General features: G+C 39.5%; 4 protein-coding genes across 9 annotated transcripts; 3 read left to right on the top strand and 1 right to left on the bottom strand.

Annotated features, from left to right (window-relative positions):
• Positions 1 to 21695: 21695 nt before the first annotated feature.
• On the top strand, positions 21696 to 104302 carry SV2C (synaptic vesicle glycoprotein 2C). Its single transcript, XM_074812363.1, has 12 exons — positions 21696 to 22303; positions 42804 to 42984; positions 58035 to 58186; positions 80461 to 80594; positions 80750 to 80839; positions 85293 to 85403; positions 87602 to 87690; positions 88038 to 88202; positions 91048 to 91181; positions 92434 to 92637; positions 93554 to 93713; positions 103506 to 104302. Exons 1-12 carry the CDS (start codon positions 21724 to 21726, stop codon positions 103687 to 103689), a joined length of 2184 nt encoding a protein of 727 aa, XP_074668464.1. The 5' UTR covers positions 21696 to 21723; the 3' UTR covers positions 103690 to 104302.
• A 20157-nt stretch (positions 104303 to 124459) lies between these two features.
• IQGAP2 (IQ motif containing GTPase activating protein 2) lies at positions 124460 to 256325 on the top strand. 6 transcript variants are annotated; one of them, XM_074812123.1, is made up of 38 exons: positions 124460 to 125257; positions 145072 to 145171; positions 192069 to 192225; positions 192703 to 192780; positions 194538 to 194614; positions 198921 to 198988; positions 199352 to 199465; positions 206253 to 206431; positions 207087 to 207174; positions 207716 to 207879; positions 208404 to 208491; positions 210927 to 211090; positions 211626 to 211786; positions 214103 to 214227; positions 216281 to 216444; positions 224912 to 225002; positions 230691 to 230852; positions 232074 to 232216; positions 233201 to 233371; positions 234937 to 235020; positions 235717 to 235788; positions 235938 to 236007; positions 236333 to 236541; positions 237266 to 237415; positions 238179 to 238342; positions 238984 to 239208; positions 239819 to 239959; positions 240288 to 240372; positions 241977 to 242209; positions 243838 to 243970; positions 246320 to 246422; positions 247318 to 247459; positions 250659 to 250746; positions 251615 to 251827; positions 253157 to 253317; positions 254161 to 254304; positions 254817 to 254925; positions 255389 to 256325. In XM_074812123.1, the coding sequence occupies exons 1-38, from the start codon at positions 125212 to 125214 to the stop codon at positions 255500 to 255502; spliced, it is 4980 nt and encodes a 1659-aa protein (XP_074668224.1). In that variant the 5' UTR covers positions 124460 to 125211; the 3' UTR covers positions 255503 to 256325. The 6 variants fall into 6 exon arrangements, with proteins under 6 accessions (XP_074668224.1, XP_074668227.1, XP_074668228.1 ...); XM_074812124.1 differs by lacking the exon at positions 145072 to 145171 and having other exon boundaries at positions 125213 to 125257; XM_074812125.1 differs by lacking the exons at positions 124460 to 125257; positions 145072 to 145171 and adding an exon at positions 151605 to 151623.
• Positions 218602 to 223335, bottom strand: F2RL2 (coagulation factor II thrombin receptor like 2). Its single transcript, XM_074812129.1, has 3 exons — positions 223312 to 223335; positions 222687 to 222872; positions 218602 to 220993 (listed from the first exon to the last, which is right to left on the bottom strand). The coding sequence occupies exons 2-3, from the start codon at positions 222742 to 222744 to the stop codon at positions 219906 to 219908; spliced, it is 1146 nt and encodes a 381-aa protein (XP_074668230.1). The 5' UTR covers positions 222745 to 222872; positions 223312 to 223335; the 3' UTR covers positions 218602 to 219905.
• A 3328-nt stretch (positions 256326 to 259653) lies between the features above and the next one.
• On the top strand, positions 259654 to 268082 carry F2R (coagulation factor II thrombin receptor). The gene is made up of 2 exons (XM_074813264.1): positions 259654 to 259922; positions 266616 to 268082. The coding sequence occupies exons 1-2, from the start codon at positions 259823 to 259825 to the stop codon at positions 267815 to 267817; spliced, it is 1302 nt and encodes a 433-aa protein (XP_074669365.1). The 5' UTR covers positions 259654 to 259822; the 3' UTR covers positions 267818 to 268082.
• The last annotated feature ends 20276 nt before the right edge of the window (positions 268083 to 288358 follow it).

The raw sequence follows: 288358 nt of genomic DNA, 5'->3' as shown, positions 1-288358 counted from the left end.
CGCTCTTAAAACTTTTGCTTAGTATGTGGTGTTAAGGATCGGAGCATCTTCTACTCCATAGAGGCACTCCTTAAACTTTGAATAGCTAAACAGAAATATTTAGGCCCATATTTATAATCATAGATATCATCGCCTGACTTTCAGAGACCCTGAAAATTCTCTCACTAGAAGACACATTTCAGTTGAATGCAGTAGATACCTGTATTTAAAAAAATAAATATCAGGCCTAGTTCACCTTGAACAACCAAACAGTAGAAAACTCCCAGAAATTAAAAGATAATGCCATCAGGGTGGTTCTGTGCATTTGTTCAGAAAAACTACAAGGCAGGGGAAAAAAAATGCTAGCCAATTTTCCAAACACATTTTAGCAAATGGATGTTTAGAGAATGGAGGTCAATTGGCTAAAACAAGTTCATGTCAAAGACCACAATTTATTAGGTCCTATATGGATCAGAGCAAAACTTGTTCCTACCTTAAGAACCTTAATAGCTAAAATAAAAATAAACAAAACATAAACTTCTCATATGGTGTTTGCTGGAGTATGGCTTGACTCTCCACTGTCTGTCCATGACCATGTCTGTCCATGGAGAAGGTAGCCGTCCAAGATGTGGCACTACTCATTAGTAGTCAAGAAGCAACCCTAATGCTTTGGTACTGGACACCTTACCTCCTCAAGACAAGTGCTGCTTGTTTTGGACTAGCTTCTTTTGTAGAAATATAGACACTTGCAATTCTCCTTCAGTTCACATTTGTTCAGTGGTTAAAACAATGAGCTTTTAATTCTGCCATAAAACAGCATTATGGGTTTGATTATGAAACTGGAACAACCAATAAAAGTAAAGCATTAAATACAGAATTTCTTTGAGATATCTTCTGACTGAAGTGATTAAGGACCAGCTCAAGAGTAACTCATTCAAGGTGTTTTCCTCTAATGTATCAAAGCTATTGCTTGGCTTATCAATCACTTCAGAAAATATTATTGTGAAAATTCAGGAAATGTTTCTCAAATCCCTGTCTGGAATTGAAATTCATAAAACCTTTGAGTAATGGTTATTTCCTATATCTGACTCACCCTCTTACCTAGGAAGATGACTGAATTGCCTCCTGTGTGATAATCGCTCTCCCACATAGAATGACAAACTTTCAATGACTTCATAATAACTTTAAAATTTTAAGTATCATCTTCCTTTTTAATTTTAAAGCTTCAGTTTCATGGCAGAAAAATACCAAAAGTCACAGAATTAATTTCAGTTCCTTTTTTTTTTTTCCCCCCAGTATTTAGTGAATGTTTATCATTCATGTGGTCTTGGAGCACAATACAGAAGATTCCTTGCTATGACCAGCTGTACAAAATGATTAAGTAGAACAGCACCCTGCCGTGTAGCATCCCACTTGGTGTTTTAAGGGATGTGTGTTATTCTGGTAGAGATAGGAAGAAAATGTTTGCTAAATGTTCTAGGCTTCCCCAGTGGTCTCTAGTGGTCTATGTGCAGTCTTTCAGAATAGAACAACTACAGTCTCCATCTGGAGAAGAAAGATGCTGACAGTCTAGCAGGGGCACACAATGCATAAGGAGAGGCTGTGGGTTTGCTCAGCTGGGAAGGGAAGGCCAAAGGAACATGAGGGAGATCTAATTGTTTTCCTCCATCAACTAATGAGTCATTAGAAAGAAGAGAGAGTTGGAAAGGGAATGGAAATTTGAACAAGATGGAAGAAATTCTTCACTGTGTGGGTGGTGAAGTACTAGGGTAGGTGCAGAGGAATGCTGCGGCATCTCTGTCCTTGGAGATGCTCAAAACTTGTCTGGACATGGCTATGGGCAGCTTGATCTAATGTTGAGGCTAGTCTAGCCTTCAGCAGGAGACTGAAGTAGAAGACCTCCAGAAGTCCCTTCACACATTCATTATTCTATAATTCTACTGATATGAGGGCCTACAGGTATAAAGACCATGTACTACTGAAAGTTAATAAATCATAGAATTCAGTTTCCCTCTCCTGTGAGCCCTTCTACTCATATCAGAATAATATCTGGTCAAGATCAGAGCCTCTCTTTACAATTGCTTACAAACTCAGAAGATGTGCACCTAGGAATAAAGAATTTACGATCTGAGAGGGGATTTGATTACTAACAGCCAAATACTCTGTCCTGTTAAACTGTGTTCTGTAAAATCTCTCTTGGTTTGCTGGAAATTCTTCTACTGGCACAGACTGAGAAGCAAAATCAATATAATCACCTTGATCAAAAAATTGGTTTATCTGCTAAATTAAGTTACTTGTTCTATTGTTAAGGGGCCAAACTATAGAACTGCTGATCATTTAATTCTCTGTTTATTTATGGAGATGCACTAGCTCATAGTGTCAGCTCATAGCTGGCCATGATTTGATTTTCCAGACACTTTTCTCTTCCTAGGGAACTGTACTTCGGAGTACACAGAGAGGATTTGAGTAAAAGTTACTGCACTTCATATTTAAATATACTTATTCTAAGGCTGAAATAATCAAGTATGATGAATAAATCTCCACACATAGGATCAGAAAACACGGAGACTGTAGGACTTTTTTTACCAATCTAGGCTGTCTTGTGCTAGTGCTTCCACATGAGATATAAAGTTTATGTGCAGTATTGAAGTTCACATCTGACAGGCATAGTTTATTCTTTCCTTTTCTTGGAAACACATAAGGGTTTTCTGCATGCTGGACTGCCAAGTTTCTCCTGACTTGTAGGGGCACAAGAGCTTTGGCACATTTTCCTTGAAGTTTTCTCATATAGTTTATCTTAAAAATAATACAGTCAGATGCCCTATTTCATTTTCACCAATATTCACTTTTAGTAGCTCTATGGCCAATGTTGTACACAAGCAGACTGTGAGAATTCAAAACACAGAAATGTCATTCCTAAAACACATCTAGTGGAGGTTTTTCTCCCCCCCACATTGCCCTCCTCAGAGGGTGGGGGATTTACAGGAGTGCTTTCTTGTTGTTTCAATACTTAGCTCCTATCCCAGCGGAGGGTAGAGGAATACATTGCTGTTCTTACAAATATTTTTATATATATATATACATATATATACAATGTAAGTTATTGCAATAGGGTTGTTTATATGAATTATTTTACTCAAGGGCCTAAGTTCTTGCAGAATAAGACCACTTGGCTGATAAAGTGGAAATCTTGTGGCAAATAAGCATTGACAGTGTAAGTCCTGACCAGGAGACAGGTAGAAAATGGAACTGAATTACCAATTAAAACTTTTTCAGTCAAATGGTGATGTTTATTAAATATGTAATGTGCTTTTGAGTCCATTTTGTTCCTGGTTATTGGGTTAAAATGTATTTTTTTCCTAGTTGGGAGAATTTGTTTTATATTGTACCTCTTATATATGAAGTAAATGGAAGCCATTATGTATGTCTGTATTTCAATATCTAGGAACTGGAGTGAGCAACAGGTTCCAATACATTGACTTCCTCCACTCCTGTGATTGGGAAAACTAATTTCTGTGAGCAGAAGTATCCTTTCATTGGCTGAACTTTATGCCAGCAATTTTCTTTAAACTATGGCTTTTGTTAAAATATTAAATTCAATTTTATTTAGTATTCTAAAACAGTGGAAGTAATAATTCTGTGATGCCTTTGGTCTTTAATATTCTAGTAATGTGCATTTTTAATTAGCAAGCTATTTTAATTCAATAAAATTTTCTCAGAAATTTATTGTAAATATACTGAAATAACTGGAATAGAGTTGATACAAAAGGAACTGTTGCTGTGCTTCATAAGGGCTATGTAAACATGTAGAGGTTTTTAAAAAGATCCAGGCAAAATACAATTAAAAAAACCTGTTACCTGCTGGTTTAACAGTGCTATAACAGCATAGAATGCAAGCGTCATACACTGTGCGTGTGAACTGTATCAGTGAAAGCTGTGAAGGGGGTGGGAGAGGAAGAGCACATGCAGTGGTCAGAAGAGATATACTGATGCAAATTCCTGTGAAATTTTGGATTAAATTAAAAACTGCCTTTCCTTAATGGGAATGTCCCTTGCTCTAGGGGTGCAAGCACTGAACACTGCATCAGCTATACAATCTGTAAAACTATTTTCAATGAAAGCTGATACACATACATTCAAGAAACTAAGCACTTAATCAATGTGATATATATCCTGAGGCCTCCACAATGTGATGCTTTTAAAAAGCTAATTGTAAGCTATAATTGAGAACTAATTGGCTGATGAGGCAAGAATTTATTTTCTAAAATTGCTTTGCTTATTAAATTTAAACATTTATGACATCTGATTTTTTTTTTTTTTTTTTTTGGCTAGAAAAGGAAAATTACTTTTAGAGCTTGGCTGCTGTGTTTTACTGGGACTTAATTTATTGTTTATTTTGCCTACTTTGGATATATGCCTGTACACACACGAGTGAGTTGTTTGTTCGTATACTTTCTTTAGGTTCCCCCAGACACAGAGCAGGCAAGAGACCTGCTTGGAATGTAACAACAGTTTCCTTCATTAGTCAGCTGGCACTGGTGGCGTGCAGATCATTTTCTGTCCTTAAACCAAAACTATTATCTGATATGAGTCATCCAGGGCCCCTCTTGTGGCTGGGTAGGGGGAATCTTACAGTTTCTTTTGAATAAGAAAAGTGATAATAATAGGCCTATTCTGAAGAGAAAAAAATGGAAATGCTTCTAAATGCCCATTAGTAATATAGAACATTTAAAGTTTGCTGCCCAAGCATGAAGGTAAATGAGAACCCACTGGAGGAGCCTGCCAAATGTGAAGAGTGGTCCTTCAACAGACTGTGAGTGTGTGTAATTGAGGTGCTGGTAAGGGGATGCTCCACCTCATCTATGGCATTAAGGGGATGTTACTGATGTGGCATTGCTTCCCTGGTTCACTAATAGTAGTAATATCTTTAGTTACACAAAACCCACATGTGAACATGGTACCACTGTGCAGGCTTTTGTACTTGATTACCTGCTGAAGAGCCATGATTAGTTTTGTTGGAGAACAGTATCAGTAAAGAGCCAGGGTGCAAAATAGGAATAATGATCAATCGGGTTGAAGACAGAAATTCAAGAGAAATTGCTTCAGAACACAGCCAGACCAGGATGGTACCTCATTGACCTTTGCACTCTCAGAGAGCAAGAATGTTGTTGTAAGTCTAGCAAAGATAAAACTAAGATTGTGAAAAACTGAAGTAATCCTTACCTCTTAGGGAATATATTTTTTTTAGGGATTGAGCCAGTCTGAGGTTAGACTTCAGGAAATTACCAGATAGTTTTTATTTTGTAACATGTATTCTTGACATGCTTTTTGCTTTCCTGACTGTCACATTAAGTGCTCTACATATTGCCAATATTCCATGTTTTAAAAAACGGAGGTAACATGAAAAATTAAGACTTCGGTGTACTCTCTCTGAATGATTTGATTTATCAAATTATATTGAGTTAGGAGAAAATCATTAATATGACTGTGTAGCTCCTACATTCTACAGCCCACATTGCTATAATAATAATAAACAAGTACTTCTTTTAGCAGGAAGACATACAGTAAGCGGCAGGGGTTTTTTCAGTATTAAGCTACTATTACTCAGTTTTCAATCTGTAAAGAATAATTCTGAATTTTTTTCCCATTTTCATTCCAGTTCCTTTTCATGAAAACCCTTTTAGGGTGAATTAAGAAAGGAGAGGAATTCATACATTCAGCCTTAGCAACTGGCAGGGGTAGTAAGCCATCCTCCCTTCAGAACTGTGAGGTTAACAGTTTGTCTCAGTGTGCTCCAAACCTAAGACTCACCAGTTTAAGACTTTTGGCACCACCCCTTCCAGAAAATATCTAATTGCTCCTACTCCCATCTTTATATATGATAGAATAGATCCTGCTTTGATAAAATTTCTAATATGCTATTTGACTGGCAGCACAGGAAATCAAACCCATAGCCCCTGACTGCAGCAGTGTCACAAAAATCCTGTTCTTTCAATCTTCTGTGCTTTCAAGGGTTTCTTTCAATGACAAGTTTCTCCTTGCATATTCACGCATGATATAAAAAATGATGAATTACTATAAATTCATAATCCCAGCCAATGTTAAAAGTTATGCAGAATTTTGAGTTGTTTCTTAGCTGTTTTTAGCATGCACTCCTAGTAAAATGCTGGATAATCACTCCATAAAAGGTGATAACGTGTTCATTCCAAATCCCACTGGCTTCAGAGTGAGTATGTTTATTAATTCTAATCCAGTCCCAAACGTTCATTCTTAATGTTCCTTGCAAATAGCCTCTTCAGACTTGAAGAGTGTTTTGCTGCTTTGTGTGGCAGAACAGAAAAATGAGATCACAGATAGCAGAGGTTTGATGCTAAAACTGGCAGTTCAGCACCTGAAACAGTGTGTGTTCCCATGTCTCATGAGAAAGGAGAACTAAGCCAACTTCTGTCTGTAGACTAGACTTGCTGCATATGCCAAAAGTGAGCTTTCTACTCGCCCTTCCAATAACAGCTACAGTGATTGCTAATGAAAAATATTGCCACATTTTCCAATGTGTGTCTTTCTCTGGCTGTTACTAGTGCTCTTCCAGATCGTAGTTTTCATCACAATAGGCTTCATAGTTTTGGGTATACCATTCTGCATGCATAAAGGAGTTTTCAACCTTTTGGAATTTAGAGATGCCCTCCGATTTTCCAATGGAGGTAAGGAGCCACGTGTAGAGAATTTCAGCCTGCTGGCAGCAGTCTCACTATATGGTTTTAGTGAGCTTTCACAGTGCTAGGATAGGTCTGCAAGTCAGGCACATACCCTCAGCCTCTGTGAGGATGCTGACTGTCCCAACAGATATTGTTTACCCTGATGATCCTCACCTGGACCCCTCACACAAGCACCTTTTGCCTGCTGGTCCTCAGCCTTTGTGAGAGCTGCCAGGGAGCAGCAACCATGATACTGCTCCAGGAGAGAAGAGAAGGGAAGAGCTGAGGTACAGGCAGGGCAGTACCTTTGCTGATGGAGCATGGTCCCCAGGCAGGGTGTACAGAGATGATGAGAGCAACAGCTTTCCATCAACAGTGGTGCTCATCAGACAAGGTGAGGCAGTGTTATGTCCAAGATCAGTCTGGGAAATCCAGTCTGAGATTCAGGAACAGCAGGAGATAGGAGATGGGAACCCTATGGTGTAGTTCAGGCAGAGTTGAGGTGCCAAGATCTGAGCTTCAAGAGAGCTCAGGTCCATGGCAGAGGATGCGAGTGCCTGGCAGAGGCCCCAGGTAAGACTTGGCAGGGTGATTAAGGCACTTAGGGCCCTGACAATCAATTAAAACTCTCTAAAAAAAGAAGGGAAAACAATTTCAAAGAAGGGAACTGCAGGAAGATGTCAACTCCAGTGTTGGGTGTCAAGCATTTTAAGAACCAGTCTAAGAATTAGGTTAAGAATAAGTGGGAAGACTGAGAATCTCAGTAAACTGGAGAATTGTCCATGTCCATAAACAATACACTGAGAAAAAAGGCTGTCATGTGTCATTCTGCTATAAAATAAAATAGAAATTGTTTCATATGGCAGAATTCGTTTCTGAGATATTTCAGCTCACCACACCTTGTTGCTGTGTGAAGTCAAACACATGGAACAGAACATTTTTTTCAGGTTGGCAAGTAGGTTGTTTTCAAAATAAGCTGGAGAATGTTAACTGAAATTGAAAAAAAATGTTCACCAGCTCTTCTACCTTCATTTTAGTGCCTATTCTGTGCTTTCAATGTCAGAGTACTCTTGTTTGTTTAGTTGTGTTATCCACCTCTACATATTCTACCCAAGGGAAGAAAGACACACTGTAGTGCTCAGCTTGCATAATGCACTCTGAGATATGAATAAATCCTATTTTGTCAGAGGTCTAAATTGCAGAATCTGAAAATCTAGGGACTGCTGCATTTTCAGTACAGACTCTGTTCATCAGTGATTTTTGTCTCTTTCTGTGCTCCCTTCTCACCTATGTTATCAAATCTACAAAATAAAGTCTTACGAAGTTTAGTAAACCAGGTAGGGATATAAAATATAAGCTGCTAAAATATTAAATTTGTGATTTAATGGAAGGCATGCCCCTGCAGCTGCTTGGATTTATTTACTTTAGGGCTGAAGTTTTCTTGCATTTGCTGAAATACTGCATGTACTAAGGCACATGTGCACTGTTCAACTTGCAATAACAGTGTGATTCAGGTTAACAAACTGAAGAGACCTAATTAAATGTATTGCAGCAAATACAGTTTGAATATGGTTAAAACCTGAGTTTATGGTTATCTTATCTTTAAGAAGTCTTTGTTTTCCAATGTGAAATAAAATTATGTAAACAATTTGTACAACTATAAGTCAGTGCAGCCTTAAAAAAATGCAATTGGATTTTTAGCAACGGCAGTTATATCTGGGGAGGTTGTAGAACTCGTGATTTCCTTTCTTACCCAGTTGAGGCCTGGAACACAATGAGTCAGCCTTAATTGTGAAAAAAGCAATTTCCATCTGAAACTGTTTAATTTTTCCCCCAGGGAAACGTAAGACTTTATGAGTGTGCAGAATCACTTTTTTTAATGCAGCAGAACTAGTGGTCTATTTGGATGTCATGTTCCATAATCTTTAATAGCTGAGGTATGTCTGAAGCAGAGGGATATGTTATATGTTATTGTGATCACAGGCTTCCAGTAAAAACAGTATCTCTGGCACGGTAAAGAAAACAGTGCTAAGAAAACCCTAAAGGAACAGGATGAAATAGAAAAGATTGGTGTGCATCATATGGAATATACACAGTACAGTTTTTTCCACCAAATAATTTAGAAAGTACCCTGTTCTTTAACAATAACAGAGAAAAGCTAAGGTGGATGTACAACCAAATCACTTTGTTTGCAAGAAGGAACCTGGCAGTCTTGGTTGTACTTGTACAAAAATGTATGAGAAGAACTTAGGTTTGCAGGCTGCTTTTAAAATACAGTAATCTGTTCATTAACCTCCGCCTTTTATATGAGATGCCAAGTTGTTTTAAGACAGATCATCAACTTCCTATTATTTCAGAATGAAGAGAAAGTAAAACTATATAAAGCTTTTAAATTTCATTCCTACTTAAATATGCAGGAATTTTTTTTTGCTATTTATAAATCTATTTCGAAAGCACTGAAAATACATTTTGCCAAGGTACCTGTTATCTGCATATTATCAGACTGTTTTTATTACAGCTCTCTATGAATGTTCTTCCTGTCATTCTTGATTATAGCTGAGTTCCCATATTGATGAATTTCCATGTCACAGACTCTGAAAGTCATTGTTACTTCTTATGTGCAGGTACAGTTCTTATCAACTTTATTATTGCCTTATTCTGTGTTATGATCTGTACCTGGCGTGTACAGCTTTTACTTCTATTTTGACTTTGGGTTTTTTTGAGTTGTTTTCTCTCAGAGGCAGCAAGTTCATGGAAAAACACAAGGAAGAAATTATCTACAATTCAAAGAGCAGTGTGTTGAAATTACCAAATACTAATTTTAAGACCTATATGGATACCTGTCCATCTCAAGCTGGACAAGTGACCTAACTTTTCTGTGCTTCAATTGTCACTACTTCAAAGCAGGAAATAAAAAATTATTAAATACTCTGTCTGTGTGGTTTATCTAAGGTACTTGTCTAAAAGCAACTTCTTGTGGTTTTTAACAGTTATAGTCTAAAGCATTTGTTATATATTTCTTGTACGTCCTAATTCATTTGCTACAAGAAACTTAAAAGTATGCCATCTAGTTTTGTCTTTCAAAACAGAACAAAAATAGCAGGCAAATTCACCAAAGTTCTTCTTTTGTGTTTCAGAATCACTAGAGATCAGACCTTCTGAACTAGAGCAAAATCATAAAATGTCATTTTTATGGCATGTGACAGGGATTTGACAAATACCTTATCTATATTTAATTACTGCTTAGATCTGTCATCTTTGACAAATGCTTCTCCAAGATTAATTTTGTATGAAAACAGAAGACTCTTCCTTTTCTCATATGGGCAAGTTGTTCAACCAGTTTTAGCAAACCATTTAGGCTCTGTGACCTTTGGGTGTGTATATGCCACCTGTTCTCCGGTTTGCTGAGGTGTCCCTTACTCCCTCTCTAGTTTCCCAGACTGGATTCTGAATCTTTCCAGTTACTCTGTGAAAGATATATTTGTACACTGTCATATTCAGCACTTGACACTTAATTTTCATTTATAAAAATGAACTCTTCATTTAATACAGGGCAATTGAATTTTTTAAAAATTTATGTATTAAAATGGTAGAATAATTCAGGTGGGGAAAGACCTCTGGAGGGCATCTAGTCTCAAACCTGGTCTTGTCCAGTTGAGTTTTGAATACCTCCAAGGCTGGGGACCCCAGAGTTCCTCTGTACAGCCATTCCAGCCTCACTGTGAAGAATTTCTTCCGTAGAACTGTCTGGAATTTCCTTTGTTGCAGCTTGCAGCTCTTTCCTCTTTTCTTTTTGATCTTTACCTCTGAAAAAGAGCTTGACCCCACTGTCTTTATAATCCCTCATTAGATGATTGAAGATGGTGATTGGATTCCTCCTTAAGCCTTCTCCTCTGGAGGCTGAGCAAACACAGCTTCCTCTCCTTGTATGTCATGCATCCCAGGCTTCTAACCATCGCAGTGATCCTCTTCCTCTCCAGTTTGTCATTGTCTTTTTTAGACTGTGGTGGTGGTAAGGGGGGCAAAACAGAACATGGTAGTCTAGGTGTGGCTACACAGGTAGAGGGGAAAAAGTCCCTTCAGCCAGTGAGCAGCACTCCTGCTAATGCACCCAGAATGTGACTCATCAGTCATGGTGGAAAGGGTGTTCTGCAGGTCTGTGTTCAGCCTGTTACTCACCTATACCTCAGGTCAATTTCTGCTGACTTAATACAGTGACTTAAATCTAACCTATGCAAATATTGATTCAATTCAGGAAATACATTCCCCATCTTACATCTGCATTTTGGTGTAACCAGCTTAATAAGATATAGCACTAAATATGCCTCTATAATAAAATACTTATCAGAGAATGCTTGGTTTGTTCATTTCCTTCATTGCTTTCTAGCACTAGTGGGATAACAAACTCCAAAGAAATCACTATGTCACTGCAATGTGTTGACCCTGGCTGGATGCCAGGTGGCCACCAAAGTCACTCTATCACTTCCCCTCTTCAGCTGGACAGAGGAGAGAAAATATAAGAAAAGGCTCATGGATGGAGATAAGGACAGGGAGATCACTCACCAATTACCATCATGGGCAAAACAGACGCAACTTGGGGAAATTAATCTAATTTATTACCAGTCAAATCAGAGTAGGGTAATTAGAAATAAAAACTGAATTTTAAAACACCTTCCTCCTACGCCTCCCTTCCTCCCAGGCTCAACTTTACTCATGATTTTTCTCTACCTCCTCCCCCCAAAATGGCACAGGGAGGTAGGGAATGAAGGTTGTGGTCAGTTCATCACACATTGTCTCTGCCGCTCCTTCCTCCTCGGGGGAGGACTCCTCACACTCTTCCCCTGCTCCAGTGTGGGGTCCCTCCCATGGGAGGCAGTCCTCCACAAATTTCTCCAACGTGGGTCCTTCCCATGGGCTACAGTTCTTCACGAACTTCTCCAGTGTGGGTCCCTTTCACGGGATGCAGTCCTTCAGGAACAGACTGATCCAGTGTGGGTTCCCCATGGGGTCACAAGTCCTGCCAGAAAACCTGCTCCAGTGTGGGCTCCTCTCCATGGGTCCACAGGTCCTGCCAGGAGCCTGCTCCAGCGTGGGGTCTCCACAAGGTCACAGCCTCCTTCGGGCACATCCACCTGCTCTGGCATGGGGTCCTCCACGGACTGCAGGTTGAGATCTGCTGCACCATGGACCTCCATGGGCTGCAGGGACACAGCCTGCCTCACCATGGTCTGCACCATGGCCTGCAGGGGAATCTGCTCTGGCGCCTGGAGCACCTCCTCACCCTCTTTCTTCACTGACCTTGGTGTCTGCAGAGCTGTTTCTCTCACATATTCTCACTCCTCTATTCTGGCTGCTGTTCCACAGCAGGTTTTATTTCCCTTTTTACATATGTTATCCCAGAGGTGCTACCACCATCACTGATGGGCTCAGTCTTGGCCAACAACGGGTCCGTCTTGGAACTGGCTGGCATTGGCTCTATTGAACATGGGGGAAGCTTCTGGCATCTTCTCACAGAAACCACCCTGCAGACTCCCACTACCAAAACCTTGCCACACAAACCCAATATAGCCACCAAGCACAAGTGTTTCTTTTTTGATTGAACTTGTGAATTCTTCCCATCCAATGTGAGTTGTTACTAATGATTTGTTTATAGTAAAGCATTTAATTATATATATGCATATGTATACCTAATATATTAATATATATTAATTATATGTGTATATTAACTGATATATACATATCTATACAAATATATGTGATTTTTTTATAGCTACACTCACTGATGTATTTCATGTTTTCCACCCAGGCTCATTTCGTTTTACTATACACCTGGAATTATTTCATTTTTTCCCTTGCTATTTAGGTCAAATTGATGAATGCTTGGTTTCTTCTCAGAATCCCACAGCTGAAGCAGTCCCTCACCAGAAAAGCTTAGTATGTCATTCTTGGTTTTACTATTTATCTATTTTTACAAAATATTTTGGCAAGAATGCTGACTGAATGCCAGTGAGGAAACAGTCTTTCAATCACAGATAACACTGTATATAGCTTGTCACTTTTTTTGCTCAGGAGAAACAATGCAAACATCTTTCACTGAAGGAGGAACAGGTTAACATGAATGCTTGGGATACTCAGAACTATCATCATCCTGATGTCGAGCTGGTGTAACAGAGAAAAAAATTGAAGTAGCAAGTTCAGCTGTTGCCATGCTGAAAATGTAGGAAGATAAAATATTTAGGAAATGAGAACTATGGAATTCTGAAAAAGGATTTTGTTTACCAACTTTTCATATCCTGTTACAAATAACAAAAAGTAACAGGTGTTAAAGATAAAAATAGAATATATGCTTTGAGTGAATAGCAAAATGCCTGGAAGAGAGCATTGATTAAAAAAAAAAGGGTATTTTAACATTGTGCCAAGAAACCACTACCCTCTTACTAAGGTTTATTGGCTGCAACAGCTGATTCCCATGAGGAGGCCAATATAAACCAGCAGCAGAGAAGGAGGGAGTTGGCAGTCCATACTAGCTCAGAACTAAGAAGAGTCTTGGGACTTTAATTCTGCAAGTGCATGGATGATGTGCCCCAGCAGAAAGCCGGAAACACAGAAAGATGATTCTTTTCAGAAAGTTTTTCCCAGTGGGAGCTGAGACTGTGACCCTGTATTTCCTCCTGAAATGTAAAGAATGCTTGCCTGTTTTATTCCAGCAATATTATTCTTCTTGTGAACAGGGAAGAGCTTGTGGGGGAAGTAAAGGTTGGAGGCTGTCTAGGGTGCAGTGACTGTGAGATGATTGAGTTTTCAATCCTTGGAGAAACAAAGAGAGGGGTTAGTAAAACTGACGCCTTAGACTTCCAGAGGGCAAACTTTGACCTGTTCAAAAGACTGATTGACAAAATCCCTTGGGAGGCTGCCCTGAAGGAAATGGGAGTCCAGGAAGGCTGGACATACTTCAAGAGAGAAGTCTTAAAGGCACAGGAACAGGCTGTTCCCGCGTGCCCAAACACAAGTAGGTGGGGAAGGAGACCGGCCTGGCTAAACAGGGACCTTTGGCTGCATCTCAAGAATAAAGGAGAATCTATCGCCTTTGGAAGAGGGGACAGGTCTTTCATGAAGACTATAAAGATGCAGTGAAGTTATGCAGGGAGAACAGTAGGAGAGCCAAAGCGCAGCTAGAGCTCAACTTGGCTACAGCTGCTAAGGATAATAAAAAATGTTTCTATAAATTCATTAACAACAAAAGGAGGATTAGGGAAAATCTCCCTCCTTTATTGGATGCAGAGGGAAACATGGTAACAAAGGATGAGGAAAAGGCTGAGGTGCTCAATGTCTACTTCGCCTCAGTCTTTAGCAGTGGAACTGGCTGTTCCCTGGACACCCAGCCTCATGAGCTGGGAGATGGGGAGGGGAAGCAGAATGAGGTCAGCACGATTAAAGAGGAAGTGGTCAGAGACCTGCTACACCACTTGGATGCACACAAGTCTGGGACCAGATGGGTTACACCCAAGAGTGCTGAAAGAGTTGGCAGATGTGCTCACCAAGCCGCTGTCCATGATTTACCTGAAGTCATGGCTAAGGGGGAGGTCCCATTGGACTGGAGGGTGGCAAATGTGACAGCCATCTATGAGAGAGGCAGAAAGGAGGATCCAGGAAAGTATAGACCTGTCAGTCCGACCTCGCTGCCAGGGAATGTCATGGAGCAGGTGATCTCGGGTGCCATTAAAAGTCATATAATGGACAACCAGGGGATCAGGCCTAGTCAGCATGGGTTTATGAAAGGCAAGTCCTGCCTGACAAACCTGATATCCTTCTATGACAAGATGACCTGACTATTGGATGAGGGAAAAGCTGTGGATATTGTCTACCTGGATTTTCAAAAAGCATTCGACACAGTTCCCCATAGAATTCTCATAGAAAAACTGGCTGGCCATGGCCTGGATGAGCGAACGGTCTGCTGGGTCAAGCACTGGCTGGATGGACAGTCCCAGAGAGTGGTGGTCAATGGAGCTAAATCCAGCTGGCGGCCAGTCACAAGTGGTGTTCCTCAGGGCTCGGTGTTGGGACCATTTCTGTTCAACATCTTTATTGATGATCTTGATAAGGACATAGAGTATATCATCAGTAAGTTCGCAGATGACACCAAGTTAAGCAGGAGTGTCGATCTGCATAAGGATAGGGAGGCTCTACAGAGGGACTTGGATAGGTTGGATCGGTGGACCAACGTCAACGGGATGAGCTTCAACAAGGCCAAATGCCAGGTCCTGCACTTGGGCCACAACAACCCCCTGCATCGCTACAGGCTTGAGGAGGTGTGGCTGGAGAGCTGTCTGGAGGAGAAGGATCTGGGGGTTCTAACTGACAAGCAGCTGAACATGAGCCGGCAGTGTGCCCAGGTGGCCAAGAAAGCCAACGGCATCCTGGCTTGTATTAGAAATAGTGTGACCAGCAGAAGTAGGGAGGTGATAGTCCCCCTGTACTCTGCACTGGTGAGGCCACACCTGGAGTATTGTGTCCAGTTTTGGGCACCTCAATACGAGAGAGATATTGAGGTGCTGGAGCGAGTGCAGAGGAGGGCAGCAAAGCTGGTGAAGGGCCTGAAGAATAAATCCTATGAGGAGCGATTGAAGGAGCTGGGACTGTTTAGTTTGAGGAGGAGAAGGCTGAGGGGAGCCCTCATCACTCTCTACAACTACCTGAAAGGACATCGTAGAGAGGTTGGTGCTGGTGTCTTCTCACAGGTAATTAACATTAGAAAAAGAGGGAATGGCTTTAAACTGCAACAGGGAAGGTTCAGACTGGACATTAGGAAAAAATCTTTCACAGAAAGAGTGGTCAGACAGTGGAATAGGCTGCCCAGGGAGGTGGTGGAGTCACCATCCCTGGATGTGTTTAAGGGTCATTTAGATGAGATGCTGGGGGATATGGTGTAGGGGAGAACTTTCAGAGTAGGGCTGATGGTTGGACTCGATGATCCCAAGGGTCTTTTCCAACCTGAATCATTCTGTGATTCTGCGAAAGGTACTTAATTCCAGCTTGTAATACAGCTTGCCCTACAAGATGTCCTTCAACCTTCCCGTGCTTTTCCTAAGCTCCAGCATTGCTCTGTGGCATCTGTCAGTCTAGTATTTGTATGGCTACTGTTTCATAGTACCTGGGCATTACATATTTGTACAGAGTCATTTCAGAAATGGCTACTTGAGTGGTTGAGGCTTGTCCTGTTGCATGTGCAGGCTTATTCCCTGGAGACTTTCTACAATGTATTATTTCATTATTTTTCTTCCAGGGCAGGACTCCTTGGCTATTGTTCTGAGAACTTCACTTCAGTCTTGGCACTTTTAAAATACATTTTTCTAGGTATCTATCCCCAGTTTTTCTGTCTTCTCCATTGTGAGGGGAATTATTTTTCTGTCTTTTTTTGACCTTGAGCCATTCTTGACAGCTGGTGGGCCTTTACTTTCAGAGGATAGTCTTGTCTGCTTTCTGTGCAGCAGCAAACATGACTATGGCAGATAACAAAAAGAAAGTGCTGGTTAGTGTGGTTTGGGTGGGGTTTTTTCTGATGGGCAGTGTTGAGCAATGAAAACTGCTTTATGTTATTTCATCACTATTGAAATGCAGGATGATTGTTTTCACTGTAATTTTGACAACTGAAAAGTACAAAACATATTGGATGCATGTACCCTGATGAAGAAAGTGAATTTTCAAGAGTAGGTATGAGAAGAGGGATAACTCTCAGCTCCAGTGGGAAATAAAATTTTCTTTTACTATGACAGTCTTAAAAGTGCAGAAATAGGTTTAAAAATGTTTGGTTAAAATGAAAGTTTTGAAAATAATTAAATTTCAGCTTCCCCGAGATTTAAGTAGGCATTGCAGGTAGTGTGGGTACAGTATGCAATCTCATTAACTTTCACTGAAGAGGCTCAGTTTATGTCATCCAGTCTGGCTGAAATTTCTCCTTACTTGATTCTTGTCAATACCTATTGAACAAGTTGGTGCATTTCAGTAACCACCACTAAACATTGATCCTGGAAATGCTCATTTAAGAGGTCCACAGGAAGCATGGAAGGGTGTTCAAAGTGCAAAATTAAAACCACAATATTGGAAGAGCATTCCCATGATCCTGCCTTGCCTTTCATGAGAATGAATTTTTCAGTGTTTGCCATATAAAAACAAGTAGCCAGATAGTGAGCAGACTGATTGTAAAACCAACAAAAGCAAATGAAACCCCAGTATTTGAGAACAAAGTATTTAAGTCCAAAGGCAAAGCAACTAATTAGCATTAGATTTTTAAAAAACCTTATTAGTAAAGTTATTTTCTTTGTATATGCTATTCTCTATTATTAGTTTACTGTGTAAAAGATAACAAGAAATTTCAAACTATATCCTATTTTTTGGTCAATCACCTTTTCCTAGTAAAGTAAGCTTCTGATTAAAAAAAAAGAAAAAAACAAAGGAAAAGCTCACTCCACTATAGAGTCTTTACAATTTTGCTGCTGTAATTTAATTAATAGATAGGACTATTTCAGTTTTGTAACTGTCTAGCCCTACTGTTGAGGGGGGGAACACTTGAGCTGAATCTACTTCTAAAGACTTAGTTGGGTTGCTAAGTATTACAACAAGAGTAGATAGCATCTTCCCTTGCTGCCAGTAATAAAACTGTTTTGTAGGTCAAAAAAAAAGTATGAAAACAGCTTAAATAGAGAGTGTGGACCATAGATGAATCCTCAATCCAGATTGTGACCTTAGGTGGAACTGTGGATCAGAGAGGTTTAGAAGGCTGAGTGTGTTTAATGATGGCCGGCTGAATTAGACATGTTTATGTCACTGTTTAAAAGGATGGTGGTACTCATAAAAATTACCAGCATTGTGGCACCCTCCTTCAGGATATTCTTTTAAAGATAATTAGAGCATAGAAGTAATGCAGGGAAAAGTAATATAGTGCAAGTATAAAATGAAGAATGGCCCACTTTCTAACTTTGCACCTATCATTTTCTACTCTGGCTCCCTTGGTTAAAGGAGAATTCATTCTTATATTATTGAATTTTTATCGCAGATGATTCAGTTAAGATTTCCTGATTTTCACTGGACAGAGTCTTTCATTTTTTTATCTTACATATACATGTGGTTTGATTTCATTGTACCATTAGATTTTGGGGTTTGTACTGCTTTAAGCAGAGCTTTTGCAGATCCTGATTCTGTGCTTATATATCCAACTGTAAGTGAGGAATAATTATGTCTGTGATCAAAAGCACTGTGAGAAAATAATTAGTAAAATTATTTAGTTTTGGTGATACTTTAAGGCCCTAAGAGGCAGTTAAAGATAGTATTTTTTGTTAATGGCTGATGTACACATTAAAAAATGAACACGCTTTCTATCCCTTTTTTTTCTGATAAAGGTTGTCAAATTTCAAGCAAAAACAAGTTAAAAGCAATTCCTCTGGTTTTATTCTAATTAGGTAAATTAGTTAAATAGTTTAAGAGAAGTTAGGCAGGTAGAGCATACAGTGCAAAGAGAGAAACAGTTATCTTTGACGGTTTAATGAGGAAGGAAAGGAATAAAATGGGAAGGGAGACATTGCAGTGTACCGTGAAACTCATCTCTGCTGAGCTCAGGATCTTTGATGAGTACTAGATTAATGAATTCCCAGGTTTATCTTGTGTATGTGTTTTGTGGGTGCACTGAAGATGAGTAGTGAAAAGTGCTGGTATAGGACAAGTGGTGAGAATGCCATCTGAACTGGGAGAGGATTGGGGACTGCCACTGTTGGTGGCACTGCAGCCTTATAGTGATTTACATGGCTTAGGCAACTTCAGCGTGAGATATAAAAGTTGCAGCCTTGGTGTGTGACTTTCTACATGAGAGAAACAAAAGTTGCTTAGACTATAGAAGCTTATCTGTTAATCTGCTAAGGTTACCCAAAAAGGATCCCATTCTCACCAGTTTTGGTGCCAGCTCTTATTTATTACAAATAATACTTCTTATTGAGGTATCTATTCTTTATCAGGACATACTGAAGAAAGTACGACCCTGGAACAATATAAGAACAGCTGTTCTAGAACAGGTCTGTGCATGAAGAGATGGGGAGAAAGTTTGCAGGTATCCCAATAAATTCAAGGATGGGTTGTACCTCTGCATGTGGCTCAGGTCTGTGGTGACTGTAGAATTTTAGTAAAATTCTACAGAATTTTACTAAAGAATAAGAGAATTTTAGTAAATTTGAGAATTTACTAAAGTAAATTACTAAAGTAAATTTACTAAATTACTAAAGTAAATTTACTAAAGTAAATTCTCTTTACTACTTACTTTAGTAAAGTAAGAGAATTTTAGTAAAATTTGAATACCATTGGTTTTTGTCTTGACACAGCAACGCATAATAGATTTCTATTTTTTCTCACCCTTTTTTTTTTAAACTGAGAGGACATGCAAGAAAAAAACATCTTCTGATTGTGAGTTTACATAGTTCAGGTGCTTGTATTTCACCAGGAAATAAAATCATTTGACACATCACAGTAGTATAATTGGAAGTAGCTATGATCTAACACAAGATTATACCCTCAGATGAAGACTAACTTGGAGCAACAGATAAACTCAGAAGAAACAAAACTCTTGTATCCATGCAAAGGACACTGATAATAAAAAATGAATGTACCAAAACAGAAATCAAACCAGAATCAAAATGTTTGGTAAAATATGCATTTAAAAAGGCATCAACATAAATAAGAAATGTTTTTTAGTATTTTCTTTTTCTTTGAAAAGGGCTTACAAATTCAAAAGAAAAGCAGGAAACATGCTATACTAGGTCCCCAAGTGTATCTGAAATGCCATGTTAGGAATTCATGAAGTTCTTGAAAGTATTTGTAAAAGGCTACAGCAGACCCAGTGAATGTTTTTATGCATTGCATGTTCAGTAACAGCTACTAGATACTGTAGTCACAGGTAAGGGTAAGGATCAGATGCCTAATTCAGTACACAATAACTTCTGAGGAGCACCTTGGAAACTGAAAAGCTGTAATTAGAGAAACTGTCTTAGTATAAAAGATTCACCAGGATGACCTACTTAGAAGCATCATCATGTACCTAAAATCAAGCTACAGTTTTCAGTCATAAATATTACATCCTGGCTTTTCTAAGGCTGCATTTCTCCTCCAGTAAATGCTCCAGTTTGCACTGAGTAGTTGCATAGTACCATCACATCTGATTTCTTTGAGACCAGTGTATGAAATTATTCTAGAGGAAGGACTAAAAGATATTTTTCACTATAGGTGAATTTCTCTAGTCATTATAAAAACATCTAGGGCAATATCTTTTAGCTTCTTATGTTGTATTACCTGCACGTCTGTGTGATTATGGGGTTGGTTTTCTTTTATCAGAAGTACCTTATGTCCTAAGTTTATCTAATGCAGTCTGTAACTCTTAATATCCCTCAAAACAGTATCAGTCTTAAAACTGATGTCTGGAATATACTTCTGAGAACAGTGTTTCCAACTGAGTGAGTAAAGGACAGCTCCTCAAAGCACTGCCCTGGACTTCTCTCATGGAGCTCGCAGGGCAGTTCACACTACTTTAGCAAGGGGAATAGAATTTGCTTCAGAAATTTCTAGGCATTTATTCTTTCTCCTGCATTGTACCTTGCTGCCTCCTTAGTTGTACTACTGCAGCTTTTTCTGAGGTTATGCTGGAAAATAGATCATGAAAATGATCATGGTTTAAAATAACCTTTCCCCCAAGCTGGAGGCAGGCAGTGTTTTCTTGAAAGCACTGCTACAGAAATTTTAGCCTGCTTTCTCCCAGAGGTGAGGCTTCTGCAGTCCGGTTGCACCACCCATCAACTTTAGACACATGAGTAATGGTGCAGTTTTGTAATTGATTTCAGCTGTTCTAACTATGGACTGTTGCCAAAGAAGGATCCTGCATTTCCTCCCTCCCTCTGCTTGCACACTGATGCCATTTGTTTCTGCTACCCCTAGTGATCGTGCAGATGTGTGATGAGCAGGTTGCCTTGCTGATACATCTGAAAACTGCCCAGAAAAGAAGGGAATGGTTAGTCTTCGGTCAAATAAGCAAGCTGCTCTTGACTCATTGTGTCTGCATTTGTGATCCTGGAGCTGAATAAAGGAAGAGATGGAAAGGTACAGCAGGGGAACAGGGAGGGTTACTGGGACACAATGACTTGGTGCTTTCACACAGCTAGATTGGTGTGAGCTTGTGCTTGACTAACACACTCTGGGGAGAATTAGCGGATGGTATACAGTTGCTCCAGGCTGCCTCTACTGTCACTATGGACAAGGGAGAGAGGGATGTGTCTCTCTACGATTTAGGTATTGGGAATCTCCAAAGTGTAAAAGTACCACCACTGCCATCCACCCAGCTTCCTGCACTGATTTTTTTAGGATGGGACTATATATTGCTAAGACTTAGTGCAAATGCATTGGCCAGGTTCAGTCAGCTTTGAGAGACTGGTACAGATCTCAGGAATATTAACTCCCTACAAGATTTGTGTAAGTGTAAGGCTGGACAGAGGACAGATATTTCATGGTAACTCATTGATGGAAAAAGCTAATATTTGTAGCCTTGTTTTACACAGTATGGAGTTCAAACGGGGAAGGACATTGCAGACAGAGTCAATATGATGTATGGTGCATGAAATTGCTTGTTTTCTTTCAGAATACAACCTGGTATCCATTGAAAGACTAGAGCATAATAAATTTCATTCTGAAAGCTGGTAGAGATATTAGATTTCTCTTCAGAGTATTTTCCTTGTAACCTAGGATATTTGCATCTCTGAAGAAAATCCAGGTTTGTATATCTGAAGTCCTGAACTGTGATGTTCAGTGCTTAAATGAAGACTGATATGGTACTGTATCAGTGTGAAGAAGCAACTAAGAAGGAGCAAAGTATAAACTTTTCTCTCTCATATTTTGCAGGTTGAATATTACCGTTTCACATATACTCGGGCTTTTTCTACTGATGTCCAACACGCAATAGATACTCTAAAAGGTATTCAGCAGATCCCTCTGCAACATAACGGCAGTCCTTCTTTAATACAAGATGGAGGAAACATACAAAGATAGGACTTCATTAGTGAAAGGGGCAAAAGATATTGCCAAAGAGGTGAAGAGACAAGCAGTGAAAAAAGTGAATAAAGCTGTTGACAAAGCTCAGGATGGCTACATACAGAGGTCCTATAACCGATTCCAGGATGAGGAAGATGATGATGATTACTATGTCCAAGGAGGAAATTATGGTGTAGAAGTTAATGATGATGAAGGATCAAGTGAAGCAACTGAAGGGCATGATGAAGATGATGAAATTTATGAAGGGGAGTATCAGGGAATCCCCAACATGGGGCAGGGCAAGGATGGTATGGTGGCCTTAGGTCAGCCTATGCATGATGAATATAAGGATCGTCATGAACTGGAAACAGAGAGGAAAGCTGATGAAGAAGAGCTAGCACAGCAGTATGAACTGATAATACAAGAATGCGGACATGGTCGTTTCCAGTGGGCCCTCTTCTTTGTGTTGGGAATGGCGCTAATGGCTGATGGCGTTGAAGTTTTTGTAGTTGGATTTGTGTTACCCAGTGCTGAAACAGATATGTGTATACCAAATTCTGGATCAGGATGGCTTGGTGAGTAAAGTTCTGCTCTGTCTTTGTGCTATTACAAGTGTTGCTTACACTACGCCTAAATATGTGTCCGTCAACACCAATGCTTATATAAAAATATGTTTGTATTGAATATAAATAAGCAATCCACAAAGTGCATTAACAGCTAATATGGATTTAATGAAGAATATAAATTCATTTTTTAGATAATTGTTTTATTTTTCAATCAGTAAGTATAAATAAATCACTAAAGTGGAAGACTGTAAAGTAAAACTTAAGAGGAGAGGGATACATTTTCTTCTCTAATACAAGAGTAGACATCCAGATGAACTAATTTTAAAAAAACAAAACAAAACAAAAAAAAACCAACCAAACCACAGTCAAGTGTTGGATTTCTGCTGGATTTGTACAGGTGTAATAAAAAGCAGATGATACAACTGTCCAGCAACATTGTCATACTATATGGGAGTCTTCCCAATGGTGAGGTGGAATCCAATCTGGAAAATGCAGGAAATCCAGGGAAAATGCTGTCTAGACTTTTCCCTCTTTTTGTCTTTTACTCCTTTTATCCCAGTGACTGTTCTCTAGCCATCCAAAAAGTATAATGTTTATTTTGAGTCAGGGGTGGGGACAGAAGTCAGGGGGACAAATGACTGAAGATGAGCCTGGGTTATGCTTTTTGTGTCCACGTAGTTGATGGGGATGGGCTGTGTCTCGTCCTGCTGCCTCTTCTCTCCTGCAGTGCAGCAAATAGGCAGGCTGAGCCAGCCTTGTGTGACTTGGTGAGAGCAACAGCACTGCTGGCATGTCCATGCTTGCCCTCGCTGGGCACAGCAGATAAAGCAAGGCTCTCATGAGGCAGGGCTGTGGAGAAAACCGTGTAAACATGGTTCCTCAAGGAAGAGGGGAGGTAGAAGCATGGGGGCTTGGGATATTGCAGAAAATTGAATGTATGTGTGTAGATAAGCAGCTTTGGCCTGAAGGACCCAGGCTATTACAGAAAAGGATGGCTTCTTATAAAATATTTAGGAACCTTGGTCTTCTAGCAGATGTACCATTCATTCCATGCATCTTTACAGCACATGGTTCTGTTGCAACAGTCTCATTTTAACTTAGCTCAATTTCCTGTTTTTATTCCTTTGCTCATTTTCAGTTAGAAGGACCCTAAGATACCAACTGCATCAAAATTAGATTTAGAATTTTAAATAACACTAATTGTGCTATTTAAATAACACAGAAGCTTTCTCGGTAGACCATTAAGCCCATGAGAGATTGGATTTCTGACATACTGATACTAACAGTTTGGCTCTGTATTGGCTCTATTGGCAGTTTCAATAAAGTGGACCATAGTCACTCTCATCTATATCTCTAAGCCTCCCTCTGTGTCAGAGGATCATGAGTGGAAATGGGAGCTGAGTTCTCAGATGGCTGGGTCCTTTGAGGCATTCCTTGCTGTTTGACCATTTGTTGTTAGAAATTAACTACTCTGCCTATTTGTACGTGCAGTGATTAAACTTCTAATAAAAGAAATTAAATAATCTAAGTTTTTATGGTTAAAGAGGCTGCATGCAAATAATCTGTTTGGTACTGCTTGTTTACACAAATTTACAAACATCATGTTTGTCATGCTTGGACTGGTGAGTTTTCAGACCTACTTCTTAGAAAGAAGGTTCATAAACATGTCTATTTATAGCTGTTTTGGAGCTCTGTAAGTAATTCAAAGAGTAGAGAGAAAGAAGAGAAACCAAACAACCCAAAAAGGTATCTCTAGATAAACGTTACTGTGTCAGTGCAGATAATAACACAGAATACATTTTATAAAAGCAGTGTATGCCCAGCTTGCTTTTAATGTGATTTTGTTACTCAGTACTTGGCAGTTGAGGACATCTTTAAACTACTAATCAATTTTTAGAAGACCTCTCTATTGCTGGAACAAAAATATTGGCTCTCAACCCCATTTTTTATTTACTGATAACCCTGTTTTACCACATGCACCCTACCAACAAACTGAATGGTCAAAGTTGTCTTTGTTCTCCAGGATGATATCAATATAAGGGTAGCCACCAAATCTCTCTGCAATAAGTTCAGATGGGGTTAAGGAAGAGAACAAAGTTATGCAACATTAAGAGATAGCTTCATGATGCTTACACGTTCAGTAGCTAACTGATCTGCATATGCAGTTTCTTCCACTTACATTAAACGTTAAACTGGGAAAAGGAACTTTTTATAGTTAAGACATTCTGAACACTTTGGTACTCCTGGCTTCTCTGATCGTCAAGTTATGAGTGTGAAGAACATGGCCATAATGCTCTTTGTTACACCTGCTATATAGAATTGAAATTTCGGGGCAAATACACTATATTTTCTAAAAATAGCATTTCATTCAAACAGTTGCTGTAAGCATCATGGAGGTTTCTGTAACTGGGACTGGGGAGTATTGTCCCCGCAGAAGCGGGTGGCCGTGGGGATACACAGCCACCTGTTAAGGTCTGACCCATGCCAAGAAGAGAGTTGAGGATTTCGCTGTCACTGGACTTCTTATGATGCTGTCTTGAGATATATTGGAATGACTCTGTCAATGTTTAACTAAAATTCAGTATAGAAGCTGTAAAATTCCTCATAGATATGTATGTGGTGTGTATATAAATGGTGCTCACTGACAAAGTTAAGGAAACAACTCTACAAGTCTTAGGTGTGCAAGCAATGTATTCTCATGCCTAAAATACAGAAGTTGTCATGGATATCCCTGTATCTTCCTTTTGTAATATCACTAATTTCACAAAAATTATATTACTTGCCCATTGCTATTAAAAATATAGTGTAGGCTGCAATTCGTCGGTATGCTGATGTACATATTGCTTATAACCAGTGTAGATGTACAGCCTTTGCAGACAGCATAACCTTAATTCCAGTCATACAAAATATATATCATGGCAATGAATGCTTAGTGAAAGCATTTTTATATGATCATAACCAGGCCCTTTACAGCCATGCATTTCAATTATTTTGCTGTTTTGATTTCACATCATAATTACATTCTAACAGGGGTCTTCCAGACAGGCACACTTTTTTTTTCATTATTATAATTCCGTAATCCAGAAAGCTTTAATATTGTTAGAATACTAAAGTCATGGGACCAGTGCTAGGAGTTATAAGGCAGAATTGGTACACATACACAGTATTTATTTTCCAGGCAATTTTCTAGACTGTTAAGAAACACACTAAGAACACCTTAATTTGTCATTGAAAAAGCACTCATTGTCTCAGTTGTAAAAAGATTTTCTGAAATGCCACATTAGTGTAAAATAGTGTCTTGATGTAAGAGTTTTTTCTGATATTATCAGAATTTAATAATCATATTTTGTATAATATTTGTAGGAAAAATATCAGAGATGTTAACTAGGTCTTTTGGGCTGAAGTGGTTTTCAGTCTGGGACAACAGGCACGTGCCTACCACTTCTGCATTGATTGTCAATTTGCATATTAGCTGGTTTAATGCAATGATTCCTATGTCTACTCTGTCTTAAAACCTACTAAATATAACCCATCATAATTCTAATCCAGACAGTCCTTTCTCTTACATGGGAGGAAGTGCTCCCCAGAGATTCAGCAGTTGATGCGAAGTGCTTATAAACTCTGCTAAGAAAACCAGATGATTAGTGAAATTTTTCCCATCATAGTTTTAAAAGTACTGGCTTGTCAGATCTTTGCTACTTAATTGCATTCTGGTTGTGCACTGATCTTTTGCAACAACTTTATATTCAACAAATACCTTCCATGAAAATTATCAATGGCAAATACTAGTCCTTTACCTGGGACAGAACTCAAAGAGTTGCGGTCAATGGCTCAATGTCCAAGTGGAGAGCAATGACGCATGGCATTCCTCAGGGGTTGGTATTGGGAGTGGGGCTGTTTAACATCTTTGTTGGAGACATGGACAGTGGGATTGAGTGCACCCTCAGCAAGTTTGCGGACCACATCAAACTGTGTGGTGCGGTCAACACTCTGGAGGGAAGGAATGCCATCCAGAGGGATCTGGACAACCTTGAGAGGTGGGCCTGTGCAAACCTCATGAAGTTTAACAAGGTCCTAGGCATGGGTCAGGATAATCCCATGCACACATACAGGCTGGGCAAAGAGTGGATTGAGAGCAGCCCTGAGGAGAAGGACTTGGGAGTAGTAGTGGATGAAAAAACGACTATGAGCCAGCAACGCGCACTCACAGCCCAGAAAGCCAACTGTAGCCTGAGCTGCATCAAGAGAAGCATGACCAGCAGGTCGAGGGAGGTGATGCTGCCCCTCTAGTCTGCTCTCGTGAGACCTCACCTGGAGTACTGTGTCCAGCTCTGGGGCCCCCAGCATAAGAACACAGACCTGCTCGAGTGGGTCCAGAGGAGGGCTGTGAAGATGTTCAGGGGGCTGGAGCACCTCGTCTATGAGGACAGGCTAAGACAGTTGGGGTTTTTCAGCCTAGAGAAAAGAAGGCTCTAAGGACACCTTATAGCAGCCTTCCAGTACTCCAAGGGGACCTACAGGAAGGATGGGGTGGGACTCTTTATCAGGGACTGTAGTGATAGGATGAGGGGTAACAGTTTCAAACTGAAATAGGGTAGATTTAGATTAGGTATAAGGAGGAAATTTTTTACTGTGAGGATGGTGAGACACTGGAAGAGGCTGCCCAGAGAAATAGTGGATGCCCCCACCCTGTAAGTGTTCAAGGCCAGGTCGGATGGGGCTTTGAGTGACCTGATCTAGTGGAAGGTGTCCCTGCCCATGGCAGGGAGGTTGGAACTAGATGATCTTTAGGTCCATTCCAACCCAAACCATTCTATGATTCTATGAAATGACTACTGTAGGCTAGGCACTGACCTGCTAGGTAGCAAACAGCTCTGCAGAAGAGGATCTAGGGCTTCTGGTAAGAAATAAGCTGAACATAAGTCAGCAATGCCTTTCAGTAATGAAGGCAAACAACATTCTGGGCTGCATTGGCACAAGTGGCCAGTAAGTAAAGGGAAGTGATTATTTTCGTTTCTCAACACAGTGGGGCCATGTGTGGGATTCTCTGTCCTGTTGTGGAGCCATCTGAAGAGATTAACAAATCAGGGCAATTCCAGTAAAGAACTAGAAAGGTGGTTAGAGGGCTGGAGTACATGGCATATAAAAAGAAACAAAAGGAACTGATCTTGCTTAGCTTGGAAAAAAGAGGTCTAAGAGGGGATCTGTCTGTACTGTTTGGTGATGTAATCGAGGAGGGTTATAGAGAAGGTGGAGTCAAATTTTTCTCAGAGGGTCACAGGAAGTCAGAAGTTGCAACCAGGGTTGATATTGTGGTTGTTACACTTGACTAAACTTCTAAAGGAAAGAGTGTTCTGAGCTAATGGATTGTACGCAGGCTTGCTGGTTTAAACACAGACTAGGGTCTAAATTTGTTTGGGCAAGGTCATATAGCTTCAGTTATTTGTTCTCCCCCTCAGCCTGTATGGTTCTTCCCTGTATCTGGCAGAAATCTGGGACTATGCGACAAAAATGTCAGTGAATAAAGGACTGCAGGACCTGATTCTGACAGGATCATTTTGTAAATAGTCAGGTATCTACATGCCTAGTGGGATTCTCCAATGTGTCTAGACACCTTGCACACATCCTTAGAGACATAAACATATGGACAAATCTGGAATCAAATTGTTATTCTCAGACTGTGGTTTCTCTTTTGCATGTTTGGATAGGTTTCCATCATGTAACTTGTTGCTGAAACAACAAACTTCCCTTTTAGAGAGATTAGTCTTGTTGTGGATGTTTAAACTAAAATGATCTTAAGCAAAATTTTATGTTGAGTTTTCTTTGATGTTCAGTGCTTGTGAAAATCCTTTGTGTTCCCAATTATTAAGTAGCTATAAATTCTCTGTGTAGGCTGGATACCTAGAGACATTGTGATTTGGAGGGAAAGAGGAGCGTTCTTGGGATTGTTAATCTTTTTGGGGGGTTTGATTTAATATAGAAGCTAAAGATTTTGTCTTAGCTAATTAAGAAAACATTTTATCACAAGATTTTTCTTTTGCCAATTGTAAATAAATATATTTTTAGAGTTTGAAAAAAGGCAATGAAAACTAAATGTATTGATCTTAATTACCAATTAAGGTTACTCCTGTTTGTGAATTCATTAAAACAGTTTTTAACCAGCCTCATTTATGCTAGGTTATGTTACACTTGTGGCTGAACTGAAATTCTATCTTCAGGGCCAAGTCCAGAATTCAAAGACTGAAAACTGGAGAAGTATAATACTGAGCAGCTGATTTTCTGGTTTGCATTTCTTGTTAAAATTCAGACATGTAAGACTTTATTTCAAAACAAAATCTACTTCAGGCATTATGGTTTTCTCTTATCTACTCAATTTCAATGATACTTAGATTTGACAGCATGATTTCTCCATATACCATCATGCAGAAGACACAGTTACCCATATATCTGACACTTTACTTATTAAAAGGTCTTAATTTTAATAGATTGTCACAAAACCTTACACAGCAGTGAGTGAAATTCCTTCTGCTGCTGTAAGTAGGCACTGTTCTCTTTTATTGTTAAATATTACTATAGGTCATTAGATACAGGTGACATTTATTGTGTGTTCCTGCATAGTATACAGTAGGAGAAAGTGAGTGTCTTCTGGTTATAGTCCAGTTATTAGCAGGGTACCAGATTTGTGATGACATAATAGACTACAAATGACATAAAGGAAAACAAGGCTCTGCTGCTCTATATTTTACTGTTACGTGCAGCTAGTAAATATGCTCCTATAGAGCTCAAATTTCCAAGGGAAGATCCATATTTTTATTATGGAAACCATGTTGAAGTCCTTTTTTAAAAATTATTTTAGAATAGGGAATTTTAAAATACTATTTTAGAATATCCTCAGGGATAGAGGAAGAGATTCAGAACTAACTTTTTAATGTGGACTCCTGGCCATGATATAAATTTTACTGACGAGAGCATGGATGGAAAAATGCTAGGTACTTATATATGGGTCTGAGAATTGCTGTATTCACAAGAAATTCATCTAGGTTAAGAATACTTGCTGAAACCGTGGCAGACCTTTGAGTGCAAGGAATCTCATTAAAATAACAATGAGACCCTATTGCACATAGAGTTAATAGTGGTAATAAATCTTTAGCAGCGATAGAAAGATTTAGAAATAGAGCTTCAGTCTTTGAAACGTGTGCTAAATATTCTGGAGCAAGGTGAAAACTGGTGTATAGAATTAATGTCTAATTTCTTCAGAAGGAGATGCCAGAAATACAAATGCTGTTCACCTCTGGTACAGTTCAGTTTCCTTGCAATGACATTATTAGAGTACTCCTACTGCAGTGCTTTTTCTGCTTGCCTTCCAAACACAATTATTTGAGGGAGAAAAATTAAGAGACAGATCCTTATCCATTCTCAGCAGCTACATCATGTGTACCAGTGGAGATGGTGGTTATATTTGTTTCTCTTTTCTGAGGGGAAGAAAGGGACGGTGGAGAGACTGTGCAATGTAATTTTTGTCTGTTACGAACGGGACTAAACCCAAGACAGGAACTGGGAGCACAGATTTGACCAATTAATGAAATGCAGTGTATTCAGTCCTCTGCACTGTTTCAGGCTCCCATTATAAGCCAGTATTTAAGGTGGGTCACAGCTGCTCTCCTTTTCTGAGGATGATGTTCCCAAACCACCTTATTTAAGGCAGTGCTAACAGGGAGAACGGTACCACCATGTCAAGCATTTTTCCTCTTTCATTGTGTTCCTGCATGCAGCTTTACTGAGGAATACAGGCTATCAGACACTTTAAACTTACAGGTTTTTTCTTTGCTTTTAAGAGGTTCACCATTTAGCCTGGGTTAAATATAATATTTCCCTGGCTTAATACCCAGTTTCAGTCATGCAGTTTTAACCTGAATAATACACTCAATACAAAACAACGAAATGACTGCATTGCGGTTCGTAGCTCAGATCCTTGGTGTCTGTATGCATGTTCAACACAGGCAAATGCTGTTTTAACCAACTCATCTTTTGAAAGCTATCAAAGTAATGTAATACTTACTACTTTTTTTAGTGAAATGGACCTAACTACACTTGTATATACCTTGGAATAATGTCAGAGATCAATCAGTGTACGCACAGCTAGTAAAATAGTAGGTCACTTTTTGAGTAAGATATTTGTTGCCAGAATATAACATTTCTTCAAGGCTTAAGCTATGCTTGCTTCAGCTGAATTCAGTGAGTACAGTGGATATTGGGAAACCTGCTTTTATTTAAATTATGAAGAACACAGCCTGTAATTGGGATAACATATGTACTTGTGGAGATTGTATGAGTAGCCAGTAAGATACTTGTACATTTAACCACTTGCAGACATGCATTACCACCATGTCATATGTCTGTACCTTTTATTTGCACAAAAAAATAAAGCTAAATAATTATGTACTTGTAGTTATCTTCAAATCTTTGTCTCGGAGGCTATGTCTAAAAGAGTTAAAAATCACTGAGCTGCTTTTTTATGCACTGCATGTTATTTCATGGCTCTACCTATCCCATCACAGATCAGTGATTTTACCATTTATGTCACACAAATTTATAATCTTACAAAAGTGGCCAAAAGAAGGAAATGCCTCCCAAAGGAAAAGCCTGAGGGCCATGGTGATTTCACACATTTAATTTGGCTGTCACCTCCACTTTTACTCCCTCTCTCAACTGCCATGGGATCTCTGGCTGATGATACATCACTTCTTAAATCAATGGAGTTTTTTAATCAAACTGAACATTTTAAATATGATGGTGCACTCTCTTCCAAGTCCCTGTTTGGTTAATTCTGCAATGTAGTTAAGTTATGATCTGCAAGCTTACATTTACAGAAATGCTGATCTTCATTATTTGTGTATTTGTAGCCCTGAATTTTGCATCTTTCATCAACTGTTGAGCTATGAAATGAAAGAGAGGACATATGAGCTTCTCGGCAAGAAGAAAAAATATTTTCACAGAGAAAGTGTTAATGAACTTCATTAAGACATGGAACGAACATAATTTAATGGCTCTTTGTCACAGCTGAGTAAATTTCTTCCTATGCATTTTATCCATGGATTTAATCAATCAAGGATTTTAGAACCTTTCAAAGTTTGACTTACCATTTTATCTTTATGTTTTGAAGAATTGGAGGCAAATTGTATATTGTGATAGGTAAGGTTTGAAATAGCTACTTATTCCAGACCTTTGGCTTGTTTAAGGGAATGTCAGTGCTGAAAAGTATGGAACACAAATTATTTTTTAACTTCATTTGTCTGCATTTTCCTGCAGATGTAATTCTTTCCTTGCAATGGGTACATCTATTCTCACCATACACACCTGGTTCCTTTGTTTGAAGTACCAGTTTGGTATTGTTTCAAATGTGTGGAATATCACTACTTTCATAACTGATGCAGAATCAAAGTCACTATACTATAGAAGTATAAATACTTAAATGAAGGAATACTACTGAGTTACTGCTTGAATAGATATATAAATATGACATATGTAAATTTTTTAAACTATTCATGCAAAAACTTGTTTAAGAACAGCTATACTGGTAGTTAACAGTTTGTCCAGAACACTGTTATCCACTGACATTTATAATAAAGTTTGTTTTTCCATTTATTCTTATCCATTTTTCAACACTTTGTCAGCCCTATGCAAAATGGGAAGGCTTGATAGGAGGGGATGATATAAATGTAGGGGTTTGCAGTTTCACATACTACAATAAACTAACAGGCTGCAGGAGGCTGAGGGGAATTACTTGCAGATTTATTATGTGACTGCAACTGTGGGCAACTTAGGGAAGTTCTGTCCATAATTTTTTTTTCATTGAAGAATCTCAGATTTTACATCCAGGCCAACTCTACTACTCAGATTTCTAGATGGTCTTTTCCCTACTACTAACTGTAGAATGTTGTTCCCTGGCTCTCTTAAACCAATGACCTTTTTATCCAACATGTAGCAGTCTTTGTTCCATCTAGTGGAAACAAAACCAAGAGTTTTTGATGACACGTTACATATGCCAAGTTATTCTAGCTTTTCTTATCAAGTAGGCTTTTCTCAGGATAAACACATGATGGACAAAACATCTTCAAAGACTGACAGAAACCCATTTATCAGGAGACAGATGTTTTTATATGAGTTTGGGAGAGGGATTGTAGAAAGTTGGGAGAGTAATGCAAAGTAGAAAAATTAAGAAAATGATGTAAAGTGACACTGAATTTTCATCCATAGGGTTAAAAAAGGTCTACGTTCTCAAAGATAGGCAAAGGTGGCCCATTTGCAAATATCTTGTCATGTTAGCTGGACTGAAATTATTTGCTGTATACTGGTTAGCTGTGGAGAGCCTCATATGAAGTTGAGAAATTATGGATGAATATAATCCATGTGATGTGTTAATCTATTGTGCCATGTGTTGCTTTTGTCTGGTATTTGTCAAACCTGCTCATTTTCACAGAGCATAAGTATTTTCCTAATCTGCTATAATTCAGGGCAATTTTCAAGGTTGGTTCTGAAGTTGCCACTAGCAAGTCTTGTTAAATGGAGATCATTAATTGATAGATACAGTCATCTAAACAATTTTTCATTTAGACATTATAACAGTGCCTCCTGGCACTATTGTAAATACGTAATTAAAAAGCACCTGCAGGTGTACTGGCACCATGCAGAGGATTATTCTGATCTGTTATTCTTCATTCTGACACTGGATTAGTTGATCTATTTCATTGACTCTAAATGGGAAAGCAGAAAGTAGATGTGGGACTATGAGCAACAGAAGTTTCCTTTTTTCTTGTAGCTGTTGTGTGCTAGGTGAGGTGTACCATGTCTCTTGTCAGGCATTTTAGATGTGTGAGTTTCAGACCCTTATTAATTCTGGTAACCTGTTCCTGATGAGGTTAAGCCTAATTCAATGTCTTTATCTGAAACCAGTGAAAAGTTATTGGTTTTGGTGGGTTATTTGGTTTGTTTTTTTGTTTGGTTTTTTTTAGTATAGTTTGTCTTCCCCCACCCTTTCACTTCATTGGAAAAAAGGTGGTAACAGCCACTGTATGGATGAAGCAAAATTTAAAAAAATTATCTTCTCCCATTTACAAAGAAATAAGTTTACACAGTACGAGAATATAGTCACAGTAAGGAGAGTTAATGTCTGGTTAAACACTGGAGAAATAATCACCTGTTACTTTTAATATTGTACAGATACCTTCAATAGGAGCAGTTTTCTTAATTAGGCCTTAGTTGAGAAATAACAGAATCACAGAATCATTCAGGTTGGAAAAGACCCTTGGGATCATCGAGTCCAACCATCAGCCCTACTCTACAAAGTTCTCCCCTACACCATATCCCCCAAGGTCTCATCTAAATGACCCTTAAACACATCCAGGGATGGTGACTCCACCACCTCCCTGGGCAGCCTATTCCACTGTCTGACCACTCTTTCTGTGAAAAATTTTTTCACTTCCTCTTTAATTGTGCTGACCTCATTCTGCTTCCCCTCCCCACCTCCTGGCTCATGAGGCTGGGTGTCCAGGGAACAGCCAGTTCCACTGCTAAAGACTGAGGCGAAGTAGGCATTGAGCACCTCAACCTTTTCCTCATCCTTTGTTACCATGTTTCCCTCTGCATCCAATAAAGGAGGGAGATTTTCCCTAATCCTCCTTTTGTTGTTAATGAATTATAGAAACATTTTTTATTATCTTTAACAGCTGTAACCAAGTTGAGCTCTAGCTGCGCTTTGGCTCTCCTAATGTTCTCCCTGCATAACTTCACTGCATCTTTATAGTCTTCATGAGAGACGTGCCCCCTCTTCCAAAGGTCATAGATAGATAGTATTCCACGCTCTGATCTGCTGAGTTGAATGCAACTGTTATTGATGTAGGTGTATATACTTTGGGCTTTTTTTTTTTTTAATTCAGCACTAATTAAGTGTTAGTGCTATTCATGGTCTCTGCTCTGAGTCAGATGGACTAGGCAAATAAATTAACATTCAGTCAATAAAACAAGTATCCAGAATTAACAGTTCTGAAATTAAATGAGATGGTTAATGTAGATGACTGTGTGGGCAATTTAAAGCTTTAGTGAAATATATTTTTTTGCTTTGAAATTTAATTAATCTTAGCACATTGCACAGTGCTATGCACTGTTCAATCATATGCAGCATTTATAATCATTCTGATTCTCAGGATTGCCATGGAAGTGCGTTTCAAATTACAAAGTCACAGCAGTTCCTAGCATGACAGGGTCAATTCAGAGATGGGCAGAGAGTGCATTGAATTTATCATCTAAATCTGAGAGCAGAAAAATCCAGAGGAACCTTCGCAGCTGCAGTGGAAGAAAACAGGAATTAGGGGTATTAGGACATCTTAACTAGGTGTGTTTTATCTGAAACTTGTCTGTTAGGATTTTCTCACTAATACCAGAGGGAACTATTGGATCAAAGGAGAAGATAGTGTGAAAATAGTATGTTCAGTGATAGCACCTAGTGAATCTGTCAACAGCTTCACATCACCACCTGGGATTACCTGAGTTTTTGATAAAGTCCGTGCTCTATATATTGCATACTGGTAACTGCTATCTTGCAAAGTATTGTTTATATGGGAAGAAAATTACCACATATTGGCTGGTTCTTACAGCTCCGTGATGCTAAATTTGAATGCTGAGTGATTATTTCTGTTGTGACTATCAAGGAAGCAGTGCTTTGGTCTTTTTCTCTACAATGCATTGTTGATTTAGCTAGCCAAGAAATAGCAGTATGAAATAGCAGTGTGCTGCTGTTTGCTGCAATAATCACTACCAATATTCAGTCTGCAAATTATTATAATGAAGAAAATAGAATAACTCTGATCTAATTTTTATTCTGCGAAATCTGTTATGGAGTAAATAAAATGATGCTAGGATCTGGTAAGAGATGACACATTTTTAAAAGAGTTATTGACAAGATAATATTCTCAAAGCAGAAGTGATGATGACAATGTACTGCAAAGGTACCAGTTTACCATATTCTCTGTTTTAATCCTTTATCAGAAAATATAGCTGTGAAGAAAATTCCCCATCTTAACAAGTAATCTATTACCTGTCACAATTTCTGCAGTTACTGAACTTCTTCTATGCATTTATTAATTTATCTAATTTGGATCTGAGGAAAAGCAGGAGCAGTGACTCCTTTTGTTATTACAGTGTTTCATTTAAAATAGTATCTGAGTACACAGGAAACTCATCTGTTATGACAGAGCATTATTTCATTAGTAAAAACACATGTATCAGCACACCTGCTTGTGTAAATTTTAGGTATATTATAAGGTGAACATCCCTAGAACTGTAAGGAGACTTAACAGGATGCAGACTCTTCTAGCAAGAAAGTATTATGTTTTTTAAAATTAACAGATAATGTAAAGGTCCAGAGCTAAATCACCTTGTTCTGTATTTAATACATAAACCAGAAGTAGCCTCATTAGCCCAATGAGAGGAAACATGGAGGCAAAAATGCCAGGTTTTTCTCCTCTTGGAATTAAAATGAGCCTTACACCACAAACACTTCAGGTTGCAAATCTCACACCTGAGATACAGGAATCAATAGCAGACATGTTAGGTACATAAATTTAATACAAGCATGCGAGCAGAAAACAGAAAGTTAACTAATACCTGAATGAAAGTTGTATAAATGATTGTTATGGGACACTTTGACTTTCACATAGATGGTATTTCTGTTATAGCACTGGAAAAGCTTTGGTCAAACCTTTCCAGCTATGAGTTTTCATCTCTGCAATTTCCCTCAGAGTAGACACACACTGGTGTAGATTCATGATTTGGAAATATATGCAAGTTGTTTTCCTAGAAAAAAATGTTTTGTTTTTTTTTTTATTTCAGGGAGAGGGCAGAACTGTTCTCCCTTTTCCTTTCTTCCCAAGAAAAAAAAATAGTCTTCCTGGCTCACCTTTGACCTTTGTACGAGCACAGCTGGGTGATGAGTTTGGGTAGCCATGTCGTGAGACCATTTTTCACTTCAGTCTCAATGTTAAATATATTGTACATATATATTCATCTAGAATTTTCTTGACCCAAAATTTAGTGTTGTCAAATTTTGTCTTGCATTAGGTGCTTTCTGCTTTCTGAGTATGTCGTAAGTCCCATTCACTTACTTTCAGCTGTCTTCCAACTATCTTAGAGGTTCCATAGTGGGCTTCTGCATGTACTTCCCTTTTTGAGTTCAGTTCTCTGGAGAATTTTCACTTAATCCTTTTGAAAGGGAAAAAAAGTGGTTTGTGGGGGTTTTTTTATTTCCATTTAATATTTTGTACTTTTTCTAGGGTCTATCTTTGTTTTGTACTCATGAGGCTTCTCTTTAAAAGTACACTACTTGGACACCTAACAACAGTTTTCCTTTGATAAATAAAACATCAAATTATGTCTGTTGTACTATTACAAACTTATATTATTTGAGTTCCTTGTGTTGCTGATGATATTTTTTCCTCTGTTATCCTAAAGATCATAAATAGGTTTGCACTTAGAACTGTTAAGTTACTTGCTTTTTCATTTTGCTATCTACACTGGTCAACTGAGTATTATCTTACTTTTACTCAGCTTTGTTTTCATTTCCATTTCCATGACTTTCATGGTTGAGTTCCTCTATTGCAGTTCATGAGTATTGTCTGAGAACAGGATCATTTTTACTGAGAGCTAGATACAGTTCACATGATTTCTATTTATGTGAAGTTTCTGGACTGGTATCAGATTGAGTGTCATCAGATGTTTTGTAGGTATGTTTGAAAGTGGTATAAGGAGTTGCTTGTTTTCTTTTTTCTGTTGATGGAGCACAGGGACTATATTTTTTATTTGACTGATCTGAGCCATGAATTGTATTTTCAGTAGCCTTTAAAATCAGAGAATTTTCCTGAGTTGTTTTCCCATGTAAATACTAGAGAAACAGATTTTTAGAAATTAATAAACATTTTTAAAAACTTGTTTTAGATTGAAACAATATTTTTTCTTTTCTTCCTTCCATGAAAACATTAATGTTTCTCTATGACTCAGCATGTTTCAGAAGAGGAGAGGAAGTTGTCTTTTTTTTCACTGATTTCACTGGGATTCAGTGTGTTCCTTTGTCACAATGAGTATGAATTTATATCTTTCATTAGCTATTATGAAGATAAAATTGTCCTTTTTTACTGACTGTGAAGGATATCCATAATGTCTGGTGCACTAAGCAGCTAAAAAAATATGCAAAAGCTAAATGGTTTGCCATGCGATGACTTGTCACTTTGGAATCATTACTGTTAGAGAAATAAGCATACTGGTTACTCAGCTACAAGTCACATTTGAAGGTCCAAGAATCCCTATAGTGTGATAGACACTGTACAAATGTTTATATTGAGACTGAAGAACTTCAGCATTCATTTTAAAATAGCTTTATACCTTTCATGTATTAAACATATTGCTAAAAATAATTCTAATAATGTAATAGTAAGTAAAGTAAGTAAAACTTGACTGTAAATATATATTAAGCAGAAGAGCTTTAAAACATATGTGTAATTAAGCATCTGCACTAGACAGTATGAAATTGCAGATTGAAGCCTGTCTGCAAGCTGTCCTGAAAGGGAATGCAAGAGTGGATTAGTCTGAAGGGTAGCAATAGAAAAAGAGTCTAATATGCTGTGGCATTTGGGGATTTGCATATATTGCATGTTATTAAGTAAGAGCAATCATTTAACATCTGAAGTTAAGACACAAAATGATTCTGTGGGAAACAGCATTTAGATAAAGGAAATCCATGGCTTGAGAAGCCTTGAACTTGCAAAGACTCATGCAAAATTATAATTTTAGTTAATATGTTGGTTGGCTCATATATTTGTTGGAAAACAGTGCTCATCAACTTTTTCAGATGGCTGAACAATTGATGTTTTACTCCTTTAACCGCTTAGATCTACACCTTAAAAATTTACAATTCCATAAATATAGAGCTTGTTCTGCCACTTCAAGCACTTTAGAGAAAAGAAGAAATAGTTATTATGGAGGAATATTAGTTTGTGGCAGTTCTTTATGTTTGAATATTGGAGTGTTAGTACCTCTGAGGAAGTGAATGGCATAATATAACAAATAAGAACTGAAGATATAATATTCTGACTACACAGATGGTTTTAGACATTGAAAGACAGTGGAGTTCTCCTGCCAGTTGTAGAATTACAGTTTTCTTATATTTGTTGGCTTAATGGAAAAGTGTTTGCTTTAATTACTTGCTATTATAAACAGTTTATTAGACATTATATTTGACTGAAGTTGGTTGCGATTCTTTTCAAAGTCTTTTCTGATCAAAGAAACTAATAACAGATTATAATTAAGTATAGTTCTGAAGGATTATCATCTTTAAACTCTGAATATGCTGTTTATCAGGGTTAAAACAAAGATAACTCTGGGTATTCTTACGCACTATGTTACTTACAGGCATTGGGCTTATTCACTATGAATTGTAACTTTCTAAGCAATAGCATATGGGAAGATCCTAGTACAAGTAAATAAAACACTGATTAAGTACAGTATAAGTCTTATAAAAAGAGTTTTTCTCCTCTTTGAGCTGTCTTATGACCACATTTATAATCTTGTTTTCCAAAATATAAATAATATTTTATTCTTATTTTCAGATTTCTTTTTTAAATGAAAGTACTTTTTCCAGTTGTATGAAATGCATTCCTCAGTCAGACAAATGGCCTAAACAGCACAACAGGAAAAAAACAACTTCAGGCTTGTTTTAGATCTACTTTATATAAGGTGTGTTAAAGCAAAAGATGACTATCAGTGAGTCCCATGGCCTGAGTGTCTCTGTTGCAAGGAAGTCTGACTTTACTTTCATTACTTTATCTTCTCCCAATTAAGTGTATACTTACAGACTGATTTCTCAGAAGGATTTGGCTACCGTTTGGATACCAGTCTATGAATTGCAACAGACAGTGGCAAATAATGAAGTTATGGCAGCACAAGGAGTAAAATACTGTTTAACCGAACCTCAGTGACAGATCATGCATGTATTCTTATCCCATTGCTTAAATTGCCCATAATTAGCTTCTGGATACTGAGGGAGTTCTTGGTTGGCTGCTTTGTAAGGTTAAGCTGTTGCTAGCAACCTGAAAGATGCTGTGTGCACATTCATTTAAAAAAATATCTAGCCATCTGGTAGCCAAAGTGAGTGCATGGTGTAAACCAATTCCAAACTTGGGTCCCCCATCTGAAGAGGATGCAAGCATGTAGTTTGTACACTTGTACAGTGGGGAAAGTCATTGAAGTATGTAGAATTTCTGCTGTAGAAAGAAAATACAGGTTGTTAAAACTAGGTGAAAGAACAATAGAAGAGAATATTCGTTGTGTGAGGTTTTTTCAGCTGCCACTTGGCTCTTCTCAGTGCCTTTCCACCAAATGACAGAGTTTACAGATATCATTAGTAATCTTTATATTTTGGAATAAACTTTTATTTTAAAAAATATGTTTTTAGGATCATGCTGAATGTCAAATCTGTGTGTGCCTTGTGCTGTATAAGCTATCTTCTTCAGAGCCATAAGTGTGCTGTACCAAAAAGAAAAAGAAAAGCAGCCAGTTTTGTGATCAGCAGTAGCTGGTTAAAAAGGGAATATAACCCCCAGTATGACATGCTAGATTAAAATCTATATATGTATATGTACACGCATACAATTATTGTTTAGATGACCACTGTTCAAAGGTAATGAGACAAGAGAGCAAGGTCTGACCAACAACAGGATATTTAATTTTCACATATATAAATTTATGCAATATGTAATATGTGATTTATTAAAGGTGTACAAAAAATTATAGTGTTTTCCTCACAAGAGTTCTGACCAGTGACATAACAAACAAGAGCTACAAAGGTTGGAAAAGAAGGGATGATGAATAAGATGATTAAGACTTAATGATAATCCAATGTCATTGGTTACTTGCATTTATTAAGTTGTTGTTCAGCTGTTTTAACTGTTCATAGTTAGAATTCTCATTTGACATTCATCACTTTTATGGCTTATTGTGAATATTGCTGCAGGGGAGAAAAGTCTTAAGGAATGATTTGAAAGTTGAGAGGAAGGGAACTTCCTTTATGGGCTGCAGGCAGGGTTATGTTCTGTATAAAGAGAGACAGAAAATACGAAAAAGAAGAAAGACAGGAAAATACACTGAAACAGGTATCACTGGTAACTACAGTAGGTTCAGGATGGAAGTGATGCAGATCTTTGGTGGGGGAGAGGGATTGTGGAAGCTCTGCAAGGTAATTAGGAAAAAATTCAAAGTTAATATAATGGGAAAGAATAAGCTAATGGTGCAGCTTAGAGAGCAGCTTATTTATAGCAGTTTATTGATAGGAGAATACTATTTTTAACAGCATCTTTTGAATACTCTTCAGGAGAATTACATTGGTATAAGAGAGGCCAAAGCACAGTACAATGACCAAAGGACTTGTCATCAATAAGAAAGGTTAAAGTTTTTATACTCTCAAGACTTGGAAACATTTTTCTTTCATCGTTCATAGTGTTTTGATATTTCTGTGCAAAACAAGGAAAGTAATTACTTGGTAAAATTAAGATTATTTGCATAAAATATTTCAAAATTATCTATATAAAGAAATATGAAACTATTTGATTCATCTTCTCTGACTATTTCTATATTAGAGTGTTGACTGGTAAAGTTCAACAACCTTTATGTATGAAAGAATGTGAGGAATTTAAGAGTAAAAACTAATCATTTTATTTGCCTTTTTGAAATAAGTCTGCTGGCAATACAGCTATTGAACTATTTTTGCTAAGTTCTTTCAACTCATACTGACAAGCAAGCAGCAGCTCTGCTGGATGGAGTTTCCAAACTGCTTGTGATGAGCAGCAATGGATCTGCCATTCTGTCCTGAGTGACTCATGAAAAAGACAGTCAGTCTAGAAATATCATGTTCTTATTTTATGTTGGCTAAAAGGGCAACTGCAGAAAAGACTGATTTGCTGGTATTGGTCACAATCAATGGCAAAGGGTATTGATAAAACCAGCATACTCAGCTAACCAAGATATAACTCTCTTTCTTGCTAATATACGTTTAACACAATGTGTGTTCTATCAAATGTTTTAAAATGATGTCTCTGAAGGAAGCAGCAGTGGAAACTACTTGTACAAAACATGAGGGGGAACAGGGACATTTTGGGATATATGTGACCCTGCAGATGTTAGCACTTTAGATGTTAACATCTGGAATTCCAAGCATGGAAATACTGATGGGTGACCTCTATGTTAATATGCAGTTATCCACGCCCAAGCATTTAAGTGGTTTTTTTTCAGCTTTCTTTCCTTACAATTACCTTCTGCAGGGCAGAAGTGATTCTTCTGGAGGCCAGAATTTTACACAACAGCAATTAAAGCCCAGCAGAGTTGCTGGGGAACTTGTCCATTCTTGTGGCTGATTGAAAAGAGATGCAGGACAAGGATTGCTAGTATTCCAGCTACTTTATATTTAATTCCTGCTCTGTAGTAGGTGGTAGCAACTGCTAGGTAGACAAAATCCAGTCTGGGAAGTTCAGTAAGAAAGTAGGTGGAGAAGAATTACATATATAAAATAAAATACAAATCTGCTTTGTTCAGTCTAAAGCTTGGGAACTACTTTTCTTCTGACAGTCTGCTCACTGTGATCCACAGAAGGTTTCACTCTGGAAAGGAAATAAGGTACAAATATGCTAAGATGTGAATGTCAAAATGTGTTAAATATTTCAGCTTATCTTTCTGTGGGAAAGCACTCCATGTTGAAAACATCATTAACATTAAAAAAAAAAAAAATAATCACTGCAAAACAATTTTTCCCTATCTCCTTTTAATGCATGTCGCTAAACTGTAATGTATCTGGTCAAAATTCTACAGGGAAAAAAAAATCCAAAACATTCCATTGCTTTTCTGTATACAGGACAGTGCCTTTTTAAATAAAGCGGTACACTGAAATAGGAGAAAAAAAACAGTCAAGCTGGACATCTTTGGTTATGTAGATCTCAGATTGAAAGTGTCTGTTTCATCATCAGCTTCCGTTAGACTTAGCACATCTTACTTCCAGTGATTAATCCCCTACAGGACTGCTTATATTCTCGAAATGTTCAGACAATTTGTTTCTGTAAGGGAAATTATAATTTTTGCAGTATTTAACATGAATGCCATTTATTACTGAGGTGATAGTGTCATTCTTTCTCCCATTCAGTCTTACTTGCCTGCATTTTAATTGTTTTAGCTAGAGGCACTTAATAATTATATTAAGCTTCAGTGTGTCTGGTAACGGATTACAAAGACATAGTAGGAAATCTGTTCTCCCTAGATACATTTGCAAAGCTATGCATGTAATTTCTATTCACTGAGAAAGGATAAATTAATCTCTATACTGTTTGTTTTGTAAATATAGAAGATCAACTCTTTTTGGTGTGGTCAGTTGTGGTCAGTTATGTAGCTCACAAAACATCGTTTTTTTTGTGTATTGCAGGTAGCATAGTGTACCTTGGGATGATGGTGGGGGCATTCTTCTGGGGAGGCTTGGCAGACAAAGTGGGAAGGAGACAGTCACTCCTGATATGCATGTCTGTCAATGGATTCTTTGCCTTCCTTTCATCATTTGTCCAGGGCTATGGCTTCTTCCTCTTCTGTCGCTTGTTTTCTGGATTTGGGTAAGCACCTCTGGTTTGTTCATTTCCACAATTCTGTGTGTTAATAAAACTTTTCTGTTTGTAAAAGCACATTATTTAATGTAGAAATATAGTCTGTGTCAGGGGCAAGAGAATAAGCAAGTAGCTACTACACTCCTAAATAACAACCTGAAGGGGAAGAATAATGATTTTCGGGAAAAGACACAGTCTGCAAATTGTGTGATTGAGTTCTGCTCCTATTTTGCAACAAACATGCTTTGTGACCTTGATCAACTTGCTTAGCTCTTTTATGCCTCAGCTTCTCTTTGTATTGCCTGTTCAGTCTGCACAACAAAACCCTCCTCACAAGTATACTGTAAAATTTCAGTAATATTTCTGAAGTTTCTAATGTCTTTTTGTGCATAATATTGTTTGTAATACCACTGCAGTCAAGATTGTCAAATTTAAAATTGGGCCCTAGAGTGTGCCAAATGTTATTGCTTTCTCCAGAAGAATGGTGTTTGTGGCCCTGTGTTTGCTTTACTTTTCATTTAAATAACTTCTCAGTTGTTGGAAAAGTTTAAGGTATTGTAATGGTCCATGAAATTTATCATTTTAAACTTACATGAGCACAGAATGAGACACACAAGCAAGATACTATGAGAAAACTTCTACCTTTACTGCACCCTTGGATAATCAAGAGCTATGTTCTGCAGAGTGCTTAGTTTAACACTTCTGGTAATTGCTTGATTCAGATCAAAACTCCCAACTACAATTCCATTTCAGGTCACTATCAGTCTTCAAGATGCTGAACAGACAGGAGCTGGTGAGAGCACAGTATGCTGTGTTGTAAAGCCATGCACATGAAGTCCACTGCTTGTATGGTTTCTTGGCTGTAGCCATAGTGTGCTAAAACCTGTTGTGTGATATTTGTGGTTTTAGAAACCCCTTGAAGTTGTCTGAAGTAGTGTGGACCTAGACACCCATACCAAAAAGAAGTTACCATAGCACTGGTAACATAGGGGGATGGAAGGGGAAGGGAGGAGAGGAAGGACATATGAGGAGCCGTCTTGCTAGAAGAATCTCCTTAGTCTGTCATCAAATTGTCAGACATGACTTTAAAAGAGATCAAGAGGAAATGGCAACTGTTCTAATACTTAAAAAAACTTAGAAAAACAAAACAAAAAAAATCCCATCCAGCTTCTTTGCATGTTTTTCGTATCATAGGTCACTATCTGTTCCAGATGCTGTGTTTTGTCTCTCCATAGAGAAACACTGATCATGTTGCATTATGCTTTCATTCTTCCATGATCCTGTCAAAGTCCAAAAGCTTGTATTCCTGCTTAGCCTGCCCAATTCAGGAGGGTAGTACTGCACCCCTGTGCCACAAAAGTTTGTCTTTTGGTAGATATGTTTGTGACACAGTTGGTTTTCCCCCAGATTGTCCCTCTTTGGACATATGGCAAAACATGTATTTGTCATGCCTCATGCCAAACTTGCCTGCAGGGTGTCCTCCTCACCTGTAGCAATACCTTTTCCAGTAACATACAGTGCCTGTAACTTTACTCGTGATAGATGTACGTTCTGGATCAGGAAGCGTGTTCTGTTGTGTACCCAGCTTATGATTAATGGTCATTGAAGGCCCTTCATACCTGTATCTTACACCTCTGTATGGGCCCCTACTGTGTCCAAAGTCCTCTTACCTCATCTTTGAGAGCTGCCTGAACAGATTGGAGATAATTTGTTACTATGTATTACATTTTAAACACCACACCCCTCCCCCCCAAAAACCCAACCAAACAACAACAAAAAAAGCCCCGAGACAGCGTGAGCTGCTGAGTCATTCCTCATAGCAATTACTGCAGAGAAAGATTCATGGCTGGCTCACATTTGCTGTTTTGTTCAAAAAATGGATTTCTCCCCAGAATAACTTCCTTCAGCTGGTAACAGAGTTGCATCGTAAAAGCCAGAGGTTTCTAGAATTGAATCTGTGCTTCATACCCTCAAGATGAGGGAAAGCTCTTTCCTTTTCTGTTCCCACTGCCTGTGATGGTGAAGTTTTTCCATCAGACTTTGCATGGTTGGAACCCTTTATTTTTCATCTCCTCACTTGCTCTCAGAGGATGCTTACTTTTCCCTTAAGAGACATATTCCAGATGGTATTTGTGTCACATTGGCCTTTCCTTTGTCATTTGATCCTATTTTGGATATGATCTTATGTTGAGAGCAGCTGTAACAGACACATCATATGCCAAGCACCAAGAAAGAAGGGAGAGTCTAGGATGTTTCAGCTGCAGAGTCAGCAAAGTAAAATCTTTTCACTTTTAAACAGCTGGGCACAAATATACCTACTGTCATAGCATCTTAAAGATCTCTGTTTCCAGATACTTTGCATCAGCTACTGTGCAGAAAGGCAAACTCTTTTTGGTATCACTTAGTGAAGAACTCTCAGATGTTTGCACCAGCTTTGAAGCTGTATCTTCCTGCAGTATGATAGGAAATTTGCTTAAAGGGCTTGAATTAAATCTTGAACATTTATTGCAATCTTTACTACATCCTAGGCCTTGCTTGAATGAAATAGAAGTTGTGTCAGTTAAATGGGAATAGAAACTCAACTCACTTTCTCTTTATAATGTCATTTCAGAGATCCTGTCTCTGAACAGTAGATGTCAGTTCCTCCTTCGTAATGAAATGCACTGAATATATATCTCTGTTATGAAGGGAAGAGGCTTTGTTCCAGTAACTTCGTGTGAATCAAAGAGCCCAAATATGAAATAGGAATAATTTTAAGCAAAGAACTGAACTATATGTTTTAAAGGCAAAATAGTATTGTTACTCAGATTGGAGAACAGCTTTCTGAAGAGTCAGAGAATTATTTGGACAATTTAATAAAATTAAAAGTCAATAAAATATTAAGAAGTATTCAAAAGATATAAAGTAATTTAGGTGTATAGAGTTTAAACTGGTCTATTATCTTCTAGATAATATATAAATAGGTTAAGAAGCATGAAAAATAGACCCAGTATCTGATAGAAGATTTTATTTATAAAGAATACTATAAAATAGATTTTTCTCAGATTCTCTTGAAGTCAAAATGTGTTTATAGAAGTAAACTGCTCAAGGAAAAAAATCCCTTCAAATAATTTTTTTGCATCTGAAAAACCTAGAAGTAGTAAAAATTTTACATGCAAAGAAGTGATCTGGAATACAAAACAGTATAAATATTAAGATATTGCTGGGTGAAGGACATTGAGTGATATGAAAGTCTGAGAGGTGAACTTAAGCTAGTGAAAAGAATAAAAAGGTTGGACAGTTTGCAAAATCATTTCCTTTTATGGAAAATAATATCATAACTGTGATTCTCCCATTCATTAATCCAAAATCAAAACTCAAAAGGAAATTGAATTCAAAAGCCTGATAAAGGTCTAGGAGGGCTTAAGACATGGTTTCCTACAAAGTAAAAAGACCTAGACAAGAAACTGTGAGCTGTATTCATCATTAGTAATGTGCAAAGATTTATTATCAAAACACACCTTGTTAGATCAGTCTTTGAAATCGTCGAAAGAAGGTTTCTCTAATACCAGAACATGACTCATAACATCACTGTTAACTTGAATGGAACTGTAGCCTATTCAACATTGCCACTGTGAAGTATTATTCTCAGCTAGAGAATTTTATCTAACCTCTGTTACAAAAAAAAAAAAAAAAAAAGAAATTTAATCTAAGCTATTACTTTACCATTTTTGGTGATTTTAGATAATTTTAGATGCAGTGTTTCTAAGTACAATTCAATTTAGAATAAATGCTTAAAAGTGCACTATATATTTGTACTATCCCAGCAAATTTCACTTTTGTTGCTTTGAAATAACCAAATATGATACAATTAGGGAAAAATGTATCATGCTTATCCAGCCCAAATGTTACTTCTATAAGAATCAAAGTTTTAATGTAGTAAAAAGCTAGCTGAAATAAATACCCTGAGATAAACTGCAGTTTAGAAATTCTTCAGACAACCTCATACATTTGCTCCCAGGTGAAACTGATTCTTTTTCATGAGCAAAGTGAAAAATGCTAAATAAATGTGTCCTATTTTACAAGCCAGACAGTATGTCCAGACTGCAAAGATTTCTTTTAATCTGACAAAATTGCCAGTTTCGCCAAATTTCTTCTCCAAATCACAGAAATACTAGGAAATACAGCTTAGACGTGGTTAACTTGTGTGACTAAAAGCTATTAAGAAGCCTTTCTCCTGCTTGTTGCTCCTTGTGAATAAGAGTCTCTCTTGAGATATACTGTCATATAGTGTTTCTTTTCCAGAAGACTTTAGACTATATTTCACTAAATCTGAGACTCACCTTCAGACAGCTTTCTTAACTCTTCCTCAGAAAGTATCTCTAAAGCTACCTGCTTCCTTCCACATTACTGGAATCTATCAAAGAGCGCTGGTGTCCATGTAGTAGCGCTAAACTCATCATTTAGATCTTTTCTCAAATTCTTCACACTCTTGTAAGAAATCAACAGTTAGCAAAAATTCAAAACTGTAGATGAAGTTTCTTGTAACTAGCAATTTTGAGATGATTGCCTGTGCAAATCCACCCATGCTGACTTCTGTCACCACTTTTGTATATTATGTGTAGTGGCAAGAAACTTAGTGTTGTGTATCCCCCTTCTCTTAACGGCCAAGATAGGAAGGATGTGCAAGCAGTCCATATGCATAACAACTGTAAAAATGTTCCAGCAGAGATATGGACCATGTGGGCACAGCACAAGATGATTGGCCTACACAAGCAGTTGCCTTCAGGAACTTCAGCTCTATACCAACAGGCTGCTTTTTATAATTGTGTGTCATCAGCATTTAATATCATGTTGGATTTATCTTTTACCTCCTCATACCCGCTTGCTTCACTTCTTTCTCATGAAACACCTTGTGTCCTCTCACCCTCAAAAGGTTGTAATCCTGCCACTTCTAATTCCTCTCCAGCTCCCAGATGTCTCCCACCCATGGCTATCAGTGTTCTTACACTGCGAGCTAATGAATAGCTCTGCAGGTGACTGGCTTCAAAGCTGATAACATATGCCAAAAGGATAGATACGCTTCTCAGTCAAGCCAAGGAAGCAGTTGGGAAGGTCTGAACTTTACAAATAGCTTTCATCCAGCCCTCACAGCTTCAGCTGTGGGTAGAGGTTGCCTAATGTAAACCTGGGATAGCTGGAAGAGAGGTGGTCTTTCCTAAGACTGTTAGGAGAAGAGAACAGTAGTCTTATGAGGAAAGGAAGATTATACAAAAGGGAGAGAGAACCTACATGACAGAAAATAATCAAAAGTATAGAATCATAGAATTCTTTATGTTGGAAATGACCTTTAAGATCATCAAGTCTTTCATGGTTTAGGCCCAGCTGGCAACTAAGCACCACATGGCTGCTCGCTCACTCCTCCCCTGCCCTGGTGGGATAAACTTATAAAGGTAAAAACTTGTGGTTGACACAAGGACAATTTAATAGGACAACACAAGGAGAGAAATAATGCTAATACTAATAAAAGAGTATACAGAGTGAGTGATGCACATTGCAGTTGTTCACTACCCAGAACTTGATGCCAAATCCATTCCCGAGCCGCGATACTTCCTGCTGCTCTGGCCAGCTCCCCCCATTTATATACTGAGCATGACTTCATATGGTATCAGATATCCACTTCGCTATTTTGGGTCAGATGTCCTGGCAGTGTCCCCCACCCCAGCTTCTTGTGAAAATTAACTCAAACACAGGGCAGACTCCAACCATTAACCTACCACTGCCAAGTCCATTACTAAGCCATGTCCCCTAAGCACCACATCTACAAGTCTATTAAATACCTCCAGGGATGGTGACTCAACCATTTCCCTGGGCACCCTGTTCCAGTGCTTCACAACCTTTTCAGTGAAGAAATTTTTCCTATATATCCAATATAAATCTCCCCTGGCACAACTTGAGGCTGTTTCATCTCATCCTATCACTGGTTACTTGGAAGAAGAGGCTGACACCCACCTTGGTACAACTTCCTTTCAGATAGACGTGGAGTAGAACCTCCCCTGAGCCTCCTTTTCTCCAGACTAAACAACCCCAGTTCCTTCAGCCACTCCTCATAAGACTTGTGCTCTAGACCCTTCACCAGCTTCGTTGCTCCTCTTTGCACATGCTCCAGCACCCCGGTGTCTCTCCTGTAGTGAGGGGCCCAAAAATGAACACAGTATTCAAGGTGCGGTCTTACTTGCGCTGAGTAGAGAGGGACGATCACTTCTCTAGTCCTGCTGGCGACACTTTTTCTGATACAAACCAGGATGCTACTGGCCTTCTTGGCCACCTGGGTGCACTGCTGTCATATTCAGCTGGCTGTTGAACAATGCTCCCTCACTCCTTTTCTGTCAAGCAGCTTTCCAGCCATTCTTCCCCAAGCCTGTAGCATTGCGTGGGGTAGTTGTGCCCCAACTGCAGGACCCAGCACTCAGTCTTGTTGAACTTCATACAATTGGCCTCAGCCCATTTATCCAGCCTGTCCAGATCCCTCTGTAGAGCCCTTCCTACCCTCAAGCAGATAAACACTCCCACCCAACTTGGTGTTGTCTTCAAACTTACTAAGGGTGCACTCAATCCCCTCATCCAGATCACTGATACAGATATTAAACAAAACTGGCCCCAATACTGAGCCCAGGGGAACACCACTTGTGACCAGCCACCAACTGGATTTAACTCCATTCACCACAACTCTTTGGGCCCGGCCATCCAGCCAGTTTTTTACCCAGCAAAGCGTGTGCCCATCCAAGCCACAAGCAGCCAGTTTCGCCAGGAGAATGCTGTGGGAAATGGTGTCAAAGGCCTTACTAAAATCAAGGTAGACAACATCCACAGCCTTTCCCTCATCCAGTAAGCGGGACACCTTGTCACAGAAGACCAAGTTAGTCAGGCAGAACCTGCCTTTCAGAAGCCCATTCAGACTGGGCCTGTTCACCTGGTTGTCCTGTATGTGCCGCATGATGACACTCAGGATGATCTGCTCCGTAACCTTCCCTGGCACCAAGGTCAGACTGACAGGCCTGCAGTTCCCCAGATCCTCATTCCAGCCCTTCTTGTAGATAGATGCCACATTTGCTAACCTCCAGTCAACTGGGATCTCCCTGCTTAGCCAGGACTGCTGATAAATGATGGAAAGTGACTTGATGAGCACTTCCTCAAGCTCCATCAATACCCTTGGGTGGTTCCCATCTGGCCCCATAGACCTGTGTATGTCTAAGTGGTGTAGCAGGTCGCTAAGCATTTCCCCTTGGATTATGGATTCTGCTCCCCTTCCCTGTCTTCCAGCACAGGGTGTTGGGTGCCCCGAGAAAAACTGGTCTTACTATTAAAGACTGAGGCAAAGAAGGTATTAAGTACCTCACAGCCTTTTCCTCATCCTTTGTCACTATGTTTGGCCCCGTATCCAAAAAAGGATGGAGATTCTCCTTAGCCCTCCTTTTGATGCTAGTGGATTTATAGAAACATTTTTTATTGTCTTTTACACAGTAGCCAGATAAAGTTCTTGTTGGACTTTGGCCCTTCTAATTTTCTGCCTGCATAACCTTACAACATCCCCGTAGTCCTCCTGAGTTGCCTGCCACTTCTTCCTAATGTCATAAACTCTCTTTTCTCTCCTGAGTTCAGTTCTCTGTTCAACTAGGCCAGTCTTATTCCCCACTGTCTCATCTTTCAGTACATGGGGATGTCCCGTTCCTGTGCCTTTAAGACTTCCTTCCTGAAGAATGTCCAGATTTCCGGGACTACTTTCTCCTTCAGGACTGCTTCCCAAGGGACACTGTCAACCAAGCTCCTAAACAGGCCAAAGTCTGCCCTCTGGAAGTCCAAGTTAACACTTCTGCTGAGCCCCCTCCTGACTTCTCTGAGAATCAAAAACTCTATCATTTTGTAATCACTGTGCCCAAGATGGCCTGCAACTGTCACATGACCCATGAGTCCTTCTCTGTTCACGAACAGGTCCAGTGGGTTGCCTTCCCTAGTTGGTTCCCTCACCACCTGTGTCAGGAAGTTATCTTCCACACATTTCAGGAATCTCCTGGGCTGTTTCCTGTCTGCTGTATTGTATTTCCAGCAGACATCTGGTAAGTTGAAGTCTCCCATGAGAACAAGGGCTAGCAATTGTGAGACTTCTCTCAGCTGCTTATAGAATATTTTGTCTGTCTCTTCATCTTGGTTGGGTGGTCCATAACAGACTCCCACCATATCTGCCTTTCCAGTATAACTTGAAAAGAGCAATGAAAAAGAAGAAGGAGAAGGAGAAGGAGAAGGAGAAGGAGAAGGAGAAGGAGAAGGAGAAGGAGAAGGAGAAGGAGAAGGAGAAGGAGAAGAAAATCTGCAAAAGAAAGTGTTCATAAACAATGATTTTGTGATTACCGATACTGGCAGATCTGAAAGCAATTTATCTGACATATCTAGCTGAGCAAATACTGCAGGTAAATTCTTTGCAGTTATTTGCTTGAATGTGACATCAAATTTTACTTGATGTTTTTAAATAATGTTGGGTAAATTCAGGGAATGAATTATTTACTCATTGTCAGCTTCCATCAGAACTGACAGTAGAGTTTCATAAATCATCACATGAATCTTTATCAGAAGGAGTTTCTTACTACAGGCCATGGGTGTACCTGAAAGACAACTTCTCTAATACACATAGTCCAAAGAGTCACTTGTGTTTAAACATGGGCAGAATGATCAGCAAACTTAGTCTATAGTGTGCTGCAGTTTTGTAGGGCTTTATCCCGCAGTTCTCAGGGAGAACTGGTCAATCTGGCTGCTCATTCTTAGATACTTTGCCAGTCAAATGGCAGTTCAGAAAGGAGAACAACAGAGATGCTTTTTAATGAGACTTGTGTTAGTGGGGGGTAGAGAGGTGTTAATAAGAAGAGGGAAGAGTAGGGGCAATCTGACAGAAGGACAAAGAGTGGTGGGCTGTTTCCATATCTCAGGACTGTAACACTGAATCTGTGTTTTGAGCTCCATTACTTCTTAACAAATTGCAAATAACAAGGTGACAACTTGCAAATGCCATTTCACACAGACCTATCTTCATTTTTAGTCTGGATATTGTCCAAGTTTGAAAGGGAAGAAGACAAGGTATTTCAGAAGAACACCATCCTGTCTTGTGCATTTAGTATCTCTATTCCTTGTATGCTTTTGCATTTCGAGCCCCTATGGCTAGGGAATTTTCAAATAAACAAAGACTTCTATCCAAAGCCAGAGGTTCCTGAATGCCTCCCGGAAGTGTTTTCATCCCAGCTGTCACACTGTGTAGTTGCCAAAATCTGTTGTGACAGATCACAGATCTGAAGGTAGATTAGCAGACATATATCATCTTTGTTTGTGACAAAGAAAATGCAAATGTACCTTAGCTTATTGTTTGTTTCACTGAATCCTACTCTCCCAGGGTGCATCACTTAAATCTCCTTTTGATTTCCCCCTCCCCCTAATTTCACAGAACAAACATGAACAGAGAGTGTACAGAAATGACATTACAAAAGCAGAGCTTTCAGTTTGGGTGATTTTCTGGGGTCAGAAATTGAACGTTCTTTTGCTGAAGAGTGGGATTAGATCAGCTGCTTATTTCTGTATTGTCATTTCCCCCTAAATAACTGTTGTTCTTTTTAATCTAATTTTTTTTAAAATTGCATCAAAATGTTAGATAAGAAGCCACCCTTCTTTGTGAACAAATAGAAGAAACAGTACAACTCTTTTTTTTAACAGAACTGAGAAAATAAAACCCACCACCCAAAACATATACCATATGCATGCCAAGTGTAAGTTGAACTATGTAGGGGATGGCTTTCACTAGAGATTAAAGGCAGCTGCAGTGGTGGACTCTGTGTGTGTGAGTCTGAATATGAGCAAAAGAAGTAGCCAGAACCTAAATATGTAGCTAGAAAGATATTAAGAACATAATCCTGAAGAAAACAAAGCAGTAAGAATAGAATAAGAATTTGGGGGCAGAATTTGTACATTCTCTACAACCAAGATGGCATCAAATGACATGTTCAGTCATTAATTTTTTCCTCCAAACAGATGTAACCCATAAGGCTCTAAAACTGGCTCATTTTTTACATCAAAAAGTTTAATGATATGCTAATTAGTTGGTATTTCCTTCCAATTGAATTACATGTTTCTGAGAAAAATACCAAAAAATCATACATTCTGCTCTTGCCCTGCCTAATTCTGGTGGGGTTTATTACAAAAGATGAAAAAAACCTGAAAAAGATCATGACTGGTATTTGTCATTCTTTTGACTAACATTTATACCATTATCTCTACATATGGAGCAATTTGTGCAATAAGAAAAGGCTCCTGGTGTTTATTAAGTGCTGTTCTTGCCTACATTCCTACATATTTATTAAAAAAGACAAGGTTGAAAGAATGCATCCTATTGTTTTAAGTGAAGAGACTGATTGTTATAGGGTGAGAGTTTATTTTATGCTCTTGAGCCAAGCTCAACAAAGTTTTGCCTCCCACTGGTGTTAGAGTGTGCCTCATTACAGAAACTGTTATTCTGGAGGCAGTTATCACTCATGATCATCAATCCAGAGGTTTAGACCAGTGGTATTTTAATATCAAAAAAAATGTTCAGACTCTACACAATTTTCCAGTGGAGGTATAAAAACCCTGTATAGTTAATTTGTACATACTCACAGTATATCTGCACCCTGTAGATAGTCTTAGTGACCCTTTAGGAAGTAATGCATGGATTCCCCTCCATGATCTGTAGACAAGAATTTTTTGTCCACTGCTTTGTCTATGACGACTGAAAAAATAACATACATGAATAACAGATAAGATGTAAAAACTCAATTTTGCTTGAATCATTTGTATTTAAGAACATTAAAATCCTTCCCATCTTTTAGATTAAACATTCTTCTCAAGTCAGCATGATTTTCACAGGCTTGTCATCTGAACATGCAGACATGTGAAAAGAAGAATGTAGTTTTGCATATCAAATTATTTTCTACAAATGAGGATGAGCATATAATTTATAAACACAATAAGAACAAACAGCTCACTGTATCAAACCAATTAATTGCTAGAAGCAGACTTAATACTGTATCCTATGGGAAAATAGTGTTTGCATTTCCCATAAAACAAAAGATGACGTCTTCCTACTTTAAAATCAGTGGCAACTCTGCCTTTGATTTTATTTGGAATTCCTTCCTGTGCATGCCACCATCCATTCCACACAATGTTGGCAGGATACCAAAGAGGCAGTCTGCTTTTAAACTTGTAATAGAAAAATGTTGAGGATCAAATTCTGTTCCTTCCATGTAAATATGAAAGGGCTCAACTGGAGCTCAACTGAATTATTAAGGGCTTACATGAGTGTCAGTGAAGATGGGATCTAGCCTAGGATTTTTTTGATTATAAGAAGTGCTTTCTTCCTTGCAGCTGATGGATGATATGGTGGGTTTTTTTTAATATGAACATTTGATTAATTCACAATATGCAATAGCTGCTGAAGAAAGATCCTCACAAGAGAGTGATGGAAGAAGCCAGAGTTGCTGTGATCTTCTCTTGCCTAAGCCTTTGAGAGGTAGTTTATGCTTCTGCTAACAATGTTCAGTATACCAGATACCACATTAGTTCTATAATAACAAATGGCTGCAGTTACAAAACACACATTAAAATTCCTGCAAGAGTCAGACAGAAGTTTCTTTGCTCCTTAAAAATGTTTACTAGGTCCATACAGTTTTTAAGGAGATTCCTCATTGTTGTTTGGTGTGATAACAGCTGTCGCTCTTCCTGCCCTCTCATTCTGCTGTCACTTGCTCTGCATTTGGGAGCAAGTTTTACAGAGTGGAGGCATGGCTACTGCCACCCTGAGATTGCCCAACATAAGAGCAAAAGAACAGTCTTCTGCAGCAGGATGCTTCATCTTCATCTCCCTCCTCTCTCCTCCAATTCAGCTGTTGATTAATGTCTCTAAGATTTTCATAATAGTCTTTTAGTCATTGTAATAGCTTTGTGACGTAGGAAGAGCTTTTTAGGTACCAGCATCCTAAAAGCTTCTAGCAGTATCACTCCACACTTACATGAGGCCAGAAGGAAGACTTTAACCAGCTGAGAAATAAGTTTTCCATTCACACTTTTAAGGTGAGATGCGCACAACACACTTTCCTACACAGTTGCTATGAAACAGAGACCTACAACTCTAAATAGCAGCTGTTGTCTGTATGATGAAAATACGTCCTTTATTTCTCCTTTAGACAGTAGACAAGTTATTTTCACTATTTAATCAGTATGAACATAGTAGTTGGATTTTTAATCTTTCTTAGCCTGTTGGTGTACTCACTGGAAATATCAACTTAATCACATTGGATGAAACATAAAAACTGGAGTTTTTTAAAGCTGATTCATATTTTTTTTTCTGTTTAATTGCATATCCTAAATAAACAGTTTGTTTTGCTGGCTCCAAAATTCCTCTTCATGTCTAAAAGGTCTATTTCTTAGAAAAGTTGCCCTATTAAATTATTTGGTACAGACAATGCTTTTTCCGTAGCCTTGGAGGACCTTTAGGACATAGCATATGAGTCAACCCACATGGATCAGTTTTAAATGCTAAAGCAGCATCAAACACCCATTCTTCATGGTACAGTTGGTTCATGCTGACAGGTAGGAGATGCCTTTTTTGCTGCTTTTGGTCAGGATCTCTGTACATTTTATGACATTATGATAGAGTGTGTTATTTCCACTTGAAGCATCCACCCATTTCCTAACCCATCATTCCACAAACACTTGTATGACCTACAGATGCATGACTTACTCCACCCATTGGAAACTCTCCACAAACCCCACTTCATCAGAATTCCAGCCTAGGATATTTAAGGGAGATTTCAGTAAGATTATATGTTGAGTCTTGAATTTCATAAGCATAAGAACTGCATTTGCCTGAAATGAACCCTTTACAGAGAATGTTTTCAAGCATTTTGCAATAGGAGAACTATTAAAGTGTTAAATGTGTTTTATTATTAATTGTGCTATATAGCACAGATGGTTTCAGGCTATATTTACTACCATAGTAACTGCATTATAAAATAAAGACAAGATTCTGTACTTCATGACAAAACATAAAATGAAGAAAATTGTAGATTTAGAAAAACATGTTGGTTAATAGACTAGGAAAAAAGCCAAATGTATATTTACTTACCACTCTGTGTGCTTTTCTTAATGAGCAAAAGGAATCAGAAGAATAAGCACTGACTTATCAAAAACTATTTTCTTTAGGTAGGGTGTTATTGCATGAATGAGACTGTCCTACATCCCATGACCAATCTATTACTTTAGGTGGTCTTGAAAGTGGACACCTATAGCTCCTCATCAGCACTTTCCAGCTTAGGTAGGAAAGAGAAAGACCTTGTTTCTAGTTCTGCTAGTGATTTTTCAACATTAGAAAAAGAATTCTAATTAGATCCATGAGTACTGTATTTGAGCAATACTATGGGAGTGCAATTCAAAGCTGTGTCTGAGCCCTGGACGTTAAGAAACCATAGCTGTAATCTACTTATACTTTGGGAACTGGAGAACCCCGAGTCCATAGCACCACTGAGGGAGCAGTGCTTCCCCATCACAGCAAAATGATCTGTGATTCCACCCTTGACCATGCCCCTTTCACCATTCCTCACCCAGGGCTTCAAGGAGAACCTTCGAGGACAATGTCTCCCCTTGCTCGTGACAGGGCAGTTCACTAGTGAAGGCTTTTAGTGTTTTCACCCAAGAGAAGAAATGAGTTACAGCCCTCGCTAGCTGTATATCTAACAACAATTCATGGAGGTATAAACCTTTGCAGAACTGGCAGAGAGTATAAGAGCTAGCAGGCTCAACTATGGGAAACATTCATTGTAAAACTGAGAGTTGACCACCAGGATTTCATGAAGACCTGTCTAGAAGGAAGTGACAAAACAGCAGACCCCTAAACAAGTATAACAGCTCAATCCAGTATTTCATCCCTGTACCTGAAGACATATTAAAATAAGCTGTATTGCTATGGCACTGAATTTTCTTAGGAGTGAAATACCATTTCTGTATTCATGTTTTCCTATTTAATATCTGTTTTAATCTGTTTCAAGCTTCCTTCTTTTTGATCCCAGCTTGACAGGTCCAAGATGACTGCATAAATATGCATTTATCTTTAAAATTCAGTTAAAAATTCAAACCATACAAGATACTGCTTTAAAGTATGTAATCTGGTATGTGACGATACCTCTTCAAGCTTCACAGGTATTTTCTTCGTCAGGAAAAATAAAATTCACAAGGACTTGTTCTGTTGTGGAACATTTGACAGCTTGCATTGGTAGTGAAGAGGTAAAGACAGTAAAGGATAATCAGGAAGCTGTGCTGAAAATGGTACATAATTTCAGTTACTCTGATTTTTGTAAAACCAACTTGAACTCTTTTTTTTGTCCAGAAAACCTTCAGACAGTGTTTATTTACCATGTCAAAAACTGAATATTGTATGAATGCATAGGCTTTTCATTAAAAACTTAAGTAAAAAAGCAGCATGGACTTAGCAAATCACGGAGTGCAACTGAAGAGAACATCTTTTTAAATATGCATGAATAGAATGTATTAGTAACATAGTTGGCATTTAGTCAGTTCTTGACTACCTAAAGCATGGGACGTAAGACTTAGAGAAGTATCTATTATTCTTTGGGAAAATGTCTAATATTTGTAGTTAATGTATTTTGACATTTGTCAGTAGACTGCTATGATTTTAGGATTTTTGTGGTGGTGAAAGTCAACACTTTGTGCTGGTTTCTGTTCTGGTGGCCGACACATTGACAATCCCCTTGAAACACTGAACGCAGTGAATTGTACACAGAGTTTTCAAGGAAATATTTGACAAAAATTGTGTCTGAACTGGTGAAAGATGCCTCAAGAGTTCCCCAATGCATGGTGCAATTTGAGAAAAAACACTCTTGCCAGAAGAACTGCTTGTAGTTTGGGTTTTCAATGACTGCAGCTATGGGTTTGTTCAGACTTCAACTAGCTGTTACTCTCTTGCTTAATCCACGATCTGTATCTCCTTTTAGGATTGGTGGAGCTGTGCCAACAGTTTTCTCCTATTTTTCGGAAGTGCTTGCTCGGGAGAAACGAGGTGAACACCTGAGTTGGCTCTGTATGTTTTGGATGATTGGTGGCATCTATGCTTCTGCAATGGCTTGGGCAATAATTCCTCATTATGGTAAGAAAAACACCTCCTTTTGATTTGTAGCTCTTCTAGTATAACAGTAAAGCTCTTGAAGTGAAGTTTAAACAGAGGACTTCATGTCTGTTCTCAAAATACTGACCCTGCTGTTAAGAAAAAAATGTATTCCTTTTGGTTTAAATAATGAGAATAGCTTGTACCCTAAATAACAATATTAAAAGGCACAAAAATTAGCTAATACCCATATTTAGTCAGATTCTTTAAATTACTGAAAACCTAGACATATGAAATTATAATTAGTGTTATTGTTGAATCTGGAGAAAATAGGTGATGTGGAGACTTGCATCAGAGAATATAAATTTTAAATTTCTGGATGACAAAAGTGTGCTAGATTGGTTTGTTTTATACAGAGATGTCAATTACACATTCTTGAGAAAGAAGAGCAAGGGCTATCTTGTTTGCAGTCTTAGTTCTGAATATTTCATTCTTATAAATCTTTTTAGTAGTGTAGAGATAGAGAAATTGAACAGTGTGCACTGTTCATGCTGCAGAGGTGAATGAGGGCAGATAAGACAGAAGGCTTGCAATGGCTGAAGTTATATACACATGCAATATAAGCCACTCTGTGAAAGAGCTCTTTACTGCCCTGACGTGGTTAAACATTATTTGGATGAACAGATTAAATTCTTAGTCTCTTGGGTTTGCCTTTCAGAAGAGTTAAATTCTCACAGATCTCCAGGATTGCTGAGACTGCTCAAGGGTTCTTAAAAATCAGTCTCTTCAAGCACTTCTCCCTGGCACTCCTTCAGACAAGTAAAGTTGCATTGTGAGTTAGCTGGCAGCCAAAGCAACTTTCTTTAGCCAAGCAATGAAGTTTATTGCAGTTGGATTGTGAAAGAGAGGACAACTTCATAAGGTTTTCCCAAAGTGATTGAAACATTTAACAAGTGGTAATGCCCAGAAACAAGTTATAATCATGCAGACTAATTAAATATCTGGACTGTTGCATTAAAATTAATTTTATAGTCCAGTACACACAACCTGAATCTATGTCTTCAACCTTGCCTTTGGCTTTGAATTGTTGGAATCAAAGAGAGTAATTTTTGCTGACAAAGCACAATGTGGATAATTTTTTTTTTTTCCCAGTGAGTAAATTACTCTTCATGCCAAGTACTTTTTGCTTTCCTATGGATTTTTTTCTTTATCTTTCAGTGGAAAATTCAAACATTATGACAGACTGATTTACATAGGTTGTCTAATTTCACTGTAGATTTTATAAATCAATATCTCAATGAATACTAATACACTTCCTTATACCAAAGCAGTGACACTAGAGGGAAAAATTTTCTTCTTTCTTTAGCACTGGAACAATATCCACAACAAAAAGCCGTGCTGCACTGATTTTTTTTTGTGTCCTCCTGCAAAAGTATTTATTAAATTACTTAAGACAAAAGAATATAAAACCCAATTTTTAAATACAGTATTCTTCAGTGTTAGCCATATAAATCACTTTCCTTGCAGCGTATTAAGAAAAGTTGAAAAAGCTAAAAGGAAGGAAAAAATCAAGCTATCAAAAAAAACCCCAAACAATCCTTTCTCACAGGAAAAGAAGTGGGTTTACACATCATTTTGGCAAAATTAAACAGAATATATTTATGGGTTTTGATGAGGTCTTAAAATTGTCTTCACTTCAAAACAGAATTTTTCATTACATTGTGAAGTTTAAAACCTGTGTCTTAGTTCCTAGTACAAACGTGGAATCACCCCAGGTCAGGACCAAGGACAAACTGCTTTGTTGTCACAATACTGTGCCGAGCTCTCAGACATTGCGAAGGTCTCCCAGGGCAAACCCAGTTCCGGCACTCAGGAGACTGTGGTCTCATATTGCTGTACCCTCCTGAAAAAACTCCAGGTCAGGCAAATACGAGAGCAGATCTCTGCACTATTTGTATCACGTGCATTCACGAAGAGGCTCTTGTAGTGGTATTTTCTCTTTTACAATTTCTGCATGGTTTCCATGGAATTATTTTGCCAGAATCAAGCAAAGATACAGATTTTTCTCCAAATCACTTCCAGTGCTTCTCATAATTCACATCTCCACTGACTAGAAAGTAAAATTTTATAAACAAAGGAACCCAACCACTTATAAGCCTCATTTATATAGTGCATAGGGATTTCTGAGCTCTCCGCTTCTCACATAAGGAGTAAATAGAGTTGATTTTTCCCAGCTGAACTCAGAAGTTACTCAACGGCAGTGAATGAAGTTGCATCTATTGAAAAGCAATAAGCTGCCATTGAGCATAGTGGAATTATTCTTAAATTAATAGAAAAATACCAAGCCAACAGAATAGAATAATTTCATAGATTTTTTTTCCTCACTCTTTTGTAAATGTATTCCTTTCATTTGTACTGCCTCTTACATAAGCCACTTTAAAAAGTCCTAGATTCACAGCCAGTATATATTATCTAGACCAAGGCAGCCAGTGAAACTATCTGTACAAGTTTACCAGTTGAACATTTAGCTCTATCTTTCTGTGAGAAAACAAAGATTGCATTCTTTATATGTAACAGTTTATCTCCATTTCTGTTGAGCAGCATAGGAGTGTCTGAAACCTGAGTAATGCTTTGAAACACAAAATAAAGAGAAGCTAAGAGTTGCCTTGGTATGAGCATGTTGTTAAGAGAGGAATCATCCTGATGTAGTGTTGCAGTGACCACATACAGAAAGGCTAATATAATCTGGAAGACAAGCATCCCTGTCTCAGGGCTTCTTAAATGCTGTAGCTGTTGGCTTTGGTTTAAAATTTGAAAATGTGTATAGATTTGTTCAGGGTCTCCAAAAGAGGAGGTCATGGAGAAGCTATTGGAAGAAACATCTGCAGAGAAATGCTTCTAATTGCTGCCAATTAACAAAGTCCCAGATAACGCTGCTACAAAAATATTGCTTTATGCACTACTTAGATCAGGCTGGATAGGAAGAAAAATCACCATTTTATAAAAAATTGTGCAAGCGCAACTTTAAATTTAGCATCATGTTTGAAGGTAGATTAGTTCAAAGACTGTCAAATGCATCAAATGTGTATTACAATATTCTTTAAAATGTTAATTTCTAAATTTATGAAAAATCTTAAGACTGAGAAATTACATTTCAGTTTAAAATCCAGATAGTGATATATTACAGTCTTGTTATACCAAGTTTATGTGTTCATCTGAGGATAGGAATCAAAAAGAATTATACAAGTTATTCCAGGCATTTTACTCCTTTAATTAAAAACAACAAAAGAAAGTTATAAAATTATCAGTTCTGAAAAAATACCTGTTGTCTGCCATACACATATATTATTTTATAAAAAGGAAAAGTTGAGTTTTGTTGCACCATATCTCCAAACAAAAATTCAGGGGAAGCTGGATAAGGATTTCAGTGTATTTAACATATTAGTTTTGATATTCCACATAGTTTTATGTTTTGCATAGGATGTATATAAGTCTTTTCTGGCTTCATAAACTACAGAAAAACCTTCCAAAATTTGAAACATTCCCTAGAGTATTTTGCTTAGTGACAAACAAATATTGTCCTCACTGATTTTTAAATCTTATTCCTGAACAAGAAGGGGAACACATGGCCAAAAAGAAATTAGATTGCAAGGCAGAGAACAGGATGGTGCAGGTGTCCAGGCTGCTACAGCATGAGCTGCACTTGAAATCTGAAGCTTTCCTCACACTCTAACCCCTACTTCTGGTACTTACAAGGGGAGAGAGGAGACAGCCATGTCAAATGGCTTTAGTGAACAATTAGAATTTTACTAAAGAAAACCATTTTTTTCTGAATATTTAATTTTTTTTTTTTTTAAAAAAAGAGAATAACTTTTTTACAGTAACACAGAACTTAAAAATGCAGACATAGAAGTGTCCAAACGATGGACTCATACTTGACTTGCAAAACATTGCATTTAAAAGATTAATGGTAACTTCTCTTTTTAAAATGTTTAATTGTGTTTCCTACTGGAAATTTTGTATTCTTTTCCTGGTTTGTAAAATATATTTGCTCCTACATTACTCTGAAGATCTTTGCCTTTTACTTTTCTTCTGCCAATATCCTTGAGTAAGTTTAAATGGCAGAAACTGGGATTTAGTTTAGATAGGAAAGAAGTTAAGTTTTAAATACAGATGTAATAAAATACTAAGAAAAACTACCAAATGTGGTTAAAGAATCTCCATCACTGGAGGGTTTTAAGGGCACACCAAACCACAGCTTGTCCTCAATACCTCAATAGGACCACACTGATTTTACCAAACCTACTACTGGAGACGTATTGCCCGTTCCTAATTCTACCTCCCATAAGGAGATCAGTCTTTTCATAGACACAAAAGTCCATAAATTACTTCTATTTCTAACCAAGTGTAATTGTGATTAGAATGGACCGATCTGTTTTTCTTTTGAGTAAGTGATTTGCAAAGTGGCCTGAAAAACATTTCTCCATTTGTAGCAGAGGATTGCTGAGGTGAAGCAGATCAATTTGCTTGAAGAAATTAACTTTACTGCCAGTCAAAAAGATCTTTTATCACATTTTTCTAGGTGGCTTGAGGGTAGTTTCTGCAGTATTTCCTACTGTCATGTTTGCTTTGTTCTTGTGTCATCCAGTTGGAGATTAAAATGGTAAACATATCTTCAAAACTGCAATAAAATCCTCTTTTGTATGAAACAATTGTGAACTATACTGTAGTAAAATAGGCAAGGAGCTAAGCAGAGTTGCATGCAGCAGCTACGTAGATGAGGAGATGGAGAGCTACTGGCTCACAGTGCAGCTCAGATCATGTACAGCACCAGGCAGTGTTAATGGAGTAGTTAGTCTCTCAGCCTGCAGCAGACTAAACTGAGAACACGATGGACTGAAACTATTCAGTGGCAATGAATTCAGAAAAACTTTTAACTCCTATGCCAATGCTATGTATTATCAGTGGGCCTATAGGGCATGGTGAGTACTTAGTCAGCAATAAAAGCAGAAGGATCTTAGAAGCCATTCATCTTCCAGTACTTCTGATGAGCAGAACTGTATGCTTCTGAATGGTGGGAGCTGCAAGTGTGGACGTACAGAGACTTCATTCTAGCCTGCTGGTCTCCTCTCATTGTAAAGAGACAAGAGTTTATTGCATTAGCAAAGTGCAGTCAAAAGTTTACACTCTTTTGTGGTGATGGTTATTCCGAGATGAATGCTGTGAAACAATTGTTCCCCAGTACATAAATGTTACATAGTGTATGTTTATACAATATAAGGAAAAAGTGGAGTTTTTTCTGTCTGTCAGCATTTATTTTTGTAGAAATTAAAAGGTTAATGAATGACTTTGTTACTAAGATGAAGTATTAGAAGCCAGATTTTTTGCTAGCAGATTGTATAGGCTACATTTTTTTCAACAGTGACCCATGAACTTGGTTATCTCAAGGTCTAGTTCAGGATTTACCTGGATGAGTATAGAAATCTTGACTATTTTGAAAAATTGGGATTTTTTCCTTAATAATGGCATTTTCTTAACTTCATTATTACTTGTCTGTAAAAAAACCCGGTATTAATTACTTTGTTGAGAATGCACAGATTAATATCTGTGAAGTGTCTTTAGAAACAATTTGTCTGCTCAAATCTATAAGCTTCAAAGTGTCAAAGTTGGTGGTGCTGTAAATAAGTGGCTATTACTTTTACAGATACCACATTTCAAATATTTCTTGCAGCAGTTCTGAATTCTGAAATGTGTGTGGAGGTGGGTCTGAGCATCAGAGGAACAGTTTGATTTCACTCATGGCTATTACATCAGCTGCTCCCAGCATTCCTCAGCAGCGAGGTGCCCAGCAGCTTATAAATGTATTATAAATCATGGTTTCATCTTAGGGAAAGGATCACCAAGTTCCTTCTTCCACCCTTCCTTTGCTGTAATCCCCAGAGGGGAATTTGACTATCTCTGATGCAGTGCAGTCATGCAATCAAAAGACCAGGATATACTTACATGATTTATAATAAAAAAGCCGCACTTGACTGATTTCATACTGCTGCATCAGTGTGGTAACTGCTCCCAAAACAACCAGAGAAAGAAATTATACTCAGTAGTAATATCTACAGAGATGATTTACTGCAGTTCCTTGTACGTCAACACCTTAATGTGAGTTGGAAATAGGAAAAACAGTTATGTGATTACTATCCCCCCCACACCCCCCCCCGACAATCCAGGAGGAGATAGTCAGTGACCTACTGCATCACATAGACATACACAAGTCTATGGGACCAGACGGGATACACCCGAGGGTGCTGAAGGAGCTGGCTGGGGTGCTTGCCAAACTGCTTTCCATCATTTACCAGCAGTCCTGGCTGACCGGGGAGGTCCCGACAGATTGGAAATCGGCCAATGTGACGCCCATATATATGAAGGGTTGGAAGGATGATCTGGGAAATTACAGGCCTGTCAGCTTCATTTCTGTGCCCAGGAAAGCTGATGGAGCAGCTCATCCTGAGTGCCGTCACACAACACATGCGGGACAAGCAGATGATCAGGCCCAGTCAGCATGGGTTTATGAAAGGCAGGTGCTGCTTGACAAACCTGATCTCCTTCTACGAAAGGGCGACCTGCTTATTGGATGAGGGAAAGGCTGTGGGTGTTGTCTACCTTGACTTTGACACCGTTTCCCACAGCATTCTCCTGGTGAAACTGGCTGCTCATGGCTTGGATGGGCACACACTTCGCTGGGTAAAAAACTGGCTGGATGGCCGGGCCCAAAGAGTTGTGGTGAATGGAGTTAAATCCAGTTGGCGGCTGGTCACGAGTGGTGTCCCCCAGGGCTCGGTTTTGGGGCCACTCTTGTTTAACATCTTTATTGATGATCTAGATGAGGGGATTGAGTGCACCCTCAGTAAGTTTGCAGACGACACCAAGTTGGGTGGGAGTGTTGATCTGCTCGAGGGTAGGGAGGCTCTGCAGAGAGACCTGGACAGGCTGGAGCGATGGGCTGAGGCCAACTGTAGGAGTTTCAATAAGGCCAAATGCCGGGTGCTGCACTTGGGCCACAACAACCCCCAGCAGCGCTACAGGCTTGGGGAGGAGTGGCTGGAGAGCTGCCAGTCAGAGAGGGACCTGGGGGTGTTGACTGACAGCCGGCTGAACATGAGCCAGCAGTGTGCCCCGGTGGCCAGGAAGGCCAATGGCATCCTGGCTTGCATCAGAAATAGCGTGTCCAGCAGGGACAGGGAAGGGATCTTACCCCTGTACTCGGCACTGGTGAGGCCGCAACTCAATTACTGTGTTCAGTTTTGGGCCCCTCACTACAAAAAGGACATTGAATGACTCGAGCATGTCCAGAGAAGGGCAACGAAGCTGGTGCAGGGTCTGGAGCACATGTCGTATGAGGAGCGGCTGAGGGAACTGGGGTTGTTTACTCTGGAGAAGAGGAGGCTGAGGGGAGGCCTCATCGCCCTCTACAACTACCTGAAAGGAGGTTGCAGAGAACTGGGGATGAGTCTCTTTAACCAAGTAACAAGCGATAGGACAAGAGGTAATGGCCTCAAGTTGCACCAGGGAAGGTTTAGACTGGATATTAGGAAGCATTTCTTTACAGAACGGGTTGTTAGGCATTGGAATGGGCTGCCCAGGGAGGTGGTGGAGTCCCCATCCCTGGAGGTGTTTAAGAGTTGGGTTGACATAGCGCTGAGGGATATGGTGTAGTTGAGAACTGTCAATGTTTGGTTAATGGTTGGACTGGATGATCTTCAAGGTCTTTTCTAACCTAGATGATTCTGTGATTGTATTTGGCTTCCTTGAAGTTGAAACATCCTGAAATAGAATGCCATGGCAATAGGATGCCATCAGTGACTTTGATATGCAAGAGATGCATCAGTGATGCCTACTTTAATATTGCAGAAGGCATATAAGAGAAAAGAATGATTAGCTGCAAAGGGAAAAAGAATAAACCGCTTACTGATGATAAGACAAATAGTAGTAGGCTGAAATTTCTGTAAAGGGGAGGTATTATAGGTAATGAAAAAGACTTTCTAATGGTGTGTTAGTTAAGCATCTGAATAAAACTGCTATGGAAGTAGTGAAATCTCAGTCACTGTAAGTCCTTAAGAACATATTTTGAGAATATTGTAGGGGCCGTCATTGATTCTGATTTGAAGCATGTGGATGCACTGGATGCCTCCTCAAGGTCCCATCAACTCCTACTCTCAGGGAACTATTAAACAGATACTGTTGCTCCAGAGGGTGCTGGGATAGGCCATAAAAGAGCAAATGAAGAAAACAAAGACAAAAGGAGGGGAGAACTTCCGAAATTTTTTTGAGGTGGGGGAGGGGGAAGAAAAAGGAGTGGCATTGGACATACCCATGACATGTAGGAAAATGCCTGTCTATCAGACTATTCTAGCTGGTAGCTACAAAAGGAAGACAGAAGGCTTCTCTGCTGAACAACCCTGCACTGATAGAAAGAGAAATGAAAAAGTCGATCCTTCTCTAATCTTGAAAATTCTGGACTCTAAATTTAAAAAACATTAATTTTCTTCCTTTTCTCAAACCTTTCCCCCTTTTCATGGTGGTTCAGAACAAATCCAAGCCATGGCAGCAATTGTTTTGGAAAAGGCTGAGTCCAAGCTTCCATTTTCTATTGCACAGTAGTTTCTGTTCTCTTCAGAAGATCTCTGAATTTTATTAGTCATCCAGAACAAAGAAAGATGTCAAAGAAGATGGCCTGGAAAAGTGCTGCATGTGTCTTTTCTCAGTTGTAAAAAGCCCATGAAAGCACTAACAAATCTGCAGAAATTTAAATCAATATTTTTAATTTTTTTTAAACTTGCAGGAAACATTTGATCCAAATTATAAAACCAAGAGCAGCTCTTCAATTTTATCTTCTCCATTCAATTGCCATCCTGATATGTTTTCTGTATGCAGAATCCATGAATCTATGGATACCTTAACCAATTAAAAATACTCTTTGAGATTTAAAAGAAGTTCAAGCTTTGTTAACGTTGAATATGCATTGTTATGAGACTGTGTCATGCTGAACAAATGGAATAGATCAGACATAAAGACATCTACTCCATAATGCAACATCTCTTGATCTGTTTTGCATTCCACTAAGAGGCAAAATGATCCCAAATGTGCTATGCTTCCCCACATACATAGTGCACTTCCATTAATCTGGTATTTTACAGATTGAAGCTATATATATACTTTTAAAATCCGAGTTCATTAAAGTGGGTACGAGGCAGTTTTAATGTTAACTTATCAACTCCTACTTGTGAATTGTTCTTCATTTGAAATAATCCTGTGAAATTAGACTATACTGAATGTGTGTACTTCAAAGGACAACAGAACACAGCAGAGTTTGGAACAGCTGCTTATGCAAATTCAGCTAAAAAAGCAAAACAAATCACTTTGTTTATCAGTTCAGTATTGTCTATGCCCTAATGCAGGGTTTGATATGGTCATTTAAATGTTTACATTTGCAAGCTTTGGAAGCTTAAGTAGCTTTTAGCACATCTACTTAATGAGCACTAAAGATGCTCATTAGAAAGGTTCTAATATAACCTTCTCCTGGTCTCTTTAGGTTGACTGTGAAAGAGAAAATTTGTTTATTGGGAGGTTCAGTAAAAAACTAGCAAATTGTTTTGTGAGCAGAGAAGTTATCAGGCCCACTTTCCTAGGAATTTCTGTCAATGTCCCTGTGATTCTGGCTAACCCCTTTCTCTCCTCTCTTCCTCTTTATCATTTACACAGCACCACGACAGTACTTTTAAGTTTCTCCTTGCGTTTTCCAGATACCTTTTTGCTATAGTCTCTACAGTTGCCCTTTCTTGTCCCCATAATTGTGCAATAAGAAACACTCAGCTTCCCATGCCCTTGCCATGCTCCCTGCTGCATTACAGCCCTGCTCCAGCCTAGCTGCTGTCAGGGAGGAGGCAACATGTTTTGGCTTGGGTTGGACCCATGCCAGAGCCAAAGGATGGAGCGTCCAAGATGTGGTCCCAGCCCCCAGGCTGGCTGCAGCATCCCTGAGGGGCCACTGACTTCTCCTGCCTTTTTTCTCTGTACTCTGATGGGGTCTCTACCCTCTGCCTGGGCAGTGCATTTCTCAACACTTTGGGAAATGTGATTATCTTTGAGACTATTTCTTCCTGTCAGATTTGATTGAAGTAGGTCAATGACTTTAAACGATGTTGGTGGAGGAACTGACAGACAGGTGAACAGTGATGTTGTCATAAACATCACTGTCTAATGCCATAAACATAGTTTTCCACAGAAACCATAGTAATAGACAATCATTCTTATGGCAATAAAACAATGGCAACTCCTCAACCTCAGTTTTAATGAAAACTCAGTTTCACACTATGAATTGGCCTTGAGTATAAAGTATGAAAAATTATATCCAAGTTAATGAAGCTGCCTTAGAAGTCTGGCCAGTGGCCATTAGAAATGTCTGCAGTGTCAGGCATAACCATTGCTTTTCACTTCCAGAAATAAATAAGATGTTAATACAATGAGATTTCTTTTGTTCACATTTTCAATGTTAAAAAGACAAAAAAGCTTTTGGTTTTGTGATTGGTCTATAACAAATGAAAAATTAAAGTGATTTGTATAGACAGGCAAATAAGAGGTCACTGGTCTTAGTATGTGATTATTCAGATACATAATGTATTAATTTCTCTGGAATACAGTGCAACAGTATAAATTTGTTGACCATACTTCCATGTTGTTTGTCTGGCTTATAAAACTGTCTGCTCTGTAGGAGTTAGTGATTGTCCTTTCAGTAACAGTTTCTTTTCACTTCCATAACATATTCTGTCTATGGATTGGATATACAACTGGAATATCATTTTTCACTTTGCAGTGCAGTTACCTTTAAAATAAAATTAATAATCAATTGCAGAATGGCATTGGATTTCTTTTTCAAGGAGTTTGTTTATACTTTTCCTCAAAGAAGAATATTAAATGTTACTTTTGAAAATCATGTCTACTTTAGTGAAAGTAATTCCATCAAGGTATACTCAGTAATCTATGCATATCTGAGTATCTGAATACATCATCTGACTATATTTTTTCTGCTCATATTTGTAGGGGAGGGACCTGTACAAATATACAGAAAAAACCTAATGTACCTCCCCTATAGTATTTGTGTGCTTAATATACCCAACACCGCTGTATTTTTACATTTGCCAAAGATTCCAGCAGAAAACAGTATAAAATGAAAACAGAGAAACAGAGAGATTTAGTAGTAGTGAGGGCTCTGGGCTGAGATTTCAGTTCCTGGTCTCCTCAGCTTTGATGCTGGCTGAGGTGAGGAGATGCTGCTTTCTACCACGCTCTGTTCCTCTCTTGCTGTTGAGTCTGTATTATCTTGTTTCCTTTCTAGTACAGGGACTATTTTTTCTGGAGCACTGAGAGTTTTGTCTCCCCTCCTAGTTGTTTCTTGAAGGGAGCATTGCCATATGATAAAAAAGTGAGGAATCATAGCTCATAGCCTTGATCAAAGAGATCAAGGTAAGGCTTTTAAATTCTTTTATTTTCCCATAGGAATCCTATGCATTTGAATCTTATATAAGCATCTGATTCTTTCAAGATATCTGGATATTCTAGACTCTGTAAGGAAGTCATGAACCTTTATAAAAGGAAAAATATAATATAATGCTCTGTTTATTTAATATGTTGTATTTTCCTTGTTCCCTTTGATAATTACATTTCAAACACTGTGACTGCCTCTCCATAGGCAAAATCCACCCCTCCCCCACCACCCCTTGGATAGCTCTTGTAGCTTATAACTGAGGATCATTAGTACTTGATTTGTGAGTACAAATAATATGTGTGTTCGAAGTGTTTTACCAAAGTTTGAATTCAAGACTTCTGACCCATGGTTCACGGTATGTACAGAAAAGCTCCACGTATTCAACAGACCAGGTTTGTTTAACTGACTGCTGTTAGATTAGAAGATAATTCTTAGAATGCACATCTGGTCTAATTATTAGATCACATAAACTGCCTCTTTAGTCTATCTGTCTCTCTCTTAGTGACAGGATATTGCTTCCTTTTGTTTGAAATAAAAATATAATAAGAGGTAAATTAAATAGCAAAAAAGGAAATGAGACTTAAATCAAAGCACTGAAATGCTCATTAAAAAAAGATTTTTCTTGCAACAGCTTTCAGACAAATAAAATATAATAAAGTTAAATTTTGAAATAGTTTCTTGAATTGCATAGATGTTCTGTTATTACACTGCAGCAGCATGCAAAGGTAAAACACATATCACTGGTAAAAGACACATCCTCTCTGTATTCTTCAGAAAATGTTCCAGCATTTCCATGATTGTTTTATTTGTAAGTTAGGCTAGAGAAGAAGGCCCCATTTTTCTTTTCATAAACTGCAGTGTTTTATTATGTCTTTTTCTGATTGTCTTTTTTTGATTAATTGCTTCTCTTTTCTTCTTCAGTGTGAGCCTATAATTTAAATATTCTTGGTCCAGATACACATAAATCACTGGAAGTCTCAGACCAGGACAGGAACACTTACATTTTCAATTAGCTTCCACTTTTAACAGCTGAGGTTAATAGTGTCTACAACAACTTGTCATGCCGAAAGCAGTGCAATTTTTGAGCTCAGAGTTATGGGGAGGCCATGGAGGGCACCAAACAAAAATATGTAGCTATCATTGTATTTGTGTTTTGCGTATTGGTAGGACAACAATATAATGAGATTTTGTTGCAGACAAGTGGTTTTTTTCAGAATTGGTTCATAATGACTACTGCACAGGGCACTTGGCAATTTTACATTGTCTTCTTATAAAAGTGGATTTTGTCTGCTGTTGATGATTTACTCTGATTGTACTCTTTGGCACTGTCCAAGCAGATGTTTTGAACTTTGGACACAAACCATTTTTCAATTCTTAATTATATATATATGGTATGAAGTATAAAGTATAAATTATAAAGTATAAAATAAAGTAGTGGAAAGCACTAAGTAAATGTAGGAGACCAGAGGTAAAAATCTTAACAAGAAATCAAAAGTAAGGGTCATACAAACAAAATTTGAATCATGTTTTAGTGACATTTGATTGCACAGTCTCAATGTTGACACTGACCATGATATTTTTAAGCTCTGAAAACAGCATCTTTTAACATGTGCTCTCCCCTACTGTTTTTTGACATTAGTTGCATCTGCTTGATTCATCATCTCTGGAAAGCATGACATGGACTTTTCTTCTTAGACTGACAAGCCTGTAAGTTATGATGTTGACAAAGTTGTGGCCAGCAGATTTTACCTCTGTTTTGCAGATAGTGAAGTGCCTTCACCGAGCAGCTGCACAGAGCGAGACCCAAGCGAGGACTTTGCAGAACTGTATGAGTACATAAATCTCTGGGGCCAGTGACTCAGTCAGCCAAACAGTCAGATCAATTATGTGCCACAGTGCTTGTAATGAGATTTTTGATGCTATCAGATAAATATTAACCCTTGGTGGCCTCTTTCAGGTTGTTTTTTTTTTATACATGAGTAATTAAAACATCGTCTTTCCAGTTCCTCAGTCTCCGTTCCGCTTTGGACTATAATGTAAAGTCAGTGTAATTACTGAATAGATCTTGCTCGTATTGGAATTAAATTTAAATTTTTATGCTCACTTTTTATCTGGTTATTAAGCTAAGAAAATTCTTAGACCATTCTTTGATTCACTATTCTTTCCAGATGCTGCCAGCTACTGCTGTGGTTTTCAATAGTGAAGATTTCATAAGATGCTTCTAGGCTATATGCCCATAAAAATAATTAAGACAAATAAATCTTTCATTCATAGGCCTTAGTTAGCCAAGTAGGACTCTACACATCCATTTGAAAAATGTCTAGTGGTCATTAAATTCAGGAAGGTCGCAAACCACTGACCTATTGCATCCTAGCACTACTTTTGATATTTTCTGACTCCATGGTATTACAAGGGCAGTGGGAAGATTGCAAATGTATGTATAAAAGAATCTTACACCCAAGCACTTACAGCAAGTGTTGGTTTCCACAGGACTGAGGAGGGTGCCATATAAGCCCTAATACCTCTACTAACAAGTAGATATAGACCTATATCAGATCTCTAACTGAAAGGAGAAAATTTTCCAAATCCAATTTAGATGGAGAAATGTGACAAAAGCAGCCATGTATAAGGAAATGAAACATTTGAGCTTTTGATTACAAATCACAGCTCTTTTCACATTTTGCATCTGAACCCTGGACAAAATTTGATCAGTGTCCATCTACATTAATTTCTAGCAGTCTTGGAAGCTTTCTCTGAATAAGGCTCATGAGTGCACATAAAGGAAGTGCAGAACATTCTAGCCTGGAATATGCATATTTACTTACTTAATAATTTCAATTGCAACGTGGTGTTTCTCATTTTAAATTTCAGAAATACACAACTAACATAAATTTTAAGAGAGCTTTTGCACTGATTTGTATTTTATAAAGTGAGAAGTAGAGAGGAAGAAAGCTATTTTGAGGACACACAAGTTTTAGAAACACTGATTTAAGATCTAAGCAGAAAATCACAGATTTGCCCTGGAAAATTTTCAAAATCTATGCTCATTATCCAGGGACTGTAATGAGTCAGGATATACCCACTTCCCAAGGCGTATAATGATATTTGCATTCAGAATGAAGCCACATAGTAGTTATTCAGGCTTGATTCTTGGTAATAAGTGTCTGAAGTCTGACAAAATGATTCAGGATGGAATCAAAACTTAATGGTGACCAAAGTCAAGACATTGCAATTCTGTGTTGAAGTGTTTTGAGATTTGATATGTTTCCAGCCCTATAGGATAATTGCATTGTGTTTGTATTCAGAATTGCTAAGGTGAAAAATTGGATCCTGCATGGTGGTGGCCAGATGGAGACATTTACATCAGCATGACACCTTAGCAAAGTACATTTCTATTCTTTCTTCCTATTTTGAGAATGTAAAATTCTAAGTGGCCAAAGTTAAACAAACAGAAGTAGAGGACTGTAAGTTTGTCACCACTCCTCAGCAGTGACATCCTTTGTTCCTTTCCTGTAAGTGAAACACTTTGCTTTTAGCCCTTCTTTTCATGCAGCATCATATCCATGGGTGCAACAAATAGTTTAAATCAGAGGATCAATCTAGGAAAGGCTCACAGAACTCACAGCACATCAGCTGAGCACCTCTCCAGGGCCAAGCAGGTATTGCAGAACAACTCATTCTCTTAGGAATGAGGTGCAGGTCTATCAAGAAACCATGTAGAGGATTTTGTACAAATTTGATGTTTATCCTTTCCCTCTCCCCTTATGGGGTAATGATTCTGCATTTCATGTCAATGTATTTCTTTATGGATTTGGACAGTACAGTCTTCTCCCAAACTCTGTATATTTTGGCTCTGATTTTTCTCTTATTTTCATGCCTCTCCAGTGTTACTGAGATCTTTGAGCACTGTTAAGAGTTAACCTGTGTAAGTATTACTGCTCCTGTTTTGTAGATAAGGATGCAGCATATAAATACACAGAAAAGCACAATAAAACACTGTAGATTGCCTGTAATTCACCATGTAATTGGATGATGTTAGGGAGAGTGGTGGCTAAAGTGAATAAACAAATGTATACTTCCGTGTTAGATAAATAAGAGGGAGAGAAATCTTCATGTCCTGACGGTTGGTTTGCTGTCAGCTGACTTTACAGCTGCTGTTCAAACCCAAGAGTTTCCTGCAAAGTGCACTTTCCTAAGATCTTTTCTGTTTCTCTTTTTAACATGCTTTTTGTATATATGGGTAATCATTAAAGTTTATTTGTTTCAGTGCTGCTTTACATGAGTAAAAGGTAATTTTTCCAGCTCTGTGAAGTGCACAGAAATCTTCTTGTTATCATACCTTTCTCAGTCATATAGTAAATGCAGAAGAGGCAAAACCAATTCTGAAAGTGCCATAAGCTGCCTCTTGTGAAAGCTCTTCTACTCTTTTGCCCCTGTTTGTTTTAACTATTGCATCTTTGGAATAGTCCACTGAAGGGGAGAATATGGGGTTACTATGTAGAAAATTTATAATGATCAATTTATTTTGCAAGTCCTTTCTCTCTGGTTCTGTATAACTTCTCTTCTGCCCTGTAAAACTTCATAAAATTTGAACTGCTAATGAGTTATTTTGCCTTATTCATGACTTTGTTTTATTTAGTTGGCCCAGTATCCTTCCCAGTAAAGAAAATCAAAGTGCAAGAATAGCTTTCTTTGTTGAAGTCAAGATACAGACATGCCATTCTCATTAGGCTCAGTACTGACAACAGTCTACTTCAACTTCCTACACATATTCATGTTTGTCTAGCTAGGAAGGCAAGTAAGACCACTGATTAAACATCCTTTGCCACCTCTATCATCTGCCAAGATTAGACAGATGATGTGACCAGACTGCTGGGTATCTGCAGTTCTTTTATTAGGAATTGCTGCTTTAATTCTCTTATATGATTGCATCTGTTCATCTCTTCTGCCATTTTAAGGATTAACTTCTTGCCTGTATTGGCTACTGTGAGTCACAGCATCTTGACACAGCCATACTTTAGGGCCAACTGAAAGTCAGATTTCAGACAGACCATTGCAATCCATGCACACAATGACTTACAAGCTTCCCTTGTCTTTTTTTTTTTCCCCTCCTGGTGTTGCTAGGTATTCTGATTTGAAACTATTTTTTATGTTTTTTCTATCAGGCCTGTCACAGACACATTAGTATTTCCATAACAATGAAACAGACCTAACAGATCAGTATTCTGTATAGAGTATATGTAAGGTTTTGTGAAAGGCTGACATATTACTAAACCTCAAATTTTGGGCATGTATCATACCACATCATTGTCTGAAGTATGAAGATATACAATCCTCCTCCTCAATGAAAAGTAAAACTGGACAGTACTACAGCAAGTATTAGAAAGATTTTAAAAGTGGACTGATGTCACTCTTCAAAGGTACTACAGCTAGACACCTCACCCAGACTACAGTGCTATGCACTGGATAGAGGAGTTGTGTCTGACAGTATTAGAGAGCAAATTATTTTCTATGCAAGGTCAGCCCTGCTTGCAGCTGTTCTGGGACTTGTCTGAATGGTAGATAATGCTACCGGAGTGATCAGAGACCTGATAATCTCAGGTCTTCAAGTGAAGATCAGTGCCAGCACAGGGAATTGATGAGTGTCAGTGGTTGACAACCCTCTCCTCTGCAGGAGAGGAACTGTGTCTTTAGAAAATGCCTTGTTCCTTTTAATCACAAGTGTCAGCAGACCAAGTCTGAGTTTAGTGTGTTTGTAAAATATATCTGTTTAACACTATTACTTTCTTCTTTGATTGATCCTGATGACTCTCAGGGACTAATAGCATCAGCTAGAAAACCAGGCACATGCTGGTGAGAGTTAGTCTTCTACAGGCACCTTTGTTAAGGTACCTCCATCATGGCCTGACACACTTCAGCTATTTTATTTGCAGATTCCTTCTGCCGAAATTACCAGCAGCTGACCTGCTGAGCCAGTGGGTTTGCAGAGTGTCTAACTATCTATATAGGCTAATAATATCACTGCCTTTCCCATGTGATATTAATAATGTAATCACAGGAAAGGCAAGCATTCGACTTTGTGTTACTGGAATTTCACATTAATACAATTACAGAGTAATTTTGAAAACATTATTTCTGCGTTTGTTAGAAACCATGTATTTCACTTGGTATTGTAAAGATGTCTAACTGAGCTTCCTTAGCTATATAACTTACCTGAACTATTTTTTTTTCTGTTTCAGTGATGTTTTACCATTATTCTAAATGAGTACCACTAAAATATATAAACTCAAATGCTAGATGTCACTCACAGTTAAACTTGGTAATGCTAGGACATTACGTGCAATACTAATAATGTAAAATATTTCCAGTCCTCCTTATAATTCTGACTTAACTTAGATTTGGGAATTACTCAACAAAACAACAGCATTTAATAGTAGCAGTCTTTCTGCAGAAATGTTTTAAATTTATTTGCATTAAGTGTGGTAATAGTGCCACCACGTGGTAATTTGGAACAATCACATATCTTAGGTATGGAAATTTTTCAAATATCAAACATTAAAAGTTGAGGTTAGAAAGCTGAGTTCTGACCAAAGATTGTGTGGTAAAGAGAAATATGAAAAATTATGAGATCATAGAGAGGATTCTGTAGAAGAATCTGTCGAATCTATGAATTCCTATAAATTCTTTGTCAATCATTCTCACCCCTAATTTTAGGGTTATTCTTGCATCTAATCCCCCCTTTGATCTACCAAAAGACAGAATTTTATGCAAACTTGGCTTTTGACAATTTATGACACTGCCATGAATTCCTCTGATTCCTACTGAATAACAAAAATTGTTCTCAAGAATGGTCAGTCTTTAGCTAACCATGCAGTAAATTCCCTGTATTTGGTTAGGCTTTCTTTGTCCACATTAGTTTCTTAGAAAGGTGTTTCACAACTTTATTCCCTTGTCAGCCAATACAGCACCTGTAAACACTCATATTTTTCATTGCCCACATTGCACTTTAGTGTAACCCTTACTGATTTGTAGAGAGCTATCATGTGCCCTTTCAGCCCTCATTTTGGAAAGTTAAGCAAATCATCCCCTCTAGTAACCTAGCCACTGTAAAAGATGATCTTTGTCCTTGAAGATACACAATGTTTATCAGGTAATATACATTTATAAAATTCATCATAATCTGGACAGGTTTACCTCTATATTTATTCAGAAAATCTATGACAGAAATGCTCATTTTTCCCCTTTGGAGCAAGAACTGGTTTATAATATCCTTTTAATTTATTAATATTATGGAGCAGATAAAATGCTATGTTGGGAGGGAAGATTTTGTTGACACTGAATTAAACATACAAATTGGTGATTAGATCTAGATTAGCATCTTGTAAATTTTGGTTTTGCTCTGCTGTGTGCTGCTGTGTTTCTGTAATCAGTAATTGCCGTGTCTGTGATTCACTTGGCCTTTTCCAGCAGTCAGTAAAGTGGAAGGGTGGTACAGAGCACAAAGGTTGCTGCAGCAGCTTCACATTCAGTCATTCAGTTATGTTGCTCTACAGCACATGATTCCCAAGATGCATTTGGGCCGAGTGTTTTGCAAATCAGAAAACATTGGGACTTGCCACCATTTTCAAGATTAATGACTCTCAAATACAGCATAGCCAGGGAGCAAGGGTGAAGTTTAGCTCTAGGTTGCTGTGCAGTGCTCTAAACGCAACCATGTGGAGCTGCTCTGTCTTTGCTATTGTGTCATAAATCAGGTAGGGAGAAGCAAATTGAGTTACAGCCAAGAACACACTTCCATTTGGTTTCAAGACTTAACATACAATAGGAATGAAAGCCACTTTGTGAGCTAAATTCAGGGCTACTCTAATGGCTCCATTTTCCAGATTAGCTCATGACCTAGGAAAATTGGATGTGTTAAACATAGGAATAAATCTAAACTGCTCTGCATTCAAAATACATCCATTTGTTTTGCTGATCTAGTGCTGGTGCTGGAATAGACAGGAGAGCAGTCTCAAGAAAGTTGTGTTGCAGCTAGCTTTTTTCCTACCAATTGCTTCTTATAATCCTGACATTCACTATTATCATTAATTCAGCAGAAATGTTAAATCACAGCATAAATTGCAGCAGCTAATACAATACATAGAGGAAAAGATGGAAGAAGAACAAAAAAATCCGTAATTAACATTTCACTTGACATGCCTCTCAGATATTTAGAGGAGTAAAATAGTTCTTTTGTACTCTGTCAGGGTGACAAGAAGATGAACGTTGCACTCACTGCTTTTGACTGATGAGTGGTGCACTCATTGCTTTTAATTAAGTGTGGTATGGTTCACTTACATTAATAAATGACACCTTAAAATAAATTATCACCAGTGTTTTCCAGGAATGGCTACAGAGCACAAGGTTTTGCTGTTGTTTTATAACAGGTATAAAGCCGGGTTGATTTCATTTACCGCAGAAGTGCCCTTTGTGCAGCTCAGTCTCATAAAACATAAACCAGAGCAGTGAAAGGCAGATTATCTAAATATAAACTGGGGCAGTTTCTAATGACGACAAGAGCCAGTACCTTGACCATGCTGTTCTGAAAGCTGAAAACCCACGTCCTGTCCCACCTTCCCTGTGGCAGCAGTTGCACGGCTGCCCAGTGAGTCTGATCAGCTCACTGCTCTGACTTCAAATTAACTTAACCGACAGGAAATAATTTTGTTAGTTCTGTATCAGGTGATTTTATGCTATAATTTAAAACGTTATATAATGAAGAATATGATTCTAATGATTACAATACAATGTGTACACAATACTCAAAACACAGGTATGGTTTCTAATTGCCTCATTAACTCACTGGAAACCTTTCCTTCTTTTCCTTCCCATCCCAATTTAGATGTAAATATGCCTTTATTGTTTAAGATTTGAAATTCTGTAAGATCAACACTTGACATTTCCAGAAATCTGTAGAAAGTAAATTTTAATATACTTTTACATCCTTTTTAGTTTGTATTTTTTTAATATTAAATTTTCATTCCAAGTTCTATTTTGGAATAAAATTTAACATTAAACTGCAGTCAGCCTCTTTGAGTTGGAGGGAACTTTGGAGGGGAAACGTATGTTTATCTCAAACCTTACTTAAAAAAAAGTAACGTGACATTCCAAGATCATTGCCAGCACTGCCATTGATTTTACGTCTGTCTTTCTGGGGTAAAGATGGCAGGATTAAGCAAGGCTGTAGAGCAAGCTGATATAATTTCAGAAACATGGAAACTTTGTAGGAGAGCGGAAAAGCCAAGTTCCCAAGTCTGCAAATCAAAATGTTTCACCGAGCTGTTGATAAAGGTCAAAAATAAATCATGGTCTGACTGTATTTTCCATATGGTAACATGTAGGTACTTTAATATGAGAATGGGGTTTTTTTCCAAGAATGTATTTATAATCCATAACATGAGATCTTTAAATTCCAAAATACACTACACATTTCACAGATAAATACCTCCTTTCAAGAACTATTTAACAGACCATTGGTACCATGTTGCACCAGTTGTTTACCAACATCCAGACAGATTTAATTAACCATATCTTTTGTCTAGAAAAATCAGTTAGCAAAGAAATATATGGGCTTAATCTGGCGCCAGCTCTTTCATTAGCCAGGATTCTGTTTTCTTCCAGTAACCTCTTCTGTCCTATATCATTATTCTTATGTTCCACTCATCTTTTAATAAGTTATCCTTGAAAATTTTACTTGGAAATTTCTGCTGTGTTGAAGCTAGACTAAAAGGCCAGGTAGTTACCCAAATAATATTTTTCTTTTTCTTAAGAGAAATTCTTAGGTTTCTTACAATTCTAGCATTTCAACAGTCCAGTCATAACAGACCAAACAATCACATATTCTATTAAAAAGCTGAACTACCAGCCTTGCAGTTTCACATAACAGGTTTTCCAGTATTTCCTTTTGTGTTCTTCTCAGTATATTTTAGCAATGGCTTCTACAGCATGTTATTAGTCAGCACTCAGATGTATCTCAAGATCAATTTTTCAGATAAGGAGAGTTGTTCTCCTGTTCTTTTTTCTTAATCTCTTTATATAATCATAAATTCTCTCTCTATTTCAGTGTTAAGGTTGCTCATCTCACATAGAAGTTTAAATACTGAGTATTCTTTCCTGAACGTCTAGTTACGGGGCAGGGGGGATGAATGTCCGTTTACTTTTAACAGAATTTAAGGAGTTGTATAGTGCTCTGGAACAAGATGGAAACAGAAATTAGGCATTGTAAATGCTTATGTGTTGAACTGTATTATATTAGGAAACTCTTATTTAAGAGTACTGAAATTAACTCTTTGTAGTAAAGGTCAGTAAGGAAGGCTGTAAAATTCTGTAAAATATGTCATCTGAGTGTAGATTTTTAATTTTCCCTTCTTCGAGTATTCATAGAAAACTATTGTTTTGTATATGTATTACTATGTATGGTGATGGTGTCCCTGTTTGGTTCACAAAACTACCTTCGTGAAGATATTGCTAAGAGAGTTGAAAGAGGTTTCTTCATCCCTGAGCAAGGAAATTTCCCAGCCTGCATAATATGGCCAGTTTCCAGCATGACTAGTCACATGCAAGAGGCTGAAATTCATAGTGTAAGATTATTTGTGAAATCATCGATATTTGTGGAAATAGAACAGATCGATCAGACTTTATTTAAATACAGGTATCATTTTGCATCTCCAAGAAGATGCAGAGTCCCACGTGCAGTACTCCTTATTTCTGTACATTTTGTGAATTTCTGCTTTCATAGGATGGAGTTTCAGCATGGGTTCTGCCTACCAGTTCCACAGCTGGCGAGTGTTTGTGATCGTCTGCGCACTGCCCTGTGTCTCTTCTGTGGTAGCCCTCACCTTCATGCCAGAAAGCCCGCGGTTCTTGCTGGAGGTATAACTTTCCAAACGGTTTTTAGATTCCAGTCAAAATTATTTCTGTGTTTACATCTTGACATCTATATAACAGGTATTAAGATTGCTCAGTGACTATAGTGAATATATAATCTGTATGTATGTTTTGTTTAAATGTTTTGATCAAATGTTCAGGTTGGGAAACATGATGAAGCTTGGATGATACTCAAGCAAATTCATGACACAAACATGCGAGCTCGTGGTCAGCCTGAGAAAGTCTTCACAGTGAGTATTGCTTTTAAAACTAATTGCTTAGCATATCAGCAAGCTTGCTGACTGGCAATGTCTGGAGGGCTTAAGCAGTCAATATTAATACTCTGCATGACAAAGCCAATCATTTGGACTCCAAATACCTAAATATAAAAACTGAATTCCTATTAAATTGCTATATATACAGCAGATGTTAAGATATCAGCCTTTGGCCAGCATATTCTTGAATGTATGACCCCACAGTGTGATAATTTTCTCTGGTGTACCAAGATACTTAATGGACTTCATCTGTGTTTTATTTATTAAGTTTACTTCACCCTTAACAATAACAGTAGGCATATGGAAGTCAGAATTCATTGTCTGTTGGGTCTTTAAAGCTTTTGAAATTACTTTTTTCGTCAACTGAAGTATTTTTTTTAAATTCATTTTCACTTCTTTGAAATAATAATTTCAGTTATTTATTTTTTTCAAAATATCTTGAAAGCTCAACTGCATCTGTAGTTTTAAAGATCTAATGATAAAATCATACTCAAAGTATCAATGGATAGTTTCTGTTTAGGGCAGAAATTGGCTATTCAGATGTGGGACTTTTTATTATATTTTCCTTATTTATGAGGAATCTACACAACAATTTTGCCTTCCTGGAAACAGTAGGACCAAACATCAGAAGGCATCTTCTTGCTTTGAAATCCAGTCTGCCTTTCCAGCTTGTGCTGTGCTGTGGGAGTGCTGGCACTCTGCTCCCTCTCAGAGCCATGTGTGGGATGTTTTTCCTCTTCTGAAGGCTTTCTTCTTAATTTAATGCACATATAACTCAATTAAGAAATCCTCTTAAAAGTTCTGCATTTGCAGGCAGTCTTGAGGAATGACCATCTGACTGTATAACTTTATTCCATTAAGACTTGCAGTTTATTGCCTTGGATGTAGTTTCTGTTGCCTTCATTTAATTTTTTCCACAAAGAAGCTCAAGAACTCCTGTATTGAGCCTGAAAGAAGGCTGGTTAGCACATCTATCATGTTAAATCAACATTTATTGATACACCAGTGACCTACCCCTAATCTTATCTAACCTAATATTTTATTTTCTGATTTCATTTATGAGTAAAGGGATTTGCCTAACACCCTACAGCTAGGGTGTAATTTTACAATTGGCTCTTGCTGATCTGAGCTGTTTTCAGACAGAGTATACCACTGCCCAGTCACTCTTTGTTTTTCTTCTGCCAGCATTGATATTCATTGACTGATTGCAGAGTCAGCCATAGCACAGACCTTGTCTCCCTACAGTGTTGGTTTAGGCACAACGAAGAAGAGAGAAATGTGCTGGGACAAAAGATGGGAGGAAAGATCAGCCACAGTCTCACATTAGTTTGACGTAACCGTAATCATGTCCTAAAGCAGCTGTGGAGAAGAAAATAAAGCACATGCTTGTTGTTTCCAGTTCTTGTGATCTAACAAGTCTTTCTCTCTATGGTTGTTAAAATGTGACACTGAACCATGTTGAACTCAGCACTTTATTTATTTATAGCTATTTTTGTTAATTGGTCAGGCATGAATAAGGCATGAATAATTAAAAACCACCACTTTCTTGGGATTTTTGCCAGTTTCTGTTCTGAACATTGTGAAAACTCAATTCCAGATATCAAGGAGTTGAAGCATTAGAAATACTGTGATGTATGTGAAGGTTACACATGTATAGCAGCCCCTATTTTTAGCTTGCATTAATGTTATTAGAAAATGCATCATTGTCTCCTCATTGGTCAATATCAGCACTTCAACTTATAAAACCCAGAAAGCAAAGAACTTATGCATAATTTGTTTTGGACATCCTTTTAGTCTCTCTTTGTTGTTTTTTTTTTTAATATAAGTTAGTCCTGGATATTGTGACATTTTGTCTCAGTAATTTATTCACATAGCTCTCCTAAACTCCATTGCTTCATCAAGTACCATTCTATGACTTATGCATTACTATTTTCCTCCACTTCATGTCACTAGTTACATCACATGAATTTTGATAGTATGTTTTCTAAATCTACAGCTGATTTAACTTTTTTTCCATTACTGCTATAGTTTTAGTGTTCTTTCCTTTTATATGTTTTCCTAATTATATTGATGTCATTTTTTCCTAGAAGCTTTTTTCACAAGTCATGTTTATTCTTGTTATTCATATTATTGAGGATTTTATTTTCAAACCTTTAGAACAGAGAAGTCATCATCTGATGAACAGTTGGTTTTAGAGTCAGAAACTCTAAAATGGACATATTCTAGTTACTGACTGTGGAGTTGGTGGCTCTTAATGCTTTTGAATATCTCTCCTGAGAGCAGTGACGCTAACAGAGATGATAGTAAGTTGATAGTATCTTCTATTATGGGACTAGCCAAGTTAAACGTTTATATACATGCTTAATTACCTTCCTGGACCCTTAAAATAGACATTCATTAAATATTTAAGTAAAAAAAAACCTCTGTATCCTTAAAACTAAAATTCTCTCCACTCTTTCATTGCTTGCCATGTATTAATTAATCTTTTTTCTGCAAACACTTTCCTTTGCAGCATGTGTTGATTTTGTAAAATTTAAAACATTGCATATTTCTAGCCATTGTTTTTAAACAGAAGTTCCATTTTCATTAAAATAAGTATTCTTTATTGTTTTTTCTTTCATTCTTCATATACTGACAGCTGAATTTGCATGGTCCAGATGGACCATTGTCCTGATTAAATAGGACTTTTCTTATGTTAAAGAACCATCAAGGCCAGGGGCTTTTTGTCTCCAGTCACATATAGTGGTCCTAAGATATATATGTTTCCCCCAACCTCCAGAGCTCCAAACAAGTCAGGTGGCCCAGGCGGTGAAAAGGCTGCCCCTGAGCCTACAAGAGTGGTACTGGTTTATACAGCATGACTCAAAAGGCATGCCTTCAGTGCTCAGACGTGTGGCATGTGAGGATGTCTGTATGTACAAGGTCTTAAATAATCTTGGAGGACTCAACTCAGTCTTTTGTATAGCATGTTTCATAAAAGCAGTTTAAGAAAAGCTTAAAATCAATGGAATGATGCAGACAGAATTATTGTTATTGAAAGAGGCATGACAAGAACAGTACAGGCTTTTGATAGAGTCATGGTTTGGCAAGACAGTGAGCTGCAGTATTTCAGAAATGATGGTGGTTATATCTAAAACCGCTTAGTGGGCTTTTGTTTGTTCTTGTTCACTGGATGAGGCTGCTGGTGCATCCTAAACAGTATATGTCTGTAAAAGCAGTGGACTGAAAACTAGAGCTTTACCATCAATACCGCTATCCCCTGATGTCCTGTAATCCACTATGATACATCTGTGGGTGGTGGTGTCCTCATTCCATTAAGAAGAAACACAAGCTATTGCTACCTTCAGAAATTGCAGCCAAACATCGAACACACAGTCTCTTGCTCTCTCCGTCCTTATATGTCAGTCCCTTTCCCCATTTTATTTATTTTCTTTCCACTCTCTATTTGCCTTCTTTTAAAATAAACTGTGGATGAATACACTGCCTTTTGTGATATTGCTATGAAGCTGGGACCAGAGTGTAAACCAAAACCAAAACCATACAATGGTATAAATTTTTCAGGTCTTCTGTCTGGAAAGACCATATAACATGTTCTTGTTCTGCTACACAGGAGAGTGCAAGTGAAAATTAGCATTTCAGGCAACATCACATTCTCTGTCACTGGTAATTCGGTATTTTTCCCTGATGTCTGTTTATCTCATTTCACTTTAGATGAAGTAGATAATTGCTCATAACAGCAATAACGTGCGTAGTTCCAGATCGTTTCACCTAACTTTTTCTCTCTTAATTAAAAAGGATAGTTAAAGTCAACATCCAAAAAACAAAGAGATTCCTTGTCCAATACTACAGGAAATAAGAACAAAGGAAGAAAATGTTTTTCAACTATTAACTCTTGACATTTCAAATACTTCTATTATCATTACTGTGTCTTTAATCAATAGACTTTCAACAATGTTGTGATAGCAAGTCAGAAACCAGTTGATAGCAAACTTTGGTCATGTTGTTGTTTGTCATGTTTGTCATGTCATGTTTGTCATGTTTGGTCATGTTAAATGCACAGTTTGACCAAACATGACAAAACATGTTTGGTCAAACTGTGCATTTAAATAATGTTTTATCCTCTGTGGCATTAGGGGTTTGTACAGCAACACCCTAGCAGAACCTGACAGTAACAGTTTCAGTCAGAGGAAATGGATTTCCTGCATGTGTTGAAAGGAGAGCTTTTCCAAAACAGTTACATCCATAACCAAATTTGGCATTATAGTGCACTAGTATTCCTTTATATTTCTTAAGCACTTCTAGTTTAGACACAGGTTTAATATCTGCTCAGTTTTAATTTATGGGATTTATTAAACCTTTCAATATGCCTTGACAGGCAGTTAATGATTCAAGAAAATTCAAATATTTGCTGGTCTGTTTTTATTTCTAGGTTAACAGAATCAAAACTCCAAAGCAGATAGATGAACTCATAGAAATAGAGAGCGATACAGGAACTTGGTACAGGAGGTGTTTTGTTAGAATTCGCACGGAGCTATATGGTGTAAGTGGCAACATCTCTGTTCATTCTGTAATTGTCTTTCTACTAGCCTTCAGAAATGGTATGGATTGATTGAGCTCATGCTGATGATAGCTGTAATGCTACATTTTCCATGTAACTGGGAGATTTGAGAACCATAGTAAGGTTCTGGTTTCCTGACCCAGAAGACGAGCAGGTGAATCACAGAGGTTGGTCCCAACTTCTGCAGAGGAAAATGGTGCATTGGTCTTCACACAAGTGATGGGTACATAGCCATATTCCCAAGCACCACAATATAATACGTACTGGGAATGCGTATCAATATATACCTATGGAAAGAGGTGACACGTGATGAGATGAAAAATTATCAGCAGGAACTTGAGGTGGCCACATTACTTAAAAGTGATAAAGTCATGAATAAACTGTGTAAACAAATGTCAATAAAACCTTTATAAGGCATCGTAGCTGCATATTTTTAGGCATGTCACATGTTTTACCAGAAAACTACATTAGAGTTATTTCAGAGAGTTTAATACAAGCCCACTGGGACTGTGCTCTGTATCCTTGTTTACTTTTTTGCAAAAACAAAATTATGAAGTATCTTTGAACCTTGTAATGAAAATCAAGAAAAGTCTCATGAATTTAAAAAAAAAAAAAAAAAAGACAAAAATAACTTTTCACATCTGTTAAATAGCTGGCATCTTAAAGCTCTCCAGACCTATGATGAAGTGTATTAAACCAAGGTTTGTCACAAAAATGCTTTGCTTGGAAGAATGGTATTTTCCCTATGAAAAAAAAGAATCCAGAAAGTGTCTGCTTTTATAGTTATTTGCCAAAAAATGGAGTAGTTAAAGATTGAAATGTTATGATTTGGCCTTGTTACTAAACCAGATTTAAAGGAGTTGCAGCTTGGTTATCTCACATCCTCGTTATCTCACTGGACTAGCCCCTGGGTCAGAGCACCTTCCTTGTTCCATCTTGTATGCTGAAAACTCCTAGAACAGACCGCCTCTTCTCTTCGAAGGGAGGAGATTATCTTGAGATGAGAAAGAGAAAGAAGGGAACACCATTCTCAGTCATCTCTGCTGACCTGGGGGTAGTCCCAGCTTTTCCTCATGTAGTTAAAGTACCAATTTCTAGCTGTGGTAGGTTATGATAGATGTAACTCTCAGTTGAGTCCCTGTTGAATTAGTCTAAACTACACTTTAAGAGCAGTGTAATACTGGGAAGTGAGATCTCTTTCTGACAAGATCTCTGGTTTATTTGAGATAGTAAAATGAAGCTGCCTAGAGATTAGGAAAGTTTGAGGTGATCATAGCAGGGGTGAATTAACAGACACAGTCCACACTGGTGTATAAAAAATTTGAGCCAGCAAAGGGTGCGCTCGCAGCTGAAAGATAATCATATCCTGGGCTGCATCAAAAGAAGCGTGGCTAGCAGATCGAGGGAGGTGATTCTGCCCCTCTACTCCACTCTCATGAGACCCTACCTGGAGTACTGTGTCCAGCTTTGGAGTCCTCAACACAAGAAAGGCATGGACCTGTTGGAGTGGGTCCAGAGAAGGGCCACAAAAATGATCAAGGGGCTGGAGCACCTCTTCTCTGAGGAAAGGCTGAGAGAGTTGAGGTTGTTCAGCCTGGAGAAGAGAAGGCTCCAGGTAGACCATATTGTGGCCCATCAATACTTAAAGGAGTCTCATAAGAAAGATGAGGACAGACATTTTAATAGCGTCTACAGCGATAAGACAAGGGGTAATGGTTTTAAACTAAAAGACGATAGATTCAGTCTAGATATAAGGAAGAAATTTTTTACAATAATGGTGATGAAACACTGGAACAAGTTACCCAGAGAGGTGGTAGATGCCCCCTCTCTGGAAACATTCAAAGCCATGTTGGATGGGGCTCTGAGCAACCTGATCTAGTGGAAGATGTCCCTTCCCGTCACAGGGGGATTGGACTAGATGATCTTTAAAAGTTCCTTCCGATCCAAACCATTCTATGTTTCTATGAAAAGAAGACGGAAAGTCACACAACACATACAACCTGGCTATAGTTGGAGATTAACATACCTGTATGAGAAGTACAGCTATGACCAGTATCAAAGAGCTGATCTTCTCTCTCTGATGCCCTGAGGCAGCAAGAAAATCAGAACGAAAAATCTATCTTTTAACAAAATTGTTCAAAATATTATTTAAAATAAATGTATTTCCTAATGATTTACAGATTTGGTTGACGTTTATGAGATGCTTCAACTACCCGGTGAAGGATAATACAATCAAACTTACAGCTGTATGGTTCACCCTGTCTTTTGGGTAAGAGTAGTTGAGATCTTAAACTGTTTTTGATAGACTTGACAGACAGAAGAATCATCTGCATGCATCTTTCTGTCGCTATGATTATCCTTTTTATTCAGGAAGGTTTTATTCAGCATCTTTCCACAAAATGTTATATTTATTGGTTAGTCTGTTCTTGGTTGCAAGTCTGACTCATCAAGAATATCTCCTTCAGAAAACTGGCATCTTCTGGTGTCAGCATCGTTCAGTATTTTTATTTTATGGAGGATTTTATTATGATGGAGCAACTGCTCCATCACGTAAGCAGACAAGGGAGATTTTCAAACAAGTGAGACTGATGACTGAGCCTTTTCTGTTTTTCACAGCTACTACGGCTTATCTGTCTGGTTTCCTGATGTCATTAAGCATCTGCAGTCAGACGAGTATGCGTCCCGAGTGAAACATTTCCGCAATGAAGAGGTTTCACATTTTGTCTTCAACTTCACACTGGAAAATCAGATTCACAGCAATGGAGAATACATCAATGACAGGTTTAGAGATTTCCTAATATCCTGACTTGGATGGAATAAACAAATGCGTGTTTTAAAACATGTCCTAATAATCTAATATGTTTCTCCATTAGCTAATGATACATGGATTTGTTGCTTTTTAATGGGAATTTATTTCTGTTCTTGATTTCTTATGACTCATGGAGAATGGGGAGAAGTGGACCTGTACATGCCCTGGCAGTTCCTGTGTGAGGATCCCCCATGCAAACCCAGCTTCCTTTTCATCCTGAAAAACAGAGCAAAAAGCCTAAGTTAACCACACTTCCTTTCACAGTGGGATTCAAAGGTTTTCAGACCCAACACATGCGGTATATATTGTAGGGGTCTGGGGAAGGACGTACTTTTATCTTTGTTTCTGGTTCTTTTCTTATATTGATAAAAGACACTTCTGTGAAAATGCTGAACATTGAGTGGTTAGGATCTTATAACAGAAAAATAAAACTTGAATGTTACTGTAAATCAATAAAAAGTATGATCAGCTCTGAAATGGGAGACAACACGTTTGCAATGCCTTTTGTGCTTTTTAACTGAATCCAAACATATTAAGGCTCTATCCGGACTTTACAGATAACTAGATAACTTAGGGGTAAATTAAACACAGCTGTTCTAGGTATCTGGTTTGTCTTAAGAAACACGCAAAACAACCATGTGAATGGTCTGGAAGTCATGGTGCTAAGTAGTTATTATTTCCATAGGAAAATCTATATCTAAGTAAATAAAATTAATGATTTTTGTAATATGGGGGGGTGTAATTATTTCTGTAAGAACTTGAGTTTTGATGCAGTTAAAAGTCTGTGCACTGCAGACAAAAAATAGCAGTTATTTAATTTTTAAGCTAGCCATAGCTTCCAAGTTCCACTCCTTTTCAGAAGGTAAATGTTCTCCTAAAAACAAAGAACCACCTACTGTCAGTAGCTGATAGCACTCTCAACTGAGGTCTTATCAATTTGAACTGAAAATTCTTGTAAAACACTAAATCTAGCATTAATCTACTCTAAAACATGAAATGATTCTTTCAAATGTACAAATTTAACAGCTGAGATTTGCAAAATATTTTCCATAGAAGTATGAATTAATTTGATATTCTTCCTCCACAAACGTTTCAATACTCCACTTACTCTCAATCTCAGTGTTTTCTTCATGTTCTTTCTTAACTAGAAGATCCATCAATACTTGACTTTTTACTTCATTACATTTCTGTTGGGTTTTAACTCAATCATCACACCACCAATTTTAATATAGTCATAACATATTTCCTGTCCAAAAGCAAAAAGTGCATCAGAAGAATGTAGGACACGTAGTCTGTCATTTCTGTTCCAAGTGACTAATCTAATTGCTAAATTTTCTTTGTTCTTCTCTGGAATTAGGCTACATTTTAAAATGGAAAGTGCTATGTGAAAAATGATAATGAGTTGACACTGAATGCCAGCCTGATTTTAATCAGAGTCTGTCACAAATGAGAAATGATATAGTAACTAAAACTAATGGGCTGAAAACACCATTCTTCTGACCAGTACACAAATAGAATTCATTAGCTAATAAGTCTTTTCCTGTGACAAACACAATTAGCTTCTGCTCTCTTTTCTCATAAAGACGTGATTCCAACAACTTTATTGGCAAGAAAGTTTAATTCCTACTATTTTCTAGGTAGCATATTTTGCATGTTCCTGTTCCTATTCCTACTATTTGTCTTGTAATACGAAGAATACTTAGCTAATTGCACCAGGTTTAATTAGAGCAGCCAGGTCTGAGGTTGGAGGGATTTGCCACTTTAACAATTCTTACTGCCGTATAATAATTAAAGCACTGCTTTTCAAACTGTTGCCACTTTGGGTGAAGTCTGCCAGCAAAACTGCCCTTTTTTAATTACAACTTTTTTCACACCTCCATGTAAAATAAATGATGATGTTTTTCTACATCTGTCTTTTTTTTTGTTAGCATAATGATGTTATTTGGTAGAATTATACTAAAAAGGCTTACAGCATTGTTTTAGTCTAGTAACATAGAGGTAAAATGTTACTGCTGGTAATACACTTTGTCACTGACTTTTTCTATGAATGACTTGATTGACAGTCATGATCAAAGACCTAGGAGTTAAATGAGAGTCAGTAGGATGGAGGATGTTCAGAAATAAGAAAAGCTACTGACAATTTGTTTATACCTGTTTTATGTCCACAGTAATTACAATTACATCCACAGACACAGAAGCAACAAGCACATACTTCCAGTTAGATAACTAGCTGTATAACTAGCAATGTAACTGTTGTGTTCATGACAAACCATTTTGCAAAACCATTTTTTAACACTTGGAACAGTATGTTTTGCATTTGAGCCTGACACAGTGCCTAGTGTGTTCATCTGGAGAAATAAAGATTCTCTAAAAAACTCTCTCCAGCTTGTTGGTACTATCAGGTGCTTGTTTGTTCCAAGAGACTTGAGTTTCTGGAGCATGATCTCCCATTTCTGACTGTAATGTCAAATTACAAGTAATAGTGATTTTACAAGGCTACTTGTATTTTACAAGGCAATTTTACAATGTCATGGCATTGTTTTTTGTTGATGAGTAAGGACAAGTAATAACAAAAATATTATCAAATAAATTGTATTACCAGCTGTGGGTATGTGGAGCTATTTATCTTATTAATATTTTTTTTGAATGATAGTATTTGAGAATCAGCTAATCATTAATTATGTTTCCAGAATGCCTTTAAGAAAACATCGTTACCAGGGTTGAGATTTTTTTAGACGTGTATAGCTGCATCAGCTTGACTTGTTGCTCTTTCTAACCTATGAAGGAAGACTGACAGAAATTATTTGTATTGGGCAGGTTTATTATGATGAAGTTTAAATCAGTAACCTTTGAAGATTCACTTTTTAAGAACTGTGTGTTTGAAGACATTACTTCACTGAACACATACTTCAGGAACTGTACTTTCATGAATACCACCTTCTATAACACAGGTATTATGAGAAAAAAACCCCGATCATCCATTGTTCAGCTGCATGTCCTCATCTTATGTTTATAATTTCTGGATTTCTAATAAGGCATACAAGAAGTTCTCTTGTAGGGTATAAAAAGCTATAAAAAGCAACAGAACTCTGTAATGTTATAACAGAAAAGTTAAAGGATCACACCCACACTAGAGATACTGCAGATCTAATATTGACTCAGATAATAAATATCTCTTTGCTTTTAACCATCTCTAAAGACATTCAATCTGGAGAGGAGAAAATATATTACTGCTTTACCGGTAGCTTTAACTAGAGTAATTTTATTTAGTCTAAATAGGACTGGTGGATTGCACTTGCTGTGGCATGGGAATCTGAGTTCAGGATTCAAACTACCTAATCTATAATTATTTCTACTCTCTTAAGTATTGTGACAAAAAGGTGAATGTGTATTTTCATATGTTTAAACAGAAGACTGGGTTTTTTCAGTTTAATAAAATATAACTGAAAGTAGAACATGGCCAACTAAGCTTGTTGGAAAGATGGAGCACTTCTTACTGCTTTCCCATAACTCCAGCAATCATAATAGCAATAGAATTAGGTTTCAGAGAAAGCAATGCCCAGCTTTCTTTGCGTGGAAGGAAGGTATTCTTGATTCAGCGTTATAAGGCTGACAGAAGGAACAGAAAGAAAGTAGAAATGTAGGAAGAGATCTCTGAAATGGTATTGGAATAAGAATGGCCTGAACAGTTGCATGTAGTAACTCATGCATGTTTGAGCTGAAGATGATGAGACCTTCTCAGAAATTAAAATTAGTGAAATCTGAATTGTGTAGGAATGGTTCACTTTAAAAGAAGTCAGACGAAACTGGCCATGATGGCAGTCTCATCTGAAAGGCTGTCTGGTGTGGAACTAGAAGCTCTGATACTGAGCAAGACCAAGTGATAGAAACTTGCAGATACCCAGTGCTTTTTATGCAAGACTGGCTGGTGCTGAAAGACCTTAACCAAGTACAGTCCAAGCAGAGCTGAAATACAGTAATATAATTTGCCTAATTTCAGGCCTTAGTTACTCTTTTTCATGAACATATTTTTCTATTGAAATAAAAAGGTATCAAAATTAACAGCAATAACTAGTCCCATTTTATGAAGCAGTGAAAACTCCAAGCTGTCATTAAATTTGCCTAAACTTGAAATGCTTTTAATCAAAAGCTGCACATGGAGTTGGCTGTTAGCTGAAATGTTGCTTTTTCTTCTTTCCACAGATCTTGAGCAATATAAATTTGTTGACAGCGAATTGATAAATTGCACATTTTTCCACATCAGGACAGGATGCCAGATTTCTTTTGATGATGACTACAGTGCCTACTGGATTTACTTTGTTAATTTCCTGGGAACTTTGGCAGTGTTACCAGGGAATATTGTGTCCGCTCTCCTGATGGATAGAATTGGACGGTTAACGATGCTAGGTAGGGGCTTCATTTTGAAACAGGGAACACCATCAAAACCTAAAGCTCTCCTGATAAAATAACATGCTCTCTTTTTAAAGAATTTGGTTCAGAGAGATGTAAAACATTTCTTCTGCAGATACTTCATTTATGCCGCATTGTAAGTGCCATTTTAAAAAGCCACCAGTTTAGAAACTCTAGGAACAAAGTGTTCTGTAACTAGTTCTGCTATGCCACATTATCAGTCATTGCTCTTCCATGCTGATATTACAAGACCGTTATTTAGTCATTTGGGATGAGATTTTGGAGAGTGCTGACCATTGACTTGCTTTGTTTCAACTGAAAGGAAAGCAAGATGTGCACAGGTGACCCTCAGCTAGTGGAGCAACTCCTTGGAAGGGTCAGCTGCTGTCCTTTGCCTGTTACCTGTTTTGCAAAGTAACACGGTGGAAAGATATCTCCTGTGGATTATCTGCAATGACAAATCTATTTTCAATTTATTTAACGAATATGATAGTTCATTGTGTTCATTTTCTAGGAGAATATCTCTATATAAATGCAATTCCCACTTAGTGTTTTTGTTGCTACAATATATGAATGAGTTTCATGTATTTGCAGAAGATGATGAACAAGGAAGAATGGGGGATAGTTTTTCCCAGACAGCTTGCTTTGGGAGTTCAGAGAGGGTTCCAGCTTAATATTTTATGATATATACTAATATTTGAGGAGTTATATTTTTTTTTTCCTATGACCCCCTTACAGTGTTTGTCTGCTTGACTGATCTTACCAGCAGAGGACATCTCTTTAGTTTTTAACTCAAATATATGGGTCAGTTATTTAACTGCACTGTGTGTATAGAAACATTACACAAAATAAATAAAAATCATTCTTTAAATACAGCTCCACTTCATGTTTGTTTCACCTGTCACATACCTAGGTGGTTCCATGGTTCTCTCTGGCATCAGCTGTTTTTTCCTGTGGTTTGGGACCAGTGAATCCATGATGATAGGTATGCTGTGCCTCTACAACGGCCTCACCATCTCAGCATGGAACTCTCTAGATGTCATTACTGTGGAGCTGTATCCTACAGACAGAAGGTATGTGCAGATACAGCTCCCCTAACCTCACTGACACTATTTGTACGAGCAGAAATGGGAAATAGAAATGGTTATGTATGAGCTTTACAGAGGTAGTGATGTTCTGAGTGGGCCAAACAAACAGTTTGTCTTACGACAGCAAGGGGAAAAAAGAGATTTTTTGAGTTGTTTGGTATGTATTTTGCATCAAATAGCACCTAATCATGAAAATACCACAAATGTAGTTTCATATGAAAGAAGGTCTAACTGTTACTGTCATGTAAAGCACAGCTAATGAGCAGTATTTCTGAAAACAGTAATGGAATATTTCTGGGTTTCCCCTAGTGCAACTATCTATGAAGGCAGTAGGTGGTCCAAAACAGCAATATAGCTGCATTTGTCAGTTGGCTGTGAAATGGTGGGGATGATAATAAAAATCACTATCTGGACCTGAACAGCATCTTCTGAAAGAAATTGTGGCTTGAACCATGCTGAGCTGTTAATTACTTTGCTACAAATTTGTATGCAGGGTCACTAGAAGTATATATACTCAGCCTTGAGTGGATACAAAAATGTCTTGGGCAATGCTCCTGACTCTTCAGGGCTCCTGCAAAAAAGCTCAGGACAATTTTCATGTCCTGCAAGTATTGATGCTAGATGACATGGGTTTGGATTTTTTTTCAGATACGGGTACATTTTAATGCCGATCTTATGTCAGTTAGTGAACTGAAGGAAGAACAGTTGAGTCATAAAGTGTTCTATGTCAAGTGTAAAAATGTAGAAGCTGCATTTTCTTGAATAGACTGGGATGTTTCTCCCCAGGGACAGTGTGTCCTTTCTCTGTCACAATAATATCATTATGTCCTGACTAGAAGTTTCAAAGATGGTGAAAGATATTTCCAGTTTATAAATGCATGATGCCTTGCTGACAAATCTAAGTTTTTGGACAGAGGGGCAACTGGCTTTAGTATTGTCCATCATGAGAGAAAAGCTGTAGACTGACTTCTCTGTTTTCTTTTCATTGCCATTTTAAAAATATATGCTTCTTCACACAAGAAATTGATGTCCACTGTTGTGGTTGTATCAAATAATCATACTAGGCTACTTTGGAATCCAAAGCACTAAGCTCTAATACTAAGTGCTAGTGTATTTATTACACCTCAGGAAATTGCTCTTCTGGCAAGAATTATTCCATTAACCAAACTCTATGATATAATTCTAATAAATCTCCTTTAGAAATATCTATCTTTTTTGTATTCCTAAATGTAGCAGCCACAAATATTTTCTTAAGAAGTAAAGAAAAATAATTAGAAAATCCATTGATAATGTTAATGAAAACAAAGTTAGTCATCATCACTAGGAATGATAAAAATAATGTAACTGATATCTATTCTAAGGCTTCTATATTTGTAGCTAATAGTTGTTTTTCATAGTTTCTGCTAGCTTTGAGATTATAGCAAATTCTTCCCTATTTTTATTTTTTAAAAAGCTTATGTGTGCAGTAATAGCTATCTGGTATTTCACTTCAGAAATGTACTTGCAGCTGAGTTGTTGGGGTTTCTATCTGCTCAGATAGAAAACTTGTCACTTTGTATTATTCGTATAAAAAGGCTCATAGGCCAAATCTACCTGTACCAGGAAAGATGTTGATATACATTGTAGATGAGATTTTTTCCAAAAATTTCCGAAAGTGTTGGAATCATCACTGCCAGTTTTTGCCAGCAGGGTTATAAGGACATGACCAATTCTAGAAGTCACTTGCAAGACATGGTTTTTTTTAGACTGGGGCAAAGCTTCATGTTTCATAGAACTATTTGAAAATTAATAACTGCAGTGACTCAAATAACTTGCTTCCCAGAAATTTTTCTCTGCTATTTTTTTATCCAGACCAGCTACAGTTTACAGCCACCATTGCCCACCTCTGATGGTCCTGTCTTTCCTTGTAAGACTTCTTTGATCTCCACAACTTGCCAGAGTTTGCTGGGAATTTCCAGCTTCTGCCAGTAGCTGTAGGGCTGAACAGTCTTTCCAGGCATATATGGTACATGAAGCTGCCTGATCTGGTTTTGGATAAGAAGTCCTTCATACTTAAGATGATGCCCTCTTTCACTACTAAGCTGCATCCAGAGTGAATCTGGTCCTGAAGCTGGCTTCCAGTTTCCCCTCAAAAGGCAATCTAGGCACAGCAACTTTGCTCATTCTGTCAGTATTTTAGTATTCAAATATATACTCAGTGAAATGACCACAAACCAGCAGCAAAGTGCAGCTGTAGGTTGGACTGAAAGTGTGTGGAAGGAGGCCAGTTCACACTACCATACACAAGAGACTAGGCTGGGTAGCCTCTCCTTTTCCTCCTGCACAACTCGTCTTGGAGACCAGCCAGTTGCCAAACCACTGGGGCTTTTCCAGTGTTGTGCAGCATAATACAAAAGGTGTTTCATAAATTGTACTCGAGGTTATTTGGGGATCATATTGGCTTTTTGCCAGGTAGGGGTGTGGCAAACAATTTGGAAATATGCAGCATATATGATACACAGCACACATTTCAGTTTCCTGTTCATCAGCTGCCCACAGGGCAGAGTTAAGGTTGCTTCAAAATCTTAAGAGATTTGGATTCTGTATGCATTTACACTCATCTACATATTTATGTTTTCATTTACTAATGCCTGGATTTCTGGTAATTAAGTAGTTTGTCCTATATTCTTGGTGAGTACTTTCAGATTTTATGCCATTTTAGCATAGCTTTTGCCTGTATGTTCTTTATAAAATCTCAGCTGATTTGCACAACTGCTAAAATAAGAGATGTTAGAGGCTGTATAGATTTCAAACGCTTCTCAGGTAGATGAAGTTGTGTTAAAAGGTGAGGATATGTTACTAATGCTAGTCATAGGCAGGTTTCTGTCTTCCAGACAACACATGGTGGTAAGAATCATTTGATAACGTTAATTATTTTTTTTTTTACTTTTCAATACACAGATTTTAAAGGATACTCATCATGACTAGCTATAACCTAGCTGATTTCCAATAAGCAAGTAAATTAACCCAGCTCCACAATGTAGAGAACTTGTATTAACTTATCTTTTGTCTCATCTTTTCTCTTGTCTTTTGCCTTATCTTCTTAATGGCCTGTGCTATTCTGGACTAGTCAACGGGTTCTGAAAAGTCTTTGGTTGGTCATGACCCTCTTGAAGGCCAAACCAAACTCTTCTATAGCCTTGGAAACTCTTCTCTAAAGGAGAGTTATTAAATGTCTTGCCAACATTTTTCAGTGCTCCTAGAGTGCTTTTCCATATACTGCTTTGAAAGGAGGTGATGTAGAAATTGAGGCACAGAGGAAAAAGATATTGTTAAGAACAACTTCAATATTGTCCATCAGAAAAGGAAAACTATAGTCTGGCATGTGTGGTATCAACAATCCCAATCACTGAGCATTCTGAGAAGAGGGAATGGGCTGAAAGCATAACTTCCACTGCAGCTGTAAGTGCTCAGCACTTCAGCAACACAAACCTGAAGGTGCTAAACTGACAACCCAGAAAATGTGAAATGCATACTTACTGACTGCTTAGTTAGCTTTAAGCAACTCGTTCACATCATATATGAATTCTGTGGCAGGGATAGGGATTGTATCTTTTCTCCTGACAGCACTCAACTACTTTAACCATGAGACTGCTTTCTCATCTTGCAGTCCCCAGCCTTACTCACAGTGCACCTTACTTCTGCAGCAGATGAGGGAAACCAAGTTTTCTTCACCACATTTATGTTTTACCCTCAAGCTCTCTTTGTTCTATGCACTGGCAGAGTGATGTGGAAGAAAAATATTGTGTGATGAGGTAATTATGGCTTGTGTTGTAATGTGTGTGCCCAAGGGGCTTGCAATAACATTGCAGTTTCCTAGTTCTGCCTCTAATATATATATGAATTGAAGAGAGTTAAAATTCTATGAAGTAGTAACATTTTGGAGATTTTTATGACTTTAAAATGGAATTGTTCTCATAAATGAGAAATATCTTCTTGTGAATTAACTTGGAAAGCATCAACTTTATGAGCCAAGACTCTTGTCAAGGAGTGGATACAACAAATTACCCAAACCTAAACAAAAAGTGGAATAAAAATAGGTCATCTCCCACAGAGTAAATCAAGGTTAGATTGCATCAGATAACGAACAGTTCATCAGTTTTACTACAGCTGCCAGACATCTGGGTTTGAATCTTGGCCAGGAATATTTAGAATTCAAGGTGTGCTATGAAATGAAGTCATCCTGTTTTGCCTTTTTTTAATACCTCTGAAGTAAGTGCATAAGGGTGTGATCATAATGAACAAGTTGCCTATCTTCAGTTCATTATATTTATCTTTTTCTCTTTTCCTGAGCCCTGAGAATCTATCCCCAGAGTAATAAACATTATTCACAGGGTATCTTAAGTCCAAATTTGTATTGTTGTGGCTGTCAAAAAATAAGTTTTATCTTCTTTTGAGTCATAACAGCAGTCATCGACTTACAGCAGAGCTCCTGACAGCTATTTTCTACTGCCATCCTGTGGATGTGGTTCAACTGCATTTTGCTGAAACTTCATGTTAATGTTTTTGAGACATGACATGCTGAACCTATGCAATGCCTTGGGCAGTAGTCCAAGGCAGGAATGCAAATTTCACAGTTTTACTTGCACACTGAGGGCTGTAATTGGTCAGGCTATGATATGGATCTTCGTACTCATTTTTTAAAATGTCTTAAAATGTCTGGACATTAGAAAATTGTCCGTAGCACATTCAAAAACTCAGTTTTAATAGACTTTGCATATCATCGACACCCACAAAAGTGATATTGAGAGTTTTTTGTAACTTTATGGATAGAGTCAGCACTAGCTCTGGCATGAAAGTTATCAAATATCTGTGCTACACATTCAGTAGCATTCCACTGCAGGACAATTAAGTTTTCAGGTACTCTGGCTATCAGCAATGGAAAAGTGGACCTGAAGTATTTTATGTAGGAATATAAGCACCTGGTCTAAGAAGGAGCATATGTGGCAAAAAGGAAACAAGCTCTTTTAATCTAAAGGCTTGGATAATCCCTCTATTTTTAACTGTTTGGACTCTTGCCATTTTTTAGTGGGGCTTCAGTGAAAGGAAGCTAAGCATTTTTCTTTTCACAGCTTTCTCAGCAATTGAAGTAAAATACACTGGGGAAAATTCCTTTCACCTAACATCCAGCTTTCTCTCATACCTGAGAGTTCTATAAGACTTCTGCATTTTTCTCCTTTCAATACTAAAATCTGTAACTTTTTTTTTTTTAAAAAGCAATCCCAAATTGATTCACCAGCATTATTTTACTGATGTGCCTGAAGGATTTAATGACATTCTCTAGCTGGACAAGGGATTCTTGCAACCAAACTCTCTTGACTAGTAATAAGGATTGATCATCAAATCAAAAAGATATTTTTGTGCCAATGGTTCACCCAGAACTGATCAACATAACAGAAATTGGTGTATATAGGCCTTATGCCTTTGGATTTTTTCATTTCATTCATTCATGGCATTGAGATGACACACCATGTATCTTTGATCATTTGCAGACTTTCTGTACACTCTAGCACTTTCCTGAAACACTGTAGCAGAGACTGTCTGAGGGCTTCAAGAGAAGACTGCTCATCTATGTATGTGAATTGCAGCATATTTATTGCCTGGCTATTTTTACTCCCCTGGATTCAGTAGAATTAATTATTAAGGCATGAATTAATACAGATTCTAGCTGATATGAATTATAAACACTGTTCTATGAAAGATGTTTAAAAACCAACAAGTCTGAATTTGCTATTCCTAGAGCTCAACAGTTTGCTTAATGACTTCATTCTGACTATCAGTACACAACAAATTTACATTCAAATACAGTATTAAAACTGAAGGATATGAAGGCAGAAGGTTGAACAGTGACAATGCTTTTCAGATACAGTTCACAACAACATTTTACTTAAGCCTGTAAAATTCTTACTGTTCCTGCCAATAATGTGCACATTTTTGGTGAGAGGACACATCTGAAAACTGCTGAAAGATTAAAAGGCTGAACTGCTAGGTTTTTCATTTTGTATCATCAGGACAGCCAAGGGCAATAAAAATGGGCTTACTTTGTCTTATTCTCTTTGTTCATAATTTGATAACATTATTAGGATTAGACTAATAATGACCCCTTACAATTGAAAAAATTGAATAAGTCCATTTTACAAAGCAGAACTGGTTTTTCAGTGTCAACAAATTACCTTCATTTTGCTCAGATATAAGAGATATTGTATTACAAAATTACTTTAAACCTTAATTAAGGTAATCTTGGGTATATAAACTATAATAGATCTAAAGCACAATGGCAGCCCTGAATGTGCTATCTGTAGAGACCAGCACGTGAAAAGAAATGGCCCAAATTGCTCAGAAAATTATATTCAGACTCCTGTTATAACTAGCTGATATAAGCAAATAGCATCTGTGAAACAGCTTACCTTTATAAGGCAGTATAAAACAACACATTATAAAACATCCCCATATGTTTTGTGCTATTGCCTTTCCAAAGTTTTCCTGCCTCTATCTATACAAATTTGCTTTAGCTAGATCTGTGTATTGTTTGGGGAGTTCTGATATCTCTCTCAATATATGGAGGCAGTTGACGACTAGGTGTCTATATTCTTTACGTGAACACTGTTTTTTCCCTGTTACTGTTATTTGGGGGCAAGTTTGGTTTTACATCAGCACTGGCAGTTGAAGAAATCATATTTACATGTTCAGACACTGATCACAGCCAGTCATCACCATAACATTAGAAATACTTCTTTGTGCGTAAATGAGGTTGAAATTAGAACAGTTCTGATTCTTTTCCTCTCCTTCTTCCCCTGACTTGTTCAGAATAGCTGCAACCTGTTATTATCCTATCACATAAACTCTGTTTTCCAGGCTGGCTGTATTGTCTTTAACCTCTTCCTACCTGTTTGTGATAAAATCTATTTTACCACAGTCTTTCCTCTTCATGCTCCTTCTTCCTACCCGCACTTTCATTGACCCTGGAAGATGTGTCAGTCTGGAGCTCCTTCCCTCTCAGGAGCCTCTCCCTATTCTGGGTCAGCTTCCTCCAGATATTCTGGGCTTTATCTGCCCATGTAGTACAGATGTTTCTGTGGTAGAGATTTGATCTTCTTTCCATAGGCTTTGAAATATTACTCCAGTAGGGTGATTCTTTGCTGCTTCCTTCAGTGCATCTCCCACTCCTCCTTTGGACCAATTTCTCCAGAAGTTGTCCTTAAAATGGGCAAGGTTTAGCTTGCTAATTCCTCCTCTGAGGAATGTATTTGCAAGGAGCTGCTGCAAATGTTTCTCTGTCAGAAAACTTCACAAGCAACACTTCCAAAGTTTCCTCATCTGCTGCTGTCAGCGGTGTGCTCTCTGGCAGCCCTCACTGGTCTGCACTGTCAGACAGCAGAGCATGTCTCTTTCAAGATGGTTATCTCCAGGATGTACATGTTTATCTTTTCTTGGCACTAAGTATTATGTAAAAGTACTGCAGATTTAATCACATTTATTAAAAACAAGCAAGTAAAGGCTTTGAACATTCAGGACGCATATCTGAGTCTCTTTTGCTTGTTTTTTTCAGTTTTTCTGGGTAGTTTCTGCTCTCCTATCAGAATGACCTGTCTCTCCTTCCTTAGATATCACTGATATTTATTGTCATGCAATATCTGGATGGGTGCCATGTTTTACACAAAGAGGATTTATGATTACTTCAGACAAAATAATAATTACTTTGCTAAATCTCAGGTATTTTAAAGATACCAAAACACTGCTGATTGCAAAACATATATCACCAAACTATTATTATTATTATTATTATTATTACCCAGCAAAAAAGACTAACTTGTGTCTTGTCCCGGGGTCAGGAAAGGCATATAATACACAGAACTGGCACTGGAACAGTAAGTATCAACTCTTCTGATTTTACTTCCGTAATGTTTTAGGCAAGAGGGTTGACTTCGGTCTGCAACCATGGACAAATGAGTATTTAACATTAATGGAAAAAAACCTTTTCAAAGGTATATTGATTAGTCTGTTCCATGTCTTATTTCTGTTCTGCAAACATCCTTTTAGCTGATTTAAGAATTTGACAGCAAAAGTACCATTACTTCAAATTAACACATTTCTGAATCTTGTTCAGATTCTGGAATTGATTCTGTGGGTTAACTAGAGTTCTAATTCTTAGACCAAACTAGAGCAATTTAGAACTATACCAGAAGGATCTAGACCTACCTTCATCATTCTTTTGGTGCGGGGTCCCCGAATATGCTAGGACTGGGTAATTCTGAAGCACAGCATGTCAAATACAGTCCAGGAATGGACAGTGCTGAAAACCCTATATCCTGGTCAACTATGCTAGACAGAAGATTCTACCTCTGCCCCAGTATAAGACTTGGATGTATGACTCCAAAGGACCTGACTGATCCACACTATTGAGATTCAGATTTGCAGAAGAGCAGAGAAGATGAGCGAGTGACACTCTGGACTGTGGCCATGTCCATCAGTTGCTTGAGGCAGAGGATCTCTTCCCCCTTGATACCAAGGTTTGCTGTTTTCAAAATCAAAAAATAGTTCCGTGAAGAACATTCAGAAATCATATCCTTGCTCTCAGCTGGGATCAAGTCTACTTACTTCAAGTTTATTGTCTGGGCTGCTCTTTAAGAGCTCCAGAAGAAGTTTCTTCAACTTACTTCCTAGGAATTCAGGTTACATATGAAAACAGGACTTCTTCCTTTCCCTCACATGTACAACAGCTAGGGCTCTTTTTAGTCACTGGGACCATCAGCATGGTCTGCTGTTCAGACTGGGGGCTTTTTCCTTCTAATGGCAGTACTTATTAACAAGAAGGAAACATTCTGGTCCAAAAAGAAGAACATCTATACTCCTGATTCTTCTTATTTTATCCCAGTGAGCAGTGTAAGCTCTACACAGTCCTTCTCTCTTTCATTTCTGAATGATTTGAGAAATGTTAGAGATTCTACTATCATACAGATTTTTTTGTTAGGACACTTTTCATAAGACAAGGTTATTCTTGCAACTATGCATCATAATGTCATGTCAAAACACAATTTACTAAAATGGTGGCAGTTTGGATAATACATCTATGCACAGGCTACCAAACATCTAAAATACTTAATCCAGACTACCAAAATCACACCACTGCAGTGCAGGAGCCCCTCTGAATTGCCTGTGTCATACTTTCTGTTAGCAATCTATTTGCTTTCCATTTTCTCTAAAGTTTCTCAGATACCTCTTCTGCACCAAGCAGGTTTATTTATGCCCTATTCTCTTTACCTCTAAGCAACAAACATTCATTATTACTGGAGGTCTCATTAGCCTTTTGAAAAAGCACTGGTTGAACCTGTATGCCTGCTGTAAAAAATCAATTTCCATTCAGTGCCCCAAGATGATAAATTTTTATTTTAATGACTTCTTTCCCAAATCACCAAGTAGCTCTCAAAAGAGAGCTACTTGACACCTCCTGTCTCCCAATCCAGCATTTTAAGTGTTACTGAATTTTCATTTGCAAGTCCTTTGATCTACTGTAGAGGTGCAAACCTACCTATTCAGTCATTCATTTCGTATTTTGGTCCCTGAGGCAGCAGAAGTAGCTGAGCTTTGATTTCGCATTGTAAAAACGAGCACAGAATCCTTGTTGGCATAAATTCTGTTTAAGATATTGGGGCTATACTGATTTATTCCCACTGAGGACTTGTCTCAAAGATGTTACTATTCCACTCATTTTTTAACTTTCTCTGTTTTCTCTTCTAGGGCAACAGGCTTTGGCTTTTTGAATGCACTATGCAAAGCAGCAGCTGTACTTGGAAACTTAATATTTGGTTCCCTTGTTGGTATCACCAAAGCAATCCCTATTCTCCTTGCTTCTACTGTTCTAGTATGTGGAGGTCTGGTAGGACTTCGGCTTCCTGATACAAGAACCCAGGTGTTGATGTAACTGGAAAAAGCCATTTACTATTTATTTCTTTCTTCGTACAAATGTCAACTCTCCTGATCGATGGTGCAAAGGCTTCAGATTCTCAACTCTTAGTAGAGTGCTCAGATGTCAGAAATCAAACTCAAAAGATACTTTGGAGTGGCAGAGATTTAGAAACCTCTGTATGAAAGTTTTAAATGTCACTTTTATTTGCTTGCATACATTGCTATTCAAAAACCACTTAACTTCAAACTGCAAAGCTACCTCTTAAAACACTTCCGGTGACACGTCCAGGAAGGTAAAACCATACTGATAATTAGATATTTAAAATGCAAGCAGTCATATTGTATAAAAATATGTGATAAATTTGGCCATGACATTGTGAGCTTTTGTAACAATACAGACAGGCTAGTCAATTACTTAGCAGTATTGGTACAGAGAATGTTAATGTATCAGTGCATGTAGCATTAATCAGGAAACACTGCAGACTGCATCAGGATGGAGAAAGCTGACCTTCTGCAGCTGTGCTTAGATGGTAAAAACTTGTTGCCATGTCTCTTTCTTGGGAAACCCTTTTAGGCAGATTCAGTCTAAAGTACATCTTATATTTGCTAAGGAGAAGGCAACAGCTACTGCAAGGGAAATGAAAAGCCCATATGGGTAAGGAGCAAAGAGAATAACACAATAAACCCTTTCACTCTTTAGTGCTGATTCTCCAGAAAAATTTTGTTTTCTTTTCACTTGTGGCATTTGGAATATTTTTGCCATTTTTAAAAAGTTAATTTGTCGTAATCAGGAGTGAATCAACACAAATATTTAAGTTGTTGTAAGTATGAATAACAGAAAAATCAGAACAGTGAACTGTATGAAATGTAAGATGCTTTCGGAAGTTTGTTTAGTATTTATACTTCTAATACATTTTTCTTTGTCACAGAATGGTTATAAAAATATGTGTCCATAGAATGCCACCTAGTAAATATAGTCAGCTCATAAATTCAATACAGAGTATTATGTAATTACAACATCTCAAAAGTTGGGTTTTTTTTAAATAATATATAAAAAAAGAAAAGCAATCATAAAAAGTTCCTTCATTATTTTCACAGTTTATAGACTTCTTTATATAACCATTTTCTCAGCTGACTTTGAATAGTTCTAGAGATATCTCACCATTTAACACTTTCCAATATCTCTCTGAAAGGCCATTAAGAAAGAAGCTAAGGTTGCAGGGAGTTGTAATGTTTTCATTAGACTAAGTGCGATGATGGAGAATAAATGGTAGTAAATATATTCCTTCTAAGTGATATGCTATGGACTGTTCTGGATTACAGTAAAGCATTCCCCACCAGTCCTGCTGCTCTGGAAAAGGCTATGGAATCTCTTTAAAATGTTAGCATTAAAAATTTAATACAAATACATTTATAAAATTAGCAGATCCTTTGATGACAGAAACTGACATTGCTTTCAGTGGAGCTAAGACAACTTGTATCAGCTGATGGACTATCTGCAGTTTCAAGTCTCAAAGAACAAATCTGCTATAAAACATAAGGAAAAATTTATCAGTATTTTTTTAATTATATCTGACAACACTTATTACGTGGTTGAATCATTGCCAAAGAAATTAGGCTGTCAGATAAGGTCATCGTGTAGTAAAATAGACTTTTTTCATTAATTTTTCTTTTGCTCCTACATGTGAACTTAGCTTTGCGTAGTAATATCTATCACTGCATTCTGTGTCAGTCAAGGTCTTAGTCATATTGAAAGAGTCAGTAGAAGTCCATGTAAGATAATTGATCATTCATTACATTAAAGTTCAATGTTTAATTTACTGATTCCAGAGTTAACATTTTGCAGTTACTAACAAATGCCTGTGCTACACATTGTAGCACCAAAATGTTAGCCCAAGATGTGGTTTTCTGCTATTAACAAATGAGAAAAGTAGCTGAATTAAAAAAGCATGAGTGTGGAAAACTAGTGGGCATTTTTTTGATGTTGATAATTTAAATATGATATAGTAAGAAATAAAGTTTAAGAAGTATGTTTATTTTGCAATGTAATCAGTCAAGATATTTGAGATGAAATATTTTATATTTAAATCTGATTTAAACATTTATTTTAAATTTCTAACCTGTGTTAAAAAAAACAGGAGGAAGAATTTTTTTTTGCCAAGTTCCAGGTTAAGAACATAACGCTGGTCTTAGTTTTGCATCTGTGGCTTTTGTCCACTAGTCATAGCTTTAGTATTATTTCAAGGCTGTTTTCTCCAATGAGAATTATATTTGAGCCCTGTTTCTCTGTGCCATTCATTAGTAGCATGTGTCCACCTCCTTGTACCTCCTGCACAACTTATTTTGAAATCTGAAGCCTCTGTACATGTTTGGAGTGAATATCAACAGCAATGGTAAAATATTACATTGTCTTGCTATGCACTGTCTGCTTGAAGTAGTATATTGTGTCCATCTCTGTATGTAATTCTGAAAAACATCCAGATCCATCAATTCATGCCGCCTGATCAGTGTGGAGAAAATGGGCCACAGAAAAATAAGGTCCAGCTTTTGAGGGCTACAGTTCAAGGTTAACACACTAAAATCTCATTACATGTAAAACTATGATGATTTCAATGCTGGTTCTTATCGTATGTCCTGTCTATGTCATAAGTATGCGATTAAATCTGTATGAAGTGGAATACAGCAACAACAGGAATTAGTAAAGATGAACAAAATTCTCAACTACATGGACCTTACAAAGTCCAGAATTAGAGTGAATGTTCCAAGGTAGGAAAAGGAAAAAAAGAATAGTGGGTAGGAAAGGGGAGAAAAAGCAAATGGAAGAGATGAACAAAGAAAAAAATCCACTAACATTTCCAACATATTAAACAAAACTTAAAGCTAGAATTTCCCTAGCCACTGAGATGGTTGGCTCAACAGATTTGAACTAGCGTGCAAGCCAGCATCAAAGCTGTTTGAACAATCAATTGTTTGGGAATGAGTGCAGTAAAGATTTTTCTCATGAAGACAAAAGAAGTTAATGCAATTTCAAGCTATAAATACTTGATTAGATAGGTACAATCCATAGGCTGGAACAGAAATACTTAATCTATGGACATCCGGACACAAATGTTACTTATGTTATAAACTAAAGTGATCTGGCTGGTATTTAGCAAATCTTTCTTTTTTTGCAGCTTCCAAAACTGTCTCAGGTAATAAATATTGGACAGTAGGAATTGCACTTCCTTTCTATGTCTATTCACTTATATCTTACACAAAGAATCACTTAGTGGCCTGGTTAGATTGCTGATGCACACAGAGAGAACCAAGCTTGAAAGCATTTGTGTATCAGAGCTATCAAACGTATATAAAAAACCTGCTTATTTGTTTGTCTTGGTCACTGAACTGACTGACCACTAATTAGAACCTCCTTTAAGTCTTAATTGAAGAAGGATATCAGGCCTAGTGCTCCTCTCCTGTAAAGCTGAAAGACTCATCCCAACGACAGCGATGACAAAAAGTACAATGGCCCCTGAAGACAGAGGAAGACTGACAGCATTTAGAATCATATTAACTGTGACAGTCAATGACTTTAAAATTTGAAAACTGTCCACAAGAGAGACCACATTTTCATTTTTCACAAAGAAATTTTATTTTAATTAGTTTTACTCCTTACAGGTTTTCTGATAGTAGAGCTTGAATTAGCAGACTCATATTTCTTGAAAGCATCTTATTCATTTCGTTTGTACATTTTAACCAGATTGGCGATATTCATGTTAACACCTTGGTTGGAAGCATGTACTACAACAATTGGCATGCATTGCATTGATTGCTGAGTATGGATTCCTAGCAAGGGAACCAGGATTAGGTGCTCATGGTTTCTGGAGTGCTGAAGGGAATTTCTAATGAATTATATGTTGGGAAGCCTTCGTCCTCTGTGCTTGATTTTAGCCAGTGTCCTTCCAGAGGTGTATACTACAAAACTTTGACACAGGTGTAAAAGTGTTAGCCCTCCTTCCTGATGGCTCCCATATTCTACTCTTTGTTCATCATCTTAGAAAACCGGGGCAAAATAAGACTGATAACTCAAGTTCTACTCTCTTTCTCTTCATGCCATTCCATTCATTCCATCTCAAATTGCTTTTCTTACCAAAGGTCCAACCTTAAAGAAAGCTACAATTCATTGCTCATACTCTCACTTGCTTCTGACTTCATAGTAACATTTCATAAGAAGGTTTGCCACATATCTTTTGCAATTTGGCCATCCTTTTTTAAACCAAGATGGAAAGTGAGCTCAGAAGTCCTTCAGACAATCTTACCCTTCTGAGGCAGAGAGACTCCATGTTTCTCTGTATATCCAGAAGGCTGAACTAATACAAGGAGGGGCATCCTCTCAGAATGGCCCTTCTTGGTCTCCTTCTGTTGTGGGTACAGATACAGTTGAATCTTCTAGTCTTCAGCTCCATTTGTAGGAAATATTATTCTCTGTTCTTGTTTTCTTTTTCTACCACTATGGAGTCTTATCTTTGTGTAACTGCTCTTGAGGCACAATTGCTGATTCCAATTCTTAGCAATATAATACAGTCCTCAGTCCCTCATATGGACAGCCACTGCATGCTGGGCTTTAGCTCTCTTCTCTATTGTGAGTTTTAAAACAATCTTCATTAGTCAGAGAAAGATGTTTACATCCAGTCACACCTCTTTACCTAAACAAAATGATATCATGCTAATACAACCTACAAGGCATGTTTCCTGTTCAATAACATGGAAATGCAATTGAAATTTCAATCACAACGTTAAAAAATGAATCCTTGCACTCAGGGGGTCAAAGACACAAGAAATGGGAACAGAAATGCTTCAATTTCTCTGGAGTCTTGAAAGAAAACACATGTTCAGTAATCATATTCCAGAAGAAAACATGTGGGAAAGACTTCTTTGCCTCTGTATTTCCTGCCTTCTTGTTCATTAAACTTACTGTTAAATATTAGGTATTTGCCTGAATTAGAACTTTCCAATGCTACTAGTTCAGGAAACACAGCATGAAAAGACAAACTTTTGCCTGCACTTTGGAGGCAAGACAGGGACCAGGCAGTGATGTGGAATTAGCAGAGACATGTTAGCCAGGAAATCTGGTACTCAGTTCAGAACCTGAATTAAATAGAAGGCACCAATTTATAATGCTACTTGCAGATCTCACTCACCTTCACTTAACCTCATCCAGTCTACAACCAGTCCATATGCTGAAATCAACTTCATTTGCTTTCTTCTAACATTGATAATTTCAACCAAGTGATGCAAAATATTATTGGATCTGTTATTGATATCCACATTCTTTATTTCCGATGCAGTGGCAAATACCCTACTTCTTCCTTCAAAGGAAGAAGGATCCTTCAATATTGAGTCCTATATAGATGTGTAAAAGTATTATATAGAACTTCATCCACATTCAGGACCTTTCTTTGATGCAGTGACTTAACATGTCAGAAGCAAGAAAAAGACAAAATGGGCCTGATTTATTTACTTTTTTTGTTTGATAGTAGGTTGAATTATCTTCAAAGATGATGGCCTGTAATATGTAGCCATGCATTCTAGCCCTTGGAGTACATTCTGTCCAATTAAAAGTGAATAAATCAGTAATTTTTGGCAGTCTCTTCCCACAACATACACACAAGCTACATTTACTAGGACCAAAATACTTAGGAAAAAAATGGGGAAAAATGCAGGTATAATTGCTTTCTGTGATAAACAATCTTCCCTGCTTGACAAATGTCTGAAACATATTGCTTGCTTCTGACCAGTACACAGTCCAATAACCAAAGATTGGAGATTACTTAACAACAAAGGTATTTGTATGAGGATGACCTGACACAAAAGTATTGTCCTTCCACCCAGGGTATGCATCAATATGCATTTTAACGCCACATTACTGAGAAGATTTGTAGAAATCTTGCCCTACTCTGGCCATCCACATTTCTGAGCTGTAGCCAGATACATCAGTCTGGAAGTGAGAGAGAGAAATTGCTGGCAGGCTGGCTTTCATCACTCTCTCCACAGCTAGCCACCTAAGTTCATTTTGCTTGGATCCTAAGGATCTGGTTTTTTTGCTCAGCCTCCTACTTTCTAATTTTGGACATCTACCACCTGACACTCAGTTTTCACCAGTAGTCCTGACCAAGTAAGTTGAATCTACTTGCTGCTATGGACAGCACTCATAACTCATCGCAAGCACAATACTCAGCAAGAGTCCAATGTCTTGTGTGTTCTGGTTTCATCTGTTGTCTAGAGCTAGAGTTTTCACCTAACATTTCTCTCTGATAATACTGCATGTTTTATAAGCTATAAGACATGTCTTCTATCCTCTTAATGTCTGCCTTGTAAATATATGCCTATCCCACACTGGCTATGTGGTAAAAGTAATTTGTGAATCTCATGTAGACCTGTCTTACCCAGTGAAAAGGTGATCCTTCAAAAGAAGAGGTTCAGGAAAAAAAAATAAAATGGAATCAAATTAAATGCAAACTATGAAGAGTAAGATTTCAAAGCCTAGGGTTCAATTACTTTTATTTTTGTCAGCTGTTTTCCTTAAATTCTAGCCTGCAGTTATATAATACTGTATATTGGAAAGAAGTATTCTACAGTTAGAAGGGAATACACATAGAGAAACACTTGTGGGTGAGTATACACACATATATACACACACCCCTCCCTATAACATAGGTAGATGTAAGCCTTACAAACCATATTCTCATATCATTCTTGGGGACATAGTTACCTTCTGCATTTTGCATTATGCTTTGAACACAGATAACAACCTGTTCTGCTCCTTATGCAGAACCCTTTACTTGTTCATGTGCAAAATTGTTAGGATGCCAAGTTTCATCTTAGCTGGCCATTAGGTTTTGATCATTGAAAGGGAACTCCGGAAGTGGTCTGAAAAATGAGCTCTCACTTCACTGTAGCCTTCCCAAATACCACCACACTGTGCCAAACAGCAAAACAGCACATCATGCAAAGGCACTGGTCATGTTCCAGTGACTAGGAGACACAGCACTCTCAGATACATAAAATCCTAAAAGCTGTGAATTTTGACTTATTCAACTAAAAGTCCTTCAAAAAGTTCCATGGGGATCTCAACATGTTAACTTCTGTGTAATGTATGAGAAAATGTCTATGTCTTTCTGTATTGTATGTTTTTCATTGTTTCTGCATACATAGCTGCTGTCACTCTATTAATGTGGCTAAACAACTGTTTGCTACTGTTCTTATCAGCAATCTTTGAACAACCTGAAACAGAGCCATTGCCAGGGTGTCTTTCAATTAATGATTAACTCCCACGAAGATCTTCTACAGTAATTAGTGTTGTATAAAGTAATTGCAGCTATAATTCAAGCAAATACAGTGTGAAAATAGCAGCACATGCACACAGAGCAGTGAGGGTGGAGAGAGCAATTTCAAAAGCTCTGGCAGCTGCTACATTTCTCCTTCCCTCTTCGCAGGATGTTCACTCTTTGCAGTGTGCTTTCTCTGGTGGGGGACATGCATGCATTCTACAAAACTGAGAAAGCAGCAGAAGGAAGAGCATATTCCTTCCACAGGACTTAACCATGTATATTTGCTATAGGAAAGCCAACTCTACACTAAGATCAAAACAAACAAAGAAACAAACCCAAGCAGCTTACGATTCTTTTTTTTTTTCCCCATATGTTCTGTGTCTTCATAAACTGAATACCAGTCTATACCAAACCTTTGGGAGGAAACTATGAAAGGGTAGCAATGCTCTCATGATAGTACTTTTGGGAAGCAGTGGGTCTTTCCAAAAGAGAAGCATACTCACTGAGTGACACTGTAGCATATAGGTTTTAGTACCTTCTATTTGGAAATCTGTTAAAATAGATTAAAACCGATAGTTTAGAAGGAAAAGGAAAATATTAAAATTTAGAGACCAGCTTACAAAGCACAGTCTCCCAACATCTCTTTTGGACAAACCTTACAGCTCTTTGCTGTTTCTTCCTGCCACAGATTCCTTCTGATACAGTGACTGGTATCACTAGTGCTTAACTAGTGAAATTAAAGTTTTTACTGACATTTGCAACAAAAATGAGAGCAGGCATGAAATTAACATTGTAGGGAAGCTAGCTTTAGAGTTTTAAAAAATACACCAATCTGCTACTAACTGTATTTATTGTCTTCCTAGTAGTTTAGGATGCTACAAAGTATTAAATGAAACTAGTATTTTGTGTATAAACTGATCCCTGTTTAAATCAATGAAGCAATTTGCAGGATCGGGATCTTAGCTTTCTCTTTCAAAACTGTTAAATACATGATTGTGTATACTGTCATGCTGGAATTGCTCTTGTGAGAAAAATGTGTTATTTTATCCTTTATTTTTAACATGAATAATTTTAGCCTGGCTTTTTCCTATGAATGTAACGTTTCCCAAACAGTAAAAGGATTTTTAATAGCATTCAGTGCTGGAAGCCTAATAAATCAACTGACAGCTTATTTTAACCATTTTCTACAGAATATTGTATTAAAAATCCCAATTAAAGCTTTCAAAAAAATTGCTGTGTTAGGCTCAGCTTCATAACATTGTGACAACTAAATTGTATCTCAAACTTGGCCTCAAATACATACAACAATGTACTATACATAATCAGATAGGTTTTTTTAAGTGGTCCATTTCCTTTGCAGTGTAATGGCACACAGAAGTCAGGCATCAAGGACAAGGTACTGAAAGTAGACGTCTTTGCCTTCACTGTAAATTATTGTCATTGTCATGTTACCGATTTTCTTAAAAACTTGTCAGCATTTTCTGATGTTGAGCCACAGAAGGAAACGTGTTCTTTCCTAGTTTTTTGTGAGCTGTTTTCTGCTCCCAGGTTCTCCTACTAAACTTCCACTCAAATTGCCAACTGCTCTGAGACAACTGGGACAGTTTTTTCAATTTTTCAATTTTTCAAACTGTCTTTAAAGTACAAAAGTGCAGGTGTGTTAGTGTGCATATGTTGTCAAGGAAATCATAACCATTTCTGACAGTCTCCATTTTTTAATGCGAGGAAACATGTACATATTGTATATACGGTAATGAGCTACTTTGAAGTCAAATTCCCGTTTATTCATGTTTACTTACAGATCGGCTAATCTCCAACAAGATCTTGGCAATGGTCCTGACCTCTCTGTTTCTTTCTTTCTTTGTTTTCTTTACTGCTGTGTATGATCTCCTGTAAAGCAAGTTACAGTCATCACTATTGTATATATGTGTTTGCATGTGTGTGCCTTGATAAATTCTCTCTTTTGGAGTTCTGAATTTTTCATTTCAAGTCCGGCTGGCACAATTGTGAACTCATCTTTCCAGTATGCGCCTCTGTATCAGATTGCCAACTTCCAAAATGTTTGACCAAGTGTGTTGATGAAGTCCCCTGAGGAAAGCTGTCTGTATACTTGTGAAAGGGCATGCTCTGTGTAGGATGACTGTGTACAGTATAAATCTATAAAACGTGGAAGTGTTTATAAATTTATCTGCCAAATATTTATCATCCATGTAACAAATGCAAAGTTATTTAGTGTACATCAGATTAATAAAGGGGCATTTTTTGCTCCACTATATTCAAATAAAGATTTGTTCTCTGCAATGAATACATATCAGGTGTGATGATAGCCAGAACATCATACATCACTACCCACAAAATACTGAAAACAGATGTTTTACCTTAATTAGTTCTTTATAAAGGCTCTCTATCTATCTCATCTTTAGTGCCTGTAACAGAGGTTGAACATGTATTAAAAGAAAACATGGAACAAGTTAGTAAAGTTAAAGAAATGTAAATGACCATAAAAAAAGACAGAGTAAAAGTTGCTATGGTTGCAAGAGACAAAGTTCTTGTTAACCATCTGGGATTCATATTTTTATAGTACATAATTGCACAAAATAGACATCTGCCCTTTCACTACATAACTGCACTGCAGGGGTATGTTATCACCAAAAGAGTCTAATCTAACTCTAAATGAAAAGCCTTTTGCTGCAAGGTATGATGATCCATGCATCCGAAAGGCCAATGGGAATTTATACAATAAACTATGGTTCCATAAGAACTTGGTATTCACCAAAAAAAAAAACCCCAAAAACTGAAGCAGCACTGCAGCATTAGTTCTTCATTGTATTTATGCGCTAAAGGCCTCTGAAAAGCTTCAACAGATCGGATGTGGTAGCTTTAAAATAACGAAAAACTGCTGAGTTATTTATATTCTGCCATCTCCATAACTGGATAGGAAATACATTTCCAAACACAGGTTATTCCAAACAGATGATGGACTAAACAAAATACACAGGCCTCTTCAGCTGTGTCGCTAGTAGGGAAAAGTTAAGCTACATGTGAATTGAAGCATTTTTCAGCTCATGCAAGAACACTGTTTACAAAACCCTACAACCAAGAACATGTATGATTTGCAACTGTCTTTTAGCAACTAGAGTTTTTATATGGTACAGCAAAGAAAAGACTTTCTCTGTTTATTAAGTACAACCAACAGAAGTACTACTCTGTATTTTAGGTCTCCTTAGATGTACACCCTCATCTACCTGCATTGAAGGGAATTGGTAGCACTGCTCTCGTCCTCTAGTGGAGATGAAGCTTTTATGCTTGTCTCCTACTCTCCTTCTGGGAAGAAATAAACCTCTTTTATGCAGAAGATAACAATCCAAAAGGGAGTGTGGGAGAGGATTTACACATATTCTTCACAGCTACCTTTCAGAAACTTCACCCTAATCTCTAGAAAACCTTTGGCAGCAGGGAATCTTGGGTTGGAGCACATAATCCTGCAAAAAGGAAACTTCAGCTTGTAGGACTGCATTTCTCTGAAGAATTTTGCAAGCGTATGTATATAATCCTGGCTGACACAATTACACTAACAAAAAGGTGATGCTTAATTCAGAGCACTCTGTGTGTATGCGTCTATATATTGTGTGAGACAAGACAAGTACATAGAGGCTGTGGATGCAAACGTAAGAGGAGGAGGCATTTTGTGGTAGCCAGCTCTGTGTTACCTGAGATCAAATGTTAAAATAGATCATGTGCATCCTCTACATCCTTTGCTTTCCACTAGGATGCCAACTAGGCTATGATTACTATTTAATCCATTGCAATTGTAAAATTACGCACGTGATATATTAGGCTAATGTGAGATTGGTATCTAACCTGAACCACTTCCCATCCTATTTAGTCATCTCTGGAACTTTTTTATAACACTTTACATTGACAACAGAGAAAAGAAACATTGGCTTAAAGTTCCTTGTAGACTTTCCTGAAAATATTAAGATGAGCTGAAAATCGTACCATTCTATATGTTTTCTTTCACAGTATACAGGTGAATCCACTCTTTCTGCAGATGCATTTCACATCTTGCTCTCAGAGTGGACCTAACTGGTCTGATTAGGATTTCAGTAATGGTTTTGTATTACTATAGCAGACTAAAGTTGTATGAGCAAAATAGCTTGGGAAGACACCAAAAGCCAAATTATGGAGAGACTTCCTGAAAGAGGAGAATAGAGCTTCAAGTAAGGGCTTGACCACATCAGTTGTTGAAATATGCAAACCAAAGATTTGCCAGCTGTGATCCGTGTACCACTATTGACTACACTGCCGTCTTCAAAGTGCTATATGACCTCTGCTCAGAAAGCCAGATGCTGTCCATGGGATTAGACCTAGAGGCAGAAGCTGCAGCTGCTGCCATCATTGGTAATGCCTGAACAAACTACATCTGGAAATGCCTACACTAATCAATCCAGGCAATGTTTCCAGCTTTGAAAATCAGAAGACAAAGCAGTATCAGCCTTATCAATCCTCGAGTAACTTCTGTTATCCTTCAGAAAAGTCAGACTGTGGCACTTACAGTCACAGAATGCAAAATTGTGAAAGTATTCCTCAAACACACTGTCCAATGCTGAAAAAAAGTAGGTACTTAAGAATCGTTAGCTACAAGAATGAAGTGTGAAATGCCTTCTGTAACCACTTACAATGTCCTGGATATCCAGATAGTTTGGCTGAATTCTGATCAGATACAGTCTAGGCTACAGACCTAATCTCAATTCACCCACAGGCAAATGACACTTTAATTAAAAAAGTTTCATGATAATGCACAGAGTTGAATTATTGCAGAACAACAGTGATTTTGTCAGTGGTTACAATAGCTCTGAACTGTGCATTTTACAACAGGTTGTATCATAACATATTTAATTTTGTTGTGATCATAACATATTTAATTTTGTTGTGTGTCCATACAGACTGCAAACTACTTAACCCCAGGACTCTCGTGAGGTTCTTGACTTCAAATAAAAACATTCTTTGCTTTGCAGTCAGAGTGGACTTTACAGAGACTAGGAATGAGGAATCTGATAAAACTAAGAGTAACCCACATTATCCAGTGTCCTGGAAGTGAAGCCATAAGTGGAGTCTTATATTTGCTACATGACTTGCCTTTGCACACACTTCCCCGAGGACTCCTTTGCAAACTCCAGATTCTGCCTACAAACAGCGTTGCAGCATTGGTGGTAGAACTAGACTATCTGAAAGCAAATCCTCTTGGTATGTAGGATTACATATCAGTTAGGAACATTTTTCCCACGTTTATTTCCTGTCCAGCAGGTCTGGGCCTCTGGTGAACTGCTGTCTATGAGTATGTTTCTCCCTCCCTCCCTCCCATTCTGTTCATAAGGAGTTACAGAAATTATTGCTTTGTTACTGTCCAGTAAAATTATATGGAAAATAAGCTCAGGCTCCTTGAGAACAATTACTCAGCAGCCCAATCCTCATTATGCAGGAGGAGTTTGACTTTCTCCTTTCAGTTTTTACCTAAAATTAGAGCTTTTAAAATTTGAATAAAATGGTGAATCTGTTCAGAAAAAAAAAAAAAAAAAAAAAAAAAGAAAAAAAGAGGTCACTAGCTATTAGTAAAGATGTTGGAGTAGGACCAAAGAACAGTAGGATATTGCTATTGTCTTGGGTTACACCAATATCAGTATTATGCTGCTAGTGTGAACTCACCAGTCTTTGGTAGGGCTGTCATACTGTGTTTTCTGAGCTAAAATATATATGAAATACCTAATTGTTAGAGACCAGAATACATGGGCACACGAACTCCAGTTACCAGGGAAAAACTCCAGACTTGACTTGGCAAAAGTACATCAGAACTATTGACTGGCCATAAACTGAAAGTAACAAAAGTGGATAAGAGCACACATCTGTCTAAGAAGTCATCTGTAATTAAATATATTACTTTGCATTGTTATTGTTACATGAATGTTGAAACCAAGGAAAAATATCTGTTCACAACGACACAGGACCCTCCTCCCTATGTGGAAACATTAACTCTGGCCATGTCAAGGGATTTTACTGACAGTAATCTGGTTATAGAAAATAAACAGGGCCAATTGTTGAAACAGTGCAATTGCCAATCTGACCTACAGGTGGAGTAGGAAGAAGAACTAATTAAAAGGATTAGGAAAGACACTATTAATATAATGCTCAGAGAGAGTTTCAGCTGTCATTGCCCAGAAGCAGACTGAGATCCTTCACTTGTGAGTAAACCCACTGCGTGGGTACCACACGTCTCATGAGAAGGGTAAGCAAAGTGTCCTGAGCCAGACGCCGGCTCACCTCTGCCATGTGTTTTGGTGGGACAAGTCTTGAGCAGAGGGTGGCTCCAGGCCTCTCCAAAAGTGGTGCTGCCATAACCCAATGAACCAGTGTCAAGATCCCAGCACTCCCCAACCTACACAGGCTTCTGGTTCATTTTTACCTGAAATTTCATATGCTGATTTTACTACTGCTGCTGCAATTGATTTGGGATCTGGTCATCTGAGGAACACCCTTTTTCCCTTAGAAAAACAACAATGCCACTTCCAGGAGTGTAATTCAAACTGAAGCCATTTTGATTTAAATAAGAGGAGGCTGCTGACATTGTGTTCCCTGTGAAGGGTCCTGGATGCTGGAATTAGCTCTCCTCACTGAGTCTCCCAGAGCCTGAATTTTTCAGTCTTTTAGACATGTTCTTCTTTTTTTTACACTAATGTGAATAATGAGGAGCTTTTCAAAAGGCTGGAGCTGTGCCAGCTGAAAAGTGGTGGAAATAAGAAGACCAGAATTAGTCTAGTGGAAATCCATGAGAGTTCAGCCTGTGCTTTATCTGTGGGGCAACTGTTGGCAGGCAAGAAATAGTTGTAGGGTTGCCTTAGCTGTCACTTGATACACTGTAAATGCAAAGCCCCCAGCACTCTGCCTTGAGAGTAATAAATAAATAATACATTAATGAGTGAATAATGCATAGACTTTTAGTGGAGTGGAAACATTGCTAAGCACATGCAATCACAAAGAAGCACACAGATGCTGTATTACAAAACCAAAGAAAAAACCCAACCTTAAAACCCAAAAAAATCCTTCCCAAAAAGAAACACCGCCACAAGCAGACCACGTATTGTTTGTGGATAACATGTGAGGAAACAATCAAGATTTTATCTTTGCTATATACAAACTAACTGATAAAGAATGCTTTTTTGCTGAATCTGTGAGCTGCAGCCAAGCACAGATGTTCTCTGATTTCAAACAGTTCTGCATTAATTTTTATGGTCATCCATTATGTCTAGTCAAGGAGAGTCACTCCACTCCGAAGTATACTGTTAAATGAATAAATATTTATTCCAGTAGGCAAATGGAAAAAGATCTTTGCTGGCAGAGTCCTTGCAGAAAGATTTCCACCTCTGTCTTGCTAAACTCTTGCCACTTTTGCAGGAATCAGGGCATTTGTCCAAGGCATTTTGAACAAATACTTCTTTTTTAAACCTGTTCAAGCAGAGAAACAGGTTTCTTAGGTACCTTAGCAGACAGGATTTAACCAAGTCTTGCCAGGATGGGAAAAGCGGAGGAAAATCTCACATGATAGCAAAGGACATATAAAAGTACACCTTAGAAATGTACTTTAGGTAAGGCTATGATGTATAACATGGAGCAATTAGAGGTAGATGCAGGAAGCTGTAAGATAACTCAGTATTCCCACCCCACTACTGCTTCTCACTTTCAGCACAGGACACATCACTACTCCCTCTTTTATACTTAAGCAGTTCTTCGGGAGCTGAACTGGCTTCTGAGAAAAAAAATCTTTTGGTCGGGGAAGAGGAACATTAAGTCAGCTCAGTCCCATGACTGAGATAATAGTGTGTGGCCCTACAGACAGCACCACGAGTACAACAGCATCAGCGTGAGTGGTGCTTCTACAGTTTGTAAGGTGTGGTTTGGGACCTGGGAAGAGACACTTCAGAGTCACAGTATTGCTGTTGCCAGGGGGTCAGTGTTTTAATTCAAATTCTTGGATTCATGGCACTGACATGGAAATCATGAGGTTTTACTTACAAAAGTGACAAAATGGCTTTTGATATTTTCAGGAATGCATTTGCAGGTTTTCCCTCAAAACACAAGGTCTAGAAAGGATCTTTTCCTCAGAATAGCTTAAGTGCAGGTGCTTAAGCACCTCATTACTTTGATAGCTGCAGCTTTAAGGCAAACACGAGATTTGCAGGTGGTAGAAAGATGACAGATTTCTGATGCTGAAGTAATTTCTCTAATCATGTTCTTTGTCAGATGTCAGTGCTATAGAAAGCATACTTCTCTGTGCACATTTTAAAACACATCTTCTGGTTTCTTTAAAAATTTGGCTCAAAGTTACCCACATTTATTTTCCCTCCATCCCACAAACTATTTTCTTTTTAAAAACTGGGTTTTCAATTTCAAGACAAATAAGAACTTTTTTTTTTTTCTTCCCAGATTGATGTCCAACAGGGCTCAGTTAGGCATATTTCCAACTACCTTGGCTCACCCTAGCAGATGTTATAAAATCTGAGGAATGTGTTCCTCTAGACTTTGAGTTTTGGTATTCAGTGTTGCCTCCAACTGTATGCCAGGACAGTTCAGAAGTTAAAATCACTTCCTCAACAGGAAGGACTGTTGTTGCTGAGAGAGAAAAGCACTTCAACACTTCTGCTTCAGGTCTCCATTTTACCCACCCATTCAGTTTGCCATCTCACATTTCTTTTGGATGCTTTGACATATCTCTGGTCTAGCCTGAGCTTAATATAATTCTTTTAGTTAGGGTTTCTGCTGTGACCACAGGCCCGCCCTCACTCATTGGAAGGGAAGAGCTGAGAGGGTAATTGAGGAAGGAGAGTGCTGGGTTGCGCAGTCGCCTCTCCCCTCTGGGCACACAAGGGAGGGAGCAGAGGCAAGCAGTGCCCCTCGCTTGTTTTTCCTGAGCAGGGGAGTTACAGCCTCCCCACTGACACTGGCTGTGTTTTTTTCCAGGGATCCCTGTGGCCAATTATGTGATGACTTATTTGTTTACTTACCTCATGACAATAAACAACATGTAACATGAACACCGTGCTGAGGGAGAGGCTGCAACCCAGCCCGGTTCCCCGTGCTGATCCCCACAGCTGATCCCTTTCCCTGTGGAGGCAGCCGCTTGCAAGACCCATGGCAAACTGTAGGGGCAGCTGCACTGAGGGGGCATTTCCCGATTTTATGTTTCCTAACGTTGCCTTAAGCGGCTCTTGACCTTTTCGTTGGATTCATAAACACAGAGTCATGGCCTTTTCACTGCAGTTTATGCAAAATTATTAATCTGAGTTCACCTGACGTTCCCACTGAAATCCTCAGTAGCACACAGGGGACCAGCTCTGCCACTGCCACCTCTGTGAGTCACCGTCCCTTCAGCCACCTCTGACGTCCATCAGGGCTGAAGGGACCGTCCTACCATGCTGAGGCACCCGGGGTCCATCCCACCGGTCAGGGAAAGATCTGCTGGATGCATGGAGAGCGTAAAGGACGGCTGGACATTTTTGGTTATGACACACTGTTATTGGGTCTGCACAAGAGCCAGTGTGGCAAGTCCAGCTTGAGGCTGTCAGCCTTTAATTAGCTGAATGAAGGAAACAATCAAAAAGATCCTTGTGATAAATGGGAGCCTGCCTGAAGCTAATCTCCTTCTGTATTGTACTGCACAGGTTCAGGCTGACCCACCCAAGGAGCAGCTCCCCACTCCTGCTTACCAAGGCACTGTCTCCAGCCCAGGCTTTCTCTCCTGTGAAAATAAAAGGAACATGTTCTTTTTCTGCAATACATAATAGAAAAACAAAACCCCAAACACCTTTAAAGTAGCAAATGCATTTTTCCTTTCTGTAGGGCAAATGCAGCCAGCCGAGATATATGATTTACCAATAAAATAAAAGTATTGTCACAGAAAAAGTGACATTAAAGCTGCTGTTTCCAACAAAAAGCCTGTGTCTCTAATTACTGCGTCACTGCTACATAAGCCACCCAAGAATTTCAAATATCAATATCCTTTGCCATATAAAATCCTTTTGTACACAACAGGACTGTCAGGAAACATGAAGTAACAGAGGCCTCTGCAGTATTTTTGATCCAACTGCAGGCAATGAAGTGTAGGAAGAGTACATTTTCATCCCTCCCTCCTCTCAGTTTTCCGTCAGCTTGTTTTCCTGTTAGATCTGGAGCAGTCCATAGCTGCCTCTGAAAATAAAGTCAGTGTATTAAAATACAGCCCATTCAACTCAAGTTTGCTCCCACATTTTCTCCCTATGGTGGTGCATTGCTTTACTCACAGGCAGGTATGGAGGCTGGAGCTGGACTGTTAGCAAGAATGCAGTGGGAAACACATTATCCACAGCACAATGTCCTTGATAATACAGTGAGGACATTGATCTTAAGCTCCATTAAAGGCCACAATGTGTGAACAGGAAATGTTCACATTCAAACATTTACTCTAGATAGCTGACTACACTGATTTCTTAAGTGCATGATTTTTAGTAACTATAAATGTAGAGCGCTTCAGTACTTAAAAGAGAATATAGTCCACAGCCTTAGGCCTGGTGTAGGCTGACTAGAAGTCTGTGGTTGATTTTACAACATTTACTGCAATCAGGTTCCCACAAGACAGTGGGAGAATACATGGTGTGCTGTCTTTCTTCAGGGAAACTTTCCAGCCAGCTGAGCAGGTGCTGGGTGCAGCTGCGGTGACACTTCAGCAGGGGAAGAATGATATAACGAAATGATCACCTGCTTTGCAACTTATTTACTTATAGCAACTTATAATGATTTCTGAATACTGCTTAATAATCCTGCTTGCCCAGACTGTTCTGTGGAAGCTTACCAAAGGCTACTGCTACTGTGTTCATTAAAACAAAGCAGTTTTCTGTGGAAACTTACCAAGAATTACTATGTTCGGCACAAATGTTTCTTGTCCTTGGAAAGCAGATGTGTTCTAGCAAGTTTATGGATAGATAGCCATATATGGGTGGTAGAAATTAATAGACTGGTGCTTTTAGATAAGATAGAGGTGGTAAACCAGTGGGAACCACTCTTGTTATTCAAGAAATTGGCTAAGAGAATCTGCACATGCTCCGAGGAGAAGTACAAGGTGAGGAGGACTGTGAGCCTTCCTCCAACAGACCCCCGGAGACGCCCCCCAGGAGGCAATGCGCAGGTGCAAAGAGAACATAAACTGCTGACACCAGCCTCTAGAGCTAACCCAGCCTCACTTATGTATATGGATGTTTGTGTTATGTAATCCAATGAATATGTATATCCACACTCTATAAGTTTCTGGTAAAATGTGCGGTGGGTGTGCAAGCTTTGTGGAGAAATCCCCTTGCACCCCGGCGCCGGAGTGAACATACCTGCTGTATAACTCTATTGGAGTTGTAGAGTCTTTTTTCCGCAAGTCAAGAAGGAGGAAGGAGAGCAGAGAGGTGCAGAGGGGCTACTCCCCCACCTGACATGCAGTACCTGGCAGCTTTGTAGGGGCAAGCTGCAATCCCTCTGCCTGGTTCCTGCCAGAGGGATCTGTCTAAATCTTCATGCCATGAACAACTGATGGTGTTTTCCTTTTAAGTTGGAAAACCAGGGATTAGCAAATCTAATGCAAAAGGTCGTGAGCAGACCCACGTGGCTGTTTGCTTGTTACTCTAATATTCTCTTACCTGTCTTATATCCTGCTGAGAGCATTTGGTTCCTGTTGTGCCTGTTGTTCTGCAAGCATTATGGAGGTTGCCACTGCCAAAAAAACACTCTCATTTCTCTCTACCCTGGCCTTTCATTTCTCCCCACAGGCTGTGCCCTGCTCTGTGCTGGCACTCACATTCGAGAGGCAAATGGGTGAAAGTGATGGAGGAACTGCTGGACTGAGAAATAACCCTATCAAAAGAAAAAAGTCATTTTTTCTTCTGGATCAATTAGCTGAGTCCCCTGTGGTGACAAAAATGCCAATGCCAACCCAGGGCAAGGGGAGCCATGGGGTGGAGGAGAGAGAGGACATGTTGCAGGTAGAGAGGCTGAGGAGACAAAGATCAGCATTTTCTCAGCAGCCGGTGTCAACATACATGCATGTGACACCATGGCTACACACACCTTTGTCTTTCCAACCACAATGAGTGAGGGAGCAAGAAATCACACCAAACACTGGCACTGTCCTGTGGAGACCCTCCAGGGCTTTGCCAGATGGTTCCTCAAGGAGAGAGACCCCCCTGCTACCGTGTCATACCACATCTATGTACCCTGCAGACCAGTCTGAGAGTTTTTCAGGAGAGAAGCACTGTCATTTAAAATATGATGCAGCTCTGTCAAAAATTAGCTTTTAAGGAGGACAAGGCCACTTGATTTTAGTCAGAGAAAATATTTTAAAGAAAACTTTGATGTATCTGATTTTGACTAAAGAATAAAAGAAATAGAGAAAGTGTTCTTTGACATTTTCTTGACTTAGGCTAAGTATAACAGTATAGAAGGCAGTAAAAATGGTCATTTAAAGCAAATGTAAAGTTTTCAATCAACTCAAATGCACTTTAAACCGTAGAAGAATATTTCTTCATTTCCATGTTGGATTTGGTCACCCACTTTCTTTCTTTTATAAGAGGAGAAACAAGTAAATGGGTGATTGTGTAAAATTCAAGAAAACATTCAGAAAGCCAAGGGTGGACTGTGGCTTTACTGGTGCCTGCATCACACGCCTTTATAGTAAGTCCTGATCCCTGGGCTCTAGGGATGGAGGAAAGGGAGCAAAGAAAATCAAAACTATCTCAAGAAAAGTAACAGTGTTCCCCGCTGGGTGTCATTTTACTCCTGTATTCTTTCAGTCCTTTCCCCCTGAATAATCCATGTTTTAATTACTACCAGGAATGTCTTCCCCCCCCCCCCCCCCGTTTTTAACCTGTAAGCCATGCCCAACACAGCCAGAGACAGAGAATGCACAGAATGAGGGCCTTGCAACCTACAGACACAGTTCTCAAACCTGTGGAAAACTGCAGAGGAGACTCTATAGATCCAGCACTGGTTTATTTTGAAACAGAAATGACCGAAATCTTCCAGATAATCTACAAACACCCATCAAGAGTCACCTGGCACCTTGCTATGCATTAAACCACAAGCATGCTCAGCTGCATCATGTCCCACGCGCTTTGTGAGGCAGGTTGTTGCTGTGCACAGACATTGTTACACGCTCCATTTTTCAGGAAACTTCATGACTGGGGCTTAGAGATTGCCAGGAAGATATGGTCCTGCCCTATAATACACCTGTATTTGAGAAGCCCCTACCCCTGCCCATCTTCAGGTGCATTTCAGATGTCACCTCGGAGCATGTGACCACAAAACAGGAATCTTTGTCCCATGGATTTGTTCCTCTGCTGTCCAAAATCAAGCCACTTCTGAGGATACCAGGGACACCCTCCAGAGAAGCCATGAACACAGGCACATGCCCCGCCTCCTTGCAAAAGCCCTCAGAAATGGTCACCAAAATGGGACAGGCCCACGTAGGCGCATCCCACTCCAAAGGTGCCCTGCAGATCGTGGAAGTGGCTTTCTGGCCAGGCAAAAACAGTTTGTTGAGGATGAGAGTTTTTCAAAAGAGCAAAATTGCAGGAGGGAGTCCTGGGTGCCTTGGTCTTTCACGTCGTGGGACTAGAAGACTGGGGTTTTTTAATTGCCTTTTTTTTTTTTTCTTTTTAAATTGCTTTTTTTGTTGAGGGAGTTGCTGCTTTTTTTTTTTCCTTTTTTTTTTTTTTTAATTTTTGTTTTTCCATTCTCTCTGCTTTTTGGTTTAAGGGCGTTTTGGTTTGGGGGGTGCCTTTTTTCTTTTTGATTTTGTTTTGCTTTTCTTTGCTTTTTTGGTTTGGGGATTTTTTTTATTCTTTTTCTGCTTTTTGATCTGGGTTCCCCCCGTTCTTTTCGCCTTCTTTTTTCTTTTCTTCTTTTCTTTGGTTCCTTTTTCCTTGTTTTTCCTCCCTTTCTTCCCTCTCCCGCCCACCCCCTCCCCGCAGACGCCCCTCGCCCGCGGCACAGGCGCGCGTCTCCCGGTCGGCGGCGCCCCACGGCTCTGCGCGGAGCCGCCTCGGGTGGCCTCGGCCCCGCGCGGGGCGGTCGCGGCCGCGGGCGCAGCAAATCAGCGGGGCCGAGGCCGCGCATAAGAAGGGCGGGCGGCAGCCGGCGCCGTCCCTCCCGGCGGCGGCAGGATGCACCATGAGGAGCTGGCGCCCCTGCAGCGGCCCTGCTACGGCTGTGAGTGGAGTCGGGGGGAGAGGGGGGGCGCGCTTCAGGCCCTTTTTCTTTGGTTTTATTGTTTGTTTGTTTTTTCTTGGTCCGCCCTCCCTTGCTGGCTTTCTCGGTTTAATACTAAAAGAGGAACCGGAGGGAAAATAAAACCCTCCCAGCAAACTCTGTTGCAGCGCACAGAGCTCCGGCTTGTTTTAGGTTAGCTCGGAGCGAGCTCCGGCTGGGTCTTGAACAGGTTTTCATGGGGCTGGGTTTTGTTTTGAAACTTTCCGAATGGCTTATAGTTGTAATTCCGCATTGCAACTTGGGAATTTTAGGTTAGAGCTCGAGCCTTGCGTTTTAACGTTTTAACTCGTTGTTAGAGGCATCGCTTTGAGTTGTAACTTTGTAACTTGAGTTGTGACTGCAGCTTCGGGTTATAATTTTGTAACATTTGGATTATGATTTCGGAATTTCGGATTACAAAATTAAAACTTTGATTTCTAATTTTATAACTTTGTCTAACAACTTTGTAACTTTAAATAATAACTGGGGTGAGGCGAGGAGCAGTGCAGGTGCCAGGCATCTCTTTCCAGAGGAGGTGTATTTGCTTCCCAAACCTGTATTTAAGAAAATCCCTGAAGCGCCTTCCCTCCCCCTGCTGCAGGGCTCTCTCAGCACTGTTGTGCCATGCTGGGATTCTGTACCGGGCTGTGCTTTCTCCCGGTTCCTGGTGTCAGAGCAGTGCAAGCCCTCGGCTTTGGCATCCCTTTAAGAAAGGCATTTGATATTTCAGGCGCCACAAAATGTGAACACGCAAATTATTTGCAAAGTTTACAACCACCCTGGCATCCTGTGGTCTGATGAGCAACTTCACAGGTCTTAGCGTAGCAGCTTTGTCTAAAACTGGTTCTGAAAGCTCTTTTTTGAAAGAAGCACAACACCCCTTGACAATGTTAGGGGCTACCTCACTTTCACCCAGGACAGACAGAAAATGTGACGCATGGCAGCGAGACCTTCAGCTTGGAGGATGCTGTGCCCTCCTGAGAATTGATGCCTGCCAGTTGGGGTAGTCTGTGGAACCTGCCTGTAGGTTTCATTTTTCATTTGCACTACCTAGTAGGTTGATGAGAGACTTTCTGAAGGCATGTTCACCGTTGTCAGTACTGATAACATTTTTTAGAGTGAGTTACTACAGACATAGGCTGAGTGCCCATGCTAGCATGTTAGTAAAGGTGAATATTTTGCTTGTGAAGCCAATTTCCCAGTCATCTCAGCTTGTTATACCTTTGCTACCTAGTAGGGCAGTGTCCAGGCAGTGTGCCACATGGTGCTCCAGTCCCAGATTGGCATTATGTTCACTTGCCTGACATGCAGAAACTCCTCGAATGGACATGGTGTGCCCATCAGGCCTGCAGCAACAGGGGCTTTCTTGTGCAGATCTGGTCTGGCTGGTATCAGAACATGCAAGTTTAGATATATGGCACTTGCTAGTCTGCTATAAAGTCCAATATGGTCAACTATGAGGCTTTGACTTAAAGCAAGGGACTCACCCTTTGTGCCTTGGTTCCTGCCTGGGCACTGAGGATAGTTTACTTTATTGTCAGAACTACTCAGAGTATGCTAAGAATTTCAGGCCTTATTTATTGTGGGAAAAGAATGGCCATGTTAGGGATGCTGAATATAGTCTTGAAGATGTGGTCTGTCCTCTCAGTATTTACACTTCAATATGATAGTTCAGAGCCTTTTGCTGCAGTGACCAGTGAGAATTTGGTGTTTTGAGCTGTAGTCACTCTTCTGGTATTTGGCCTTCTGTCCCACGGACAGGAGCAGGTGAGAGCATTTTTCTTAGTTTTTCTGACACCACCTCCTCTATAACAGATGCTGCTGGCTTGCTGAGGCTATAGTGGTTATTCTGTCCTTCCGTGAGTGAGGTCTATGTCTGCTGTACCACACTGCATCCTCTTTTTTTTAGGATGGATTTGTTGCTGCAGAAACCTTTGAGATAACATTCCTTTCAAGGGACTGGGCAAAAGCTCCTCATACATGCCAGGTTGACGGTTTCATTTTTAAGAAAATACACCAAAGAACTCAGTAGAGAACTCCATACATCATACAAACAAACATAGCCTTGTCTGTAGTGATAGCACAAGTATGGGTGCATGATTTGTTTTTTAGCTTGTTTCTAGAAAATCAGATATGCTTTATCTACAATGTATTTGCCTGCCATTTGGGGAAAAGCAGCATCTTAAGTCAAAAAAGAAAAGGCTCCCTAACTGGAAAACTTACACTAGCATTATCTGAGCTCTTATGAAGCCCATCATGGGTTGTAGGTTCTCTGTATAACTAAAACTGCACTTTGGATCACTGGCAAGCAGTTCCCTATGTTGAACAACACATCTATGCTGGATTTCCTAGAAGAGTTAATAAGTTGTCCAAGTAAGGCATTCAAATTGTTAAGACTACTTGCTTTAGAGACCTAGTACTGTTTTAAACATTTAACTTGGACTTTTGACTTTGGCTTCCAGCTCCTGGCAGAGTTTGTGTGTTGCTCTGAAGAAGGTTAGCATTTTACTACCATAATTCTCCACTAGGAAATATATGAACCAGTGCATGGGTATCAGTAGTTTTTCATTGTGATAACAAGAGAGGAAGCCATATACAAATCTTGGCTACATTTTGTAGCCTGATGGATACCACTGGGTAAGAATGTGTCCCTGAGCATATGACCTTGTAGCACAAAGTGAGTAACTGGGAAGACATACCCCTAACTTAAAGACTAGATTTTTCATTACAAGTTTTGCTGATGTCGATGCACAAAAAGATACGCATCTAGCAAAAATTCTTAGAGCTGATCATTTTCATCTTTAAAGTCAGGAAATAGCTGAATGAAACGAAACAAGAGGATCCCTTTCTGGGTGGGTGCTAGTTCAGGATGAACATGGTTCATGGGAGAAACAGGAGCTCAGAGCAAAGTCCGGAGAGTCTTCTCTTAGCCTGTTAGAGCCAAACCCTTGTGGCTTCCTGGACCACTTATTGAAAGGTTCCTCCAACTCTGCATGTTGTCAATAGCTTAAAGATGTGGAAGAGATTTTTATTGGTGCTCCACTGAGTCTTTCAGATAGTCATGTCAAGCACCAACTCAAGTGAGATCATACAAATACAAGGAAGCAGTTTATACAGCAGAAACCATGTTAACGGGCACACTACAACTGAAATTACATAGCTTGCATACGTTTCCAGTCTGGCTACAGCTGCTGCCTGTTTTATTGCTCAATCCCAATACAATCAGTTGCAGAGGTTCACAGAACTGCAGAGAATTGTGACTTTTAATACAACTCAAGGCATGAGCCATTTTTACAATAAAAATGCTTGGTGCTGTTGAATATTATGAAGAGAAAAAGTATAAATCTTGAATGTACCTCACAGATTAAATGTGAAGTTTTGAACATAGGAAGAAAGCAAATCAGCCAGTGGTGTGTCTTTGAGAATCCCTTTTTCCTTTTACTCTTAGGACCTTTATAGCTAGTTCTCCCTGAAACCTGTGTGCAGAAACAAATACTTAACTTTTTAAGAAATGTCTGAATGACTTTGCTGCACTTCCAGGAATGTAATAAAACTACAGTGAGTGAGGCCATTCCATGCTCAGGGTAGCTGAGTTATCTAACGTATACCCCAGGACCCTGTATACCAAGTGGGAGAGAAACTAGATGCTTCAGCATCATCAAACACATCTGTTGGAGACAAGCAGCTAAAGAAGTCTTCATGTCTCCTGCTGAAGCTGGAAAGCCTGCTTCACTGGGCGTAATAAGGTAAATATGGGGTAAACTTGACTTTGGTATCCAGTGATGAGGGTGTTGCTTGTACTTATGGTCCTGGCTCCCATGACTGCTTCTGTTTGACACTAGGAGTTAAGAGGTGAGACAAATAAGCAGCACAAAGCTTCATGAGGGAGAGCTGCCCTGCCTGTCTCCACAAACCTAAAATGAAACACAGCCTAAGCCTCACTATGAAACTGCACCTAGCTTCTTTCTTCAGCAGGATGTGAAAGCTTGCAAACCGGTGGCTTTTTGAGAAGCATTTATCTTCAGAAACTATACATTTCTCTGCATTTCTATTAAGCACAGGGAAACAAATGGCTGTTTTTCAATTTAAGAGGGGAAAAAATATTTTGGTAAAAGTTCCATAGGATTTTTCTAAGTGAAAACAGATGGGGTTTTTAAAGTTTAAAAAAAAAAAATCTTGACTGTATCCTATGCATATATATTGTTTTGGGTGGATATGTTCCTGTAGTACTTGTGGTTTATAAGAACACTTTTCTTCTCCTTTTTTATTGATGGGTGTAATTTGGCAACCGAATACGTTGTTTATCTCTTCCACCCTTTTGTAGGTTGCTAATAATTAAACTGCTGAATGAGAACTTGAAAAGTTTAACTGTTTTGTTTAACCAAGTGCACATAATTCATTTGGTAGGAGTGGTTCTTCATGTGCCTTTTGTACAAAGCAGGCTCATCTTTCCTGAAGTCACTTGGTAAAGAAAGGATGGAACTACGTTACAGCATGCTTAAAACTACTTGAACACTGTTGAAACAGGAAATTTTAATATTGTGCTGGAAACAGGATTTATAACACATGTGAGTGTGCTAGATCAAGTCCAATACTTGAGGCAGGGTATAGGAAGTATGCCAATTTGCAGATCATCTCTTCTGTTAAGTGGTGTTTCAGTTACCTGGTTGTCCTATCTCAAGATTTACTTGATACTGCTGCTGATTTAAGCTGACTATGATTTACGAGGAATAATCTTACATGTATGGTGGAAAAAAGAAATGCCTGGCAGTGATAGGCAGGACTGGTGGGTCATATTTCAGTGGAACGATAAGTGAGTGTGCTCTCCTGTGCTCCACTCCTTGCAGGAAATTATTAACCTGCTGTGTTTGCTTCACTTGTTCAGGCTGTTTCAGTGTGTTTTTGGAACAGGTATCCTTGAACTGCCACATGTTGTGGAGTGAAAGTGCAGGGGCTGGACAGGGGAGAAGCAGTGCCCACCCTGGCCTGGGGAGCATGGTTGGGGATGTCAGGGGCTGGGTCCCCCCACCCTGGGATGTGGAAGCAAGCAGGGAGGGGTGCCTGTGGTGGGCACCTCGTTTGCCAATCCTTGCTGAGATGGACTGGGACACAAGCTGGGCCCTGCATGTCTCATGGGTCAACACGTCCCTCACGTTGGTGCTGTGTTCACCTTCAGAAAACAAGGATGTCCTCTTCTGCCTGGTGCCAGCTGGGCTTTGAAGAGGGTTGTCTGCAGGATGAATACTGCCTTATCTTCACAGCTGGGGGAAGAAGGGACCTGCTGAGGTCTGGTACAGGGACAGGTTTATGCTGGTGATCAACACCTTGCTCCTGGCACTGTTTCAGTTGTGTTTTGCCAGCTGCTGTGGCACCAGCCAAAGGTATACTCTGGTCTGTGGTGGTGATGTGCTGGTGGGGCAGGCAGTGCCTGTAGGGTGTTCTGTGGAGGCCAAGAGCCTTAGCAAGGTGTCAGCATGTGCCACATGGCAGGAGAGGGAGGGGATGGGGCTGTGATCCTCTCATGGAGGTCTTTGGAGCAGAGAAAAGGGATGCTTTGATTTGGAGATCAGCTTCCCTGCTATACATCAAGGGAGATACTGCATCAGGTGGTGTTCATACAAATTCTGCATGGCTCCTAAATACCTTTTGAAATGTGTAAGTAAATGAATGGCTATTAAGAGCCTGTGCTGGTGGTCAATTTCAGTGTTAAATTACTGTTTTGTTCAAATGAGTATACACTAGCAATAAACTCTTACCTGGAAGAATTATGTCAGTTCTTTGTTATCACTTACTGCCCAAGTTAAGAGGTTGGCCAGGTATGAATTCTTCAGGAGTCAGATTCAAGGAGCACCTTAGAGCTCTGACTCACAACTGCTGGCAAACCACTGCCAGCCCCTAAGGACCTGCTGCCTCAAGGTGTGGTGCCTGCCCCACCTGCTAGCCAGGCTCCAAAGCTGGCAGAATCTACTGTCTTTATCCCAGCTGCTTCTTTTGGCTTGGGTGTATTAGGCTAAGCTGTCTGTGGCTTCAGCTAAAGTGGATGATGAAGGACATGGTCTCTGCCAGTCCTCCCCTGTGGACTCTGACCTACTTCTTTCGAAGTGCAGTAAAACTCTTGTGGCATCTAGCAAGGTATTTAAGCTGACTCTTACCAGGCTCCAAAGTCTGAAGGGAAAGATGTAGTCATGCATGCTATCCATCCCCTACTGGCTGTTCCTCCTGAAAATTAAGGGTATCTTCCAGCATTTGTACTTGATTTGTAAAGCTGCTCCATACACTGGTGATATTTGCATGAATGGAGCCTCACAGCTTCTAGGAGCATAGAACAGATTAATCCAGGGACAGCTGATAAGGGAAATGCCCAAACTTTGTACAGAAATATGCTTCATTAAGGCAGCCACTCTTTCACACAGTTGTAAGTCAAACTATATGCCAGTAAATGTTTTACTTGTGCTTTTAAAGGCATGTTTCAAAGCTGTTTGGGGGAATCATAGATAAGTACAGGGGATATCTGTGTCTAATTGTCTTGTTGAAGTGATGAGAAACAAGGTAAAAAGCTTGAAAACTAAACAAGGACACAGGTTTTCTTTGCCAAAAACACAATCCTGTATGTAGGGTCATCTTCTTTCATGACAGAAATTGCTGTTTTTAACTGGTGTTAATGACATTAGGATCCCAGCTCCTGCCTTGCTGCAGACTGTTGCAACTGGTGAAGTTTCAGCGGCCTGAATTTGCCAAGGTGTCTTCAGCTGTTCTGTCAGGCTGCTGTGGTCTTCACCTGTGCCAATGCTCATACGATGGCATGGAGACCTAATCTGTCAGGAAGCTAATCTCTCTTTGCAGAGCTGATTTACACTGCTGGATTTGCAGTTACTTCAGGCCTCTTCAGGGGCTGGCTGCAGATCTCACAGCTGTGCCTGTCAGCCCAAGGCACGGGGGGACTTTCTGGCCAGGTGGGACTGTGGCAGCCAGAATTTAAATGTGTTTAAATTGCTCTGGAACCGCACCCTGAAGCTGTGGTTTTACGTGTGCTTTCAGTCAGCTCTGCTGGTGGAAGACGCAACCTCAAGTCCTTCTACAAGATTATTTTTGGCTAGATTATGTCCCTGGTCTGGCTCGCAGCACAAACCCACAGGCAGGTCTGCCAATATGATGTAGTAGCTGGAGCAGGGATGAGCACAAGTGGGGGAACAGCAGGTTGAGTTGATTTAAGTTGTGTTACTGCTGCACATAGAGATCTGGAAAAGTGGAGTGACAAAATGTGCAGGTGGCACATGAGTGTGGACCAGGGGACGTGGGAAGGAGCAGTGTGAATCACTGTAGTCTTCCCCTGGGTGCCTTCGCTGTTGTGCTGCTGCCATCCTGGTGCCCTGCCTGCCAGGGCTGGGTCTGCTCTCAGCTCTCATGCTGCCCAGAGAGTTTTGAGTTAGACATGCTTTTGAGGGATTTTCATCTCTAGTTCTGTCGTTTCATAAATCCCTAAGTGTCAGTAAAGGTATGACAGTGTCCATCAGGCAATGCCACAGCAGTAAAATTGTAAGCAACTGTCTAAATACTAGACTACTTCTACAAGAAAGTGAAATAAATATTTTCTCTATGTAATGTAAGATTCAAGATGCTTTTTCAACCCTCTTCTGCTGGTAAAATTACTCTTGACTTGCAGGGCCTCGAAACTGTAGGGATGAGATGTGACTTGTGGCATGTGCTGCTTATTTCTGGGATTTCTAATTTTTTGAGCCCAACTGATTTACCCAGTCAATAGCTGGCTGGCCTTTGTTCAGTGGCAAACAAGTCTTAAATTCCATATGTTCTCAATACAGTATAGCAGAATAAATAATGCATTGAAATATCAGCATGGAAATGTGGTGGTGTAACTAAAAAGGAGCGTGAAGGAGTCCTGGGGAGAGCAGGGATTATATTTAGATGAATCTGGGACAGAACTTTTACCAAGGAAAAATGGTCAACTGTTTTTACAAAGTCAGGCACACTGTAAATGTGACTTCACTACATCTGAACTCAGAAGTTTTGAACCCTGCTTTTCAGACCACAGTAGAGCACAGATTTCTTCACTGTGATTTACTGGAGGCTGGGGGATGAGCCAGCCTTGGTTTGGCATTTGAAGTTGCATGGCAGCTGATTACTGAAGGTGGGTAGACCGTTTACCTGCAAGGATTGGACGTGACTGCCTGCCACTTTGAATCTGTATCACCTCTGACTATGGCAATGATGTTTAACAAATGGGTTAGAATGCTCCCAAAAATACACAGCTTTTATCATATGTAAAGCAAGCTCCTTGCTTGTGCTACAACTTCCGTCTTCATACAGATCACGAGAAGTAAGACCACATGGTTTTGCTGAAGATTTCACTGATGTGAGTTATTTTAGAACAAAATGAGTCAAATTTCTTAGTATTGTGGGTAGTAACAGGCAAAACAAGGGCTGGTGTTTCCTAGAACACTGAACCATGGCAATAACACTCAGCATTTTCCTTTTTTTTTGCCACACTTAAACAAAATTAAGTTGCTCCATAAATGTTTACAGAGGCTTCTGATAAAAATAGAGATGGATTTCTGTAACATTCTTCTGTATCCTTTTTCCTAGAATTATGGCAGGAGAGTCTTGACTGGTAGGCTGCTTCTGTCCAGGCTGCAAATGCTGCCCATTGACAGGCCTATCTGGACTCTCCAAAAAAAGATGAAGAAATGAGCAGTCGAGACTTTTGGACTCCTAAAGCAGTAGCAGAATTGGTCTGCACTAGCTTCTTGGGCATGTTTGAGATGCAAGTATACATCTGATCAAGTTATTTCAATTTAATTTCCTTAATTTATAAAGTACAGACTTTCTTGGAAGTTGATCATTTGCATCAGAACTGTTACCAATTAAGTAGGAGTATTTTACTTGTACTCACTTCTGACAGCCTTTAGTGTGCAGGCCAGGAGAAGCGGAAATACTGCTGATGAACAAGGCTTGTTGTGACACTGGGTCTCTTACAGAAATAGTTCCTGTATAGAACAGGAATGGCAGACTCACCTGGACAAGATACTGCTGATGGAGTGGCTATTTTTTCAGACTGCTCTGCTCCCTGTAGCAGCTATCAATGCCTTATAAGGAGGCTGACCATAGAGTACAAGCTGGAAAACAGGGCAAAGCTTGAAGGAAGAACCATTACAAGTCCAAGCAAAAGTCTTCATTTTTGAAGTAGTGCTTCAACAAAGGAAACAGACTGCAGCTACACAAAAGATGATAAAACTCAGTGTTCAGCCCCTGAGCATATGAATTTCCTTGTTGGGTAGAGGCTTCAAACTTGCAGACATACAGCTTAATTTGATGTTAAGTTTGTGTTGCTTGTACTATGGTTGCCATAAGAGTGATTGAAAGATAGCTACACTTCCTTTATTTTAGTGGTCTTGGTCTTGGTATTTCAAGCAGAATGTTTGTTTTGAGGAGTTTACACAATGTGTCTCATATGCTCTGATATTTTGTTCATGATTGTTATTTAGTGTTGTCATTGCAGTTCTTTCATTAGTGGAAATTGATTCAAGGCAGCGAGAAAGCTATTTTGTGTTCAGTACTTGCTGCATTAATACAAACTTTACTTTTTGGAGTGGGCTGTAGAGTAGACATAGTGACATGAAAAATTAAGTTTTTCAATATGAGATTGACAGAGTTTTGTGTCAATTTAGAGGCAATATGAATTTAGAATACAGTTAGAATACTTGTGAGTGTATGATTTGTGTGAAAACTTGAGTGCAGCTGTCAGTAACTTGTTCCTCCTAACTTATCAATAAACTGAATACTTCCATTTCCAGAATGTCTGCCTCATTTCTTATCTGATTTTTGCAGTGATATGTACAATGGTAGATGTGTCACTGTCACTCAGAGCAGTTTGGAGTCTCAATATTTAGGTACAGGATGTACCAAGTTGTTCATCTCTTCTTCATTTCTCACAGCCAAGAGTAGCCCCTCCCTGACCAGCCTCCAGGTAGTGGCAGTTTACTACAAGTGTATCTATAAATCACTGTTCTGGTCTCCAGACTGTAACGCAGATGAGCTTTTTGACACTTTCAGGACTGAAAAAGAAATTGGACAAGGTTCTGATTTAGCCAAAAAACCTGTGCAGCATTTGCAGGATGTTATCTTAATTGGTTACTGTTTAAATAGTCATCAGTCTTTTGAACATCTACCAAAGAACAGTGACAGTGACCAAAAACCTTAGTGTTACGCTCTTTCCTGTGGACTTCAACTAATTTGCCTTTTGGTGAAGCATCAGTAGCTCTTGTCAGACATGTTTTGCTTCTTCAGTCCCTAGGATCCCCCTTTGCCACAGTAAGCCTTTTACTTTATTCTGGTCCTGCATGTTGGCTGACATGTCTCCATTTTAATTAGGGTGATCTTAGCTGCTGTTTGCACAGCAGAGCATCTGAACTGGCAGCAGTATAGGCATGAGTCAACATCAACGTGTGCAAACAGATAAGGGGTGGACAAACCTGAATCTGGGTTTCCTGTTGCCACCGTTGTGAGTTTAGTCTGCATCCTGCCCTTCCTTGCAATGGTCTCCAGCCCCTCTTTCCTGTTCTTCCACTCTACTTCTGCAGTGGCTTTCTGCACTGTGGTTGATCCACAAATGTTTATGGGTGGGGTTGTGGCCACAGGCAACAGTGATGGTGTGATTACATATAACGAAAGTTGCCTTTGGAGTTCAGCAGAAGGCTGCAGGAACATCTCCTTTTGCTGTTAACTTGTGCCTCTGCTTCCAGCTCCTTGCATAGGGATGAATGCCTTTCAGATGAACTTTTCACCCTTTTTGGGCAATCTTCAAAGCATTTTACCCTCCGCAATCACTCCTCCTTTTATGTAGGTGTGCATATGCATTTGACTTATTGATATAGCTGCAATTCTTTTCAGAGTAAAATGAAATATGAACTTCCTAACGCTAGAAATAAATTTGATGGCATTTGTAGGCAAGAGACTTAGCATTTTTCTTCTGACTAAACCCAATTACAGGGTTAATATTGAGGCGTGCTGAAGATGCTAACATCTTTCTGTGTCTTTCATAGTTGAGTAGTGTATTTTACTAGCCTGACAACATTAAACTGTCCTTTTCATTATTTCATTTATATTCTGCTTGTGTTAAGTTGAACCGAGGTCACAGCAGGTAAAATGTAAGGGAATGAAATCCATATGGCAAAATTTTGACTCTTTTATTGAGGATTATTAATGTATACTGCTAATAAAAAATAAATGGGTTAAAGTAATTCCAGTGAAATGAATGGAACAAATGGTAAATGTGTCAAAATACAGGGAATTCAAATCACAAGTTCTTTAAGAAAGCAGTGAATGTATAAAGCTGAACCTTTCACACTTTACTATTTGTTTCCTCATGAATTAACCTCTGGAGAAGGAAAGTCTGTTGGAAATTCCTGCTCGAATGTACAATAATATTTTGAATGCCTCGAGCCTCCAGTGATGTGCTGATCTGACCAACCAGCTTTTTCAAAAAATTGCTTTTTTTAGAGCCCACATGAAAAATGTCATTCTTGCTATAAGTATGTGGAAACTAAGAAAATCTTCCAACCAGACTGACTACTTACCAATGTAGAATTTTCCAAGCTGCCTTCAAGCTTGGCTGTGTTAATGGCTTTTGGACTAGGCAAGTGGAGATAGGATGGCCTGTAAGGGAAAGAAATTGTTCACTGCTTCTTCAGGATCCATCGGGCTGTTTCCTTAGGCTTGCAGCTTTTACAGGAGCATAGACTGTGGGTTTGTTAGCAAAGAGTTTTAAGGTCAACTGCATAGTTCATAGAAAGAAGCTAGAGTTTTAAAGGTGTTCTTTGAGCACCTGAATCTTGGGGAAACCTGTTGTGCCTTGAGATTACCAGCTAGCAAAATATGCAAAGATAAACAGCTACAATTTTATTAAGGAGTTACACGAAGTATTGCTGGAGACAATGACACTGTCAGTTAAGTGTAGGTGAAAGTGGTTGGGCAATGGGCTGATAAATTGCATTTCATATTTGTAATTGTAGATGGGAACATCTGAAGTTAATTGAAACTGTTTGGAGTTGGATTTCATGTACTTCCTTCAACTCCATTACTCTGTCTCCTTGTTCTTCCAAACATACAGGACAATTTTGCTGAAGTTAAGCTAAAATGAACCATGTTTTTTTTCTGCACAAGATTAAAGGACCCTACTAGAAAAGCAATGGCCACACTCTGGTGTCATTACACAATATGATAATGTCAGAACTACTTAATATCTTTTAATGTATTGTCTCTACTAAAGTCATACTTGATGGTACTGTAGAAAACTTGAGGTTTAAAAGTAGAGGAAAGGATGTGTATAGCTATAAGCAGAAAAATGAATGTTAAACATTCTGGAAGTACATGGGGTTACTTGCTGAATGTCAAAGCTATCTTGTGTCCCTGTGGTTAAATGAGACTTTTCTAAACTTTGTGGGAATTCAGGTATCTCAAGACATATCTGGGGAGTCCTGCCCATGTTGGCACTTGACAGACTGAAATCAAAGTTTTGACTCTTAGCTCCAGAAGCATGGGCTGTGGTTGCTGTTGCATCACTATCTCCTTGGTATGATAGTACTAAGGTCCATGTACTGTAATAGTGCTCAGTCTCTGTAAATGGATGTGGTTGGACTTGTGGTAGCAGATACCTAAGACTGAAATAAGACCTTTTTCAAGGAAGTGGGGGAGGACAACTCAGGAAATTGAATGCACAGGAATGAGGCTCTATAAGAAAGCTCAAGGGAAAGGCTGGTTTAGCAAACACTTTTAAATTTACATTAGGATGTCTTTTTACTGGATTTCTGTCGTCAACACTCCCATGCTAATGGTCCTTTTTTTTCCCTGTTGTGCAGTGTCTGGCAGTGAGATCTGGTCCAGAACAGTGACCCTGTCGATTCTGTATGAAACACAATTTGTGAGAGCCGGTAATGTCTGTCTGCTGTCCAGAAGATGTGTGTGTATTTCTGTACAAAAATCTGAGCCTGCATGCTTTGGACAATATAATAACTAGATTAGAAGAGATATAGCCATTTTTAAGGATGGGGAATAGTTCAATGTTCGAAATACTTGAAATTGAAGAGCCTCATAATTTAATAAATTGTATTAGTCTACTATCTCAAGTGAATTTGCCCTCCAAGTTCACAGCTGTGGTAGGTTTCTGAGTACTTGCAGTTTCTGCCTTTGTCCAGAGCCCTTTCTTGGAGCAAATGGTCAGGGAATGGACTGAATTCCCTTAACTGAAGCCATAGAAAAAGGCTCAGGCCACCTGGTTTTATTGTTGTGGGACACACACTAGCTGCTTGTGACTGTGCTCTTTGACAGAGGAAGTCTATAGAAAGCTGTTTTGATCGGAGCCTTAAATTTTTCATCCAAAGATAAATGTCTTCCACCATGAAAATAGACCTACAGGTACTAAATATCTTAAAACCAGAACACCTGTAATAAGTGTTTGGTGCTGTAAAGACATTTTTTTCTTAGTAGCTTATTGAATGATCTGTTTACATGGTTAATGTTGGCATATTTTCTTCTGCTTATTTAATAAACTGTTGCATTACATACCTGCTAGTTGATATTGGGAGTGGAGGCTTGGGAATTAACTCCTGTTTCTGTAGTTTTGAACAGTGTTTTTTCTGATATCTGTACATGTAATCCTGTCCATGTATTTTCCAGCTGTCTGACAGTGCTATAAGTTCCTGCCCCACTGCAGTGAGGTAGCAGAGAGCCTGGCTCAGAGCATTGACAGCTCAGACCTGCTCCGGTTACAGGGGTTGGCTGGTGCTGTATTGGTGGAGTAGCAGCAACTGAATTGCCAACACAGGAGTGACCACAGATCTGAACTGCCCTGGGCAGGCTCTCCTGGGGTAATGAGTACCTGAAAGTACAAATTTTACTAGGAATAAAAAGATGGCACTGAATTTATTAGCCTCTTTCACAATAGGACAAAATAGTTATATGCTCTCATAACCTAAGGTTTTAAGTCACATTGACCATCTAAAATGCAACTAGCCTTTTTTGAAACTAGAGCACTGAAGTGTGATGGCAAATGTTTCACTTTGGCAGCTCATCCTCATGGTACAGGCAGATATAAATGGGATGCTGCCTAGAGCCTGTGGTACCGGGCTCAGCTTTCACCAGGGCTGTCTATGGCTAGCAAAGTGTCAGTAAAAAGTTTTTGTGCAAGAAGGGCTCAGCTTCTGGTTTTGTGTTTGCAACTGCTACAACGTGGCTCAGTTAAATGCTTTTCAGTGTGCTAATACTGGGGATATGGGGATGAGCTCAGGTGGGGGAGGAGGATACACAGAATTTGCAGAATTTCTCACCAGTGGACTGCAGTACTGCCTTGCCTACTATGTGGCCAGGACAGCACACAGCTGGGACTGCCAAATGTGGTTTAACTAATGTTTAATTCAAATACTCTGAAAAACTTTTATTCCAGCATTTTACAGTATTTACTCATGTATCTCTTTTCTTTTCCCTCAATTCTGACTTTACAAATTCTTTTCTGTCACTGTAAGAGGATTTTGTTCTCTCCATCCTCTGTTACATTCTGTATATTGAGCTTCCCTGTTGTGGTGCCAAAAGAGCCCTCCTCCTTGCTCATGTCTCACTTTCCATGGGGAAAAAGTCTCTGGTGACAGGAAATTGAGGGAGATTGGCCCTGGGAATAAAAGCCTCTGTTCTTTTCTTTGGCTTTTTCAGTATAAGAAGTCTTTCAGGTGTTTGCTACAGACATACTTATTAAAGGGTCTGCCTGATAGAAGCAGCTGTGTGCTGTTCTTGAACTATTGCAGATAGTCATACGTCTGAGTGCAAATGAATGACCAGGAAACCTTAAATGCTGCTGTAGGTTTTGCAGGGGGTTTTTACAGCCTCAGGTTTTTGAGAAAAAACCTGTCAAAAATTCCTTTGGGGAATTGTTATGTTTGAGGAACTTAGAATCATGCCTTGTAAAGTGTTCCATAAATTTGCATTCAGAAATTAAAACAAACATTGCTTTTCCTTGTATGCTCTTTGGCTACGTATTATAGAAATTTCAAGTTTAGCTTCATTTAGAAATACAATCCATGGATTCATGTGCTCATTTGAAAACTGTTACAAATTAGGCTTGTAAAACACCTCTTATTTAATGTAATCTCAAGTATAAACACTAATGGGAGAGATTCGGTAAGATCAGTATTGATGTGGATTATCTCGGTGAGCCTGGGACCTCCAAAATCCTTGCCATGGTTGTGATAAGAGGGTTAACGTTGAACTTGGGCAACATTTACACAGCCAGTACTTGTTCTTAAAATTCTTGTGTAAACTGAACATATCTTATGTGAACCTGAAGTTTTGAATCTCTTTCCAGACACTGATAGTAAGGTCATGGCTCCAGTGGCTCTTGCACACCTGGGCTGATTGATAGTTTCAGTAATTATGTTGCAGATTCAGAAATGGTGGCCCTATTTCTGAAAACTTGCTCAAATTTGGAAGATTGAAATGCTTTTATGTTGTCTACTAATGCTGAGTCAGACTTAGTAAATGCTTTCTGTGCCATGTCGTCTGTAGGCATATTGGAGCACCTTGGGTTGTGTTGGCACCCCTGTGGTCAGCAGCTGACAGAGCTCCAAATATTTGCCAACAACTGCAGCTGCTGTCTTGGATCAGGGCACATCAGAAAGTTTTTTGGAATCCATAACCAAATGCCAAACATCCACTAGTCCTAGCTACTACCTTGCCTCTTTTGTTTCTTCCATGATGGTGGTACACGGGACAAATATTTCAGACAAAGATGAGGGTGGATATAAGTGCAATATGTCAGCTGATGAAAGATGCTCAAGTCTCTCAATGAACACTCCCTGGTGGTAAACAGACTTATTTTTTGTGAGAAATAGGTGGAATGAGAACATGTAGGAAGTTGTTACTAGAATGTGACTTTATTTCCATTGAATCAATTGTGGGAAGAATTGTTGCATCACAGTGAGTGCCAGAACGTCTGTTCTTGTATTTGTTCAAAATTAGGTGTAGCAATTTAAACTTTAGTATTACTCACTGCTCCATGCAGTGTTTCTCACACACTTTTCCTTTAGTGCTTCTCCATGAAGGAATATCTATAATGAGGGAACTTGGTATCTTTGCATACATGCTTTGTATGTATTGACTGTTGGCTAACAGGTTGGCAACATCTAAAATGAGTTGAAATGGAAAGCTTTTAGGTAGCTACACTGGCATTTTTATTAGTTCTTGTCACTAGTCCAGACATACTCTTTAACTTTCCTTCTTTGAGGGAATATTTGATATTTTTCCTCTTAATTCCAAATCAAAATCACAAAATTGATGAATTGAATCATAAGATGTTAATTTTAAATTTTACAGGCTTTTTTTCCTGCATAGCTTCTATGTAGTGTGCATGTGCCTTTTTTGTGCTATCTGGATCTTTTCAGCTGCAAGATTTTGTCTGCCTGGATCCTGCTTGGCCTTACTAGTGAGCTGGAGGTATTCAGGTGAAGGCCAGTCCTACTTACCCGGCCCCATAACATCCTTTATTGTAGTGCCCTCTTCCCTTGAGTTGAGCACTGTCAAGAAGTTACTGATACAGCGGAAATGTGTTTATTCTTTCATCAATCTTAGTCTCCTGACTAACACTTGCCCTGTTAGCCAGAAAGACTGGTCTTTCCGTCTTCAAATGAAGATGTTGAACTTGGTGTGGCTGGGTTGATGGATGCACTTATAGTGTGTTTGTCTGACATCGTGAAAAACTACATGCAGGGCTCTAGTTGAAGACTGAAGCCTTTGCCAGAATATATTATTGTAGACTAGACTTTGAGGACCCAAGTCTTCAAAGTAGTTTCCTCTGCAGCTCAGTCCTGAGGCCACCTCTATTCTGCAGGTTGTCATTGCTGTTTCTAAAAGTGTCTGTAACCACTTATTTGATGTGACAGCACTGTTGCTTTGAAGCCACTATGTGCTGGAGGGGCAAAACATGTAATCAGTTTTATCAAAAACTGGTGTTGCAAGAGACTCCTCCCAGCATAAGCACTGTAGGTGTTGGCACTCCCTGTGCTCTGTCTTTTCAGTGTTCAGACGTTCAGACCAGAAACAGCCACTTTGGCCCCAGCAGGAAAGAAGACTGATTTCCTACCTGTGAGCTGCTGATAACAGTATCTCTTCTAGAAAGGATGTGGGTTTTCCACTTCTCAGTGTCTACAAGTTACTTCATCTTGCCTCTTGCTGTTTTGCCTCCTTATTGGAGGTTTTCTGAAGCAGAAAAGCTATTATAATGCCACAATATCTGTCAGTGCTTTCATCTACACTCTGAATCAATCTTTGCAAATTATTTTAATAAGGGATTTGAGGCTGGCCAGGGCTGCTTGATCTGGGATGTCCTTGTTGAGAATGGGAGGCACCTGTGGATGTGTAGATCCAGGACTAGACTGTAAAGCATTAGTGTTATTCAGGTAAATTCCCAGGCTGATACTTATCAAATGTGTTGTGTGCTTTTCTTACTCCTACTTTCAGACAAGCTGTCTTTTCTGCTGCTTTGCTTATGACTGTGGTGAGTTGTGTTTGGAGGGCGGGAGTAAATGGCTGCTTAGTGAGATAAGAGAAGCAGGGCATGGGAGCTGTGTTGTGAGGGATGAAGGCCTGTTTCAGTATCAGCTGTCCCATCCTGGCTGACAGGGCCATAACCCACTAGGATGGTCAGCTGGGTTTCTCTGACGGCACCTGGGGCTCTCCTAGCTGAGGGAAAGATATGATGTTTGAAAAGTGGCCCTAGAGCTCAGTGTCACAAATGATGAAGTGATATATTAAATTTCAGCTCAGTGACTCATCAATACTTTTCCGTAACTCTGGGGGGCCAGGACCCCTCTGCAGCAGAGAAGTTGTGTCAGGGAGTTGGGAGCAGCCTGTCCTGGACATGCTGATGGTGGTGTGGGCAAAAGCAGCAGTAATGCAGCCTCCATTGCCAGTTTGCCAGGCTGTGTTTTGCCACCTGCATCTCATGTTTGCCTCCAAAGTAATGTTTTGGTTCATAGCAAGTGATGACCTTGTGACAGTATCTGAGAGCTCATTTTGGATTGAGTCATGTTTATTCAAGTTATCAGACTTAAAAGGGACTCAGAGCAAGACATATATTTGTTTTATCAGTGTATGAAATTTCTGTGTAATTAGAAAGAGCCATCTTAAAAGCAAAGGAAGATGAGAGATATCAATGCTTGTGGTGATTAAAACTGAAATTACACAGCTTAATGCAGCTATATGATATGCTAACAAATGTGTGGTAGCATCAGTCCGAAACATGGTGGGCAAGCAGGGCAATTTCTTTTGTGACCTCAGTAAATGCATGTGGGATCATTTCTGTGTTGTTGGGATTGGGTTGGTTTCAGGTATAGCCTTCAATGTAGGCATGTACTTGTAAAGCCCAGTTTCTTGCTTTGTTACAGTGCCCTTTGAGTTGCCTGTATCAGCTACCAGAAGGTGTTTATCCACTATATGAGACAGTTGCATGAGGGAAATGTTGAAAACTTGCTTGTGGCATGTGCAATCAAGCTAGCAGTGCATTTGAGGAGGAGAGAGGTCCGTGTTTTTTCACTGATAATGTGTATTGATTTTCTCAGCTAACCGGCTCGTGGGCTGCCATAGAAAGTGACTGGCCAAGGCCTGCATTTCTGTCCTCTCCCTTGTTCCTGCACCAGCTTGTCTGCAGGTGCACAGCAGCTGAGATCAGGGACCTGATCTTCCTTAGAAGCATGTCTCTTCATAGCTGTCACTCTTCAGTAAGGGCTGCCCCTTGTTCTGGTTCACTGACACAGCTGCAAGATTGCCAGATCTGACATGAGAGGTGATGGTAATATGTGGAAGAGAAACATGAGGGAGGGCAGGACCAGCTCTTTTGGCAGCCACTAGCACAAATAAGGTGTCATTTTGGTAACTGGTTTATGCTGAAGGTTGTTTCCAAAAGCCTCATGTGTTGTGATTGGAATTCAGCCAGAAGTCAGCACTACTGTATGTATGGTCCTTTGGATTCATTGCTAGAAACATTTGGAAGAACTGCAGATTTGCTCACAGAAACTCTCTGTACCCTACAAAGAAAGGGAGATCAGTCACAGGTTAGTGGTTGCTAATCAGGATCGTCTGCAGCTGGAGATGTGCATGGAGTCATCCTTAATAGACTGGGAGAGTGCTTTTATGGAAGGTGATGTGGTTGCAGCAGTAAGCAGGGATGTGAATACCACAGCTTGTTCATCTGATCACTTCCTCATCACTCCCATCAGTGGGAGGCAGTTCTGTCTGTTGCAGTCTCATGGGTTCTAAAACTGCAGCTGGTTCCCAAGTTGCCTGTGAGATAGGTTTGCAGCGTGTTATCTTCATCTCTACTGCTGAGGCACTGCTTAGCATGGGGCTGCTCCATCTGCTGCTTGCTTTGAGCCTGCACATGGTAGTCCTCAAACTCCTCTGAGGATGTCTAAGCTGAAACTCTACTGGCTCCCAGCCTCAGCCCCACATGTTTGAGTACTCCATCCTGCACCCAAACCAGGTGATGGACAATGAGAAATATGTGCTTGGTTTGGAACAAGTGAAACTCTCACCATACAGAGAACTGCATCTTTGTGATCTAAATATCTTTGTGCACCATGCTATAAAAGGCCTCTTTTGAGGAAGAGGGATGACTATTTTAATTTCTCGTGCACAGTAACTTGCCTAGGTTGTCAGTAAAATTGCTCTAAGAATCACCTCAAACTTGTGTGTAACTTGATATGGGTTTCTGTTTGCAGCTATTGTAGATGATAAAAGGCTTTCAGCAGAGGAAATGGATGAAAGGAGACGTCAGAACATTGCTTATGAGTACCTGTGCCACTTAGAAGAAGCAAAAAGGTAAGTAAATGAAAACACACTTATACATGGCCTTTAAGTACAGAAGTTCAGGCCTGTTGTGTTCTTGAGCATTGTAACTTTTAATTCAACTTCTTGAATTACCTGGATTAATTTAATATTGGAATTTTATAGCATTCAGTATGAGAAACTAATGCCCAATGTGAAAAGTTTAATTCAAATAAGGATTTAGAAGTAATCAAGACAATCTCCTCAGAGTTACTGTGGTGGCCATCTTCAATGAAAGTAGGGGCTGGGTACGAAAACCTGAGGCTGTGGTTTTGTGAGAAGCTGAGTCAGAGGCTTATGTGACTAACTGGAGAAAGTCTTTTGTTCCTGGCTGCCTGGTTGTGCTCCCTTCTTGGCACTAGCACTTGTGGAGTGACTCAGGTTGCTAAGGAGGAAGAAAATCACCTGGGCTCTTACTGGGTTAACAATACATATCATCTCAGTGTTTCAGTGGTAAGTGCAGGCTGAGCAATTAGATAACGTGGACTCTGTTCTTCCCATACTTCCTCTAGCCCCGCTGGTCAAGAGTAGTCATCTCCTGAAATGACAGCCTGTGATAAAGCACTCATCTGCAAATGCACAGGGATTTCGTCACCTTTGTGCAAATGTACTGTGTTATGTATGCTTTATTCTCAAAACAAATATTCAACAATTTTCATAATTACTGAGCAAGAAAACACAGTGCAGTATCCTTGTGCTTTTGGAGTAGCTTGAAGTGCTGCTATTATCATATGTAAAAGCATATTTTACATTCAGTCTGGTCAGAATTTTTCAAAGATGCCTGTTGTGCTCAATTTATTGCCCTGGGAAACACTGGTAAGTGCCTTTCTTCTGCTCTGCAGTTATTGATCAAGGTGTTTTTAGTCCAAAACTTTTAGTTGGATGATTTTTGTAAGAATTTCTGAAAAGAAAAGGAAAGCTGAACTCTAGTGATTAGCAGTGCAAGTGGGAAACCTCAGTGCCATGACAAACCATAGGCTCTTTGGAATGAAGTAACCCAGAGTACTTCAGTCAGGAACCAACTGGAAAACAGTGCCCAGGGCTTTGTTTCTGCACCATTCCTCTTGTCATCACTGCATGGCAGTGATGACTATTTAGCGGGGCAGCTGACTGCTGGTGATCTTGTCCTAAGGGCGTTGTTATAAAAATCAGCCATTCTTACTTCCTATTCACTACCCTGTCCCATCTGCTGTAGCAAACATTGCCTGCTTTGCTCTTTCTTCCTCTTTCCACTGCAGAGTGGTTCCCCATTCACATATTTAAGATGGCAAGTGTCTTATGCTCCCCAAGAGGACTGTCCTGCTCCACACACTCTGTTGCCTCCATTGTGCAGTTGCAAGAGATTGCCCTTGGTCAGCTGAGTCAGCTCACTGTGCTGGCAGGAAATTTGTAGCTCTTCTGCTGAGTTAGTTTTCTAGTGGTTTAGTGAGCTGACCAGTGTGATCAAGGGGTCAGAGGAGAATCAGTGCTGGCAAGAGGAAGGGAATGGGTGTGCAGCTGCACACTTGAGAGAGGGGATGAAACAGGTCTCCCCTGCACTTGCTGAGAGCTAGATCATCTCCACAATCTCAGGAAACTTCAATGAGTCTAGCTTTGATTTTAGTCAAGGTTTGTCCTTGGTTTGTTGCAACTCACCTACCTGCTGGCTTCTGGCAAGATAGGAAAATCAATTAGTCTCCAAATCCATTGTTTTCTATTACTATTATTACTAATTTATGTCCCTGGCTTTTTTCACCCTCCCAGGGCTACCTGTCACTTTGAACCTAGTTCTCTAGTTAATTTAAAGCATCTCCCTTGATATTTCACAAGGAAATGTGAAGTTATTTTTACAATTCATGATTTAAATTAACATCTACTATGAGTAACCCCCTCCTCTTCCTTGTATTTATTTTCATAAGGGTTCATGCCATTAGCAGTTTTCTAAAAGAAACAGTCCTTTAGCTCTGCCAGCAGATGATGGGACTCTGCAGCCAGAACAGTCACTCTCAGGTCTGTTAGGTACCTTAAAGCATTTCTGGATCTCCATTTGGGAAATTGGAACTTATAGGTAATGTTTGTGGCCAGTGCTTGCTACTGCATGAAGTAGGGATGAATGCTGCGTTGTAAGGAGCCTTGTGCTTCCCCTGCCAAGGGACTGGGTTGTCACAAGTGGAGCTGATGTGACAGCCTGATGCTGCTGGATGTTCTTCTCCTGGGCCTCAGCACGCTGGCCCCAGTGCTCATTGGGGAGGAGAGGGTGGGGGTGGTGAAGGCTCTGGAAGTGCTCTTAAGTGGACAGAGCTGCTATCGGGGAAAAGAGGGCAAAGGAAATTCTCCCTTCACAGAGAACTGTTGGGATAATTCAGTTGCACCATGACACTTTGCCCTGAGATGGACTCTTAATAATTTGAAAACAACCTGACAATGAACACATACAAAAAAATCTGTAGAAACAAGCAGAAATGCCTGTGTCTCATGGTTGTGTAGTCCTTAGCCCTGTTTCCTCAGAAGGCTAGTTGTGCCATCTGGGAGGTCCAGGCTGGCAGCAAGGACAGGCTGGGGTGGCAAAGGTGTGTGTTGGTGTTTTCCCCAGCCCTGAGCTGGTGAAACAGCAGCATAAGAAAATGCTGTATCTCCTCTCACTGCACAACTATCACCCTTTCTGTGTACTTGATTAGGGGTGAAACATGTTAACGTTACAGTCTGTTATGTACTCGCACAGTTACAGCATTTCCTTTGTCACAAGAGCCTGAACAAAACTGGGGACTCTGGAAAGCGAGATAGCAGCCTCAGAGGGAGCAATGGGGTTGTAATTCAAACTGAAGCAAAATGAGACTAACACAGTCTTGGAAGGCTTGGGTGTGGGGCACAGGCTACTTCGACAGCACAAAATGGGGTGGGGGCTGCCTTTCAGCAGTGCTGGGGGTGCAGTTTTGCAGGAGATGCCAGGTGATGTATTGGCTTTTGCTGCTGCTGAATGGAGGCGTCCCAGCTGGGCAGTAGCCCCTGCTCCCCAGTGCTGGAGCAGCCCCTGTGGGATGCACAGGGCTCTCCCCAGCTGTGTGCTTGTGGCAGTGGGGCTAGGTTGGAGAAGGCAGGATGGTGCCTTTGGCTCCAGGTGCAGCAGCCACTTGTGAAACTGCTCGGATCTGCAGCTGCTGCCTGCTTGGTCCCAGTAGTGCCCTCCTGGGCAAAAGCTGGAAGTGGGAACTGCCTGTCTGACATATTTGATTCTGTTTATAGTTGTAAGCTTTTTTAACTTCTATAAAACCTGAATGCACTTTGAGGATTTTTTTTTTTGTATTCAGGATACTGTGGATAGCAATGATAATAAATAGACTGAAATGGGTAAAGCAGGGTGAATTTTTCCATTCAGTTGGCAGGTGCTGAAATGACAGCAAATACTGTTTCATCTAGTCATGAGTGTGCAAATACAATGTATTTTGGCCCATATTGAAGAGTAATAAATACTAAAATAAGCAATAAATAGCAAAAAATCTGGGCAGAGCATGGCTGGCACAGTACTATGTCAGGAGTTATGTTTTTTCTCACCATATTTGTAATCAAAATATTATTTTATAGCAGCTCTGCATTTTGAAATGCCAGAGTTAATTAAACAGGTGAAGAATGTGTGTTTTCAGCTGCTTTTCAGGCCACTGTTTGCGTACTTACTTCCTGTAACCCAGCTTTAATAAAAACTGTCTAAGTTTAACATGAAAGAAGAATCCTGTTGCTGGTAGCTGATGGTTCTGCAAATACTTTCTGTGCTAGGCACAGAATCTGTTATATATAGCATAGGAAATTGTTTTTTAAGCACAATGGACAGGATTGTATTATCTGCAGAGGTCAGTAATGTTTGAATAGGGTGTTATATTTGATATTGAAGAAAAAACATTTTGTTCTGTTAGATTGCTAACCCCTTTTTCCCCAGAATTGCACATCTGATGAATCGAGTTTTTGGTTGCTCATATATGTAATTTGATTTACTACTTTTGTCTTTAAGGAAAGTTTATTGCATATTTAAAAAAAAAAAAAAAGAGAAAAAAGGATAGTATTCAGTATGCTTGAACTCCTGAGAAGAATAAAATCAAAAATAAACAATTAGGAATAGGGATTTTTTCACTTCAAACAATGTAGCCATGGGTGCCTCTAACAGAAGCTCTCCAGATGTAGCAACAAAACATTTCCAGTATTGCTTGGGAAATTCTTCTGTTAAATAACAAAGGCTTAAGATGGGCATGAGCAGCTGTATCTAACATCTTATTGGATTAGGTTAATTTTAATAGATAAAATTTACCACAACATACTCCTATCCAAAAATTATCTTTGCAATACCTAGAACATCAGATTCTGCCTCGAGTTTGGCTTTTGTTTTTTCTTGTCTTGTTGCAGATGTGCAATTACTGCACTGTAAATGGTAATACAGATCTGAGGGGTTTTAAACCATGACTGAAGCTTTGGCATATAATGCAAATCAAGTTTACAGTAAATCTGTTGTGGCCTAGGGTTATAATAATTCGTAATTAAGCAGACACTATTTCTCCCAGTTTCTTGGAAATTATACCTTTGTATGCTAAGCTTGAATGTGAACTATGGGAGGCCTCATTTTACTAACCTTGTGTCTCTCTGCATGAAATAGAATATACTTTGCTGCAATTTCATAACCAGAACTGCCAGCATTTGTCTTCTTTTTACTTTTATTCAGCTGTTCAATAGGACAGGAACTTGTCAAACACTGAAGCTTTAGGTTCAATGTTAGGACAATGAAGACACAGTGAAGGAAAACTGTCTAGCAATTTGTTTTGGAGAAGTAATTCTTTATTTTTTAAATGTATATACCCTGTCTTTTCCAATTTCTTTACAATAGAAAATAAAATAATCTATTTTGGGTTCCAAACCCTGCCTCCTTCATTGTATTGGTTTTTATTAATTTGGTTTGCAATGGTTAGTTGTGGTATAGGTCCCTGAAGAAATCACAGTTGGAAGCTGCTGTGCAAAAATGTACATACAGTTTATACTTAAAAGGTCAAACCCTGAATTGGCTTCAGTTGTTAGTTTTGCAGTACCATAGCGCCACTGAAAGTTCAAGTTGTTCCAGTTGTCAGGACTGTGGTACCATGGAGGGTTGTCTTGGACCCCACCCCATTTCTAGCAGGATACTGAGGTCCTATGAAGGCTTGGTACTACAAGTGAATTCTGCCAGGTTTCATGCTGCTGTTTCTCCACGAGCAAAGCTGTGGCAACTGTGCAGCCCTCGCAGCTCATGAGTGAATTAATGGTACTCAAATGTTCTAAGTCCACTTCTTTCAGACTACAGGAAATCTTTAAAGATCTGTGCTTAGAGGTAAATGCATAAAATTGTAATATAGCTGTACTAGCTGACTATAAGCAGAAAATGTTAAGATATTTCTTGGTAACCTGTTTTGTATGGGTTTTTCAAAAAAAACACAAACAACATTCTTCTGGGACTGGTAGTGTACTGATTATGAACTTTGGTTCATCTCCCTGCTCTGTCTGTCTTCAGCCTAATAAAGCACCAGTGAACATAACTGGCAGCATCTCTGTAAAGGCCAAATGTTTGAAATTAGGGTACTTCGAGATTAAATTCTTGAAAGAATGCTACTTAACCAGGATATGCTTGTCCCTGAAGTAGCTCTGTCCACACAGAGGGATTGATCAACAAGTATACTTGCTGTTTCATATCTTGATCCTCAAGGGTACTTACCTAGCAGACAGATTGCCAGCTATTGAGTTGAACAGGTTTTTGTTCCAGACAGTTATACAATTGTGCAGATATGCCAGAGTTTTCATATGCAGGTGTCAGTGATATTAATCAAGCCAATAATTGCTTGTATAAGTGATATTTGCATATGAAAAGTCTTAATAGTAAAATCTAAAGGAGAGAGAAACCTTTGTGTTAGTTTCTGTACAGGATGCATTGACCTGCTCACTGGGATGTTGAGGTAATTTGTGCACATTATGGGTCATTGCTCAGTGTGTATAGTTGCGGAATAAAGCTGCTGAGTAATGATGGATGTGACCTTTGTTTTTTTGGAGACTAAACCATATGGCATTCATTCCATAGCATGCACTGAAGCTAACAGTACAGTCACTTCAGAGCTGGTTCTCTTTCCCCAAATTTTCCACCTTTCTTCTAGGCACTTCCCTCATTTTTAGTAGAAGAGCAACAAATTTGAAGCTGTTCATGCTCTGATGTATAGCATTTAAAAACCTTTGTTATGTGGTCATGTGTCTGTTTGCTTTGGACTGGAGGAGGAAATTACTAGGTCCGATGGAATCTGCTTTTTAACAGCTCCCTTGTTGGAGTGTACTTTTCACATGCTGATATCCTCCTTTCCCAACTGCCATGTCCTGGAGAACTGTAGATCTTTGGAAGAAGTGTTTATTCAGGCTCTTGCAGAAACTGCTGTGGGGAGATGTGAATGGCTCTTCATAGATCAGAAGAGGTGAGGCCGCAACTTTACTTGGTGACCTTTATAGTACTACTTTGTGTAGACCACTGCTGCTGGTGAGGAGCTCACAGGTATGTGTTGGTGGGATCTCACTGTATAGGAAACAAAAATTGAGTGTCCACAAGAAACATGCTTCTAGAGCAGGAGGCTTTTGCTATAGCTTTGTGGATGTTAGAAATCCAGGTCCCTGCAACTTGCTTAGCTACTGCTTTGGGACTGATGATCCTAAAATTGCTCCAGTAATTGCTGAAATTTACAAAAGAACCAATGTGGCTCTGTACCTCCTGTTCTGGATTGGAAAAACAAGCCAGGGAATGGAGAGGTCAGTGCTCACTGAATGTGTAAGTGTGACTTTACACCTGGCTTTTGCCTTCCAACCACTGCAGGCAAGCACTTCAGGGGATAAGACAGCTGCTGAGAGATATAAGTCTGGGTTCCCATAAAAATCACTTTTGGTGCAAATATCTCAGCAAATCACTGACTGGAGAAGGAACACTGTGGCGGTTTGTACCTCTTATCTTTAGGTATGGAGTTACGCTAGAAGATGCTTTGGCTGTTGATGCTTCTCGCTACAGACCATGTCAATCCTGTGTTAGTAGATACAGCTATTGTAAAACCCACAGTGTTACCCACCATGAGATGAGTGGCATCCATCTGTGAGGGACTCGGTTGCTGACAGTTAAGACTTGGGAAGATGCTTTTTAAAACAACACATGGTCAGACTTATAACCAAGCTGGTTGAGTAGTGGGATTGTGTGGCTCTGTGTGTGTACTTTATGATGCTTTTGATTGCTGTTGGTCTTTGTTTCCCATGTTTTAAGAAAGATTACGGTCTCCTCACCTGCATTTAAATTCAAGGATCTATTAAGAGGTGGGGTACAGCAGTGTCCCAGAGTTGCTAAGAGTATGTATGCACCTTGCAGGAACTCAGATATTTGTAACACCACCTCTTCTTGATGTTCTGGAGCCACTGTCATTTGAAGCTGATAGTGTGACAGCCTCCCATAATTAGTTTTGCTATTTTTGTTGATAGAAGTAGAGATAGGCAGGTGCAGGCCTCTGTGGGACAAAAAACCTTCAAATTCTCTCAACCTCACTTGAGGTAGGGAGGTCTGTAAAAATGGCTCTCCGTGCTTCACTGTTTTGTTGTTTTCTAGCTGACCGTGTTTCTTCCAGTTGCTTCTGTGCTTTCTGTAGTGCACAGGAAGAGAGATTTCAGGGTAATCTCTTCAATCCCAGATTTAACACTGACAGGGAAAAATGTTCTTTAAACCAAGCCATTCTTTGGAAAAAATGTGATGTATCTGTTTTTCAGCTGAGTTCAGGAACTGAGATGCATTCTTGAATTAATACAACTTAAACTAAATCAGTCACATGTGCAAAGGAATGTTCTCTTTAAAACCCAAGCAAAAAATATTCCTTGTCAGGGTTTTTATTTTGCAGTTCCAAATTGTATAAGGTGGTCAGAAGACCTCTTAGATACCAGTGCATACATAGGTGAGAAAACAATCATGGAGTTATCTGTATCTGTTTGTAAAAAGAGAGAAATGGTACCTCAAAATGTCCTTGTAATTGTCCACAGTGTATCTGTTCAAAATTAGCCTTGTGTTAGCTGCAAAATAAAGAAGTGAGATAGTGGTTGTCTGTTTCTGCAGTGTTAGTGGGATGTAATCTTGAACAGTTAATGTATTTCACTGTTTCTACTCCATGCTACCATCATTCTTGTCAGCTAAGGCCTGAAATTGGTTTCAGAAGTAGAGGCAGAGCTGTGAATGGGTTTTGAGTCTGGCAAATTTGAGTCTGGGGGAAGGGTTGTGAATGAATCCTCTCCAGTGAATGAATGGAGTTGCTCTTGAGTTTGAAATACTAGGAAGGATTTTACGTGGCTTCCAGTTGACTATAAATGCTAGGCAGGTTCTGGTTTGGAAGCAGATACCTCCACTAGATGCAAGTGTAACAGCTTGAAGGGGAGAGAATCTTGGGGGTTGTTTTTATTCAAGTTGAATTGAGAAGTGTTGACAAGTGAGTTGTTATTGTGACATTGAGTACAGATTTCTTCTGGCAGGATGATGGTTAACTGCATGAATAATTTTCCAGCCACCCAGATGATAAACAGCTAGCCTGCCCTGGGATAAGAGCTCATAGATTTGCAATTGTAAAGATATGCTATAAATGTCTTCAGTGCAGAAGTACACTACTTGCCCTGCTTGCTTTGCCAGGCAGCAGAGATGAGAGCCTGGAGTCTAATCCTGGCTCTTATTGCTCCCACCTGGGTTGTTAAAGCTTTAGGGTTATTGGTGATGCATTCGCCCTGCAAGGGAAGTGATAAAGCTAATTTGATAACTTGAGCTCTTCTGCACTATAGCACATTAACTATTTGTAAAACTTTGTTACTATCAAAGTGAATAGGAACATTATAAAATTTGGTCCAGTAAGTAAGAGTGTAAGAAAAACTCCTGTAATGAAAGAAATTGCCTTAAAACCAATGCTTTTCATTACCCTTATCATTCCACTCCCTAATAGTTTGCCTATTGTAGGGCCAAAGGCAGAATTTGTACATGAAGGTAATAAAAGCCACAGTGGTTCCTGTAGCCAAGCACCCCTTACTGCACAGGAATTGCCCTGCTATGATGTAGTTATGTTAAGAGCACTGGCATGTTTGTTTCCCACTGCAGGGAATAGGGAGAAGCAGTGGGAGCCGGGAGAGAAAGGGGAATGGTTCGCTGGAGTTGTACAAAAAAAGTACCCCAGACTGGAGGCTTAAAAGTCGGACAAATTTGTAGAGGGCCACTGAATGTAGCATACAGACCCTTGCTGCTGCTGCTGGGCTGCAAGCCTGGGTGAGTGAATGGAGGATGCTTCCGCATGCCAGCCACGCTTGCCCACATGGCACCCTGTCACTGGTCTCACAGAAAGCATCAGAGCATGAAATGCATCATAAGTCATGCTCTGTGGCAGGAGTGTCTTTAGAGCCTGACTGTCAAACAGGCTGCTCTAAGATGGGTAAATAGCATGATTTACATCAAACATCTATCTGTGTTGTGCAAAACCTCTTTCTCTGTTAAAGAAAGATAGCAATAAAATAATGCATCGGTGGACGTTAAAAGCAGGAACACCTTTCCTGACAGCTTCCAAGCTGCAGATTGCATCACCTCCCCTGCCTGTGGCCCAAGCAAAGCACAGCACACTTTACCCAAGCATGTCTGCATTTACGTGATGTACAGACTTGGTCATGTGGGATTTGCTTTGCAGCATGTTTGGGGGAGTGCCAGCCCTTGGTCTCAGCTGCACTCTCTTTGCTGGAACAGAGTTCAGTGGGATTCGTGACTGAAGTCAGGTTTTAGGGCTTCCCGTTTTTCTGATGAACATCTACAGAATAGGGAAGAATCAACTTGATACACCCATTAACTCTTGAAGTGCACTTTCTTTAACTACTTTCAAAAACAGAAATCAAAGCTCTTCATTTTATGTTGAACAAGAGCTGTTGGTAGAGGGGGAAAAATGGGTGGGTTTGTTTTAGAAAGTATTGGTGGCACTGGAAGAGCTCTATGTTTGCAGGTTTTTGGATTTTTAATAGCACACTTTTATAGTATTTTCATATCTCCTGCTCATATCCCCTTCTCCTTGTATTCCTCCCTAAGAGCATTGATCTAACCTTGTGATTAGCTTAATACTGGGATGGCTACTATCTTTTTTGGGAAGAGTTTATACTTTAGTTGAAGTTTGGTAAATGCAAGAGTAAAGTATTGAATGGTATTGGCATATTTCTGTGTTCAGTTTATAGAGTTGGTAGATACTTTTTAAATATCCTGCTGCTTTCTGTCCCCACAGAGAGAGACCTTCATCTCTTGTTGCTAAATAAATATACTTCTGTTGTGATTCCAATTCAACATTTTCTTCAATTCCTCAGGTCAAAGTGGTATCCCATATTGTTTTCCTTAGTGAGAAGTAACAGGAGAGAACATACTTTAAAACAGAATTTTATTCCAGAAGGTGTTACTTGGGTTTATGCACCCTTACTATGTTCAGGAGTAACTAGAAGTACAGAGAGACTTCTTGATATTCTTCTAGCATCCTGCAATCCTTTTAAGAACTGTTTATTGTCTGAGAACACTGTAAGTAAGAAAGATGGTGTCTGCTTGAGTTTTCAGTGCCTGAAACTGGCAGGGACTAGCTCATTTGCTGTGGTGGTTACTGACTCAGATTGCAATGGTATTTTCAATGTCAATAGTAATTACTTTGCTTCTTAGGTAAACATGTTAAACAGCATTTTCAGACCTTTCTAAAGATGGCTAACAAAACATTGAACTTGTACATTGTAGTTCAAAAAAAAAAAAAAAGACTAGGAAAACAGGGGCAAACTGGAGGATTTAACAAGATTGACCTTTAATAACCTGAGATATCAAGGAAGAAACAATAGACTGTAGGTGCTGAATTGAGACCTCCTCTGAAATATGTAAAGAGCTCCTGATGCACTGAGCATTCGCTGGGTCAGCAAAGTTATTTGTATTTCCTCTGCTTTCTGAAAGTGAGGCTAAAATCTGTATGTTGGCAGAAGATTGTATTTGATGCAGTTTTTGTTTGGATTCTGCTTTAGTGCAGAAAGAATTGGATCTGTCCACCTCTAAGAACTTTTCCTTTCTTGTGGCTTGTCATTAGATTTCAAAATACAGGCTTGAATTCTGTTGCTTCACAGGCTTCCTAAAAACATTGATAACTACATTACAGTGCAGAATTTCCATCAATCCCTTAATTTCCAGCAAGTTCAAAGATGAAACATGCATGCAGTGCTTCTGACTTACACTGATGTCAAGATTCATGTGTTGTAAAAGAAGCCAATTCTCAGCACAGAGTTCGCAGGGCTCTCCGGTTATTTTGTTTCTGTTCTGTCTGTGAACTGGGTGTCACTGGAGGAATAGTATCTTCTGTGAAGGTCTTGCATAGCTGGTACTTTGGTAACATGATTAAATTAATAATTAATGCTGTGCTGTGTGGCCTTTCATGTGACCCATGATGTGAATAAGCAGGTGACTGTTATTAAAAATTGTCTCTGCCTGTACATACTAAAGGCTTATATTTAATCATCAGCAAAACAGGTTTAACAAGAAATTTGTAGAATGTTCTGTTTTTATCTGAGTCTTTAACTTTCTCTTCCTTACAGGAATGGCAAAGAGTAGGGCTGAGAGAAAGCATAAGGATCTGTTGGGAGTTTTCAAGGAAGAGCAAGTTCTGTTTGGCACCTGTTTCTCCTGGTTGCCCTTCAATTGATGAATCTAAAACTGGTATGAAAATGGCTTTCTGGCCTTCCAGAAGGCTTTAAGAACAGTATACGAAAATAGCCCTTTTTTTTTTTTTTAACCAAGAGTGTGACAGAATAAGATGAAACAAACAATTTCTGTAAATTAAATGGTATGACAGCTTCTTGAGTTTTTGGCAGACATGAAAACCAGTCCAGTTCATTGAAGAAAAAATTTTTGAGCTCTTTGCTGATGTCTGTGCTAAGAAGGCACCAGAGGAATGATTTCCTCTTCTTGGCTTTAGGTCTCCCACTTCTCAGTTTCATTTAAGAGGCGGGTGAGCAAGGTTCCTGACCTTTCTGTACTGGTCACTTTTTTTAGCCAGTTGTTTAGCTTGGACATGCAGCAGTATGACAGAGCGGGCACCTTGCAGGGGTGACATGGCTTTGCTTGAGCATCTGTAGCAGAGCAGTGGAAGTAGAAGAAACTGCAGCTGGGGTTTTCCTCCTCCTGCTACAGAAGAGGAACATTTGCTCTTCTCAAGACTGACTGAGCAAGGATTTGGGAAAAGGATGTGCAAATTTGTTAGCTGAACTGCATGTCCAAATACTTAACATGAGGCATTCAGCTTTGAGTGCTGCTATTGAAATAAGTATGTCTAGTGTAAAATGGCTATCACCTTGAAGCAGTGAATCCTTTCACATGGCTGCCTACTAGTAAAAATTCTGTCTGGGGAGCATTAGAGCATGCAAGTGAAACAAGAAAACTGCTTTGTTTAGAAGTACAGCTTTGATAATCTCTGATAAAGCACTTTCTAAAATAACAGTTGTTGGAGTTTCTGCACAATACAGCTTTCATCCACTTCTGACATTTAAACGTTGAAATACTATTGAGCCAGTGTTACAGAATGTTTTCATGATGACAATATTACTCCGAGGAGTCTGATCAAGAAGCCAAAAAACTGAGTAACCTCAGGCATTTTTTCTCCTGCTGCATCATTTATTGGAAAGTTTCTCTCAAGGCATGCATTCAGAAATTGTGATGAAGTACCCTGACATATAGTATGTCCTAGAAGTGGCTTAATGGGTTTAAAGTGCAATCCTGACTTGAATAGAGGTCATATTTTAAAGGTCAAAATTGCTTGAGCCTGGTGATAAAAATGAGCCTTTGTTGTAACTCATTTCTGTTAGCTATGTTGGTTTATAGTGCTACAAGTTAATTGTACTGGTTTTCCTAGAGGTAAGACTTCTAACTACAGTTTATTAATTGATGTAAACTTGTCAAGACAGATTAAAGATGTATTATCTGATCTGCAGAAGTGTTTTTTAAACAGCTGCAAATAATAGGTGAAATGGCTTGAGTCCCATGGTGGATTTTCAAGATTGGAGACTGGAAGAATTGTGTTGAATTATAAATTTGGCATACCTGCATGAGAGAGTCTAAGATGTACTCCTGCCACTTTCTTGAGTGAAACTGTGAGAAACACTCAGTAGGTGCTTTGTAGTGAATCCAACCTGTTCTTTCTCTTGCCCTGGAAAAGCACTGGGATACATGAGGCGACCTATAACTTTTTTCTGTTTGAATTGTTGGTGTATTCAAGGGGTTTGACAGTTTTCTGTGATGTAAATGGTAAATAAACATGCACCCAAGTAGCTAAGAAACCCATTAAAACTTTTAAAATGTGATCTCTTAGGCTTAACTGTTTACAAGTTCATCTGTGTATCTGCCCTGTTAGTCAGCAGCAGCTCTGTTCTTTTGGTGCGAAAGAATTACAGCTGGTAAGTTTTTACCCCAATCGTGTGTTGGGGGGACTAAAATATTTTTAACGCAGACTGATGCTAGCTGCTGAAATATTTCACAATCTCTTTTTCTGCCACTTCTTTCCTTTCACTCCTGTTAGTTTTTATATTAGAAAAGAGCTTCACTAACATGGTATTAAAACTGAAGGTGTAAATCTACAGATCAGGAGGGCAGAAGGTTCAGACTTTGACATAGTTACTGCATTGATTAAATCTGCTTTTTTATAGGTAGTCATGTTGATTGAGGTCTGTCTTTGTCATGCTTTTTCAGAGTACTTGAGAAAATACTGTAATCTAGATACTCTGTCTGGCAGTGGTGTGTGCAACACTGAACTTTGTGTGACCTATCTGAATAGATTAGGAGTGAATACAGTGAATATCCTGCCTTAGTATCTATAAAAGACATTACACAGTAAGTATGGCACTGCTGTAATGCACATGGCTTTCTGCTAGTCAAACTTCTGAACACAGTGTAGTGCAGATGGTTTACTGCTGTCATTGCGTGTGTCAAAGCTTGAGATGTGGAGAATGAAATAGCAGTACTTAGACTGGATGTGCACTGTCTAAGTGAAAGATATTCTGATGTTCCCTCTGATGATATTGCAATCAAGCAACCAAATGGTTTCGTCAACAGTGAAGGAGGGAAGAGAAAAATGAAGAGCTGTTCTGGGTGTGAGGCTTGATCAGGTGCTTCTGTTCCAGCAGCTGGGTCTGAGGGCTGGGTACAGTGTCAGGGGTTGCAGTTCTCTAGCCACTGCTGATAAAGCCTGTTGTTAAGTTTGAAGAAAGTTTTGTCTCATGGATCATCTGCTTTAGCCTCAGATTATGTTCTGAAAAAATCAGCTGGGCAAAGTCATGAATGGTCTTTATAGCAGAAATTAGACCAGGATGATGTCAGACAAACCGAATTGCAAGCTTGAAGGAGAGGAAAGAGATGAAGAGCAGAGGCAAACATGTGGGCTGATGGTGTGTGGAGGTAGGGCTGGCCCACACAGGAAGCAGAGGAACTGCTCCAGCAAATTCTGCAAGACTTTTCCAACAAGATCACAGTCAAGCAGTCCAAGAAGCTGGAAAAGCAGTGAAGGAGGCAATGAGGACCTGAGGATGGCTTCTTGGATGAGGAGAGAAGCTTCTTCAGAGGATGAAAATAGATTATTCCTTCCCTGCCTTAAAAGGGCAGGTTGGGAGTTGGATAGACAGGAGTGCAAGGCTGCACTGCTGAGAAGTGGGCAGAAAGGATTGGTCTTTAGTGTGATGAGACTTGTCATCTTTGTCTACCTGGTCTGGTTGGAGCTGACTTAAAAGGGATGGATAAAGACTCAGAGTGTAACATAGTGTGCAGGGAGCTGGCAGCCTGGAGGACCATCAGGTGAAGCAGGCTTGCCCCATGGTCGGCTTCTTGTGGCTGCCAGAACACAGTTTTACTGGAACTCTCAGTTTAGCAACTGGGGTGGGAATATTTTATGTAATGTTATAAACAGCGATATTAGTTTTGATTTTTTTTTTTTTCCCCCCCAAATCTTTGTGATTTTGGAAATTCTGAATTGGTACGGTTCAGACATTGCTTGTCCCTCAGAACAAGTGCTAATGAGTGCTCACTTCTGTAGGGCTAAGAAGATTTTTTGTTCTGCTCCATCCAAATGTTGTGCTATAAACTTTTGTCTACTCATGCTGTAAACAGTGATTTGCATCTAATAACAAACTGCTAAAGCACAGTGTGTTCCTTGTTCTTTTAAAGTAGCTTAGATGTGCTTTAAATATTGACACATTTAAGCTAGCTATGCAGTTGTTAGGGGATAATAACTATGTACTTGTCAGGGGATTTAGCTACAGAGGCAACAAGGTCTGCCTATCCTTGGCAGCGGGTCTCTATCTTGCATTTCCTGGGGTGCATAAGACCTGATAGTGACTGATCCCTAGATTAACCTCTGAACATGTCAGGTTAAACCGTTTCCATAACCAAGTTACCTGACAATCAAATTTGCCATAGTAATTTTAACAGTTAAAACCAGAGTTAATAAAATTAATGTAAATGTATTTTTGGCAATGTTTTTTTAAGATGTGTGTTATAATAAAGGGGTTGAATAGCCAAGAACACTTAAAGTGAACAAAACATGACATTTATCAAAATAGCACTTGAAAGATGGTGACTTGTGCCATTTATAGAAGCATAGTTAAAAAGCCATCAAACCAATGAAGTAGTCTGGGAATGGGGAGAGATGACAAAACCTAAGGAGTCATCAAAATTTGGGATGAGGGTCATTCTTGGGATAGAGTCTGCTTGCACAGTATCTTGTACTGTCCTGTAAAATCTGTGACCCATCAATTCTCTAAAAAGAAAACTCTGCCAGACAGCCTCATGTGATATACTCCCTGGGTCAGCTGTTCAGGATCACTCATTGCCTCCTGCTTAACTTTGAATCTGCTCCTGACTTGTTATTTGTTGTCTCTGAGAAGTGAATGTGAAATGTACGTTCTAATTCTTGTCCTGTGGTTTTTGTCTTCTCTTATTTTGATTTTGCATTACTGGAGATGTATTTTGTACAAACTCAAGCAATGTTTCCTGAGTAAAACATGGGATTATACCAGTTATTCTTAACACTGAGAAGCAGACATATAATCTGTTCAAGAATATTGAGCATTTCTTTATGCTGTTCCTATTCTTCTATGCTTTCATTTTTCAATGAAATCCTAAAATCCAAGAGCTTTGTTTCTCACTTGGCTTTTACTAACTGATGCAGTTTTGCTCCCCTGTTAACAAGCATTGGCTAGTGTATCCCTACTTCAGAGTCTTTCCCTTGCTGCTGTCTTTTCCATTTGCCTCAAACGGATATACCTGATCTAAAGCAAACTGAAAATCCTTGACTATTTGGATAGTCTAAGCTATATTTAACAAGCTGCTTGCTAGCCAATGACAAGCATGAAAATTAAAGTGTGCTCAGGGACACATCTTTTTAAGAAACAAGCCTCATCATTGGTAAGGAAGACGTCTGTGCGGGTGAGATCTTGTATTTATCAACAGGTCTTGTTCCCAACCCTAGATGAAGTCTAGCTAGTGTCTTTCTACTTTTTTTGAGGAAAAAACTCCAACCAAAACCCTAAAAAATCCAAACCTCCTGAAGTTTTCTAACTCTTCTTCTGCCTCCTCATTTTGCTTTAAGAGGAGTTTTTCTTCTGGCTCCCTTTCTACTGTTCTCTTACAGTCAAACCCAGTTCTTCCCACTATTGCATCTTCCTCATCCTTTTCTTTTGGGAGGGTTAAGAGACTTGCTGCTTGTTTATAACTGACAATTAGCCTCCCACCCTTTACTGGTGTTCCCTGCTTTGCCTTAAACAGGTATGAGTCTTTCTTTATTCTGAATGTCAGGAGCAAAAGTGTACAGAATCAGTACCATGTCCCTGGTTTTGTAAAGACAGTAGATGACTAAGGCACTGTAGCAAGTCTGTTTGTACGCTCAAAAACTTGGTGATGCTTTTATGTTGCCTTCACATCTTAAGCTTTTTGCTGTAATGAGACACAGTAACTATATATTTTAATGAGATCTTAAATTCTAGAAAAGTTCATTCCCCCAGGTCAAACTTCTTGTTTGCAAGGGATGGAAGTTTGCCAGTATGCTGAGCTTGAAAGGAATCATTGTACAATATTTGTCCTTTTAAGCCATCCTACCCCATAACTGCATGCTATCAACTCAAGAACACTGTTTTTTACATGAGAACAAGCATAGTGACACAGAAAACAGATCTGCATCTGTTGATTCTCACTTGATGTTCAGACTGGGGCTTAATAGGTGCAAAATTTGTCAGAATAAGTAATCTAGACATTCGGTTTATTTATTAATAAGCATGTGTCTACACCTTGGTGTAGTCTGTTTGCATTGAGGTTTCTTTCTCATGCAAATCATGCTTGCTACAGCCTAAGCCTCCCTGGTCTTAATAGCTTTCCTTCTCTTTCATGAACCCTAGCAGCTGTGATGCATCCTGGGAGAGAAACAGTTGTGATGCAGCCTGGGAGAGGTTTTCTTCTCCCAGCTCCAGCTGCTGGGGCCTGGGGAAGGAAGCAGCTACCATGCATGGCTTCTGCTCCTGCACCATGCTCCTTGCTGGCTGATACTCTTTATCCCTGGAAAAGAGAATCGATTTGACTTCAGTACAGCTGTTCATTATTTTGTGCAGGACATACTATTGCTGTGGTGGTAACAATATATTCTGGCAAGGGAAACCCTTGCTAAAATGAAGTACACTGTAAGCCATATGTAGTCCTCCTTACAATAGAGATGCAGGCTAGGTTCACTTCTGTTTGTGTAATTCTTATTTCCCTCATTCCTGTTGCAGGCAGCCTTGTTGAGGAGGAGTAAGAGATCTGTTGCTGGTTACCTGGAATTTATATTTAGCTAGGAAGTCATCCTGAAGTGGAAATCCAGAGTAGAATTATATCTGGTTTATGCTGTTTGTTGCTCCAATGCTCCTTTATATCCGCCCTGTGGATTATTAATCCCTGTGACACCTTTTGGCTCTACTGTGGAGAGCAGAAGGGATTACTGATTTTTCCAGTTCTTATGCTTGAAGGTAGAAAGAGCAGATACTTTTGGTTCAGATAATGTTCTCCTCTGATCCTCAAAGGGCGGTTTAATGGTAACCAGATGTTAGTCATTGTTAATCTTCATCCCACAAGTTCCAGGCATTAAAACAATGATTGCCTTTTATCCTTGAATTTGGAATTATTGCAATTCAATTGGTATTTCAGTTTAGCATTTGATGTAGGAATGGTGAGAGGTGCAATACAGTCAGTGTGCTGGGCAGTGAAAAAAAAAAATAGTGCTGGCTGTGGGTTTTATTGCATCTAGAAATCAAATTAACATTCAACCTTTCTAGGTTGTGGTCCCATCTGATTCTCCCCATGAGTGCACATATGCTGAAGTCCACATACCCATCACTGACTTGCTGATAAGACATTGTCACAATTAAGTAGGAAGTTTGTAAATAAACCCCAGTATTCATGGCCTAACTATCCTTACTCATAAGTGTTATACCAAATAATGTAAGGAGATGTTTGCCTTCCCTTTTACTGGGGAACTCTCTGGTACAGTGGAGACCAGTACTAGAAATTACAGTAGTGAGTCAAAGGCTGGTTATAATGTGTGGAAAAACAATAATGAAACCTTATGAAAATAGTTTTCTGCTGGATGCCAAGGTTGTTCCCTAGGTACTAATCATTTGTTCAAGGTTATTGCTGCTTTTGTAAAGGTACTTGTGGAGATCTGGAGGAATCTTAGCAGTTGTAGTAACCTATTCTGGATCAGAATGGATTAGGCATAGTTGCTTTAGTTTGGTTCAGTAACCACACTTGGTTAGAGACATTTGCCAAACTCCTTTCTGTCCAAGATTCATTTCCTCTGATGAAATGGATATATTAGAGAAGACCTCTGTGCAAGCACTTTTGAGCAGATGAAAATTTATCATAAAGGGGTTGTGTTGAGGCTTTGAAAGGAAGCAAAAAAGCCCATCCATATTCTCCTTTTCAAACTTAAATGATTCCAAAGCATCAGCTTTGGATTCTTAGGAAAATAATTCTTGTTGTTTTAAAATTAATCCCATCTAGGATGCAATTAAATACCACTTAGTTATAAAAAAAAAAAAAGGTTTAAATACAAGTTAAGCATAAAAAGATCAATGTATCTGTGTTCAGTGGTAGTGCTCAGTTGTTTTATTGGAAAACAGCATTTGCAGGTCTGTGCTTGTCACTTGAAGAGGTAGTGACAGGGACACACAGCCTTTCTGTACTTTTTCTCACTGTTAAAAGTGAATGGGTTAAATACCTCTAGCATCTAACTTGCTGTGTCCAGGTGGTCAACTTCAGTTGCTGTGTATGGGGTGCCACTTTTTTGCCAATAATCCAGATATGGCCATAAATCCCAGGCTAAGAATTTAGGCCAAAATTAAACTTACCTTGAGCTGCACAACAATTTAGCTGGCTATGGCTATTTGTGCCTTGAAAGTAGTTACTGTTTGACTTTCAGTAGAGTAAATAATTTTCAGAAGTTTGTCAGTGCCACTGTCGTCAGACTCATGGTAATGCCTAGGTTTGTAGAGGAGATGCTAATAGCAAGCATACATAGAATAAATATTCATATCAGGTAAAACAGCTGACTTGTGAATATATCTCCTAATGAAACACACTGACATCTTCAACAAAGAGCAGGCATGTAAAGCTGCCTTAAGATGTTGGGATAATGACCTGTAATTTGGTGACTAGACTTTGTTTTCCACAGAGCTGAATTCTCATCTGTTTCACTAGCCAAAAAAAATGAGCAGCAGCTCAGCTCTCCTAAGGATAATTAGACTAGTCCCCCTTAGTCATTCATACATTCCATGTAAATGCACAGAAAATGTCTAGACACACTTGTAAAAAAAAGTATTGATTGAATTTCAGTCTGACACGGCTTTCAGTGCTGTGTCTCGGTGCCTTTGGAAGCAGCTGAATAACTTTGAGCCTTCAGTCCTTGGGAATGCTGCTTTTCTTGTGCACCATCTGCACACACCTGTGTGTTCTTGCAGTGCAACTGCTGGAATAAATGACTGTGCTCTCTAACAGCTGTTTGAATAGTGTCCGATATTGTTTGTGTGCAAAGAAGCCTGAATTGTTGTACCTTAAATGTAGGGATAATGGTACTCAGAACTCAAGCTAATTACAAACCTGCTGCATTTCTTCCAGCTCTGGTTATGCCTCTATCCACAAGTTGTCCATTGATCCTCTGAAGTAGGTAGTTCAGAGAAATGATACATTTAAAAAAAAAAAAAAAAAATTGCTCTGTTAAGTTCTGAGAAATTGAGACTTAAAAGGTTTTGAGACTAATTAGTAAATGTATTTGCGCATCTTTTTTGAATGTCCTGGGGATCAAAGTATAGAGCTATGGATCTGTTGTCCAGCCTGTGTAACTCTCACTCTAATTTATATTCTCTGGCATGTTTCTGATACTCAGGCTGTTTTTCATAATGGAATTGGACAGCAACACAAACATATCCAATTCAGAAGGCAAGCTCTTAGATACAGGACTGGAATTGTCTTAAATTATTTGCTTTGAGTGTTCTGATGGTGTACCTGCCTTGTCCTGATGGCAGGGGGAAACCGCATTGCATTGTACTTGCTCTCTAAAGTGTGCAATTAACTTTCAGCTTTGGATACCAAAAGCCCAATACACTTAATCATGATAACAAACTCTTGTCTGAGAGTGGCTTAAGAGGAATATGAATTGCTTACATAAGTAGATGAGAACCTGGTCCTAAAAGTAGCAATTTCAGATGTATTTAGACAAGAAGTGCTTTTGTAAGTATTTGGAGAGGATTTAACAAAGCAGACACCAGATCTGGCTAGGCTAGTCCAGTGGTTTGACTTGAGTACTGGCCTTTGAGTGTAAGGATAAGCACTACATACAAAACTGCAACATTTTATTTTGGTTGACAAAACCCACAATGGCACTGCTGACTATCTTTTCTAGATGTCCATATTTTCATCAGAAATACAATTATTTCCTCTTGTGGTTTTAACTTGCATGTAGGTATGATAGATTTGATGGATTAGACTTGACTCAGCTGGGTGGGCATTGATTACTGCTCCTTTTCCAGTCAGCAAGCTTATTCAAAGACCTGATCTGCCTAGTAAGAGCAGGAGTGATTGTTGCACCCAGATTCGGTTAGCACAGCAATTAGATAGTCTTTCCACCACTCTTTTGAAAGCCATACTCTCATCTTCTACCACCTTCACAGGTTTGAAGACCCATTTTTCCACTGTTCTGAGTTCTATTTGGCTGCTTTTAGCTCACCATGCAATTTTAGTGTGTTGGGGTGTAGCTACAAGCAGTGATCTTCCATTTTAGAAAGCAGATAGACAAATTCAGGGTTTGTTTTCCATCTTGAAGCATTTTGCTTTGAATAATTTGATATAAAATATAGGAACTAATAGAGCTTCCTGGTATCAAAATGATTAATGTTCAGAAATCCTTATTTACATTTTTGTAAAAAGGCAAACTGTACATTGGTGAGCCTGTTCCACTCCTGCATGAAAACACACCATCATGGTTTAATGGAATAAATTTTTTCTAACATTCAAAAACAGCTTTAAAAGCATCTAAATGTAGAACAGCTTAACTCAGAGATCCTTCTTTGTGACTATTTTTTTAAAACACATGTACTGCTAATATAGCATTCCACAAATGTAGCAAAAACCAAGAGGTGGAACTGAGAGGTTTTTTGGTAGTTGAACATGATTTTAAAACCAAAACATGATGAAAGCCTCTGCTTTCAGCAACTAAATGTAAAGTGGTGTTAGTAGCCAGTGGGGGATGTTGGGCTGCTGGTCCTGTTGCAACCTGGCAGCTTTGCACTTCTACAGAGTGGTGCTGCAGTTAATGTGACAGCTTAGCACATGTGAGTTCTCTTTTTATATGGGTCTAAAGGCACGGATAATGAAGCCCCTCCACTCATGGTCTGCTGTCAGAAGCACAGTTGCAGCAGAGGGGAGAGCTTGAGACTGTCTGGATGATGTCTCAGTGACTGGTGTGGACTGATTCAAGGTAGGGTGTAGATGGGACAGGGCAGAGTCAGCTTAGCACCAGCTTTGTTCCGTACCCTTCTGCTGAGGACTTCTTGGCCCATGGAGGGGATCTACTACATGTGTCTGAATACTGATCTAGCACTGTCTGTCTGGGAGAAATCAGTGTACTCCATGACTGCAGACCAAAATACTTCAGGATAGTGTGCTCTCTGCTTACATTGAAATAATATAGTGTGGCTTTGTCATCTTCTTGACTAGAGGTTAGAAAGGTGAAGTAGCAGGTGACTTAAAAGAATGTAGAGTGCACTATACAACACTGTAGCATGAGGATGCCTTTTTTTAATGGTAATTGTGTTGGTTTGTTAATGTTGTGAAGAGCAGAACTATATGCAAAGTGCATGAGTTGGATATAAATCATCAAAATTATGGTCAATTTTAAACAGTCATTATTACTTTAGTGGAAAATATGCTAGGGCACATGGATAACAAAGAGGTGATTGATTGGTGACAACCAACGTGGCTTCACTAAGGGCAAATCAAGCCTGATTAATTTTAGTGGCCTTCTATTATGGGGTTAGAGTGTTGGTAGGTAAGGGAAGAGCAACTGACGTCATCTACCTGGGCTTGTGCAAAGCTTTTGATACTGTCCTCCACAACATCCTTGTCTCTAAATTGGAGAGACATGGATTTGATGGATGGACTGTTCAGTGGATAAGGAATTGACTGTATGGTTGCACTCAAAGTTGTGGTCAATGGCTCTGTGTCCAAGTGGAGAGAGGTTACGAGTGGCATTCCCTAGGGGTTGGTGTTAGGACTAGCGCTGTTTAACATCTTTGTCAGAGACATGGACAGCAGGACTGAGTGAACCCTCTGCAAGTTTGCCAACTCCACCAAGCTGTGTAGTGCGGTCAACACTGGAGGGAAGGGATGGCATCCAGAGGGACCTGGACAGACTTGAGAGGTGGGCCTGTGTGAACCTCATGAAGTTCAACAAGGCCAAGTGCAAGGTCCTGCACATGGGTTGGGGTAATTCCATGCACAAATACAGGCTGGGCAAAGAGTATATTGAGAGCAGCTCTGTGGAGAAGGATTTGGGGGTACTAGTGGATGAAAAGGTGACTATGAGCCAGCTATGTACTTGCAGTGCAGAAAGCCAACTGTATCCTGGGCTGCATCAAGAGGAATGTGGCCAGCAGGTCAAGGGAGGCAATTCTGCCCCTCTAGTCCGCTCTCATGAGTACTGTGTCCAGCTCTGGGGCTCCCAATATAAGAAGGTCACAGACCTGCTCGAGTGGGTCCATAAGAGAGCCACAAAGATGATCGGAACAGGGCTGGAGCACCTTTCCTATGAGGACAGGCTGAGAGAGTTGGGATTGTTCAGCCTGGAGAAGAGAAGGCTTCAGGGAGACCTTATAGTGGCCTTCCAGCTCTTTAAGGGGGCCTACAGGAAAGATGGGTAGGGACTCTTTATCAGGAATTGTAATGATAGGATGATGGGTAATGGTTGTAAACTGAAAGAGGGTAGATTTAGACTAGATATAAGCAAGAAATTATTTACTGTCAAGCTGGTGAGACACTGAAACAGCTTGCCCAGAGAAGCTGTGGATACCCCACCATGGAAGTGTTCAAAGCTAGGTTGGATGGGGCTTTGAGCAACCTATTCTAGTGGAAGGTGTCCCTGCCCATGACAGGAGGGTTGGAAATGGATGATCTTTAAGGTCCCTTCCAACCCAAACCATTCTATGATTCTATGACCACAGGTAGCAACTTCCGGAAAAAGTCTGAGTTTTTGGTGTCATGTGAAGAGGCAAGGGATGGAGACATGCAGCATAACAAAGATGCAAGGGGTATGGATGGATCAGTAACCATGGTAACACCTGTGAAAAGGACAGGCTGGAATTAGGACCTCTAAATGTAAAAAAAGTGCTGGAGACATTGGCCCATCTGAAGTGCAATATACCAATGCACACAGCACGGGTAACAGACAGGAGGAGCTTGAAGCCATGATGCAACAGGAAAATTGTGATGTAGTGGCTATCACAGAAACATGGTGGGATGTCTCCCATGACTGGAATGCGCCAGTTGATGGCTACAAGCTCTTTAGGAGGGATAGACAAGGAAGGAGAGGTGGTGGGGTGGCACTGTATGTTAGGGACTGTTATGATTGCTTTGAGCACAAGTAGAGTGAAGACAGGGTGAAGTGTCTTTGCGCTTGAATCAGGGGGAAGGCCAACAGGGCAGGTGTTGTAGTAGGAGTCTACTATAGCCCACCCAGCCAAGACAGAGAGGTGGATGAAATATTCTATAGGCACTTCTGAGAAATTACACGATCGCTTGCACTTGTTCTTGTGGGAGACTTTAACTTCCCAGGCATCTGCTGGAAATACAACACAGCAGAGCGGGACCAGTCCTGGAGATTCCTGGAATGTGTGGGAGACAACTTCCTGACACAGCTGGTGAGTGAACTGACCAGAGAAGCTGCCCCGCTGGATCTCCTCTTTGTGAAAAGAGAAGGACTGGTGGATGATGTGGCAGTTGGAGGCCGACTAGGGCACAGCAATCATTGAGTTCTCTATTCTTAGGCCAGGAGGGGGGGCAGCATAACTGACACCCTGGACTTCCAAAGGATTGAGTTTGACTTGTTTAGGAAACTGCCTGACAGAATCCCTTGTGAGACAGTCCTGAAGGGTATAGGGGTCCAGGAAGGCTGGATACTCTTTAAGAAGGAAGTCTTAATGGCTCAGGAGCAGGCGGTCCCCCGGTGCTGTAAGAGAAGCTGGAGGAAGAGAAGACCACCCTGACTGAACAGGGAGCTTTGGCTGCAACTCAGGGAGAAAAGGAGAGTTTACAGCCTTTGGAAGAAGGGGCTAGCCACTCACAGTGATTACAAAGATGCTGTGAGGCTATGCAGGGTGGAAATCAGAAGGTCTAAAGCCCAGCTAGAAATTAATCTGGCTTCAGCACTCAAAGATAACAAGAAATGTTTCTATGTCAACAGCAAAAAAAAGACCAGGGAGAGCCTCCATCCCCTGCTAGATGCAGGAGGAAACATGGTAACAAGTGATGAGGAAAAGGCTGAGGCGCCTAATGCCTTCTTTGTCTCAGTCTTTAATAACAAGACTAGTTGTACTGAGGGAATCCAGCCCCCTCAGCCAGAAGACAGAGACTGGGAGAACGACCCCCCCGCAATCCAGGAGGAGATAGTGACATACTGCATCACATAGACACACATCAGTCTATGGGACTGGATGGGATATACTCAAGGGTGCTGAAGGAGCTGGCTGGGGTGCTCACCAAGCTGCTTTCCATCATTTATCAGCAGTCCTGGCTGACCGGGGAGGTCCCCACAGATTGGAAATTGGCCAATGCCCATATATAAGAAGGGTCAGAAGGATGATCCGGGAAATTACAGGCCTGTCAGCTTGATGTCAGTGCCCGGGAAGCTGATGGAGCAGCTCATCCTGAGTAGCATCACACAACATGTGTGGGACAACCAGATGATCAGGCCCAGTCAGCATGGGTTTATGAAAGGCAGGTGCTGCTTGGCAAACCTGATCTCCTTCTATGACAGGGCAACCTCCATATTGGATGAGGGAAAGGCTGTGGATGTTGTTTACTTTGACTTTAGTAAGGCCTTTGACACCATTTCCCACAGCATTCTCCTGGTGAAACTGGCTGCTCGAGGCTTGGAGGGGCACACGCTTTGCTGGGTGAAAAACTGGCTGGATGGCCGGGCCCAAAGAGTTGTGGTGAATGGAGTTAAATCCAGTTGGCGGCTGGTCGCGAGTGGTGTCCCCCAGGGCTCGGTTTTGGGGCCACTCTTGTTTAACATCTTTATTGATGATCTAGACGAGGGGATCGAGTGCACCCTCAGTAAGTTTGCAGATGACACCAAGTTGGGTGGGAGTGTTGATCTGCTCGAGGGTAGGGAGGTTCTGCAGAGAGACCTGGACAGGCTGGAGCGATGGGCTAAGGCCAACTGTAGGAGTTTCAATAAGGCCAAATGCCGGGTGCTGCACTTGGGCCACAACAACCCCCAGCAGTGCTACAGGCTTGGGGAGGAGTGGCTGGAGAGCTGCCAGTCAGAGAGGGACCTGGGGGTGTTGCTTGACAGCCGGCTGAACATGAGCCAGCAGTGTGCCCAGGTGGCCAGGAAGGCCAATGGCATCCTGACTTGTATCAGAAATAGTGTGGCCAGCAGGGACAGGGAAGGGATCTTACCCCTGTACTCGGCACTGGTGAGGCCGCAACTCAATTACTGTGTTCAGTTTTGGGCCCCTCACTACAAAAAGGACATTGAATGACTCGAGCGTGTCCAGAGAAGGGCAACGAAGCTGGTGAAGGGTCTGGAGCACATGTCGTACGAGGAGCGGCTGAGGGAACTGGGGTTGTTTAGTCTGGAGAAGAGGAGGCTGAGGGGAAACCTCATCGCCCTCTACAACTACCTGAAAGGAGATTGCAGAGAACTGGGGATGAGTCTCTTTAACCAAGTAACAAGCGCTAGGACAAGAGGTAATGGCCTCAAGTTGCACCAGGGAAGGTTTAGACTGGATATTAGGAAGCATTTCTTTACAGAACAGGTTATTAGGTGTTGGAATGGGCTGCCCAGGGAAGTGGTAGAGTCCCCATCCCTGGAGGTGTTTAAGAGTAGGGTCGACATAGCGCTGAGGGATATGGTGTAGTTGGGAACTGTCAGTGTTGGGTCAATGGTTGGACTGGATGATATTCAAGGTCTTTTCCAACCTAGACGATTCTGTGATTCTGTGAGGTGTTCACATACAACAAATTGAATCATAACAGTGTTGGTGTGTTCAGGTATCCCCATTATTTGTGAGGGGAGAAATGGTGGTTTGAGTCTGAAGCAGGCAGACATCAGTACAGCAAACCTGTATCTTGTTCCTGTATGCACCACTACCTTAAATGAGCAGCGCTCTTTCTTTTTTGGAGTAGTTGTCTCTTAGATTTCCCAAACTTAAGCAATTAATAAATACATCATTTGCATAGCTTGGTATTTAAAGTGACTGATTCAGTGTGCAGTTATTCTTCCTGGTTAGTAAATACTTTAAATGAGACTCTGCAGTTGTAAGATCAGATGCTTCCAACGTACTTCAAAAAGAGTTGGTGTTAGATCTTACTGAAGCTACAGAATAAAAGCAAAAAGGAAAATAACATATGTTAATGTGTTCCATCGTTTTATGTATGGACAATGTTTCTAGTGTGTTTGTCAGCTGTGGAGAGTCATTTTAATCTTCAGTCCCCATAGTACACTGGTTCCCAGATTGTGTCAGACTTTGAAACAAAGATTGGCTTTACAAACAAGATCCAATTAGTGACTAAAGAGGAAACATTCTTCTCAGGGTGGATAAGTGTCTGGATTTGGTGAAGAATTGGAAACACTTCTGTGATAATTAGCATTATTCCTCAAGACAGTCTGTAATGAAAAATTGTTTCCATAGTCTTTTGGGTCTCTTTCCATTTATTCCTCAGATCAATTAATTGAAGGGTTGGACAGAGTTGAGTAGAGAAGGCTTGTTGTAGTTCTGTGGCCCTACCTTGTGCACAAAGTTTGTGAAATTGTTGCTTACAGCTGTGGAAACTCTGTGACAAATGTAGGTAAAGTAACTTGCAGCTCAATGTGTGCTCGCATACCTGCTAGCGTCGACCATTAATAAACCAATACATGCAAACTTGATGATGTAGCTCCAGTTTTTGGGACTGTACAATTGTATCTGCCTGTTCACTTCACTAAGATGCTCCTTCTCATTTAAGTCAACAGTGAGATTTTTAGCTGCTCTTCTGTACTTAGCTGTGACTGAACTTGCATGGACCCCTCGGTCAACTAGAACAATAGAAACCTTTGAATTGCGCATTCTTCCCTAGTGCGGCTCTCCCTTAGTTTTGGAAAGTGACTCACAGGCTAGGCCTGCCATAGTTGCCAGAAAATGATGTAATTTGGATAATGTAATATCCCACATACAAACCAAAGGCTATTTGGAAATTGAGCTGACAAGAGCAAAAAGGAAATAGCTGCATATCAGATGCATATCTCAATTTTTAAATTGGTATAATCATGTGTGTGCTTATTAAATGGAGAGGTAGTGCTAAAGGCACAGAGAAAAGCTGTGGTGTTCCTTGAACTGTGTTTTCAGATGACTGCAGGGTGGGTAATCTCATTCAGTGAAGCTGTGTCAGACCAGGGAACTGATCTGATCAAGCCCTAACATATGTATTTTGTGGTGTTGCATTAGTTCTCGGCAGGATCACTTCCCTGGTCCCACTCTCCCCACAGTCCCTGGAGTGCTGGTGTGGCCAAAAAGTGGAGGGAAAAATGGAAGCAAGAATGAGCAGTGGAGAATGGGAAGGGAAGGAGCAGGGAGAAGCATGTTAATTAGTCCAATGGCCATCTATCTGTACCTTAAAGCAATCCAGAAATGATGGCCTTAGCCTCACTAGAGTGGCTTGACATAATTTCAGATGCAAATGTCTAATGTATTGACATGTGATGTTTCTTTGTGTCCCCTTCCCCACACTGCCACATGGTCCAAAAAGACTATGTTTGTTGATGGCCCTTGCACTGTTGGTAGAATCTGGGAAAGGGCTGTCCTAGGGAGTAACTTGCCATCCCCAAGACTCTTTTGGTCTAACCCTGATACACAGCAGATGGGGCTCCAGTGCCCGGCACAGACAGGTGAAATGCTGTGAACCTTCACTGAGTATGACTGGGGCAAAAGGCTTTTCCCTTACAAAATGGCAAAGGCAAAAGAGGCCAACAGGTAAGATTTGGTGGGAAAACAGTCTTATAAGCTCTTCTTTTTCCTTCTCCTTTTGTTCCTCTCCTGTCACTGGCAGATGTATCAACTTGAATTCTGCTGCTTTGGGAATATACGTGGAATTTCATTTGCTACTAACCATCATGCTTTCAGATGTCTGACCCTGGTCTGGAAATACAGTATGCAGTGTATCCCCAAGATAAATGATCTGAACAGCATGTTTCTTATTACTTCATCTCTGTCTCTGTGTTCTGTATTAAAAACTAAACAGTGAATAAAAACTGGCATGTAAACCAACCCACCTGTATTAAGCACAGCACTGAGCAAGGTAAGTCTACATGTTTAGCCTGGGCACTTCATTTCCCTGTGTGATACAGTGTAGGTTCTGCCTCTTAAAGCAGCGTGCTTTGCTGCTCCTGCTGCTTCTGATTATTACAACCAGAATACAAGCAGATGTTTCTGGTAAGACTGTTAAATATAGCGTTGAACTCAAATTCATCATAATTTAAAACTCTTTCTGAAAGAGGTCTTTGCCCTTTTGACTGTCCCTAACCCAGACCACATCTTGGACCTGTAACTTAAAAGGAGTTAGAAGGGGTCATTATTTGACTGCCTTCCACTTCTGGAGTGGGTTTTCACACTTACACACTGATGTGACAGGTACCATTGGAAAAGATTACTCTTCTACCAGCCTATAACTAAAGAGCATTGAACATCAGATGTTTGTTTATCCAGATGCAGATAATTGTTCTTTAGAGTTTAGAAATGCATTGCCCAAGAGATGTCCACATCACATCGTTTTAAATAGGTGTAAAAATCCAAACAACCCATAAATCAAATGTGTCAGGCATTAGGAGAGCAAGGTACTGAACCTGATGCAATTTCTGCAAAACTAAAATGGGTTGCAATGCATTCCTCTTCTCAGTCATTTATTCCAAGCCCTGACCCTGAGTTGCATCCACATTACTTAAATATTTCTAGATGCTTTTGAGTGTCAGTAAATACTCTGCTTTCCCTTGACACGTATAGTCTCCTCTCTGAAAACTCTGGCAATGCAAACTCACATGTGTTGAACAGAGCTGAAACAATTCCAACACTTAGACTGGAGCTTCACTGACAAGATTTGTGGATCCAAAAATGGGTAACTGCAGGGCTATTGGGAAGCCTTACACATGGCTTGTAAGCATACATACTACTAGTGGTAGTTACTACAATAATATAAATTTATTTTTAGTCTTGGTAAAAAAGCAATAGACTAAATCAACAATTCTGTTAAAAAAAGTTTTCTAGATTTTTGAAAAGATGCAAGAGAAAGGCAGGGGCAATTGCTGAAAACTAAGAAAACAAGTAGGATTAAGATTTGTTGTGTGGGTATTTTGTCATAGAAAATTAAGTCACTTTGACAGAGGGCCAAGGAGAGACTAAAAAAGACTTCCTTAAACCAAAGAACTATAATTCTTTCCAGGTTAGTTCTTGTTCTTACAGTGCTGCTGCTTTGTCTAAATAGCAGAAATGGTTACGATACACAAATAATACAAAGACAGCATTTGAGTTCTGGCCACTATTGAATCATGGTAATCAGCAATATAAAGACAGTGTTTCAGTTTGGCTCACCATCATTTACTAATAAAACTCCTCAAAGTGAAGACAGGTGTGTGGTTACTGTTATATAGCAATTACTCTGATGTATGGTGCTGCCCTTTATGTAAGCAAATACCTTCATTTTAATTTAAAAAACCAACCTGTGCATGTAAAGTTTGTTTGATTAGGAGGCCCATAAAAATGCTGCAAAAATTCACATATAGGAAACTTTAACCATAACACCTGACATAAGAGAGATTGGGAGTTGATCATTTGCCAGTAAGCACTGTCAGTAGTAGAATATGCATCTACTGAAATTAGTTTAAAAATGCAATGCATTGAAAAAAACCTGAAAACTTCCTGAAATTCAAGTTGAGTTTCTCTCTAAATCTAGTTTCCCTGGCTTTGTTTCTTGCTCCACACAGTTGGTGTTTCTCTGCCCAGCTGTTGTAAATACTTCAGCCTCAGATATGGTGTGCTGCTTGTACACTGCTCCAGTGTACACAGGAGAGTGCTTTTTCAAAGCAAGCCTGAATGGACCAGAGGGGCAATGTTTATGTAAAGTAAGCTGTGTGAAAAGAGTGTGCAATAATTCAAGAATAACATATATATTTATAAATGTAGGATTAAGTTACTTAGGATTTTACTAACAAGCTGTTTGTATCTTAAGACTCTATCTGTCACCAGATTGGTTTTGAAAAGAACAGCTTATTTTTCATTTAACATGTTTGTAAAAGAATCAGTTGGCAAAGAAAACCCCTGTTTCTGAAGGATAAATGCTTACGCTCTTTCCCTGGCCAGCCATACTGAACAGAAAGCACTTTTGTACAGGTATCTAGAAAAGAATAGTTTCCAGCTGTTTGTCTGAGTGAGGGGGATACCTCTGAGTTAGGACATTGTTATGCGTATGCTATGCACTTTCTGCTATTTTTCAGTAGAGCTAAGAGAAGTAAAGACTATAGTTGCAGCGATCATTTGGCGGACAAAAGAATTAGTCTGGGATTTCTCTCAATGCCAGGTTTGCTGTTACGGTGTATAAACATAATTTACACTTGTTGAGTGAAAACATAAGCTATAAGAGTATTAGTGGAAAAACAGTTGCTGCTAAATACTTTCGTTTCCAGTACCTATCAAATGAGTTCATCAAACCTGCTGCTCAGGTAGGAGCTGTGCACATTTCATCCAGTTTACTTATTTCCAATCCCGGTCTGGCTCATTAGGTTGGATGTATGTTTTGGTTTACTTCCATAAACTTCCCCAGTCCCCCACCTTAAACTGATGTGCTTGCAGACTCTGCTCCTCACAGCAGTGCCCAGCAGAGGCAGCAGAGTATGAGTGATAGATGTTGGTCAGATGTTGAGTCACTTGGACAACACCTGGGGTTTGCTCAGCTCTTGGATGCCCAGCCACTTACTTTACTCGACTGCCATGCCTCAGATACTTTTCTTGTATGTTGGCATCAAAATTCCTCAAATGTCTATACATGTATATCTATAAACACCCTTCTCACCTAGATAGTGGATTTTCAGGTTACCTTAAAGAATTTGGTAGTGTTGTTTTTGGTTTCTTCTGTATCAGTATTTATTAGTTGCCTTCACGAGAAGTCTACTTCTGACAGATCCATAACAGCTGAAAGGTGATTTTGATTTTTTTTAAAATGAAGCTTTTAGCATGCTACTGCACAGTCTCAGTAGGGCTTAATCTGTGTGTGGTGTTGGAGCAGGGAGGGTACAAGGAAGGACACATGCAGGTATCTTCTGAACACAGTTTTTGAATTTCAAGGAACTGAACATTTGACACTAGGATAAACCTACAGTCCTCTGATAGCAAATATGTTGAAAGTAGCTGAATACTTAATTTTAAGTTTGGGTTCTGTGGCAGAGGTTTGGTTTGAGAACTTGATGCCATGGGAGATGGGATCACTTTGCCTTTGGGTGAGATATGACTTGGCAACCAGATGGAGATCTGCTTTTCCACTTGGGAGAAACTCCCCTTGCTGTAGTGTGGTGATGAAAATGTGCCATCAACCTATGCAACTTGGAAATGGCTGTCTCCAGAAACGTTTTCTGCTTGTAAGCTAGTACTAGAAGCAGCTGAAGTTTTAGTGGCTGATCCTGTTATGAGGGAGCAAGAAAGGCAAGAGGACTATGCTCATTCCCTTTTTCCCATTTAAAGTAGAGGCAAGTTTTTGTGAGAGTTTTTGGGTGTTTTCGCATCCTAGTGAGAAATAACTTGCATCTCAGCACAGGAAAGATATGCATCTGTGGACACGGGACTTCAGCTTGGCTTTTCATTTCATTGCAAGAATATGTGCACTCCTGAAATGCAGTCTTGGAGTCTAACGCTCATGTTCAAAATTAGGAGCAACTGGGCTGTTAAGTTTCTTTGAATATATATATATTAGTTTTCCTGAGGAGGAAGAGAAGGATATGGAGACATTTTAATTATATTGCATCTTCATATGGAAAGTTGAAGTAAAATATGCTGTTTAAGAATTTGGCTGGGTATCAAAGGAAGCGTGCACAAGTTCTGCAAGACATACTTTTTAAATCTTAGATGAAGGCAAATGTCTAAGGATGAAGGCTCTCTGTGTCAGTGTTAGAACTGTGTATTCTTTAGTTTCAAGGTGTATCTGTTACTGCAATTGTGCATATATTCCTATGCTCTCTTTTAGGCTTTACCTCTTTTTTTTTTGTAAGAATTTCTTGAGCAATTTTATATGCAACATTTCAACAAAATCTACTGTGACCATAGGCAACACCCCTCCCTTGGTTAAACACCTCTTCCAGTGCTCATGTCCAGACTTCAGGTAATATGAGTTGAGTTGATCTGTCTGTATGTATCCTGTGCATTCTTTATAGTTGGGCAAATCTTCCTTTTGCTGGGGTACTGCTGCATCTTGTTCTTGACCTGGGCTAAGGGACACCACCCCTCTGCACACACTTTCAGACATCTGTCAAAATTGTTTACTGGGCTTTCTCTTCTCCACTGTAAATCTTGCTATCCTGGCGTCCATCCTGTTGGTCCCCCTTATTTGACTGCTGCTGTAGTTGGCTCTTCCTGCCCATTTCTCTTGTTGACAGGAACCATGTGGCACAGTGACAGTTGCATTCCTCTTTCTCTCCCTCATGGCAGTTGCTTTCCCAGAACTAGTGGATGGCTAGTGTCTCCACACTCTCCAGTGCCACCTTGCCTGCCACCACACAGGCTGGTCAATTCATTATTTGTATTAGGTTTTTTAAATATTTTCAGCTAAGCTTTCAGAATGTTGCAGGAGAGATTGCCATGAAAGCTAGTAACATCTCTATGGTACCCTTTTACAGGAGGACTCGTATTGCCCATGACAGTCAGGCTCTGCAGGCTGCAACTACCAGTAGCTCAAAACACACAAGTCCCCCTAAGATGACATGAAAACAGGCCATACAAATGATAGGGAGAAGTGGGGATCCAGTTTTAGGGTTGTGTGGCTTCTGGCTGTAACTGCAGCAGTATCTTCCCAGCCTCCATGACCAGTGCTGCACAGGTGCTGTACTTGCTTGGGATAAAGTGTAGAGAAATGGGAAAAGAAAAAGGAGGAGCAAATTTGTAGGTCAAAATAGCAACCTAAGTCGCCTAGCTCTCGGTGTAGGGCTGAGTTAACAAGCTGTGATGGTTTGTTGATTAACTTGATTGAAGTATCTAGGTCATTAATAGGCTTGGCAGTGAGGTAAGTTGATTTAAAATATTTTTTTGGTTCAAATTCATGGATGTAAGGGATTATCTTTTGCCATGTTAAGTTGTTGGCTGACTGCTGATCAGAGACCGTGAGTTAACTGCTGTTTAAGAAAATCAAGAGAGTGCTTCTGTAAAGCATTTTAATGTTTGTTCTCTCTTGTTCTATTAATTTCTACTTCAGTAAACACAGTTGTACTAAGTATCTTTGGAGGAGTTTCAGTACAATAGTAATGTGTCATCTTTTTAATGTGAAATTGCATGGTAGCCCCTTATGCCTTTTTAAGATGGAGTAATCTTTTTGTGGCAACAGTAAAGTAAACTTTACCAGTGTAAAAATTAGTTTCCTGGTAAAAGTGGGCTGATCAGGATGCTTGGGTGCCTGACCTGTGTTTGACTTTTGTGATTTCAAAATAAAAATGACTGGTGCTACTTCCATTTTCTAACACAGAGGCTTTTACATTAATTCTTGTGTCTGAAAGCACTTGGAGATCTTGAAAGAGGTGGTAGAGGAGTATTTCCAAATAGGGCACTGTATTGGTTGAAGCAGTTTGCACCAGCTTTGTTTCCATTGAGCTTCTCTTAGTTTCTGTTTTTCAGAGAAACAACTTCCATAGAAATCAATGAGCAAATGATTCTCTAGGGGTTATGCACCTAATGGTTTGCTAGAGGGTTAGAGCAAGCCGAAATCTCTGGAAGCACAAACATAGACTCTTGTTGCAGTGCATAAACTCCATAACTAATTTGAAATAGTCTCTAAAACTTACCAAGTTTTTTCTTCTGACTTTAAATTTCTGCCATTTTTGTTTCTTCATACATGAACAAGGAAACAAAGGAGCACTTTGTTTTACATTTGTCACTTCATGTAAACCACTGAGGTTTGCCATAAGTAGTCTTAAACATCCAAAAGTGACTTTAATAAGACTTCCCATGCATATGGCATCTTGTGTTTAAACAAGGTGACCAGTAACAGCTATAGCACTCTGACTAGGGTTGTGCAGCTGCTGGTTGCAACAGTGGCTTGGGGTACCACTGGCAGGGAGTCACCTACCTCTTTGCTTTTCAGCTGGTGGTTGACATGATGACACTGAATATCCAGAGGCATTCATGGCTTGCCCTGAGTGGTAGCCGCAGTGGGATGGTGTTGCAGGGCAGCAGAGCCTGGGTCAGCTATGGACAAGTGGTGGTTGCATTACAGGGTGAGTTAGCCAGAGCATGTGTGCTGGCTGGGGGGAGTCAGCCAACAATGTAGATGCTCATAGCTGGTTTGCCCATTCAAATAATTGAAAACCACTTTTTTTTTCTTTTGGCAGGATAGACAAAAATATTTTTTTGTCTATCCTGCCAAAAGAAAAAATATTAAGTCTTGTGACAGTGAGGTTCTTGGTCAATGCTAGGTGCCATAAACCATACTTGATATACCACTGACCTCTTCGTTGCCTTTGAATTAAGTGGTGTCCCAGTAGTTCACTTTTGCCAGTGCCTAATATCTTGTCTGGTAACTGGTAGGCTCGTAGCAAAGTATTTCTTGAACCTTTCTTACCGTCTTGAGTAACCTAACCTGAATACTGGGGCATACACGGTAGATTTTAATCACTTGGTGATTACTCAGATTGATGGAGATATTTCACTGTTTTTTCTTGAAGATGAGATTATCTTGCGTGTGCAGATGTTGGGAATGGTAATCTCAAAACCCTTATACTGAAGTGCTCTCACCAGACAGTGTGTATCCGTTGCATGAGATATTATTAATTACACTGTTAAATTTTTACCATGCTGATTGCAATCGGTTTTTTATTCCTAGCCTAGTTTTCAAACTACAGCTCTGCTTCCACTTTGTTGTATTGCTACCTAAGCACATATACAAGCTGTTCCAAGGGAAGATTTTAGAGTTTTGCAGCTAAATCAGATTGTTCTAACACTTAGTTTCTCAGGTCCATTTTCTTAAAGGAATGGTTTTATTCCTGACTCATAGTGTCTAGAAAGAGGTGTTTGAGATGCTTGTGGCTATTTTATGCAGCTTTTAGTCAAATATCCTCAGTAAAAATTCCAACCTGCACTAACAAAATTGTAGCTAGGTTTTCACCAAGAGCATGTATCCACTTATTGCATAGAAATTTCGGATATCATCCTTAGTGTAAATCAGTGTTAACTGGCTGCGTCAGCTATCTAGAAAACATTATGTAGTTTTGAAACTGGGATAACGATACAGTCCTGGAGGATACAAAGCTTTGTTCAACAATTCTTAGTTTATGTTCTGATGATAAAGATCAGACTGCAGAGCACTTGTGAATTTTTTTTGCTGTTTTCTGTTATAGAAATGATTGCTTATCTTCACCAGTATAAAGCAATACCATGAATTTCTTGGGTTTTCATTTCTTTGTGGATTATGAAATGCTGTTATACTGCTGCTTACATTTTTCTCATCTACTGCAGGCTGCATTTGTATGCACATGCTTCTCAAAAGTTTATAGATTGTTATTGACTAGGGTAGGGGAGTATTGTCTTTCCAGCTACTGAAAGTGAAATTGATGGAGGAGAACATTGCTTGCATAACCATAGGAAGAAGAAAACAGAAAAAGGTAACTGTAGGTGCTGTGCATGGAGTTTCTCACCTAAATGCCTTGGTTTTAACTTTTTCTGTCTTGTATTTCTTTTTGACATGGGACAAAGCTTAAATCTTGCAAACTCCCTCTTGTTGCTGTTTTGCAGTGTTTACATAACACTAAATGCTTTTAACAACAGTTCAGCCTTTCACAAGCTGGATCTTTCAGTCTTTTCACTTTCTTATACATATGAGAGAACAAGATGTTTCTTTTAATTCTTACTTGGCTGCTGTTCTCTCACTTTTCTTTAAGAGTCCCAGTTTCCTGTCTAGTAGGTGTACTTCTTGGGTCCTTTTTGTGGTTTCTGTACCTGTATACTTGCTGCTAGTAGCTTTCACAAAAGTAGCCTTTGTCAGATTATTAGACAGTAAAATACAAATACCCTAATCTGATCCAGTGGACTTGAATTGGTCAAGAAGTCAGAACAGCACCCTGCATCCTGCCATGCTTGAGTTTGGTTTCTTGCTCTTCCATAGTCTCCTGTGTGGCCTCGACACACTCTTTAGTCTGCACCTCCTTTGGGGGTTTCTGCTGACCCAGCTGCATCAGTTGCCGAGTAAAGGTGCAGGTCTGCAGGTATAACTGTGTCTTTCTGTTGCTGGTCTGCAATATGGGAGATGGCTTTAACACCTGCAAAATGTACAAGCTTTTATGCTGAATCTACACTGAAGGTACTTTCCTGGGTCACTTTTCTACCCTAGAAAAGTGTGTCAATTGTAGATGTGGTGGTAATGTTTATACCTGTCATCCTACCTGCAAGGAAAAGTAATAGCATATCCCTCGAGACAGCTGAGGACTAATACTTTCATGGAAGGTACTGTACAGTGGTAACAGGCAAACACATAAAATAACAGATCTGGATGTAAAATGATTGTATTGTTTTGATGTTTCTTTAGCTGTCTTTCTGTGTGTGGCTAACTTGACAGCTGCTAGAAACAACACATCTGGTGATGCACTGAGGTTTGAGAGAGGGTGAACAAAACATGCAGGTTCCCTGATGGACAGGTTTGGTTTAGTTTTCACAGCAGCTTCATCAAAGTCACTGTTGGATAGATCACTTCATAGAGACTACAGATCTGTTTTCTATGGATTTGTGTAGTAATTACTGCTGTGGCAGGGTATAGGCTTTGGGTAAAGACTTACTGTAACTGTCATTTAAGATTAGTAGGGCTATTGTGTGATGAAAGTGTGAAGGTTATCTGAAGGACCCATTATTGTTTATTTTACTGTAACATTTTTGTGGCTTGCCAAGAGCTCATAACTTCTCCTACTCTTGCACTCAAGTGGGTTGCTTGGAGGAGTCTGAGATTCTGCCAGGTCAGAACCCTTTAAATCAGTAAATCTGAAATACCATATGCTGTGTTTTTTGAGGGTGCCTTAAATTTTATTACCATACTGCAGCTCTGTAGTAGTCATAATAGAACAAAGCAAACTGCAGTAGCACACAGTAAGACAGTATAATATGCAAGTCTAAGCTATGATCTTGGAGTCTGCAATCACAGTGGTTTTCTAAACAAAAATGAGGTATTTGGGGGAATAATTTGTTTTGCAACACTTCCACACCAACAAATGCTGTACTGTCCTGATTGATTTGTGGAAGAAGACTCTTCAACTCGAATAGAGTTATAAAGCAGGTATGTTTTACTCCAGCCGGGGTGCAAGGGGATTTCTCCACAAAGCTTGCACCCCAACAGCACATTTTACCAAAAACATATAGAGTGTGGATATACATATTCATTGGATTACATAACACAAACATACATATGCATGAGTAAGGCTGGGTTAGCTCTAGAGGCTGGTGCCAGCAGTTTATGTTCTCTTTGCACCTGCGCATTGCCTCCTGGGGGGCGTCTCCGGGGGTCTTTGGGAGGAAGGCTTGTAGTCTTTCTCACTTTGTATTTTTCCCTGGAGCATGCGCAGATTCTCTTGGCCAATTTCTTGAATAACAAGAGTGTGTTTCAGCTGGTTTACTCATCCTATCTTCTTTAAGAGCATCAGTGGAACTTCTACCGTCCGTATATGGCTATCTTTACTCATTACCAAGACCCAACTAGTTAGAGCACATCTGTTTCCCAAGGACAAAAACATGATATTTTGCTGAACACTGCTGTTATTAGTAGATTTCACAGTAAACTGCTTTGTTTTGATGAACACAGTAGTCCTTGGTAAAATTCCACAGAACAGTCTGGGCAAGCAGGATTCTTAGCAATATTAAAACATACTATAAGTGATACTATAACTTGCTATAAGTAAGTAAATAAGTTGCTAAGCAGTTTGCTATAAGTAAATAAGTCTCAAAACAAGTAATCATTTCTCTGTATCATGATGTACAGACTGGTGAAATATTTAGATAAATTCATATGCTGAATTTGGCTTCCCCCCTTTTCAGATAAAAGCATTATTTGATTTCTAAGGGTTGGAGGGACACCCTTTCTGTCTGCATGTGGAATTTGCTATGGAGCTCATGTCTGCACTACCTAAAATTCCATTAGTGGTTTGAGTCTGTCATCTGTCTAAAATTATGCTTTCCAGGGGCCACTGAGCCACCACTGCCAGATTAATGCAGGAAAGACTTGCGTTTCTGCTGCTGTGGTTTCTGCTGCCTGTTGGAGAGAGGACTGTTAAACTCTGCAGCTGGGTGATACAGGTCAATCTGAGTTGTGTTAATTTAGCTGTACTGATTTTGCACAGTTTTTAGGAGAGGACTGCTCTGTTTCATCCTTTTCCCCCTTTTTATCCAAATGAAAAATCAATTCCTCCTGTAAAAAGGGATACTTCAGATGACACCTTGCACAGATACTTTTTCCCCCTTGAGGCACTTTGACAATATTTCCACCTCATTTCCTCAGATAACTTGTTGGGTACTGTTCTTTCTGCTGAGAAGAATTCGTTGAGGTTTCTTAGGGGGAAATACTTGCTGTGTGACTATTCAGCCTCCACCGGCGTGGCAAGCCCCATTACCGGTACTGCTTTCTCTCCTGCCTCTTCAGCATTTGTCCTCCGCCTCTGTCAGCTTGGAGCCAGGCCAAGAACAGGGGAATAAGACGAGGCATCCCTGTGACCATCAGCCTGGGCTTTGTTGGCATCGGCCCCGCTCAGCACGTTATCTGGCATAGCAGTTGTCTCTTTTGTTTGTGGTTTGTGGTTGATGCCCGGTGCTAAATCTTAATGTCTCTGCAAACAGAGAAGACAGCAAAACAAAGCCTTTCTGATTGCAAAGGTTGGAGGCTGTCACGAAACGCAGGTGCATGTGCTGTTGTTGCCTGTTGGGCTGCTGCTGGGGAGTCTCTTTTTTTCCCCCTCACCGTAGTAGTGCTGAGTAAACAGGACTTGGCTGCTGCTGGGTGCGCAGCAGCCTGCGATGCTGAGGGGCCGTGCCGGGGCTCCAGAGCAGGTTTCCTGAGGAGCACCTTGCCTTGTGGACTCTAATCACCGATTAACCTACATAAGGGATGGCTAGAATAAAACAGATTAAAACAACATATAGTATCTGTGCTGCCATCTTGCGAAACAGAATTTTATAACACCTTTAAGGCTATTTTGTAAATATGGCAGTGTTGCCATGGCAGCAGAAATCTGGTGTGGAAAAAAGTTGCTGAAATGATTTATTGCTGGTTTAGTGCACTGTACAGGGTGGGCAAATCGTCACTGCTGCTCACTTCTACTCATCTAAATTGAATAGGAAGTGAACCAGAAAGGCTTTGGTCAGGGAAATTATTGTTGCAACAAAATTCACGCAGGTGTACACAACTCAACAAAATGCAGTAATGCACAGTAAGATCCGTATTACTTTAATACCTTTGCACAAAGAATCCATACATGAATGTTTCATAGTTTTCAGTGTAGCTCTTACCGTATCCTCCCTGCTGAAACCATAATCACAAAAATAAGTTGATGCTGTTAAATCTAATGCTAGCTGGAGACCCAGTATGCAACTTCGAATTTGAACTGACTTATGGAAGGGTAAAAATTAGAACACTACAAATTAATCTAAAATCTCTTGCTAGAGGATTTGATGCTCATTTTACATGCTGAAGTTGAGATCTTGTGTAGCCAAGTGATTCACGGTATCCCCCACAATGCTATCTTCATGTTACTACTTGTATGCAACATAAGAGAAGTGGTGACTGGAATGACCTGCATCACACCTTCCTTCCCTGCACTGTTTCAGTGACCCACAATCAGAAAATGTTGACTTCTTTCAGTATGTTTTTAGGATGAATAAAACTTGAGATTCCATAGAGACTGTCACTGGAGTATGAATCTAGACTCAAATTTAGAAGATGAATTTTCCAGGGTGGCTGGCTCCAGGAGTTAGTTGGCTTAAGTCAGAGCCATCTGCTGCCAAGGCCCCCAACTGTAAGGAAGATTTGGGGCTGAATGCACCAGAATGTTAGAGAAAAAAAAAGGTCTGAAGAAAGTAGTTTTCTCAGCTGACTGCTGTGTCACTGCTCCCCACAGCCTCCAAGTGGAACCTCCAAGCTTGTGCAGTTCTTTTATGCAATCACACTTTTTGCTGTGATGGTATTCAAATTATTGGTATGTATTTTCACAGAACGGCTGGAAAATTTGTACATATTTGCTCTGGAAATAGCTTGTGGCTGTCTGTGAAACAACGTATTTCTAGGGTTTCTGATTTAGGAGATGTATCATGCTAAAGCTCGCAGTCTAATGAAAACAAATTCCAAAGTTAACACAGTCTTTCCTTATAAACAAATCAATGCCACCATCACCACTCCTGCTCAGCCAAGCAACACAACAAGCTTGCTTCTGCTGCTCTCACTCTCCTTTTTAAAACAATGTTTATGGGACTGTTGATGGAGAAGAAAATACATTTTTTGCATTTAAAAAAAAAAAAGGAAAATTGAAAGTTAAGAGCTAAGATTTCTTAACAAATCTTTAGATTCAGAAACTAGAGACATAATAATGTGAAACTCTTAACGGTGAGTTTTCATGCTTTAGACTATTATATATTTCTAAGTATCTTAAAATAAAAGTTTTGATTTAAATATAATCCCACCACTATAGACATTTAAGTTAGAATCTAACATTTTGCTTTGGGACTGATCGTTGCTACTCATTTTCTAGCAACAAGGTTTTTTCACCCTTTGTTTGGAATGAGATGGCTGTATTGTAATCTCTAGGTCAACTGTCTGTTTCACTTCCCCACAGTATGCATGTGCTGAACCAGACTGAAAGGCTGTGGTTGTGAGCCAGGGAGGTAGTAAATGAGTGGTACCATGTCTTCACTATACTTTTTTCATAGCGGCATCCAGTGCTCTGAGTTTTGTCTCTGGAGTCCTGCCTTTGCTTCTCCAAAGGTCTTCTTCCCAGGAGGTAAAAACCTGGTGTTCTTGGATCCACATCTTGCACGTAAATCTGAAAGGGCGGGGCAGCGCAATTATAAATTTTACTGCAATATCCAGTGTGTGTCATATGTGGTGGGCTTTGGGTGGGTTATACAATGTATTCTCTTCTCTCTGCTAAACACTGGCTCCAGCTTTTCCAGTCCCTTAGCCAGCCGTGTGTGCATTGCTGACCATGCAGATTGTCAATGACAACTTCATAACTGGTTAAGTTCATAGTGCAGCGCTGGTGCTTCCAGTTCCTTTAACCTTGACTTGAATGAGATTCAGGGGTTTTTTTTGCTTTTAAAGTGCAAGCCTGAGCTCATTATACTGCTGGTGTTTTGCATGGTCAGATGTGGAAGCTGGAATCTCTTAGTGAGCAGAGTGCTGTTTACTGCTCGTGGGTCTGGCACAGAAGTCATCACTGTTATCTTGCCAGAAATTCACTGTTGAACTGCTCTGCCTCAGACTGCCAAGAGTCAAAACAGAATTGACAAAGCAAAAAGAAATTTTACCTCAATACTTGCTCCTGGAAGGTTTTCCAGTACTATGTATTGGAATGAAAGTTTTGGAGATTTATTTCCATTGATGAGGTCTGGGTTTGGGTTTTGTCTTAGGCAAATCTTTTGTTTCTGTGCTGTCAAGTACTGCAGTAATATGAAAATAAAAGCAGGCTGTATTTAGACATACTGGTGTATGATCTCAAGTGTCTCTGTTCAGGAATACATCTGTTTACACATGTTTGAACCTAATGATAAGACTAAAATTGGCATAGGTAGCTCTGCAGGACTGTTCTAATGATAGCTAATTTTTGGTGGTGCTACCCATGACTTCAGGGATATTGCATGTTTTGATCTGCTTCTGGAGATTGCCTCTTGTCCCTCCACCATGGAGTGGGGTTTGGGTATAACTGTAATGAGTGACCAAGTCAACCATCATGTTCAACACCGTGGCAGTTTTTCATGGCATACCTCTGTTATTAAGTTAATGTTTAAAACACAGTATTAGTTATGGGATTGCATTGTAGAAGAAGAAATGCCAGAAATGCACATGCACATTTGATAGGTATAGTAGTCTTATTCCACAAGCTTTATACTGAAGAAAAACATACCTTCTAACATGGAGTTATAGGCCCTTCCTCTAGTTTAGTCATGGTATTAACTAGTTTTTGTGGGGAACAGTTTCTGCAACAGACTTAAATCTAATGCTGATGCTGCAGTACTGTGTGCTCAGGAAAACAGTGGGTGAGCCAAAGGCAGTGCTGATTTTTTTTAGCTTCGAAGAAAAATAAATTGCTCCAAAGGTACCTATAAATCCTTATTGACAGGTAAATATTCTCTGTTTCACTTAAAGAAACAGAAGTAAAAGCTTTTCTGTTTTTTTCAGTCCAGTCTACTCCTGCTGTCGGCACCATGTCATATAACTTTCATAAACTCACTAAACTGTGTCTTAAAAAGCAGAGCCTCTCAACCTTAAAGTAATGCTTCTTTCTGTTTAAAACCACAATTCCCATTTAACTGAATCAGTGTAAAGGGAACAAAACTAGTGTAACTGCAAGCACTGAGGAGAAAAGTGCTACAGATGTCTCAATAAATACTAGGAGAGAGAATAAAAGACTTGAACACGTGCATGTTTGCATAACTAAAACTTACAAGGTTGATGGTATATTTGTAGGATTTCATGCTGCAGGTCCTGAGGTTTCTCCTTCCTCTGATTAAACATGTGCAAAATGGGAGTAAATCTTTTCACAGTAAATTTTGTTGTAGCTAAATTCTGCAGCTTCCAGACATGGGTAAAACTTGTCTTATATGTAACGCAGATGTATCTGTGTTCTCAGTCTTGGAGACTGATTCCCAAAAGCTGAAAGTTACAGTTGTCCTACTGCAGACCTGTGAGTTTCTCTAGAATGGGTACCACTATATTGATCTTTACCTATCTTTAGGAAAGAAGCTCTTTGCATCTTTCAGGTCTGCTCCATATACTTCTCTCTGTTTTTCCCTTTTTTTTTTTTTTTTCACCGAATTAGTAACATTCTCCTTCTGGAAAGACATTGTTTGCTTGTTTGTTTATCTAGACTTCTTGGATTGACAACAGTACACTTCATTACCCTTTCCCCTCTCCTCAGTTTCTTTGCTTCCTCATTTTGTTCCCTGTTGTTCCTTAGTGTATTGCATTAACCCAGTAGACAGAGTAGCGTTCCTATCCAGAACAGGATAGTTCCAGATTAATCTTAAAGGCTCACCACCATGCTGGAGACAACTCCAAGAGTTTTGCTGTTGTTGAATAAGGAGGTTTGAAAAACTGAGAAATAGCTTTCACCTTGGTTCAGCATCTCACTTAGAGCTTGGGGAATGACTCAATTTTATGTGGACCCTTTTATAAAACCAGACCCAACCCAAATGCCTCCTTTCTTCTGCCTTTTCAAACCAGCAGCAGTTATGAATAGTAAGCTTGTTGTCACACAAACATGAATTTGGAGGGTTATAAATTATAACCTAGACCTGCTCTGAACCTACTGTTCTCTCCTAGTGTCATGTCAAGGTTGCTATTAGCCCTTCCTTTTTAACACTAAGCCACGCCTTGCTAATGGACGTTTAACTATAAGGCTGTTAAATGGGATACCTGGGCCAGTGCTGACACATGGATCTCTTTCTGCTGGTGAACCTCAGTTGTATGGTGAAGGAAAGCCCATGGAAAAGCTGCTTGTGATAGCAAGGCTTTGTGAGAGAGTAGTCCTGCACCAACTGGTTTGGGGCCAGGGGAAAGCTGCCTCTAAGTAGGAAGGTTTTGTACCAGAAGGAAGAAAAGCAGCTTGGGGGGGCACATGTGTGTATCTTAAAAGACAGTTCCAATGTAATCTTTTTTGGTGCCCTGCACTGAAGATCTCACAAAAATGTTTTCATAAGAAAACTGAGAATTAGAAGTGTAAAGGATCCAGTGCATGGTACCAATGCTGCTCTGGGGGCATACAGTTCATCTCACTGTAGATGGTCTATTGGGCAACAGGGGTTAGCTTCAGCTCATGGTGAATACCTCCTGTGGATCAGCTAGCTGTTTCTGCTATCCATATAACTCTTCTCCAGAAGACACATTTTTAGGAAATAAATTCTATAGAAAGAGCTAAATGGCTCAGGTGAAACCCACATTTGCTGGGAGTACACAGTCTTTGTCTTTTTTCTTCCTAGTCCCCCTTTTTGAAGAACTCAAATGCGATATTTTGCATTAGTGTGTATATCTATTTACTCTGTAGAATGTCATTAGTAAGGCTGACTTTTGTGACTCTTGGTATGGACCCATAACACATGAACATGCAATGCAGGATGGAGCAGAGAAACATGTCAGGGATATGATTTTCCTCACTGAAGCAGCTTTTATACCACAAACTACAGTTCTCCTAGTGACATTCACTCCATGCAATTTTGTGTGATACTGTCCCAGATTTATGGCTGCTGGTTTCCTGAAGAGCTATTTGGGTAGTCTGTGCTTCAATGAAAGAACTTTCATATGTCCTGTAACAAATCCAAAAGTGTAATGGAGTAGATCATTTGTCTTGAGTTTTAATGTGAAACAAAATTATGCAGTGAGCTGCTTTTCTCTGGTGTGGGAAAAAATTGGCTCATTGTCAAGTTGGATCACAGCTTTCTGGTTTCTGAAGTCACTCCTGTGGAGTTGATGTTAGATTTGTAATGCTGTCTCACACAGCATAGAGCAAGGCTGCCTCAGTGACATAAGTGAACTAATGTCTTCAGCTTTGTTTTTGACCATTTGTAATGGTATTAATGTCCTTCAAACAAGAGCAGAGATTGTCTAAGCAAAAAAATAAAAAAATATTGGGAAAGAACTAACCAGATTTATAGCTCTTGTAATGTGATTTAGCTGCTAGAAGAATAATATCACAGGGCCAAAACACGTAGGCCACCAATGTAAGGAACTTCTGGTCCAGTGATTAGGATGCTAACTTTTCAGGAGTGCTTGGGTAGCAGTTTCTCTTGGTTATTCAATATAAACACACTGGATAACATGGTTTAATGTCTGTTACTGGTCTTCTAAACTGGTTACTTATTTAATAATTACTGTTTTCTATCTAGTACCATGTCAATCACATCTAAGGCTCAAAAACATAACTACTTTACCACCTTGAAAGATTTAGTCACTGTTTGATGAGAAATCATCCCACCTGATGGGTGGCAGGAATGTTTTGGCCAACTCATTGCCAGGCAGACCTCAAATGTGTAAAGAACGTTGGACTGTTTAAACAAAAAGCTTCACTCCTTTCTCTAGCACTGGCACCATGTGTTTCATGGGTGAACGTGGAGAGCTGCCACATGTTGTGGGAGGAGTGCTCTGTACTGAGATGAGCATTGCTGTAAGCTTGAGTTGCAGAACATGTTAGCTGCAGGAACCAGCCTCACCCAGCACATTTCTGGCCTTGATGCTCTCAAGCTTCATCCCTGGCATAGCTACTACAGAGTTTTTTAAACACAAACATCAGTAATACACAGCACTTCATGTTTTTCTCCTGGTTTCTGCTTAAATTACTGTCTATTTAAAAGCCTAGTGATGATCAAAAGATCTAAGTTTGACCCCTTAGGGGATGTATACTTCAAAGCATGTTGTTTGGTTATTAATGGGTCACGATCACATAATGCAGATATGACTCTCTAGTCATTTTGATCTGCCATGTGAATGAATATGAGAGTTTTCTCTTTAGCCCATGCCCTTTTCTCTTATGTTTATGTTGTGGTAGTGACATTAAAAGTACAATGGCTGTGGGTGAAAGGTGTCACTTATACTAAAATCACAAATAACAACATTTCTCAAATGATGTCTCTGTAGGTGGATGGAGGTCTGCTTGGAAGAAGAGCTGCCCCCAACTACAGAACTGGAGGAAGGCTTAAGAAATGGTGTTTACCTTGCCAAGCTCGCGAAATTCTTTGCCCCTAATGTGGTGTCAGGCAAGAAGATCTATGATGTGGAGCAGACACGCTATAAGGTAATAACTTTTTCAGTTCTCTCACTGATGAGACAAAGTGTAATGTCTTGTCTTCCAACTCTTAGATACACAAGTATGGTCAAGTAGCTTTCTGTGTACCTCTTTCATAAGACTGTCGGGACTAGATGAAAGACACACAGCACTAAGAAGCCAACATGATGTTAGAAATGCTTTATCCTTAGAAAAACTGTGTTAGTGTCACTTAATGTTTTTAAAGCTGAATAAATTACACTTCTGGTTCCAGGGAAAACATGAGTCTTACCATTCATACAATTATTTCTTATTAGGAGTAGGATCTAAAAGCAATTCAGTAAATAAATTTTGTAACTATTCCAAATTTTCCTCATCTTGGGAAACAAGGAAAAATTTTCTGAGTTCAACTTCAGGATATGAAACTGGGAAGCAACAGGAAGAACAATAATCAGAGAATTTGCTTCATGTGATTTTGATAATCTTTTCCTTCTATGTTTCCAATAGAGGTCTGGCCTTCATTTTCGGCACACTGACAACACTGTGCAGTGGTTAAGAGCAATGGAGTCCATTGGTCTGCCTAAGGTACACCATTAAGTTTTAGCAAAGAAACTGGCTCAAAGTACTGACTCACTGAGATCCCCTTTCATGTGCTTGAGCATAAACAGTTGTTTACAGTAAGTCTACAGGGAAGGGGTAATTCAGGAAACAAATCTGAAGAGAAGATAATGTTGAAAACAGTGGGAGTGTCAGCTATGTGCTGCTGCTGGTGTGTGTGGGCTAAGGCTGCTCTGAATGAGTGTTGTGGGTGGAAATGCTCGGGGTGCTTCTCCCATGGGAAGGCAAATGGGCCACTAGCAGTGTTTTAGCTATACCTTATTACTAGTACAGTCTCTGGGGGCCTGAAAGGAATATGGTTTAAAACAGAAAACTTAAATATTTGTTTCCTTTAGGTTACTACCTCTCACCATGTCTCTTGCTGCCTCTTCTTAATGTACATCCCACTTTCTCTGCCCGTACCCTGTTTTCAGACTGTCCTTGCACACTCCAGTGCATCTGCGTGGCTGTGCTGCTGCTTCTCTTCTGTCAGCTGCTTTCTTGGGTCACCTCTCATATTTATCTTCCTCCTTGTGGGTCTTCGCTTGTCATCTTCCCCCTCTGCTGCTGTTTCTGGGCACCAGTGAGTGTTTTTCAGATGAAAATCCTTTAAGAAAGGGCTGTGTGGAAACAGCTACTCTGCTTGTTTGGACATTTCCACCCATATGCAGCATGGGACAAGTACTCCCTCACCCAGGCTGCCCAGCAACTGCTCCCAGGGTGCCTGGGTGGCAGCAGCCCCAGCGCTGCCTTGTGCTGGCACAATGGGTATGCTCAAACAGCTGCGTGAAGGGCTGCAGGGACTAGCGGCTAGCAGGTGCCCATAAGCAGAGAATTACACCCATGATTGCCATCAGAAATGCCACAGAGACAGAGAGAGTCCTGCCTTTCCCAGGTCAGGCTTTTTTTTGTCTAACTAGAGTCCTCCATTCAGCTGGCTGACTTCCACCCTGCCATCCCTCCCCTGGAAGGTTTTGCTTCTGTTGTGAAGGATGGTCATGGCCAAAAGTTTTCCCACGTCTCCCTCCCGAAGCTGTTGTGAGCATATGATGAAGAGGGCACTGTACTGCTGACTTAGTCTTGTCCTATTAATTGTGGGATGGTGCAGCCCTGAGTGCCTGGCCTGGGCTGGAAGCACGCTGCCAACTCTCATGGTTAGCTAAGTCTTTTATTTTGTTTTTGTGGAGAAACAGTGTTTAGTGACTGGGACCAAGGCCAGGAACAAATTAGTGGTAGAACTAGAATTGGAACTTATGATGTGACTTTTTGGCTAAATTGCTTAATATTCCTCTCTCTGAATATCTTTCTCTGTGAATGATGTATTCACAAAGTTAGGGGTGCTGGCAATTAGAATTTTGCATTTTTAAACCATATTTGATAAGTTTGGCTTGCAATGAGGCTTTCCAAATTGTAACTGCATCCCAGGTTTTGGGTGTCTGTAGGAAGACAAGACCTACTGGCTGAGCTTGTGCTGAAAGACCTTTTCTAAAAACCTTGCTGAAATTCTGTCTGCTTATCTCCCTTTTTTCTTCCTCTTAAGTAGCTTTTATGCATTATTAAATTCTTCCTTACAAAAACTACTGATAAAGTTAAAATAACATCAGAAGAGACTCAATTCATAACTGTATAGAAGTAACAGCTGAAATTCTCTAAGTTTAAGGTATGGTTCTGTAGAGAGCTCATTTTAGGTACTCTTTTGCTTAGTAATATTTCTCCTCCTTTAACTGTATGCTCTTTGCTTTTAGATCTTTTATCCAGAGACTACAGATGTCTACGACAGGAAAAACATCCCTAGGATGATATATTGCATTCATGCTCTAAGGTAACTGTTGGTGGGAGTAAAAGTTAAAGTAGCTGCCAAACATAGGAGTGTAAGTCTTGAAATGGCTTTAGGGTAATCAGTATATCAAAATCTGTCAGAATTCAGAAGTTAATTTAAAGTTGGAGACAAAAGTCCAACTCTGTCAGGACTATTGACCAAATTATTTTCAAAATAGAAATGAAGGACTATTGAATTTGAATTAGCACAGATATCCCTCTCTCAATGAGTATACCCCCTCACAAATTACACCTACCATTTCAAATCACTTACTGCAATAGAAATTAAATAAATGAACAAAAACTTAGCAAAATATTAGTATAACCATGGGGCAGATGTGATGATCAGAGAATTATGAACTTGCATCTTTCTGTCCCAAAAGAGGAGCAAATAATTACTGTATTCTGAGGTCATTTATGTAAAAATTAATGTTTTTCAAAGTTCTGAGCAACTTGATTTTGAATGTAAAGTCAGGAAGGCTTTGACCACACGACTGAAGGTAGGGCTTAAAATTTTTTTTATGTTTTGCCTTATGGATTTTCTTGACATTTAGCATTAAAAGTAGCAAACATCTGCCTTGTGTTGTCCCTGGTGTGAGAGGCAGTGGTGTTGGCAGACAGCTCCTCCCTCTTGTGGCTCTCCTAGGTCTCCATATGCAAGAAATTAGCTTTTTCTTTCATTATTTTCTTGCAACTAGGCTTGCAGAGAACATAATTAATTTACACCCCAAACTCTCTTCTACATTCCTAATGGTGTTCAAAGGCACATCAGCTGCTCCAGGGCTATAGGCCAGAAACTATTCAATACATGCTGTAATTGAAATTTTTTTAAGGTCTAATTCTTGAAATTATGTGCCCACTCTGGCACTCTCCATTGACTGCCAATAAATAGAGCATACCACCAAAGTTCATATTTCTTTCAAATGCTAGGTGTTTGGAATTGACAGCCCTGGTATTTTTTTGTCATCTTTGACAAGTGTTGCCACTTGAAATTATTATGCCTGGTGTAATATTAACTGACAGTAAACTTGGTAGCGTGGTCTGTTCTGCTGGTGAGTGTCTTATGTAAGCCTGAAGTGGATGCATGGGCCTCTGGTGTTAACTAGCTCTTGCTTGGCCAGCAGCATTCCCAGTTGGATTGGCATCAGAGGAACACTGAGCTGCAGGAATCCAGCTCTGTTCCCTTTCTGCTGCTGTTGTAACTACTGACCTGCTGGCATCTGTTGCACTGGCTCCACGCTGTGCACCCCACAAGCTCTACTCTCTGCGTTTGTCAGAGCATCCTCTCTAGGGAATTAGTACAGGGTTCACCAACTCTAGAAAAATCTATGTCCCTGTTGTTCTCAGAGTCCAGCACCACAGCATCTAGAAACAGCAGTTGTGAACACCTTTGCGGCTGTAGCATGTGCACATGACCACTATATGAAGAATCACCCTTGGGTTTGAATGTTAAATTCTAATACATTTTGGAGCACATGCTCAGATAGATTTCAAAGGTTTATAACTTGGAAAATTGAGCAATTTCTCAGAGAGGTAAGAGGTTCACCTACTTCCCATGCTTTCTTAGTTGTTACCAAGTCATTACTCTGAAACAACATTTTTCTTGAGCTTTCCAACAAAATCATGTAAATTTAACACAGATAGGATATTTTCTTATTCTCATTCTTGGAAATCCTGAAGCCATCTTTAGTTGACATTTTTCCTACATGACTTCATTTATGCACAGTCAGTGTACATAATTTAAGTGCTTAAAATGGCTAAGATTATTTTTAATTGCCCCTTTAAGAAGGATGAAATAGCCTTAACTGCAGGTAATAGAAGCAAAGAACTCTATCCAAATTGTCTATCTGATATCTGAAACATTAACATTTCACAGGGCTTTGGTTATTTGGGGGTCTGCTGATTTTTATGCTGCTAGAGGGCCTGAAGATGGATAATGACTCTAAGCAAGATGGTTTAAAAGTATTTTTAGCATATGTCCTGGTTCAAGTCTGAAATGAAGATCATTGCACTTACAGTATGCAGAACAACTTGCACTGTCAAATACAGCACTGCTCTGGCCAGGAAGGAGTGGCTTAACAAACAATTTCTAGACTCCTATTGAGTATAATTACCCTCTTGCTTTTCTCCTGTTGAAACATTGATACTTAAAGCCCAACCTGAACAATACGAAGGCATAGATCTCATTTCTTTTGTGATTGTTTTGTGAAAGCCGATTTGGATTTGTTCCTGTACTAAATGAGGTTAAGAACGGCTTCATTTAAATTAAGATGCTAACAGTGGTTCTTGTTCATAAATAGCAGTGCTTATGAGATATTTTTTTTCTCCCTGAAAAATTCAGTTTTCAGATGGTCTTTGCAAGCAGACCACTTGTACGTCCTACACGAGCTATCTCTGAAGCTGGACAGATTCAAAACATTGTTTTCCTGGGAAACAGTAGAATAACAAGCAGATGAGAAAGCACACTATTTTCAGATCTGTTTTTTTAACGCGTGATATACATGAGCTAAAACAAGACCCAGGAACCTCTGCCTGATATGAACTGCAGTTCTGCATGGGCGATGCAAAGGGAATTTTGCTTGGGAACTGCCCTTTTCCCTTTGTTTATTCCCTGCTCCTGATTCCTTACATCCAGCTTTCTTAACCCCAAGATCCCTTGCTTTTGTTTTTATGTGGGTTCCCTGAGGTTCAAGGTACACCATAAAAGCATTAAGCAAGCTGTTTCAAGTAATACAGAGTAGAAGTGTCTTTGTGTTCCCTGGAAGGCTCAAAACACATTTTCAGCACCACCTGGTGGTTAAGTTTATCCAAAGGAGCATAGGAAGTAATGCACATGTCTCAATATCCTCATGAAAGTGTTGAGCAGCAAAAATGAGTCTCTAATGTTCGCAACATTTTTTCTTCTGTCTTTTTACTGTGGTGGCCCCCAAAAGAGCCAGCACAGCCCTGTGATGTTGCTGATCTCTGTAACTGTATCACACCTGGTACTTCAGCCAGGACTGTGTCCCTGTCTCAAACTTAGAATAAAAAGACTGGCAAGCAGATCAAGGTAATGGGGAAACCTGGTTCATAGCTCTAGTCATGTGGGTTTTTTTCCTGCTATAACTAATTTGCATTTAAGACTGCTTTGAAAGCTGAGAATGACAGTAACAATGATTTTGAGGGGCTGCAGCAGTCAAAAGAGTGTCATCCTACATGAGATGTGCTGTTGTGTCCACCCAGGTTGTGACAGGGCAGAGAAGTAGCTGTGGTAGCATGGAAGATGAAATGCGGATTCTGTGTGCTCTGAAATAGATGTGACAGCTACAAAAACTTGCTTTGAATCTCATCCTGTAATTTGCTAATAGCAAAAAAAACCCCAAAACCCAACAACAAAAAACAACAACAAAATACAAAAGGGAAATGTGTCCCTCTATAAACAAAAAGCCAAGCCACAATATACATTTGCAGTGTATGAGGTTGGGGTGAAGTCATTTTAAAAAAAACATTCAAAATAATCTTTTTGGAGGAATGCATTATTTAAGTCTTGTTTTTAAAATCTACATTTTTGATCACTGCTTGCAAAACTCACTTGTTTATTGAATTTCATTGATAAATTAGAAACACCAGAATTTTGTAGATAAATACATGCCTTGTGTTTGGAAGATATTGAGAAAATATGGATTTACTTGTTTTTTTCAGATAGCACCCCAGAGCTTTAGGAATAATGAGCATAGATATATTAGATGCTATACTGAAACAAAATATTAGTTCACTGGATAGCACTTTTATTTGAGCTCTCTTCATTTTCCAAAAGCTAAATAGCAAATATATTTGAGACAGGCTTGGATGTACTTACAGGTCCTTGTAACTCTACACTTAGTAAGAAGGGTGTCAGTGATTTGTGTGTCTTCAGCTATTACTTACAGGGATGTAAGAATGCAAGTCAAAGTAGTACATAGATCCAAAGTTATAAGCTGTACTAAAGTGCATTCACATCTTGATTTTTTTTTTTTTTCCCAATACTAGATTTTTAATTTCTTTGACTGTCTTCCACTAAGGATTTCTACTTGTTTATACATCCCATGTGATCTGAGATATGCTGACAGTGCCTCTCTTAGAGATGCTTCTTTGAAATATCAAGTCAAGAAACACTTCTCTTTCTGTAAGAATTAAAATTACAGCATTAAGAAAACTGTAGGGTTAATTTATTCTGTACATGCCCATGAAAGTCAGAGGTTAAAGGGCAAGCTTCATAAAAGCGCTTTTCTACAGAAAGTGAACACCTCAATCATGTACAGGACTTAAAATTCTGATTTTCTTCTTCACAGTTTATATCTGTTCAAACTAGGATTAGCACCACAGATCCAGGACCTACTGGGAAAAGTAGACTTCACAGGTAATTAACTGCTTATCTAATCATATGTTAGTTGGTTTCTTTACCGAGTAAATCTGCTAACATTCTACATATTTTCTATTATGGTTTTTCTTCTCCCACAAGGTTGTTCTGAACACAACCTAATTAAAGAGGTGGGGAGGCTGCTACTTTTAATGAATGTCAATCTCTGAAGGACAGAAGGGAGTGAATTTGCATGGAATACTTGTCGTATCTTAGATGCCTTCAAAATAGGGAGGAAAAACTGCTAAGAAGTCCCAGCCACAAGTGCTGTCAAAATGTTGCACATGTGTCTATAGGTATGGTGATTCATAATGAAGTTCTTCTGGGTTTTTTTGACGATAATTATTTTTTTCACATGAACAGAGGAAGAAATCAGCAACATGCGAAAGGAGCTAGAGAAGTACGGTATACAGATGCCACCTTTTAGCAAAATTGGTGGGATTCTAGCCAGTGAATTATCAGTGGATGAAGCTGCATGTAAGTGTGACTTTTTTTCTGTTTTCTACTGCATAATTTGACCGAACACTAACAAAATATTTTCTGTAATTCACCTAGTTTGCCACCTCAATACGTAACAAGAAAAGCAAACAAGTTTTCACTATTGAACTGCATCATGGTTACAAGAGCTCTTGCAATCTTTCAGTCTGCATCTTTAGCATCTCCACTGAACCATAGGAAGTGCTACCAGAAACAGAGATTTCTTACAAACTTTTGCATGGATTTAATGTTTTGGTAGCTAGTGCTCCTCTAGAATGATGAATTGAGCTTTGCATCTGCCTCTGCACTGTAGGGGGTACCACGGAGACAGCCATGGGAACAACTTGTTTTCTCTGTGCCTCCTTTCTGTGTTGGGCTGTGAGGACAAGGCACTGTTCCAGATAGACAACTTTCTCGTGTATGGTGGAGCATACATGGAGTAACCATTGGGCTCTGTGGGCAGCTTTTGATCTGTCTTGACCGCTGGCATGTGACCCGCAGCATGGTAAACCCAGCTGGAGGGTACATCCTGCTGGTGCATCCATAATAAGCTTTTCCTTTTTAGGGGGATTGATGCACAGTTGTCGTCCTTTTGAGTCTGTCTTGAACAGCTTTCACTCAAAAATAAAATTAAGTGCTTTGCTGCCCAAAACTATCCATCTGCAAATCTGTTTTTTTCCTCCATTTCAGTTTTTTTGTGGAATGAAGTCATATATTTAAAAATACAGAAACAATTGCTTGAACTTAAATGACATGAAATGAAGTGGGTCCACTTAAATCCACACTTGAGCTCTAGGTATTTTGTTCAAACTCCTAGCCTTTTTCAGAGGGGCAAACTGGAGAGCAGAAGGGCTGGCTTGAGTATGTTCAACAGCACAGTGAGTCATTGGTACAAACCAGTAACAGTACCACAGACCGTACAAGGGAAGGTGAGGGGAATAAGGGCTGCATTATAATTAAGTTCCATTACAACTTTGTTAAACCTTGCAAAGTAGCATAACTGAAACAAGCTGATTCATGATGTTACTTAGTGTGCAGAAATCTCCTGACCTTAATTTAAAACACAGTCCTTTATGTTGATTCGCATTGTCTGTGTTGTATATTTTGGAGCCTGCTATAGCTTAATATGTGCATGCTTCTGCAAAGCTAGCTCTTGAAATACTGCCTTTGGAAGTGGGGGTAGTTTGTTGCCTTTTTCAGCAAATTTTCAGAGATTTAATGACTACCAAGCACTTTTCCAGGGAGCTTCCTTCCTTCCCTGAAGATGAAAGGGCTGCAACTTCCTTCTCTGAAAGCTTATTATAGTGTGTGTAGGTTTTCCTTTAACTTCTGCAGTGTTTTCAGTCTTCCATAGAAAAGCAGGGTTTCCTGATGCTGTTTCTGTCCCTTTGGGCAAGGAGAGTTTTGTAGATAACGTGCCCTGCCCCAGAACAGGAAACATCTGCAATGGGAACCCTCACACACTAGTGAGGTAGGACATGGAGATCCTGCTGGAGGAAAGGGTCTACCACCATGCTTCCGACATGAAGTTAGCAAAAGGAGATATGAAGTGAAACAACTGTGATGACCCCTGCTGTGCAGTCAGCAATAGTAGAAATCAGCGTGCAAAGAGTAAGCTTAAGTGCTTTCAAAGTGAGCTTATTCTGCAAGTAACCCTCTCTGATACTCTTATGCTTCCAGACTACTCTTTCAAATCTAGTCAGACTTCTCACTGTTTCTCTTGGTAGATGGGTTCACAACATCCACCAATACCTGTTCACATCTCTCCTAACCGTGAACTTACATTTTGACTACTTTTAGCTAGCTCCACTTATGTCAGTGAGGCCTCTTACACAACTGTGGAATAGATTACATCCTTCCTATATGTTTTGTTGTATGAGGATGGTGGGGCTGATATGTGTGTCTTCTCTTAGCCCCTTGAAGTTGATCTGGGTGTTCACAAAATATCTCAAGCTGGAAGGGACCCATAAGGATCATTGAGTCCAACTCCCTTCTCCTCGCAGGACTACCTAAAATTAACCATATGACTAAGAGCATTGTCCAGATGCTCCTTGAACTCTGACAGACTTGGTGCTATGATCACTTCCCTGGGGAGCCTTTTCCAGTGACCAACCACCCTCTCAGTGAAGAACCTTTTCCGAATGTCTAATCTGAACTTCCCCTATTTGTAAAGTTCAATGTTGTCCTGGTTTCAACTGGGATAGAGCTAATTTTTTCCTAGTATCTAGAATAGTGCTGTGTTTTAGATACAACATGGGATTTGGTATGAGAAGAATGATGATAATATGTTGATGCTTATAGCTGTTGCTAAGAAATCAAGGTCTTCTCAATTTCCCATATTCTGCTAGTGTGCAGGTGCACAAGAAGCTGGGATGAAGCATAGCTAGAACAACGGACACAAATTGTCCAGTGGAATATTCCATATCATAGAACATCATGTTCAGTATATAGATGAGAGCTGACCAGGAAGCTCACTCTCCTGCTTGTGGGATTGTGGTTTCAGGATCTTATCTTCTCTGGGCTTGCTAGCCTGGTACTGGGCATTGGTCAGCAGGTGGTGCACGACTGCATTGTGCATTACTAGTTCGTATTTTCTATTATTATTATTATTGTTATATTCCAATTATTAAACTGTTTTTATCTCAACCCACAAGTTTTTTTACCTTTACCCATCCAATTCGCTCCCCCACTCCCCAGGCAGTGGGGGATGAGCAACTGGCTGCGTGGTGCTTGGCTGCCGGCCAGGTTTAAACCACAACAGTCCTTTTTGGCACCCAACATGGGACACAAAGAAGGGTTGAGATAACAACATATCTGGCCAGAGCATATTACAAAGAATTTGTTATAAGCATTCATTATATTGGTTCAATAGTTGCTTGTCATAATGTCAATTTATTGGCTCCTAGACTCATGGTGCTTGTTTTTAGAGTTGTGTTATATATCACCTCACTTGCTAGATATAGTACTTATGATGCTGATTATCACCAGTGGGAGGTGGAATTTAGATTTTCACTTTGCTGTACTATGTAACACTGATTTATGGCATGATAAGGTTATCAGTCATGGGATTAGTCTAGTATTTGTACTCAGCATTGTCATCACCTCTGTGCTTTGGGGACCATCTAGCAGAAAGGGTTAACAGTTACACACTTTACCTCTTCTCCTCTGAGAGCCAATCCATAGGGGAGACACCTTCCTTCACTTTCCCCTTTTTCTCCAGGTTAATTACAATAGCGTTTGAGAATTTCAAAACTTTTGAATATTCTTGGACTGCTGAAACTAACATGGCCTTATTGCTAGGAGCCAACCCTGAACATGGTTCAGGTTTTGTTCAGGGTTAAGTAACTATATAAGAGTATCAGCCAGAGACCTACTCCCAGGCTGGAGAGCTATGAGTGGCAGGTTGTATGGGATAGCATGGGCAAGTATTTAGGACAGTGGGCACCTACAATGGTTTGGAATTTTACCCTTGAACAAGTGCAGAATCCCGAAAAACTTTTGGAACATTTGGAAAAAGTATGCTGTCACATTGACAATTCCAGAGAGACACAAACCACTGCAATGTGTGCTGGGGCCTGGCCCATGCCTACTGAGCCCTGTTCAACACTATTCAGTACCCTCCAGGGGAAGAGAAGGTCTCTGGATCGGACAATAAAGTGACAGGCACTGCAGCCCCTCCAACCCTAGCAACAAGCACTGCAGCTGAACCAAAGGACCAACCTTCACTGGTATCAGTCACCCCTGTACAGAAGAAGAAACGGATGCAAAGGTTGTCACATTTAGAAAGGGATGAAGATGCTCTTCCTAGGGAGAGGAGGAGAAGGAGGGAGAAGACAAGACAGTAACCACCTCCACCCCATCTCTATCCCTGAGTGAACTGTGGGGTATACAAAAAGATTTCAGCCATTGCTAAGGCAAGCACATTGACACTTGGCTGCTCAGATGCTGGGAAAAAAAGACCAGTAGTTTGGATGTAGAAGGTAATGAAGCCAGGCAGCTGGGTTCCATTACTAAGGAAGAAGGCATTGATAAATTGATTGGAAAAGGATCACAAACCCACAGCCTCTGGAGGCAGCTCTTGTCAGGTGTGAGGGAAAGGCATCCCTCCAAGGAAGAGATGGTATGTAATCCAGGCAAGTGGGTCAATATAGAAAGAGGTATCCAGTACCTGACAGAATTAGTTGTGAGAGAGCTTTTATGACCCAACAAACATGCAGTTATCTGAAGACCCAGATGATTTCCCATGTGGCAGAAGGTTGTACAGAGTGCACCATCACCGTATACCAGCTCGGTGGTGGTAGTAGATACAGGAGATGATGAGATTCCAACTGTGAATGAAGTGGCTACCCAACTCTGGCATTTCAAGGAGAGCCTTCTTACCTTTAGCCCTCCAATTCTCTCCACGATTCCCCAGGTGGTTTTAAACCATGACAAATGTCAAAGGAACTAGTGTGTGTCTCACTTCTTCTCTACCATGTCAACTGCTTATGTTTCCCATCTAATGCTGTGCTGAACTGAACTAGAGTGAAATCATTTTAGAACAACTTTCTACCATGAGTTTAATGCTCAGAAACGGATCATCCACCAACATCTAGGCAAGTTGTTCCAGTAACTGCCTTCTCTGAGAATGTATATCTTCACTTCATGCTTTGTTTGCCCATGTTGAATTTCCAGTGGTCTGCTCTTCTGTTCTACTCTCCTAAATTTGTACATTCTTTTGTGTGGTGGTTTAGTCCCTGCTGGGGTCTGAGACCATGAGGCCACTGCCCCTCCCCCACAAAGGGAGTGAAATACAAAGCCCCGGGGCTGAGATAAGGAGAGGTTTAATACAACAGTGCGACAGCAACACAACAAACAACAATAACAATAACAGTAATAACAATGAACAGAGCAAGGTATGTACCTATACAGCAGTGAGAGGAGCGGCTGCACTCACCGATTCTTCCTGCGCTAAAGAGCCCGGACCTGATGTCAGCACGGTATCTGAATAACCCGGCTAGAGCTTCCCCCCCACTGCTGGGGAAACTTAACCCTATCCTGGCTAAACCAGGACACCTTGTTTTCCTAAAAACTCAAATTTCCTGATCATTGACAAGCATCTTTCATTTGTTTGATATTGTGGTGGTTTAGCCCCTGCCGGGGTCTGAGACCACGTGGCTGCTGCCCCTCCCCCACAAAGGGAGTGAAATACAAAGCCCCGGGGCTGAGATAAGGAGAGGTTTAATACAACAGTGCAACAGCAACACAACAAACAACAACAATAACAATAATAACAATGAACAGAGCAAGATATGTACCGATACAGCAGTGAGAGCAGAACGATCGCATAACACACACGTTCACCAATTCTCCCACGCTTGGGTGCCAGGATGTGACGTCAGCATGGTATTGAATAACCCGGCTAGAGCTTCCCCCCACTGCTGGGGAAACTTAACCCTATCCTAGCTGAACAAGGACACATATAGTGAAAGAAACTGAAGGCTCTAAACTCAGATATGTAGACCCTCAGTTAAACTTAATCCAAAAAGGTGCTGTTTACTTAATGCTTTCCTCCAGTTAGATAGCATTCATGTTTTCCCTCACTCATCTCGGTGATGACATGAAAGTAAATCCTAGACAAGCTGCTGTGATGATAAATGGGGAGAAGCTGTGTTCCCCCTTTGGAGTAATGTCTAGATAAACATTACATTTTATGTAGTAATGTCTGTGAAATCTGTGAGATGAATATGCCAGCAGACAGTTGTGGTCTTTGTGGCATGAAGGTCCAGATAAACTGTAGCTCTAGTGGAAGTCCTTCATCTAGAGCGATCTTAGAGCCAAATGTGTGCAGGGAGTACCTGGGAAGGGTGTGTTAGCCATTAGTCTACACTTAATTCAGCTGCAAGTGGTTTTGATTTTGTACATTCATGTAAATTTGCTGAAAAACAAGTTTGCGGAAAAACAAGAGCATTTCTGACTCTTAAAATCTTGGAGTCAAACGTTTGTTTAGAAGCTTTCTTGTCTTCTCAAAGGAAAGGTTTAACACTTCAGCTGATCAACGGATATAGTGAGTCCTATGCCATTTTTTTCCCCTTTTCCTGTGCAATAATGTTTTGGGAACCCTGCAAAGCCCTTTGGGTGTTCTTTTCCCCTGTTTGAAGTTTGCTGTCCTGTGGCTTTGCAGGTGACCGAAGTAGGGACCATTACATCCCTGCCTCTCTGGTTCTGCAGCTGCTCACGGAGATCCTCAGTTAGGAAAGGAGCTGGTTCATCCCAGGCAGGCTTAGATGTAGTGTGCAGGCCTGCACCCTGCCTGGGGAGTCTTAACTATGTTTTCTGGAGGACAAGTTTCACGGAGTTTGAATTTCCTTATTCACAAGAATATCTTTCAGCTATACTTAGTTTAGCCAGTACTTTCATATGTTTCATACCTTTATGGATATGAAAACAGCTTTAAGAGAAAAACTACCAAAAAATGTTTTAAATTCCTGCATATAATTGCCTTCTAAATGACACAGGACTTGAAGAATAAAATGTAACTCATGTTTTATTTTCTGTTGGTAAAATAGTAACCCTTACTTTGGAGAAGGGCAAACATGGAACAGACAGCAATGTGCTACCTTTGAGCAAACATAGACTGATTTTGTTGCTGCAGTCTAGGCGAAACATTAGGAGTGGGATGTTTGAAGTGAAATATGTAAATTGTTGAACACTTGTTTGAAATGAGTGTTTAATATATCAGAAGACACAGTGGCAGTTTTGAGACTGGTTTTTTTCCTGAAATTTAGGTTTGTGCTTTTAATTTTAGTGCATGCAGCAGTAATAGCAATTAATGAAGCTGTTGAGAAGGGAATAGCTGAGCAAACCATTGCAACTCTGAGGAACCCAAATGCAATGTTGCTAAACGTGGATGAGGAACTTGCACAGGACTATCAGAATGAACTCTTTGAAGCTAAAAGGAGAAAAGAATCAAATGCAAGACTTAAGGTAATGGTATTTTATTAGCACCCCTAGTATATATGTTCTTTCATGTTGCTGCTTATGCTGTAGTATTACTGTTTTAAAAATTAATTTAATTTTAAAAATTAGTGCAATTAGGGAAAAAAACCTTTTAAGCTATATAAGACAAGTAATGGTAATGCAACAAGACAACAGCCAAATTTATAAGAATATGATTACTATGAATATGATGTAGCTTAACTCTGACCAAAGAATAAAATACTGAAAGACTTTAAACAAGAAAAGACTCCTTTTCCTCTATCACCTGCTTTAGAATAAACACATTTTCTGTTTAAAAAGTTGCAAAAAGAATGGTACCTTTTTGGAACAAAAAGTATAACCTCTACCACAGATCACTAATGTGAAATTATTTCCTTTGATTTTTACATGAGAACTAATGGTTTCTGCAGTTGAAAAATTCTACACTGTATTTACATGTTTTTTTTACAAGAAACAGAAAATGCTTTAAATGTTGCTCAGCCAGTTACCATGAAGTACTAATTTCTTTAGTTCATGTGGTCAACAAATTCCTTTGCAAATAAGTCCTGCAAATATTTCAGCTGATGCTGTTTTAATAACTCCTGTTAATAGCTTTTCTCTATGTAAAGTTTTGTCTGTACTAGCAACAATTTTATTTCCTTAGAACGGCACAATCTCTGAAGAAGAGAGAGATGTCTATGAGGAGCTGCTAACACAAGCTGAGATTCAAGGCAATATCAATAAGATAAACAGTAAGCCATTCTGGATCCTTATGGAAGTGTGCATATAACGTGATCTCCTAGATTCCAGCTGAACACAACTTGAATCCACATGAAAAAACAAAATATTTCTGTGGAAACTTGTAAAATATGCAGAAATAGCTAATGTCTGTCTAACAGGTTTTGTTCTTGCTGTTCCTTCTCTACTAATCTTTTGGGGGGCTATTGTCTGTGTTTGTGGTTTTTGCTGTAAGAATTCCTCAGTTCAGAATTGAATCAATTATTGCCTGCTCTGTTTCCTCACGTTTGAGTTCCTTATGTGTGCAGAATACTGTAAATTTTGACCCCCTCTTCTATATAGAACTGAAATTCACTTATAAGCTTCCAGTTAGCTTGCACAGAGCCAGAGACTCCCTTCACAGGACTGGTCTTGAAATAGATAATCCTCTGCTGCATAAAGATTGCCACCCCAGCTGGCTTTTACAAAAAGTGAGATGATGACAGCAATGGACTTTCTTTTTCTTCTTTCCTGCAAAAGAATATTTACTGTTTATAAGCATTGTTTTCATTTCAGTTCACATAGCTTTAGTCCAAGTGAATGAGGCTATTGACCGGCAAGATGAGGTGGCACTGATGGCAGGTTTGAACCGTCCTGCTCTGAGCCTACTTGAAGTTCTGCCGCAAAATTCCTCATGGTACCTATTGCAATTGTGTGATTCTAAAGAACAGAAAATGCAGGTAATTGAATGGAACAGGTGCTACATGTCAGCTTGCATTTTTTTAGCTGATTTTAATCCAGAGAGAAATTGCCTTTCATCTGCCTTCAGCATCACTTATGAAACAGTTTTATAAAGGTTTTAGAACAATTAATGAACTAATTAACACCAAAGTAGCTGCATTTACTCTGAAGAGTATGATGCCCTTATAAGTAGTTACTAAGATATAGTAAGAAAATTTGAGATATAGCATGCAGCCCCTAATATTATGTTTGCTTTGAAAATGAGTTATAACTTGAGTACAACAAAAGGTAACATTGAATCATTAACAGCAAATCAAAGAGTTGGTTGGGTTTTAAGGAGAAAATCCATCATTTTGAGTAAGATGAAAATCACAGGGAAAGATAAATGCTGTGTTTACTGTGACATTGTATTTGATGCACAGGGGATAGTACAATCAAACCTTTGTGTCCCATCAAGGGGTTTTATCCCTTATTTCATATCAAACTTTAAAGCATAATTAAATCTTTTTTTCTGATCTGTTAGATAGGAGGGGTTCCAAATATGCTCGACAAAAGTGAAATACAAAAAGAAGTTAGTGTTGCCAATGCGGAAGCTGAGGCTCACAAGCTTAGTGAGTAACTGTTTTAATATTCATTTTTTACAATCACTGTTTAAATATGTTAAGCTGATTAATTGAATCCACTGCTTCTTGCATGTAAACAAAGTTTATAAAACTGAAACCATACGCGTTGCATTTTTTTTTTGTAACTGTCCTTCTCAGTGTCACAATTGCCAAGTCCCCAGTCTGTGCTGCATTGGATATACTCTTATCTGAGGTAGCTAATACTTTTTTCTTTGAATAACTTGAGCCAATGGTAAACACACTGGCTAAAACTGAAGACAATGCATTTCTTGATGACCTGAATACTTATTGGTGCAGTATTAATCCTCACTTGGGAGCGATGACCATCCTTGTAGAATTAAAATAGAATGATCACATGGAAGAGTAATTTCTAGTCACATTGCAGAGGAAAATTATATATATTCTCACTTTGAGACAGATATCTAAATTTAACCTGTTCTTAGCCTGCTAAGAATATCACAATACAGACATTGTAGTTTGTAAAAAATATAGTTAAGGGGGATCTAAATTTGCAGAGCATGTGTATTGCTGCTATTAACTGAAAACTTCTTTGCTAGGAAGTTCAGCTTTGGTTAAACTGCTGTCATTTCATGCTACATCTGGGAATGGCTTAATTTCTGTTTTGTCTCTGGTATTATTTCCAATGCTTTGAATCCAGGCTGCTTGCATTTGTAATGTGACTTAAAGGCTGTACACTGAGTTCAGCTTATGCCAGAAGATACATTTGACTTGCTACCTCAAATGTTAGCCTGTTTTAGATTGATCAGGCATGGTGAGCAGTACTTTCTCTAAAAGAGTTGTTCCTTGGTAAAAGAAATGAGAAAAATTATCTTGCATGAAAAGCAGTAACAGCTATCTGGAGAGCAACATATTTCTTATGTTTGGTTTGAAAGGAAATAAATATTGGGTTTTGTTAGTGGAATGTGAACAATGTGAAGTGTACTTTGCAGGTTGCATGCTCAGTTCCTGGGTATTGACTACAGAGCTAATCTATTCTATTTGTGGACTCCGACTCTTTTCCACTTCACTCTTTTCTCAAAAAAAGCATGTACACCATAGCTCTGAGAGCCTTTCCTTTTTCTAACCTCAGGAATAGCCAATAGAGAGAGCCTTCAAGAACAACATGGCCCCATATGACCATGCTTCAGAGCAGTTGAAATGAGAAGTGAGGGGTTTGTTTAGGTGGGCCTGGTTACTTAGTAAGGTTTTCAAAGTCTTTGTGTTGTGTAATAAGATCAAGAGTGTTGCTGCATACGTGAACTGTGGATGGTGTCTGCTGAACAAGAAGTCTTGTACAGACGTGAGCAGTCAGCAATGACTAAAAGCATTCCCTGGATAACAGGATACAGAAAAGCCATAAGATAAGGTGGAGGAGATGGAGGTTATTTTGCTGATGGAAATAACTTTTACATAATTGTCATTCTTTACTCTGCTATATACGCTCTAACCTTCAAGGTTGGTTGTGGCAAGACTAGAGCAGTCCCTTGTACAAGGTGTTCCTGGGTGCACCCTGCCTGAGTTTCTTCAGAGTTGGATCCTCCAGGTGTGTGCAATTATGGTGGCTGTGACTAAGCTAAGTGGTGTTGTAAGGTTTCTGTAGCTGCGCAAGTAGGAAGTGTTTTTCAGCATGTTTCTGCTGGGCTTCAAACCTCTGTTGAAGTCAGTTCAGCAAAAAGCAAAACAGGTTTTTCAGGTACCGAAAAGGGTTATGCTCATACTCCTATAAGGTGGTCTGTTTCATTTGGAATCTGAGCTGTAGAGAAGGGGATAATTTCTAGATGGCAGTGCTTGTGAGGACTGATCATCCACACTGTCAGACAAATGAACAGGTGATGGCATGCAGAGGAAGTCCTAGAAGCCATAGCATATGGTTTTCCATCAGTTCAGCTACAGAAAATCCCAACCCCCCAACACATTTGGCTGATTTCTACCAGATCTGCTGAAATGGACAATAAAAATGGTGTTGCAGGACAGGCTTGTTCTACTTAGCTGAGTTAGGTCCTGCCAAAAGGAGGAGGCAAGGAAGGAAACAGCACAGAAGGAAGAGAGCACCTGGGGTGAAGCAAGACTGAGGCACTGGAGCTGACATACCCAGTAGTACCTGATGCAAGCAAACCCAGGACAGATAGTAGGTCTTTCTCTGTTCTAGGATGGGTCAGCTCCTTGTTTTGGGTTAAAGGTACAATAAGCAGTCTCTAATACCTAGAAGTCCAGAAACTTTAAAGTCCTCCAGTCAATTATTTGCTGCATACCTTTGAATAGACAGTTTTTGCAACATTCAGCAGTCGTTTCTTGAAGAATCTCACGAAATACGTTTTATCTCTAATGACAGCAAATTATATTCTTTGGAATTACCTAATTGTCATCTACATGGCATAAAGAAATGAAACTTAATAGGCTTTTCTTTCCCTGCTGTTCTCTAGAACTTATAGCAGTTGACAATATCAATACTGCAATTCGTAACTGTGATCCTAGTAAAACACTGGTTGCACTGATGAAACCGGAGGCGCAGCTGCCTGTTGTTCATTCATTTGCTGCTGCTGTCTATCAAACTGAGCTGTTCAACCTCCAACAACAGAATGCTGTGGTAAGAGTGAAAAGCTTATGACCTGCTTGCTGATGTTATGTAGTCAAACCATGAAAGAGCACAAACATAGCATGTTTTTGTGTAAAATCAGACTTAATTCCCTTGCCATGGTGTTATATATTGCATGAATGGTGTTGTTGAATAGGCAATATTGAATCACAGAATTTGTTTCTTGATACTTTTCTTTGGCTGAGCTCTTGTGCTGCAACAAAACAACTGATATTTTTTAACTGTTGCATGCTCTTATTGAGGACTAACTGTTCTATATATTGTGTAGAAAAGTAATCACCTGCTATGAGGGTAACACCAGAATAGATGGGGTTATGGATCAAAGGAAGAAAAAGCTGAAGGAATGTTGTAGCAAACCCAGTAAACTCTACCGCCAGTGGTGTGTTAATCTGACATACCTGTGACTAGGAAACTCAACAGACTTTTTAAATCAAGTCCATCTCCTTGATGGTATCTAGACTGTGTAACTTAATTTTGTTACACTGCTTATTTAGCGTCCTGACTGTGGTACATTATTGTCCTACAGAATTACCTGGCATATGATGAACTGTCTATTGCAGTAGAAATGTTGTCAGCTGTTGTGTTGCTAAATCAGGCCTTGGAAAATAAGGACATCCTAAACACAAAGAATCATCTCAGAAACCCATGCATTGGCTTCAATAATCTGGAAGAGGAAAACTTTCAACGGTAAAGGTTCATTTTGTATTGTCTGCATGAGACTTGGCAACTTCTGCAAAAGGATAAGTAGGCATTTCACTAGGTCAGCTGTCCTGTGTTGTGGTGATGAAGTTGAAAGAGCTGCGAGATAAACACCTGTGTTATAAGTTAATAAGGGATAACATGACAATTGCTGAACTAGTTGTATATCCGTAAGTATAAGCGATCACACAACCTCAGATGTTTGAGGGCAGAGGATGTATGAGGTGCAGGGAAAATAGCCTCAAAAAGCAAACATTAAGATCTGACAAGAATTTTTGCAGACACTAAAACATGAACCAGCTATAGCTGGAAACTGTTATTCAGTAACCTCTCTGCGATACCAAAAGAAGATCTTTGGAACGCGGTAGTGTTTAATGCCTTGAGGTCCAGGAGGCCTTTTAAACCATCGCTGATCCCTTTTTTCTTGAGAATTACAAAGGTCTGAAAAATGTAGCAGTTTGATTTGTTCAACATTAAATTATAGCCTTCATGCAGCTGCCAGCTGCTTGCACTGCCATGTATCTCACTGGGCACAGCCATGTGCTGCTACCTCTGATCTTTTGCATATCTGCAGAAAATATCAGGCAGAGCTATGATTTGTGTGAGACCTGAGCCATGAGAGTGTTGGTGAGAGCATGGGGGCCATGGACTGGTTCTTGCCTCTTGGCCATGAATGGGGGAATCTTCCATGTGCTGCTGGAAGGCATTACTAGGCAAAAGGGACACCAGTGGCTGAAGATCTTGACGAGGCTGCCAGGGAACATGAATCCAAGAATGGCCCTTGCTAGGTGGCTCAAAGCTGAAAGAAAGGCAGTCAGGACAGGAATAAGAGGCTAGTGTTTTGGCTGGAGGGAGCAGAATGCCACAAGGTGGAGCAAAATTACTCTGCCACTTGGCCTCTGCTAATGAGGTGGTGCTTGTGGGCAAGAGAAACAATGCATACAGACATGGCCCCAAATTGTTCCAAGTGCAGCATTTTTGCCTGGTGCTACTGTGACCTAATCTTTAGATTAAGTTGCTAGTCAATAAAAATGAAATACTAGGAATTAGTTGGACTATAGAATAAAATAAAATTTTATTATGGTATTATATAAATCTGTGCTGCCAACCATATGATGAATATTGCAGGAAGCTTTGATTGCACAATACCAGAAGGAATACAGTAGAGCTAGTAAAATTTCAGTGAGGGAGATGGTGTTCAATAGCTTTTTACCAGAAGAGATGAACTTATTAAGAATCTGTTTCACAGAAGAGAGAATTTAAGGGAAATATGACATAGGTCTGCAAAAGTGTGTATGTTGTGGGGAAGGTTAATGAAAGTTGCTAACAACTTCGGTTTCTATTTTCTTATGAGAATTGAAGTGAGAAAAGTTTGGACGCTATCAAATATTACGTTTAAAATTTACATAAGGAACTGCCATCTCACAACCCACTTAAATACTGGGACTCATACCTCAAGAATATATAAGATTTCAAATTAGAGTTGATAAATTAATGGAGCACAGATTTGTTTGCAACTATTAGTGATACATAGCCTCCAACTTGTGAAGCCCTTAAACACAGGCCGCTGAATGCTGGAAGGGCAATTCAGAGCCAGAAATTATGATTGTCTCCTGTATTTTTTTTCTGGCAAACATTTATTTTTCAGGCTTTGCTGGAAATAGAAGACAGGTATTTGATCTGACATATTGTAGCAGTTGTATGCTTGATTCAGGAATATGAAAATTATTTAACTTATGTATACATGAGTTTACACTACTGTGAAGGTTTCCAGCTCACCTTGATCTGTGATCCCTCTAAGAGCAGACACAGGCTACAGAGCCTGTGCTTGGAGGACCTTGAGTTGTGGGGAGAGAAGCATCATTTTTATTCCCTTCCTCTGCCCATGACCCATCTTCCTCCACATGGAGGGAGCATGGAAGTAGCAGAAGGTGCTGCTACCTGATGCTAGGGCAGAAATTCTGGTCTTTGACTTAGTGTATCAAGAAGCCAACCATAGTTTCTCCCAAATTTATCTGTAGCATCATGCAGTGAAGTGTATGTCCAGTGTATGTATTATCTCAGGTTGCCAAGAAAAGTGCTCTAAATTACTGTACAGGGCCATTTTTTAAGATCCTGAAATGCATTTGTAGAACCAGCAAGGCAGCTTGCATGTCTGTATGATTTCTGGGAAGAGATGAGTTTGAAACTCATTCACTGAAAAAAATACTAGGCACTAAATGATGAGTGACACATCTGACTAATTCTTTATGGCAGTTTATCTTGTATATGAAACACACTTATGTATCTTATATCTTCTTGTAGTTATGGTGATACACTATTGTCTATTAAGTCAGAGGCTTCATCTCAAGGCCAAGATTATTTAAGCTGGAATGATATCCAGAACTGCATTGACATGGTTAATATACAAATTCAAGAAGAAAATGAAAGTAAGTAAGTCCTCCTCTACATCGCCTGCACAGATGATAGTATGGTCTTTGGTATATAAATTTCTGTGCTGAATGGCCTTGGACACTCTTCAAGAGAGAAGAGCATTAAAGAATTTTGAATGCCCGTTGGTTGTTAAATGTCCTTGAAGTATTCCTGATTATGTTTTGGCAGGCTGAAAGATATTGTATGATGCCTGTCTTCTGCAGTGTTACAAATGCCATAATTCTGCCCACTTGGCAGTATCTATCAGTATATGCACTGGATGGTCTTGTTTTGGGGATTTTGCAGAAATTGTAAGCAAAGAGCATATTGGGGGGTAGGGGAAGAAATTACAGGTAGCGTCCTGTGGAAAAGAGGTTTTTTAAATGTTAAATTATTTCCAAGCCCTTGTTTTTCACAAGAGAGTTAAGAAGTTATGCAGTGAAATTCTGTCCTGCTCTCCTTTTAGGTAACTTGATTTCCTATCTGAAAGTAGCTTCTATGCCTGATTTTTCTAATATAAATGGATTTAGAGTTTATTTTTGAAGCTGAATGTAGCTATTGGCATTTAATTATATTAAATGTGATGACTGGTCATTTGGGCTTCAAAAATGCTAAAGGAACAAGCTTCTCCACTGGCTATAAAAGTATGATTTTTTTTTTTTACTAAAATTTGAGGCTATCAAATTATGTCCAATTTGCTGGAGCAAGGAAAGGATAGGGCAACTTTCAGACTGCTTGCCATTTGGGAAGCAGTCTGGAGTCTAGTTTGAGAATCTTCATAAGGTGCAGGCTGTTTCTAGGGTGGCACTGGCACATGGTGCATGTGCCCTTCCCACACTGCCATCAATGTCCTGTGTGCTACTGGTTTATACTGGTAGTAGAAGCTTTGTTACAGAAATACTAAAACTGACTGAATATTTTCTTCCTAAATCTAGTCAAGTGGTTGCCACAGACCCTCACAGCTTGCTTGTGTGCCCTCTGGCAGGGTGGGATGCTGAACAGTTCATTTGACTGACATAATTTTTTTGTCTGAACGTCTGCAGTCACTAGGATTTGAAACATGCCTTTAAAACAAGTGGGTTTGCATTAGGAGAGTCAGTCTTAAATACTAAAATAGCTGCACTTTGTTTCAGTGACACTAGCCTCTACCCTGGGTTGGTTATTTGGGGCAGAGAGAGGAGGAAGAAGGGTGGTCTTTATTTCCATAAGCAAGCCCACATGTCTGCATGGTCCCTCTTTGGTAGCAACCCAGAAAAATTGCTCATATGCAAAGCCTCAGGAGGGCATGGATCCATGACATCACCAGTCAGGCTGTGATGGGTTAGGGAGAGACTTAGTGAGTGATAATCTGCTGTCAGCAGAGAGGTGGATGCTCTTCTGGAGTGGCTTCTTGGAGAAAGTACCCCAAGCAGTGTGTTTCAGCAGGAGGAAATCGATTTTAAGATGTTGAGACCAGTCTGAAAAAAATGAGTTAAAGGTTTTATTAAATACACTGGGCCATGTTACTTGTTGACTGAAGTTCTGAGTGCCACTGGTCTGAACAATCAAGTGATTTCTCATAAAGTCAACATTATCAGATTGGTTATTTAAGGTGAAATTTAAAGAAAATTTATGTAATGCTGTAGCTAGGAGGCCAGTATATATGTATTTGTTTAAATCAGAGTTTCAAGTAATCTGGTCTGAAATCACTTGAAAATAAGTCTTTCAGCACTGTGAGTGAACATGTAGGTGAACATATTTAGATGTGATGCTCAACCTTTCCTTAAGCTTTATGTAGATACTCCTGCCCTGAATGTAGGCAAGACTGTTTTCCTTTTTTCGGCAAGGATAAATTTAATTTCTATGAAGAGGTAGATTCAGATGAATCAATAACTGTGACAGAAAGGAAAACTGTACAGCTTAATAGCTTCACATGAATATTTGAGCAAAAATAAATCAGCTGCTGTTGCTGCCTCTGCTTTTTGTTACTTGATTTTTCTGTTCTTTACGTTACTGCTTTGTTTGTACCTGATATCAGATAAGTTGCATCTTTCTTTGATAACTGTCTTCAATAACTTTTCCATTCCATAGGAATCATTGCAATTGGCAACATTAATGAAGCAATTGACCAAGGAAATCCTGAGAAAACTCTAGAAACTCTATTGTTGCCCTCAGCCAAGCTGCAAGATGTGAGACCAGTAAATGCAAGGCACTATCAGGATGTTCTGCACCATGCCAAAGCACAGAAATGCAAGGTTAGAGCTTTGACTGTTGCTGTTTGTCAGAAAATAAATGTCAATTCTTTTCACTTATATGTGTCCCTGTCCTGTTCTCCCCATGTTTGGATTAGCTGTACCAATGGGGTTGTAAATAAGCCAATGACAACAAACTGGCACTAAGTAATTTTCCACTACAACTTATTCTGACTGGGAAAAAGGGATTAATTCTCAATGTATTAATAATAAGACATATCCTGCATATATGTCACTACTAACTTGACATAACCTTGCTTATTTTTAATTCTGCTAGGTTGCTGCAGCTATTATAAAACATAGGCAGTAGTCACCCTGACGTAGTTATGAATTTGTGCAAGGATCTAGTTACTAGACTGTCAGGCAGGTAGTCACAATATGGACAGGAATTAAAGTATTTGCCAGAAAGGAGTCACAGTCATGCTGAAGGAGTCATGGTGTTCCTTAACAAACCTCTGAAGTACTTTGAGGAGACTCAGTTGCTTAAATCTGGTGTTTTATAATAGTGGAGATTTGTACATATTTCTGTTCTCGTTTTATCATGTAACAACGAGCTGGTTGCCTTGTATGTGCCTTCAGTTTAAACCTATCTCAGCAGGATATTGCTATCTGCTTCCCTCTGGTTAGTATCACAGCTCAGGAAAGCATAAACAAAGATCAGCCTAACAGCTTGCAAGATGTGACTGAACACAAGATTAGCTAAAGCAATTAGCACAGCGCTTAAAATGTCCAGTGTTTGTAAAAGACAGTTAAAATTCACATAATGCATTCCCAAAGTAATATGGTCAGCTGAAGAAAGTTCCTGAGCTTCAGCTCATAGAAATATCTTCCAGCTATTTTACCACCTTACCTGTGGTACCTGCTGTGAAACAGTATGTTTCCACAATCAGAGCTTTCAAAAGGCATTTGCAAATCTCAATTTTTTGCTTGGGTTCCCAGATAAGGGCTAGTTTCACTGAGGTCTGGATCCTAAAAAGCCTCCTCCCTTTCCATGTGTGCTGGGAGGGTTTAGTGCATGTTGACTACTAAATTACCTGTCCTGGAAGGGCCAGGGTTGGTATTTGCATCCAGAGAGTGTCCATGCAGGTGGTGGTTGTGCAGTGCTGGCTCAGGACATGCCAGACCATTTCAGCATGTGTAGCGAGCTGGGATGTCCCCAAGGCAGAGACCTACAGCCCACACACACCCACGTGCCTGCACACAGCAGCCTTGCCCTGGCTTGCTTCTACCAGCTGCCATTGTGCTCCCCAGGCACAAACAAGGTGCCTACCCATATCCCTGTGTGAATGTACTGATAGGAAACAAATGGGTGTCTCCAAGTTTTGGAACAAAAGTTGTGCAATCGCTTTGAAGTCTTCTTGCTCAAAAATTTGTGATGTTCCTAGAGACTTCCACTGGCTTTTCATTCCTGAGGTATTTTGGTTTTGCCGTCCTTTGACAACTACTTTAAACATCTCTGTACACAGAAACATTGTTCCTGTTTAGGAAGAGAGCAAGACACTGTACTATATGAGCTCCCAAAAGTACTCAGATGCATCAATGTGATTTACTTTCTATGCTGGTCAGTCACACAGACATCACTATTTTTTAGGTAAATATATGATTTAGATTGAACTTTTCTTAAAAAAAAAAAAATATCTAAACAGAATTGAAAAGATAGTGTGGTGTCTAAAGTCTGTCTATTCCCCACTTTCTCTGAGCCCTGTTTATAAAGCAGATCTGCCTTTAGTTGTATTTAGCATGATTTAAGAGTGAGCTGCAGTAAAAGGAAGTATTTGGTTTAGAAGGATCAGATAGGTCTCCCTGTGAACTTCCTGTGTTCCCCAGCATCTGGAAAAACATATGGGTCAAACCTACTTGCTTATTCTAACTAGCCTGCTGTCACATTCCTGTAGCTGTGGTGGATTTGGGGAAGTAGAATCTGCACCCAAACCTCCCATTACAGGTCTTAATCTCAGATCACACCTACTTGTTCCTTGCTGAAAATTGAAAATGCAAACCTGGAATTTATTTATTCCTGTAATCTTAAACCACAGCTTCTAACAGTTCTCAAGGCCAGTTCAAACAAAGTGTATTCAGGTCCTAGTGAAGAGAACCCCTGTGTTTAGGGAGTGTATTATGGATACCTAAAAAGTTAAACAGATGTGCCAAACTCTGAAATGGTTCCTGTGTTATTTTATTTTTTGAGTGATAGGCACACAGGTTTTACAGTTAGGTTCACGTTTTTTATATTTACAATAGTTTTATAACATCTGGATTATTTTAAAGTTATCCTTAAATCTGTTCTTGTGCATGTTGAGGGAATGACATGATTAAAACTAACTTAAATTAGGAACCAGAGAAAATTGAAGAAGGGGAGAGTTACCAGGCTGCAAATTCCTTGAAGATATTTTCCAGCACAAATGATTTTATCTAAGTAAAGTTTTTTACAATACTATTATCAAACTGATATAAAACATTTTTTTTCTCATCAGTGTCTTGCATGCTGCAGTTACAAACAAAACCACCAACAACTGAGCTCATTTTGTAGAACTTACACTCAGTATATATGTAGCTTTTGAGTTTCTGTAAATGTAAAAGCTGACCCTTTGCTTTATTAATGTGGACAACCAATCATAACTAGCTTCAGTATTTGTAACAGCATAGGTATTTCCTGTGAGGATGTGGAAACAGAGAATACTACAAAATAGCTTCTCTGTTTTACTTAACAAGCAAGAATAACACATGCCTGGATTCACACTGATAAGGGTTAGTTCCCAGCAACCTTCATGGGCTAGAGGAGTTCAGGCGCTGACGAAGTGGAAGAACAAGTCTCCAGTGCAAAGCTGGTTAAGCAGGCTCATAGGAGATGCTGCCATGGAAGTGTCAGGCTCTGTGTCTACAGCTGTAGATTTACTGCTCCTTGAACCTGTGGGGACTCTTGCTCTTTATTTCCAACATCCAGGACAGTATTTGCTCTTGGCTATGTGACAGGGAGCTTGGCAGCTCCTGGGTATGTAGAAAGTGCTTTTATTTGTTCCCATTTCTACTGGGCCAAAAACTTGTTTTCACATCACTGTTCCTGCAGTGATTGTGAGCTAAGAGCTAATTTGAAGTGTTTGGAAATAATGAATGGGCTTAAAAGTTCTGTTTGGATACTGATTCTTCTTCTGGTGTTCAGAGGCTGTGGTTTCTTCTCTGTAGCCATGAAAGTATCTTCTCAGAAGGAAATGGAAGTGTGGAGCCACTTCCCTGGATCTAGGTACACCAGATGTTGCAATGTGCATGATAAAATTATAGAGCTGGCGAGGTGTATTTCTGAAGATATTCCTTGCGTGGTGTGTGGAAGGAAGTAAATTTTACTGAGACTGTGTTTTTAACACTTCAAAATTTTTTAAGTTTAATTGTTGCTCCTGAGGTTTGTTGCTGCCTGGGTTAATACTACACAAAATCATAATTAAAATAACATAAATATAGAACTAAATTCATTTTTCCCTGGATATTTTAACCATTGTTAGATAGATATTGGATTGACTTCTAATTTTTGACATCAGAAAATAAAGGAAAGGATCAAGACAACTGTTCAAACTGCTAAGGCATAAAGCGATTAGATAAAAAGAATACAACCCATCTGTGTTGTAATAGTAATAGTTGATGTGATGGATAATAAGGATAATATTGCTTGGCACAAAGCAAATAGCAAAGATGGTAAGGATCAAAAGACTGACTTTAACATACCAAAACCATTCATGAGTTTTGAGTGTTCGTATAATTGAGACATAGCAGAAAACGATAGTTGCAAGAGGTATTAAAAACCCAAAGATAGCTAAAGAAACATAGTAGTAGAACTGAAAGGAAGATATTGTTTCACAGGCATTGTGCACATCATGACAGGTATAAATATCCAGTTGTTTCACATAATAGCTTTGTTGCATTATACAAAGTGGGAGCATGTACAAGAACACAATGGTCCACACAGTAGCACAGACCGCAATGGCATAGGCACGTTTCGGCAGGCTCTTGTAGGTGAAGGGGTGAACAATGGCCATGTAGCGGCTGACACTGATGCACATCAGCAGCAGAATGGAGCAGTACATGTTGCCATAAAACACCACAGTGGTAGTTCGACACATCATTTCCCCAAAAATCCAGTTGTTCCCGTTGATGTGGTATGCTATTTTGAAGGGCAGCATGATGCAGAAGAGCAGATCTGAAACTGCCAAGTTTGTGTAGAGGATGGCAGTACACACAGACCGGATCCTGAAGAGCAACATCCACAAAATGATGGCGTTAGATGGTACACCTAACAAAACAGCACTGAGGTAGATAGCGGGTATTAGCTTGGTGCTCAGAGAACTGGTCAGGTACTCCACTGTGGTGTTGTTCACTTCTGTTAAAGTAGAGTCGTTTGACTTTTTTGAAGAGCATTTGTGTTCTCTAATATGGATGGTCGTTGTCTCCCCTTCTATAGCATAAGGGGGGATATAATCGTAGTCTCTTGCTGAAATTCCACGAAAAGTCTTGATAAGAGACACTGTTTTAATTGCAGAGCCATTCAATGAAAATTCTGAAGCTTAAAAAAAAAAGTTAAAATTGTTAGAAAGGGCAAACTACTGGATTAGCAATGTAATTCACCTTCAGGTATGGAGAAAAGTAAACATCTCCATATGAAAAGCAATAAATGTTTAAAAGATTTGGTGGCATTCTCCTTTGCTTCGGGTGTTCATATCAAACATACTCAAGGACAATCTTTATTTGTTATCTCACATCCAACCTTAAAAATTAGCATCAATTTAATGTTAAGATGATCTTTCTGCATTTTTCATGGTTTCAGTCATCTTTGGTTAAAAACATCAGACACTTGTGTAATGTTTGTCACCTGTAGGGGGGTTTTTCCCAGTAGTAACAATGTTGGTAATTCAGCATATAAACAGCAGTCCTGGCCTATGTCTGATCAGAACTTCCAAAGCAACTGTGGTACTATCCTTGTCACTTCATAGATGAAATGCATGACTGCAAAGGTTGCAAAAAGTGCTGTCTTGTCTAACACAGGCTGAAAATTACAAATTAGAAAATTGAAATAACTCAATTTTTTGGTCTCACATATGAAATTAATGTTGTTCTTCAGCTTCTGACTAAAGCAAACCAGACCTTTTCAGCTTCTCGTATGTGAGGAAGGGCAGTTAGTCTTGAGAACTGAAAACAAATTCTTTGGTATTAGATCAAATTTGTTGGCAAGTGAATAAAACTTCATGCAGCAGGAAAATTTTCAGTGAGTAAATATTGTCAGCATGTGGTCAAAGCCAGTGATGCCACTTTTATTAATGTTTGTTCCTCAGTCTTTAGCAGAGAACTTTGTAGAGACATTGACATTTCCAGATAAGGCATAAATGTGTTCAAAATACTTTCTAAAACCATGTGATACAAAATAGATTTTTAAGAATAAACAGCTAATTCTGTAATTTAAAAATTTTCTTAGCTGTGTTTAATGCAAAAAGACAGTGTAAAGCTTAGAGCATGCATCTTGAAACTGGAATTCAGAAGCAAACTGAAATTTGGATGGAAACCTGTGAGTTTTTCTTTTACCCTTCCATGTTGGAATGAGATACGGAAAGCAGTTCTATCAGTGCTCACTGGCACATTTATGGTAGAATATTTTGAAATTATAATTAGTAGACTGCATCCCTTTTAGGAATTTTTCTGGATGGTTAATACAGAAAATTAATTTTAGACAAGTCTTTAAAAGACGTATATGTACATGCACGTGCATATATATTGTGTATATATATAAAATAGCATTTTAAAATGAGCTTGGTTTGAAAATTGCTATAATTCTAGTGAGGAAAAAAAATGAGCTTATTATTTGATCATTTCCTTTGGTTATTTTTGTCACAGTGGTTATCTAAGCATTCCCTTCTAATATCACAATCTGTGAAGTCATAATTCTGTTGAACATTTTAAAGCAGAAAGAACAAGACTCTACAGGTTTAGGATTACCATATCACTACAGAAATACTAGGAAAATGGTGCATCTTCAGTAAGCACAGAAAGATCCCTTAAATAAAATTCCTTATAGAAAGTAACGGGGGTGAGGTAAGGTGTCACTGAAATGGAAGAATAAAAATCTGCCTCAAGTGAGACTTCCTAGAGTATAGTTTTCTGTAATGATGCATGTGGAACCTATTTAAACTGGCAAAGTGCCAACATTGTAAAAAAGCCCATGTTATTGACTAAAATATAAACTAGATACAGAAAGGAGGACTCACCTGTTGTGAAAATACTGAAGGTAAGAGAGATCAGTCCAGTGAAAACCCGTATCTTCATTGTAGTACGTGAAATCCAGCTAGCCAAACAATGATGCTGCTCTAGTTCATTTCAAGAGGTGTTTTGTGGGGGATTTTCTCCCCTTTGTAAGGGACTAAAGAGTGATTGATCTGTCCTCCAGAAGCATCCTGTAGGCATGAGGTTTATGGTAAGGAGCTAGTTTGTTCTTTGTCTACTACAGCAAGAGGGTGTGACGTATCCAAATATGCACACATGACTCAGTTTCAGCCTCTGCCCAACACAGAGATAAAATTGCTTTACAGCAGCAGTTTAACTCCTAATTCACCACGAGCCTGAAGCTGATGTGGGGGGTTCTACTGGAATTTGTACATACAGGTATTTGGGTAAAAATGTTATTTCTGGAAAAATGAAAGGGTGTGTTTAGCAAACCCCCAAGGGTCTCATCCACAGATCCAGATGAAATGTTGCTGAACTCTGTACCCTTCTCAAGGAAGAAGCCAGGCTTGGAGAAGAGTGTGGTGATTTTGGTTTAGTAAATGCAAAGGTGAAAGCAAGCCACACATACAAACATGCCTTAAGAAAACTGTGCTGTGCTTTGCCTCTTACCTCCCTACCCACTGTTAGCTGTTTGTGCTCCTTCGATCCAGCTGTTGGCTTTGCTCAGGCAGTTCCCACCCCTCCACAGCCTGCAACCTCTAAAACCTTTCCCCTATTTTCATCTGCTGTTTTGTTGATCCCTTCCTTTTCCTCTGCCTAGCTTTTTTTATTTGGCATTCAAAAAAAAAAAAAAACCAACACCCAGAAAACAAAAAAGAAACAATGACTTACTTCAGCAGACAATATTAGCCAAAGCCTTGATCTGGCTTCCAAGCAAGTGGTGAGGCTTGGCATAAGCTGTTCTTGGCTCCAGAGCAGTATTTGTGTCTGTTCTTGTATTTAGTGTGTAAAAGCTGGACACCAGATAAGGAATTATTTTCAGTTTCCCAATCCTTTTTTCAAAATTGTCAACTGTAGCTTGGGAATTTAATATACACTCTTTCAAATGTTAACCCTGACTTTCTTGTTGGAAAAACTTGTGGTGTGTGTCCACTGTCATGCAATTTCCTGATACTACTTGATTTTATTTAGATATTCTGCTACCTTGTTTACATATATGATGCGAACAGAAGAGTCTGTCTTTAGTGGGTTTTACCAGTTTTCTCTTTGTAATTTCTGTGGATAACAGATTTATTGGATTTTTGGCCTGGAGCTGAGCAAAAAACCAGGACTATTCATTGTGAAGCTGGTTCTTTGTCCACACTGCTTTAGTCTGAGAGAGTTTACGGGTGTTTTTTTTCCCCTGAAATATTTCTGTGTATATACTTCTAGATCTTTATCAAATAAGTACATTCCAGTCTCTCTCATCATTAGTCTACTGTAGATCTGGCACTCCTATTTCCTCTTTAGGATGAATTTTTTCCCCCACCTACTGGATTAGATTTTAAATGTCACTTTAGCTCCAAAACCCTATTTTTTCACCTGAAGTGTTGGTTTACCTGTGAACCTGGACAGCCAAAGCAGGGTTGGTTAGTGAGGATAATGAGCCCACTTTCATGCACCTATTTTAACTTGGGTTTGATATCACGCACTGTCAGCCTGTAGGAAGAGTGAGACCTGCCTGCTGCTTAATTCCTGAAATGTTCACCACCTGAGCTAAATTATCATTACTAAACTTGAGCTGTCTTTATGTCAGTTTTCACTGTTACTTTCTAATGTAATTTGTGCCAAGGTGTGTATGCTGATTGTTTCCAAATAAAGGGTTCTGAAAGAAAGCCAACTTTCTGCAGTTTTGTGCTTTATGCTCTTTATGCTACTATCACAACCCTGTCTGATAATGTGTGGTTTTATTTGACATTCAGATTACCTTGCTTATGTATCATGGAAATGAAAATGTGTCTAGCTTCACTCAAAATGTTTATTGATCTTTAGCAGGATGGTGTCTTCTACACATGAAAACTTTCAGAGCTTTCTAATTGAACAGGAGCTTATTCAAGTCAGTAAATAGAATATGAATGTGTTTTTTTGCTGATTTTAAGCAGTCAAATTCTTTTTAGTGTCCAAGGGCTTCACAAGAGGAGCTTGTATGTTGGAGCTCTATCAGTATGTTCAGACAACTTTTGTTATAATTCATTTTTTTTTTCAAGGCTTTTCTCTATCCTTTTTCCAGGAATCCCAAGATGAATCAGCACTTCTGTGGTTGGATGAAATACAAAAAGGAATCAATGATGCCAATAACAATATAAAAGAAGTGGCAATCTGTAAGCATTAACCTGCATTCTCATTGCTCCTGTTTTTCTTAGTTTTGAAAAACTGAAATTGGTTATTTATTTTTTCCACTTCAAAGTGTGGCAGTCCTTTAAAATACATCAAAAGAAACAAATACATGTTCTTTGTCATAGTGAAATGAGGGTGACTTAGATCTTCAGGGGTGGTGGTGTTTATATCTAAAGTGGTAATCCTTAAGGCTTAGCTAATAATTTAGTGGATTTGGTTATATAGATTGACATCACCAAGATTTCTAGTGTTAGTGTACCTTCACATAGCAGGTGAAACAGAAAGCTATGTGAATGGGAAGGGATATACTGTTCAGGAGCTTATTTCTCTTATATAAGACTAAAATCTTGATGCATGTTGTAAGAGCAAATTCTTATGTGTTTACAACTTTGCTTATTCTTATTTCATTATAATGCCTTTTATTAAGTGCTAATAAACAAAATTTAGGAACTCTATTTTATATTAACTTTAAAAGTAGTGTAAAAAGATCACTCATGCTTTTTGGAGAAGTGCATGCTCTTCTAATCTGTAAAAAGGAGGAAATCTGTAGGAAAAATGCTGAGGCTTATCCTGCCAGAGCATTGTGTACTGGATGCAGTCAACACCTTCTGTCAAGGTTTGGATTGAATATAATAATTCTAGAAAAATAGTCATAATACGTAATAAACTTTGGCAAGTAATTGTGGCGTCCCTACCCGTTCTTGCTTGGGACCAGCACAGAGCAATCAAGGTTGTTAGCTTGGCATTGGGTATTGGTTCACCTTCTGCTTGACTTGGCTTGGGGTGAGTCAGTGTCACCTTCTTTTGCACCCTAAGAGCTTGTGAATACAACTGCTGAAGTCGGTGCATTCCTGCAGTGCTGCATTCAGCCTTCGTTAGTGCAGTGCAGCAGCCTGTTTACTTGTAGGCAGGCTATATCAATAGCTAGTGCTTGGAAGGTTGTGGGTGGAAGAAAACAAACAGAGCGATTACAAAATCTTCTATGGCCGTTACAGAAACATTGCATTTAGCATTACTGTTAATTTAGAATTGATTTACTCTATTAATACAGTCTTAACTTAAACAGTCAGATACACTGAAGACACTTGAAGTATTTTTGTAGGTCACACATCTGTAGTGAAAAGCACCTCACTTGTGTTTTCTGAGGCAGGGTCAGATGAACGCATATTGTCCAGCCTTGTAGAGCTCTTGTACTCAGGAGTGCTGATATCTTCTTTTGTGGACAAAAATGGCTTCCTATCAATGCCATCCAGAGGCATGAGGAAACATCTTGAGTGTAGAGAAGGGAATGAAATGCATAGCTTATAAACAAATGTAAATGAAATCTAAAGAGCAGCTTGAAAACATTCTCATTTGTGTCCACTGGTGTAAAAGCATTAAGAATATATCTCATACCTGGCCTGCAGAAATTAGCACAGCATTATCCATATACCAATACCATACTAGCTAGCTGTTGTAGTAAAATCTTTTCATATATTCTGTGTTTGTAGTAAATGCACAGCTTTCCACAATCAAGTATGATCAGTAGAACTGTTTTAACAAGTCGCTTGTGGAAATAACTACTAATCTCCTGTACTCTGCCCTCTGGGTTTAAAGGAAGCAGTGTCAGCACAGCACATTCTTCAGAAGAGCTCTAAGGTTTTGCAGCTAAAAACTGAGATTTAAGATTTCCCCATGGCACAGAACCTGATACTTCCTGTAACAAACATCCTGTCTCAGGAAGTTAGCATGTTGTGCTCTAAACTTGAAGTTCAGCTTGATCACAACTTGGAAACAAGCTTTTATTTTGATCTATCTCAGAGATGCTATTTTTTGAAAGGCAAAGAACTCCCCACGTCCCACTCCAAAACTTTTGTAAGGCAGCCAAAGACTTATTTTTCAGCCAGAAAAAAGTGTATTTTTGAAATAGTAGTAATGGCAATAAAATAAACAGTAAAATAAGAGAAGGTACTGACAACTGTACTAAAATAGTCTTGATCTCTTCCAAACTAATTTTTATGCCTTATATAGATATTAAATACTACAGTATTAAAATTTTAAGACTTTTACAAACTGTCTTCCCTGTCAGTAAAGAACTCTGTATCTTGTGTCTTTATTTAGGAGGACGTGTTTAGTAAATGCAGGTGTGCTTCCTAATTCTTTGTGGTGTTTGTGCAGTTTGCTTCACTTCTTGAATCGGTTCAACCACTGTATTCCTTATCTAAGTGGAGGACAAAACGAAATTGGCCAAATATCAGCTGTATAGCCTTCAGGAATAGACACCAATACCAACCTTAGTCTTGAGCAGGACGAGATCATCTGTCAAAGCAGGATCTGTCATAAGAGAGCCCACGTTACAGGAAGAAGCAGTTCTTTGGCCATGTTAAGAGTTCAGGTTTATCACACTAAACATCTGCATCTTTGTATATCATAGCTGTTTGAAGGGAGGATGGGTGCAGAAAAGAGCCTTTCACAGTGTTGATCTGATACTGGCAACCCAACTGCTGCAGGAGCAGACTGGAGCCCACAGTTCTCTTGCAGCTGGGAAGGGCTAAGCTCTGTTTAGCTTATAATTTTACAGTGTTCACATGACCCTTCTTTAGAGCAACAGCTGCAGCAATAATTGCTAGCACTTCAGTGGAAAGGAATAATTTCTGTTGAATTGGTTTTTGCCCTACTAAACATTTTTCTTACATTTTCCTTCAAAAAACAAATGCATAACTGATGATGAGAAAAAGCTAGGCAGCAGGCCTACAGAAACAATGCTTAGCTAGGTTGTGTGCTCTTTTGTCTTTATAACAAGAGCTTCTAGCACCCATAACTATAGGATGAAAAGGAGGAAGAAAAGCATTCAAATACTGGTGACCAGAGTTGATGAGGCACATGGGATTGTGTATGACTAGGGCTGAGCCACCTGGGCCAGCAGCAGTAAGCTGGTAATGTGTGGCTTTCCAGTTTTTCCAACTTCCTTGATGCTAAGGCCAGATGCCTGGGCATCATGATACCGCAGCTGTGGTACAAAGTCATCTCCAGTCTCATGGGGAGCATGTGCATGCTTGGCAGGGATCTGTTTCAAAGCACAGAAAAATAGCAGAATGCTATCTGGTAGAAATCCAAACGGTGGTGGTGTGGTGTTGTGTATTCGCTTTGTTTTTCTGCTGGCTGCCAATGAATTTGGAGATTGATCTGTTACAGTCTAGCCAAAGCTACCCATTCAACCTCAGTCAAACTAACCACAAAGAAAAACTGTTTCTCTTGTTGAAATGCTTTCCTGCTAACTTAGTCTCATGCAGTGCCTCCCGTATGTAGGTACCTTTTGGGTCAGCTCTGTAAGCAGAGGGAGTAATTGCTACCCTGTAAGCAGGGTGGAAAATGTGACACCCATCTACAAGAGAGGCAGAAAGGAGGATTCAGAAAACTATAGACCTGTCAGTCTGACCTCGGTGCCAGGGAAGGTCATGGAGCAGGTCATCTTGGGTGCCATTAAAAGTCATATAATGGACAACCAGGGGATCAGACCTAGTCAGCATGGGTTTATGAAAGGCAGGTCCTGCCTGACAAACCTGATATCCTTCTATGACAAGATGACCTGACTATTGGACGAGGGAAAAGCTGTGGATATTGTCTACCTGGATTTTTGAAAAGCATTCAACACAGTTCCCCATAGAATTCTCATAGAAAAACCAGCTGCCCATGGCCTGGATGAGCAAACGGTCTGCTGGGCCAAGCACTGGCTGGATGCACGGTCCCAGAGAGTGGTGGTCAATGGAGCTAAATCCAGCTGGCGGCCGGTCACAAGTGGTGTTCCTCAGGGCTCGGTGTTGGGACCATTTCTGTTCAACATCTTTATTGATGATCTTGATAAGGACATAGAGTGTATCATCAGTAAGTTTGCAGATGACACCAAGTTAAGCAGGAGTGTCGATCTGCATGAGGATAGGGAGGCTCTACAGAGGGACTTGGATAGATTGGATTGGTGGGCCAACGTCAACGGGATGAGCTTCAACAAGGCCAAATGCCAGGTCCTGCACTTGGGCCACAACAACCCCCTGCATCGCTACAGGCTTGGGGAGGTGTGGCTGGAGAGCTGTCTGGAAGAGAAGGATCTGGGGGTTCTAACTGACAAGCAGCTGAACATGAGCCAGCAGTGTGCCCAGGTGGCCAAGAAAGCCAACGGCATCCTGGCTTGTATTAGAAATAGTGTGACCAGCAGAAGAAGGGAGGTGATAGTCCCCCTGTACTCTGCACTGGTGAGGACACACCTGGAGTATTGTGTCCAGTTTTGGGCACCTCAATATGAGAGAGATATCGAGGTGCTGGAGCGAGTGCAGAGGAGGGCAATGAAGCTGGTGAAGGGCCTGGAGAACAAATCCTGTGAGGAGCAATTGAAGGAGCTGGGACTGTTTAGTTTGAGGAAGAGAAGGCTGAGGGGAGACTTCATCACTCTCTACAACTACCTGAAAGGACATCGTAGAGAGGTTGGTGCTGGTGTCTTCTCACAGGTAATTAGCATTAGAAAAAGAGGGAATGGCTTTAAACTGCAACAGGGAAGGTTCAGACTGGACATTAGGAAAAAGTTTTTCACAGAAAGAGTGGTCAGACAGTGGAATAGGCTGCCCAGGGAGGTGGTGGAGTCACTATCCCTGGATGTGTTTAAGGGTCGTTTAGATGAGATGCAGGGGGATATGGTGTAGGGGAGAACTTGTAGAGTAGGGCTGATGGTTGGACTCGATGATCCCAAGGGTCTTTTCCAACCTGAATGATTCTGTGATTCAGAGCACTGAGTGTGGGGAGGGATCTTTTTTGTATTGATCTGGATATACACAAGATAAGGAAAAGTGTTTGTTGCTGCAGTGTGAAGCACAGCTGTGGGATGCAAAGGTAGCCAGGTTCACTTCAGCCAGTACATAATGTATATGTTCTAGTCATATGTCTATTCACTTGTTCCTCTGTGTATGGATCTTGAATTTAGATGTGAAAGAATACCATTAAAAAAACAGAGCAGCAGTTTCTAAAGCAGCACATACTGTATAAAGCATTTTTAAGTGCCTTTGGTGATGGTGGAACCTGCACAAAGCAAAAGATGCTTAGGAAGTCCTGAATCAGAGTATGGGCAATGTTGTATAACCTCAAAGTTTGAACATTCTTCACAGCATTCACCTCTCAGTGCCCTGGAAGCAAAAGGTGCATCTCTGGCAAACTCAAGGGCATGAATTTGCTGCATCAGCTTTAAACAAGCTTCCAGGGGGTAAGGACAAGAAAGGGTCATTTCAGGATTCTGGCTAGGATGCTGTTAGTGTTGCAAGACTTTGGTCCAAAGTGATCAACAGATGATGGCCTGTCTGTTAGGGCAGGGTGCATGGGGGTATACCTGCCATCCTCAACACCTGCTCTGGTGTGTTACTTGATGTGGGAGCAGCTATGCCCTCAGATTGCTCTCGGTTGTGTTGTGGCTGCATGGGCTACCTGGGTGGAGGGCATGTTTTCTATCTAATAAGCCTGCTGTTCTCTGAAATACTTGTCCTTACAAGCATGAAGGAGGCTGCAAATGGGTGAAGTACTGAATTGCTCTGTATGTCATACTGTCTGTGTATGCCAGCCTTGGAAGTCCATTATTAAAGTTGCTGGAGGCTAGAGTTGTGGGTATATAGAGTATAAAACACTTAATTTTCTATGTCATTATTTTATCCTAGTGGCTGTTGGAACTTCAATGATTAACAAGAGCTTGGAGAAAGGTGATTCGCAGCCAATCCTGATGATACTGCAGTCCAAGTTTGGATTACGAGTCATTTCTGAGTGTGCAGAAATCTACTTCAGGAACCTCTCTGAAGCCAAGAACCTGAAAATCAGAGAAGGTAAAAACTTTCCTGAATAGGACAGTTCCGTGTGTCTGTATCACTGAGACCACTACAAAACTAACACAGAAGGCCTACCTAAAATCACTGTAAACTGAGGAAAACAGTTGCTCATTTTAAATCTTTTGAGAAAATATTATATTTGTCCAAGTACTTTTGACATGATGTGAACTGTTGCATACATCATCCAGGTGAAGTACATGCTGAGAAATGAGTCTAGCTATTTCCAAAGTCTAGCTAAGACTTTTTAGTGTCTCAAACTAGCCTCTGAGTGAATTTAGGGCAGCATGTCTGTGTCTGTCAATAGACTAGTCCATTAGAAAGCCATATTACTCTGGTGGTTGTTTTTTTTTTTTTTTCCTGCTGACAGTTGCAGGCAAGGGTTAGTCTGTACACTTAACACTTATGGGTTACTGTCAAAGATCAAGACAGGCTCTGCCAGAGTTTCCATGGCCCATTAATGGTCCCTGTGCATTGGCAGAGCAGCAGGTATCAGCAAAAGCTGGATCTAGAATCTGCCCACAGCAAGATGACGGGATGTTTTGTCACATTAGAGCTGCAAGCTGGTCATAGCTAATGCAGCCAAGATTAGCTAACAAAAAAAAAAAAAAAAAAGGGTTCTTGTCAATGTAATACACTTTCTTACAGTAGATGGGCATGTTTCATCCTGCAACATGAGTATTGAGAGGACATTTTGCACAACTGACCTTATCAGCTTTACCCTGGGGCTTTCTGTCCATGAGGAAATGAGGTTTTTCCTGCCTGTCAGGATACGGCATTGTTTACCAAAGTACTAAACAAGACAATATGGATATAGGAAATGTCCCATCCAAGCTTGCCAATAAGGCCAGCATTCAGACAGAAGACAAGAACAATATTTTTTTAATAAATACAGTCTCAGTTCTACTTATGTGAGTGATGATGGAAGATGTAGCACAAACTGTTTCAGGAGCAAGAACAAAGTTGGCACACTGGGATTTGGAGAAGCTGGCAGTGGATCTGTACAAATCTTGTAGCTGTTTTGTTCTAGAAGAATGATCCTGATCCACCTAATAGAATATTTTGAAAACATGCTTACTACAAACTGACATGAGACATATTGTGAGTTTACATGTAAAATGGCTTTGCAGCAAATGTAGAGATGGGAAATAGGTAGGGAGAGCTGTGATTTATCAGTGTAACAGGGCACAGATGTGTACTAATAGTATGTATTTCCTTTAGATTCTAATGAAAGTCCATGGATTAAACTTGTAATGAAAAACAAGTATGACTACTATTACAATGTGGAAACTGAGGAGAGTGCCTGTGTTGCACCTGAAGGAGTTGTACCAAAAACTTCATGGTTAACTGGTGCAGAAATCCAGGTAGGTGGTTGAAACATTTGCTTTTGTTGCAAATGCATCATAAACATTGGAGACACAGATGGCAAGACATGGCAATAAGAAGGGAAGAAGCTGTGCTGGGTGAGACTGAAGATCACTTTAGTTCATTATCTGCTTCTGACAATAGCAGCAACTTAAGCCTAAGCAAATAATCATAGCACAGCCTCCTGTCTGATGTCTGACAAATGATTCAGGGACTTCCTGGAAGTTACAACATTCATTTTAATGGCCACCAACAGACGCTGATGGAGGAAAGTCTGATTGCTTTCATATCCGTTTATACCGTTTGGACTTTGCATTGGTATATGACAAGGAATTTCATTATGTATTTGGGGGCAGGTGAAAGCACTGTTTTATGTTTAAATCTAATCTAACACCATTCTTGCATCTCCAAGGTCAATAGAATGAGTGTGATACTTAAACTCCCTTACTGTAGAGGTTTTATGTTAGCATGAAAAGTAACTTGGAACAAAGTAGATCACACAAGCTTCTGTGCAATTTGTTTTTTTTATTCTGATGCAGCCCATCTAGGTTACAGGTTTACTCAGCTGCACAAACAGCTTGTCACAGTGTAGGTCCTAAAATTCTGATTGCAGCAATATTTGAGTGTGCTTCTCTATAGAGAGCTCCCTGATGCAGTTAATATTTCTAGATGTCTGACTTCCACAAAAAACTTGTATTAGGAATGCTAAACTCTCCCAAATTATAAAAAGACCTCTCTCTTAAAATAGCATACCCAGATGAATAACTGAGGTTTGAAAGGAGTTCAGTTACCCCTCATAAAAAATTCAGTGGTAGCGAAGTAGCTCTTTCTTCATACTGACTAAAATCTAGGGGTAAATCAGAGGGGCTTGGCTAGAATGAACATAAACTGTACAGATTATAGAGAGAATACAGACCACACTCCAGGATGGTTTTGGCTTGGTTTTTGCTTTTAAATTACCTTTTTCCATGATCTCTTAACAGAGCATTGTTGGGCAAGTTACAGCAGATTACAATCGAGAGCAGCTGTGGCTTGCTAATGAAAATCTGATTGTTGAACTGCAAGCCCGAGCAAGGGGATTCTTAGTCAGAAAAAATTATCAGGAGAGAAAAGCATACCTTCAAAACCAGGAACCATCTGCCATCAAAATACAGGTATTGTTCTAGAACAAGAAGGTAAGATGGCTTGGGCAACTTTCTGCATGTGACAAGTGATGTGGCTGATTACTACCACTGAAAAAATTCTCAAATAGGTCTTTCTCCCTGTTTCTATTATCAGCAGTTCAGACTTCTACATCTGCAAATATGTTTTGTCCTCATTGAAGTAGTTGTGCTTTTAGATATCAAATATCCAGTTTTAAAAGAATGGATCATATCCACCTGCAGTCTAAGTTGCTTCAGTGGGAGAAGCTCAGATATACATAGCCCTGGCTGTATTCTGAGGTGTTCAGGTTTTGCATGGTACACCTAACTATGCACAGTACAAGATCAGAAGATATTTGTTGAGTATCGAAGCAAAAATTCCTTGGCAAATCATGACTTAAGAATTACATTCCTTTCTAGACTATCCCCACTTGGAAGTGGTTTGCCTCTGTTCCATGAAGTCATAGCTGGGTAGGGAGTGGCAGACGCCCTGGTGTTTTTGGGCTCTGACAGTATTTCTTGGATGTCTTCAGTTTACTGAACTCTGAAAAGAGTATTAAGGAAACTGCTTAGGGTGTGAACACTGACAAATGCATGCACACTGGCTTTAAGTGGTGAAATAGCCACTTCCTGTTAGAAGCAATTTATTCCAGTCTTGAAAAACAATTCATTAACACCCACCCCTCCCACCCCTCAAATAATAGAAAAATGTACAACTGATTTTTTTAATCCATAGGAACTTAATTTAACAATTCATGATGGTAAATACTTTTACTACTAGCAGCTGTCATTGGGATTGGCTTTTCATTTTCTAGCACAGTGTCTGAGCCCAGTAAAGGACTGTACTGTTCTTTGAGGAAATCAGGGCCTGTGAACAGGTTCAAAAATATGCAACAATGTAGGTAAATAAAGGTGTTCTCTGATTTTTTTTCTATGGACATTAAAATAGAAATGACTTGTGAAAAACAAGTAGAGGACAAGGCTGGTGTCATTGGCTGGATAGAGATGAAAGGGAAAATACAGTAAAGGAGGTGAGAGTATCTGTGCTGTTCCTCTTGTTGGGCTCTTTGCCAAGAGTTTACTTTTGAGCTAGAAAAGGGAGAGACAAGTGAGGGAATTGAAAGGTGATTATCAGTGGTACAAGATAACCCTGAGTGATTCTGGAAGACCAGAGACTTGGGAAGGAGGCCAGCCCAAGAACAATGGGGGTTCAGCTAGGTTTTTGGATGTTAATTGGCAAGAGCTGGCAGAGTCTTCCCTGTGTGGGATGAAGCCAGTGACTGGGATGCTAAAGGATGTGAGTGTACTGGTGATAAGCGTAAAGATGGCTTTAGGGAAGGGAAGGACATGGCATTGGACAACAAAGTGTTTGTTCTGAGATTGACCAAAATTAACATGAAATGTATCAGGGCACCTTAAAAAATACAGAGGCAAGCTTACTTACACCTTGGTTATCTTTTTACCGCAATGGTAGTTTTTCTCTATGAGATAAAGACTGTTAATTGTTTTAGGGTATGTATGTAGATTTTAATAAATATCAGTTTCTTAATAATGATCTCCTGCCTTTTATAAAATAGGCTTACTGGAAAGGATTCAAACAAAGGAAAAGCTATGTTGACAGATTAAAAGTGCTTCAAGGCAATGTTGCTGCAGTTGTTAAGGTAAGATCCCACTGTGTTTTGGGGCCTGAGTATGCTTTATCCCTTGTCTTGGTCTTCCACTGCATGGGAATTGGAGACTAGGTACACAAACTGTAGGAACTTGTGCTCCTGAAACTTGCATGGTGTTGAAAAATTGTTTAATTGACAGCTTAAATAAATTGCTTCTTGAAAGCTCTGTGTTTGGCTTCTATCAGGCTTTGCTGAACTTGAGTGGCTCATAATAGAGATTTCCTTATGCTTCCCTTTCCATAATACTAAATTAGAAAATATTTGAGCTGGCAGTGTGTTATTTCATTAAAAGCTGTCAAATCTATGTGGCTGAAAAGTGTTCACTTTTTTGAGATGCTAATGGAATACTATGTAATGAACAGGTTGTAGATCACAGATGGGATATTGATCTCCTCTCTCTGAAGGAGACTGGTTTAGAACTGAGAGCTGAGACTTGAAGATAGGAATTACTTCCAAAGATAATGCTACACATGGGTGATAGGGCCTTGAACTCAACTTGCTATTTCAGTAGAAGTCCGTTAATCTGGTCACTGGACCGTAGGAGCCCAGTGGTACAGTCATCTATGGCCCCGAGCATGAAACAGTATGCCTGCAGAAGAGGACTGTCAGAAGCAAGATTAACACACACACACAAAACAGTTTGTGCAGTGTCTGTTAAGTTTCCAGTTAATTTTATTTAATTTTCAGATTCAGTCATGGGTAAAAATGTGGCTAGCAAAGAGAGCTTACAGGAAACGACTGCAATACTTTAAGGATCACGTAAGTCCTTTTTCTCCATTCTGAACATGAAGCATTAAAAAAGGGTAATATGACTGTGTGGGCAGTTTTGGGAATCTCAGGAAAGAGGGTGCAGGTTCTGCAGTGTGTTTCTGAGCAGAAATATAACTAGATTCTTTTGCCTAATCCAGAATGATGAAATTGTGAAGATACAAGCATTTCTCAGAGCAAACAAAGCCAGGGAGGACTACAGAACACTAAGTAAGTGGTAACAGTTGAGTGTTGTATATTTGGGGAGAAGCATGCTACTGTGTTCAGCTTTTTTTTTTTTGTTTAAACTTTCACATGTGATTTCTCAGTCTCCTATTCCCCTTCAAAAGTCAGGTGCAAGTGTTTGTAAACCTATTGTTTTACATCTGAAACTATTTTGGATAGTTGTACTTACTCAGTATAAAAAAATATTGCTCTAACTGGCATAAACTTCTCTCTACAGTTCCAAAATTTTCTGCTCAGTGATCAGTTTTCTGGGGGTTTTAGGGGTGTTCAGTATTATGTCAACTAACAAGACTATTTACTTCACCTATAGTTGGTGCTGAAAATCCACCTTTGACTGTCCTGCGCAAATTTGCCTACCTCTTGGACCAAAGTGATTTAGACTTTCAAGAAGAACTGGAAGTAACAAGGTTGAGGGAAGAAGTGGTTACAAAAATTCGATCCAATCAACAGCTGGAGAAGGACTTGAACTTAATGGATATAAAGATTGGACTGCTGGTGAAAAACAGAATCACTCTTCAGGTCAGCAGGCTCTGTTCAGACTCTCTTGGTAGCATGCACTAAGCAATTCCATGTGTTGAAGGAGCTCAGGATTACACAATCACAGCATGACTGAGGCTGGAAGGGACCTCTGGAGGTCATTTGGCCCAACCCCCTGCTCAAGCAGGGCCACCCAGAGCAGGTTGCCCAAGACCATGCCTTTGAATATCTCCAAGGGTGGAGACTCCACAGTCTCTCCGAACAACCTGTGCCAGTGCTTGGTCACCCTCAGTTAGTTAAAATATTTCTGGTAAATTAAGTGGTTTTTTTGCATGGCTTAAGTAATCTTGTTGAAATACCTCGTGGTTGAGGTTGTTCTGTTGCCCTGAGTGGTATGTCAGTTTGCTACTAAATGTCATTCTTCGTTTTGTTATGCTAATTGCTTGGCAGATTTTAAGCATCTTTTCTGTGGTAGAATGGAGTCGATTTCTGATCATATTTGAGAGCTTGTTCATTGTAAACTAAATGATGAATGAGTCTGTACATGAGAACAAGTTTCCCACATAATCATTATTGTCAAGCCATACGGGTGACAAGATAAAGATGTCCAAAAGACTGGTTAGTAAATAGAGCAGCAAATATATGACGTTGCTCATAAAGGCCCTTGGAGGAATATTGCATTTAACATGGCTGGGAAAATGTTATTTTTTCCAATTTGCCTTTTTTTGTGGATATATAATCTAGACTTTTGATCATCTGTCTGCAGGATGTGGTACTGCACAATAAGAAACTTAACAAAAAGAGCAAAAGTCAGCTGGAAGAGATGGTTATGGTTGACAAACAGGGTATCAAAGGTTTGAGTAAAGAGAGAAGAAAAAAACTGGAGGCGTATCAAAATTTATTCTACCTTTTGCAGGTAAATCTTAGTGTAAAAATTAACACGGCAGCAAATTGCTGAATAAAAACTAAAAATACATTGTTTGTTCTGTTTTAGTGGTTGTAGTAGTGCTTATGAAAATATTTCCAAAGTAGTATGCAGACTGCAGCAAATACTATGATCAACTTCCAATATTTCCTGCAATTGAGAAAATCCTTGCTGTCTTTACACTGTGCAAGAAATATCTTTTTTTTTCTTGAGAATAACTTCAGTCCATACTGAGAAATATTTTCTTCCATGTATCTTTTAGTCCACGTAAATTACTGTCATTATTACCATGCATTATATGTGATGGAAAGGAAGTTCATATAATGCATCTGTTCTTATGCTCTTTTTATCTCATCCCATTGAAGTTTTTCTAGAAGAATTTTAGATCTTTCCAGGACAGACACCCTCTAATACTTAAGTGGACATGTAGTTATGCAATGTCGTCTTGGTAGATAGCCATTGTCGCTTGTTAAACTGTCATTGTCATCAGATACATAGACCTGATGCACAGAGGTACTGTTTGGAGACTACAGATAAAATCCTTACTGTTGCTGCTCACAGATATCTAATTGTGCGGTATCCAGTGTTTCTTATGCATTAGGATTTGGAAAAAAGTAAAGCCATGGTGGAAAAGTGACATATACAGGATTCAACATAAATGCTTTTGGTGTTAACAGAAATGTAGAGAGCTGTCCCCCAGGTGGGGGTAATTTGTCCTGGACAATAGTATTCAATTCATTTGTTTGTTTCATAGACTAATCCCACGTATCTGGCGAAGCTGATTTTCCAAATGCCACAAAACAAATCAACCAAGTTTATGGATACAGTCATCTTCACTCTATACAACTATGCCTCCAATCAACGAGAAGAGTATCTACTTCTCAAACTCTTCAAAACGGCTTTAGAAGAGGAGATACAGTATGTGCACTCACAAGAAGACTTTAGCTAATTTTTGTTGCAAACAGTTCAATGAATACTTCATACCTAAAAGATTTTGATGGTTAATCTTTAAACTGCTGTAAAATTATATACATATTTTTGTTATTAGAGAAGTTTATTTTCAGGGTAACTTATTCATTAACTCAAGCTATTTCCAATTCAGAAAAAAAAAAAATATGGTGGTCAATATTTTTTTATGAAAAAATCACTTGGAAAAAAGGAGACACTAGGGTTCCTTGCTTTTGTGCTTGTGTATTTAAGGATGGAGAAAGTCTTTTCTTTCTCTATGTAAATGTATGTTCAGTAAGTGGAAAATGGTGGCTTATCCTGAAACAATAAAATCTTATGCCCTTAACAAGTATTTACTGAACAGGTATTTGGGCCTGAATCAGGATATATATTAGGTGCCACTGACTATGCTATGTTCCAGGGACATTATTGTAACACATAATGCATAAGCAGTAGTTTCTATAATCTTGTTTTATATGAAAGCCTAAGAAATAAACTGTATAAACAAGTTTCAACATAGAAATAGGATAATTTAAGAAGTGTGGGTTTTGAAAACATGGATAACTGCATACCATAAGTCAGATCTGAGGACTCTTCTGTTCTTGCTACAGCTCTAAAGTAGACCAGATACAGGATATCGTTACTGGAAACCCCACTGTCATTAAGATGGTTGTCAGCTTCAATCGAGGTGCTCGTGGACAGAACACTCTACGCCAGCTCCTGGCCCCAGTGGTGAAGGAGATCATGGAGGACAAGTCCCTCATAATCAACACTAGTCCTGTTGATGTGTACAAATCATGGGTAAACCAGCTAGAAATGCAGACCGGTGAGGCCAGGTGAGTGAGGAAGCTGGATGTATTGTACCATTTAAATACTTGAGGGATCCCTCCCTTCTGCTTGCCCTTTCCTACTCTGACAAATTGCACTTGTACCCATGCATCCCTTCCCCATCTTCCTGCAGCAAAGTGAGAGTTTTTGGGGAGAGGTGCTAGAAAAAACAGGTACTTTAACCTGCTCTGAACAACAAAGGGATCACTTTCCTGGTCATGAACTTCACAAGCCAATTACTTGATCTTTACAGGTGTAGTAGACTATGCCATGGAAAAATTTATAGCCTTTTTCCATACAGGTTTTATAACAGCATGTTAGTAGTCCTAGGCTCTTGAGGAGCTATGCTGGGACTGAGATGTGGAGATGCATGCCTTAAATTAGGATTCCCCTTTTGTAATTAAGGGACAGTACCTGATAGCATGTGCACCCCCACCTAAACAAACTGCCCCCTTCCAAAAAAGGAAGTTAATGCATCTGAGACTTTCATTACTTAGCCAACTTCAGCTGTATTGGTCTGAATCTTTTTCCTGTTTACTGATGGCCCTTATGAGAGAAAAAAAAAGTATTTTATTCTCAAATACATTTAGCCTCGTTTAATATCTGTTTGCTTTGCAGCAAATTGCCATATGATGTAACCACAGAACAAGCATTAACACACACAGAAGTGGTCAGTAAACTGGAATCATCAATTCAGAGTTTGCGAGCAGTAACTGACAAAGTTCTCACGTCCATATTCTCTTCTCTCAATATGATGCCGTAAGTGCTGAGTTAACTCTCATGTGCACAGTGAAGCTTCGTTTGAAACTCAGTGATGGAGATCCTTTCAAATTACATGGCTTGTGACATATGCCTCTCTAATTACTTCCCCAGTAGAGGGAGTGGTTTCTCCACTTCTACTCAGTTTTAGCAGCCTCGTGAATATCTCCCTGAGTTGAACCTTTTTGTATTTTCTATTATTGTCTTGTTTTGTGTTTTAAGTGGCATGGGGAAAAGCCAATATCCTGGATGACTAGAATGATTTTTTTTTTCCATGTTTTGTCTAAGTCTTTCCAATGCTTTTCCTTTTCATCTGTTCTACATGTAGTTATGGAATGAGATACATAGCCAAAGTTCTGAAGAGCTCACTCCATGAGAAATTTCCAGGTGCAACAGAAGATGAACTATTAAAGGTAGGCTTCTGAGGACAAACTGCCAGCAGCTTATTCTTTTAATGCCAAAGGGTTTTTTTTATTGGCAGTAAGCAGTCTAAGGAACTGAGAACACCAGCATTGACCAAAGGAATTTGGCACTTCTTGATTTGCAAAAGGGTGGTGGAAGGGGAGGAGAAGGGAACTCTGTTGCCACAACCTGGGTGCTCAGCAATTCTTATGGAAGACAGTGCTCAACCTGGTTTGGATAGTAACTGTTCTTAGGAGATTGGAGTTTAGCTGAATCATCTTGGATTTAGGTTTTGTACTACAGTCCTCACTACCAGCAAATCCTTTCATAGAGAACACCGTGGTCTTCATTTCCACCATGAACACATCCCCCCCCCAAAAGTTGTTAACATATTTTAAAATAATGTGGTTTTTTAAATTGCATTAATATTGTAATTTAAATACAATAAGGAAGTGTTCTAAAGAATTGCAAGTAGATCATTACATTACACTTAAGATGCTTGTAAAAGTTGTAGGAATGACATTTGTACAGACTGAAGAGTAAAATGTGAGTGATAAGTATGGTACCAGCGCACTGGCCATCACTAACCTACCACAGCCATGGTACCTCTTCAGGATTCTTAAGAGAATTGCTCCATGAACCTTCGAGCTGAAACACTGACAGGTCTCTCAAGTTAGAAATATTTGTACTTCAATAAAGATGTTTTCATTAGCGTTTAATGAAATGGTTCTAAAATTACAAGGTATTCATTTCCCTATTTTTCGAAAAGATACTGTTCAGTCTTTTTAGAAAAGAAAATATATATATATGCAGGTGACTAGAGGACTTCAAACTCCTCAGCTGAAAAATTAATTCTGATTGTGTGTGTTTTAACAACACATTGAAAATCCTTGCAAGTAGCATTTATGGGGTACTTTAGTACACTACTTCAGCAATACAGATTAAGGCATTGCTTAACTTACAAAAAAAAAAAGTAGAAAATGGAGCATAAGGCACCCAACTGAAAGCCTTTAAATGTGTAAACTGGAAGTTCTGAAGGTGACTGCACATAAGCTGAGGCAAATTGCAGAAAGAAAAGTCCTGCCTGTTTCTGAGATCAGGAATGATTTGAAATCACCATCTGCACAATACAAGTTACTGTATCATCATTATAGAAATTGCAGTTCGGAAAATCTGTTCTCTAGCCTTTTAGGGCTGCATGCAGTCCTCATAGGAAACAGTGGGTCCCTTGTCAATGAATGCATCAAATGCTGGCAGATAACTGTAGCACTTGAGAGAACAAGCCTCTGAAGCTGAAACTTGCAAAATCTAGGAGAAAGAGTTGTATTTGTCTTTGTGTTCAACTCAATGCCTTGCTCTAGCGGATCTAAAGCCAGCAACAAATTGAAATGTGGTTGTAGAAGTCCATAACTGATGTTCACAGAGGTGTTCTAAGAGGCACAGCTTATAAAAGACCATTGGCTCTTTCAATTAGCCACATAGGTAACATGTATGTCTTAGGGGTATTTCTAGCATCAGTTCCTATGGCCTAATTCAGAAGTAGAAATGATTGATCATGTTTTGTAAAATGTAATTACTGTAATCAAAGAGAAGATCTGTTAATTTTTACTTCTAGATTGTTGGCAACCTCCTGTACTATCGCTACATGAACCCTGCCATTGTTGCTCCTGATGGTTTTGATATAATTGATATGACAGCTGGGGGACAGATACACCCTGACCAGAGGAGGAACTTGGGCTGTGTGGCAAAAGTCCTTCAGCATGCTGCTTCTAACAAACTCTTTGAAGGAGAGAGCGAACATCTATCATCTATGAACACTTACCTCTCACTGACATACCAGAAGTTCAGGTATGCAAAGCACTTGGAAATACCTGCACAGTAAGAGCTCTCCTTTAGGGTGAGTAAGGCAGGTGGACTCCTCTCCCTGCTCAGAGTTAAAAATGTTGAGTGATCTGCTGTAGAGAAATTCTCACTTCTGAGGAAGTTGAAGCAGGAGTAACAGGTTGTATTTCTGCTTGAGCATTACTCTGAGAACTGATCCAGCTCTGCTGGCTTGATTATAGTAAGCCTTACTGCAAACACAGATTGAGAGCAGTGTGGGGTGATTCATTATCCAGCAGAAATAATGTGTTCTTTGGGTCGGGAGGACAGCTGAATGTTTTGTCTAAGAAAAAACTTACTGGTCTCCTTAGACACCAATGGCAGCTGCTCTCAGCTGCCTGTTCCCCTTGTACTCACCCAGCAACTGCAATTGAAATATGTTAAAAAGCTACCAGCTATGTTAAAAGCTACCAGCCCTGCCTAGATCTTTTACTGTGCATTTATGAACTTGTGTAGACATTTGTCCAAACCCTTTGTAAACCTTTGAGATAATCACTCTTCACAACCTCTTCCTGTAGCAGTATTCAGAAATTTGCTACCTGTCAGTTAAGAGTGCTTCCTTTCATTTATTTGAAATTAATATTTTCCTGCTAGTTTCATTGCATACCCAATTATTGTGGGATTTGATGAACTAATTCTGCATTTATCTCATACAACACCGCTGTGATTTTGTACCACTTGATCATATCCCTCAGCTTTTTCTCTCCAAACTAAGGAACCCCAGACTTCTTTTTTCCCTAATACCAACTTTAAAGGTCTTCTGATGCTGAAACATGCATCATCTCAACAGTGCAGGGCTGGCCCAGTGGGAGCAGGACAGCTCCTATAGCATCCCTGTAGGCCTCATCTAAAACCCTGTTTCTCCCAGCTGCTCCAATTCAGGTCCTCTCACTTTAGAAAACAAAGTGGTCCTCTGACAGGAGGACCTCACTGTTTCTTGGTTGTCTGTGCCCATCTCTGAATCTGTCAGTAGCTTGGAGAAACACCATTGTCTTCTTGGGAAGCAGGTGTCAGCTCTCCATGTACATGCTAGTCATGTCAAAGTAATGCTTCAGCCATACGTTCCCTTTTTTCCTCTCAAGATTCTTGTATTTATAAACAATACCACACTTTCTGCCATTTCAAGCAGCTCAGTTTCTGAGTAACAGTGATTTAAACATTTGTAGGCCAAGTGGTAATTTTGTGCAGCTATTTCAAACAACTTCTCACCACACTTCATACTACAAAGTGCCTTCATAAAATTGGGGGGCCTTTCTGTGAAAATCCTTTTGTAACTTCTAAAGCATTAAATACAGACTTCTGTAAGTGTTTAAAATTTACCAAGTTTTATCACTCCTTGTGAAATAAGGAGAAAAAAAATTTACCTTTAAAACAATCTTTCACCAGGTGTCCAGGAAGATAGAATGCTTTGTTATATGTATTGACGAGTAAATGCATTGCCTCCAAAGCTTTCTTTCAAACACTAAGTGTAGATTGCAGATTATAAGAGAAATATAATGTATGTCAAAGACTTGATTGTGGGGTTTTTTTTATACAGGCTAAGTAAAGTGAGTTTATAGGGAACAGTTACTGAAGTATTTCTCATTTTCTCTTAGGAATTTTTTTCAAGCTGCATGTGATGTTCCTGAACCCGAGGAGAAATTCAATATCGATGAATACTCTGACATGGTGACCCTTAGCAAACCTGTCATATATATCTCAATTGAAGAAATTATCAATACCCATTCAGTAAGTCAACAGACTAAAGTGTATAGATAACGAAATACTTGCAACAACCAGTCTCTGGGGAAGGCTTAGTGTTTGTTCTTTCTTTTGAAATAATTTATTCAGTTCATCTTTGAAATGGTCTGGAATTGAGTATTTTTCCTAGAAGACTGCTTTGATATAAAAGTATCATCTTGAATAAAAATTAGAATATAGCAGTTTCTAATGGGAATGAGGAACATTTTTGGTTTTTTCTAATCTAGTGTGACATTTCTAACTTATTTGTACTTTCAAATACTTTCCTGTCTTGGAAAGTGACACCAATTTGAAGAAGCTCCTTTGACTCTGGGAATAGAGGAAAATCTAGTGTATTTCACAACTCTGGCATTCTGTCATGTTTTGTTGGAAGCAGATGCAAATGTCTGACTTAGGACTGAAGCTGTGGCATCCCATCAGTTCTTTGTCATGGGTAAAGAACAGATAAACTGTACCTTGCAGTATGACTCATTAGGGTGTAAGTTCAGCGTCTACTACATGGTCCTCCTAAAGCTGGGATATTACTATCTGTTTTTTGGCTTGCAAACTGTCTGCTGTTGTGCCTCGAGCCACTCCCCGCACCCGCCCCCCCCCCCCCCGAAAAGCCCCCCAAAAACCCAACACCCCCAAAACCCCCCGAAGATCCTCTCATATTGTCAGATACACTATGGAAACGGTAGAGTACCCAGCTCTCAGTACACCACATTACAAGTTAGCTTTATTCAAGTGAAAACTAATAGCCTAGTCTGCTAAAAACAGACTTGCTGGATTGTCTTTGTGCCTATTCTTTCTTTTAATTTTTTTAAGGCATAGACCTATGCCTGCATGTTTATGATCCAGTGGTTACATATAAACACTAGTCTTGGTCAAATATTCCTTTTAGTGGGTCTGTTGCATGTCTAAGATGTTATTTGAGCCTAATGTGATGAACTATTACTATGCAATTTTATAGCAGATAAAATACTCTATAGAATATGAAGTAACTTAATGAAGGTAAATTGCCAAACAAAGGAGCTCAAGGAGATGGTCTTTTTTTTGATAATGTGACTATGCGCACTTGCCTGCCTAGAGGAAGTAAGCAATTAGATCTGAGAACTATATACTGTCTGCATGCAGTATATTTACCAGGTGATCCTCCTTGTCCTGTGAAACCTCTTCCAATAAACTTCCTCCGAGAGACTGAGCCTTCATCTGAGTTGTCTTCTCCCACTGCACCTTCCCTGCAAGTGTATAGTGTCAAGCATGGTGGAGTTTTAATCAGTACACATAGTGTCCCTCAGCAGTTCTCACAGCATCTTAGTCAATGTTACATACAGTGTGGGGTAGCTGCTGCACATAAGAGAGAAACTGGTTTTAAACAAGTTAATGGTTATGGGCTTATAATTCTCACTTCCATCTTGTAAGTATGCCTGAAATGCCTTTCTTTTATTGGATGTAGGTTTCTTGTTAGTAAGTTTCTAGTAACAAGTAACTCTTGACTGACTATAGCCTGAAGTGTTTAGAATCCTGGAATTTTTGCCTACTGTGCATGCTGTAGCTAAATTTCAGTGAAGCTTGGTGATATTATGTCTTTCCATCAGCCCTCCAGGTAAGGAATATTGCTTCTGTGGGAAACGGACTGTTGAATCTAGTGGTCACTAATGCTGCTGTCTTTATCTACCTAGCATGAGGTTGCTTTTCTCACAGATGGTGAGAGTCTGTTTTCAAGAAAAAGTTATTGCCCTGTTCATGCTTTTTATTAACTTGGCTAACCAGTATTTTTGTGGCTTAAAACTTTGAGAATGTGTCCAAGTGCAATGGAAGTTATTGTGAATATGTTCACAAATCTCTTGCAACTTCTAAGTCTATTAGAAATTGTGCAGCAAGTGCTGCATAGCTAGTTTTTCATTTACAAAATAAAGCCATTTCTGAAAAGTATCACTGATGCTATTGTAAGATACTGGAATGGATATACAGAACATAGGTATCTTTCTATGGACCTCCAACCCTGTCTTCATTCCTTTGTGTGCTTAGTTCAGGATGCAGCACTGAAAAACTCTGCCCTTTACTCTGTGATAATTTCTTAGTCTTAAAGGCAAATCTTAAACATCTGCTCAGCTGTGATGTTCAGCACTCCAGAGACAATTGCTGGAGGAGCACAGCAAGATGTCTTACAGTAAAAGCAGTTCTAAACTCACAGTCCAGAACTGAGCATGCTTCCCCACCTTGGATCCTCCATAATCTTTTTCACACTAGGTCTATGTTTTTCAGCATTTAGTATCCAGATTTATTTACAAGTATAAAGACACTGGCAATGTTGGGGTTTTTTTGGATGGTGACTTCATTTACATTTTATAGCTACTATTAGAACACCAGGATGCCATTGCCACTGAGCCAAATGACCTGCTGAACGAATTGCTGGAAGGGCTGGGACCTGTTCCTGATGTAGAGTCTTTCCTTGGTATGCTATTCTTTGTCTTTATGGTTAACTTCACTCTAGGGGCAGAATTAAATTGGGACTTGATTTAAATACTCTCATACTTCTCATAGTGACAGCTTCTTCATTTACTATAGAATTCTTTTCTTAACACTTTTTGTAACATTGCTCATAGTTGAACCTTCTTCTAACTGCAATATTCATTCTAAAGATTAATGATGTGATACAAAATCCAAACACTAATAATGTTTTCAGAAGAACGATCCAGTTCTGCTCAAATTGCAGATAGAAAACAAGTGATTTTTAATAACCTGATCTTAAGATTTGCTAATTTTCGCTAGAAATTTACAAAAAATGCACAGAGATTTCTTAATAGCCATTTTTTATTTTGACATTTAATTATCCAAATAAAAATGAAGTTTTAAAAAATATGCAAATTTATTAGAAAGATATAAGGAATAAATATGACTATTTAATTTGCCTTAATAGTAGTAAGATGTGAACTGTTTAGAAAGTAGCTAGGATGTCATGGATAATACTAGCTTCCAAGTGAACAGCCGGTTAACATAGCTGCTACTGCTTCATTTTTCACTATCATTTCACAGTAGGATAAAGGATGTTAAATTGTTTGTATTCTTCTTTGAAAAGAAGACATGTGAGTCTCTTGCACATCAGTAGTTTGAAAAGTAAGAATTGGTGGCATTTCCAAAATAATCTAACCGGGCTTATAAATAGTTGACTTACGGTTTTGATTCTTCAATGTACAAAAAAAGACTGCTTCTAAATGGTAGGAATGGGTGTGCTATTTAATAAACAATATTTCTGATGATTTACAGTGGTTTATCTAGGCTCTTGTTAACTTCATGCATTGAATCATAGGAAAGTTGGCAAACTTGAAGTAAAAGATGTTTCCTTACAGGGGAAGGAGCTGTTGATCCCAATGACCCTAACAGGGAAAGCACACTGAATCAACTTGCAAAAACAGAGATTTCACTGTCTCTAACAAGCAAATATGAGTTACGAGAAGGTGAAGATCAGGATCTCAAAAGCCTGATGATAAAGTAAGTTTTGTTCAAAAAAGCCTATATTCTGGGAATGCTTTTTGTTTGTGGTGGTTTTGTTGGGTTTTTTCAAAAAAGTTTCTTCTACCATACTGTCCTGCCTAAGTGCATTTTTGAGGTGCTGAGTGAACTCAGTTTTCAAAAGCCTATCTGTGTTCAGTCCTACCCAAACTTTTGCAAAAGTCAGAGAAATTATCAATTCTTCCAGAAAACTTACAGAAAGATAAACATCCTGCCACTTGTGTTTTGGAGTGTAACTGGGTCATTATCTAACCTAGTAAGTGCTTTTCCATGAAGCTGTAAAAGTATTCTGCTTTACAACACCACAGCCTTGGGAAAGCAGAGATGAAAAGCTGTATAGCCTTATAAGTGACAGACAGTTTCGCACTGTCCTCTGCTCCCCATCAGAAGAAAACACTTCCCTGACGAACTGCCATCAGGTGTTTGAACAGGATGCAACTGTCACTTCAGAAGGAATGGTGCATGCTTTTATCCACAGGGAAAAAAAAAAAATGATGCTTATTCTATTTGGTGAGCAAATTAAGAAATGCCTACTGGGATACACTGGAATATAGATTATAGCTGAAAATATTTTCATAAAAGCACTTAGTATCAGATTATTGGCACCCCTCTTTTGAAGTTATTTCAAGCTGTCCAGAATAAGGATTGGCTTATTTAAGATGCTGCTGCTTCCTGAACAAGGGGGAGAATGGGATACTGCTCTCCTCTATTACTATGCTTCTTTTTAGCCCACAGGTGGGAGGTTCAGAAGTTCACTTTAAAGAAAAATACAACAAAAGGATTTCATACTATTGCAAGCACTAGGAGTGTAGATACAGGCTGTAATTCAACTCTAATCTATTAGTATTTTTTTTTTCCAAATAAAAAATCAGTAAACTGAATTTATTAGGTAATATGTGAAGTTTTACTTCTGAGGAAAGTTCTTAGCTATAATGACTGTAGTAAGTTGTGCAACTTCTATAAAAGCCATAAATGCCTGTTTAAAGTCTGGGAAAAAACATCTGATTTTCAGTGCAAGAAAACTCTTACTATTTATCCTAAAAGGAAGAAGAGTTTTTCCACTGTAATTGTGCATATTTGATCTGAATCTTAAACAAGAAAACACTGAGGTTTTTCTGAAACTTGCTATCAAATATATTTTGAGATCTAAAGTAAAGGGAGTACAATGACAATGTCAAATCTAAACTGTGTTAGTCACTTGGTATTCCAGAGACCAAGGCTCTAGAGCTGCTCTTCTGGTTTTGTAATAAGGATATGCCTGCTGCTGTCCCTTAAAACAAATAAAACTGTGCTTGCTGTCCTTTTCAACTCTGTGTAGGAGTAAAATGCTATCCCTTAATGGAATCCCTAAAAATGTACAAAATCAAGGCCAATATAAATGTCTGTAATCCCCTACACCGTGTGGAAATATGTTGAAACAATAGCATGAGAATTAACAAAAGAATTTAACCTCTATATCGCATAAGTGCTCTCAAGAAATATTCTTATATTTTGAGGAAATGTACTAAATAATCTGACAGAACACTAATTAGCAAGCTGTGTTAAATTGCAGCAATATCAAAAGCTAAATACTTACCGCTACCTTTTACACAAAAGATGTGTAAATACAGATGCTTAGCTTTCTCATCTTAGCTTCAGTCTTTTACTGCAACTGTGAAATGTTAGGCACTTGGCTAAAATTCAAGTCACAGCTGATTCACTGAATGTTCCTTCCTTCTCTGCAAGTGACATGCCTCTTCTGTAGAAATATTAATATATTTGCTTTTTAAACGGTTTTGTTAAGGCTTCTGTGAAGAACCCTAAGATATGCTGGCACCCCTTCTAGAGGACTCCATATAAGGCGCCCAGTCTCTGTGGCTTAAGTGTGCAGGTGCCGCTTGCCAAGTGGCAGGTTAAGGGGTAGTCATGCAGCCCAAAGAGGGGTGTTTCTGGAAAACAACAGAGCCAAGCAGGTTCAGTACACGGGGAGAGGATGCTGAAGGGAGAGGAAGTGGAAATAAGCCTCATGTCTTACTGACTGTATCAGCACCTGTTTCTAAGGCAGTGCATAAAACAGTAATGCCATCCCACGTATGTTAATGTAGACTGTGTTGGTGGCCACCAAAGACTGACTAAAAGGTTGTGTCAGGCAGAGAAAGCCAGCAATGTGTTGATGTAGCCCAAGTGAAACAACTCTAGGAAACTTTTCTGGTTTTGTTTTGGGGTGTTTTTTCTGGCAAACTGGAGAGGATTCCAAGAGAGTTTGCAAAGGGAAAAAATACATTTAATGGAATTCCTTCAGAAGCTGTTGAATGTGCTAGAGCCACTCAGTGCAATTAACAGCAGCTCTGGATGAGCAAACTAGTTTCCAGGAGGTTTAGCAGGTTGCCAACATTTTAAACCAAATCATGAGGTTTTATCACAGAAGGCTTAATCATATTTAGACATTTTCCTGGGAAACCTAAACTGCATCTTCAAGTTTCTGTTAATTTTTAAGAAGAGTAAGTTGCATCTAATTTGTAACTGTCCTCTAAATTAGCAGAATTCTGTAGCAGGATGTTCTTGGAAGTATTATGGATGAAGAGGCAGCAGGAATGAGATAAATTCTTACCAAAAAAAGAACTGGCTTACATATCAGGGTGTAGCAGCTTCCCTTTTTTAGCAAGGAAATGCTCCTTGTCTGTTGCCACTAGAGAAATATCTGCCTTTAAGTGGTGTGCATAAATGCACTGCATTGGATGTAAAATTCCTTCAGAAGTTCAGCAGTTTTGAGTGTATTTCTACTTTATTCAATAAATATGACCCTTAATGGAACCATGCATAGCTGAGGCTTTGCAAAGATTACATTCCTATCTGTTGTTTTGTCACAATCATAAATAAAATCCACATGTGGGTTGCTGCTTGGATTTTTGTTATGTTAACAGTAACTGCTTTACTGTGCTAGTTGGTTAACTCTTTTCTAAAAGAAAAGGGGGGAAAGTATGCATGTATTTCTCTATTCAGACCTGTGCGGAAATCAGATGTTCAACATTATTAATGAAAGCTCTGAAATATAGAAAGCTAGGAAACATAAACATTACAAAGTATACATAATAAAGGGGGAACTTGCCACTTTTACTGTCAAAGAAATGCACAAGTGATCCAGTAAAAACTGTTTTGTAATATATGTTTTGTAATATAAATATATCCTTTTTAAAAGGACCAAAAGACTTATTGTGGATGTGATACGGACACAGCCAGGGGATACACTCTTAGAAATATTAGAAACACCAGCCACTGCACAACAGGTGAGTGCTATACTGTGCCTGGATAGGGAAGAAAGTATATATTTTATTATAGCTATTTGAAAGCCTTAACAGATCTCTGACAGCTTTCTCCACTGCTTTATAATAATGAAATAATTGTTGCTGGGTTTAGACTATTCAGATCTGGAGTCTTCATGAGACTTTCAAATTTTCTTTTACTGTGTAATTGGTAACAGATTTAGAGGAAAAGACAAATTAAGTCTTGCTGTCAACTAGCACAGCTAGAATAGAATAATATTTCTTTCTTTACATATTTTGTAAACAGGGTCTTTTCTCTCCCATGTTATAATACAATCAAATAGCCTGATGTGAATCCTGCTAGATTTTTTTTTTCTCATGAAGTTCATTATCTTAACTCAAGTTCCCTGACACCTAGTTTATTTGCTTAAGCAATGCAAGCAAACATCTGTCTGGGGAACTACTGCTATCCTTGGTATGGGAATTGAGTGGGAAGAGTTCCCAGCTGGAGAGTTCCCTGTAGATATTGACACAGAAAGCTACATCTCAATAACGTGCACACTTTAGCTTACCTCAGTGTGTGTGTACGTAGGTCACAACTTTCAGGTCTGGGCAGTCTTCCCACAACTAAGTGAAGTCATTGAGTTGTTTGGCTGATTTTAAGCATGTTTTGATTAATTGAAACACATGACTAGGTGTCATGATTAGTTACTTAAGGTATGTCAAAAGATAAAGTAAATGGAGCACTTTCAGACCATGTAGTAAGAGGATATAAATAAAGCCTGCACCCTGATTCTTGATAATCTTCTTTGAGAAGTCAATGTACTTGAGTGCCTAACTGTTGTTATGAGCTGGAAAATAACTGTTCTGGATTATTTTTTTTTTTACCCAGGAATCTGAACACTTGAAAGTTGTAGAAAAACGTGCCATCTTAGATTCCAAAACTCCAGAGAAAATGAAGCACAGTCAGCCTATCTTTGAAGGTGGACAACTACCAATAGAACAAAAGAAAAGGAAAATTCAGAGAAATCTTCGCACATTGGAACAAGCAGGACTAGTGTCTTCAACAACAAAGTACCAAGAAATTATAAATGAGATTGCTAAGGTAAGTGGAACATACTTCCATGCATATTGATGGGTTTTAGACATCTAACCCACTTAGGTATGTACAATACACATTTTCCAGAGAACGCTAGACTAAATCGCTGAAGTATCCACATAAGAAACAAATCATCTTTGTTTGCTGACAAAGTGAAAGACAATACGCTCATGCATAACTACCTGAACCGAATAACATACTTCATTATCCAGATTTGATACTGATGCTGTTCTTACTTCTCCAGTACAATGTGTTTCAGTATAGCTTTTTGTATTTTAAAAGCAATCAGAATTATCCATGTGTTTTAATTAATTAATGTAGTCTTGGCAAGATTTAAAAAGACTTAAAAAAACTGCAAAACATTCTCCAATTGGTATTAACACTGATCTGCAGTGGCTGGGCAGGACACAAGGAGAATACTGGGCCAATCCAGTGCCCACCCTGGAGTTGATAAAGCACCAGGCCTGTTGTGTACAAATCAGCAAACCCTGTTCCAAATCCACACACAATACTGGCTGTAAGAATCTTGGTCTATTAGATTATCTTTAATTATTCATGAGTAATATTGGATTATCTTCAATTACGCATGAGTGGTTTACAATATTATAATATGTATTTTTTAAGTTGCAGATATATGCAAATATATAAATGAGTTAATTACTCATGTGAGCAAGTCTCTAACATAATTAAGTATGTCATGTTGCACCTACTCTGAAATGCCATTATAAAACCCCGTTTGGTTCAGGTGTCTACATCTGCTTCTTCTTGAGACAAAAACATTCTACATATGTAGAATGTGCCCCATTCTTATTTATTTCCTATCTATAAGCCCAGAGGCTTTTTGAGCTGCTAAGGCAGTCTGAGGATTGGAATGAGCCTTAGGACTGGAAGTTGCTTTTATTTTACTTTTGACTACCTCAACTCAACCATTACCTTCAACACAAGCTCTACTTTAGCAGTAGCTAGTTTTTAATTAGAAGCCTAAGCTCTCATTTCTTAGGCTTCTCACCAGGAACTAGCTGTGAGAAAGCTTCCCTTTATGGCATGAAGATGACATCTTCCTTGTGACTCCTGTGTCTGTCATGCCCTGGAGATCATAGCAGAGTTCAAGATACCACCACTTGTATACATGAGCAGCAGTGTGATTGTCTTCTCTACAGTCATGTAAACTGTAGTGCTCACTACTGGTGCCATGCTTGTGAGAACTAACATGAGAGTTAATGCTTTTTCCCAGTAATTAAGTCAGGTTGTATAATTACAGATTTAAATGGTAATAAGCTGAGACTTTTTAAAATATCAAATTAATAAACCAATTGCATTAATAAATTTATTTAGGATATCCGGAATCAAAGAAGATACAGACATCATCGAAAAGCTGAATTGGTGAAACTCCAGCAGACTTTGAATGCACTTAACTCCAAGACAGCATTTTATGAAGAACAAATTAATTACTACAACACCTATATAAAAACTTGTTTAGACAACTTAACAAGGAAGTGAGTTGAGTCGTCTTGTCTTTTAATATTTCAGTGTGTTTTATCAGGAGGGAGAGCAGGTGTAAGTTGAAAGTTTTGATTCCAATAGATCGACAATGCACAGATTAAAAAGTCCATGGGAGTTGTCACTGTGACCTGAGTCAAAACCTGGAAAGTAAAGTCTTGCATTTATTTAAAGGTGCCTTACAGAAAGAGGCCTGAGATGTATATATGTTTTCAGTATATTTAATTGGTGCTACTTTGCAGATCCATTAGCATCCTTTGAAGTCATGCATCTTTGGGAAGTAATTATTGATTTTCTTCCTTCGTTAAAGGATTGGGTTTTGTCTTTAGAATGAAAAAGGGGGAAATAAATGTCTAAAGAATTTTACTTTTCAGGTATGATGCAGTTACTTGAGAGCAAGCCCTCCTGCCAGTGCCACTGAAGTGTCAAAATGAAAGCATTTTACTGACATGAACAGGAGCTTTCCCAGTGCATACCTCATTGATCCAAAAATTAACTCTAATGGCCAATCTTATTTAACACTATGCCACTGTATGCTTACAAATTGCTATTTTGAAGTTATGATTGTGGACTCTTTTGAATCAAGGTCGCATTTCATATTAGAGTTTAAGCAAGTGCTAAAAAGCATTGATTCAAAATCATTGCCAAAATGTTTAGACTGTTCACTGTGTGCTAAAAATCCCTCTAATTCTTAGATTTGTTCTGAATGTTAATTCTGTTCATTAATAGTAGTTCAAGAAGACAAAGAGTGAAGGAAAGCTAAATATGGCTAGAAAAATAGTCAAAGTCTAAAAGACCTGGTAGATACATCAAAAGCCTTTTTTCTTGCTCTCTTCCAGAAATTCACGGAGGTCAATTAAACTAGATGGAAAAGAGGAAGTGAAGGGAAGCAAAAAACTGAAGCAGACCTCATTAAAGTACACAGCTGCAAGACTGCATGAAAAAGGCGTCATCCTAGAAATTGAAGATCTTCAGACCAACCAGTAAGTGTGGTATAAAACAATTCCGACCATTTTTTAATCTACAGCTTCTTAAGGGGCCTGGATTTTGTTAAATGAAATCTTTTCAATTTCCTGTGTCACACCTAAAATGACCTTAGACTTTTACATTCAGAAGAATGATAAGGCCTAATTGTCATAATTCATTTTTTCCCTTTTACCTTGCTATATGATTACATTGGGAAAATATGTGAACAAGCCTATTTTGACATTAGCTTAGATGGAAGCAGTACAAGCAGCACACTCACTGCTAATGACTGACTGCCGTTGTAGCAGTTATTTTTTTTCATTTACTGACCAATTGCCTTCACGTAACTGAGTATACACCTGGGTTTCTGCACTTCCTCACTATGGTAAGGTGAATAGATGTGGTGGTTGAACATCTGTTTTCTATCTATCCACTTCGAGGCCACTGTAGTGAAAAATCTTCTGTTCTCTGCACCTTTTCATCCATCTGCACAGCGTACATAATCAATTACCCTTCTTTTTGTTTCAAGGTTTAAGAATGTGTTGTTTGATATCACACCTGGAGAAGAAGTGGGTGACTTTGAAATCAAAGCAAAATTTCTGGGCGTTGAGATGGAAAAAGTGCAGCTCCATTTCCAGGTAGAGTTTGAATTTTGTAACTTTTCTATGTAGTCACAGTTGCATTGCCTCTAAATATAAACTATTTCAGATTTTTTTTATATGTATTCATGAACTATTCAATCAGAACAGAGCAACAGATCATGTGGGGAATAACTATATAACTTCTGTAGGATGCTGGGCGTGGACTTGGGTTAATATTTATATTAGGGCAACTGCACAAAACCAAATGCCACACTAGTTCAGTGGCAAGCAGCAAATACCAAAAGAAAATGAAAATACACAAAACCCACTATTTCTTCTGGTTTTCTGTTACTGAGAGTCTACAGTTTGGGACCTAGAGGATATGTAATATTTTCTACACCTATCCAAAAGTTGCTTGTAATTGTTTAAATTGTGAAGGACCTGGAGTTTGAGATTATCACATGAAAATGACCCCATCTTGTATGGATTCAGAGACTAATTATTTTACTTCTGATTATAGGATTTGCTTCAGATGCAGTATGAAGGTGTGGCTGTAATGAAAATGTTTGATAAAGCTAAAGTGAATGTGAATTTGCTCATATTCTTGTTGAATAAGAAGTTCTATGGAAAATGAGTGTCTTCAGATACCATGGATTGCATCCATCAGTGGGAAGTCTATTCAGTATTTTTTTTGCTTTTAAACATTTGTTTGAAGTTTGTCGCTGAACGCTTTGTAACTTTAAGAAAAAAACCTAAAACAGCAAATGTTCAGAGGAATGTACACAGTGCCTTTTCAGCATTGATAATGAAGCAGAAAAAGAGAAAATGGGTTAATTTAAACAGTTCCAGATTTCATTGGTGTTGGTACTTTCAAATCAAAATATTGTTTAGGACACTCAGCTATTGTGGTTGTATGGATGTTAAGGTAGGCAGAAATTGAGTTTAGTTGAATACATAAACCTCTTTCTATTAAAACATTATAAAATTACCTCAGATATATAATATAGTCCTTATTAGACTTCTGAGTATTTACGAAAAGAAATCCTAATTTGTTTCTAAGTGATAGTTTGGGCAAATATCTAGTTACATACAAAGCCTACTTTCTGGCAGTTGTCATCTGTAAAACAAACTTATTGTGCAATTCAAAATATTTTATAGGCAATTATAAAGTGACAATAATGTCTTACTGTACAAAAATATATTTTGTGATTCATTCCTACTAAATGCACTACTGCCTCGTGTAAAATGACATTTTCTACTTTCACAGCCTTTGGAGTGGTATTGGGGAAATCTGAATAGTGAACAGTTGTTGTTCATTTTAAAGTATTTGAATACGTAAATTGTGCCTGTCTGTCTTTTTTTGTAAGAAAATAAATGCAATAAAATCAGTATTTAGATTGGTTTTTTAAATGTTCTTTGGAGATTGTTCTATGTAAAATAAACATTACATAGTTAAACTGGCTTGGTTCCCAAATTTTGTTTAAAAGAGTCATTAAGGCAGCAATCCAGACGGTAGTGAAAGAACTTTTCAATGCTTTTATAAAATTGAATCTACTTAAGCTTGATTGTCCTCACAGTACACTTCGAAGGTTGCTCAGCAGTGAAGACTTCATGGTCTTTATGCCATTGAATGTGATGATCATTTTGCTGATGAACTACCAATCATATCTACAGAGCAAAAGCGTGCACAGTAGTTAATGGGATAAATACATAAATCAAGAGAAAGTATTCCCTACTCTCACTTTCCTCATGACAAAAATTTTAAAAGATGGACAGTGAGGCATTCTGGAATGCATTGTAAAAGCAAGTATTAAACAAGTATTAATTCTGAAGGTGGAGAAAACCAGTGCAAAGTTAGTGGCAGATATATAGACTGAGTTTAGTTGGTATACTGACTTGTGTTATTATACAAGCTGAAAAAATGATTACGCTTACTAGAGATATTCATTTATGCATGACATTGAATTTGAACACTTGACTACTTTAAAACAGCTAATATCACTTACTTAAAACATAAACAGCTCCTACGTGCTTCCATTTTTCTTCTAGCTAGTTATGTATAAGCCATTTTAAAAGCCATTTTAACATGATATAAATGGTGAGTATTAATACGTTGGTTCACTTAAAATAGCTGGATGGGAAGGTGAAAGCAGCACTTTAGTTTTCTTTGAAAGTAAAAGTGAGTTGTACTTGAATATGAATTAAACTCACAGTCTTTTGTTTCCTTTTTATTTGTAACTGACTTGACTAATGCCTACATATTTTTGACAAATTCTAGCTGAGTAGGTAAGTCTGCATGGGTAGGGTATTGATCCTAAGAACAGACCTTTAAGTTAATGTGTCAAAAGCCTGGAGTTCTGCTGGTGAGACATACTAGAGCCCCACAGCTTTTGTGGGAGTAAGTCACTCCTGGATATGCTGTTCGGTGTAACGCACTTGACATGTCTAGTGACTGCTTAGTTTTAATGTGAACAGCATGTTCCTCAGTTACTTCCTGATGTATGAAAGCTTAGGAAAGCTTATTTGGTGTCCAGGTAATGACATGTATGAAAGGTACAGTCTGTGTTCTAGCTCTCACCTTTTCCAACCATTTCTTCGGTTTCCTGCTCTTCTAGTGCACATCAAAGAATAACTTCCATTTAAGCTTCTAAAGGAGTTTAAAGAAATTTTTTCTTAATTAACTACATCAGTTTAGGGCCTTGTCCCTGAACAAACAATGAACCCTGCTTAAACAGGACTGACCACAATGATTTCCACCTAAATATAAGATTGACAGTAGTACCAAGTACCATGCAAATGAGCAAAGTAATTCTGTGCCCACCCACTCCTGTCCTGTGCTGCTGACAGCTACTAAATATGACAAGAAAAGCTTTTTATAGGCTGCTGTAAATTGCAATTTAGGGTCTTTAAAGTTAGATAGGACTTGATGAAACCAGTTTCATTCATGAAATGGTCTTGTGGAAAGAATTGTATTGCAAGAAATAGGATTAAAAAGTGGTAACTGGTAAAAGCATTAAAAGTCATGAACTCTTCACCTCCATTACAATCAGTTTATCTCTAGAGAAAGTAGCAAGCTGACTTGCATAACTACAGGATACAAAAATTAACTTTGTTCCCATATGCAGACAGAAAACTTAAACACAGACTTTTTTTATTCACTCACTGTGTTTATAGGAACCTAATTTACAAAGATGAAAGGACATAGCCCTATGACTGTTATATGCCTTATATCCACAAATAAGTTACTGCCTGCAGATACAATCTGAGTTTGCCTTCATACCTTTCACAAATTCTATATGGTTTATGCCTCAAGCCCTGACCCACTGGTTAAGGCCTGCTGAAACTTAAGAAATACAAATACTGACAATGTATACTTTTCCAAAGTCTGGTGTACATTTACAAATACACATTTATTTTAGGAAAGACTGATACTTAGTTCACTTCCAGTTTGGGTTTTGAAATTTCTAAGTGTTACCTTTTGCTATCTTTATAGAGCTGTGAGACTACAGGAATGCCCAAGAATAGCTTAATTTTCTCTTCCCAATCAGATGAAAATAAATTATCTCTGATTAAGATATTTTCTAAATCAGAAGAAGAATAGTTTATGATTAAGTATAAGGTGTTTTATGTGGGCTTCCTAGCATGTTTGGGATGATAGAGATGTAGAAAGGCTGGCCAGCTGTAAAACTTGTATTTATTCCTTGCCCTTGCCTGACACAAACTGCAGTCAGACTTAACAGTGCGATAATGTAGCAGGTGGTGGGATTGTGAGAAGAATATCGTGATGTAGAATTTACTGGGAACCAGTACTTACAATCAGGAGTATTTATTTTCCATGGTTTTTACTCTCAATTAAGAGCAAAGGTCAGTGCTTCTACAGTAACAAAGGCACTTCATACATATGAACGAGTTCTAAAGGAGCTTACTCACACACACTTTTTTGGTCTGTATTGCTGTAAACAGAAGGATATACAGTTGAGGATGGGACAGCATACCCTAGCAAACCAAAGTGTCCACTTGTAAACCTTTTGACTGTGTTACAGGCCTAAGAAATCCGAAGCAATCAAACCACCAGTGGAATAAATATTTTCAAAGAAAAAAAGCCTAAATTGTAGCTGCAAAGTTACAGAATTATGTTCCTCTATAGGTTTCAGTACAACTACCTCTTAATTCATGAGCAGCTCTGAAGGACAGAACAAGCTGTACTGCCCAAGGCACATGCTACTGGAGTTCAGGAGTGGCATCACTTCCTCAGGGGTCTTGCAAGAACAGACACGAGGGCTGCAAAGCGGGGTAATGAATCACTTGTAGATTGTCTGGTTTTTGTAGAGTCAGCTTACTGAACCCATGCAGTACAAGCAGACTTTAATGTTGTCTACTTTATACAGTGCAGATCTACATATTAAGGAGCTTTCCTGAATGAGCATGATCTTTCAGTCATGAGTAATGCAGGTATTTCAACTGGCCTTGTAACTGTGCTCCTGCGGAGCATTAGCAATTTGGACTGCACAAAGAATAATTCCGTGAGAGTAATAACCCTTTGCTCTGCACCTCCTGCTTTGTCGCCCTGCCCGAGCCCACGACCCCTTCCCGTTTCTCAGCTGGGTGCCAGAGCTTTCCGCTGCCGTTTTTTCTCAGCGCACGGGCTGCTGGCTGGGCTGCTGTGCCGCGGGGGCGGGCAGGCCCCCCTCCCCTCGCCTCCCCTCCCCTCCGTTCCCCTCCCCTCCGCCGCCCGGCTCTCCCGCCCGTGGCGGTGCGGGGCGGGCGCGCAGCCCCCCCTCCGCCGGGGCGGCGCGGCAGGACGGCACGGCCCCGTCCCAGCCGCCCGTCCGTCGCCAGCCGCCGCTCTCCGGCTGCACTCGCCTTCCCCTGCGCTGGCCGGACGGACAGAGGGAGCGGAGAGCGCGGAGGGAGCTCCCCGCCGCCCGCCCCCCCCGCCCCCGGCGCGGCGGACATGGGGCCGCGGGCGCTGCCCGCGCTGCTCTGCGCCCTGGCCCTGGCCGTGCTCGGCTGCCCGCGCCCGTCTCCCGCCGCCGCCGCCGCCGCCCCCCTCGGTGAGTCGCCGCTCCCGCCGCGCGCGGGGGAGCTCCCGGGGGGGTGTCGGGGAGGGGAGGGGTGCCCCAGCCCTGCCGGGCCCCAGCGCTCCTGTCCCCAGAGGGGTCCCCCAGGAAGCCGCGGCCCGGCGGGCGCCGAGCGAGGGAGAATCCCGGCCGTGGCGGCGGGCGGCGGCACCGCCGGCTGGTTCGGCCGCCGGGCCGGAGCCGTGCGCCTCGGGAGAGGAAAATAAAATGCGCATTAGCGCACGGCGTCGTGGGCCGGCGTGTAGCCAGGTCGACGGTCTCCCGCTTTGAAGTTTTAATGGGGGCTTAGGATCGCGTTTTCTTCGGCGTCGTGAAACGCTGCTCTGGGTTTGTTCTCATAGTAGCGGCAGGAGAACAGGCTGAATCATCAAGTTAGCCTGCGTAAAGCAGCGTCAGATACTTTTTGAGAACGACTTTTTTGAATAAAGGAAATGTTACAGATCTGAAATACATAGATCAGAGACAGACACAATGCCACAGGTAGGGTTACTGACGGTGAAAAGTGTTTTACAGCTGTCCCATGGCTAAGGAGGCGGCCGGGCAACAGCAAGTTACAATGGAAGGAAGTGACCAAGCTGGCGAGATGTGCTGGTGGACTTCCTTAAAAAACTGGCGTTGCCGAAAGAAGATAGAGTGCCAGCTGAATTTGTAGGTAGGGCAAAGTTTGGAAGATCGGCCAACACAAAATAGTTCAGAATATCCACCCCAAGTAGATGACCTTCATGGTTATTCAATTAGAAACAGCGCTGATAGCAACATCAGTGCTGTAACCATTAAGAAACGATGAATCCATGTAGCTCACAGCTTGTCTGACAATGCAGATGCTGAGAGAAGATGCATGGTACATCCATGCATGTAACCTCCCAGTTTCTGCTAGAGGTACAACAGTACAAAAGACAAGATTATGTGTTCAGAGATTAGGAACATTTTTTTTCCTGTGAAATTCAGTTTAACATTTCTTTCAGTCACATAGCGATCACAGTGCTGCTGGACAAATAGCTTAGCCACATGAGATGCCTGCTGGGAAGACTCAGTTCAAGCTCTACATACAGAAAAGGCTGTTTAAAGGAACAACTAAGGGGGGATTTAAGAGCATGGCATACTTTGACTGCTAAAATGAAGGCTAAAAGGGGACAGAACTAGTGTTTGTAATTAAGCTGGGAGGGAAGTATCAGAGGGGGCAAATAATTCTGGCTAAAAAACTTTTTGTCACAAGGACAAGTGGGAAAGAAGAGACCACAGTCATGTTTGTATTGGAAGTCTAAGGAAAATGTCCTTATAAAAAAAAAAAAAGGGGGGTGGGGGTGGGATGGGGGTGTAAAAGACAAACTATACATGTTAATGCTAGGAAAAAGATTGCACTGTTGGGTGCTATTCTTCCAGTTTATGGAAACTTTCAAACTTGTTTTCCTGCCTTTTGCAATTATAGTCTTAATTAAAGAGCATCCTGAATTACACTATTTGTTTGCTGCTTTCTTAGGAAATAATGATTGAAATAGTTACTGTATTACATAACTAGGAAAAGAAAAATTCAAAACAAATTACGTCATGTGCAGGAGAACTAAAAAAGCCTGGCCATGTGAACATGTCTTCCACTCTCCTTGTACTCGCTCCCACTGTAATAATATCATTTCCCCACTGACCTGGATAACATTCCCTGTTTCTACCTCAATGTACTTAATTCCCATCACCTGTGCACTGCTGTATCCCCAGCTCTGCTCTGCCCTTGCACCTTCTCCCCTGCTTTTCCCTTGGTCCTTCAATATCCACAGTTATCACATTACTGACCAGTGCTGGTCCTGCGGGCAGGTGAAAAAGCAATAGCTTGGCAGTGGGTTAGCACTAGGTGCTTGAAGATTAGTCAACCAGGTGCTGCTGAGGTGGCTGGCTCAGGTCTGAGGACCTTCCTGCCTTGAGACACTGATAGTGGGATAGAAAGATGTTATCATTGCTTGAAGCCAGCACCTGTGATGAAAGAGGTTGAGAAAGGAAAGCAAAAAGGAGCAGACATCAGGTTTCAAGAAAACTAAATTTTAGGAAAATGTGTTCAAATTATTACTACATCACTCATGTAGTTCAATAACAAGTTCTGTATAACAGAGATGTGGGCTAAAGAAGATTTTTTTTAAAGATAATACCATATTTATTTTTACAAAAATAAATAATAGTCATCTGTCCTACAAGACCGTGTCTTACCTGATTTATAAATGTGTCTGGCATGAACATCATATTCTGTATGTGAGTACCTACTATAAGGGTCACTGAGTAATTTAGATTCTAGATGCTTATCGCTGCAGATTATACAAAGGGTAGATAAGAGAAACTGACTTTTTGTTATCCGCCAGTGGTATGCATGCAGCTATCAACAGTAATGCCCAGAAATCGGTATTAATTGTTGTCCAGCAGTACACAGGGAACATATTTAATTGGCTTGAGTAGGAATTTATTCTTTAGTTTTCCACCTCACAAAGATATCCCTTGGGACATGAACATTACTGGTTTGTAACATCCTGTCCAGATTGATGGGTCTACAGAATACTTTGAAATTTTCTTCTGGAGCTCAAGAGTGCTTTTTAAGATTGGATGAAGCCATTATATATTTTGCTCTCTAGTTCTTTTACAGAACAGTATGTGCAGTAGCCCCTCACATATGAAAGTAGACATAAAAGGAAGTCATAAAATAGCTCTGTGTAAAAAAAAGTGGCTTTCAGCATAAGCGGAATACACATATGCTGATTGTGAGACCAACAATGTGTAGTACTTGATGGAAAACAGCACAGTATAAGTTGTTAAAACCAAACAATCCCAACCTTACTGAGCTTTCTACATCATTTCTCTATATCCTTGTTAGAGAATCAGTGCAAAGACCACAGGCAGTAAAAGACAACTTCAGGCAATTTGAGTATCATACTGATTCTACACAATTTTTGCCTTTCAAAGTTCTCATTGGATGCAAAGAAAAGACTGTATATATATTGTTCAGTGGCCTGACTGCACACCATGAGGATGAAACCTCAATGCTTTATCCCGCTCTTCCTTTGTCCTGTTCTTTCATACCTATTCATATTTTACAAGTGCTACAGACTCTGGTATAGCTGTAGCTATGTAAGAGTAGTTTAAAAATCTTTTCTGTAGAGCTACTGTATTGGCTGCCTTGTACTATCCTAGCTTATAGGTATGCCTGTTTCCCATTACTGACCTCTATGTTTATTGTCAAGGTTCATTAAGATCTTTTGAATCTTTGATCACTCCATCCTCTTCCCTTCTGTGCATAAATCCCTGGTGATCAGCTTTTTCAAATAAACACTGACACAAAAGGAATACAAAATGTCAAGACAGTAACTATCTTTCTTTCTGTTTTGGAGAGCATGAAGAGCACTATTGTTTTTTCTAATACACAGATACTATGTCATACAAACATACAAGCAGCCTTGCAAAAGAAAAGAACTGATATGTGGCTCTCAATCTTTTAAATGAAAGTTAAATTGAATTTCATCAAGAAAGTTTAAATTCCCACTCTCTATATTATCAAGTGGCAAAGAAATAGCAAGTTTGACATCTTATTGCATTTTTCCATAGAGCTGGCTTTCAAGTAGTACCTCACGTCATCTAAGTTCAAGGTGGAGACATGGACTGAGCACAGGACACAGCATGGAGGTGTTGTTAACAGCATCAAGGTTGAGTTCAACTCTGAACTTAGAAAGTCTTTGCTTATACAAAGAACACCTAGTTTTCACCAAGTTATAGTTTATTCCAGAGAATTTTAACTCAACTGAAATTATGAAATTTTTTTGTCCTGAATTATTGTAATAGGATTCTACTTTTAGAAAAGTTTGATAATGGAGTAACGCAGACTCTAAATGCTTTCATCTAAGAAATTTGTAAATAAGTTAGCTCCAAGAATTCAGGAAATAATTAAAATTATTAGCAATGTTCAAGTAGCTATAAGCAATAGCTAAGACAAAGGTCAGTAGTTGATAAAAGTTAACTGGCCCAAATATAATTATTTTCCTTTAGCCTATTTTCATACTGTTCTAACTTAGGAGTCACTGATGAGAAATGGGTTAGGTTACCACCAAGGGGTTCCACATTAAGTGACTTAACCTCAGCCGGTAATGGTCAGTGGTTCTGACTGGTTTGCTCACTAGTCCTCAAAAGGTGAGGCACTGCAGCACTGCTAGCTCAAGTGAGGCAGTGCAGGCGAAGCCCTGCAAAGTTCAGGGATACTGGGATGAGGGAGGTTGCTTGCTGGAAGCACCTCAGTTACCATGTCATGCAGAGGTCATCTTGGCAATACAGTTCCAGACTCCAGACAAGGTGTACCCTCCCTCTCATCAAAGTCCATTTATATTGGTGTTCCCCAAAAACATGCCTTCCTCACACAAAACCATGTCATCTCTTGACTTGGTTCTCCACACTGCTCTTCAGCAGTGGAGAAACCAAGAAGGACATGTAGACTTTCGGGGACTAGGCTCATCATTGTCTTCTGTTTAAGAAATTTTCTGTTTTAGAAATGTCAGTGGAAGAAATATATATTCACAGCATTCAAAGTCTTGAATTCATAAAACTTGTATGTACTGGAGATACTAGAGGTACTGTTCAAGATTTTTCACTCTCACTGATGTCTTTACCATGGAGACAAGCCTCCTGGCATAATGAATTAGGTTTTTTTCCTTCAAGTATAATCACAGTCCTCCCAAAAGAGATGAATACTGATGGTGTCAGTTGTGACAGATTTCTACTGCAGTGATCATTAACTACTGGAAATCACCTAACTATTTGATGTCAGCCATAGGCTGAAATTGGAGGTGTTAAATATAACTTGTGCTGCACCTGAACTGCTGAACTAGGAGCTGACTCCTTGAGCCATCCAACTGCTTGGACTAAACTTTTAAAGTAAGGTTAAAGATTAAGGATCTATAGTTTTTCCTTTTGTTAGTGTTCTCTTTTAGACAGCAGAATAGACCCTTGTATAAATTGGTTTAGTGCCCTTCTGTACAAACACTGAATCTCCCATACTTCTCTGCATTGGTGTTTCAGTAAAAGTACTAAATTGTTCCCACTGCAGCCTACGCAACAAGCTTGCAGGCTGAAATTCTCATACAGCATCTTTTTTTCTGGCCTACAGAGGTTGCAATCTAGTCACTTTGCATACGAAAACCATTATCAGAAACACTTCCCCTCTTTTGTCCCTACTGTCCCCAGAATGCTGCTGTGACACAGCATGATACATACAGCACAGCAGCTTTAAAAAATCCCCAAATTTCCCTACCACTTCTCTCATCTCCCCCCACATTCAAGTCTGAATTTCACCAAAATTCAAGCTGGTCAGGGCCCTTCCCGAACAGCCTGCGCACAAAGGGAGGTAACTGCCTGTTTAAAGCTGCAGCCACTCCTCTCTTTACCATCTGCCTCCTTCAGATGCTTTTGTTTTCATCTGCATTAAAAAAAAAAAAAAAATGTTTGAATTACTGTAGAACAAATAATTGCTTCTAATGAGTAACATTTTAGACATGTGAGTCATGCCTATGTACTTTCAGCTCACTGATTTAAGTTAACACACCATTTTTATTTTAGTTGTCTAGGATTCAACAAAGATCAGTTGCACAGCTAAGCAGATGAATAATTACTTGAGCAGTAGTAACTCTCTCACTTCTGTCTTCCCATAATGTATTTAAATTATGCTACAGCTAACTAGATTAAGTCGAAGCTGAAAATGAGAGTCTTCCACAATAAGTCTTCATACAAACAACTCTTATGAAATGTCTAAAGTAGCTCTTTTGATTTTTTGGGTTTTTGGTTTTTTTAAACATAAATAAACCTGTACCGCACATTCAACACTTTGTAATGCTAAATTCCTAACTTATTACAGCTACATTCAAAAATCAGAGATATCCTGTCCTGACACTTTTCTTCTTAGTCAAGTCACTGAACCATGCTGCAGAAGACCCTGCTGTAGAGGGAACACTACTGGCAGATTTCAGAAGTGCCCCGAGGGCACACATGCTGTCCTCAATGATGCATGCCGTGGGGTAGGATAAGTAGAACTAGCAAAGCAAAGCGTTTCAGTGCAATCTGTGGCTACCTGTCTGATACAATCAAAAGGCTGAGCCACGTCTGCTCCGAAAACTTCGCGCAGACTTCTGCCATCTGTCTTGATGGGAGTCATTGGGTTGAGTAAGATGTCTCCAGAACACACAGAAATATTTCAGTAACTTGATGTTTCAATTGCACTTTAACTTTTTGTTATTTTGGTGATGAGTGGTTCTAAAGGGAATTTTGTGTCTGAATACTAGTATTCATCCCAGCACCTCATTTCTTACAAACTGTATGAAGGTTCTGGCAAAGACAGATCAAGGGTGGCAAATTTACTGTTGTATTTGTGTTAAAGTAGCCCAAAGAAAACATAGATGAGATTGCATCCTTAAGCACAGATGGAGTCCCTACCATAAAAAGCTTCCAAGCTAGGAGACAGAGAAGGACATCTTACCCAAAATAAAAAAGGTTGAACTAACATCTGTGATCAGTCTGCACTTTGAAACAGAAATTAACCTTATTATTTTGTGTTGCTAGTATGATCTTAGCTTTCCTTTTTGAAGTATGTTTTTGCTTCCCTGTAGCATGTAAATATTTGCTTAATAATCTTAATACTTTCTTATTTTTCAGCCTCCCCATATAACAGCAGCACACCACAGCTCAGAAGTTTTGTAATCTCTTCTGTAAGTCACCAGGATGACCCTATACCTACTGAAGATGATACTGAAAATGACTTGGAAGTTGCATCGGGAACCACCAATCAGACTGGATCATTCCTACATGAACAACGTACAGTGTCAGTGCAAACAGCACAGTTCCTCACTAGTCCGTGGCTAACACGTTTTGTCCCTTCGGTTTACACCTTAGTGCTTGTGCTGAGTCTCCCTCTGAACATTACAGCAATACTCGTGTTTCTGAAAAAAATGAAAATTGAAAAACCAGCTGTAGTATACATGCTGAATTTGGCCCTTGCAGATGTCCTGTTTGTAAGTGTGCTTCCTTTCAAGATTGCTTATCACTTTTCTGGAAATGACTGGTGTTTTGGACCTCAGATGTGCCGTTTCATCACTGCTGCCTTCTACTGTAATATGTACTGTTCAATAATGCTTATGACGAGCATAAGCTTTGATCGCTTTTTAGCAGTGGTGTATCCCATGAAGTCTCTTGGGTGGCGTACATTAACACGTGCCTCACTGATTTGTTTCATCATATGGCTTGTAGCAATAACTGGGGTTATACCTTTTCTCATCAGAGAGCAAACAATGGAAATACCCAAGTTAAATATAACTACTTGCCATGATGTGCTTAGAGAATCTGAACTTCAAGGGTATTATCTCCACTTCTTCTCCATCTTCTCATCTGTGTTTTTTGTAGTGCCATTTATAATTTCTACTGTCTGTTATGTGTGTATCATCCGATGTCTTAGTTCTTCTACCATTGTTGCAAAACAAAATAAGAAGACCCGTGCCTTGCTCTTGTGTGTGGCTGTTTTTTTTGTTTTTGTTATTTGCTTTGGGCCAACAAATGTCCTTCTATTAATTCATTATATCCATTTTTCTTATGACAACAGCCTGGAGTATCTCTACTTTGCCTATCTACTATGTGTTTGTATCAGCAGCGTTAGCTGTTGTATTGACCCCCTTATTTACTACTATGCTTCTTCTCAGTATCAGAGACAACTTTTCAATCTCTTCAATTGTAAAAAGACTTTTGATCCTAACAGTAGTAACAGCAGTGGCCAGTCAATGTCTACCACTAGTAGAAGGTCTACGTGCTCTACTAATGTGAATAACAGTGTCTACAGGAAATTAACTAGCAATGCATTGAGATAATGTGTCTTACATATGCTTAATTTTTAGACAATTTCAGACAAAAAACCCCACTGTATTGTATCCAAGAAATGCAAAACCTTAAACCAAGTAGTTGTACAATACATAGTTCTATGGATTCATTACAGTAATGCACAATTCAAAGTATAACTCTGTATATGTATATATACATATAGTATATGTAAATAGAATAATGTATAGGGGAAAAGTAATTTCTTCATAATAGTTGTTGAGTGTTTTTCAAATAAACTCCTTTTTTCCAGACAAATCCTTTGTATTGTTAGTTCAGTTTATGGCAGGGGTTTTATGAAATCCTGTTTTAGGATTTTGAACTGTATCAGGTTGATTACATTCTTACTTGTGGAACCTCTCCATCTATCCAGTACTTCCTGAAGTAAACATATCTTTCCAGGCTTTTTTTTTCCCCTGTTTGCCATTACTTCTAGAATCATCTGTAAACTTCATTTTCTTAGCATTATTTTCCATCTTGGACACTGAAAATGTTTATTTTCCATTTTTATATATTACAATTCAAAACAGTCTGTATGGTTTTAGGAATGTGAGCAACTGAAAATCAGCTAGTGATTGGTGCAATGTGTTGTGGGAGATAATTCTCAGCAGCCAAAACTAGCTCTTCTTTTGGTGTTCCTACCACTAGTGTACACTAGGCATCTTGGTTAGGAATGTGGTATTTTTCACAATTAATTTTACAAAAAATTGACATTTTATTTCACAATAAATCAATGTTGAATGGCTCTCCAGAAAATATACTGAAAAAACTGTAATCATCATCTTGTTAAGCAATTTGTAAACACGTGCTTTCACGCACATGATTAATCATCATGCATGTGTTTAGAACTTAGAAATATCCTTTATCCCTGTCAAGTCTAGATGTTTTTTATATTTTACACTGGGTCCATGTCTACTAAAATTGCTGTGGTGTAGAGCCCAATAGCTAACTTTATTCTGTATAGCATCCTTTTATTACAAGGGATGCTAAAGCCAAATAAGAGGAATTCAGTTTTAGAAACAAGCCTCTAGGTAATAGGACTGTGCACGAAAATGGAAATCAAATTAAGGAGGAATGTGGCTAATGTAGGATTTGCCATAGTAATCTGTCAAGAAGTACAGCAATGGATAAAAGCTGTCTTCAGTCCAGCACAAGTGATAAGAAACCTAATCTTTCTGCATACAAATGTGATCCTAAGAAGCTTCTTTCTAACCATGATCTCTTGCCAGTTTGTGTCTGTTCCTTAATTAAGCATAATTAAGTATTGCATTACAAGCGACCCTCTAGATTTGTGTTCTCAAGTACCACTTTCGAAGTACATGAGCACCAAAAATATAGGTACAGGTAGTTTGTAAGGTTAAAACCCCACAAATGTTTGAGACATATTCAGTTACATTCTCATTTTGTTTAATATCATATTACGAGTGGTTTTGGTTTTTAGCAAAGTGCAAATGTATCTTAAAACTATGGAAACTGCTTCTTGCTGGCAGAAAAAAAAAATTACCTCTGTGTTTCCTTTAGTTACAGGCTGGGAAACTGCTTTTCAGATCTATTACAGAGTTGTGATTTGTTTCAATATTGTGATATTTTGTTTCAAATAGTGGTTTATTTTTACATAGCCAAAAAAGACCACCTAGCCTGCTTTACAAGGGACTTTGCTGGGAGGGAAGGAAATACATGTGGAAAACAGCTTGGCAATCATAGCGATTATTTATCTCGTTTTGCTCTGTGGTTGGGTGGTTTCAGTTGTAACCTCTGTGTGCTTGATTGCAAATAAGCAACTTTTTCCTACCCTGTAGGGTGAAAAAAATGAGACAGGTGAATGCAACTCTTTATCCTCGTGGCTAAGAGCATCAGCAAAGATCCTGAATAAGAATGACTAGGAAAGTTTTTATGCATGTTTGTAAATCAGTATCCCAGCTCTGCCATGCACACTGCTGAAGCTGGGTTTGCTGCTGATTCTGGCTTGCACGCAAGTGAAAAAAACAACCAAACAAACAAACAAACAAAAAACCAACAACCAAACAAAACCAACAAAAAACCCCCCCAAAAAACAGGAAAGGCAGTTACAATGCAGAACCCTTAAATAAAAAGGAATCACAAACCTAAGCAGACTTCTTACCTCTTGGTAACTAGTTGAAGTGCTGAAGTTGCCTTTGGAAAGTATTTTTATGTTGCCTAAGCCTGTTTCAAAACACAAGACTTGACAGGCTTGAGGAGTGGGCCCATGCAAACCTCATGAAGTTCAACAAGGCCAAGTGCAAAGTCCTACACCAGGGTTGGGGCAACTCCCAGTATCAATAAGGCTGGGGGATGAAGGGATTGAGAGCAGCCCTGTGGAGAAGGACTTGGGGGTAGTCGTGAATGAAAAGCTGGACATGAGCCAGCAATGTGCACTTGAAGCCCAGAAAGCCAGCTGTATCCTGGGCTGCATCAAAAGAAGCATGGTCAGCAGACTGAGGGAGCCGATTCTGCCCCTCTACTCCACTCTCATGAGACCCCACCTGGAGTACTGCATCCAGCTCTGCGGTCCCTGGTGTAAGAAAGACATGGAACTGTTGGAGCAGGTCCAGATGAGGGCCACAAAAATGATCAGAAGGCTGGAACACCTCTATTATAAAGAAAGGCTGAGAGTTGGAGTTGTTTAGCCTGGAGAAATCTCCGGGGAGACTTTATTGCAGCCTTTCAGTACTTCAAGGGGACTTATAAGACAGATAGAGGGAGACTTTTTACCAGGGCCTGCAGTGACAGGACAAGGGGTAATGAGTTTGAACTGAAAGAGGGTAGATTTAGATCAGCTATGAGGAAGAATTTTTTACAATGAGGGTGGTGAGGCACTGGAACAGGTTGTCCAGAGAAGTTGTGGATGCCCTGTCTCCAGAAGTGTTCAAGGTCAGGTTGGAGGAGGCTTTGAGCAACCTGATCTAGTGAAAGATGTCCCTGCTTATTGCAGGGGGGTTGGACTAGATGATCTTTAAAGGTCCCTTCCAACCCAAAACATTCAATGATAAATGCATAGGCATCCTACTCCTATTGATGCTCTGCAAGTTTTTCCAGAAAGCTTCTTGATAGCCTGCAAATGCATATTTCTGCTACATATGGAGAGGTGATTAACAAGTCAATTGCCACACAGCACATTACTGGCTAAAACATACAGCAAATATCACCTTTTAATAGGAAATGAAGCATTAACAATTTTTCCTTCTTTTAAGCTCCCACAGCTAGTGTCACACCTCTGCTTTCTGTTTGTATTTTGTTGAGGCTTCAGCCTGACTGGCTAGGAAAAATAAGCAAACTGCTATGTGACTAGAGGAGGCTCATGTCAAGGCAATGGCAGCTCACCTCTCACCGAATTTGACATTTCTGTGCAACTGGTTACTTAGAAAGTGCTACAGTTCTCAGTGTCTGCTTTTGCTGGTGTATTTGATGGCAAGAAGAAGGGCAGGACCTGCTCAAGCAGCATCAGTTTATGGAGCCAACCTCAGGCACAAACAGCATTTGCAAAACAGGTTATAACTGCTGAGCATGGCCATGCAACAAATCACAATGTGGTTGCCTTTTGAGGAAACTGAACCAGAAAAGTACTGCAATTTAGACTGACATGCTTAAATCAAGAGGAAAAGCTAACCATCTCTTCATGCTTGATGCACTCTTGCACTGCTAGCTGGGAAAGAAAATTAACAGCTTGTTTCAGGGGGAAGGTGAAGGAGTGAAAAATCTGACCAAAAGAAATGAAACTCAATGATGTTACATGCTGTTTCACCCATACCTTCTCCTCCTCATCTTTTTCTTTTTTTTTTTTTTTTTCATAATGTCAGGGTTAAGCTGCATCATTTTCTGTATGAAGTAAGCTAACAAACTTGTGCCAAATAACATTTGGAGATGAGGAGGTGTCAGGCACTAAATATGCATAAGAAAGCTTGCTAATGTTCCAGACATGTTAGCTTCATGTTGCGGCAATATTGGCAAGGGCAAGTTTTGTAATCAGTGTGTGGTTTCTGTTGGCAAAACACCCCATATAGTGGCTATCATTGGTATAACTGATTTCACAGGGGAAGGTTTGCTTAATTTAGCATTGCAAGGATTTTGCAGGGATTGGTGTGTTCCTTACAACCTGCTCCTGGCAGCCTGACTGCAGACTAAGTATGGTCTGCTGGCTGTTAGCTCTATTTCGCTATTTGGTTGAATCCTAGCCAGAAATGTGAGCATGGCTGCAAAGTGTTCACAATGTTTTGCATCAGGCAAACTGGATCAAGTGACTGGATCTCTCCTTACTTGAGATGGGCTCCAGAAACAGAATATGAGCCAGCTAGTAGATCACCAGCTATGGCTTCACACTGGAGCTCTCAAAGAGCTGGGGGAAGAAAGAGAAGGGCCTGGTGCACCGGGTTCAATGTTTAAGTAAATTCCTGGGTAAGGCCTTTTTTTATTGATAATTTCATATTTTTTGATCTGATCACAGTATGATCTTGCAAGATGCTGAGCAAATTAAAAATGAATGAGACCTCTCACATGGTTAAAATTAGTGATCCCCACAAGTGCTTTTTCATGGTGTTTTGCATTTTGCAAGTGCTATAGAAATGTTTTAGTGCTAGCTAATACAGCTGGAGAAGCTGAACAAATAATGTGCTATAATCCAAGTCAACACTAGAGAGCATTAAAATAACTAGGTATGGCTGCTGTAATCTGGCTTGTTGGGGAGGAGACCATTAGGAACCAGATCTGAACATCACGCTGAACTGCAAAATACTGATTAGCCCTCTAAACAAATGTGGATTTGGAAAGGTGAAAAAGTACTGGAATTGTGTTGGAAAAGTGGGTGACTACTTTAAACAGAACCTGTAAAAAGCTTCAGCAAAGTTTTGGGGAATAATTTTTCCTATGTTTGTGCTACCAGCCTCATAATAGTGGTGCCTGCAGCACCACAAACAAGCCTCAAAAGCAAGACCTGACATTTAAAGTATGGCACTAAGCTCAAATGCATTGCACACAGCAACGTAACTCCATCAAGGTCAGAGCTGATAAAGTCAACCAACAATGAAAAATACAGCTTGGTTCCCTCACTGAAATAAAAATGGATTACATGGAGTTAAATTCATCTTCATTCCACAGTAAGCCTGGGAAAGTCACTGTCCTTGCCTTTGATCAGTTTTAGGTTTTGTGTTAGGAATTTGGCGTCTTTGTTTGGTTTTTTTTCCCCACACTATTATGTACTTGAGCCAACAATCCTTAGGAAGTTCTCACGTATGTTTTTTTTATCCTCATGGATGGGGAAGCGTGTGCCCAGGCAGCATCAAAGACAGTGCCACAGGGCCTGGGCACAGGACGCTCCCAGCATCCAGTCATCCTTTCGCAGGTCTCACAGCCTGCTCACACCAGCTTGCCGTGTTTCTCCCTTTGACTCAGCTAGAGATGGCAGGCAGGACAACGCTGCTTCCCTCAGAAGCCTGAACACAGAAAAGTAAAATAACTTTAAGAGCCAGATTATCTGTAAATATATTTATCACTATGGGCTCCTTATAGTGGGCTTTTTTTTTCAGATATATGTTTAAATAATTCATTTTTTGGCTTATAAACAGGAAAAAGCAATCATCATCAGCAATATGGGAAGAAGGTTAGGATCCTAAAACAAACCTTTCAAATCTCTGCTTCAGCCAAACACCAAAGGCAATCTACTCAGTTTATACTCCAGCAGGTGTGGATCCTCCCTTGGACCCTGTGTACCTGCTAAAAGGGGATACAGTGGTACAGAAGCCAGTGATATCACTGATGGGAAATGATGCTGCCAAACACATGCTGTGGGAGTCTGCTTCCTTTCCTGCAGAACGGCACTTAATTGGGAACAGGTGTCCAGCTCCAGAGGGTGTATTTTGTCACTGCAACCTCCTACTATAATGTCCTGTTTACTGAAACCTCCCTAAACACTGAGTGTTTCTTGTCCAAGACAATATCCCACACAGACCTCTTCACCATTTACATGGCAAAATCAAATGGGTTTTACTGTCAACTAGTTAGTCTTTACTCATTACAACTTAACACACTGGTTTAAATGTTTCTTTTCTGTTATGGTCACCCCTGTGATTTTTCCTCTTCTCTTTCCTCTTTTACAACAAACAATTTTTACTGACTATTCCAATCTTCCATTGCTCATCAATATTGTTGCAAAGCCACATAGAAGAAGATACGTTCTTGTCTGCAGCAAAGTTGTGGATTTGTGAAGTGATACCACTCACATATGACATGTTTTCCAGGAACCATAAAATGTGAAAAATTTAAGTTAAAAAATTGGATCAGCTAGCATAACCGGAATAATTGCATAGCATGTATGTGGATAAAGCTTTACAGCTGCCTAAAGCATGTAGTACTGAGAACTCAGTCCCGGATGAGGAAGAACAGAGGGAGGGAGAAAACTTTGCTATCCAAACTTTTACATTTTTATCTGCCTGTTCAAGAGCCAATAAATCTCCCTCCTCCAGAATAATTTCAAGAATATTTTTCTTGCATGTTTTTCCTGTAGGTGACATAAGAAATAAACCAGTGTATCAGTGCCACTTGTAGAATTTCTTTCCATTTATTGTCACACTTTTTTTGTCCCCATCTTTGCTGACTCTAAGAGGTACATACAATTCTACCCAGCAAAGAATATAATACATCTAGTTAGTTATCACAGCTTTACTGCCAAGGAAATGAAAAATATGCTGAAGATTTCTGCTTTCTATTACTCAAACACAAACTCCTATCACTGAAAATTATATTTACAGAAGCTCTGAAATTCAGATAAGATCTCTTACTTTGCTTTAACATTTTCTTCCTATTTTTATTTGCATATTATCTTTAGTAAAAATTTTTGAAAGGAGGGACTTATTGCACTTCAATCACTAGATGAAACATATTTGTAGATTTGCTGCAAACTATATAGACATCCTTCAGTAAATGGTTAACTGAAAATATTTCTAAGTCTTTTATATCTCTGCATCAGAGATACTGAGCTTTATAACTGAAAATTCTTTCAAAATTACATTTAAAATGTTAAGACTGTTTAAGAGACAGGCTTATCTATAGGTATATTATCTTTCATTAGCCCAACTGATAAATTGTGTTGGGAAAAAAAAAAACCAACAATATTTTGAATACTTTAAACCATTCTGGGTAGCTTTCCAGGTTTGTATTTTCTTATCTTAGTTGCTAAACAAAATCAGTCGTGCAGCAGACTCTGTACAAGTACTGACATGTTCTGTTAATGCAGTGAAAATATTTCCTAAGTTGAAAATCAGTCATCAAGAGCTATTGCTATTTTGAGTAAAATATTTTATCCTTGCTTGATCACAGCATCGCCTGTTTGTACTCTAATGAAACAAGATGTTTTTTCTTTCTTTCCTCACCCCCTTCTTCCGGACTAGCACATAAAAACCAAACTGAGCAAAGAGAGCATCAAGAAGCCACTTCTCCATTCAGTGCTATTTTTTGACACTGAGGTCTGTGGAAGCATTGCCTAGAGATGAGGGTTACAGTTCTCTAATGAATATATGTGAAACTCTACAAACACATTAACAGTGTCTTCTTTTAAACTTTTGCACACTTAGCCAGATGACTGAGGGAGAGAGGTACCTGTAGTGGCTGGATAGTGATACTGGAATCTAAATGGGATTTAAAATTTTCTTTAATTGTTGTAATTTTAAAAACCATTAAAAAAAAGGCCAATCTATTTTTGCAAAACTAGTGAGATGCTTCTTAGCAGAGCAGGCATAAAATTTGCAACTATGCTGAGTGCTTCGTGCACCCAGCCCAGCATCACCTCCCCAGACTCAGGCTGGGGACAAGCACCCCCCAGGTCGCTGAGGACAGCCGGGGCAGCACCAGGTGCCTCTGCAGCTGTGGCTCAGTTGTCCCAGCCTCCCAGTCCTTCAATCACCCACCTGCCCAACTCTCATGAGCATAGTCACGCTCCCAAACTGAGGAGGAGGGGCAGGTGGGATGAAGGCAGCTTCCAACTTCCTCCATCCCCATGGCTGAAGCTCTCTGCGACAGTCTGGGCTCTCACATGCAGTAGTGTACAAGCTGTGGGGTGCGCAGCAAGTAAGCCTGTGCCTCATGTTTTTCTGGAGCTCAGGAGCTTGCCCAGACTCTGGATCCCAAGCACAGGGAGAGCCATGCCTGAGGGTGCTTGGGCCAGGCACAGACTGGGCTTCCTTGAGCACATGCAGGGCAAGGATTTTTGTTGCCCCTGTTAATAGGCAGGTGCCAGCCTTGCCTGTGCCACAAGCCAGGCACAGCTCTTGAGTTTTATAAGACTTCATTAAGATTTAGCCACCTGTGGTGAGAGGAAACAGGACTTAGTTTAATGAGAAGCAAATGAGCTTCTCCTGCCTAAAATCATGTGGGTTTGCCAATGTGAGTGGCCTTGGATATGATAATTTAGGACTTTCCTTTGACTGAGGAACAATGTCTTTTGGTCACAGTGCCAAACAAAAAAGCCTAACGGCCTCAAGCTTTCCTTCAGCATCTCATCCTCCTGCATGAACAACGTACAAACAGTCCAGGTTTAGTCCCCTCTAACATGAACAACCTGCATCAGACCTTACAATGCGGGGAGGAGAAGGAACCAACTATGTGAGAAGCATGGGACCATGCAGCTAGGGGAGGCATCACCCTTGGGTTAGTGAACTGGAACAGCCTCTCTGCTGTGCTGGGACCTGCAGGTATGTGGGGTTACAGAGCAATCTTACCAAATGCTGCTGATGCACAAGGTACAGCCACTCTGGAGAGTATGCAAGATGGGAACCCACCCCAACAGCCCCATGCCCAGAATGCATATGTGCATGTATTAGTTACTTATCAGAGTTTTATTTTAATCCATTGTTGTAATCATGACAGCAGCACTATCAAGCAGGCATTTCCTGTGTTCCTTTCTCAAATACAGAAACCAGATGTTTTGTGAGCCATAACCAGATTTGATCACTTTTCATAATGACACTGATAAAGACATCCAGCCCCACAGACTAAAACCAGACCTTCTTTAGCAAACCACAAGTTACATTCTGCAGCAATGAGACTGCATGCAACAAAAGGAAGAAATTTTTAAGCATGATCTTCCAATATAGTTCACTGGGAACAAATATCATATGGATAAATATCTAGAGCTCACTTTTATAAGCAAAGTTGAAATATCACGTTTGAGGGTCCTTGAAGGTGGTGGTAGCTCCTTAAACTCATCAAACAAATGCTCTGGGATGAAAGTAGGGACAAACAGCATTGCTGTTCTTTGTGTAAGAGTTTGCTTAGAGTTTTTTACTCTTTCTTGTTGTATTGGACAAGAATCTACTATAATTTTAACATGTTTTGTCTGGAGCATAGTAAGGACAGCTTGATTCGCACTATGACCAGGGCAGCCTGTTATTACAGCCCTGGTTTCATAACCAGCTTTCAGCATATAATACCTTTGCTGCTTATTCTAAGACCCTACCGAGTGTTGTGAACAGTAGTTCTTCCGGAAAAGTAAAAATTATGAAGTTGGACGTTTACTGTGGAAATTTTATTCATTGCACTAAAAATTTTAATTGCACAAAGATTGAAGGTATTAGCTAGAGAATAGCAGGGCTCTCTTTCTCTGCTCACAGCTCCTGTTGTTCTGTAGTCGGTGTTCAATCCCAGAGAAGTTTCTAGGCTTTGCTGCTGAGGTTTCTGTTGGAGTCACCACCAACACATTTTGCACACATCTTGGTTTTGGTATCTTGAGTTTGTGTGCAGGGTGTAGCAGCCAGTTCTATGAAGTATAACTGTTTTTTTAATTAAAGGCAAGTTGTTACACCCTGTAATTTCAGTGAGATTTAGACCCTGGGAGGCCTCTCTGACCAGTTTAGTGCTCTGCAGACATCTCAAAGCCCCTCCATAGTCAGAGTGAAAGGAAAAAAAAGCAAGTGCGACTCTGCTGATGGAAGTGGTTTAATTATTTAGCCAACTCCTACTGAAGTTTCTGGAAGCAACCAAGATGCCTAAACTAAAGATGATAGCCCTTAGGGCTCCTGTCCAAAGGAGGAACCTCTCTTCAACTGTCACCATACACTGCTTATGAAGACTCCTGTTCTCTCTCTTCTCTTTCACCCTGTGCTCAGGAGGGACACAGGAGCACAATTTCTTAAGAAGCCCTCCTGTCTTCAAATGTTGTAGGAGCAAGTCTGCATTGACAATTCTCTCCTTATTTTATCATCTAGCCAAATATCAATGAACTCATCTTTCTAATAGTCTTGCTACCTAGAACACGTACAAAATAAGTGGCTTACTCAGACTATTGTGTAATGGCAGTTGTCCTAATGAGTCAGAAAAGCTATCACTCACATGTATGGTAACACAACAAAGTTAATAGCCAAGAAAACCTCTTCCTCTAATAAATGCTTAGTCACCCCAGTTCTATCCATGTTGATTCCTGGTTCTGAAGCCCAGATGTTTTAGAAATGTCTAATTACCTACAAGACAATAAATGGATCCATAACTAGATATGTGCTTTGAGCAAGATCAGGAGTCATTCAGCCCTGCTATAGCCAAGGGATAGTTTCAGCTATTCCATTTCTGTAGCCTGTATAGCAACAAGAAGCACAGAGGAAAAAAGGCAGGAGACAGAGCTCACAAAGACTATCCTGGCATCTCATGGCAATATGCGATCTCCGCAATTATTTAGTGCAGAGGAACAATAATGTTCATGTGCTAGAGTCACTAAAAAGAGGATAGAAGGAAGGCTCTTCAGGAAAGCATTTGTTTACTGGCTTGCCACAAGACAGGATTAGCTGTCCCCACATCACTCTTCATCGATGCTTGTCTGACCTGTTTCCAGAAACCTTCAGTGATGGAAACTCCATAGCCTCCCTCAGCATCTGATGCTGGCCTGTTTATTTCCCTTTTTTTTTTTTTGGGTTGAGTTTTGTTTTGTTTTGTTCTCAGTTATCTCTTGTGTATTTAAAGATTTCAACTGGTCTTCCCATTTCTAGATCTAACAATTCCCATACTTTCAAACTGACTTTAACAGCCTGTTCTCTAGATCTTGCATTCACCTTTCCTGGCCTCTCTATTCTGTCTGTATCTTTCCTGAAACATGGTGCTGGCATGATACTCCAGCTGAGGCTTTGTTGATGCTGAATACATTGACCTGGTTCATTTTCCAGTTTGTGCTCTTCTTGCTACACATAGTATGGTATTTGTTGTTTTTTTTTTTTATTGCAACAGCATGACATAGCTGACAGATAATCAGCTTTTGTTCCTCTGCATTCCATTCTGCAGATGATGTTAATTGGGACTTGGAAGCTCGGCAGGGGAAGAACTGGTTCAGTATAGACAGTTCTTATGATAAGCAGCTTTGTAGTCTAACGAAGTTTCTTACGTACAAGCATCAGTGTGGGAAATCCAGCTGTAGTAGGATCCAGACCCAAATTAACCATCAGTTTCACAGATTTTCTTAATTCATCTGCCTTAAAAGAAAGCTGATAGACTGTAGTTTGTAGCAGTCTTCATGTGTGTTGTCAGTGATGGACTAGAGGAACCAAACTAGGCTGGTAGTTTATAACAGCCTTTGTGTGTGTTGTCAGTGATTGATCAGAGGAACCAAACTATGCTGATCTCTCTTGACACTTGTCTACCAGCAAGAACTAGTTATTTAATTTCTCTGTCTTGCCATTCTACTTGTTGTAACAAGTTGATAATATTACTGAGACTAAGACATTTTCATCACTGCTACTGTACTGTAGCTTCTTCTTATAATACAGCTGCTTCCACTGACCACGACACTGAACATACCACAGGCTTAAAAATAGTGGTGGGAAAAAAAATGATGGGAAAACTTGTAGTGTATCTTGACTAAGTAAAATCTCTTAAACTCTATATTTGGATGTCACATTTCACAAGCCTTAAATCAGCTGGATAAAAAAAAAAAACCCATATGCTGAAAGACAGAGATCTGTCCCTTTGAACTTCTGAGAAGACAACAGACTGTTCAGGGTCTGAATGCATAAACTGGAGATACTGTTCAGGCTTCTCCTTTTTTTGTTCTGTAAGAGTCATATTCAGGTTTATGTTTCCCAGACAAATTCAAAAGTCTGTCCTTTTTTTAAAAAAAAGTTCTAGTCATCATTGGTCACTCTAGTAAAGCAGACAATGAAATGAGATCCATTTAATCCCACAAATATTTAATCACTATTTTTATCATGTTGTATATCAGAATTTAGTAACGCAAGGTTTTTCTGAATTATCTGAAAGTTAGTGTTTTTATTTTGTTAAGCACTTTGAGATAACTGTCTTCCAGTTTAAGCACAATAAAATATCCTTCTCAAGCCCTCTGATGGCAATTAATAGCTACAATGTGTGCCACTTAATCCATAAACCTCAGTTCCTTAGAGGCTAACACCAGTAAAGTATCATGATATTTTCATCCCTTGAAAGTTAGAGGAAAAGCTCCCATTAGTCAGGTTGTCAATCCCTATTTCAAACATAGTTATGATGAATTGAAAATATACGGACCACAGGAAATGCAGATGATAGAAACTATCTATTAACATCTACAGGAACCTTACCTTCATTATGACAAAAACAGTGAGAGAATAAAATATTCTGAAGAATAAGAGTAACTACAAAAGATTGTTCTTTTAAATCTAAGAATTCACAAATATAAATAAAAGAATTGCCTATCATAGAATTGTAGAATCATTTAGGTTGGTAAAGACACTTAAGATCATTGAGTCCGACTGTTAACCTAACACTGCCAATCCCACCACTAAACCACGTCCCTAAGCGGACATCTACAAGTCTTTTAAATACCGTCAGAGATGGTGACTCAACCACTTCCCTGGGCAGCCTGCTCCAACGCTTGACAACCCTACTGGTGAAGAAATTTTTCCTAATATCCAATTTAAACCTCCCCTGGCACAACTTGAGGCTCTTTCCTCTCATCCTATCACTTGTTACTTGGGAAAAGAGACTGACACCTATCTTAGTACAACCTCTTTTCAGGCAGCTGTAGAAAGTGGTAAATTCTCCCCTCAGTCTTCTTTTCTCCAGACTAAACAACCCCAGTTACCTCAGCTGCTCCTCCTAAGACTTGTGCTCCAGACCCTTCACCAGCTTCATTGCCCTTCTTTGGACACGCTCCAGCATCTCACTGTCTTTCTTGTAGTGAGAGGCCCAAAACTGAACACAGTATTCGAGGTACAGCCTCACCAGAGCCAAGTACAGGGGGACCATCACTTCCCTAGTCCTGCTGGACACACTAGTTCAGATACACGCCAGGATGGCATTGGCCTTCTTGGCCACCTGGGCACACTGCTGGCTCATATTCAGCTGGCTGTCAACCAACACCCCCAGGTCCCTCTCTGACTGGCAGCTTTCCAGCCACTCTTCCACAAGCCTGTAGAGCTGTGTGGGGTTGTTATGACCCAAGTAGAGGACCCAGCACTCAGCTTTGTTGAACTTCACACAATTGTCCTCGACCCATCAATCCAGTCTGTTCAGATCTTTGTAGAGCCTTTCTATTCTCAAGCAGATCAACACTCCCACCCAACTTGGTGTTGTCTGCAAACTTACTAAGGGTGTACTCAATCCCCTTGTACAGATCACTGATAAAGATATTAAACAAAACTGGCCCAAATACTGAGCGCAGGGGAACACCACTTGTGACCAGCTGCCAACTGGATTTAACTCCATTCACCACAACTCTTTGGGCCCGGCCATCCAGCCAGCTTTTTACCCAGTGAATAGTATGCCCATCCAAGCCATGAGCAGCCAGTTTCCCCAAGAGGATGCTGTGGGAAACAGTGTCACAGGGTTTACTAAAGTCCAGATAAACAACATCCACAGACTTTCCCTCATCCACTAAGCAGGTGTCCTGGTTTAACCAGGATAGGGTTAAGTTTCCCCAGCAGTGGGGGGGGCTCTAGCCGGGTTATTCAGATACCATGCGATGTCACATCCTGGCAGGTCACATTTTTCCTGGCGTGGGAGCGCGGTGCACTCGTGGTTTTGTACATCGTGCTTCAAACTGCTGTATTTGGTAGCTATTTTGCTCTGTTCATTGCTATCACTATTACTGTTATTGTTATTGTTGTTGTTTGTTGTGTTGCTATTGCATTGTTGTATTAAACCTTTCCTAATTTCAGTCTTGGGGCTTTGTATTTCACTCCCTTTGTGGGGGAGGGGCAGCGGCCGCGTGGTCTCAGACCCCGGCAGGGGCTAAACCACCACAGCAGGTCACCTTGTCATAGAAGATCAGGTTAGTCAAGCAGGACCTGCCTTTCATAAACCCATTTGGACTGGGCCTCTTCACCTGGTTGTCCTGTATGTGCTGCATGATGATCTGCTCCATAACCTTCCCTGGCACCAAGGTCAGACTGACAGGCCTGTAGTTCCCTGGATCTTCCTTCTGGCCGTTCTTGTAGATGGAAGTCACATTTGCTAACCTCCAGTCAACTGGGATCTCCCTGCTTAGCCAGGACTGCTGATAAATGATGGAAAGTGACTTCATGAGTACTTTCACCAGCTCCCTCAGTATCCTTGGGTGGTTCCCATCTGGCCCCATAGACCTGTGTATGTCTAAGTGGTGTAGCAGGTCGCTAAACATTTCCCCTTGGATTAAGGGGGCTTCATTCTGCTCCTCGTCCCTGTGTTCCAGCTCAGGGGGCTGGGTGCCCTGAGAACAATTGGTCTTACTATTAAAGACTAGGTTAAAGAAAGCATTAAGTACCTCACTGCCTTTTCCTCATCCTTTGTCAGTATGTTTGCCCCCGCATCCAATAAACGATGGAGATTCTCCTTAGCTCACTTTTTGGTGCGAACGTATTTATAGAAACATTTTTTTGTCTTTTACTGCAGTAGACAAATTAAGTCCTAGTTGGGCATTGGCTCTTCTAATTTTCTCCCTGCCTAACCTCATGGTCTCTTTGTAGTCCTCTTGAGTTGCCTCCTTCCTTTATGACTTCTTCCAAAGGTCATAAACTCTCTTTTTTTCCCTGAGTTCCAGCCAAAGCTCTCTGTTCAGCCAGGCTGGTCTTCTTCCCCACTAGCTCATCTTTCAGCATATATTGTTTAGTCATATTTGACTGCTGAAAATCATCAGAAGACGCAGATAGTGTACTCAGACACAGGCTTACTGAGCGAACTGAAGAGACCTCAAATCCTCTCTTTTAGCATTGTCCAGTGGGGAAGGGATCCTGTATCCTGTGGAAGGGAAGATATGGCATAGTATCATCTGACTCATTTTACAGGAATACTTACACATGGGCGAGGAACAGAAAACAGAAAGGGATATGCAGAAATGCACATCCCAGTTGCCTTCTGTGCAGTGAGTTCTTGTGCCAACAGCACACGCTGGCATCACTCCAGGCTACCTCCTCATTTCTTCACTTCAGGCTGGGTTTTTCCTTGTGAGCTGAATGCATGTTTTGATAGCACCTAGAAAACTCAAGCAAAAACACTGCACCTACTGAGTAAGCCACTATGCAATCCTTGCCCTGAAGAGCTGATAATTACCATCCAAGAAGCTTTATTATGAGGATTATAATAATTACTGGATTTTTTTCTTAAGGTTTTGATGCTGAACTTAGTTATATGAGAATCCAGCTTTTGTTTAAAATAAAAAAGTCCTGACTTTCCCAGAAGAAATAAAAATCCTTTAAAAATGCAGCTTGTATATATTCTAATGGCTCAAGCCACAGACAATAAATGAAAAGCTGATACTTATTACTTGCAAAGTAATATGAACCTGGGTGGGGACTGTCAACACCTTCTTTTTAACTTCTGACTACAGACATGCTGTTACCACTGTCTAGTTTTCAACAGATGTGATTTTTTTCCATTTGCCTGGTATGTGGTAGTGTTTTGTGAACTAAACAGAGAGGTCTGAAAAAAGGGAAAATACATACTAGTTAAAAAGCCATATACTATCAAGCTCAAATGAAAGGCAAGCATTATTTACATCTCCACAACTAAGCACTCTAAGAAAGGCTCGTCCTGTGTAGGGATGTCATGTTTGCCATTATGTTATGAAGTCAGTGTTGAAATAGAGGAATTCATTGCTCTTCGGGGGATGAACCTGAAAATTTTGTGAAGTTTTTCTGCATGTTAATTGCAGGCACTGATAATGTGGAAAGCAATGCAAAAATCATCCCTTCGTGTTTTTATTTCACATTTTTAAAAATTGTGTGGTGGTAGGTCCATCCTGCCAGGTCACTGTTAATAAATAGGATGCAAGATGCCAGTGTGCCAATGAACGCCTAAGTACTTTAAGCAAAGTGGAATAGTTTCACTATGAGAAAATGAAAATGTCCAAGCGCTGCAGCATCTTTTAACTTGGAGGTAGGAGTTCTGTCTTAGAATAAGGAGATATGTGGGCTGAAACCCCCTTTACACATTGATCCTAGATCTTCACAATCATTAAAGTAATGTGTATAAAAGAGCACTGCTCCTCTTCCCTCTTTTTCTCCGTAGATTTTCTTTTGAGGAGAAGAAGGCTGAGAGCAAGGAAGAACTTCACCACATCCAGTGGCAAAGCAAAAACAGAATTTTCTGGATTAGACACCTGATGTCTCTTAGGCATGGGGCAGGCTGCACCCTTCCTCTCAGCAGTTTCCAACTGAGCCCTTAGGCACTGAGGACCCTAGCTGTTGCAAACCTGTTCCAAAGCACAGGTGTTCTTCCTGCTGGTTCTTTTTTTTTTTTTTTTGACAGTCTGGGTGCTTAGTCTGGTGTCAGGCTCTTATAGAGCAATGACAGCAAGACATGTTGTCCCCTGGCTCCACTCATACAAATTGTCTTGACCACTCTTCCACAAGAGGATACAGATAACTCCCAATAAGGCCAAAGGATGCTGGTTTGCTCTAGGAGGGACAGCCTGTGCCCGCAGTTCACCCAGTGGTTACCAGCGCTCATGTCCAAGCTCACTGGGGCTGCCTCCTGCTGCTCTGCCCAGTGTGGGAGGCTGGCAGGAACAAGGCTACACTCTGCAGGGAGTTGGAAGCCAGATACCATGAGTTTTATCTCTTTGGAACAGGTCTTCACCCTAAACCACCTAATTACTTTTCATAAATCTTTCAAATCTTCATACAATACTTCACTGTAGTCTCCTATGACCTGTACTGATTATTGAATTACGTATTTTAAATGTAATTTATCTCTAAAAGTAAAGGTAATTTAATCATATTTCAATTATTTTCATAGGCCATGGCCATGGTATACAGGCTATAAAAAAAAAAAAAAAAAAGAGATCTTTCACCAGGTCAGGAAAGGTAATACAAAGGTAATGACTCCATCCTAGAAAAACCAGATCAGCCAGCTTTTCTGCCAAAGCATAAACAAACCTAAATACAGTGGGGAGAATAAAATCCAACATTTTCTTTGTTTCAGATGCCTGGTACTGCAGCAGAGAAAAATAGGTAGAAAGGCACCACACTTCATTTTGCAGAAAATGCACAGAAATAAGGCCAGTGTTGAAGCTGTCATCATCAAGTGAAATGTTGAATTAAATACGGGGAATTAACCTTTGAAACCTTAGGAATATAGCTTTCACTGAGCAAACATTTGTGGAACATTTAGACTTTCTTAATTCTCACACCCACACTCCTAGTTAATTTGCCATCAAGCCCAGCCATAGTGACAGCTAATACAGCTAAACCACTTGAATGCCTGTTACAATCGCACAGAATTTTTATGCAACTAAAATGCAAGTACTGCTGCTCTTGCACTTCAGCCTGTTACACTGTTTTGCAAAGAGACATTCCTTGACTGCTAGAAGATTATACAGGGGTAAGATTACATTGCTTAAGTGTACAATTATTAACTGTAGTATAACAGGGTTTACTAGGATTTAGCAAAGGAAGCTGCTGAGTGTGAGTTCATGACCAAGCCTGAGGGAGCTTCCCCCAGCTGTGGAAGAATCTGGTGGGAGATCTCTGACCTCACCCTGCTGAAGCAATGCTTGGTTGGGAGGGAGGGAGGGAAAGGGGAAAACAGCTCCTCACTCAGTAAGAGTCATGAGCTTAGTTGCCTTAAGCGCAGCAGAAAGAGGGCCCCAGGAGGAGCTGTGCCTGCAGAAGCCAAGCCTAGGCTTACAGGGGACACCAAGTCAGGACCTTGGCAAGAGCAGAGACCTGAAGACTTCATAAGAGACCCTGGCTGCTGCCAAGTACACCACCGCCTGGGAACCAGGAACAGCTGGCCAGCACAAAAGAGAGCATTATCCCTCACAAGAAGCAGGTGAAGCACCAGCTCTTACTGAGCATTGTTATGCCTGTGCCTTGGGGTGAAGTATCTCATTGCAAGGAGTAGTCACCTGGCCACTGAAGGGTTGAAAATTGCCTGGGACTGGTGCAATCCAGCATAAATGGAATAAGCACAACTGTCAGAAGAAAATATTTCATCCCTCCTGAAAGGAATTAACTGCTTGCTCCTCACATTAGGGCTGATTAACAATCCAAATCCTGCTTCCACCTGTACATTTCCCATGACACTGAATGGTTTTAACCAGAAAGAGGGCAAAAGGAAAGGTTTCATGATTCTGTGCCTTGCAGCAATAGCCCCACATTTGCATTGGGCTCTTGTACTGCCATGCTGTACTCAGAAGATCAGGGTAGGGCTGTTGGGGTACAGCACTGTGTGGAATCAATTTCCCCTACCACCCCCAAAGGAATGCCGGGCAGGAGCTGGGACAATGTGGCATCTGGACACTGCAGTGAAGTTCCTACATGGCCCTGCAGCAAGGCATGGAGAAGTACCTTTTTCTGTCCTTCCCATCCTCTCACGTCATTCACTTCACCTCATTAACAGTGAAAGTGGTTGCTGTGCACATGCAGCAAAAAACTTGCAAATCCTAACAGTTCTGTTCACTCCCCTTCTAAACGCACATCAACTAAGCATTTTCATAGTCAGCATCTAGATCATACGAGACTGTTATGTTTCTGGAGTTTAAACACTTGACAAGTTTCAGCTAAGAAGAAAAATATTTTTCTAAATGTGACTAATAATTATGGCTATGTTGTTCATTAAACTCAAAAAGAAATTAAACAATCCAACAGCAAATTAAATCATTCAATCACAAATAGCTATTTTACAAAAATAGAACTCCTTCCTCAAAATGATGGAGTAATAAAATTATTTTTGATCATAACACTAACTTTTTTGGATAATGTGGTAGTCCTCAATTTTGGGCCAAATAACAGCATTGGATCTGATAAAGTGTTTTCCCCTGATTGTGCAGACAGTGGAAGATGGGCTGAGATGTTGGGAAGGGACGAGGCTAGATCCTACCACACTGAATAAACACTGTAAGAACAGACAGGATGGCTGTGTGGAATGCAAGTGACTCAGCACAGCTGTGTGGATCTCCTCCTCATGTCCTTTCTTACCATGGGAAGTTTCCAAATAATTTTCTGGAGTTCCGGTCAACTGGCATACTTTTTCCATTAAGCTCATTTCTTTGTGTACACTGGGCTCTGCTTCTAGACAGACCACAATTCTGCTGATAAAATAGTTACATAAATGGTTCCAACCTCTGTGCTTTTTAACAAACAATCTCTAAGTATGACAAAAGCAGTCCCCTTTTACCTCAATGACAGTGATGGCAGGAATTCCCAAAAAAGCAATTTGCAGACATTTTAACTATGGTAAACCACCATTTATTAGAGCTAGAGACAGGGGTGACACTGAAAGTATGAAAAGACCATATATGCTAAAAACCAGACAGACAACATCTCTTCCATGTTAGACAGCTGTGAGTTGGCCCAGTTTCTAGCACAGGTATCTTATATCCTTCAGCTTTTCTAATTCTCCCACCCCCAAGCCACAACTAACAGTATCAGTTCTCAAATCAGCAGTAAGGTATGTCACAAGGTAGCATGGACAGACCTGCCCTACCCTTCCTCAGATAACTTATGATGCAGGGAGCTTTGCAAAGGCAAGAAGTGCCAGCACTTTCCTCAAATTGGGAGTTTTACTGCAGTTTGCTACTGCAGGACTTGGCTGTGTTCACCTGGCTGAGACCGCAGGTCCTGCTGATGCATGACACAGTTGCTCTCCCTGGAGAGTATGGAGCTGCTCCAGGAATCTGCTCCATCAGCAAACTGTGTCTCTGCCAGGCACGCAGAATGAAACACAGAAAAGCACTGGATCACATCAGAGTGGAACATAAATTACATCCATAATATCACATGGCCATATTAGCAGCTGACAAACTAGCTAACTCAAGTTTAACCTACATCTCAGAAGACCCTGAGAACTAGGACACTGACCACACTATTCAAAGGAAGGCCCACTGGCCTGGATACCAGCCACAACAGTGACTATAAGCAGGTCACAGAAAAGAAAAAGAGGACAAACATAAAGGGTATTTCCCCAGTTACTCTCTCAATCTTGTACTACATTCTGCTCAGATAAATTCCCAAGTGAGTTATGGCTTGTCTCTTTAGCAATCCTCAGTGAAGCTCTCTTGCAACTGTTGCCCTGTCTTCCCAGGAACTTATATCCCCCACATCCTTTGGCAAGGAGTTCCACAGGTCTCCTACCGGCTA

Source organism: Strix aluco, chromosome Z (assembly GCF_031877795.1).
Source record: "Strix aluco isolate bStrAlu1 chromosome Z, bStrAlu1.hap1, whole genome shotgun sequence".
Lineage (NCBI taxonomy): Eukaryota > Metazoa > Chordata > Aves > Strigiformes > Strigidae > Strix > Strix aluco.
The sequence above is the reverse complement of the archived record's forward strand: the minus strand, read 5'-3'. Positions and strand labels throughout refer to the sequence as shown.

Excerpts from the sequence above, each read along its gene's own strand:
- SV2C (XM_074812363.1), top strand. The coding sequence starts at position 21,724 with ATGGAGGAAACATACAAAGATAGGACTTCATTAGTGAAAGGGGCAAAA. Across the intron at positions 58,187-80,460 it reads GGCAATAATTCCTCATTATG|GATGGAGTTTCAGCATGGGT; the intron begins GTAAGAAAAACA and ends CTGCTTTCATAG. Across the intron at positions 93,714-103,505 it reads CTGTATCCTACAGACAGAAG|GGCAACAGGCTTTGGCTTTT; the intron begins GTATGTGCAGAT and ends TTTCTCTTCTAG.
- IQGAP2 (XM_074812123.1), top strand. The coding sequence starts at position 125,212 with ATGCACCATGAGGAGCTGGCGCCCCTGCAGCGGCCCTGCTACGGCT. Across the intron at positions 239,960-240,287 it reads TCTTCTCTCAATATGATGCC|TTATGGAATGAGATACATAG; the intron begins GTAAGTGCTGAG and ends TTCTACATGTAG. Across the intron at positions 242,210-243,837 it reads CTGACATACCAGAAGTTCAG|GAATTTTTTTCAAGCTGCAT; the intron begins GTATGCAAAGCA and ends ATTTTCTCTTAG.
- F2RL2 (XM_074812129.1), bottom strand. The coding sequence starts at position 222,744 with ATGAAGATACGGGTTTTCACTGGACTGATCTCTCTTACCTTCAGTATT. Across the intron at positions 220,994-222,686 it reads CTTCAGTATTTTCACAACAG|CTTCAGAATTTTCATTGAAT; the intron begins GTGAGTCCTCCT and ends TTTTTTTTTAAG.
- F2R (XM_074813264.1), top strand. The coding sequence starts at position 259,823 with ATGGGGCCGCGGGCGCTGCCCGCGCTGCTCTGCGCCCTGGCCCTGGCC. Across the intron at positions 259,923-266,615 it reads CGCCGCCGCCGCCCCCCTCG|CCTCCCCATATAACAGCAGC; the intron begins GTGAGTCGCCGC and ends CTTATTTTTCAG.